The sequence below is a fragment of the Nymphalis io genome, chromosome 19, assembly GCF_905147045.1.
Source record: "Nymphalis io chromosome 19, ilAglIoxx1.1, whole genome shotgun sequence".
In the NCBI taxonomy this organism is placed as follows: domain Eukaryota; kingdom Metazoa; phylum Arthropoda; class Insecta; order Lepidoptera; family Nymphalidae; genus Nymphalis; species Nymphalis io.
This window is the reverse complement of record NC_065906.1, coordinates 5,757,202-6,045,559: the sequence shown is the minus strand read 5'-3', so window position 1 is coordinate 6,045,559 and position 288,358 is coordinate 5,757,202. Positions and strand designations below refer to the sequence as shown.

General features: G+C 33.3%; 3 protein-coding genes across 10 annotated transcripts; 2 read left to right on the top strand and 1 right to left on the bottom strand.

Moving 5' to 3' along the window:
* The first annotated feature begins 46,076 nt into the window (after positions 1–46,076).
* Positions 46,077–48,777, top strand: LOC126776017 (uncharacterized). The gene is made up of 2 exons (XM_050498270.1): positions 46,077–46,622; positions 47,854–48,777. The coding sequence occupies exons 1-2, from the start codon at positions 46,490–46,492 to the stop codon at positions 48,498–48,500; spliced, it is 780 nt and encodes a 259-aa protein (XP_050354227.1). The 5' UTR covers positions 46,077–46,489; the 3' UTR covers positions 48,501–48,777.
* On the bottom strand, positions 47,283–49,075 carry LOC126776033 (uncharacterized). 2 transcript variants are annotated; one of them, XM_050498287.1, is made up of 3 exons: positions 48,765–49,075; positions 47,586–47,742; positions 47,283–47,457 (listed from the first exon to the last, which is right to left on the bottom strand). In XM_050498287.1, exons 1-3 carry the CDS (start codon positions 49,073–49,075, stop codon positions 47,407–47,409), a joined length of 519 nt encoding a protein of 172 aa, XP_050354244.1. In that variant the 3' UTR covers positions 47,283–47,406. The 2 variants fall into 2 exon arrangements, with proteins under 2 accessions (XP_050354244.1, XP_050354245.1); XM_050498288.1 differs by having other exon boundaries at positions 47,283–47,452.
* Positions 49,076–99,071: 49,996 nt separating this feature from the next.
* On the top strand, positions 99,072–212,180 carry LOC126775942 (protein turtle homolog A-like). 7 transcript variants are annotated; one of them, XR_007669921.1, is made up of 19 exons: positions 99,074–99,401; positions 119,694–119,900; positions 126,721–126,862; positions 137,790–137,998; positions 157,386–157,496; positions 164,603–164,809; positions 165,928–166,073; positions 167,733–167,883; positions 186,804–186,934; positions 195,720–195,879; positions 201,037–201,198; positions 203,147–203,281; positions 205,078–205,260; positions 207,193–207,351; positions 208,302–208,559; positions 209,441–209,512; positions 209,583–209,659; positions 209,744–211,286; positions 211,537–212,180. XR_007669921.1 is itself a non-coding variant. In XM_050498153.1 (19 exons), the coding sequence occupies exons 3-19, from the start codon at positions 119,810–119,812 to the stop codon at positions 210,059–210,061; spliced, it is 2,712 nt and encodes a 903-aa protein (XP_050354110.1). In that variant the 5' UTR covers positions 99,074–99,195; positions 99,310–99,377; positions 119,694–119,809; the 3' UTR covers positions 210,062–212,180. The 7 variants fall into 7 exon arrangements, 6 of the variants coding, with proteins under 6 accessions (XP_050354104.1, XP_050354110.1, XP_050354109.1 ...); XM_050498153.1 differs by having other exon boundaries at positions 99,074–99,195; positions 99,310–99,377; positions 209,744–212,180; XM_050498147.1 differs by having other exon boundaries at positions 99,072–99,401; positions 209,744–212,180.
* Positions 212,181–288,358: the final 76,178 nt, after the last annotated feature.

Genomic DNA, 288,358 nt, shown 5'->3' with positions numbered 1-288,358 from the left:
CAAAGTAACTATGTACATATAGAGCTGCTACGGCTATTTATAATCTCATAGCTCGACGTTCCCTACGGACTGCATTTATCAAAGTTGGCAAATCTCGGCATAAGCTAATATTATAGTATAGATTTGAAAGTGTTAATAATAAATCTATGTACGTTGGTTTATTAAATAAATAATTTCATATATTTACTGTCAGAATTTATAAACAAAATACATTAAAATTAAAACAATACAAAAATGTTACTATATTGAAACTAAAGGCTGGAGAGGATTTTAACTTTAAGAGTGTCCACTCTTCTCTGAAATCTTCTTCACATTTTCTAATCTTCACTGATTCTCTGGAATCTGAACCTCATGTTGTTAAAGTAACGCCATACATCTGAGAAGACCGAGCGTTGATACTCGACTCTCATTTGTAAATCTCTTATATAATAATGTCCTGCAGACTGATTTACTCCAATCTCAAGGTTATCCAACTGCACAGGACATACTATAGTGCACAAGTGTTTGCGCAAACACAAGTTTACTCTATTTTTCGTAACTCTCATAATCCGATGGGACGGCAATCAGAAATGACTGGAAAGAGTTCAGGCGCAGGACCAACGGGAGTATACACACTTCCAACTTCCCTCTTTCATTAGTAAACCACTTATATACTTAATATAAAAACCAAAGGAAACATTGATGGTCGTTAGATAAAGGTAACTTAAATTTGAGATTTACGTACGAAATTAAAAACATAGCCATACATGATAGTATGAATTTCATAAAGCGTTATATCAATAAAAAAATCCGCATGTAAAATAATCACCAGTCAAGGCGTACATGACATAATTTGTGTTTCAATTTTATTCATTGAAAATTTTTCGTTAATTGAAAGCTACGTATGAATTTCATGTTGTATGTGTCATTATTAATGGTCATGCTGCATGACGACTCAATTATAAACAATATACTCATCAAATTTAACTGAAAATGGAGCTTTGTGTAAACTCGTCTGGGTAAGAGTAACCGACTAGAGACCCATCGTGAACAGGCTGGCCGAACACCATGCAGGTCAAGGATTCCAGAATTTAAAGATGATAATATGATTTAACGCGGAAAATAAAAATAGTGAAGAATTAGGATATTATGTAAATTAATTAAATAAATAATAAAAAATAAAAAATAACTTTTAAAATTTTTATCATTAGTACTGCTGTATACCTGTTGGTTAATTCTGGAGCTTGACCTTTTTGACAGACGAGTTACAGAAAGGGATGTACAGTTGCAATGCGTTGATAACTTTACTGTGATCCTTTAAACGCTTGCCTCAAGCCTTCCCATTCAAGACATTTTAAGTCTTCATTGAAGTATATATGGAAAATATACAAAATAAACTTATAACATCAAATTTCAGATTCCACAAAGTCAAATATCATATATCAATCTGCAGTTCATTTCTATACTAAGATTACATATATTTTGAATTATATTTATTAATACACTTATATATCATGTTAAATTATAATTATTTTTATTTAAATAATTTTGAAGTTTTATTTATTTTATTGCGATGTGTTTAAGTGCTGCTATACAATCTATTTTAGTCTATACCGCAATGTTTGAAGACGAAAGTCTTCAACCAATGCGTCTTACCTGCCATGACATACGGTGCCGAAACGTGGACACTTACTGCGGGACTAGTCCACAAATTCAAAGTCGCTCAGCGTGCTATGGAGCGAGCTATGCTCTGAGTATCTTTGAAGGATAAGAACAGAAATGAGATTATCCGGAAAGAACCGGAGTCACCGACATAGCTTGCAAAATTAGCAGGCTGAAGTGGCAGTGGGCTGGTCACGTATGTCGTAGGACCGATGGCCGTTGGAGCAGACGAGTCCTAGAGTGGAGACCGCGAATCGGCAAGCGCAGCGTAGGGCGCCCTCCAGCCAAGTGGACCGACGACCTTAAGAAGGTGGCGGGCACCAACTGGATGCGGAAGGCGGAGAGCAGAGAGCTTTGGCGCACCTTGGGAGAGGTCTATGTTCAGCAGTGGACAACGATTGGCTGTTGATTGATTGATTGATTGTTACAATCTATTTTAGTTTTAAATGTTATTTTGTTTTAATTATTCATCATCAAAAGGATCACATTTCAAAGTTGAAAAGATTTTTTGTTAAAAAAATATATATTAATATACTGTAGTGTATAAAAAACAAAATTTTGGTTTTGTATAATAAACTGATTTATTTACCATTAAAAAAGCCGACATGGCCTAGTGATAAGAATGCGCGAATCTTAACCGATGATCGTTGGTTCAAACCCGGGCAAGCACCAATGAATTTTCATGTGCTTAATTTGTGTTTATAATTCATCTCGTGCTTAACGGTGAAGGAAAACATTTTGAGGAAACCTGCATGTGTCTAATTTCATTGAAATTCTGCCACATGTGTATGTACACTGGTGGTAGGGCTTAGTGCAAGCTCGTCTGGGTAGGTACCACCCACTCATCAGATATTCTACCGCAAAACAGCAGTACTTGGTATTGTTGTGTTCCGGTTTGAAGGGTGAGTGAGCCAGTGTAATTACAGGCACAAGGGACATAAAATCTTAGTTCCCAAGGTTGGTGGCGCATTGGATATGTAAGCGATGGTTGTCATTTCTTACAATGCCAATGTCTAAGAGCGTTGGTGACCACTTACCATCAGGTGGCCCATATGCTCGTTCGCCTTCCTATTCTATAAAAAAAAAAAAAAGTGTAATTACAGGCACAAGGGACATAAAATCTTAGTTCCCAAGGTTGGTGGCGCATTGGATATGTAAGCGATGGTTGACATTTCTTACTATGCCAATGTCTAAGGGCGTTGGTGACCACTTACCATCAGGTGGCCCATATGCTCGTCCGCCTTCCTATTTTATAAAAAAAAAAATGCGGGGAAACGCTTCAACGCGTTTTTCTAGGAACAAAAAAAGTGCATAATAGCGGAAAATTTAATACATTCATAATTTGACCTAAGCCATGGGGCCTTTACACCGCCATATTTAAAATCAATCAAATAAAAAAACCTTGAAATTACAAAGCATTCTCTATATATTAAGGAGCTAATCTTACAAATTAGATTCCTATCTGAAGCATTTTATTAGTTTTATTTTTCCTTACAAAAGCAATAGAGGCCAGATGGCCCAGTGGACAGAACAATTAAATCTTAACCGATGATTCCGGGTTCAAATCCGGGCAAGCTCAACTGAAATTTTATGATCTCAATTAATGTTTATGCTTATTATTCATCTCGTGCTCGGTGGTGAAGGATCGTATTGAAACGTTCATGTTTTTGCCATTATATCAACCGACTCACATTGGCAAAGCGTGGTGGAACAATCTCCAAGCCTTCTCCTCATACAGAGAGAAGACCTAAGCCCACCAGGACATTTACAGGCTATTTGAATTTACTTTTACAAAAGCCATAGTAAATCAGGACGCTTCAGTTTTTGTACTTTTTTATATTAACTCTTAAGGAAGTACAGTCGCTAGGAATTTCTACGCAGAAACTAATTTTCTTTTAGCGGTGCTTGATCTGAAATTTTTCAAGTGTTTAGTTTTTTTGTGATTGCAATTATAGAAATAGTTGAGATACGCATACGATGTCAAAATTAAACTCATTTTCTTATAGACAGTAATCATAATTTTCATATTTTCTGTAACAGCATAATTTATAGCCGGTTAATATACAAGAAACGATCCGTTTTGCTTGCGATAGTAACAATGTCTAATTAAATCTTTTTTTATTGAAATATTAGTAGGTATTTTTATCTTTATAGATTTACCCCCTGAATTTTTATGCCCTTCCATCAAGTAAATAAATACTTTATATATTTCAATCTTCACATATATATTTGAAGAAATTCAGAAACTTGGTTTTTATTTTTGTTGAATAAAATGAACTTTACCTATTTATATAAATAAATGAAATAATGTAAGCATTTATTGCCAATATAGTTCTACAAATTGATACAACAAATTTATCATTCAATTATCTCACCATGGAATTTTTCTTTGAGCTAGATTACTTAATGGGACAGTGAAAGATTGACCTCACTATCTTTCTCACTTACACAGCAATGGGTCTCTTTCCCTCGCTAATTAGTCACCACCTGCATTAGTTCTGGTCGCTAGGGATGTGCTCGTACCCTTATCTAGAAGGCTTGTTAGAGTTGAGAGATTAATGTATATCGTGGCTACGTTCATTCATATTAATATCGAGTAAAATACTTTAGGGCACGTGACTTCCGTACCGTATATAAAATCGATAAACGTTATTCGGATTCGGAGTGATTTGATTTTCAGTTGACAATCAATGTGCAGCACGTTTTTGCAAGCTAGTATTGTGATGCAGACTTCATAGATGCTTTTTCTTATTAGGATCAGGGCCAAATCGTTAATAGCCATCGAATTTTAGTTGGATATTAATAATAATAATAATAATAATATCCTGGGACATTTTTCACACACGGCCATCTGATCCCAAATTAAGCTTATACAAAGCTTGTGCTATGGAAACCAGACAACTGATATACTACATATACTACTTTTCTTTTGTAATACAGACATATATATAGATAATTACACCCAGACTTAGGACAAACAGACATGTTCATGCACACAAGTGTCTGTCCTGGGTGGGATTTTGTCGTAAAATATTGTATATAATACGAGTACATTATATAGTGTCTCTTTGCCCTAAAGCTTATGATTGTTTTTTTAGGGTGGCATACGAACACAGTTATTCACTGAATATCACTATTAATATGTATTAAATATATTAAACTATATGCAAGTTTGTTTCATGTATAAATATTGAATAGTTTGAACATAACAATTTTGGAAAAGAACTTTTTCTTGTTTCTTACTTCTTAGTACGCGACAAAAACCGGAGGCATTTGTCAAAAATGTTATCCTCGAATTATATAAGATAGATGAATATTAAATACTGAGAAAAAGATAGAATGAGCTCAACAGAACTAAAAAGCGATCAATGCAAATATTTAGTACCAATTATGACTGTTTACGTAATAAAGTCACGTGCAAAACGTAGAAGTCGACGCATCCACCGCACGATTGACTCATAAATACCTGAAACGACATCCGACTGTTCTATATAAAAATATTTCTACAGCTGAAAACTATTCAGCTTAACTGCAAATATTGATATAATATTCAAATGTTTCTGTTCATGTACATAGCAATTTTTCTGTCAGCTGATAACACGTGACAAGGCTTTGTGTAACTAATAAAAACAGTGTATTTCATTTCTGTAGCAGAAAATATTTAAACTAATTTTTTTTAAAACACCTCAAAAATAAGGGGTTTATTATCAATTCAGAATATTTTTTTATGACTGCCTAAAAAGGATTGGGTTGTTGTCCGGGTTCATTTTAGTGAAATTAGTTTTCCTTCACCGCCGAGCATGAGATGAATTATAAACACAAATTAAGCTCATGAGAATTCAGTAATGCTTTACTGGACTTGAACCCACGATCATCGGTTAAGATTCACATGTTCTAACCACTGGGCATCTTGATATTTTTATTGAGTAATTTATAATTGAAAATTATTAATAAAAAAAATTTAAATTATTGCATATTTTTTAAATCGAATTAATTGTTAACGATTCTTATATACAAGTACCTACTCTTTTGTGTGAATGAGTATTTTGTTATTTTAAATAGTCCTGTGAAAAGCACGATTACTACGACAATTAAAAATAATATTAAATAATATTTTATATATATTTTTTTCAAAAATTTCTAAATTCATTGTCTGAATATATCACAATATTATTTTGATATATATAACAAATCGAATTCTAAGAATATTTGGCCGACGACAGGATAAAACAAAAATTATTATCGTTTTTGCAATTGCCTATATTATTGTGTTTAAGATGGTGGTTAATGCAAAATATCTATAATGTATTATAAAGAATTACGTCAAAAATTATATTCATGCAGTATGTTAATTGATAGAAAATTATTGGGTTTGCTATAAGCGATAGCAAATATATAATTGATACACCAAAGCTTTGTATGGTCTCGTAAATCTTAAAAACGTCTACAGTAAATTTCCTGATAGAATATACGTGTATCTCCTTTTAAAAGATAAGTTTCACTAACCACTTTTAAGGAAAAGATAAATCATAGACGGAAATATAGCAAGATACATTATCTTGATTTATATATCAATTACAGAATATTATATATAAATTTTCATTGCAATTAAATAACAAATATTATTCCTGATTTACGTATCAGTTTTAGTGTAGTAAAGAGATATTTTGAACGTTTTATAAGGGAACAAAATAAACAAGCGATTTAAAAATAACTGTGCGGTCTACATGAAGACGAATTTGCGAAGAAAGTAAAAAAAAAAATAAACAAAAAAAAAGGCATTTGATAAGTGGAGCTCTGTGGCAATAATTCGATTGCCTCGTTGGTTTAGCAGCTTATAAAGTGATATATGACAAGGTCCTGGGTTCAAACACCAGATTGTGCCAATAAAAGTGTTTGCGTTTTTCTCAAGAAATGCTCAGTACGAGCCAGAAATTGGGAAGGTGGCAGTTAACACTTCCTTGCCTCGGAAAGCACGTAAATCTGTTAGCCCTGTGCCTTAGCGTTTAAAGCTGCTGTTCTTATCGAATTGCCGTCCCATTGGCTTATACTCACACTTGAGCACTCTTATATCTCCGAAGTTGGCTATTTTCCTTACTATTAATTTCACATTACTTTGTGAACCTTTAGTTAAATTTTCATCAACATTGTATGCAGTTTTCTCATAACACAGCTTTATTGAATTTAATCAGGACTTCATTTTGCTGTTGCACGTTGGATGAAATTAGTTTCATATTATCATTTATTCTTGAAAACATACTTTTGCTAGGTAAAAGATAATTTTAACTGACTTCAAGTGGAGTTTTTTTTAATAATCTGTAACCATTATAATATGTACTGTGTATAGTTCAATTTGTTCCTTCAAGGTAGTCCCATCACAGTTTTTATTAGATAAATATGAATGTTGAATCACGGTAAATTCTCCAAACAGTCCCAAATTTTTTTATAGTTCTTCATCATTAAGAAATGGTAATCAATGAAATATTGTGACGATTTTGGGCACCATTAATGAAAAACCAAACTAACCTTATCCTAAAATTTGTTTTTTTTTTAAAGCATACAATTCTGACAAATTGTTGAAGTGTTGAAGTGAAGCTTTTACTTTTCGATAGAATTATGTAGAACTAAATATTTTTTTTAAATTGTACTTTGTACTTTAAAATACTTTCTTTTAAACGTAGTGCTTCTTTATCTGAACTTATTTCATTTACTCTTTCAATGTTTATTCTAGTAATAAATGCGTACTGCACAAAGGAAATAAGAAGTTAAGAGTCGTTTAAATAATTTAATAAAGCGAAAAAATGTTAATTAACGTTTAAATACATTTTAATATTATTAAATTTTATAGAACTGAGCTTAAGTGTTGTTGACAAAATATCTCAAAGGAAAAAACCCATTTAAAATATATTATTGTGATTATTAAGTCCAATTAAGCCAGTTTAAAAAAAAAAACTTTACCGCTCAAAGTATTATTTTTTTCATTTAATCTGAAATCTTCACACACCTTTGGTGTGCCTACATGTTTTTATTTCCAAGCAGCACAGTTTCACAATAAAAAATTTAGGATTACAATTTCTGTTTATCGTCTTTCTTGTTGTGTTTCAGTTATCTCTTTTATGTTATTGTTATCTTAGTGGGAATCTAGATTGCCAGGCCGGTCTGGATGGTATTTAGTCAAAGTCTAGATAACACTTAGACATTTTTAATCTAAAATCATATTTAAAATGAATTTTATTTTATTATGTCCTAAATTACGTCTTAAATGTCTTAAATTAATGTGGTACTTACATAGGTGTATATTGCAAAGCCTTTTTTAAAATAATAAAAATAACTGACTTATTTTCCAATATGCAGATGAACTAATGTGTACTTATTCCTTAGCCGGAAACCTTAACGTGACGTCCCAAGAACCACTCACTGAATAAAGCTTCAACTCTTCAACTCAATCAAATGAACGATGCGTGAAAGTGTACGAGCAAAAATTAGCAAAGTCTTAATGATTTTAGGAGATAAGATTATATAGTGTCATACAATTTTCAATGTATCGTTTAATTCCATTGAAAATTTATCACAAAAATAATTGTATCGAATAATTAAATTACAAAGTCAAAACAAAATATCGTCATTATAAGATTAATTTGAATTTAATGAATGTAGATTCTACCAAGAAGAACACAAGACACACAGTACTCTTTTCCGACAATTAAATCATATAGGTAATTATATATGCAATTGAATTATCACTTATCCTATTTATTTTTGTTTCAAGTTCACTATCGTGTATATTTCCTAATATTATAATAATGTTATGAACTCTGTACTTTATATTTAATAAAAGCTTATACCACTAAATTCGTATCACGTATAGTCTTGTAATTTCTCCCTCGCAACTACAAGTAGGTAACATAATTCAAAGAAAAATTCTAGATTAAACATCACCGTCGGGAAGTTCTTGAATTTATTTCAACGGAGAAATTGCCGGCGGTTGGCCTTCCTTCGCCGGCTTCCTCGTGAGATATAAATAGCGTAAATTTACCCGGAGCCACTACAATTTCATGAATTTTTGTAGCTTCATATTACGTGACAAATAGCTAACTGTGACTTCCCGTGGCTGGAAAATAGGTCCCGCATGAGGTGAAAATTTCTGCATAGAAATAAATAATTGCTTGCAATTTATAATGCTTTTCTATTTATTTTTTTCTATATAAATTGAACACAAGTAATAAAAAAATATATTTGTCAAGATTATTTCTTTTCGTAGCAGACTGTGCAGGGCCATCTTTGTGGATACATATAATTTATGCTACAGGTAAAACAAAATAGTTTGTTTTACTGTATTCAGTATACAAGCACAAAAGTATTTAACCAGACGCTTTATTACATTTATAATTTATTCTAATAGTGAAGTAAACTCAAAAGTGAATTTGCTTATTTGTTTGTTACGTTTTCACGACTTAATTACTCAATCAATAGTTATAAAATTTTGCATACACATTGTCAGGGGTGCAAAAAAGACATAAGAGTACCTAGCACCTCCTCCCTCACACAAACGGGAAAAGTCGTGGGTGAAAGCTAGTATTAAATCAGTGAAATTTTAATTAATTCAAACTTTACTTAATTATTGGATAGCAGCTAGCTATTGTTTTCAAATAAAATGCGATAACGTCTATTTTCACTAAGTCTACCACTAACAAGAACGTTAAGTAATTGATAAAATCAGGATATTGAAATAATTAATTTAAATGATATTAAGCTTATTTAAGCACATTACGAAACTTTCAAAGGCAGAATTTTAGCAAATATTACTACAGCGTGAATTTCAAGAAATGCTGATTTAATTATATAGTTTTGTATTTGTTAAGATATTATTACTGTTATGATTTAGATAATTCTAGATTTTAATGGGGTTAATGTTTAAAAATGTGTAATACAACTTAGATACGAGAGAAAATTTTATTCGAGTTGAAACAAGTATTTGTATCCATATAATTCAATATAATTATATGTATATTTTGCGGCACGTGAACATATCACAAATATGTAGTTCATTATTCATAAAAGATACATAATTAGTCCTTGTTAATACCGGAAAATGAAATATTTTTAACGGCTTTAAAACATTGACTAGCATAAACACACTTCCATTATCACAAAGATGTCTGTTGATATCCCTCTGGGCTGAATCGCTTAATCTCTTAGAGTGGCTTAATTAAACATAAACAAGGCCTCAAAAATTTTACTGTGAGTCAAAGATACGGTTCTACATTCCACGTTTTCATAAATCAATAAATTATTGTGGGAAACGGTTGAAGCTCAAATTGAGCAATCCACAGATAACATATATTCCTATAGGTCCTTACATACGAAATTGGTAGAATTCACATGTGGCAGAACTTCAGTGAAATTAGACACATGCAGGTTTCCTCACGATGTTTTCCTTCACCGTAAAGCACGAGATGAATTATAATCACAAATTAAGCACATGAAAATTCAGTGGTGCTTGCCCGGGTTTGAACCCACGATCATCGGTTAAGATTCACGCGTTCTTACCACAGGGCCATCTCGGCTTGCGTGGTGGAATAAGCTCCAAACCTTCTCCTCAAAAAGAGGAGAGGAGGCCTTTAGCCCAGCAGTGGGACATTCACAGGCTGTTACGGTTATACGAAATTGGCGTTTTGTACGGAAGGAATATAAAGTAATTTTTTTTGTAAAATATATTTAATTAATCAAAGAATGCACCGTTGTTATCTATGCACTTTTACCATCTCATAGGTAGTTCATTGATCCCTTTACTAAAAAAACCATGGGGGCGAGAATCAATAAACTCTTCTAAAGCGGTTTGGACTGCCGCATCGGAGTTAATTTTTTTTCCTTGTAAGAAGTTTTCCAAATTCCGGAAAAATGGTAATCTATTGGAGCAAGGTCCGGGGAGTACGGTGCATGTCACAGACATTCCAATTGTAGCTCATCTTAGTGGTTGTTTGGTGTGCAGTATGTGGTCTTGCGTTATCGTAAAGCAGCAGTGGCCTAGAGCGATTGACCAATCTCGGTTGTTTAGCAGTTAGTTCTTCCTTCATGGTTTGCAGTTGCTGACAATAGATATCTGCCGTAATCGTTTGGCCCGATTTTAGAAAGCTATAGTGAAAGACACCAGCGCTGGTCCACCAAACACTCACAAGTAACTTTTTCTAAGTCAATTTTCATTTAGGTCAGGATTTGGCTAGGTCTCCAGGGTTCAACCATTGCGACGAGTGCTTCTGATTATCGTACAGTATCCACTTTTCATCACAACTAATGATTCGATTTAAAATCCTTTCATTATTATGTCGGTTAAGCAAAGTAACACAGCAGTCGACGCGTGTTTGCAAGTTCGATTCACTCAATTCATGAGGTACCCATCGTTCAAGTTTTTTTACTTTCACGATTTGCTTCAAGTGGATTAAGACAGTTTTATCACTTACCCCAAAGCCTGCAGATATCTCTGAAGTGCTTTGTGTTGGATCCGCTTCCACAATAGCCTTTAATTCTTCATTTTCCACTTTGGTCTCCGGCCGCCACGGGATTAGTTCTGAAGGCCGAAATCTCTAAAACGAAAACTTTGAAACCAAAAACGTACCGTGCTTTCTTTTGCGACACCAGCGCCGTACACATCAATAATCCTTCGAGCTGTTTTTGCATCACTGGTGCCACGGTAGAACTCGTACCCGTAAATATACCGATATTTCATGTTTTCCATTGTGCGGTAATGAGCGACGCCAAAGAAAAAAATAATGAGGAAAAAACAAATGAATGACTGTTTTCAAAATTCAAATGTACCAGCCTTATGAGTTTATAAATTTGAATTTGGAATTTAAGAATTCTTTGGTTAAGACCAAAGAGGAGATACTTCACAGTTCAAAGTGGTCAGTACGACAAAACGCTAATTTCATATGTAAGGTCCTAATATAAGAGCTGTAATGGCCCTGTGCGTGTTTGAGCCCAGCACATATTACTGTATTATGATTTGCTTAATTTGTGTTTTTAATTCAACTATGATGAACACCTCTTTATTCCAGTGCGGCTTCTTCATGAACTATGTTTTCTTTTGCAAATGTTTCCTATAGTATTATATATATATAATACTATAGGAAACTTTAAAGAAGTAGTATGAAGTATTATATATAAATATATATATTATTATAGGAAACATTTGCAAAAGAAAACATAGTTCATGAAGAAGCCGCACTGGAATAAAGAGGTGGAATAAGATCTAAATCTTCAACTGAAAAGGATAGAAAGCCTTAACGCAGTATTGTTTTAATTTTGATTACAAAATTTTGTATATTATATAATTTAAGCCTTAGGCCAATCATAATTGTATCCATTCAAAGGAGAGCGGGCGAATTGTAATATGTAAAACACAAAAACAAATTGTTGAAATTTCATTCAAATAATATATACAAAATGGCACTTTGAACAAACGTCATGTTATAAGGACGTTATTTAATGTAAAGCTAACACAACTGGATTCGAATAATATTCTACCAATAAAAATCAATACTTAGATACACTATGTTGAAATAAAATACATAATAAGCTATAATATATAAATAATAATAAATGTTATCTATTTATATACATAAATTTTATGTCATATATAGAAATCAACGAAAACGAACTCAACGTTTTTTTATCGTCTTTATATCATTAATACTATACTGCTTAATAATATAAGGTTTAAATACATTATTACGCAAAGATAATACAAAAACATATTTTTATATCAAACAAAGTTTATATTAGAAACATATTTCCGAACAAGTATAAGAATAATAATTAATGAACAAATTAGGCTGCGGGACAGTATGAAATGTTACGTCATTAGCCGGTATTTGCGTCTCCGCGTCGAGGCGTGTCATCAGAGACGTGACTGTAATAACTAACAAATACTCAACGAATGCTGACCAATCGTAATACAATGTCCTAATAACCCCTAAGTATTTATTCTTACAAGTTCATAATTTATTAATGACCTTTAATAATAATCTTTTTACTTTAAAAACTGATTACACTGAAGAAACTGAAACTTAATATTTACTAGCGTTTCATTAATATATTGAAAGTAATTTTTATTTTTTATTTATTCTCTTTGTTTACGCTGTGTTATTTGTAATCACTAAAGTTAATCAATTTGCTTAATAATTTTTATTTACTTTTATGTTATTAGCGATAAATGAATATTTACTTTACTTTATAAAATAATAACGTTGCAATCAATATTGCTTTTCGTTCATAGAAGTTTTGACTATTTACATAATTTAGTTCAGTTACATTTATGAATTATATTACTAGTTTACGGTAGTAGCAACACCTGCGTGGTGGGTGTCTTAGGTACCCTATGTCCCTGACAACGTTTGCATAATGATGATTGATTGAGTAGTTGAAACGTGCAAGCGTTACAAATAAACAAACAGACAAACAAATAAACTCATTTATATTAGTTTGGATAAGCGGAGTATTAAAAAACAGTACAGTTATTTTTATTGACAGGATCGCTTATGTTTCTGCCGGAGAATCTTATGCGATTCAACGAAGAATTGTTGCTGGCTTTCTTCTCACCGTTCCACGTGTTCATGATTTGTGCATAAACTATTGATTTGTATGTAAATGGTAAATTATTTCTACTTATGAACAATATACATGTTCCTTTACAGCAAGAACTATTTTAACGTAACGGGCTTATGTTCTAGATGCTTAATAATATAAACCAAACCTGTAGATTATAATAAATAGTTAAAAGTACTTTTAAATTTATTGCCAGTCAAAGGTAGTTTTAAACGACAAAAGTTCTCACTTTACATTAAAAATATATACTCTTAATCCGTATTAAATCATCTTAACTTTTATTAGTCTTAGCTTGACGGTACTTTGTTTCAAGTTTTAAAACTGGATGCGAAAAGTATATCTTTTAAATGGTGCGTTTTAAGTTGTGGACTTTTGTTAGTATTATTTATTTCACACATGTGTGGACTGTGAACTGTCTTTAATTATATAAAGAAAAGGTGTTTAAATTTAGATTAATATAGGGGACATCTATTTAAGGATGATTGACGTCATTTGTAACGTAGACATTGGTCGAAAATATTAATTATGCCTTAAGTAAACTTTTTTACCATAACTGAATATTTAAATTTATAGTCAATAAAGAACAGTAGTTCAGTCGAAATTGACCCAATCGGAATTTGAAGTCGCGATTGTAATCAAAGTTGGTTATATGCACAAGCAGACAGTTCATAAAAGAAATAAGCTCTCGTAAGGTAAATTTAAAAAAATAGCCAATCTTCATTTTGGATGTTAAAACATTTAACGCTTTAATTAGGGAGCGAAACAGTATGAAACGTCATTAGTCGGTATTTGTGTCCCGCGTCGAGGCGTGTCATCAAGTAGACGTGACCGAAATGTCAGACGAGCACTCAACATGCTGACCAATCGTTGCACACAACGGGGTAATAAGTCATGACCATTTTTGCCGATTGTGGAAATTTTATCGCATAAAAGATTACCATTTGTGTAGGAAGCTGTGAAATTAATGACTCTTTGAATGAATTATGATAGAATGAATTATTAAATCGGCAATTACTGTTTAAATGCAAATTCTTAATATATATATTGAAGTAATTCAATTTGAAGATTGAGTAAGCTATTACAGTGACATATAAATATGTATCAGCGTGCTAGATTAAGCTACATATTATTCATCCTTTCTATTTCTATCTATTTTTATTGCACAATTATACATCTGTTCATTTATCAGTATTTCTTTATCACATGGAAGTCGACTCGTTTGTATTTTCCTGCAACACGGAATGCGAGAAGAATTTTAAACAAAGAATTAGCACATATTTGCACAGTTATGGTTGCCTGAAAACTCGAAACCATGACATTGGACATAATCCTACGCTTTTTATCCACGGGCAAATCCCTTGGTGGAATAGTATTTCAAAATAATTCGAAATATATTTGTTATTCACATACAATATGTAATATTTTGTTTGCGTTATACATTTATCATCACTACATATATCAAGATAAAGTCATGTCATGCAGTTCGCTCTCCAAACAAAAAAAATAAGTGGCTTGCTGAATCAACAGAGCTGTATCCAAAAATTCACAATGGTCGTTTTTATACAATTTTTAAAGCACATAGTCTTTGTGCATTTAGCAATTTTTTTTTTACAATCTGTGTTTTTTAATCTAACGATACAATGAAATTCCAATTAAAAATGACACTGTCGTTTATCCACAAATGTAGAATTTTATTGAAGACCATTGAATATTGCTATTTTATATGGACTTTGCACGGTAAAAATTACGTTTCAATTTTCATTTAAAACTTTGAAAGGCGATTTTTACATGAAATATATCAAATTTATTTTGTTTATTTTGATATGAATTATTACAAAGATATATGTTATAATAAATCGAACTGAAAAACATTAAAAACATTCTTAACTAATAAAGGGGGTTCTGTTATGCCTGTTAACATACACACTCATAGTGGGGCTTTGTGCAAGCAGCTAGGTACTACCTACCCATCATATTATAATCAACCACCAAAGAGCAATATTTAGTATTTCTTAATCCATCAATATCTAAGGGCGATGGTGACCATTTTCCATCAGGTGGCCTATAAGCTTGTCCCTCTAACTATTTTATAAATAATATATATATATATATATATATATATGGACATTAATGTAAGGTGAGGTTTTTCTGAAAAAGAAGACCAGTTAAAATCTCAATCAAATGCAGATCACCTGCCAAATTTTCATATTGCCTAAGTCTATAAAAGTGGTTAGAAACTCACTTTATATGGGCGATCTTTTGTTCGCGTTATTCATCAATCTTGTGGCATTAGCGCCGTCTAGATAAAGTCCCTCCGGTACTATCAACAATGGCCTGAACAAATGCAGGTACCATCTAATTAGCTCTATGAGTAAAAGAGATAGTGCTATGTTCACTAGTATATTAGAAAAGGAGCGAATGCCAGTTGGAGTTAATCCGTCACTGTCTTATTAAGTAATCCTGGCAAGTTATAATGATGAATACTTAAGAGATTTCACGACTTTTGATTTTACGTAATCAAATTAGCAATAAATATTAGTATGATGTATGGAAAAAAAATGTGTTGTAAAAATTACATTTTGGATACGTCTTGATTTAGTAAACTAATTCTTACCTTCAAATGAGGCTATTTAATCGGCATTTTGGCGCATTTTATTTCGACAACACTATTAATTCTTATTGAATATATTTTACAACAACACAACAAGACAGATGGCCTAGTGGTTAGAACGCGTAAATCTTAACCGATGATAGTGGGTTCAAACCCGGGCAAGCACCACTGAATTTTTATGTGCTCAATTTGTGTTTATAATTCATCTCGTGCTTGATGGTGAATGTAGTCAAGGAAAACCTGTGTGTCTAATTTCACTGAAATTATGCCACATGTATATTCTACCAACCCGCATTGGAGGTACAGCGTGGTGCAATAAGCCCTAAATATTCTCCTCAAAAGGGAGAGGGGGCCTTAGCTCAGCAGTGGGACATTAACAGGCTGTTACTGAATATATTCAGAGATAATATTCATCTCTTTTTTTTATTATTAAAAAAAACTAAAAAAAAAATTAAAGTGTCTGTTCGTTTTTACTGTTATTTATCATCTTATCAAAATAATCATTTCTTTTTAAGTTAATATGGGTATAAGCCGAGATGGCCTAGTGGTAAGAACGCGTGAATCTTAACCGATGATCATGGGTTCAAACCCGGGCAAGCACCACTGAATTTTCATGTGCTTAATTTGTGTTTATAATTCATCTCGTGCTTAACGGTGAAGGAAAACATCGTGAGGAAACCTGCATGTGTCTAATTTCATTGAAATTCTGCCACATGTGAATTCTACCAACCCGCATTGGAGCAGCGTGGTGGAATAAGCTCCAAACCTTCTCCTCAAAAGGGAGAGGAGGCCTTAGCCCAGCAGTGGGACATTAACAGGCTGTTACTGTATGGGTATTTGCGTTATATACCAAAACAAAATTTCGAAGCAAAATTAAAAAAAGTTCACATGTTAAATACACTCTCGTGCATTTCACAGTTTTACGGTTCCATATTAATAATAAACACGCCAAAAGTGAAATATGAACCCAGTCCGTTCAGCTCAATGGTTATATGATTTTCTGTACGCGGTCGTGAACTTCAGACGGGAAGCTCGTAAATGATGCTTCATCCTTGCTCTTCAAGTCAACGTTTTATTAGAATGAAATTTTCATATGTTGTACTTTAATAAATAAATATTTTTAACAATTTTATCATAGTTTGAATATTAATATTTCATTTTCTTGTGATGTGATATTTTGGTACATAATGAGAGCATTGTTATTTAATATAGTTATTTATAAGTTGTATTTAATTTCATGAATATTATTTGTACAAATAATAATTCAACGTAATAAATATTTAAATTATCTTTTGCGTAGAATTAATTAGAAAACGAACGATTTAATACAACAAACATAATCATTATCTTCAATAAGTAACGAATTTTAATTAATAATTTGACTATTGTATTTGCAGCGGATTTTCGCGAATCAATTCAGCTAACAAAAAAGGCCTTGAATGCCTGTTCACATAAAACAACAATTTTAGCAGATCCATAAAATCGACTCGCGCGATCGCGGTTTTAAAAAAAGCTTCAAACTTTAGGATCACTGTGTGGTTATACCTTTAAAAATGAATCCGTCGCGGTCACTTCCGCTTCGTTTGCTAGTGCAGGTGTGTTCGATCCATTATATATTACTTTATACTTTATTGTATTCCACAAAGGAAAAAAAATGCAAAACATGGATACAGCCTCCATAAAAGTAGCATACAATTTTGGCGACCTTATCCGCTACATAGCGATTCTTCCAGGCAACCAAATGTTTGTGTTTATAATCTATACGGATAAAAAACCGTTTTAAGTCTGTATCTAAACCAGTTTTATTTTAAAATATTGTTTGCATGGATATAAAAAAGAACTGTCCACATAAAACGATTGACTGAACAATGATCCGGCCACAACAGCTTGACAAAAACGCATAGCGTTACGGTATTTTATCTAACGAAAAACAATTCACATAATAATAGTTTTCGTACGTCACTACACCCGTGTGTAAGGGGGGAAAGGTAGGTAAAAATTTCATGACGGTCAGTTCGATAGATGAGACATAAAACAAAACATATAAATCAACTCACTTTCGCAGTTATAATATTAGTTACATTAAACATAATAAGTATATAGATTAAATAACTAGTGGTTTAATCTTTTGTATAAAAATCAATGTATATCTGCTTAAAATTAACAGACTTCAACACCGTGTTACAGGTAACTATGAAATATGTTCATTTAAATATGTGGTATTTACACGGAGAAGGGTTTTATACTATTCACTTTGTTGTAACTCACTATAAATATATAGCGCTGCAGCATAAAAACTCTTATATAATTTATTCAACGCCATAACAACTTGCATATACATATATGAATATAGAACAACGTCTAACTAGGTTTGCAAGTAATATTTATTTTTCTAAATAAATATTTTATCGGTAAAGCTTCATAAACAATTAGAAATTGCTGCTACAAATATTTCTGAATTAGTATAACCATTTTTAAAAAGGTAGCGCTCGACTCGTTTTTACAAATACAATAGCAAAGAAATGCATGGCCGATTACAGTTATTAAATCAAATGCATTTTTAATTTATTATATTTTTTTTTATTAAATTTTTATACAATATATAAAACTTAACAAAAATATTACTACAGAATTTTAAATCAAAGTGGTTTTGTATCATAGTAACGGTTGAAACTTGTAATCCGGCTAATTTTGAAGAGCGAAGTTTTAGGCAGAGAAACATACTTGTTAAGAACATTAAATGCTGTAAATCTAATTAGACATAACTCAGACTGTAGACATTATTTCAAAAGTTTTAACTTTTTAATCGTTTTTAACTATTAAATCTAGCTAAATTATTTACTGGTGGTAGAGCATTGTGCAAGCTCGTCTGGATAGATACCAACCAACCATTCATCAGATATTCTACCGGAAAACAGCAGTACCTGGTATTGCTGTGATCCAGTCTGAAGTGTGAGTGAGCCAGTGTAATTACATTCACAATGGACATAACATCTTAATTCTCCAGGTTGATGGCATATTGGCGATGTAAGCGATGGTTAATTTTTTTTTAAATGCTTAATGTCTATGGGCTTTGTTGACCATTTACCATCAGGTGGCCCATTTGCTCGTCCGCCTACTTATATTATTAATATGTTAATTGACTGCCTCGTTGGTCTAGTGGCTAGTGATGTAAGGCCGCAGACCCGGAGGTCCTGGGTTCGTAAAGCCGTTGGTCCTGCGCCTGAACTCTCTCCGGTCATGTAGGATTGCCGTCCCATCGGATTATGAGAGTGAGGGAAGAGAGTGTGCCACCTGTGTGAGTGAGAGAGCTGTGCTTGTGCACACACACTTGTGCAGGATATTATCTCCTGCGTAGTTGGCTAATCTCTCTTGATTGGCCGCCGTGGCCGAAAACGGTCTGGAAGATATTATTATTATTATATATATAACATTCATTTACATAAGGTCACATGATTAGTTTCATGTAATTTGGTATATGGACATATTAGTTAGTGCAGGGTAATGATCTCCTCTCATGTTGTTATCATATAGTTTGCTTACTGAATATTTATTTTATATTATTTTATATATTTATGTTGGAAACTCACTATTGCTTGTCCAGATTGAAACCCACAATCTTCTGTTAAGATTTATTTGTTCTCAGTTGTTATATATTACGCCATATATGGATTGCTGAAATTGAGCTTCAAGCACAATATATGATTGATTTATGAAGACGTGGAATGTAGAACTGTATCTTTGACGCACAGCAACATTTCGGAGGCGTTGTTTATGTTTAATTAAGCCACTCTAAGAGATTAAGCGACTCAGCCCAGAGGGATATTAACTGAGATCTTTGTGATAATGGAAGTGTGTCCGCGCTACTCAATGTTGTAACCGTAAATGATTTAATTTTATAATAATTTAATTAATAAACATTAAAACATTGAAAAATATATATAAAAATAAAATATTCTCAAATTTATTTCCTTTGAATATTTTATACATAGTGTCCTAAATATTTCTATGACTCATTAATCTTGTTAATTTCTTTTTAATATTATATTAAATTGTAGATATATAAATAAATGAAGATTCAAATAAGTTGGGGAGTATTAGTATAACTAAAACTTCTGTCGCATCATATTTATGAATAACTTAACAATCATAAAATATACCCATATATATATATATACACACCTTGTCATTGTCTAGCGTCACGTCATGTCTGCGCTTGCCCTAAATCTGGTTAGAAGGCGAGTGTCGTGGAGCGAAAAGCTTTCACGTAGTCACAAAAGTTACTCGCTATTATGTCACTTTATAATTTTTATGAATAGTAAAAAAGTATATAAAGTTCTTCCTTAATATTTAAAACCTAACGTCAAATATGAATACTTTTAATATATATTGAAACAATCAAAATCATATTATGATTACATATATATTTACTTACGATTACATTCGGTCGCTTTGAAGAAGTAGGAATCAAATTAAAAAAATATATTAAATTAGAGTTTTACAAGTACTTATAAATCATCAAGCGCTACTACCGGTTCGGAATTTGGATTCTACCGAGATGAAATAAACGTAGTTGCTCTTTTTTTTAATTTAAATTTTTATAAAGTACTTACACTTACTTCGTACACGAGATCAAGCAATCGTACATTTGTCATATACATAAAATTATGTATATACAGAAACAGAGTCAGAAACGATACAAAAAACACTTGATTTTATCATCATAAAATCATCAATAAAAAAGATTGAGTTCATATTAAAAAAAAAAAAACATTTAAATATATGAAATATGTAAAAGAAATAGTTACAATAGTCTCAAGTTCATGAACCTCGTTGAACTGGTTTAGATCTGCGCGTTTAAACGCTGTTAAATACTACTATGTTTAATGTGCTCTATTTTTGTTGATAATTCGTCTCGTGCTCTGAGGTAAAGGAAAACATTGTGATAAAACCAACCCGCATTGGGGCTACGTAGTATAAAACGCTCCAAAACTTCTTAAAAGCAGAGGCCTTGGCCCAGCTGTGGAAAACGAATTAAATCTTTTTTAATACTCAAGAAAATATAGAATTATTTTGAGAGGTGAAAGATAATTATAATCAATTTAAACGTATTGTTTTAATTAATTTTTACAAGTAATTAATAGAGCAAATAAGATTAAGTAATATATTATCGATTTTCATAAGTTTGTTTTGCAAAATTTAATATTGATATAAATTGTACTGTTTGTTTTCCCTTAAAAAAATTTGAACACTATTTTCGAAACTTAAAATCAAAAAACGAACCATAATTTAAAATTATTATTTTTTTGTGAAAAATTATATTTCCTAATTATGGTTTGGTACTTTAGTAATATTTATTTTATGACGTATGTAAGTTTGTACAATATAAATAATGTTTTTTTATTTAAAACCGTGCGAGAGCACTCACTGGCAGGTATTAATAACAGAATCCCGTAACGAGCTACCGGTAACCGAGTTACGTCACATATGATCATGTATGTCATTTTTAACCAACACCGTAATTCTATAACGGCGTCGGATTAATGAGAGTAAAAAACCGAACTACGTAATGAAAAATGTTACTCGAAATATAAAATACCAATGTTCATTTTACTCACGAGTTTCTATAAAACTTTTTGTGTACTGGAGCGTAATTATACTTTTATATTATATTATTTTTTTAATACTAATATTAAAATTTACGCGTGGATAACCGTGATGGAGTAAGCTCCAAATCTTTCCCTCAAAAGAAGAGGAAGCCACAGCCCAGCAGTTACACGCTGTTGTTATTATTTAATTTAACAATCACGCCCGCATACAAAATAAATAAAACAGTAATATATAAACTAATATAATATATAAAATAATAAATATATGATCTTTATACAATTAAATATTTGTAGCGGGTGGAAAGGTTTCACATTATTTTTTTACAGCTGCACAAATTTAGACAATAAAGAACTAAAATTCATTTAATCATTACAATTCTCTTTAGTAGAAGACATGCTAAAATATGGAGTCATAAAGAAAATGCGTTAGCGTGTTGAAAAAATTTTTATATTATAAGCAAAATGAGGTGATGTTAATATAAATAATCATATTTAGTATTTATTTAACTATCACTGAATTTTGGAGGGTAATTATATAACTGGACCAGTTTAAATACAGAGACACAAAACTACTTGGTTTTAGGACTTTGTGCAGACTCGTCTGGGTAGGTACAGTCCACTCATCAGATATTCAACCGCAAAATAGCAGTACGTAGTATTATTATGTGGTGATTTGAAGGGTGAGTGAGCCAGTATAACTACAGACACGAAGGACATAACATCTTAGTTCCCAAGTTTGGTGGCGCATTAGCAATGGATGCTTGGATTAGACGGTTAATATTTCTTACAATGATAATGTCATGAATGGTGGTGACCGTCAAGTGGCCTATTTGCCCGTCCATCTAGATATTTTATAAAAAATATTGAAGTATGTCTTTATTATTATATATTTATATATTTATTATTATATATTTAGTATTTCTATTCTCTTGATTTCATCGACTGATGTCTCGTATACAAATTCTCGCTAAAATATTATCAATATATTTTAAATTATTATTGCTCATGCGTCAATAGTTCTAGATTTTTTTCAGTTTTTCATCAATGAACATATCAGTCTCCATATAACGACTGAAATGATGGATGGTTGAATAATTTTATATAAATGTATTGCATGCATGTATATCTGAAAATCTATTTGACAATATTATTATTTACGAGTATATGTGTTATTTGAAAGTGAAATAAATTATTCATACGTGATACTTATGGCATATGCACAATTTTGACAAAACCTATATATACGATGAAACGATGTTTAATAAGATATAAACATGTTAAATTCAAAATTCTTGGCCATCAAAAATAAAATTCGAGGTTGTTTGTGTGGGCACTATCCAACTCCATCCAGTCAAACAATCAATTATTCCAATGCCCAACATTAAAAGTTTGTATTAAGTAAGTGAGTAAGCTAGTCAATTGAATACAATAGCAATATTATTTCTTAGGATTTATTCCGTAATGAGACTTTAGGTCCTAGACTTAATAGATTGCGCGTAAATCGCTGTCTATAGAGTTATTGTCTACGGACACAATATTGAAAGTGGCTGCATTATCCAAAAATAGAACGGTAAAATAATTTTCTAATGAAAATGACAATTATACCTACTTTAACTTAGTAATAATAATAATGTTTTCCAGACCAGATGTTAGCCAATTGCGCAGGACATCTTATAGTGCTCAAGGTACACTCTCTTTTCCTAACTCCTATGGGACGGTCAGGCGCAGGAACAACGGCTTCACGTGCGTTCTGAGGGAAGGGCGTGTACACACTTTTTACTTCCTGACACCGGGTTGCTGTGATTGAGAATTTTCGTTAGAAAAACCCAATAACTTTTACTGGCCCGACCTATTTGAACCCAGAACCTCCGGGTCTACAGTCTTATGTCTAGCTACTAGACCAAAAAGGCAGTCAATATAGTAATATTATCATTATAAACAATTAAATTATTTAAAAATAAAATAGCCAACGGTAATCTGAAAAATCAAAATTAAAAGTAATTTATTAAAGTAAGCATATAGGTACACTTCTTTTTTTTTAAATGCCGAGATGGCCACTAGGTTAGAACGCGTGAATCTTAACCGTTGATCATGGGTTCAAACCCGGGCAAGTACCACTGAATTTTCATGTGCTTAATTTGTGTTTATAATTCATCTCGTGCTTGACGGTGAAGGAAAACATCGTGAGGAAACCTGCATGTGTCTAATTTCATTGAAATTCTGCCACATGTGTATTCTACCAACCCGCATTGGAGCAGCGTGGTGGAATAAGCTCCAAACCTTCTCCTCGAAAAGGAGAGGAGGCCTTAGCCCGGCAGTGGGACATTAACAGGTTGTTACTGTTACTTTACAAGTTACCAACACTTCGCAATAAATACTCTTATCGAGAAAAGCCGGTAAGAAGCTCAGTAGTTAATATTTCCTGACAATTAAATTACATAGGTAATTAAATTTAATCGAAATGATTATCTTGCATGGAAATCAATGAATGCGATCTCAATTCTTTTGTATCGAAGTACTAATAATACATTGTATTCAAGTATATAATTTTCGAGCAATACAACTTATTACTTTTTTTTTTAAATACGATATTTGAATTTAGTGATCGGTTACGCTAAAATCGAACACCTTGCACAAGAAAGCATGAAGTGACTTTGCGGAAACGGAAAAGTAAGTTTGATTATACAAAATGGAATGGTTAATAAAATAATTTTAATGTTTGTAATTTTTACCATTTGATTTAAAACTTTTTTAAAAATCGTATAAGAATTGAAAAGCGCGGTGCGTGATGTATGATCGTAGTTACTGAGTGGGTATAACTGAAGGATTGTTTCACCATTGATTCTATTGTGTTATATAAATTAATTGGGGATAAATTATATAAAAAATAATTGTATGTGCAAAGCTAAAACAAAGAAAAACAATTTCGTTTCCTGTCCAGTATAAATGGCACTTTAAAAATCGAACGTCAAGTCATTTGACTTTAAAACAGTTTAATAAAGAGGCAATAAATTAAGCGGCTCATTTGAGCGAATGAATGGCTCGGTAATAGAGTGCGAACTGTCGTCCGTCCACAAAAGAAAAGTAGACGGTGCCTTTGTTCTTAGTAAATCGAGTGCCGAAGTCGTTTGTCGACATTATACCTCGCTGATTCGACGTTTATGGCTCTTCGGAACGAATATTGCTTGGCATAGTGTGAGTTTAACACTATTTCTAAGTATAATTTAATATAGAAAATACTCCAAATCAATATTGATGAATAATAAAATTATACGAGTCCCTTAAAATATTGAAATGAATTTTTGAACTTTAATTTAATGCCATGCATGCATATCTGGCAAATTTCTCAACGGGTCTTAAAAAGAGCTGTTAATGGTTTTATATAAAAACAAAGTGTAATTAATTTATTATTATTTAATGTATTTACATTTTTCTTAGTCGAAGAAAAGTAAAATGAGTGGTATTTTATAAATGTAAGGATTTTTTCAGGATATGATATTGTTGAACTATTTTTAAATACGTTTTCTAATTTTGATGCCTGGTGAAAGATAGACTTCACCACGATGCGGTTGCGTGTTCATTCAGTTCGTAGTTAGGCATATCACGTCCTACCATCCGAGGCATTGTGTTTTAGATTCGTTTATTTATTTGGTTGGTAAACCTTACATGCTTGATTTGTATGGCTGGTTGCCATTATTCAAAGGGTTATAATTTATTTTTAATATATTCTTTTTAAATTTTAATATAATAAAAGTGATGTATTTCTACGATAATTAACAATTTCATTTATATAGGAGCTAAAAAAAAGTAAACAATAATTATGTTAATTGATACCAACCATAGATATGATTGTGATGGATGAATGCTCATGATGCACTATACACATGCATAAGATATGACATATTTTTTTACCATGGGATTATCAAAAGCACTTATAATAGTAGGATATATATATATATATATAATATGATCGACTTAATACATAAAACATTTTAGCCACTAAATAAAATTTCCAAACTTAAATAAACCATTCTAGAACTCCATCGAAAGTTTGAGCAGGCACCTGGTATCGACAAACTTACAATTTAAACCGCAGTGTAAGTTGAAAATTGAATTTTTGAAGCGCATTTTATCTAAACAATCGTTCCACGCGCGGCCAAGTGAGGAGAGATATCGAAATAGTCATCTATCATAGTTATCTCGACAATCCACCCGCCACGCTATGAACTAGGTACGTATATTAAGGAGAAAATATTATTTATTAAAAACTTGCGCACACGATATAAGAGAATTTTTGAAAATACTAGACCGATATTTCAATAAATATTAATTTATAACATGTGTTTTATATTAATGTTCTGTAATTTCAAAGAATATTCAGAATGTATTATGTTCAGGAGTCGTATATAAACATATGTAATATATTTCTCATGTAAGATTTTATAGTATTTACATTTAGTACGTTATTTAACTGGCAAGAACTCTGATCGAAAACAGCAAACAACGACGTAAACATTTATGAACGAGGCTTACTCCATAGTTAACTTTGAGTAAGTAACGAAATAGTTATAGTTATATCTTAGCTTTGAGTTTTGTTAAAACAAGAACCAAAAATGTGAATATCAGCTGTGCAATTAATTATTTATTAAACTTTTGAATGTTTGCTTATTTTTTTCCTAACTAATGAACTTTTCTTATTCCCTTTTCTTCGTTACAATACGTCGTATCGTCTGAAAATATTTTCATACAAGCTACTCCGCGTGGTTTCAACTTAAATAATACTGATCAGCCCTTTGAGTTGTAGCATTATGTTATATAATTTACAATATTGTCAAAAACAAAAAAATTTTTTAGAAAAAAGAATATATAATATTATTTTTTAAATAAATAATTTGATCAAATAAAGACACAAAAGAGTGAACTTTGTATGTTTATTTAAATTATTTCGATGTTACGTTTATTTTTCAGTCGTGAGCATCAGGTGCTTCGCTGCAATTATACATAATATACTACACTGAGCATAATGCAGTACTACACTTTGTAATTAAACTAAGCGACTTCCAACACCTATAATTAACAACATCGTATTCGTAAATAATATTTAAGCCATACTTTGTTATTTGGTAGTCATTCTTATCGATGTATATTAGGAAGTACTTGGTGGAATGACTATCTACAAGCCAATACAACAACAATACTTAGTATTGTTGTGTTCCTGTTTGAAGGGTGAGTGAACCAGTGCTACAATAGGCACAAGGAACGTAACATCTCAGTCTTCAAGTTTGGTGGCGCATTGGCGATTGACATGGGCCCCTGTTATGTGGTAAAATAACAAAACTAATGTAATATAATGTATATGCTGTATATATTTTAATAAAGTTGTTCATCATCATCATATTCAGCCCACATTAATCCACTGCTGGACATAGGCCTCCTCACAGGTGCGCCAGTTCTCCCGGTCCTGTGCTAGTCGCATCCATTGAGCACCCGCCATCTTCCTAAAATCGTCTGACCATCGGGCGGGTGGTCTGCCTGATGGTCAGAGTCAGCAAAAAGGTCAGTTTTTTGCTTCTCTAGGCCACCACTCCGTGACTAAAGTTGTTAATAAAAGAAAATAATACACAATAAAAAAGTTGGCGACTGTGAAGTGCGAGTCTTGAAAATTCAATGATTCTTACGCGGATCCGAACCCACAATTTTTAGTTCAAATTGTAACCATTAGGCTATTTAGACTCATTTAATTGTGAAGTGTATGTTTTTAAACAATTTAGTCAGTGTGACATTAAAATTATTCTGAAGTTTATATGAAAATTGCAAAATTCAATCAAAACTTATAAATCATAAATAAACCTATACGACCTTAATTAAATATGTTGTTTAGCGGCTTTTCAGTTAAATATTGATTTTGCTCTTTCAGTCATTATGGATTTGACATTCGAAAGAAGAAGACACAGCAATGTTTAACTTTACACCCGCTGAACGAACTTTATAAATAAAACCAATAATCTTTCGTTTTTAAATTTAATTTTCTATCTCATATCTCAAAGATAAAATAAGTCTAATAAAATAATAAATCCAATAAACAGTACTCTTTATAATATTGAAGATATTAGGATAATTTTATAAAATTCGTATAATAAATAAGCAATTCCTCAACGGCAATCCACATAAAACTAATGGTTTGAAAACGTGACAACTGAAGCGAAAACTTGCGATAAAAGTTATCAAAGTGTCATTAAATTAGGTATTTTAGTATCCCGTCATTCGGCTGGATAATACCTATCTCCTGCATGGAAACGTTTTCACCGTTAATGTGCTATTTATACCGACTTTGATGGAAATGTTCATTGCTATTTGAATCTCACCAGCAATATTAAGCAAAAAAACAATGGCCGTCACAAAATGCCCAGCAGATGTGGAACATCGAAATTGATTGTTATTGAAATAATTTATAATTAAACTATCAATCGTTACTAAAATAAGTAAATTCAGATTATAATTATAATAAATAACAATATCTGTGCCCTCACTCTTATAATCCGATGGGACGGAAAATCCGACATGACCGGAAACAGTTCAAGCGCAGGACCAAACGCTTTACGTTCTTTCTGAAGCACGGGAGTGGACACTTCCGAGTTATCGGCCAGACCTGGAGATCTGCGGCCACAGCCACTAGACTAACGAGGCAATCAACAGTTTCATAACAAATTAATTAACACGTAACAGTTGCATTTAAAGGAGTTAAAGCTGGAAGGATTAATTTTTCGTTTTCTTGAAAATAAAATTGGTAATTATGTTTAAAGTTAGTTATTAGTCATTTTGCGATCCCAAATACAAAATATAAGACTTAGTAGGAAATGAATCTAAATAAGTCATAAAATTTATGAATAGAACGTCCAATACTTTTTAATTAAACCACCTCCCGTTAATGTAACAACCAGTGGCTTTACTTTTACCATGATACTGCAGTCCAGAAATCACAACACTGCTTTACGAGGGTAGCGAAGGTGTAACCAAACTGTTATTGCGCAAACCCAATACACCGCTGAACGAAAAACAAATGTTTTTTTAATAAATTTAATAAATAAATATTTTAAAATAATTGAGTGAAACTTATATCAAAATAAGAAAACAATAAAAAAGGTATGGACAATAATAAAACAATGAAAAAAAATTATCGATTCTTGGTAACTATCAACGGGTATCAAAACATTTAACAAAGGCATGAAATTGAATGGAATCTATTATTAGAATACTTATTACTTTCAATTTCAAACTATTATACCAACTTCCAAATAGATAAGTAAGATCAAATATTTTTGTTGTTTTTTTTGCATTCACAAAACAGTTTTCAAATTTATGACACTTGACTCGTCTAGCTGGGCCCAAGGGGCTTAACCTGAAATGGACGCGGCCGCTGGCGGGGAAAATATATTTCCAAGTTTACTGGTCCATAAATAAAAGTGGAGTGACAGCTCGATGATAAACTCGAGCCAGAGTTCATCTCACGTCGCTTACTGAATATTGAACTAAGTAGATTTTTGTCCACAGCTTCCTATTTCAAAATTGGAAACATTTTTTTTTCGCATAACTGTCTACAGATTAAGGTGCGTGAGGTTGTCTTATCATGAAGTAACTCAAATGAGGTAATATGATTTATGATTTTTAATTTATTTTAGAAATGCTGTTGAACAAATTTGTCACTTAAAGTTTGCTATAGATTCTGTTTCATCGTGAGAATATCAGCGAGTATTTTTTTATAATTAAAGTAATGACAAAACTCCATAATTTTCTTACATAGCAAATTTAAATTATTTTTTATTTCCTAATTTATTTTTATACATATTTAGCAATCCTGAAATGAAACTGATTTTATAAAAACCTCAAATTGATCTTTTTAAAAATACAACACAAAAGGTAAATGATTCATTGAATTACTCTTAAAAAGCCAAAGAACACATTCAACACAATTGAATATTTCAACAAATCACAAGCTAATAAATAATGAATTAATGACTTTACCTTTCTATCCACCAACAAAATGGCGGTTTGATATTAGTGCACATCGTTTCTTTTTACAACGCTGTATAAGGGATAATAGAGTCTCCTATCTATTATACACACTGCATATTTAGTGGTGAATAAAAAAAATGTTGACGTTATTGAAAACCTGCACATCCGAAATGATGTTTAGCTCTATAAATATCCACGCAGGCCGCGTTCGAGTAATGACGGAATAAACCCATTTAAAGGTTCTCTTTAATAGGACGAGGCCTTTGTCCGGCTTTGGAATAATTACGGATTGTTACTGTAATTATATACATGTAAAAATCAATTTTAAAATAATTATAAATAAATACATATTAGTATTATTATTGTACATAATTATATGGAACCTTCAAAAAAGAACCAACTCGCGTCTTAAAGCCTGGCAACGCACCTGCAAGCCCTTCGGTTTTGCGGGTGTCCATGGCGGTTGTAATCACTTTCCATCAGGTGAGCCTCATGCTCATTACACATATAATATTTATACACGAAATTGCAATACAGTTATTCGAATTACAAATTAAGGTTTTCGCTTTTGATTTTATTGCACCAATTATATTCATCGATGTGGGTTAATATGACCTCAATATACATTACAATTGTATTATTAAAATGAGCGATAGCACATTACAGAAATCAATTTGGCATTTATGTATTCATATATACATATTTATTGCAATAAACAAAAATTGATATTATATAAATAATTTAAAATAAATTACCATAACGAATTGTATTTTAAATGAAAATCGCATCAAGCAATCGTAGCAAGAAAAACTATTGTTTATAAAACTTATGTTTCTTTTAAGATGTATTATGTATTGAAAGTCTTTGCTAAATGTTATTGAAGCATATTCCTTTGTCTACAAAGTCTTTGTTTACTTTGCAATTGTAAGTGTAACAATACAAAAAGGTTCGAATTTTGCTAACAACCTTAGCTAAGTTGAAGTTTTAATTGCTTCGAAATAAGTTTACACCTAACTCAAGTCTGACGCCAGATTTCACGGAGTTGAAGGAGCCGAATATTTAACTTATTCTGTTTAAGTTCAAATAATATTTTAAATTTAAGACGATAAATTGTTTATTTGTATTGATATATATAATACTCATACAAATATATATTTATGAGTATTTTAAATTAGAATTTGATGTGTCTAATTTCCGAGAATTTTAAATGTATTTTTTGTGTTAAAAGGAGGACATTATCAAAGTTTTTTTAAAATGTGAGTAGAGACTCACGTGGACAGCATAAGTATTGAAAAAAAATGTAACTCACAATGAATTAAATTGATATGTATACAATTCCCTACCAATGAAAATCAATCATCATCTTGACCATATATAATTTTTTATTTTGTAAGTGTATACTATATCATATAATAATTGTTTTACGCAATATTATTTCATTGGAGAGGCCTATGTCCAGAAGTGGCTGACAAAGGGATTATGATGATGATGATGATGAATTTCTTTACATTTCAGATCAAGCGAGTGAATGGATCTGGTGTAGAATTTAATTACAAGACATTAACAGGCGAGTTAAACACAATTTTGTAAAAAAATGCCCGCAACTAAGCACAAGTGACACTTATTTTTCATTTAGAAACGTTTCAAGTATATTCAACTTTGACACAACCAAATTCATCGGGTCCAAAAATTGTTTACTTAAATAAAAATAGATGCCTTAATTATTTTAAAATTAATTAAAAAAAAAACTTTTTAATCTCAGAATAAGTCCCCTCGAGCGAATGCCGTGAAGGCGTAACATGTCAATAAGCGTAGCACACAACGAGTAAAATGTAACAAACTTTACGACTGCCGGCAGGTGCGCTCCACCTTCGACTATAAATTTGTAAGTAAATAAGGAGTGCATTTATTAGCGTTAATAAAGTAACGTTTTAGCGTTGCACTCAAGGAACGCTGTTTAACTTCTCGTATTGACATGTCAAATTATCGCTTGTGACGTCAGAGCTTCGAAGGTACATTTGTTTTGTATATAACGACCAGTCCGCCTAGTGCGAATCTTTTTACTTAATTGTAGGTGTTGAGTTGATGTTGATGAGTTGACGTTAACTGCGATTTGTTTAGAATTACACTAGACAACGTTATATTTATTCAATATATGTTTAAAAACTTTGCACGAATGTGACATGTGTAATGTGAAATGTGTAGTTTTCTCTGACAATTTTTTACATTAGCATTAGAGATATTTGATTACCGCAAGCGCTCTCCGAGATCCTTGTCGCAAACGGTTTTAGTGGATGAAAATATCACAACACCTGTTTATCATCCAGACACCGGATTTCTAATTAAGTTTTACCCTGCGTCATTAAAAATGCTTAGCTTATAAAACTGCAAATTCCAAGGTTTTGGGTTCCACTGACAGTTCGACAAATTTCGAAATATTTTACAATATTCACATATACAACATACGCAAGGACCACGCTACATGCACAAGGGACATCATGTCTTAGTTCGTAAGGTCGGTGGCGCATTTGAGGGATGGTTAATATTTCTTAAAGCGCCAATATTTATGGGTGGTGGTGTCATTTACATCAGGTAAGTAAGATCAGTCAGAAGTAACAATTGCCTGTCAGCCAACAAATTTTATATAAAAAAGATATTTAATTCAATATTTGTAAGAAGTAACAAAAGAAAAATTTAGTCTTGATAATGCTATGTAACGAGCTGGATAAATAATATCATAATTTTATTGACATTTAATTTTTTAAACTTAGTATAGAATACTACATTAGTATTCATAACATTTCCTTTTGACAATCTCATATAAACTTAGAAATGTTCATAGATTCTGAAAAAAATAGTTATTTTTGAGTAAAATTTCCAATACATGCAGCGATCGCTGTGCAGCGCTATCTCAGACTTGGCGAATCGCCACATGAGTTGGAAGCAATCAAACGCATCTCGATGCAATCTAACTAATTTATAACCTTCATACGATGGTTATGTTCGTGTATTGCAGGTAAACAATATTATTAGACTGTTTTAATGGTCAATTTAATATTCGAAATTGAAATAAAAGTAATATGTGTAATATGTATGTATATGTAATTTATAATTAATAATGGTTAATATTGCCGGTACTGGTAGGTAATAATTAGTAGTATATTTGACATAAGTTTAGAATGTGTCAGTTTGGGATTAAAATGGTTATGGTGAATTGGTATTATTTTTTAAAAATACAACAGTATATTCATCGTGGAAATTACGACGGAGAAATCAAATCAAATGAAATCACCGTCAAATTGAATCATCATTCAAAATAATATTAAAAGCCAACGGTTCGTATTATAGATTCTACCAAGAAGAAGTGAGAAGAAACTGAGTAATTTTTAACGATTTATTTGGTTTTTTTTTTCAGTAGTTTCAACGATTTAAACGTTCATGTGAAATATATAATATTAAGATGATGATTACAAAACTGTATTAATTTCTGCATATATATTATAAAAATATATTTGTACAGTATCAAGGACTAGCTTACTGTTCATGAGATATTTAAGGGACAAGTAACCCAGCCCAAAAGTAACTGCTTAACGTGCTTTGCGTGCATTCTAAGTCCAGGGTGTGTAATTGCCAATTATGATTTAGAACTCCTACTGAATACTTCACCGAAAAACTCAATAACTTTTAATTGGCAAGATCCACACTTGAACCCAGAACCTCGAACTATATTTTATTTAATACACACATAAAAGGGCTTGCAAAAAGATCTACCACCAGGTAAATTTTACATTACAATACAAATATTATTTATTGTACACCAATACGCCGGATATAAATGACATACAAGAATGATGTACAAGAACTTTTTGCTAAAACAGGGATTTCTTCCACGTAACCTTAAAGTAGAGAAAATTAACAGAAGAAATAAAGGTAAAGGTGTACATAATATAAATAAACATAATTTATAATGCTACAAATGCTTTCTAACTAGTATAATCAGAGGTTCCAAAGAAAAATAATCCATTTTTATGGTTATATTATATTAAAAGAAAAAAAATCTCATTATTCATAATTATATAAAAAAAAATATTTAACAATACTCGTGCAAGAAATACCCAATTTCACACTCAAACGCCCATATTCACTTAAAAGAAATCCAGAAAAGGAACTTGTATAATTCATATTGCGACGCGGCAATCGTAGATTGTAGTACCTACTTCGCAGGTAACGGTCACAAAACATCTGCGCCGAATTCGCACATTCGACCAAAAATACGGGTTCTCTTATTAGTTCACGTGTACTTATCGTGTGGATATTTCAGTCTTGATGGGACTTCTTTTGGGCCACCTCTATTTTTATTTTCTCTTTGCCTCTTAGATATTTTCTAATGTTTTCCTTATAATTATTTTGTTTAATAACGTCATATCTTACAAATGCATTAAATTGCTTCTAGGACATTTTTTTAGCTATAAATATATGTTTAATATTTGTTTTAAAATGTGTGCTTTATATAATATATTATTTGAAATTTCTTCTAACCACCCCAGAATGTGCCTAATATAGTAAATAAAAAAGTAAGTAATTGCTGTAAATGTAGCCTGAAGTAAATTCCTTTTCAAGAAAAGGCTTGAAGCTTATTCCAAGACGCTGCTTCAAAACGGGTGGTGGGTTATACACGAATATTGAAATGATAATTTGACGGAACACTGATAATGATTGTTAAGTCACTGGTGATAGAGCTTTGTGCAAGCTCGTCTGGGCAGGTACTACCCACTCAACAGATATTCTACCGCAAAAGAGCAATACTTGGTATTGTTGTGTTCCGGTTTGAAGGGTGAGTGAGCCAGTGTAATTACAGGCACAAGGGACATAACCTCTTAGTTCCCAAGATTGGTGGCGCATTGGTGATGTAAGCGATGGTTAACATTTCTTACAATGCCAATGTCTATAGGCGTTGGTGACCACTTACCATCAGGCGGTCCATACGCTCGTCCGCCTTCCTATTCTATAAAAAAAGAACACTGATGATAAGTACGGAACACTAATGATGAAAGTGCGAGCTACTGATAATGTTCTCCTCCTTCTCCTGGCTGTTTTTGGCCACAGTTGCCATTCTCGGAATTTACTGCGTGGAACACATTGTAGTGTACAAGTATATTGGCCTACACAGGTACTCTTTATAATGCTTAGAGACGGCAATCCGACACGACTGGAAATAATTTAGGATTAACACCAGATTTAAGTACTTGCTGAGGCACGGGAGTTTAATCACTACCAATTTCTATGCTCTTAGCTAATGAGAATTTGTTGACAGAAAAACCCGTATAATGCCTTACCCGGGATTTGATCTACAGCCGTATGCAAGTATACCAACGAGGCAGTCAACGAAATACTAACCTGAAAGTATATAAAAAAAATTAAGCCCCATAATTTTAATGGCAATTTCAGCATTATTCACGTGTGAACCAAAAAATAGGGCAGCGCAATGTTTCCTGTTTCATAACCTCTCTCATTAGATGACGAGGGTTCCGCCCTGAATTGAAACATAATTATTTTTATACATACAAGCTCTTTAGTTCAACATCTGGGACAAGCGTATTTTGTATCAAGATAATTTCGCTGTAATATGAACCTAAAGCTACTGATGATTTTTGTTGTAAGTTAAATAACACTAGTACTAAGCGATACGGCTTCGTCAGTGACAAAATCCTTCAACATATTTAGATAATCCTAAAAATGTTAAATCTCATTTTTTCATTTACTACCCTATACTCTTATAATCCTTAAAATTTCTTCTGAACCAAAGTTAAAGTAAATGTAGGCAATCGTTGGTGCTAATACTTCTGAATATTACATAGTCAAAACACACATGAGGTCAACATCTTCAACTGAACCTATTGCCAAAACTTGTAATACATCCAAACAAACCCATGCTTATACCTTAATATTGACGCGTGGTTTTGACATTTCTCTAGCTAGCGAACCTTTGAAAAGGGGTGTACGAGAAAGGCCTTACACATCGGATTCCATCTTTATACTCGGTTGGTATAACTTTGGAGTTCGTGCACGTCATCGTATCTTGGTATAAGTTTTTAAACGTTGTTAACTCACGACTCGGTATAATACCGTAAGTTTTGATGTTTGAGATTTATGTACATTCGATGTAACTTAGTACTTTCATAATGATCTTTTAAATAGTCGCTCATTTATTCATCAGTGAAGAATTAATTGCTTAAATCAACGAGGCTTAAAGACCGTAGACCCCGATGCCCTGGGCTCATACCCTGAGTGTGGCCAATAAAAATATTTATTATATTCTAAGCAGTAGCTCTTAGTTAGGTAGTTGCCCGTGCTTACACTCCCGTGCCTCAGAAAGCTTGCAATAAAACAATATTGATTGCACGTGTGTTAGTTAACACATTTGTGCACTATTCAATCTGACTCGCGCAGATGGCGTCTACCTTGAAAATGACCCCTATAGTCGTCAAAGGGATCAAGAGGACATTATCATTAATCTATCTTTAAAGAATTCGGCTATCACAAATAATAATATATACTATAAAAATATGTTTTATTTGATATCGTGTAAAATTTAAATGCTCTTTGCAACAATAATAAATATTTTAAAAATAAACGTGTAGTCGAAATTAAAGTTGTAAATCATTTTTCGCGTTCACAATTGTACTTAATATCATGTCAGTACTTTGTCACATTTTAAATATTTGGCAACAGTTTAAACTGTCGTGAGCTGTGAAAATTGAAATAAATTTTACAGTAGGTGTTTCACGAATTATATGTCCGTGTGAATGTGAAATTGTCTGAATACTCGATTTCCCCGATAGGGGTAATTGAGAGCTTAAAGGAATTTATTTCCAATTTCCTATGATATGAGGTCTCCCACCTATGAGATATGACATCGATAATAAAATTTATGACCAATTTCTTTTTAATTATTTCACGGTAATTGTTCTACAAAAATTAATTATTGAAATCAGGATGTTTTATCGACGCTAAAATTTCATGCATCGACTTTTTATACTTAATTTAAAACGAAATGGTTATAAATTTAACACTACCAATTGGAGCTTAATTACATTTTGGAGTTGTGTTTATTGGTAATTCATTTGCCTCTTCAGCTTGTAACGCTTTAATAAGTATTCTAAAAATTATATCAAATTTTTTTCAACATACAAACTTTATAACGCTTTTACTTACAATTAATAGTATATAATTATGTGAGTTAATTTTAATTTATTATTAACATTTTTTATATATATGTATGTAGGCGGATGATCACCTGATAGTCACCATCAAAAGATTGTAACAAATGTTAAGAATTTAAGCCACCAACCTTGGGAACCAAGATGTTATGTCTCTTGTGCCTGTATTTACACTGGCCACTCATCTTTCAAACACTTCAAACAACAATACTAAGTACTATTGTTTTGCAGTAGAATATCTGATAAGCGGGTGATATCTATTTGGAGTATGTACAAAGCTCTACCAATTATATAATATAATTAGAAATAGCCCTATCAAATTAAAATAAAGGTGTTAATATTACATACAAAGAAAACAAGCTTTTATTTCTATTGTGGTCCATACTAATATTATAAATGTGAAAGTCACTTTATTTGTATATTTATTATGCTTTCACGTCTTAACTACTAAACCGATCATCATGAAATTTTGCATATACGTTTTCAGGGGTACAGAAAGGACATAGGTATATAACCTTTCAAACGCGGGAGAAGCTGCGGGCGGAAACTAGTTTTATTATATATATTATTACAATAATTAGTAAGTACACTAGATTTAATTCTCAAGCACCATAAAATGTGGAAAATTCATAGATGGGACTGCCTAAAAATTACCTACTTTTATTTATAAACATAAAATTATAAAATAATACTTATCAACAAAAAAATAAAAAGCTATATAACTTATTTTTTTAATTTTTAAAACGGCAGCAATAAATGTACCATATCTTATATAAATTAATATTTGAAACGAATATACCGTAATTTATTTAAGGAAACAATTTCACTATCAATATAAAATTCTTAGCAACAGTTTAGCTATTCGCAAAGATACCTTGTACAAAAGAAATTCATTTCCTCATTTCTTGTAGAGACATCCATCAAGAACAATTCCATGGCCTTGTCATGTCATTAAATGGTGATATGGGTCCGACAAAGCGAGCGGCGCTTCCTGCCAGTCATTCTGATGTGATGTTTAACCACTCATTCTTTGTGCCTAAGCATGATCGCTGGTCACTGCTAAGAATAACAATGAACTTATCAAACCGACTTGTTAACATGTAAACTAATATTTGTTATTCTTGATTATTATTTTTCAGTCGAAAATATAGGTTGATTTACCGTATTTACATAACCACATATTATGAAACAAAGTCACACCGCCGTGTTTATCGTTCGGTCTGTTTCAACGCGATAAACTGAAAAACTTCTGAACTGATTTTAATACGGTTTTCACCATTGTAGCCGAGATAGCCTAGTGATTAGAGCGCGTGAATCTTAACCGATGATCGTGGGTTCAAACCCGGGCAAGCACCACTGAATTTTCATGTGCTTAATTTGTGTTTATAATTCATCTCGTGCTTGACGGTGAAGGAAAACATCGTGAGGAAACCTGCATGTGTCTAATTTCATTGAAATTATGCCACATGTGTTTTCTACCAACACGCATTGGATCAGCGTGGTGGAATAAGCTTCATACCTTCTCCTCAAAAAGGGAGAGGAGGCCTTCGTCCCGCAGTGGGACATTTACAGGCTGTTACTTTACTGTTTTACCATTAGCAATATAAGGAATAGTTAAAAATTATATACATACCAATTTTTATAGGCGGTGATTACCATCTGGTGATTTTCCAGTCCGCCTGACTACTTAGTAAATAAAAAAAATTAAAAAGCACAAGTGTATTGAGCAATAAAAATAAAATATTTTTAAGATAGTTAAAATAATCGCAGATTCGAAATATTTCAATTTCTTAATATTAAAACGAAGTCCTATATTACATTGAAACTAATAGGCAAAATTAAATTATTTCATAGCACTGATCTATACTTCTTTTCTCACTAAATAATAATTAAATTATATTTAATCTTAATTATTATCCATTGTTCTGCTGCCTTACGTGGCCGTGCTGCGTGGACTATGTACATATAAATTTCGTTGCTAGTAACAAAACACTACATTTTTATTTACGATGTTTCACATTTTTTTTCCCATTCCCATAAAGTAAGATGTGCATCTACCGTCACAGATTGATTGTAACAAGTGCGGGCCACTAAATGTTTAATCGCGTAATAACCTAAAAATATATTATATGTATCCTTTGCGTTTCTTTGTTAATATTTACGAAGGTTAAAGTTTCTATAACATATTTTGTAATCACAAAATTCTCCGCTACTAATTCACGCTCGCAAGTTTATTAAGAAGTACTATAAAGTTCTTGTTTCCAATACTCTGTAGGTAACAACGATAACTCTTTTCAACTCTTGAAAGTTTCGCGAAACGAGTCTCGTTGGTGCCTTATTGGAACTAAAGAAGACTTATTTACGAACACAATAAGAGTAATAAACTGAGTATTACCTGTGGCCAAAGCTTTGCGCATACAATGGACGATACGTAAGGCATAAAAATCGATTTTATTATTTTGCATCTTTAGAATGTAACTATCTAGGTTTTTTTTTTCTTGCTAGTGCAGGACTTTGATCCAAAGGATGCAGGTTTCCTCACGACGATTTCCTTCCGTGAGTTTAAGATTAAAATCAATTACAGACACAAATAAATCACATGAAAATTAAATAGTTCTTGCCCGGATTCAAATCCACTATTCAAGCCACTGAGCCATCTCGGGTAATTCATTTGGCTCTTCGTGCACTCATATAATATCGTTATGATTTTTTTATGTTATATCATTTTACTAATCTTTAAATTTATTTAAAGCACTTTTTTATGTTTGTGTATAAGGTATCCAAATCAATTATATATGTTTACATTTTATAGTATAGGTAGGCGAGGCGGACGATCATATGGGCCACCTGATGGTAAGTGGTCACCAACGCCTATAGACATAGGTATTGTAAGAAAAGAAACCATCGCTTACATTACCAATGCGCCACCAACCTTTGGAACTAAGATGTTATGTCCCTTGTGCCTATAATTACACTGACTTACTCACCCTTCAAACCGGAACATAACAATACCAAGTACTGCTGTTTTGCGGTAGAATATCTGATGAGTGGGTGGTACCTATCCAAGCGAGCTTGCACAAAGCCCTACCACCAGTAATTTAATACCTAATTTAAATATCTATATAGTTAGTAGTGAGATAAACATAAAATCATCAAATTTAAAACGCTTTTGCTGACCACCCTCTCAGTATTGACCGCTTTTAAAAAATATTAATTACCATATAATATTATACATATAATCTCAAAAAAACATTGTACTGTTACGATGAAGCAAAATACCTTTCCGTTTTTATTTTGATTTACGTAACCATCAAGGAGACTCAACAAATCGCCTCGTACCTTACTCTGAAAGGCAATTTGTTATCACAAATCGATCACTGGCATCGTTGCCCTTAAGACTCACAAATTTACATTTCAATTTTCGGATGGTTATGTTAATTCGTCGAAATATTTCGAATCGGTTTCATTCAATTCATCAATCTGAAACTCAATACATTTCACAACAAAATATTTAAGAATTACATTAATATAATTGATATTATATTGAATGCGAAATGCATTTTTGCTATAAGAATAATATGTGCACGCATATATATGTATCTATATGTCTAATAGCGATTGCACAATTGTAAATTTAGTTTTACAAGCCTTGAATAAACTTCCCTGTTAATATGACTGTATGATTCAAAATGAATTTAAGCTGTTTTTTTCTTATTGAACTGAAGTTAAGAACATACTTATGGCGGCAACACAATTATATATAATATATTGTATTCCTTTTTGTACATAGCTTACCTTTTTCTTAGCAAACCTAATCTACCTTACAGATAAAGCTTTATAAAAGGTTTAATTTATCATTTACCTTCGCACTCAATGATTCGAAGAAAATTTCTGTTTATGTTTAGTTTTTATTCGAAATAAAAAACTCAAAATTAAATAACAATTTTATCTTTTCTTAAATAAGAATTTTGTGTAATTTCAAACGTTAAAGCTATACTCATATACGACGAGCCGGTTGGCGTGGTTGGTAGGTTGCCTTTCACGCCGAAGGTTGTGGGTTCGATTCCCACCCAGGACAGACATTTGTGTGCATGAACATGTCTGTTTGTCCTGAGTCTGGGTGTAATTATCTATGTAAGTATGTATTTACGAAAGAAAAGTAATTTATGTAGTATATCAGTTGTCTGGTTTCCATAGTAGAAGCTCCGCTTAATTTGGGATCAGATGGCCGTGTGTGAATAATGTCCCAGAATATTATTATTATTGTATTACATGGCCGTGACTCATAATTTGTTTAAATAGATATAGTAGCATAGATATAGCAATAGCTTATAATGTGGTTTTTAGATCAAAGTACTTTACTAATGCCATACTTTAGTTCAAATAGACCCCGAAATACGATGTAATCGATAAATAACAGATTGCTAGGAGCGTATGTGTACGTAAGGACCTTCATTTATAATTTACGAGTAAGCGTATAGTATCTACAGGAAGTCATAAATATTTCATAGCAAGGCAACTGAAAATAATTTAATTATATTGGTAAAAAATAATAATAATAAAAGGTTAATACCGACAAGTTTCACTATCCAAAATTACATGCAATCGTTATTTATATAAAATCAATATTTTATAATATTATAAATAAAAAGTAAGATGAGATAAGATGGCCCAGTGGATAAAATACCTCAACCGTAAATAGTGGGATCAAATTAGGGCTGAAAACCACTGCCTTTTTTTTTTTTTTTTATTTTCGCCGGGAGGGCAAATGACTCTACTCCACCTGATGGTAAGTGGTAGTAGAGTCCAAACGCGACGACGGCCAGTACAGACGGAAAAAACGTTCTGCACTAGCCGCCTTCGCCTTGCCGGCCCGCAAGATGCCTCTTCACGCCTCGTTTGAAGGAACCCGGGTTGTAAGAGGAGGGGAACACGTGAGCTGGTAAGGAATTTCATTTTTTGGAAGTGCGACAAAGAAAGGAGTTGCCAAATTTCTTTGTTCGCGATGGAATTGATGTCACAGTTAGGCGGTGACATCGAGAACCAGCTCGCGTGGACTTAAGAAGGAAGGGGGAAGCAGGAATTAGAGAGAATAATTCTTCAGAACACTCGCCGTGATACAGTCGATAGAAAACGCTCAGTGCTGCTATTTCACGACGCAATTGTAAAGGTTCAAGGGTGTTTGTGACCTTTACGTCGCCAATAATGCGTACGGCACGTCGCTGCAACCGGTCCAAGGCCTCAAGTAGGTACTTAGCGGAGCCATCCCAAAGGTGCGAGCAATATTCCACCCAAGACCGTACCTGTGTTTTGTACAACAGGCACAGTTGTTGTGGCGTGAAAAAGCGCCGCACCTTGTTCCGAACTCCGAGTTTCCGTGAAGCTGTTTTTATAACAGCCTCGATGTAATCCCTAGGACTAAGGTCGCAGCGAACATCAATCCCCAGCATGGCGATTTTGCTTTGCATCACCAACGGAGTACCACAGAGGGAGGGAAGAGGGGAAAATGTTGAATTTTTCGCCGTGAGAGCGCATACCTGTGTTTTCTTGGCATTAAACTCAACAAGATTATCAGAGCCCCATTTGGCGATGAGCTCTAACGTCCTATTGAGTTCAATGACAAGATCCCTCCGCCTCTCCTCAATTTCCGCTCGCCCAGCCACTGCGCGTCCTTGGTATCCACCATGCACTGTACTATCGTCTGCATAGCAATGTATGTTCCCAAGAGAGAGCATATCATTGATATGCAAAAGAAAGAGTGTGGGAGATAGCACATATCCCTGGGGGACACCAGCATTCACTACATAGAATTGTGAAGCGCAACCATCTACTAAAACACGAAGGCTACGCTTGTGTAGGAAGCTGACAATCCAGGTGCATAGCTGAGCAGGCAGACCATATGCCGGCAGCTTGGAGAGAAGACTTCTGTGCCAGACCCTGTCGAAAGCCTTGGAGATATCGAGGCTGACAGCCAACGATTCTCCATGCTTGTCGATAGCTTCACCCCAGAGGTGTGTTACGTACGCTAGAAGATCACCTGTGGACCGTTTTGGTCGAAACCCGTACTGACGATCATTAATTAAACAGTGATCCTCTAGGTAATGGATCAGTTGGTTGTTTAAAATCCGTGTCATCACCTTGCAAAGTACTGGGTGATAGCTATTGGCCGATAATTTGCCGGGTCAGACCGATCCCCTTTTTGGGAACCGCTTGCACATTAGCTCTTCTCCAAGCCTCCGGCACACATCCCGAAGAGAGAGAAAGTTGGAACAGGCGCGTTAACACAGGAGACAGCTCCGCTGCGCACTTCTTCAACACTATGGCTGGTATTCCATCGGGACCGCTAGCTTTCCGTACATCAAGTGATTGCAGCTCCGCACGCACATCACGTTGCCTGATTTTAATGTCAGGCATCGTATGGCCACATGAAGGTATTGTAGGTGGCAGCGCACTACAATCATCGATGACGGAATTTCACTGTCTTGTCTGCCTCGTTTTGTCTGCCTTCTATATTTTTGAGCTTAAATATAAATTTAAACTTCTTCTGCGAAATAAATTAGATTGGCGGATGGGCAAAAGAGCCACCCATTAACCATTATTTACATTACCAAAGCGCCACCAATTTTGAGAACTAAGATGTCATATCCCTTGTGCCTGTAGTAACATTTTTTTTATGTTATAGGTAGGCAGACGAGCACATGTTGTTAAGTCATCACCACCGCTCATATACAGCGGCTAGTAAGTACAGGCTCAAGGGATATAAAATCTAGGTTCTCAAGGGACAAAAGGGTGAGTGTCCCTTAAAACCGGAACACAACAAAACTAAATGTTGTTGTTGCCGTTAGAATAATAAGGAATGTCTCTTTTGGGAGTGCGCTTGTACATAACTTTACGAACTCAATTGAGAAATGTAAGTCTACTACTGTTAATGCTGACTAAATTATTTTACCATTTTTTTAATAATACTATAAAGTCGATGAAAATTTATAAACTCCTTTTATTAAATGATTTTAAACTGTATAATTTTAAAGCGATACTATTTATAACAACAAAGTTGAACACTTTTTGTACCATTTAGAATCAGTATATTGCATAACATCTGTACAAAACATGAACAAACCGCACATTTGTCTTTCTTTACCCTAATTATGTGATGAAAATTTATCGTACTATACAAAACTCGAACAGTGCAAATGTTTGAATTTTATGACAAATATAAAGTAGCTTAAACTGTGCTCAATGGAGTATCTTATTACTCTACGATTAGTGAACAGTAACCTGAATTCGTAATGCTAATTTTCCACATGAACAACGTTGGAATAAAAGCGTTTTGGAGACATCATATGGCATTTATCACGTAATTTGAACATTTAAAACAAATACCAAATGTAATTAACAAAAGTAATTATAAATTTTAAATGATTTTTTCTTACTGCGACATTGCAACCATTAATTAGTTCTGATCATAGTTCATATAAATATAAATTTAGAGAGTAGGAGGAAGGGCAAATGGGCCACCCGATGTGGTCACCACCGCCCATAGATATTGGAAATGTAAGAAGTTTTTAACTTTCCTTACATCCCCAATGCGCTACCAACCTTGGAAACGAAGATGTTATGTTCCTTGTGCCTGTAGTTACACTGGCTCACTCATGCTTCAAACAGGAACGCAATAGTAATAAGTATTACTGCTTAGTGGTAGAATATCTGATGAGTGGGTGGTACTACCCAGACGGGCTTGCACAAAGCCCTACAGTAACAGCCTGTAAATGTCCCACTGCTGGGCTAAGGCCTCCTCTCCCTTTTTTGAGGAGAAGGTTTGGAGCTTATTCTACCACGCTGCTCCAGTGCGGGTTGGTAGAATACACATGTGGCAGAATTTCGATGAAATTAGACACATGCAGGTTTCCTCACGATGTTTTGCCAAAGCCCTACCACCTAGTAAATATAAGACTCTTTGTGAACGTCATAATCTTCTGCTCACAATTGTATAAATTATACATTGAGATAAAGATGAAAATGGCAAAAAGGAAGTGTTATATATCCGATGGTAAGTGGTGACCATAGAAACTAGCACTACAAGAACTTAAAATCACAAGTACTTGAAAATTAAATACTTGATTTAAAATGTTATATGTCAAATGTCTAATTACTATAGAAATTTTACCTTGTGAATTGGAATATCAGGACCTTAATTTGTATTTATATCGTCTTATATTGCCGATGTTGAAAAATATCCTGAGGAAAACTTCACGTCTCGTATGAAATTGCGCCACAAGTGTATTCATCAACTCTCGTAATATTACCTTTGCTTACTAGTTATACGGATTTGTTTAATATAAAAAAAAAACCACAAAAATACATAAAATTAAGGTTGTTTGGACATTTTAATAAGATCCAGAGTATAAAGCACACGCATTATTAAAATTTTGTTTGTTTAGGTCAACGCAATTTATGAATGGGAAGAGGGTATAGATAATAAACAATTTTAAAATTTAATTTATATAATATAGCGGATTATAATTATTTCTTAGTTAAAGATTAAAGTGTTGAATAAACGGTACAAAATAAGGAGCTATTCGATAATATATTTAGCAACAGTGACTTTTTAAAACATATTATTTGTAATATTTATATACCCGTACAGGATTTAGTTCGAACAAACTTGCATTATATACAATTACCTATATAATAACTAATTATTTCTTTGAGTTATTAAGTTTCTATAAATTCATTTGTCACATGGAAAAAACGCAGAAATTTCTCATAATTCGACGTTTTCATAGAAATGAATAGTTTTATGATTATAATTTAAGTGGGGGTGGATCACTTCCCCTGTAATCAGGCCCGCTGATGAGGACTCGCAAGTCCATCTCCAATCTGCGAATCAGGGTTCGTTGGGCCACGACTCACTTCACCTCCGCGGACCCAGGATGGTCGAACATAAACTTAAGCTAAGCTTAAGGAAGGATTTTTAGAACTTTCAACTTTCAGGGAATGAAATGGAAATCATAACTTTGTATGAATTTTACAAACTATGAACTATGAAGCCGGGATAGACAGCTAGTAGTCTATGAACTATTATAAAAGTACTTGACTATTTGAGTATGTTTTTTTAAACAGATTTATTTCTATTTAAAGAAGCACTTAGTTTGAACATTAATTTATGCACATAAATTCATTACTACACGTATTTTTGTATATAATTATAATAGTTCCATTACATGACTGTAAATACAGGAGACGTGAGCTCGTCCTTTCAACTCTTAATGGACATAATTTTACTGCGTGGGAATTAATTACTGCAGATGATGTTTAAATTTAATTTACTATTAAAGCAAATAATGTGTCTATTCATATACAATAGAATGGATACTAAGGGTCCGTTCACACAGACCGGCTCGGAGAGGAGAGCAGATTTTTATCACGTTGGAAACAGTGTTTTGAGTGATTGTAGTAAAGTTTATTTTTGCATTTGCACCTTTTTTGTCATTAAAAATGCCTGAACGCGCTTCGTGTGAAGTAATAAAAGGAGCCGACCGGCTCCGCTTGCGTGCTCTTTCTCGCTCGCGCAGCCGATCGGCTCTGATTGCGTGCTCTTTCTCGCTTGCGCAGCCTGTCGGCTCCGATTGCGTGCTCTTTCTCGCTCGCGCAGCCGATGGGCTCCGATTGCGTGCTCTTTCTCTATCGCGTAGCCGATCGGCTCCGATTGCGTGCCCGCTGCGGCCGCGCCGACCGCCATTTTGATAGCAACATTTGAACGTAATAGTTGTGCGTACTTGTACGAAAAGATGAATGATGAAAAATTAATAATACTCGTGTCAAAATATGAGTGTTTATTTGACATAACCAAGCCATCATATAGCGATCGGATAATGAAAGACAATGCATGGGAGGAAATTAGCAAATGTCTCGGAATAAGTGGTAAGTAAGGTTTTCATTGTTTTACACCTACCCCCAGATACTCAATCGAATTTTAAAGCAAGGGCTTCTTAAACTCGTGCTGCGACGTGTTAGATTCAAAGTCAAAATAGGAATAACATGAGTTTAAATGCGCCCTTACTTTAAAAACTCGTTTGAGTATCTGATCGTTAGAATATACTTATGTAGTAGACAATTTTTATTAAATATAACTTAAGAAACTCGCGTAGCCACTTGATCTTGCCAATCTAAAGCACCACTTGATGAAAAATAATCCTTAAATTTATTCCTTGTGGTTAGAACTGCGTCGCTATTAGAACTGTTTTCATTATTATTGTCTGTTATTGCTGTTAATAAATTTATATTGCTGTGAAATTCATTCTCTTGTCCTGGCGTCCGATTTTCTATTAAAAAATTATGTAAACATGTAGTTGCTAATATAATTAAATCACAGTACTTCGGCTGAATTTTCATTCGTTTTTGATAAATTTCAAATCTTTGAGTTAGCATTCCAAATGCACATTCTACGACTTTTCTTGCCCTGCTTAAACGCAGATTAAATACTTTTTTTGATAATTCTGTTCTTGCTTGTTCTCTTGGATACGGCCGCAATATATTATTGCTCAAAGGAAATGCCTCGTCTCCTATAAAAAAATGTGGTAAGCTTTCAGTGGTACTAGGTAGAGGTTTATTTGGGGGCAGCTTTAACTTATTGGTGTTGAGTTTTTTCCAAAATTTTGAATTCTGTAAAATTCCGCCGTCGCTATTTTTACCATATGATCCGACATCAACAATTAAAAAACTGTATTTCGCGTCGACCACAGCTAGTAACACTGTACTGAAAAAGTTTTTATAATTATAGTATAAGCTTCCACTATTATCTGGTGCCTGTATATTGACATGCTTTCCGTCTATAGCGCCCAAACAGTTAGGAAAATTCCAAATATTAAAGAAATCACGTGAAACCTTTTCCCACATTTCTTCATCTGGCATCTGCATAACTATGGGCATCAAAACATCACAAATTACTCTGATTGTCTCATGAATAATTGAATGAACTGTAGAAATTCCCATTCGAAAATTAAATGACAAGTTTTTGAAACTGCAACCAGTGATGAGGAATCTGTAAAAATAAAACAAACACACAAAATAGAAATATAAGACTGCCGTACCAAAACGAACTATAAAATAAAAAAGAGTTATGTTATTAATTTTTCATTTCTGTTCTTTCCAGTGACGCAGTGCCAGGATCGTTGGAAGAAACTGCGAGATAACTTCAGAAAAGCCTATTATAACCGAAAAGGCAAGAGTGGCGATGGTGCAACTACGTCCAAATTGATAAAATTTGAAAAAGAACTTTCTTTTATAATACCATTTTTTCGCAATCGAAACCAAATATCTAATGTAACATTATCATCGGATGATTCAGAGCCTGGCACACCAATACCACCACCATCGACATCATCTAAACGTTCTGACCATTCTGAAGTTGAATCGCTTGCAAGTACTTCTGGCTCGAAAAAGAGACCACGCTTAAGCAAAGATGTTGCTACGGTTTTCGAAGAGTATCTTGAAGAAAAAAGAAATACTACACCCCGTGACAAGGCATTACGTAATTTTTTTTTGTCTATGTCAGATACAGTGGAAACATTCCCAAAAGAAGTCCAAGCACGAATTAAAAGGCGCGTGTTTAACATTGTTAATGAAGCTGAATTAAGTCTGTATGAAAATAGTACAGATTTGAATTATTCTTTGTCTATAAATTCACCGCCATCGACTAATCAATCTACTTACCTAGTGTCAAACGAAACCTATATTCCTCAAAACTATCCAGATCAGACTACTTACGGGTACAATACCAGCACACAAAATACAAAATAATAAACAATCAAAAACAATAATAATTATAATAATAATAATTAAACACACACAAATCTGTACTATTTAATTACATTTCATTAACGTAAATAATGCTTAATAAATGGAGGGCTGTGATTTTGTGATCTATTTAGATGTTTGTGTTATTTAACATGATTAGTATAAGTAATTTACATTTCATTAACGTAAACAATGCTTAATAAATGGAGGGCTGTGATTTTGTGATCTAAATAACATGATTAGTATAAATAATTGTTTTTTATTTACCTTAAAGTTACCGTTAACCTTTCTTCGGCTGTAATGGTGCAACGATAATTTGTAGTCTTTTTTGTTATATGTACTCTTAACAAATCTGTCAATTTCAAAAATTGCCAATATTCCATACGATAATACTCATAAAATTTTAGGCTATCTCTCTTCAATTCCTCGAAAATGGTGTGAAACTCCCCATGGATTAGTCTGTTTTTCCAAATATGTTTTACCCATATTTGTTTCCGCTTGCGCTTACGTTTCCTATGTTCTATTTCAAGTAATCTTGCTAACAAATATATTTCTTCGTCGGAGCTATCTAAATCCATGTTTCGAAAAGCACACGTTAACACACCGAAAACAAAACTTAGACTGCGCGGAATACTGGCACTGCCTTTGTAGTGTATCCACCCGACTCCGAGCGCATCCGACCGGCTCCGAGCACATCCAACCGCACCCGCTTTCAGATCTCTTCCAGCCGGTCGATGTGAAATAGTTGGCGGCTCCGCTCCGGCCAATTCCAAGCGTATACGACCCGGTCTGTGTGAAAAGAAAAAAGCAGGCCGATGCTCTCCGAGCCGGTCTGTGTGAACGGACCCTAAATATGTCAACAAATTGTTTTGAAGCTCACAAATTATATCTTTATTAATACAAATGTCTATAAAATAATATAGTGCCTTTTATTTCATACAGTCATTTTTTTATTTTATCAAGTAAATATGTAATATATATATCAATCGACAATAGTGTCTCGTCGACATTACAATGCCGTTTATGTACGTACACTTAAATATACCTAAAATAATAATAAATTATATTATATCGAAATTTTAAAAACTATATGAATATTTTAAAAATCTAATGATAAGTCGTGGGTCCTATATACATATACAACAACCTATAACTTTTAGCTTCTGTCCGATACGAAAGCATAAGCAAATATCACTGGTGGTAGAGCTTTGTGCAAGCTCGTCTGGGTAGGTACCACGCGCTCATCAGATGTTCTACCGCAAAACAGCAGTACTTGGTATTGTTGTGTTCCAGTTTGAAGGGTGAGTGAGCCAGTTTAATTACAGGCACAAGGGACATAACATCTTAGTTCCAAAGGTCGGTGGCGCATTGGTGATGTAAGCGATGGTTATCATTTCTTACAACGCCATTGTCTATGGGCGTTGGTGACCACTTACCATCAGGTGGCCCATATGCTCGTCCACCTTCCTATTCTAAAAAAAGAACAACAAAAAAAAAATACTCACAAACCACCTGTTGTATATACTATTGTAGAAACATCCACGCACGTACGAACATCCTCTGAGTACTGTATAAAAAGTTTCAACTTGATCGAATAATCAATGCGTGAAGGTATAGAATACGAAAAAAAAAACTAATCACGACTTCGATGTTGATTCAAATATATAAAGGAAAAAAATATCGTTTTTTTTAGCAGGATCTTAGCTGACGTACACAGAACACCTCGCAAAAGTTTCATCACAATCAGAACGCATGGATCACAAGCATACAAACATTCATTTTTATTTATTAAGAACAACAAGGTAAGACATCATATTTGTAACTTTGACTATATCGAATGTACGTGTCAAATTCAATTATTAAAGTTACGGTGACCTCTATAATTAACATTGATAATTATCGGTCTAACATTCTTTAGCGGTTGTGTAGTTAAACACTGGTTTACCTCTTTCTGCCATTAACGATTTGACATTGAAAAGAAGAAGCCACAGCATTGTTTAACTTACCACTCACGAAGCAAAGCCTATATGTAAGGTCATATGCTATTATTTCCTTTTAATTATTACTTTATTTTACTGGATCGATAAAGCTGATTGAGTTTCGTGCTTGTTATTCTAGATCTACCTATAGGTAAACTTAGATTTTTTTGCTAGAATTGAACCTGTAATCTTTGGTTACGATTCACGCGTCTTAGCTACTGGACAATCTTGACTTTTATATAGAAAATCATTTAAAAACATATAAAGTGATTAATAAAATGTTTACATGACATATATAATCATAGTTTATTCTATACAAAGTTTAAAAAATTATACCGATATATAAAAACGATGAAAGTTGTAAAATATATCTCTGGGAAACAATGGATGCATTAATATGGCTGTGGTGGATGCAGCTGCATTTTAATAATAGATTAACCTCTGTACAAACAAGGGCTGCTATGTAATCTTTAGTGTACACACGAATTTAATTAATTTTGGTATGACAACGCCAAACAGTACGTCACGTTTGACTCATGTACTTTAGGTCTTTGCTTAGTAACTGTTCCAACATTTGTAAGTGGATTGGATTAGCCTAAACTCTCAGACTGGTCTTTAATGGACTCGATTTCGGTTTTCAGGTAAATTAGTTAAAATATTTTATTAACATTTTTTAAATTAATTTCTTAAATTATACTGTATAGAATAGGAAGGCGGACAAGTGAGTGGTACCTACCCAGACGAGCTTGCACAAAGCTCTACCACCAGTAAACATAACAATATTTAGCGACATTCTATTATAGAATGTAGGTTTTTTTGGTATGCCAAACAGTGCTTGACGTCTAAGAAATACATCTTTAAAGAATGTTGCTGAAAAATCTTCTACATGTGTATCTGATAAAGAAGCGTGGCGAAATAAGATCTAAGCCTTCTTACCTAAAAGGAATTACCTTAGCCCAGCCGTGGGACATAATTATAGAGGCCTTATTTTTTACTATATAAATAAATTGTTTGAGATATATTATTAAAACGAAATAAAAGAAGACTTATATCTATAAATTCTGGTATTAAAACGAAGTTTGGTATACTGGGTAAAAATATGTGTATAACAATACAGCGTTTGCAAAACTTTTAAGTGAGGACATCATAATAGATGGCCGCGATCCTGAGGCCGGTTCCGGGCCAAATCGGGCCTAAGTTTGTCAAACTACACAATACAGTGTAGTGGTTCACGCTACAAGCAAAAGTATGGCTCTAACGACCGGTCCGTTCCAAGTTTTAATAGCAGTGGCGCACTTTTAGGTCCTAGTTTAAATACTGAAATGAGGCCAAACCTGAAGCCATGTAAGTAATTTATTTTAATTAATATTACATTGCGCTTTACTGAAGTCATAATAATTGGAAATTAATGAGAAAAGTTTTTAATTGAATAAAATCTTTGTCATGTAAAGGAAATTCTTATTACTTATAATATTTTATACAGTAGAATCTCGCTAGTCTTATGTCTGTGTTTTTTATCGCTGTGACTATACATTATTTGTTTAAAGTGTAATAAAGTGCCTACATAGCATTAATGTTAGGTGTTTCCGGAAAATCTATGTAAGTATTTAAGCATCAAGCAATACCTGATGATAAATGATCTCCTCTACTCATAAATATCAATATTTTTTAATATAACCATTACATACACCGAACACAGATCGGAGATTTTATTTATGTTTTTCCTTCAAAAGCAGCAAGAAACTAGATACTGGAATATATAGTTGTACGTATTTTTTATCCCTTTTCAAATATATATCTAAAACAATTTATTTATATAAAATAAAAAATTAAGGCCTGTATATATCCCACAGCTGGGTTAGGGCCTTAAAGAAGGCTTAGAGCTTATTTCGCTACTCTTCTTTCTTCTTCGTTACGATTTTGCGATAGTTAATAGTAGGTAGTACGTAAAGAAGCACATAGTCTGCTTTTGTCCAGCAATAAACTAATTTTTTCTAATACGTAGCAATAATCATATGATTTAATACGTATCGATTCTATAATTTTAGTTGTTACATAATGTACAAGACATTCTATATTCAATTAGTTTTTTGCCATTCTTGAATATCAGAGAGATATCGAGCAAGTTCGTAATGAGTTTCATAACTAAATGTGCTTCATATTTCCTACTAACGTTTCCAGACCAACAGCCAGATACATTACCGTGCATCACATGGTTATCACAACACATCTGTGCAAAATAACCTTAAAACTCAATAGATATTTTCCAGCGATACTGAAGTTAAATAGCAATCGTTTAGACAAGTAACTAGTTGGCTTGAAACCAAAAACGAGACGGCATCGAGTAGCTTGCTCTCAGTTGCTCGCTACATCTGATCCCAGTTTAATTAAAGACAATGCCTAGTGGCTAGTGCCAAGTTCATGGAATACGTTCAACAATTATTATCACGTCCTTTTACATAGATAATATATTTATTAATGTTTTATTTTATTTCATCATCTGAAAATACAATCCCTTATCATATTGAATTAATTGTTAATTATTAAGGATTAACATCAAAATAAATTTTACTAATCAAATCATTAAATCTTAATAATTATTTACTATATTAATTAAGGCGCGTGTTACAATATTAAAATTGTTGTTTTACAATATTAAAGTTATTGGCTTATCTTAAACTTATCTAAAGACAAATTGGTCCGATCTGAGGATTGAACTTAAGACAGTGTTCCTGCCATGTCCCGCTCGTGGCTCGGTAGAGAAATAATCGATGGACAAACAAAACTGGGAAATACAGGTTTAAACAGGAGCTTGTACCCTTGCCTTCGTTAAGGCTTTAAATTTGAAATTGGAGAACTTGCTGAACATATAAGTTTCTAAAGATACTATCCTAAGACAAGTCATTGTTATCATGAGACAGTTTTGAGAAGAAAGTTTAGAGGTATCTCTTCTACGCTGATCTTTTAATAAGATTAACGAACTTTATCATATCACAATATTAGGTATTTATAATTTATGCAACCAAAACAAATCTATTACGACCTACCCATTCCTCTATAAATGCTGCATTACCTACCCAAATGTATATAGTAATACCCTAACCATGACGCAGTACGTCTGAATTTGCTCAAGCGTGTAAGCTTCAAGTTGATTTAGTACTGTCAAAGGGAACTATTTAAATTCCACAAATGTATCATTATCATTATTTGCATGAATAAATATGTATCATTGCATGTTAATTATAGTTACTAGTTATTTCAATGTTTGTGGGCTCATTGTACTCATTATTCTTAGTAAATGTTGTGGACTCATTTATATTCATACGATAACCGAATTTTATGAAATATTTATTAGGTAAAAATTATTATAGTAATGTCCTTTTGACATAATTGCAGCTGTTATTATTGAATACTATCCTGTGCAGAAGCTATTGCACTACACAAATTAGTACGACATACACAGATACACACGTGCACTGTCTATTCTCCTTCCACTCACATGCTCCAATTGGACTATATGATCAAAGAGCTGTCAATTTGCTTAACTTCGGCTTGCTATTAAGATATTTTTAACAGAAAAAGGAAATGAAAATTTATCTTCGACCTAAAATTCAAACTCTTAACGAAAGAGTTAATGGTTAGTTCCACTCTTGATTTTTACAATTCTTACAAGTATATGTATCATTTTTATTTTTTGCTTTTTATTTAATTACTTACCAATATATTCTTATATTAAATTTTGCCTGTAAGAGATTGCTTAAACGAGTAGGGCTACTTTGTATATAGGTTATATAGGTAAACCGACGGTCAAATAGGTCGCCCATAGACATTGGCGATGGTGACCACTTACCATCACTATACCTATTATTTAAATTTTTACAATTATTTATAGACATTTTACTTACGTAACCATTACAAAATCCCCAGAGTCGTATCTGATAGTAACGTGAACAAACGATCAGACGCGGCAGGAGACTGTATACATTTACTGATACCTTTAACCTGCTGTTAATAATTAAAAATAAATTATAAATTTACATCAACTCCAACACAAATAAAAAAACAAAAATAAAATGTGTTTCTCACCCGTTTAAATTCATTATAAGGACCTAGTAATAAATTCTTATAACAGCGTTAGACCCTTTTGTCAGGAAGTAAATGAACTGATGATGTTCAAATGCCTGAACAGAGCTTTATACTTCATGGTTAAGAATCAACTCGATCATATATAGATCACATCCTGTGTGTCAAACAGAAAAAACCGCATCAAAATTGATCCTTTCTTTTAGGAACTACGATGTCACGACAGACACACAGACACACAAATATACACGTTAGTCTTACGACATCCTCCTTTTTTTGTCGTTGAGGGTTCAAGGTAATACAGAAAGAATAGACTAGTTAAAACTTTATATTTTGTTGATCTTTGTGTGAGTGATGATCTGCATCCAGGATTAAACTGAATCTAAAACTATCACCGGTTCGGTTGTAGATTTTACCGAGAAGAAATTTAGTAGTAATCTTTTTCAAAAATGTAAGACATAGTTAAATAAATAATTTATTTTTCGAAAAATGCGCTGTACACGAATGACTTAAAATTAACCACACTTTACCAAGCTTTTATAATGACGTTACCTTCCTTCCTCATTTAATAGGATTATTGCACAAAGCGTAGCTAATAAACTTGTCAAAAGCTCTAGTACACTAAGTACCTCGCCAAAGGATTCGTTTTTTAATATAAATATGTAATATGATCGAAAATAAAATAATATTATTATTAAAATAATAACATTGTATAGACTTTTATTTATTTTTTATTATATTATTTATTAGTCATATAATAGAAGTTTTACAGTAAATTCGTACTATAAATTTGAATAAACAATTATTATAATCCTCAAAAATATAAATTTAAGACATACTTCAGCGATTATATTGATAAAATATATAACATTTTTAAATATCCAATATTTTATAAATACCCTTGATTTTAATTTTGATATTTTTTTAGGCACAAAAACTTTTCACCTTTGCTTTAAAACCGCGTATCATATTCGTGTAACTTAATAGCCCTGTCATTCCCTGTAGCTCTTTCCTTTTGGTTTTAGTTATTTTAACGATGTAATTTGATGCGTCACAATTCTTGTGGTTTGTAACCCGTAAAAAAATGACATTATCTGAATTTCAAAATCATAATATCCTATATTCATGGGCTTTACTCGGAGACTAAAAGTAAAGTAAAATAAAAAAAACGCATATGAATACGCACTTATACGCACTTTTGAGTCACCAGACATTAAGTTGCATAAGTTGAATATAGATTCGATTTTATTCAGTGATTCTTTTCTACTATTAAATTACATTTATAATTTAATTAAATACAATTGAATTATTATTTATCCCGCGGACAAATCTACAAATACTAATCCAAGTTTTCTTATATCTATAATGATATTATTTATCGAATATTAAGCCTTAATTATCAATGTTATTTATTTCACGTAAGATTATTCTAAATTCCTAAAAGGCCAGACCAGCACAAAATCGGGATTATGCTGGCCTACCTTGTTTGTCATTGGGCCACCATTTACAAAAGTGTTAGATATAATGATTAAGAGTACATTCTCCTGACTGATTTTAGCAGCGGTGGCAATTTCAAGAGATATGAACCAACTGCGCAGGATATAGTACAGTGGACAAGTATCAAGTGCTTAATAGATGCACTCTCTATTCCCACGCTGTCATAATCCGAGCAATCTGACACGACCAGAAATAATTCAGGCATAGGACCAACGGCTTTACGTACTTTTCGAGGAACGGGAATGTTCAGACATCCATCTTCCACATTTCGGGCTGCTATTGAGAAGCTTGGACCCAGGACCTCGGGCTCTGCAGGCCTTCAATTCCTAGGGGTATTCCTAGGGCACAGAGACGTCCGTACCCCCGGAAATACTTACAGTGGGAGAAGAAGGCGCTCATAGTGCCGACGCCTTCGCCCCGGATCAACGAAGGCGTTCTATTTAAGCTCCCGCTCAACGGCCTCTTTCTGAAATAACATGTTCGCAGATTAACTAGAAGGGCTTACAAAAAGCCCAGCCAATTAAAATGTACCCACTGTTTATAAGCCGAGTTCAAAAACATGATGAGATAATGTATTGTATGATTTAACCTTTATTTCATTAAAGCTGAAGCTATGACGTGGTCTCATGTATTTTTCTTTGACATACAATTTACCATTCTTCATTAAATCGAGATAAACAATGATTATTATGACTGTCATCAATATAACATGCTTTTTATATATTTTGCTTTTTATTTATTCCTTAGTATAAACTGATTTCAATCATTTAATTTGCGTTTTATCCACAGCAAATTCATATATTGTCCCACCAAATTTGGACAAATTTTAGTACACAATATAAAACATTTAAATAAAAAAAAAACACAGTTGAGTTATTATTATTTACTCTTTAATGCATTTCCTGTTACTTATGAAATTTTCGATATTTTTTATTGTTAATTCATAAAATAAACTTTACGAGTTTATATATCTTTAAAATAGTTATCGTTTGTAATTCAATAATTACTCTACTAAAGACGAACAAATAAGAACGGACCAAGAAAGTAGCAGTTTATTTGAAATCTTTGATACATGCGGATACCAGGGTATAACCATACTTGTATAACATTGGATATGTTGTTTAAAGTAAGGTAAGGCTTGCAATAAAAGTATCTACGCAGGTTTCGACTATTTTCTATCATCAGCGTCACACTATTGGAAAAGTTTTTCGATCAACTGAATAGTGCTCTCTACGTGAAACATAAATGGGCAGATGGGACTCTTTTGTTATTCTAGACACAATGCTTACGTAAGCTAAACATTTTTATTGTTTCATCTCGTCCACTGTCTTCCAATTAAAAGCCAGGGTCGAGTTTTATTCGGTTTTCTTATACAGGATTCTATTAACTAACTTAATTTATTCTTATCTGGTATTTTAGTTAAGAGATTCTTCGAAACTCATTAATTTTACATGCGACGAATCAATAAGTTTATTTATAGCACGTCTAAAGTAAGACATATAAGACGATAAGTAAATAAGATATTCAATTTTTATACATCCCACAATCAGAACTCAATACGATCATTACGTATGCGTAAGTCTGGAAAAAAAAATAGAATGTATAATATTTTAGTACAACAAAGTTTCTAGAAAAAAATATTATTGTCTTCCTAATTTATAATGAATAACTTTTTTGCAAAAACTTACAGCCATGTATAAAGTATAATATTTGTAATCGCAACCAATAAAAGCTCGAGGTATATATCTGAATCTCTATGTATTTATTATAGTTTAAGGTGGGCGTTAAAAGACCAAACACAGTTAGTCAGATCTAATATAAAAGTAAAGTAATAAGAACTTATTCATTGCCAAGCGCGAGATGAAAACTCAGTGGAGCTTGAATCCGCAATCTTCGGGTACGATTCAGGTATTCCAGTTCCACTAAGCGATCTCAGCTCTCGGCCTCTAATTAACATTATATAATTATATTCATTTATATTAATATAACGACACTAAAAATAACAGCTTCAATCTTTCTACAAGGGACAATGGGTCATAAGATGGGCGTGTTTCGTTCGTACCTTCGAACAACCATTCTCGGTTCGCAAGTTAGTGGATGCCGTCGTTTTGAAACCCACTGGCGCAAATAACATTAGCATAGTTATAGAACGCGTCGGGATGAGACCTCCGTAAAGGTCCCGCTGGGGATGGGACGGCTCTTAAACCCGCTTTCCCGATAATGACTATCGATGATTTTACCCCGAATGTGAGCCCGGGTACAATATTATTACGTAGTTTGGTCGTTGTGGGGAATTGCGATATATTACATGCGTGCCGGTATTCAGTTATTTGCTTTTTGGAAATCGGAAGCTCTGTTCTCTGTAGGAGGGAAGTGTTTTGTATCCATTTCGCCTTAAACGACGGTCAGCTTTTTATAAATTTAAGTAGTCAGTCTTTGGATATCTAAACGGATTTCATCATGAATTATTGATTAAGAGAGAGTTTAGTAAAGAAAGAAATGTTCGACTATTATATTCTATAAAGACAATAATAACATTTAAGACAAGCTAAATTGTCGTTGTAAGTAAAAATTAATGTTTAAGTAATTACTTAAACATTAATTTGAACTTTTGACAACCAATTTCATTTCTTGGTGCGGGTTTTAATAGTAGAATATCAAACAATTAAAACTCTGATTTATATTATCACCAAACGCTTATAAAAAGCAAAGTCTTAAGATAATCTAGATTTGACAGGTGAATTCTTTTTTCAAAATAAAAAAAAAACTATTTCTTACATAGCTGACAATTATTTCTTACTTACTTACGTTACAATTTTGCTGCAAGTGGATACAGATATGTCACAATACGATATCCCGAGGGATCAATGGTCGTGTTTTGTAAGAATAAACTTGTAACTGGACGCCGAGCTCGATTGTGAAGTGTCAGAAAATGATATACGACATTGACCACAATAGTAATCAAATTTATAACTAACTATTCCGAGTATTTTCACCCACGTTGATCGTCTCTGTTAGCGTAATGGTATTTATTCTATCATTTTTTAAATACATATTTATTTCTTGCATTTTTTTTAATCACACTGGTAGATCTTGATATTAGAGAGTTAAGTCAAGTTATCATGGAGCACACTCGTGAAGCTCCATAGAAATGAACCTGCGACCGTCATAAAAGTGAAATCAGGCGCCACCTTTTTCGTTATTTTTACTCTTTTAGTGACACGTCTAAACAAAAAAAATGAAACAAAAGTAACGGATGAATTTATTAGTGTACCGATACAAAAATCACTCTGCTTAAAAATGAATATTTACTCTAATGAACGATCGTTTGAGTGAATATGTTTTATATAACCTTAATGGCGACTCATATCCATATGTTGGAATACACAAAATATTGAGATTTGTACAAAACAAATTTTCTTGAAGATTTATTATGACAAATTATTATTTGCTTAAGAAAATTGATCCAATATTTCGTATCATACTCACAAACATCCAATCAGTCAAGCTGCTCGAAGTTATTAAAACGCTAAATGGATCTTTGTATTGAAGGTGGAACGAATGTTTACTTAAGAAATCAAAACAAGCAAGGGGGAGAGGCAAATTTTCGATTAATAATCTTCTCGTCGCATTAATGCTGATGAAATAAAGGATTGAATAGGCGTGAGATTCAATTTGTTACAATCCTTAAAGAAACGATTTCGAATGAAGCATTTTATGTTAAAGTTAAATTGTATTTCTCGCGAACCTTGTCGGTTGACTTGTTTCTTTTAGTGAAATGTTTTAATTTTAATACTACAAATGCACATTTCAACTTAAGCTTGGACAAATTATATGTATATTTAATCTTTTTTTAAACTTCCATAACTTTAACCTTCTCATAAATAATAACATTTAATTAAAGATGCTAGTCAAAGTAGCAATTAGCAAACCACGGATTGCATAAATCAGCTGAGTGGAATGATACTCAAATAACATTGAAATAATATATTATGGCTTTCTGCACCGATTTTATACCAAATAATAGATATTACACCAAATTAATTGTTTACTAATTACAAGATATTATAATGAACAAACAGGTATAATCCTACTTGTTACTATATTTTGCAAAGATCATGCTTTTTTTGTACAATTCTGCTCCTCCTTAATCACCTGAAGTACCAGTCCTTATTATTAATTAAATTATGGTAATACTAACATAATAAACCTACGTCCATACTAAAACTTTAAATCAGTATATACTCGTTTGTATCTATTTGTTTATTTGATAACACAAAATAACGATACAACGATAAATAAGAGTAAGCAAATATATATATAATATATAAAGTCATACGTCACTATAATATGTACAAATCGGATTAAAAGTTTTTGCATGAGTCAGGAAAAACGAATCAACAAAACTTGCCTCCGTAAAATTCCATAATATATCACAAACTCATCATAAATAATCTATATTATCATATTCAGTTTAAATTGTTTGTGAGGCGCTGTAATTACAGGCGCAAGAATTTGTGCTACCAATGGTTGACTGTAAATTGAATGTATATTATTAATATTTTTATAATGCCTGTTTTCTATGAGCGGAAGTGGATACTTATCATTCATGTGCCATATTCTCCCATTTGCCAGAGAAGAAAACCGAAGGAATTTTCTTACAGAACTTTCTAAGATCAGTACAAATCTACTTAATAATAATAATATATGTGAATCAAAATTTCAAATAGCTACTATACAAGTAACGATCGCGTGGAAGGGTGGAAAGAATGCTAGTAGTATTTCCACGTTAAATCGCAATTCCAATTCCTTGGACGAAAAATGAACCAGGTCTCCTGGCACCAGAGCACCTGGTGTAAGATGGGGTGATATGTTTTAAGAAAGATTTTGCACCAATACTCTAAGATCTAAATATTTCTTTAGCAAGTAGCACAAATATATAAGTTCCAATAAGAGATGAATATTTACGCTGTTTGTTTACTTTGCATTTTTCGCAGAGGCTTCCGGCCTTTAACATAGTTTTTCTATGGTATTTGACAGAGCTTGTTTAACTGCCAGTCCACAAATCCATATTTCATTTGTGTATAATATATTAATAATAAGACACAATACATAATACCTTCAATAAATTGCTTTATGACACAATAAGAGACAGTCAAGTGTTATTATTAAAATCATAAAACGATTAAATTATAATCTTGGACGAAGAGCTTCTTTAAATCGCAAAAATATTTGAGATTCAAATCTTCCTTTTTACTGATCATAAATTATTCAAATGCCTGCTTTATATTTTCGACACGTCGCTGAATGACTGCGCCGCTTTTATTTTCATCCCAAGCCGTTGGTCCAATGGTCTCACGTGATTTAAGGATGGTATACACCTGCGCGACGGGACAAAACGGACGCTATTGTGACGCGAGATCGTACATAAAGAAACTGCCACATGTTGCAGCTGTTTGAAACATCGACAGCAATGGCATTTTCAAGTTATTGTGTCATTGTTCGCATCCTAGCTTCGCTAAAAAGAGTGTGTGTATTTTCCATCAAGAAGTTGTTATAGCAAACTTTAAAGTAAGCAGTGCTTTCTCAAGCAAGTAGCAATGTAGGGCCCGATGTCTTTTCGATTTTGTCAGATTATCACGATGAAACTATGAGAGCGAAGATACAGAGAGTACATGTGTGTTTGTTTGTACACAAACTTCTATAATTTTATTAATATATATAGTACGTTTAGTCTTGATGGAAGAGATTGTCATGACCGAAGGAAGGAAGACTGGTTTAAATCGTTGTTAACGAAATAATCTGTATTGTTATCTAACTTATTTTACTTCGTAGGATTTTTTATCTGAATGTGAGATTTTTTTGAATGATATTAAAAATAAACTCAAAATCTGAATATTATTTACTGATGTAAGCTTTTAATATTAACATTTATGAAACATCATGATGTACCATGGTATTAAATTAAATTAAATAAGACTACCAATTTTTCAGACTGCAGATTCTTCCGATAAGAACCGTTAGAAAACTCAAAAGATATTCTTTTCCATCCATTAAGGTATTATTAATATTCTTATTTTCTCCTGCAATAAGTATGCACAAGCTGCACTGCCAGACTAGAAAGATAACATTTCTAGGACCTAAAAAGGGAGATTAAAATAATTTAAACCCAAACTATGGAAAAGATACATTAAAGACATCTATTTGTAGATAAGAAAATCGTATAAGAAAATATCTTAGGGATTTGAACCAAACCTGTGGCTATGAACGCTACGGCCTAATCTTCGGATAATAATCAAACCATTTTATTCCTATTTTGAATTTTATTTTATAATGAAATTGTATCGTATAATGGCGGTTATCGAATATTCGAACCCTCAATTTAAAATTTAAACATATATTTGAAATGTCTAAATTACAAAATACATAGACGAGTGTTGTTTTTGGATTGTATGTATAGCTCTGCAAAGAAATATTAAGAATGATAGCACATACAAGACTTAATGTTAACATTAGTTATTTCAAAGATGTTACTTATTTATAAGCTCGCTAATTTATGTTCGTAAAGTAACAAATTCAGTTATGTTAGCGATCTCTTAAGCAATCGTAAGATGTTTTACGAGATAAGACTTTTGATGCGATCATGACGGTTGATAGTAAAAGAACTTATTAAACAGTAGCTAGTATTTTCTATTTTATACTTTAAGTATGGCTCATAATATGTTTTACCCTTGACTACATTTTTCATCACCTCATACTAATTATAGCAAAATACTTACACTATTATTATGGTTGAATTCGATTTTCAATGAAAATCTAATTCACATAATATACTTGGTAGTGGGTGGTATCTATATAATAAACTTCAAACCTTTTTGAGGGGATGAGGTCTTTGCCGAGCAGTCGGAATTTAACTTTACATGATATGTTTAAAACGGAACAGACGATTACCATTCATACTTAAAACCCTTTTTATAAACAAAAAAAATACTTTTCAACGAAACATGTTTTATCAAAAAGTATATGATGAAAAAAGGTTTTATTTTACGAAATTATTTCTACTCTTTAATTTCGGATGATACAAAATATTCTTAAAAATATCGTATTCGTTTTTTGATTCGTAAATTTAATGTAATTTTAAGCAGACCGAACGTTTAAAGCAATTACACGAGAAGGAATTGGTTCAACAAATGACCCAGATGGGAATACTTTGGCCTTTGTAAATATTTATAGTCCTGATATTGCTTCACACATATGAATATTTTGCGGGCGGACTTTTCGCTGTTTATATAGCGATGGAGTTCATAATTTGTATCCCATTTTATTTAGTGTAGTGGTAATATTTTTGATAAATATATAAATTTATATCGTTTGGTTTGTTAATACTTTCATATGATTATGATTATAATCTCCTTCTGATTGATATTGATCATGATGGACATTTACACAGTTTTTTTTCTATTATTTATCCATTTAAATAACAATACAAAATTTAACATAATGATAGCAGCTAAAAGCCACTAAGGTTTGTACGTGTGCTATCAAGAGTTTACACTACAAATTTATATATTTAAATACTATAACTACACTACAGATTTAAAATACGTACATATACACTTTAAGAAAACGTAGTAGCTTATTATAATGCAAAAGTATGTATGCAAGCAACTTTACCCCCGTTTTAGTTCTGTCCTGTCAAATATTTGCATTAATCTAAAAAAGAATCATAATATTATATATTATAATATAATAATAACCTACAAGAAAAAGAGACAAAATGTTTTAGTATCTAGTTTATTTATTTAATCTCTTGGAAGTTTAGGTTTACTTTACATGTTTATTTTATATTAATAAATTTTGCATACATGAAAAAAAAATTTTTGTTACATTTTGCAACTTTTTTAATTTATAAGTAAAGGATATAATATAAAATAGTTTAAATTCCTGCAAGTACCAAAATACAAAAAAAAAAACGATTATTGGTTTTGTTTGGTTCGCCATCTATGATATACGATATATAGTCGTACGTCATTAAGAAAGATCGTACCATTATAACGTAGTAACCATCATTATTGCTTCCAGAAATATAACGTTATTATTGAATTTTATAAAACTTCAGTCCCGTCTAGAATATTATATTATACCGCCAAACAGCAAAACATAGTACTGTTGTGTAACGGCTTGAAAACTGGACTAGGACTTAGAAAATAACGTAACATCTAATTGTTGGCGTAGTGGTGATGGTGGTGGTGGTTATCATTTCTTACTGTATCAATATATTATTTTCTATAGTACAAGAAGGCAGATGAGCATATGGGCCACCTGATGGTAGGTGGTCACCAACGCCCACAGTCATTGGCATTGTGCGAAATGTTAACCATTGCTTACATCGCCAATGCGCCACCAATCTTGGGAATTAAGATATTATGTCCCTTATACCTGTAATTACACTGGCTCACTCACCCTTCAAACCGGAAAACTACAATACCAAGTACTGCTGTTTTGCGGTAGAATATCTGACGAGTAGGTGGTACCTACCAAGACGGGCTCGCACAAAGTCCTACCACCAGTAAAAATAGAAGTCTATAGAAGCTTTATACTTTCAGATGCAAGGAAATGTATCTGTTAACATCCAAATTTAAAGCACATTCAGGGATGTTCCAGAGAATAATAATATTCTGGGACATTATTCACACACGGCCATCTGATCCCAAATTAAGCAAAGCTTGTACTGTGAACACCAGACAACTGATATACTCCATATGCTACTTTTCTTTTACATACTTATATAGATAATTACACCTAGATTAAGGATAAACAGACATGTTCATGCACATAAATGTCTGTCCTAGGTGGGAATCGAACCCACAACCTTCGGCGTGAAAGGCAAGTATCTACCAACCACGCCAACCGGCCCGTCAAGTCTCTTGGTAGACAATCCAATAACGTTATATTAATCCGAATCAAAACTTTAACCCAGCACTTTTTGGTCTCTTCGACCTTAAATTCTAGTCGCTAGACAAACGAGGTTGTTAGTCACATCCTATTAATATTATAAATTAATTTCCGCCGGCAGATGCCCCCGTTAATCGGGAGGGAGGCAGGTGTTGGGAACCTGTGATATACCCGTGGGGTACCTATACAAACTGTCGTATGTATAGGTAGATACTAACACCTGCCCTCCACATTTGCGGGTGAAACCGTGGGTGGATACTAGTTCTAGTATATAATATAATGAATCAGTATCAAGTTGTACTGGATTATTAGACATTTACAGAAGATTTATCGCAGGTAAAAAATATAGAAGCCTATTTAACATCTCGGTAGACCATCGGATAAAACAAACAATTCACTTTATTCGCCCGCATAAAATCAATAAAACTGAGATGGTCCAATTAGAACACGTGAATCTTAACCCAGGACTGCAGGTTCAATCCCAGGCAAGCATTATTAAAATTAAAAAAAAAACCATTAAAAAGGCAATCCCTAAAAATTTCATGTGCTTAATAAATTTATGTTCATAATTTACCTCATGGTCGGTGGTGAAGGAAAACATCGTGATGAAACCTGCATGTGTCTATTTTCAGCGATATTCTGCCAAATATCTATCCACCAACCCGCATTGGATCAGCGTTGTGGGAAAAGCTCCAAACCTTCTCATATAAGGAAGAGAAACCCGTAGCTTTACTTTTAACATCCAGGATAATGTAAGGTGTTCTGGCTTAAAGTAGATGGTATATAATTAAAGGTGCATAAAACAAAAGTAAAGGCTTACCACCAAGTATTTGACACGAACGATAGTCGAATGCGTCACCATGAACAACATGGGTGTTTATGATGATCTATTAAAATAATTTAATTACATTAAACTATAAATAGCTACAAAACAGCAACCAAAATGTTATTATCTAGTATCATTTAAAAGAGCCGCGATGGCCTAGTGGCTGGAAGTTGAAAATCATAACCGATGATTAGAGTTCAGATCCGGGACAATAACCACTGAATTATGACATGTCTTAATTTGTCTTTATAATTCATCTCATGCTCGATGGCGAAGGGAAACATCGTCAGAAAACCTACATTTGGCGGATGAATATCTTTTTAAGTGTATCCACCAACCCCGATTGGAGCAGCATGGTGAAAAACTCCAAACCTGCTCCTCGAATGGAGAGAAAACCTCAGCCCAGCAGTAGGTTATTTACAGGTTGTTACTTTTTAGTTTAAATTATCTTTTCATATTTCATATTAGAAACATTATCATACGCTTATCCATGATGTAAAAGAGCCATTGCTATATTCCTATACGCGCAACACACGCGATACCTCTCAAGTAAACACACACTCGGTGTTATTACCGCCCCTTTCCCCTTTCCCTCCCGTATCAGATAAATATTGCCCGTAGGAAATGATGAGAGTGGTCCATTTGGTTCTAAGAATAAAAAACTGTGGAAGTGCCATCGAGCTCTGTACATAAGATTCTTTATTCTGTTATTTGGTATGATTTTAGATTGTTAATTTAGGAATATTTACTAAAATCATTTATAATTTTTATTTCTTATTCAGTCATTGTTCAAGTATAAATATGAATATAACAATATATAAATATGTATACTTCAATATATATCAATTTATATTGTCAGTTCTATCAAGCTTATTTACAATCGAACTACCTTTAATTTAATTGTTTCAACTTATATTTAAACTGCAATACGAACACAAAACTGTTAATTACTGCACTTTAAGAAATATTTAAATATAATTTGATAAATAAAACTGATTAAAAACAGTTGTATGTATGTATAAAAAATAAAAGTTAATGAAATAATATTGTTTTTTTAAGCCAATGAAAAAGTATTTTTTATCGATGACATATTTAATCCACACTGTTGCGAGGCTCGGATAGTTTCGGGTAACTTCACCCAAATGACGCGGTGACGTATTGAAAACCGAGTCAGGTCTATTTCATTTATTGCGATTAGGTAATGCTGCAGGTATATTGCTTAATCAACATAAAATTTATACAGAGGACTATGTTTTTATTCATCTATATATACTAGATTTTTCTACATATATTAGTTTGGATGGACTTATGTTTAAAAGGAACAACTTAGTTTACATAACGTATTAGTATCAGATTTCATTTCCATTGAACTTCTCATTATGATAGCATGGAGTTTTTGTAAAATATTATATTACACGTACGATATAATGAAAAAAGTGGATTCGTTTTTTTTAGAAATATTTTTTTTTCATAATATCCTCATTTTTTAATAATAATTTAATTGAACAAACTTAGCTACTTACACTACTTACATAAATTTAATAACTCACATAAAATAGTTTTAAATCGCATACGTAAAACTTATCTAACATCGAGGATTGTAACACATTAACGCCATTAAACCTCAAACTATGTGAGCTTTTAGCGAATGGCCAAGTTATGGTGATAATAACCGAATTGCATGCAACTTGAACAACAGTTATATAATTACATTATTGGAATTCGTCGTAGACTTTAGCTACGTTATTACTATGGGATGCTACGGCGTAGACGTAGTGCTACAAGTAATATATTATTTCGAGAAATACAAATTGTGGTAAGTTAAGCAATTGTTGCTGTGTGTATGTCTTACCAATTATTTGCGACTCTGTCATGTGGAGTTCGACATTCAAAATGTAGAGGACAGTGCAGATATAAGAGTATTTCAACCATTCTCGAAATTTAGAACTTTTGTTGTATTAAAATTGAAACTGCCATTAATTTTTTTCTAACAAATGTAACATGACTGTAAAATTGATAAAAATATAACAGCGTTCAAAAACAAACTATCGAAACATAATTTAAAAGCTGTTTAATTAAAATTGGCTGTTATATAATTTTATAGAACAAGTTATTTTATCTATTACTTGCAGCCGGGTTGATGTAGTAACTAGCTTAAAAATCCCGAGGTCTTGAGTTCAAATTTTGGGCAAGTGAAAATTAATCGATTTTTCTGTTAAGAATTTCTTGAAGTAGTTGATATGTATCTATCTATCCCGGATCGTGTCAGATGGTCGTCCTATCCGACTATGAGAGTGAAAATCTAGTGCACCTGTGTTTGGGTACCCATTTGTGTATTATAAAATCTGCCACATATATTGGCTATCAGATTTAATTGTGTAGGAAGATTTAATTATAGAATTATGTTACCCAGGATTCATCCAATGCTTTTCGGTATCAGAAGCTTATTGATATACATATAATGTCTATAACAATAGTTAATTTAAAAAATTCTCTTTAGTAGTTTTTAGTAAATCAAATTGACTATGTTTTCGACTTAGATTATATTATGTAACATGACAGTGTAAGGGTAAAGTTTAGTTTCCCTAATAAGTCGCTCAGTTCTGAACGGCAGAGACGCTTCATATTAGCCAAGTCTTGCTGTAATAATTAAACGCTAGTGCTGTCTAACAAGTGATGAAACTGCTTTTCGTTGCTTCAAATTTAACTTTGCAGTAGCGATTGTTGCGCAGAACAATACAGCACAACTTAACACAGAAGATGGCGATGCGTTGACGTAAATTTAGTACCTATAACTTCTACTTTAGAATACATTATTGCTTGAATGATTTGTCGTATTTTATGTCTACTACCTGGTTTAATGTACACATGTCGCAACTCATTGCTTATTACGATCGCATTTAATTTAGACGTGTTTTGATGCGAAGTATAGTTTAAGGACAAGTTCTAAACAGCTGTTATCTTCTGTTGTATTTTGCTCATGTAAATTTATAAGACAATTGTTAGTACTACATCAGCATCGTTGATAACGGAACTTTAAGTTATTTAGTACATTTACTATGGGGTAGTTAAAAATGAATTTTATCGAAAAAATATATAAAGCTAGGGTTTATGTAAAAACGGCCAATTTTATTGTTTCTTTTATCGAAAACACGATACGGCACGAATAAAAATTGAATTGATATGAAAAATCTACAATAATTCAAAATTGCATTGAAACAAAGCTTCGAATTTAAAATACAATTTTGAATAAATTTAATATTTTTCAGAACTGTTCCCCAACTTTATGTTATTATAAAATCCTTATTACATTCGAAAATATAATTATATTCAAACTCAAGTCAACCAATCCATTTTAGGCGCGTCAGATCAGGATCTAACATAATTATAAGATTTATTTGGTACAAACCTGTCACAAAACAAGATCTCTTACGACCCGGTTACGAGTTTGAACTTAATTTGTCACATTGACGTAACACTGTTAGCTAAGATCCCAAGGCCTAAATAATAAGATCACCATTAGAACGCGTTTCCATTATAGTTGTTCTATAAACAAACATTATGTATTATCCTTAAGTAAAACGGATAAAGTGTGTCAACTGTTACTTATTTTACGACCTGATTTAGCTTAGTTACAAAAAATACTTTATGATGTTTTTGATTACTTTATGTTATGATGATAGTTCTTATGTACACATAATTGCGCTATATAATTAAAGCAAATCTACCCATCAGTTTCCAATTTCCAATTCATTGTTTTGTATCTCCCATTGCTTACACAGTGTTCGTCTTAAAAAGTGCCAGCTAAAGCTAAGCTGCAACCCCTCTGTATCTCTATCGCTTACATTATAAAATTAAGTACCGAAGATCTTCAGTATCTTAAAATACTTAATTACTTATTCTTTGGTACTCGAGTTTGTATATATTTTCTTGACTATATTTTAAGAAAAATTAAATTCAATAGAATATTAATCTTTCACGTTTTGCATATGAGGCAAATTAAAACATTATTGTTCTTGTCCAATATCGCTTATTTACACAACACATGATTTGGTCATATGACTATATATGGATAGAAAAATTTTCATCTTTTTCCGACAACATATTCGGAGAAAATAACAGCAACAGAGTGACAGCTCTAAAAACGGTTCTCTTTTCATTGGATGATAGGAATCCTAAAAAGATCTATTGTATTTCCGTCTCGAATATACTATGTGAAAATAATATGTGAGTTATATAAGTATCTAACCTGTTTTAATAATAGTATGATTAAATAGAATTGAATGAAAGCTGAATAAGCGAGTTTGTTTATTAAGCAAACTACATTTTTTATAACACTACATTTACCAGTTGAGTTTCAACATTATGAGTACAATAAAGACGCAATCAATTTTTGTATGAAACTTACAATCACAATTATTATTCGTCGTCAGCGTCATTCACTATGGGACATAAGCCTCTATCAAGGTACGCCAAAGCTGCCTATCCGCAGTCTCTCATCTATGACTCATTGGATTCAACTTCTATTGTTCCTGCTTCATGTTCCGATATTCTAGACCAACTTACTGGTCAATTTTGCAAAACTACTCCAGTAGCTCTTGTCCTTCACCAGATAATCCCAATTTTTAGTGTATCCTTTAAAGATACTCGAAGTATCTTAAGCCATAGCACAGCTCACTGAGTGACCTTGAATTATTTCGATCTCAGTGGCCAGCCTCAAGAGAGCCAACTGCGTAGGACATATTATAGTAAACATGTGTGTGCGCAAGTACAGACCCTCACCCTCATAATCTAATGGGACGATAATCCGCCACGATCGGAAAAAGTTCAGGCGCCAGACCAATGACTTTACGTTCTTCCACGGCACGGGACACACTTTCGAGTTGCAGATTCTGAGCTGTTACTGAGAGTCGACAGAAAAACCCAATAACTTTTTATGGCCCGGAGCTTGAAGCAAGGACCTCGGGATCTACAGCCTTATATGATATCTAGCTATTAGACAAACGAGGCAGTCACTAGTGCATCTTATTTAAATATATTAATAGAAGATAGTTCCGTACTGAGGCAATGAGAACAAACTTTGAAATTCATTGACGTGAAACGGTTCAGGAAGTCCTCATCAAACGCCAGTCCCGAGAAGAACACTTTGACAACATAACGACCGCAAACCCGATTTAAATAAATCAAATTTTGCAACCTATAACAGCCTTTGAGAATCTAACCCATCGGTTGTTGAATTAAAGCCGAGATAACTAAAATTTATATTAGTTTACTATAATACAATTATGTATAGTTTGGTATGTTTCATAGCAATGTTGTTTTTCATTTCAATTTTATGCTAAAGGTAAATTGAAAAGGAGAAAATGTAAAGTCTTATATATCACACAAAATGACAATAAAATGCTGCACAAAGACTCTTCTTTTTGGGAAATATAGACAAATTAATCCATAGACATAGCATCTAACATTGACTCACTGAAAGCAAACTATAATAAAAATTCCAAGTCCTGTAGAAAGGCATACACGAGAGCGGATGCACAGCGCATTGTACAGATTGGTCATGACCTTGTTTCGCATCCTAGGGGCTCCCGTAGCTTCTGGCGTCTGACCAAGTCTGTGCAAAACAATTTCTGCCAACCTTCGCTGCCACCGCTCAGAAATCCGGACGGATCGCTAGCTCACAGTCCGCAAGAGCAAGCTGATCTCCTGGCTAAACTCTTTGCCGACAATTCCGTCATCGATGATTGTAGTGCACTGCCACCTACAATACCTGCATGTGGCCATACGATGCCTGACATTAAAATCAGGCAACGTGATGTGCGTGCGGAGCTGCAATCACTTGATGTACGGAAAGCTAGCGGTCCCGATGGAATACCAGCCATAGTGCTGAAGAAGTGCGCAGCGGAGCTGTCTCCTGTGTTAACGCGCCTGTTCCAACTTTCTCTCTCTTCGGGAAGTGTGCCGGAGGCTTGGAGAAGAGCTAATGTGCAAGCGGTTCCCAAAAAAGGGGATCGGTCTGACCCGGCAAATTATCGGCCAATAGCTATCACCTCAGTACTTTGTAAGGTGATGGAACGGATTTTAAACAACCAACTGATCCATTACCTAGAAGATCACTGTCTAATTAATGATCGTCAGTACGGTTTTCGACCAAAACGGTCCACAGGTGATCTTCTAGCGTACGTAACACACCTCTGGGGTGAAGCTATCGACAAGCATGGAGAATCGTTGGCTGTCAGCCTCGATATCTCCAAGGCTTTCGACAGGGTCTGGCACAGAAGTCTTCTCTCCAAGCTACCGGCATATGGTCTGCCTGCTCAGCTATGCACCTGGATTGCCAGCTTCCTACACAAGCGTAGCCTTCGTGTTTTAGTAGATGGTTGCGCTTCACAATTCTATGTAGTGAATGCTGGGGTCCCCCAGGGATCTGTGCTATCTCCCACACTCTTTCTTTTGCATATCAATGATATGCTCTCCCTTGGGAACATACATTGCTATGCAGATGATAGTACAGTGCATGGTGGATACCACGGACGCGCAGTGGCTGGGCGGGCGGAAACTGAGGAGAGGCGGGAGAATCTTGTCATTGAACTCGATAGGACGTTAGATCTCATCGCCAAATGGGGCTCTGATAATCTTGTTGAGTTTAATGCCAAGAAAACACAGGTATGCGCTCTCACGGCGAAAAAGTCAACATTTTCCCCTCTTCCCTCCCTCTGTGGTACTCCGCTGGTGATGCAAAGCAAAATCGCCATGCTGGGGATTGACGTTCGCTGCGACCTTAGTCCAAGGGATTACATCGAGGCTGTTATAAAAACAGCTTCACGGAAACTCGGAGTTCTGAACAAGGTGCGGCGCTTTTTCACGCCACAACAACTGTGCCTGCTGTACAAAACACAGGTACGGTCTTGCGTGGAATATTGCTCGCACCTTTGGGATGGCTCCGCTAAGTACCTACTTGAGGCCTTGGACCGGTTGCAGCGACGTGCCATACGCATTATTGGCGACGTAAAGGTCACAAACACCCTTGAACCTTTACAATTGCGTCGTGAGATAGCAGCACTGAGCGCTTTCTATCGACTGTATCACGGCGAGTGCTCTGAGGAATTATTCTCTCTAATTCCTGCTTCCCCCTTCCTTCTTAAGTCCACGCGGGCTGGTTCTCGATGTCACCGCCTAACTGTGACATCAATTCCATCACGAACAAAGAAATTTGGCAACTCCTTTCTTTGTCGCACTTCCAAAAAATGGAATTCCTTACCAGCTCACGTATTCCCCTCCTCTTACAACCCGGGTTCCTTCAAACGAGGCGTGAAGAGGCATCTTGCGGGCCGGCAGGGCGAAGGCGGCTAGTGCAGAACGTTTTTCCCGTCTGTACTGGCCGTCGTCGCGTTTGGACTCTACTACCACTTACCATCAGGTGGAGTAGAGTCATTTGCCCTCCCGGCGATATAAAAAAAAAAAAAAAAAAAAAAAAAAAAAAAAAAAAAAAAAAAAAAAAAAAAAAAAAAAAAAAAAAAAAAAAAAAAAATAGACGCTGTTTCAATGCGGGTTGATGATATACATGTATGTATGAAAGTTTACATGAAGTCAAATAAAAACACAAATTAAGGACATCAGTAGTACTTGAACGGGCTTAATCTAAAGATCTTCAGCTTATATTTACGTGTTCTAGCCACTAGGCCAAAATTAATTACCTTCATTTCATATATTTACAAAAATATTTTAATTCAAGACTTACCATTACTATATACTATTACTACCATTTACTCACCACCGCTCATAGACATGGGAACCGTAAAAAATACCCACCCTTACATCGCCATTGCACCACCAATCTTGAGAACTCTTGTTATTTCTCTTGTATTGCTATATAGTAGAACATCTGAGTAGCTATTGGTTTAGTTGGTATTGTTGTGTTCCGGTTTGAAGGGTGAGTGAGCCAGTGTAATTACAGGCACAAGGGACATAACATCTTAGTTCCCAAGGTTGGTGGCGCATTGGCTATAAGCGATGGTTGACATTTCTTACAATGTCAATGTCCAAGGGCGTTTGGTGACCACTTACCATCAGGTGGCCCATATGCTCGTCCACCTTCCCATTCTATAATTAATTTTTAAAGATGTTTATATTGCTAACGGTATTATTATATGAGTGGATGGGTGAATAGGTAGATAAGAAGGCTGATATTGGTAGATGGGTATAATGTAGTAAGGTAAGGAATCTGAACGGATGGCTTTAGATTAATCTACGAATAAATTTAATCATTTTTACATGACGATTGAAAAAAGTGGTTTTCAGAGCCTGTTTAAAAATAGAATATTTAATTTTATATTTTGTTTTTGATTATAAATTGATAATATTTGAAAAAAAATAACAAGAAAGAATAAGAAGAACGAGTTTATATATCTTCAACAATATTTATATTATAATCCATTTTCGCCGAACTTAATGATTATGATACGATACGTGAAACTTTGTCGCAACGTCAGCAAAATAATAAAAACGTTAAATTTCGAGTATAGTATAAAAATGTTTTAATATAGAATAAAGAACAAGAGTTTACCCAAACCCTTAATATCATAATAAGTCGCTTTATGATATTGTACTACAGAAACTACCAGTTTCTGTAACGCTTGTCATTGTAAAATTAACTAATCTAACTGGTGTCTGAATCTTCATTTCCCCCTGGTTCGTTAAGAAAAAAGCTGTCAACAATCTTCTTGATGAGGCGTTTTAAATTTTGATTGTATTAAATGTGCAATATTTTCGTATTATCTCTGTATTTATGATTTAAATTTAAACATATAATATAATATTTAGAGTCGAGCTTAGGATTGTAAACGACTAAATATGTAGCTTCTTAAATATCTACTGTTATTTACTTATTTTTATATAGCCACAAAAATAGCTGATTGCAAGGCAATAAATAAGTATACATAAATAAAAATTAGAGAAAAGCTACTGTACAAATCATAATCGCGTGGAGTGGTGGCAAGAGTGCAAGCAGCGGGAATTACTGTTGTGAATCGCAATTCCGGTTCTCTTGGTGAAGAATGAATCAACCCTCCTGCCATTGGTGTAAATGTATTAATGTTTTTTTTTATATAAAATGTAGTTGTGAAAGAAAGGCAAAGACAAAGCTGTAGCTTTAAGTTGGTAAATAAATTAATGATTATCTTATATATATGGTTAGTGTTATAACAGTATAAGTTAATTCGAAAAAATAAAAACAGTCGTAAAACCCTTAGGAGTATGAGGTAGATTTTTTATTTGAATACGATGTTTTTATTTTATGATTATAGTTTACGAACAAAATACTATTCTAGCCAAAATTCGACCACAGCAGCCAATTTTAAAATCTATTCAAGCACACGAACGTTCTTTCTACTTTCCTCGCTGTCATAAACCGATGGGACGGCAATCCGATGCAAACTTAGTGTAATCATGCATTGGATCAAAGAGTTTACGAGCTTTCCTTGTACAACACAGCCAGCTGTCGATGTAGCATCGAGCTGCTACTATGAATTTCTCGACAAAAACCCCCAAGTACCCCATCCCGGATATTAAGTCCAGGCTTCGCATTCTTATAACCTAGCTCCTAGAATAACAAGGCAGTGCTAACGTTTGCAAATATCCATTCATACATCAATAAAAATGTTGATCGAAAATGAATAGCAAAGGAATTTGTCGTACCATTAAAAAAGAAATATTGCTTTAAATTTTTACGATCTCTTTCGTCGAGTCAAGTTGTCTCTAGACGTGCTTATCCCGCGTTTCCTTGACGGATCTTCGGCACATTGCACAAAGGAAATCGAAAAAGGTATCCTCCCCGTGAAGACTTGTTTATGTTGCCTATACGAAGGAACGATAATTCGTACGTCATCATTATTCACCCGTTGGGTTTTTTCCCGACAATAAAGAATATTGACATTGTATCTCTAGTAAAATATATATTTTTTATATAATACTGTATGGTATTAATCAATTTATTTATTTATCTATAAGTTAACCAACAAACTTAAAGAAAAACTTAAAACTTATGTTATTTCTTAAGATACGTTTTGACTTGCAAGTTGATTAGTGTTTAAGAACAACAATATCATTTGGTTTTTTTATGTTTTTATGTTTCTGTTTACTTTTATAACTTTTATTTTGTAAACAATTATTTTTGCTCTGTTTTTTATATACTTTGGTCTCTTTCACGCAGCTGGTGGATGTCGGGCACAGTTACAGTAAATAAGAAATACTAGTTATTAAGTAAGCTTTAAAATTATTTATTTTTTATTAATTTTAATTTATATTATTTATTTTTAATTATTATAATGTCCTCAAATTGTAGTATACTAAGTAGTGCATTTCTGTCGGTGTCTTCAGGTGATGAGTCATTGAGTGACTTAAGTCTTCAAAGTGCAAATTCTTCCCTTCCACTAAGCCTATCTCAATTCTCTCTTCTCTGACTGTGTGAAAAATTTCAACGTAGTTCACATAAATGCCCAAAGTATTCCGGCTCATTATCCTGAAATGCTTGCGTCTTTTGAGTCCCGTAATATTCACGCCATTTTAGTATCGGAATCATGGCTCAAGCCCTGTTTGCCGTCCACATCGTATTCTTTGCCAGGGTTCCATCTCATTCGTAATGATCGTAACAACAGGACTGGTGGTGGTGTGGCTATCTATCTTAGATCCTACATTCCTTTTAAAATTGTAAGTTCGTCGTGTCAGCCACCTCCTGTTGATTCTGCTGAACACTTACTGGTTGAAGTTTCTCTAAACCAGACAAAAATTTTGCTTGGCGTGTTTTATTGGCCCTCTTTACTAACGAATTTCTTTTTCTCTTTTGAAGCCCTTGTAGAAACGTTTGTCCCAAATTATAGTCACACCATAATAATGGGTAACTTCAATACATGTCTACTGAAGGATGACAATAGGGCTTATAGGCTTGTATCTATATGTGAAGCGTGTAATATGCATATTCTACCCCTTACGGCGACCCACAGATTTCCAAATTCCACCCCTTCTCTTCTTGACCTTATAATTGTATCTTCTTATGATCTCGTTTTCAAGCACGGTCAGTGTCCTATCGATGCTTTTTCCTACCATGATTTAATTTTTCTTTCGTATAAATTGCGGCCTCCCAAAGTTAAACCTAAGATACTTCTGCGGCGTAATTTTGCTGGAATGGATGGCGAACGACTTTGTACTGAGGCCCGCAATATTGATTGATCAGCAGTGGAGTCGGTGTCTTGTATTGAACATAAGGTTGATATTTTTTGTTCGTTGCCCACTCAACTTTATGACGTTCATGCTCCGATTCACCCAGTCAAGTTGAAACACCTTCCTGCTCCCTGGCTAACTAAAGACATCAAATAGTATACACAGGAAAAACGTTGCTAAAACAAAATATAAATAAATAACTCTGAAGAAAATCGAAGGAAGTATCATAAAGCTAGGAATCGCTGCAATACATTATGTAGGGATGCACAACGACGCTATATTCATACATCATTCGAGGACGGCGACTCTCACAGAGTTTGGAAATTTCTTGAGACTGTTGGAGTTGATAAATCTTCTCAGAACTCATCTGTTCTTAATGTAGATACAAAACTCTTAAATCAGTATTTTTCTGCTCCACCGAACTCATTTGATAGTTCAACTAAATCACGTACTCTTCACTCACTTTCTACGACTTCGACTCCTCTTTATCCTCTGTTCGCGTTAAGTCAGTTTACTGTGTGTGATGTTAAGAAGAACATTAAGATAATGTGAGTCGTACTATGATCATTCCTCTTCTTGATATTATCGCTCCCGTGATCACACATATTCTAAATGAATGTGTCTCTTGCTGTATATTTCCAGAAGCTTGGAAGAGCGCTAAAGTTATACCTCTTCCAAAGAAAGCTAACCCTGTTTCCTTTTCTGATTTTCGTCCTTTCTCTATTTTACCTTTCCTTTCGAAAGTTCTTGAAAAACTAATTCACTTTCATTAAATCTCTTCCTAAACAAGAACAATTTGCTCAATCCCTGCCAATCTGGCTTTCGCCCTGGACATAGTGCATTAGAGGATATGTTCAAGACGCTGCACAGGGAGGGGCGGGGCATAAACATAAACGGCGAGTACCTTTCGCACTTGAGATTTGCAGACGATATCGTCATCGTGGCAGAAGCCGTGCAGGACACGCAATATATAATGAGCAGCCTGGCTGATTCTTCTGCTCGAATTGCTCTCCGGATAAACTTTGAAAAAACCAAGATAATGTTCACCGAACACGTCAGTCCAGAACCAATAGCTCTTAACGGAGTTCCTCTCGAAGTTGTTCAGGAGTATGTGTACCTTGGGCAAACTTTGCAGTTGGGTCGAAACAACTTCGAGGGGGAAGCACGAAGAAGAGTACAGCTGGGCTGAGCAGCGTATAGAAAACTCGGTCAAGTCTTTTCGTCACGAATACCGCAATGCTTGAAGACAAAAGTCTTCAACGAGTGCGTCTTACCGGTTATGACCTACGGAGCCGAGACGTGAACACTGACAGTGCGTTTGGTCCACCATTTTAAGGTCGCTCAGCGAGCTATGGAGAGGGCTGTGCTCGGAGTTTCTCTGAAGGATCGAATCCCAAATGTGGTGATCCGACAGAGAACCAAGGTTATCGACATAGCCCAAAGGATTAGTAAGCTGAAGTGGCAGTGGGCTGGACACATATGTCGCAGAACCGACGACCGTTGGAGTAGACGCGTTCTGGAGTGGAGACCACGCCTTGGCAAACGTAGCGTAGGACGCCCTCCAGCTAGGTGGAGTGACGATATACGCAAGGTGGCTGGCAGCGGTTGGAGATTAAGAGCTGAAAATCGAGCTCAGTGGCATGCCATTGGAGAGACCTATGTTCAGCATTAAACGCGAAAAGGGTGATGATGATGATGATGGACAATAAGCAACTCACCATTATGACTTTGTTGGATTTCAGCAATGCTTTTAATAGGGTTGATTTTGATGTCCTACTTAGTCTGCTGCATTCTCTTAATGTATCTCCTGCAGTCATTGACTTGTTTAACAGTTACCTTCGTGGTCGTCGGCAGCGTATTCGCACTGATGTATCTGTAATTACTTACTCATCATGGCGCGATATTTCTGCTGGCGTACCGCAGGGGGGCGTGTTGTCTCCGTTACTCTTCTCTATTTTCATCAATTCGATTACTCATAACCTATCCTCTCTCTACCACATGTATGCAGACGATGTCCAGATTTACATCCAGTCGACTTTGGAGAATCTACCGTTGGCTATCGCAAGGATGAATAACGACCTCAATACCATTCTTGAGTGGAGAAAATCTTTTGGTCTTAATGTTAACCCTATCAAATCTCAAGCCATAATAATTGGCAGCCGGAAACAATTATCTAAAGTTGACTGGTCTACCTTGTCATCAATAATGTTTGACAATATTGTCATCCCTTATTGAGATTGTGTTAAAAACTTGGGAGTTTTCCTTGATAATACTCTTAGCTGGACTCGCCATGTAAATGAGATCAGCAGGAAGGTGTTTGTTACGCTGAGGTCTTTGCGTCGTCTTCGACATTTTCTTCCAATTCCTACTAAATTTATGCTCGCACAGACTCTACTCCTTCCTATCCTTGATTATGCTGACGCAAGCTTTGTTGACTTAACCGAAGACCAATTAACTAAGCTTGAGAAACTTCAAAATACATTTATTTGGTTTATATTTGGATTACGCAAATATGACCACATTTCACTATTTCGTTCTCGTCTTAATTGGTTACCCATTCGACTTCGCCGGAATATGCACATCCTGTCTATTCTGTACTGCGTGTTATTTCACCCTTATACTCCCCCTTACTTGAAGGAGAAATTTTTATTTTTAGGAAATCCTGGAGAAGTAGTTCGTTCTCTGAAGAGATGGATTTTAAAAGGTGCCCGAACATAAATAATTATTTTATAATAATTCTTTTACAATTCAGGCTGTTAAACTCTGGAACGATCTTCCTATAAATATTCGGGAGGCCAAATCTATAAATATTTTTAAAAAACTTGTGAAAGATCACTTTTTGTCTCAGATGCCTTATCACCAATAATTTCTTTTATTTCAGTATTTCTTGTATTATTGCTTTTCTTTTTTCTTTTTTGTTATGTTTGACGACTTATCGTTTTATTTGTTGTTGCTGTATATAGTATGTATTTTTTTTATAGAATACGAAGGTGGACGAGCATATGGGCCACCTTATGGTAAGTGGTCACCAAACGCCCTTAGACATTGGCATTGTAAGAAATGTCAACCATTGCTTATAGATAATGCGCCACCAACCTTGGGAACTAAGATTTTATGTCCCTTGTGCCTGTAATTACACTGGCTCACTCACCCTTCAAACCGGAACACAACAATATCAAGTATTGCTGTTTTGCGGTAGAATATCTGATGAGTGGGTGGTACCTACCCAGACGAGCTTGCACAAAGCCCTACCACCAGTAAATTTATATCATATACTTATAATTTTGTGTGTACTGATAATATAATTTATTTATGGATATATGTATAGTATGTGTATTTTATATTTACATTTAATAATTGGTTTTGTTTTAATTAAAAATTAATATTATTTTATTCATACCACCACCTACCCCTTATCCTATCTGTAATTACTTACACTTGGTTACCTGGAAGAGATCGCTGTGTAGCGATAAGGTCACCATAATTGTACATTTATTTAGGCAATATACATGTTTTGTATTTTTCTCTTTGTGGTGTGATGTACAATAAAAGTATTAAAGTAAGTAAGTAACTTTCAATAAAAATTTTAAACTTTCAATAAATCCAGTAAAATCTTAATTCTATTAAATTAAAACAGCATAACAAATTTGGCAACAATAGTAATTATAAAATAAGGCTCAGTCTATGACATAACATATGATATTAAAAATAAACATTGGATTATTTTTCCTTGAAATACTTTAAGCAATTTCATACATCTCTTGCTCTAGCTTATATTTTTTTTTTAATGAAGATAGATTGTTGCAGAAGGTGTCCTGTCATTAATTTTGCTATTAACATTGTATGAATTTTTTACTAATAATTTTGATATTTTAACTTGTCTTGCTGCCTTTTTTATAAATGATTCAACCGGGTATTTAGTTAAACACTGATTTCTCTATTTGTTCCAATATTCATTTGACATTCGGAAGCAGAAGTTTTGGTTAACTATTCAATCACAAAATAACATTTATTGGTACATAATATGAGAGATAGTAAAATTGATTTAATTTTAATTTTTTTAATTGAAATATGCATAAACAAAAAGCTTTGATACTTGCACAGTATAAAAACAAATTAATCTTTTATGGTTGCTTCTGAAAGGATAGATTATTCGAAATAATATTTATTATATTATTATTAAAATAATAAGTTTATCAACTAAAGTCTTGATTTTCTATTACAGTTTGGTCGGATAGCTAGTAATAGATAAAGATAAGAAAATTGTGAAAAATATAACGAACTCGCCTGACCTGGAAAAAGAAGAAATATCAACCTGTCACAGCATTACCGGAGAATAGAATCACGTAAAATATGATTTTGTCGAACGTGTCCCGAAGAGCAGTATAACTATATAGCTATTGGCCATGTAAGGAACACCTGCAGTATAATAGTCACGTCTACACAGCCAGTAAAACTGCGGAACTAGGTACTACCAATATGAATGAAATTCAGGTCAATACACAATTAAGAACCCTATGTTAATTACCTAGAAATTAGATTTCTGTAATGGTAACGAATTCGGTTGTGCTCTCAAGCTATTAATATTATAAAGTAGTAAGCGGCAGCGGTTTTTTAATGGTGGTGGTAGGTGGTGGTGGCTTTGTGCAAACTTGTCTGGATAGGTATGACCCACTCATCAGATATTCTACCGCAAAAAAACAGTACTTAATATTGTGGTGTTCCGGTTCGAATAGTAAGTAAGCCAGTTTAATTACGGGTAAAAAGGACATAACATCTTAGTTTACAAGGTTGGTGGCACATTGGCGATAGTTAACATTTCTTACAATGCTAATTCTATGGGCGGTGGTGACCATATGCTCGTCCGCCTACCTATTTTATAAAAAAGGTAAGTTTTGTTTATCTCTAACTTTCATATTATTTTAGTTTATAGTTTATGGATAATATATTGTCCTGTGTCTGTGCTTTTCAAATCGTGTTAGATTTGCCGTCCCATCGGAATATGGGAATAAGGAAAAACAGAGCGCATATGGGTTATTGCACATACTTGTGCACTATAATATGTCCTACGCAGTTGGCAAGTCTCCCCTGATAATGGCCAAAGCGGCCGAAATCGGTCAGTAAATCAACAAATGAATAGCATATTTAACGTATATAATTCATTAAAACAAACACAAACAATTAAACTGAAATACTAAAACGTGTACATATATACAAGATTTTTTTTATTTGGGAAACAAACAGTACATTCACTCTTAAAACTATAGTATTAACATTAGCACATATACCAGTCAAGTTAACACTCATATCTAAAGTAATTAGAGCAGAACAAACTAATAAAAATAAAAAAATCATGAGAGAAGGGGGAGTTTAAAAAAGAACTAGGTTTGAATAGGCTCTAACACAACTTTCCGTAAATATATCGATCTATACTAGAAAATTTAGTATTATATTCCTTACAAACTATATATATAAAGGAATTTGGCACATAATTCGTTTTTAAAAATGACTTAAAAATTAACCTGTAATTAGTTATTTCATCAAATCAAACAAAAGTTATTTCATCAAATAATTATGAATATTAAAAAAATTAATAAACAAAACATTCGGCAGGTGTTAACGGTGTACGAAAAATTAACTAAGATTACGACTTAAAATAGACGGATAAAACAGAAGTCCCTCTGATTGAATTGTACAGCTGTTGGGGGTGCTTGACAAAATTATTTCTATTGGAACATTCTGTTCAGCGACAAAGTTAAATTGGATTTCTTATGATGAAAGTACTTAGAGTGGCGACGGAGCGGTCGACTTTATTCATCCGTTCCGTATTACATTATCACAGTAGTATTTTCTATCTACATACGTTTTAATTTCGTTCTTAAATGGAAAACATTTTTTTTCGTGTTCGATATAAAAAATTGTGTCATACCTACGTTGCGGGTAATGGTAAATTATACTGGTAGTAGAGTTTCGTGTCCGCTAATAAATAATTGCTAATTAATAATAATTGGGTACCACCCATTCATTTGTTCTATCACCTAACAGCTATACTTTGTATTTCTGCTTCGGTTTGAAATATGATCGCTGGATCAGTATGATTACAGGTACAAGAGATATAATATCTTAAAATCTGCGGTTGGCGTTGCGATTACGTCTTAAGAAATTGCTTGAACTTCTAGCCGAGTCATTAGGCACTGGTACTTACTATAATTGTATATAAGCGAAAGTATATAGCGATATTAGAAATAAGCCAAATATGTATTAAGAATATATAATATTAAATTAATGTTTAAAGTTAAATCCTAGCTTGTAAAGTTAAAGTGTTTTGTTTTTATATGTTATTATTATTATTGTATATTTTTATTATACTTTGTCTGACATAACTGTCATTTATTTTATTTAAACAACGTTATTTCAAGTGCACAGTAACTACCCGTGAAACCTGAACTTTTTTGTGACTTAATATTATTGTGTTTAACATAATACTTATCAATTAAATCAATAATAATTATTATTATTATAATTGTAATTATTGGTGATTGAAAAACTTTCACATCTCGTTTTAATATATAAATTATTTTCGAATATAAATTTGAAAAGTTTTAATTAATAATTGTATGCCCTGTGTTTTTTGTCATGATGAAATAAATATATGAGATTAAAAAAAAAATCTTTCAGAGACTGTTCTAGGCGACAACATTCATTCCGCAATATGTTTTATGTGCTGCAATTCATAAGAATCACGAAAAGTATGTATGTATGAGTATGAAAGTGAACAATTTTTATTGCTGCAATTTTCGTTGCACCTTACGTTACATTTTATACATTCCGTGTCCTAAATTGTTTTATTCTATATCACTAGCTGGTAATTATTAAATAAAACCCTAATCGTTGCGGTTATACCGTCATGCGTTTTTATCTAGAAACAATTATACAATGTATTTCTGTATTCGGAGTTGAAGGCTAAATCAAACAATCAGGCACAAGATATGCAGACTTAGATCCTAGGGTTGATGGACCATTATGAGTGTGAATACTGGCTGGTAACAGGCTTACATATTACATCTCGGCGCAGTTATCTCTCATCTATTTATACTTATAAACAATTATATCACGTATTTCCGTGTTCAGGGTTAAGTCAAACAAATTGCGAACGGACACAATTAACATTTCACAAACATTAAGCTTACTTAAAAGGAAGATTGAACAATAATTAATTAAAAAACGCTATTATTTTAAAAATTATTAAAAATAAAATTATTTTGTCAAATTAATTGCGGAATAATGATGACGCATCTGGATCATTAAAAATTTTATAACGATAACATTTAAAATACATCTCTCATTCGTGACATTATATAAAGCGAGTACATTCTAGATAGCCTTCTAATGAAGGCTCATTAGCTCATCATTCATGTGATTTGTTAAAATCGTTTTTTTTTTCTTTAAATAAAGTCCATTGACGTCCATGCCATTAACGTATTCTATTATTTTGAATGAGTTTATTTTAATGTGCGTTTGTGTATTTCCAGTCAACAACAAACTAAAATTTTAAGATTTTACTAGTGTTTTCCTAAATTGACTGATAGATACTATGTGCCAATAATATAATGGGTAATATTAATATTTGTTAAAAAGATTAGGGACATTGTATTTTACACGTAACATTAATCAGTACATCTTTTTTTAGTCCCATTGCTGTTAGTAATAATTAAACAATGATTCCCTCAAAATGTTTCCCTTAAACTTTGATCGCGGTTTTATTGACATAACTATCTAAAATATCTAATGTAAATACATTAGCGAAAGTCATCCGTGAAATTTCACTTCAGAATTCCAATTAAATTACGAACATAAGCCTTATAATGTTAACAAGAAGTTCCTTTAATCTGAAATCATAAAGTTATTTTGACAAATCCAAAGAATTTGTTTATAAAATGAGCCAATTTTATTAGCGGACAGTGGATGTTTCAAATTTTTATATAGAGTTAATATTCAACATCTAATTCAATATTTTTGGGAATTTTGATAACAGTAGCATTATAATTCCTGATTATTCAAAGTGAGATATGAAATGTAAATAATATTACAGTAAAACATTATTTTACTTTATATAACGCTTAGATAAAATATTTTACGTCCTTCCCAATAAGGACAGCACAGGAATAACGATTTGTAAAAATCAAACGTCCACGCCGACGAATCCACGGTTATAAACTTCTGCCACATAAAGTGAGATTCTTGAATACGAGTACTTGAAAGTGTATAAAAAATATTATATCATAAAGTAATATTTGAGTATCTTTCACGTAGATAGTTGTATAGCTAATGATACTCAGTGATTTATTAGAAGCAGGGCGTCACTTGTCCGAGAAGCGCCCTCAGGTCAGATGGCACAGCGATACGGCACGACCTCTTGTGACATACAGCGCAGATGAATATTAATGTTGTACAAACTTTGATTATATTTATCTTGTACTACAAACAATACAGTTTGTGTTTACAAGATGAGACGAATTATATTTATTTTAAAACCGGTTAACGCATTGGTTGATTGAACGTATGTGATGTGAGTGATTTCGCTAGAAATGTGCATATTTTCTATCGTATACCTAATTTACCATATAAATTGTTTTTCATTTTTAACCTTAAATATCAATAATAAATTCTTAATATCAAAAAGCTTAAAATATTTTTAATTATTATTAATATTTAAACATATTTTATTGATAGTAAAAGTTATAATTAATGTGTGTGTATCATTCTGTAATATTTTAAATCGGGACTATACGTAAATATTCCTTTCAATTTGTAATTTTAATAAAGATATGGACATTAACTTTCTTTAAGATAAGATTGATTTTGATAAAGCACCTCTGGGTAGGTATCACCCAAACATTAATCTATCGCCAAACAGCAATATTATGTATTTTTGTGTTTCGATTGGAAAAGTGAGCGAGTAAAACTACAAACACAAGGAATATAACATCTTAGTTCTCAAGGTTGTTGGCGCATTGGTGAATTAAGGAATTTTTAATATTTCTTACGGTACCAACATCTTTAGACACTAAATATTGAGGCCCATTTATTAGTACTGCCTATTCTTAAAAAAATGGAGTTTTAGCTGCATTCGTTTTCAAGAAAAATATAACTAAAAATATCATAAAAATTATTTTAGTTATTTCTTACTTCAAAATACAGCTATTTCATAATACATTTTATTCAAGTGCTTAATTCTAGTCTTGGAAAATTGACATTTTCTCGCCTTTGATATTTTGTGACTTTGAAGTATATTAAATATCATGAGAAATATTTTATATTTAAAAACATGGAAAATGTTTCATAAAATACAAACTATTTTATTAGATCCAATTTATCTTCATAGCTGTTTATAACTAAAAAATAATTAAAAACCTTCTTTATTTGTTATTGCATAGAATTTAAAGTAGTGTATGGTCCATAATGCTAAAAGAGCGTTATCAATAAAATATGGATGTGAAATAAATGCAAGAATTGTATTTTGTAAGCTCTAAGTTTTAGGGCCGAAACATGGGCGAATACGCACGACGCATATCAAAAACTTTTGAATTGACTCGTAGGTGATGTAAATATTTCTATCCAAACCAGGGCAGTGAGACGGCTTGCCGCACGAAATCGCATCACAGCAATTATTGAAGTGTAAGCTGTTTATGTTGCGAATTTGCATCGTGGCGATTCGCTATTTTATTGATGCGAAATGGTTTAAAAATATATTGTCTACACTTACTAAATTATTTTCTTTATACTAATTACGCGTCGGTATATATATAGGTCGAGGTGGCCCAGTGGTAAGAACGCGTGAATCTTAACCGATGAACGTGGGTTCAAACCCGGGCAAGCACCTCATGTGCTTAATTTCTGTTTATAATTCATCTCGTGCTTTTCGGTGAAGGAAAACATCGTGAGGAAACCTGCATGTGTCTAATTTCATCGAAATTCTGCCACATGTGTATTCCACCAACCCGCACTGGAGCAGCGTGGTGGAATAAGCTCCAAACCTTCTCCTCAAAAAGGGAGAGGAGGCCTTAGCCCAGCAGTGGGACATTTACAGGCTGTTACTGTTACTGTATATATGGTATATATATTGTATATACGGTATATTTTATTAATTCCAACTTCAAATTAGTTATGTAAAAACATGCAAGTATTCTTGTGACTTATGTCATAGTTAACAAATATCAATGATTTCAAGACTATACAAAACTTTATTGAAAATTTAAATTAATTTCCTAAATTTGCCAAAAATGTTTCATGTTATTTATTTGTTAAATACACCAGCTTTATAAATAAACATTTGACAATTTCAAAAGATTCCATTTCTAAATGGATACGAATAGAAAAGCAGATCCACGAACAACATCAAAAAGTTCTTTTTGCAAAGTATTTATGGAACACTGAATACCGGTTTGGACTAATTTTGTTAATAGACAAGAGAATGGATCAAATACATAGTTTTATATACTAACATCAACGTCAGTCTGCCGTGAAGGTTTGCCGCGATTATTTATTTTATACAGCAAAAACACGTATTTGCTCTTAATATGTGTATGAGAGTTATAAAATGTAAAATACAAAATGTAATTGGTTCAATATTCCGTTTTACAATTATCACTATGATCCTCTTGATTGGCTCAGTGGTCAATGTAATTTGTTTTTGAGCTACGCAACACTGATTCGATACCCGCTTATGGTGAATATTTTTGATCTTCATATTTTGTTATATAGTGGTCTGTTTATTTGTATTATTATTTGTTTCATCTTACAGGCATCAGGTACTGAAAAGCTCTTCAATTTATTCTGGTAAATTTATCAGTATGAAGTACTTATCAAGACACATAATTATGTAATTTATTTTTGAAACTAATCGATTACTTTAAAAAGCTTTTAGACCAGTTTGTAGAACTAGCAAATCTAAAAGCGGCTAATGAATTAACCATCCTGTTTTCGGTCTGACTGAAAGCAATGGGTTTATCTAAAAATAAATAACTAGAAGGATAATAAAATCGATTGAAATCTTCTTTTGAAAATCAAGTTCAAATCAAAAGAAGTTTTTTTTTTTTTTATAGAATAGGAAGGTGGACGAGCATATGGGCCACCTGATGGTAAGTGGTCACCAAACGCCCTTAGACATTGGCATTGTAAGAAATGTCAACCATCGCTTATAGCCAATGCGCCACCAACCTTGGGAACTAAGATTTTATGTCCCTTGTGCCTGTAATTACACTGGCTCACTCACCCTTCAAACCGGAACACAATAATATCAAGTATTGCTGTTTTGCGGTAGAATATCTGATGAGTGGGTGGTACCTACCCAGACGGGCTTGCACAAAGCCCTACCACCAGTAAAATTACTGACGTATATAAATTAATGTATACAATTTATATAGCAAAACAATTTAAGCCATTTGAATTCTAAAATATTAAATGTATTCAATATATTTTAGTTTATTGTTTTTTTATTTAACTATCTTCACAATTGTTTTTTTTTTAATAGAATAGGAAGGCGGACAGAGGGCGACGAAAGAAGACGGAACACAACAATACCAAATACTGCTGTTTTGCGGTAGAATATCTGATGATTGAGTGGTACCTACCCAGACGAGCTTGTGCAAAGCTCTACCACCAGTAAACATAACAATATTTAGCCACATTCTATTATAGAATGTAGGTTTTTTTTTATTAGGCTTGACGTCTAAGAAATACATCTTTAAAGAATGTTACTGAAAATCTTCTACACGTGTATCTGATATAGAAGCGTAGCGAAATAAGATCTAAGCCTTCTACCTAAAAGGAATTAGGACCTTAGCCCAACTGTGGGAAATGATGAAAGAATGTCAAAGTGTTCTATATTTCTAATAATTTACAATTTTTTCAATCAATTCATACATTTTTTTTTTATTTCCGACAGCAGTTTCCTATCGAATCCAATTGTGTCTTCGAACCATCCAGGAACCTTTTACCAGTTTTTTTAAGGCTTTGTGCAAGCCCTTCTGGGCATGTATCACCCACTCATCAGATATTCTCACGCCAAGCAGACATACTTAGTATTTTTGCGTTCGGGTTTGAAGAGTGAGTGAGACAGTGTACAGGCACGAAAAACATAAGGTCTTCGTTCCCAAGGTTGGTGGCACATTGGCTATGTAAACAATGGTTAATACTTCTTACATCACCAAAAAAATGTATTTTGCCTTTAAGTACTTTATTTTTTATTCCTTCCTTTGTTCTTGGTATAATTTAGTAAAATATTATCAATGTCATGTCAATCAATATTAGCGGCTAGTAGCAATAATTTTAACTGTTTCCTCTAGCAGAAAAATAAAAGAAATTATTGAAATAAATTTTCAAGTCTACAAAAGCTTAAAGCTAAAAATAAAGTTCCACAATGCAAAGAACGAACTGTTTACCGTGAATAATACAATATTTTTGTTCAGTATCTTATATTTTTTACATTAACAGTTACAATTTCCCGATATTTTATATAAAATTTTACGCGCTCATTACTAGAAAAATACTGTCACCATGTCGCAAAGAGGCGCTCGGAGGACGGATTAGACATTAGGCGTCGTGAACACGCAAATTAACATCTTCATTTATATTACTTTACTTCAATTTTACTTATGACTTTTAAGCGGTTACGGGATCAATTTGATATTTTAACGCCTTAAATGGCAAACGCGAACATTTCTTCTGATTTAGAAAATGTCGATCCGATTGGATTCGAATTGATTTCAAGCTTCCCACATATATAATATATACATAATCAATTTGTTCTCATTGAATTGTTTATTTTAACCTTTACTGACATAATTTTTGAAATAAATATACAAGCGCCGTATGGGGTAAGGTCTCAAATAAACAAATCTTTTTTTTATTTTTAAAATCGAGTCAAGCATTTGGTATGTAAGGAAGGACTAACTTGGAATAATAAAAATTTGATCTACATACTTCTGAGTAGTCTACAATATATGTTTTTTTCCTTGTGTACCACACCCATAAAGACTATTTAGTAGTAGTAGTTAAAATTTTTAGGTTTTAGACTTTATTTTATTTTAATTAACACTTTGGTATAATAAAAATGCAAGATTAATAATAACGAAAATACTATCTTATAAACTCTTTTCAGAGAAATTAATATCTTATAAAGCCCATAAACCCTGGCGCTGTAAGACATATTAACTATTTCATCGCCAATGTGCTACCAACTTTGGAAACTAAGACGTGCTCCCTTATGCTTATATTTACATTGGCTCACTCACCCTTCAAACCGTAACACAACAATAGTAAGTATTTTTGTTTGGTGGCAGAATATCTGATTAGTAGGTGGTAGGTATCGGTACGCAGACGTGCTTGCACAAAGCCCTATCACAAGTAATTTGTAGTTAACACTGAATATATCATCAAACGTTACGGTCTCGTTGCTGCAGTTACAGAAGGTATTAGTGTATCCAGCATTGCTGTTCCGTTGCCAACTGTGAGGTTCTATTTGTCATTTCCAAGTACCTGTAATTACACAAGCAGGCTTGCAGGTTGTTGCTTGCCGATAGATTTACAATTAAGTGTATCTTTCCTTTCGAGCTTAAAAATACTTAAAAAATTAGAAAAGGAAATGCCACAGAAGTATTTTTCGCAAGTGCGCTGGCAACCTTCTAAAATCGTTTGTCTTTTGTAACTGTGATTACACTGGCACACTGACCCTTCAAACCAGAACTTCGGCACGACCTTGATATTATTTGAGAACTCACTTCGTATCTCACTCGTGAAATGATGAAAACCGACTAACGGTGAAATGCTATTGTAAATTTTCTTACAATTCACAATCATTGTCCGTTTTAAGTTTCGAGTTTGTTGTTATAGGAAAGTTTATTTAAAATAAAACCTTGACAGGTATTCAATGCTTTTGTAAAATATATAATTATATTCAAATATGAAAATCTATGTACACTATTGTCAACATTTTTTATCGTTTGTTTAATGTATGATTTTTAATTTACAGTACAGTAGAGTAACAGCCTGTTAATGTCCCACTGCTGAGGACTAGGACTAAGGCCTCCTCTTCGCTTTAGGATGGACATGTGACAGAATTTCTAGGAAATTAGACACATGCAAGTTTCCTCACAATGTTTACCGTCAAGCACGAGATGAATTATAAACACAAATTAAGCACATGAAAATTCAGTGGTGCTTGCCCGGGCTTGAACCCACGATCATCGGTTAAGATTCACGCGTTCTAACCACTAGGCCATCTCGGTTTTTTCTTTTTTTATATAATTCACAAATTTATTTTTTCTCAATTATTCAACTTACCTTTGGAGCTATTTACAACATCATATTATCTTATTACTTATAATTAAAACAGTCCAATGTTTGTTCAAACTCTTCTAATTTTCATCACAATCGCACAATTACATCAGATGGGCTGCGTAATTTTTTAACCCAGATCCACTACAAAAGATGAAGATTTGTTTGTGATCCGAGCACTCTGCGGAAGGCCATGCTTAATATCTGGTAGTGGGACCGTGTCTTATCACATTTAAAAACGGAAGACGCTAATATACTATTTTATAATTTACTTACTCACTTAAATCATTGTCTCGTGTATATTTTATTAAATAATTCAAAATTATTCAACGATTCTTAAGCTATTAAGTCAATATTTAAATTGATTTTGTGTTAGATCTATATAAACTATTGTAAAACTCGCTTTATTATTAGAAAGTTTATACTCAAGTTTGAAGAGTGTTGTTAAGTTTCTTAGTTATACATAGCGGTTCCAAAGTATTTAACGATATTATGTAAACGATAAAATAAATTGAAAAGACTATTTTTTAATTACTGTTAAATGATACAATTTTATATGCAATAAAGTTAAACGGAATAAGTACTTTAATATTTTGATTATATTTTAAAATTAAACGTTTTATAAACTAAGTTACTTATAGTAGTTACTTATAAGCTTTCTATTTTTTTTTAAATTGATTGTATTAAAAATTCATTCATCACACTTAATTGATTGTATTAAGATAACCTAAACAGTTTTGCTTGTAAATAATCTGCGTTGACGCGACATCATTTATTCAACACTACCGTTACAACCCTTTGACCAAACAAACAAATTTAATTACCCGCTGAGCGTTGTCAAGATATGTATCAGCCTTATGCCCGCATAACTTATGAGCTGGAAAACAATTTAAAATACTTTTTTTTTTTACTGAAAAACGTTTCATGAATTAAAAAAATTCATTAATTATAATGTAAACGCTTTTTGAAAACTGTTTTCATTTCCTGTCAGCAACACAAATTGCTAAGGAAAAATGTACAAAAGTAGCCTTAATTAGTTTTTCAAAGCAAAGTGTGATGCTTAACAAACTTGACCGCGGGCTCAGTATCGCTAAGTGTTCGTCGAGATTTTATAAAAAAACATTCACGAATATTATGAAGTGGTCTCAGTAGTTATTTATAATGATGATGCCAATGCATACAATTACTAAATTAAGGTAATTTGATAGATCCAAATATATTACTTTCACTATCTCGTTCGTAGGTTTAAAGAAGATAGCAAGCCTGTAGGGAATCTTCATCAATTACTTTTGATATAATTATGATCCTGAAATCACACCAAATAGATACATACCTAATTTTATCGATGTAAAGTAATAAATTATTATATAATTCACTGGTGGTAGGGCTTTGTGCAAGCTCGTCTGGGTAGGTACCACCCACTCATCAGATATTCTACCGCAAAACAGCAATACTTGATATTGTTGTGTTCCGGTTTGAAGGGTGAGTGAGCCAGTGTAATTACAGGCACAAGGGACATAAAATCTTAGTTCCCAAGGTTGGTGGCGCATTGGATATGTAAGCGATGGTTGACATTTCTTACAATGCCAATGTCTAAGAGCGTTGGTGACCACTTACCATCAGGTGGTCCATATGCTCGTCCGCCTTCCTTTTCTATAAAAAAATAAAAATAAAAACTTTATAACATTACAAAATACGAATATATCTCAAATTAGAAGGTTTTTAACTATCATTACAAATAGCGAGCAAATACCCTACGCAGTAGCTCCAAGATTGACCAAAGTGGCTAATATTTAATTATAAAAACATTTTAAAGCAATATATTTTTCTTCAATTTCTTTAGGAACGCAACTTGAGCAATTTTATTATTCAATTTCAATCAGTTTTTCTGTAAAATTTAAATAATATTAAGTAATAGCTAAAAAACATGTAAATGTTTACCAAGTCTCCTGCCGCTAAATGACAATACTTTGTATCCTATGTACAAGTCTAAAAGGAGAAACAACTAGGATCATTACAGGCATAAGGACCTAGATCCAAATGGTTATTTCACAACATCTAGATGGTGGCGTTTTCTTTGGCTTTTAAGAAGTGATTTATATTACTCACAGTGCTTGTATCTATAGGTGTAGGCTCGAAGGACCATTTTGTTAGCTTCGATAGCTGCTTTTGTGGTGGTAAAAATAACGAAGACTTTGGAAATTGAATACTTGTATTAATGATAAATAATTATAATAACTGATGTGTGTCGCGCACGCGCGTCGAGACGACAAGTGAAGTTAAGTTGGTAGGCGCGTCCCCGCACCCCGCGATGATAGATAGTGAAGCGCCGCAACAATAGGTGATTGAGAAAACATAGTTTCAGATGGACCAATCACATCACAAACGATGCGACCATGAATTAAAAGGTATTTACGATTCATACAAGGTCATCACCAAAATCATTGTTACATATTATATATTTACAATACTATATATACAATAGTTATATTAACTGACAGTTTCCATAATCCCATACGTTAAATCCAACGAAAGAGATTGCGAAAAGAAATTAAGCTGCATAATATTTCAATTTAATTAAAAATTATTAATAACTTTCAACGTTCGCATATTCATTTTACATTCAGATATAAGTAGTTTCTTTTAAATAGTAGTAGTGTTAGTAGTTAAATTAAATGCATAATGTAATGTTGTTAATGTTAACTTTATATGGATGTAAAGAATATGGTTTTTTTCACTTGTAATGACTTAATAACTTGAAATATTCTTTAGTATTAGTCTATATAGTATATAATATATTAATTATATTAAATAATCATAACAACTTCTATTTATACCATATACCTAAATATATATCATCATCATGTCAGTCGAAAAACGTCCACTGCTGGACAATAGCCTCACCCAAGGATTTCCATGTTGGCCGGTCTTGCACTGCCCGCATCCAACGGGTTCCCACAGCTCTTTTTATATCGTCGGTCCAACTTGTAGGGAGCCTACCCACGCTGCGTCTTCCGTTTCGTGGTCGCCACTCGAAAAACTTTCTGCTCCAGCGGCCGTCAGTTCTGCGAGCAATATGCCCCGACCATTGCCATTTCAATTTAACAATTCAGCAGGCTAAGTCGGTTACTTTGGTTTGCCTGCGGATTTCATAATTTCTGATTCGTTCTTGCAGAGAAACTCCAAGCATAGCCCAGAGAAGGCTATGCTCTTTGAGTAACCTTGAACCTTCTTATGAGGTCCATAGTGAAAGATCAAGTTTCTGATCCGTAAGTCATCCCTAAATAAGTATATATACTTTAAAAGTTTATTAATATATAGGATGACTTATCTACGTCTTAAATAATAATCTATCTCCGTGAAAATATAGAACTGATAAAATAAATTAATAACTTTATAGCAGCGCCATCTATCCGATCTAGTAAATCTATGAAGCGTCGTCTAGACAAAATAAATATTTTGAATTGAGAACAAAGACTACTAGCTATAGCATACATGATTATTGATCATGTTACTTTTACATTTAATCCATTCGTAAACTTAAAATAATGCTTGAAATTATTTAGTAAAAGAGCATTTTTAACCTTATTATATTACCTATCTTAAAACTACGAAGACAAGTTTATAACTATTCAAAACTTTAACAGATTGTTGGAAATAAATAAAGTAAACGAACTGGACCAATTAATTTTCAATATTAATAGTCTATGCTTATATTATAAGTGTTATAATTATGTCTATGATCATTTGTTTGAAACGCTTTAATGTTTTCTTAAATAGGAATATGAAACAGTTGCCTTTGATATAGGTCTGAATTCAAAAACGATTCTATTTCCGATAACCTCTTTATTTTAAATACAAATGAAAATAGAAAACGTCACGGTTTTTTTATTAATTGTTTTTTTTAATTTTTATTTAATATATATTATTATATAGTTATACCCCGTGTGTCTGTAAATACACTGGCTAAGTAAGTACTGCTGTTTCGCGGTAGAATATCTAATGAGTGGATGGTACCTACCAAGACGAAGAAAAGAAGTATATATATTTATAATGTATAATTATATAATATATTTGCTTTTAATTGTTTATTTATTTCGCAATTATTGTATTCGCAATTTGTACCACGCAATAATCAATTATTCTAGCCCCAAGCATGAGTGGTGCTTACTCCTTTACCCGTCAGCTGAAGTCTTTAATATATTTGATTGATATGTAAGATATATTAAGTCATTCTCTTAGATAGAAGGTATTTAAAGATCACTTTGAAGAAGGCCAAGGATAAGGTAAAGTCAACGTGTGTTAATACGAAAATGTCAAGCTAATGACAAAACACCTTTTGCTTTAACGTTAATTGCTTTCAAACTATACGAACACGTAAATAGCAATTTCAGTTGTAAAAATTCTCATATATTATATATTTCCAGTACATGTTGGGCTAGTATGTTCGGCCAACGTAGGGCCAATGTCTTCTAGGTCACGATTATATCACTGTTTTCACGTGTTGTGTTTGCATTCGAAATTGACCATTCATTTTATAAGGATGGATATAGAAACTGTCCACTTATTTATTTACTTGAACAAACTAACGACGTTTTACATCTTTAATTAAAAAAAAAACATCAAAACCTACATTCTATTCAAAAATCTTTTCATAGGCAAATACAACAATATTATATAAGAATAAGTAAAACTCATATAATTTAAATTACATAACAAAATTTACGTTCAGCCATTTGTAAATATTAACAACATTTGGTCTTGAAATTGTTGAGTCTATTCTCTGAATATATTCTACAATTGCATGAAACTGTTTATTTTGACGAGTAAAAATGAGCTGAATAAGACTCCAACGTGTTCACTTTGAACGGATCTCTCCAATATCAGATACAAAACACTGTTCAGCTGGATGGTCACTGATGCTGCCAATGACAAAAATACACGAAAAGAGCCCAAGCCGTCGCCCAATACATTGGCCCAGCACGTTGGCTAAACTTGTATTGGAGGCTATTGAGTATCTCAATTTTAACTGATTAAACACAAACAATTAGAAATATACCCAAATATATTTTAATTTTACTAAAAGCAAAATATCGAGATGCTTATTACGAAACTGTGTTTTTGGTATTCGTGTTTTACTAATTAATTTGATTATAATACCGACCTACATCGTTAAGGAGCTTAAGTATACCAAGGTTTTATCACAAATTATCTTAAATATTGATGCGAATTTTGAATGGAGTCCATTGAACCTTATGTTTCTGATTAAAATTTTTACATTTACGAATGACTTAATCATAGTTCTAGTTAGCTTGGATTGAGTCTTGAAAAGAGGTCTTCTAAATGTATTTGCTCAAAATGATTATAGTTCCTTTGAGTATTGGAGCGTCATTTCAGTCGGTAGCGTTCATCTTCCCAAAGATCGCTTGAAGTGCTGCAAGTTACGATATACTAAGATATATACTTATCATCATCATCATCATCATCATCATATCAGCCGAAAGACGTCCACTGCTGGACAAAGGCCTCCCCCAAGGATTTTCACGTTGGCCGATCTTGCGCTGCCCGCATCCAACGGCTTCTCGCGACTCGTTCTAAGTCGTCGGTCCACCTTGTAGGGGGCCTGCCCACGCTGCGTCTTCCGGTTCGTGGTCGCCACTCGAGAACCTTTCTGCCCCAGCGGCCGTCGGTTCTGCGGGCAATGTGCCCCGCCCACTGCCACTTCAATTTAGCAATTCTTCGGGCTATGTTCCGCAGGCGAACCAAAGTAACCGTACTTTGGTTCGCCTGCGGATTTCATCATTTCTGATTCGATCTCGCAGAGAAACTCCGAGCATACCCCTCTCCATTGCCCTTTGATTGACCTTGAGCCTTATGAGGCCCATTGTGAGCGTATACTTATACCATCAGCTTATATTTATTTATTTTCTTACAAAACATGACTTCTGTTGCAACGTGTTAATTCGTGCGAAGTCTCTATTATAATGAATTAAGTTTAGCTTAAGTTTAGATTAAGCTAGATTAAGAATTATAGAAGTTAAAATTGATATCTAAATGCAGAACAAAGGTACTTTATTTTGAATTGAATTTACAATTCTCTGCACATATAAGCGTGCCTTGGGTTACATTTTTTGCTATTAATGATAGTATAAATCTAAAATTCACAAAACTAAACAGCAATTATTACCAAATATTACAAAAAAAAAATTGTTTCTGTGTATTTAATCATGCATATCGGCGTATCATACAATTATGTCAATATGATATATACTAACATTGCATTTAAGACTAAATTCTAAATACTACAACCATACTATATTATGAAAATTGGCGTTTGAAGTGTGGTCCTCTCACACTAACATGAATTTATTGTATTATCTTTGAAATGGTCTTTATTAAATTTAAGAAACATAAACCCCTTCTAAACTTTTAACCACTCGGGTGTACTCGTAAGATCGTTCCCTTTAGACCACTTACAATTACCGTTTGGTAGAATAATAATTAAGTGGAGCCCTACCACCATCTATTTCATACTGGTTTAATATTACTCGATCTTTTGAATCTGTAAAATGTAAAAAATACATTAACCTCAGCATAATTCTTAGCTTAAACATAAATAAATATTTTCAATTTTAAATTAATATGGTATATAATATTTATGATAATATTTTAACTTTTGTTTAAAATATTTTATGTTATTCTAAGACGTAGATATACAATCACATTATAACGTTGCATTTGTTTTAAAAATTATATATATATATAGGTTTATCATTTCGAATTTCTTTATCCCTTCTTCTTTTTAATAATAATAAATGGTAAATTTATTATTACTTTAAAGAAGAAAGAGAATCCGTGTCATATTCGATTGGATTAAATATGACGATTGTTTTTCAATAATATCTAAACTGTTAACAAAAATTATATAATAAAAAGCCTTTTTGCTTACTTTTGCATTCGCGGTATTTAAATAATATTATATTATTATAATACTAATAACGATATTTCCTTATATCATCTCTCAGGGTAAATTTCATTCAAATCTTATTGAAAAGTTTCTTTGATCCAAAGATTTTTTTTTTCATTTACGAATGACGCCCCAAAATTATCTTTATACATTGAGCCTTAAAGCCGAGATGGCCCTGTGGTAAGAACGCGTGAATCTTAACCGATGATCGTGGGTTCAAACCCGGGCAAGCACCACTGAATTTTCATGTGCTTAATTTGTGATTATAATTCATCTCGTGCTTTACGGTGAAGGAAAACATCGTGAGGAAACCTCCTGCATGTGTCTAATTTCACTGAAATTCTGCCACATGTGAATTCTACCAACCCGCATTGGAGCAGCGTGGTGGAATAAGCTCCAAACCTTCTCCTCAAAAAAGAGGAGAGGAGGCCTTTAGCCCAGCAGTGGGACATTCACAGGCTGTTACGGTTACGGTATTGAGCCTTAATACCAATTCAAAGAAAATGCTACTTAAATGATGTTGGGTTCATGTTAGGACTTCAATTTTATGTATTAAAACATTTTCAACAAGAAATGTGCTCGTTTGTGAAGTATGAAATTCTTTTCTTACAATCGAATCGAGATGGGTAGCGAAGGCTGCCGAGGGTTGCCGACGGATACCGAAATCCTCACCTTTAGAAAACAACGTCCAAAGCCGAATCAGTGCTCGGTGGTATTTCAACGCGGTTGGTTGTGTCGTGTTTCGGAAAAATAGCGTTATCGCGCGGACAAAAATGAAAAATCGCACATACAATTAAATGTGTTTTCAAATAACTCGTCTCATGTCAAAGCCATATTGTTTGTATTTCATTATTTACATAGCGGATAAAGTGAATAACGTTCAAACTTTTACCTTGTGAATTTTAAAATATTTTTCAATTAAATATATAAAGGTATCTAATTATTTTATAGCATAAATAATACAATTAAACGTGATACTATTTAAATATTAACATTAATATGTGTTAATTACATAACAGGTAAATAGCAAAATACAATATACAGTAAGTATAAACTACTATCACTAAAATATATGATGTATATTGAATATCATATATATTTTTTAATTCATACTTATCGTATATGATGCTTGGAAATTCGTCCATTTTTTGATATACAGTAATTGTGATTGAAATAAGTCCAATGCCGTTTATTTATAATAAATAAAAACATAAAAATTACGACAAGGAAACTAAGTCATTTATACATTTAAGTTAAATTATAGTGACTGTTGCTTAAAATAAAAACCAAAAGGCAAAACCAAAGTAAAAATGAGAATAATGTATTTTTCATAACACAATTTATTTATCAAAACATTTCGATAAATTTAATAATGATAAACATTAAACGGAACTATTGATTATTAATGTTAAAGATTATATAAATATTTTGCTTGAAATGTATATTAAAACTATCTAGCAAGATAATAAACAGTAAACAAAAATCAGTTACGTAACTAATAAATTTGCATTTATGTATAGCTCGTTATTTAAATCAATAACTAATAGTTTATGTTTTAATACAGTGCTGTAACATCGTTTCGGAGTAGAAAAATATTCCTTTGTATTGTATAATATTTTTATTAACTTAAAACTGGACTTAAATAAAAAATTAAACTAATTTCCGCTCGCGTCTACGGGGAATGGTGTAACGCACCCTATGTCCTTTTCTGTATTACAATTCATGATGATCGGTTAAATAGTTAATACGTGAAAGCGTAACAAACAAATAAATAAACAATCTCTCTTTTGTATTTATAATATTAGTAAGGATGGAACGCAAATCATACAATTTTAATTTTAATTCGTACTTTGTTTTTATGTGGTAAAACATGAACACGTTATATATGTATAGGCTGGTACAATTTGTGTAATTGTAATGCAACCTAATTTATTCCTAAACTGCTGAAAATAAGTTACCGTGGCGTGTTTTCTAAACTACTTCCAAGTAGCAGTTTTCCTGACTTCTTTGCATATTTCAATAGGAACAATATTAAATACCTTGCTAAGTTTCATTTTTATTTTTTATCCAAACGATTATAGCTTATAATACTTTGATTTAAGGCTGAATTTATAAAATAGAACGGATTCGTTACGTTGATTAAAAAGAAAAAAATTAAAGCATATTTTATAGACATACAAATATCCATTAAAGTAGTAGAAAAACTCTCCGTACATCTAGTCAATGTGATACCGGGTCACATTATCTGTCTGCTGTAACATTTAAAAAAATATTTAGTTATTAATATAAAGTTCTTGAATCGTAATTTAATTTACCTATTAATATGGTTTAGGGATAAGTTAAACGATGCTGAGTCTTCTTCTTACTCGTCTTCCATCGAATGTCGAACTAATGATTACAAAAAGAGAGATTGCAGCATTTAAAGGAGGTAAAGCTTAAAAGCATTCATATTACGGAAAATCAAAAAATCAGACTGGGAATGTGACCCACATGATATTAAATGGTCAACGCCAATAGACATTGAAATTGTAAGAAATATTAACCATCCCTTATATCGCCAATGCGCCACCAACCTTGGGAAAAAATATATTATGTCTCTTGTGCCTAGACTGGCTCACTCACCCTTTAAACCGGAATACAACAATATTAAGTATTGCTATTTGGCTGTAAAATAAATAACGAGTGTTTGGTAAAAGCTTACACGGATTTGTACAAAGCCCTACCACCAAGTATAAATGTAATAAAATAAAAAAACCATTCTATTACAATTTCAACCTTTCCCAAATACTATTTTATAAAAATAAAAACGTTGTTACATTATCCTTATCTGTAATAAGAAAATAAAATAAAAGAAATACCGACATGACAACGTCGAGTCTAACCCGAAGGTAAGAACTATTAACTTTCGGGTACCTAATTTCGGGAACTTTTGGATCAGACGTGTCTTTAGAAAAATACAAATAGTATTATTTTTGATGCGCAAAACAAATTATTTTAAATAATATATTCGATCGATTTAAGAAATGGTAATTTATTCAATTTATAGTTTATATCAAGGCCTATATTGACGCTATTTTCAAGATAGTAGAACAACGGCCAGCTTGCAAAAGTTACTTAACAACAATATTTGGTGCTAGACATATTTAGCCTCTTATATAGTACATAGTGCTGGTAGATCGTTGCGTATGTATATATAACAAAATACCAAGTTAAAAATAGCCCGGTACCTTAAAATGATATTTATTATCTTTTGTGTGGTAGAAAATTTTATAAGGGAATATTCTATACAGTTTTTATTATTTCAATATTTACTTAAACAACTATTTTTGTGTGCATGTCGTGTTTACGAATTATTGCAAATATTTAAAAAAAAATAAGATCGTAAAAAATTATTTCACAAAATGAAAAATATGATGTACGTGTATATAGCTAGCTGTACGTGTTTTTGAATTGATTCAATTTACCTAAATTATATTATAAGCGGAAATCAATACTTAGATTTAAGATAATATGATTTAAGTTTTGAAACTAACACTGTGTAAATGGCGAATCAAAGGATTCCTCTACGCTTGAGGAGAAGATTTTCCTGCACTATACGAATTAAGATCATGTAAGTTGTGCGTGTCTGGATTTGAACCCAAAATCATCAGTTAAGATTCACATGCCTGAAACACTGGGCCATCTGGGATCTCAGCTAATATACTATGAGAAATTTAAAGATTCGTTTTTAGGACTAGAATGCTCTATATAAATAACAAGAAAATTACATCACGGCATAATAGGGCCGTTTAATGAACATTAGATTTTAAATAAATAAGGTATAACTTAATATTTTATTTCGGTGTATCTATTTAATATTATACCTAAAAATGATAAGAATTTGTAAGAGCCTATGTGAATTAAGTATAAATTTATTATAAAAAAAACCTAAAGCATAATAATATAGTATATTATAATATCAGTACATATCTTACAGTATTTTGATAAACGAATTAAGTAAGTAACAGCATGTGAATTTCCCACTGCTTGGCTAAGGCCTCCTCTCCCTCTTTGAAGAGAAGGTTTGGAGCTTATTACACCACGTTGCTCCAATGCGGGTTGGTGAAGTACACATGTGAAAGAATTTCAGTGAAATTCTACACATGCAGGTTTCCTCGCAATGTTTTTCTTCACCGTCAAGCACGAGATGAATTATAAACACAAATTTAGCACATGAAAATTCAGTGGTGCTTACCCGGGTTTGAACCCACGATCATCGGTTAAGATTCACGCGTTTTACCACTCACTCTCACTCATAATAACTCTCTAATGTCTATTTGGAAACAAATATTCTAGCGTCTTATACATTCGTTCATTATTTTGTCACATAAAATAACTTCGTTTAACATTCATCATTCACTTCAAGCCCAATCACGAGATTTAATAAATTATTTTAAAAAGAAATATTATTAAGTGATCGTAAAATTTCATACATCTAAGCCCAAAAACAAAAGCCTCACTATCAAGTGTCGATCATAAAGCTTATTGAAAAGGACGTCCGCCAACTGCACTGCTGTCAAACTTTAGATTGATATATTGACATAATATAGCATACCATGCATACATCATGTTTGTGAATGCATTCACAAAAGCAATATGTTACAATTTTGCGATGCAATACTACATACACATGTTTTGTTAGTCCTGAGATAGGCTGGTCTGAATTCGCAGAACAAAAGTCAGTGTGTTCGAATCTTTACAATCTTTTGTGTATGAAATATTTTTTTATAAATAAAAAAGGGAGGTAGTACGCTGGTATAAATTATTATATCTGACAAGTTCTTATGTCGACGTCATGATTTTATTAGCCCATATCCTTCTCGTTCTGTTTAAATATTTCGCAGCCTTTAGGCGTTTTATTTAGATTCGGTAGGTAAACATTTAATAATGCGCAGCGAGGAATATGTAAAATAAAAGTGCTAGGTATATAATAATGTTTTGGAGGCAAGTGGAAAATCGGAAAAAAATGTTAAGCTGAGTGGAAGGTGAAAATTCGTAAAAAGAGAGTAATAACTGAAGATATGATTAGAGATAGAATAGAAGAAATATCGTAATGCACTCTAAATAAATGGAATATGGCTAAGCAAATTATTGGTACGGGAAGTGTAGGTAGACCTGTTAAGTGGGTAAGGTAAGAAGAATATCCAGATCTGGATATTCTTCTTACCTTTCCATACTTCTTACATCGCTATGGGCGGTGGTGACCACCTAACACCAGGTAGCCCATAAGCCCATCCGCCTATAACACCTATAACAAAAAAAAAGTCTCACAGAGAATAAATAGATTTGCAGGGATAGATTTAGAGTCATGGACTCTGGATACGAATAGACTTCTCATGCTCACAATTGATCTGATGAATTTAAACATTGCAAAAAGAAGAATTTTGAAAAAAAATATCTGTCGATTGAAGTCATGATAAAGTTGCTTAAAATCCATCATTTTTAGCTGTTTCTATACTAGTCTTATCGAATATGTACATCTCTAGGAATAAAATAAAACCCTTCACTATGTGTTACACCGTATTTTACGAGTAGACGAACAGATAAACGGTTGATGCTATTGATGATATGGTTTCCCTTTCAGAGGCTGATACCTTTTATAATATTGAGAAAAACTTATAAGGTTTGTATAATATAAAAAGTAAAAGTAGATATATATAATTATATTCTTTTTTGTACTTCCAAAGACGTCTACAACTTTAGTGTATCTTATCTTTAATTTATATTAATGATATTTTAATGTACCTGCACATTTATTATCATGCAGTATCACAATGTACGTTTCTGGATTAAAAATGTTTGACGTCATTGAGTCTAGGTGTTTTTTTTTTTTTTTTTTATATTCGCCGGGAGGGCAAATGACTCTACTCCACCTGATGGTAAGTGGTAGTAGAGTCCAAACGCGACGACGGCCAGTACAGACGGGAAAAACGTTCTGCACTAGCCGCCATCGCCTTGCCGGCCCGCAAGATGCCTCTTCACGCCTCGTTTGAAGGAACCCGGGTTGTAAGAGGAGGGGAACACGTGAGCTGGTAAGGAATTCCATTTTTTGGAAGTGCGACAAAGAAAGGAGTTGCCAAATTTCTTTGTTCGCGATGGAATTGCTGTCACAGTAAGGCGGTGACATCGAGAACCAGCTCGCGTGAACTTAAGAAGGAAGGGGGAAGCAGGAATTAGAGAGAATAATTCCTCAGAGCACTCGCCGTGATACAGTCGATAGAAAGCACTCAGTGCTGCTATCTCACGACGCAATTGTAAAGGTTCAAGGGTGTTTGTGACCTTTACGTCGCCAATAATGCGTACGGCACGTCGCTGCAACCGGTCCAAGGCCTCAAGTAGGTACTTAGCGGAGCCATCCCAAAGGTGCGAGCAATATTCCACGCAAGACCGTACCTGTGTTTTGTACAGCAGGCACAGTTGTTGTGGCGTGAAAAAGCGCCGCACCTTGTTCAGAACTCCGAGTTTCCGTGAAGCTGTTTTTATAACAGCCTCGATGTAATCCCTTGGACTAAGGTCGCAGCGAACGTCAATCCCCAGCATGGCGATTTTGCTTTGCATCACCAGCGGAGTACCACAGAGGGAGGGAAGAGGGGAAAATGTTGACTTTTTCGCCGTGAGAGCGCATACCTGTGTTTTCTTGGCATTAAACTCAACAAGATTATCAGAGCCCCATTTGGCGATGAGCTCTAACGTCCTATCGAGTTCAATGACAAGATTCTCCCGCCTCTCCTCAGTTTCCGCCCGCCCAGCCACTGCGCGTCCGTGGTATCCACCATGCACTGTACTATCATCTGCATAGCAATGTATGTTCCCAAGGGAGAGCATATCATTGATATGCAAAAGAAAGAGTGTGGGAGATAGCACAGATCCCTGGGGGACCCCAGCATTCACTACATAGAATTGTGAAGCGCAACCATCTACTAAAACACGAAGGCTACGCTTGTGTAGGAAGCTGGCAATCCAGGTGCATAGCTGAGCAGGCAGACCATATGCCGGTAGCTTGGAGAGAAGACTTCTGTGCCAGACCCTGTCGAAAGCCTTGGAGATATCGAGGCTGACAGCCAACGATTCTCCATGCTTGTCGATAGCTTCACCCCAGAGGTGCGTTACGTACGCTAGAAGATCACCTGTGGACCGTTTTGGTCGAAACCCGTACTGACGATCATTAATTAGGCAGTGATCTTCTAGGTAATGGATCAGTTGGTTGTTTAAAATCCGTTCCATCACCTTACAAAGTACTGAGGTGATAGCTATTGGCCGATAATTTGCCGGGTCAGACCGATCCCCTTTTTTGGGAACCGCTTGCACATTAGCTCTTCTCCAAGCCTCCGGCACACTTCCCGAAGAGAGAAAAAGTTGGAACAGGCGCGTTGACACAGGAGACAGCTCCGCTGCGCACTTCTTCAGCACTATGGCTGGTATTCCATCGGGACCGCTAGCTTTCCGTACATCAAGTGATTGCAGCTCCGCACGCACATCACGTTGCCTGATTTTAATGTCAGGCATCGTATGGCCACATGCAGGTATTGTAGGTGGCAGTGCACTACAATCATCGATGACGGAATTGTCGGCAAAGAGTTTAGCCAGGAGATCAGCTTGCTCTTGCGGACTGTGAGCTAGCGATCCGTCCGGATTTCTGAGCGGTGGCAGCGAAGGTTGGCAGAAATTGTTTTGCACAGACTTGGTCAGACGCCAGAAGCTACGGGAGCCCCTAGGGTGCGAAACAAGGTTATGACCAATCTGTACAATGCGCTGTGCATCCGCTCTCGTGTATGCCTTTCTACAGGACTTGGAATTTTTCTACAGGTGACTTTTTTATTGTCTTTTTGAAATTTTGGATTCCATGACAGTGGGTGGTATTCAGCCAGTCTTGATAACAACTATAATTGTCTTAATGCAAGGTTAAGGCTGGATATAATATTCCACCACGCTGCTCTGCGGGTTGATGGATATAATTGTCAAAACTTCTTCAAATGAATCCTTAAATGCTTTTATTTATTTCGACAATGAAAATTTAATGACACCTGCCAGCATTTTCGTAATGTCTTTTATTTACGTATTACGTGTATGACGAATTTCATACCACCTTATTGGATTATGGAATGGAACAGAAATGCAAATGAAATTGATTTATTGTTAGTTAAAATAAAAAAAAACCGTGAAAGGAGTAGAGCGATTCAAGATCGAGTTTTGCAACGATTTCTACAGTATTATTTATATTTTTTTCAAATGAAATTTTAATTTTCAAATCGCACAAATAGTAGCTACGAGTCAATTATTTTTCATTGCCAATTTACTTGTGCTATTCAGGTTTATTATACAGCACTTTAATAAACTAACCCTACTTTTAGAAACTTCGAAGTAGGTAATCTAATTTAACGGTCCAAAGTGCCGAGGCCGGAAATACGTTTTACTATAACATGTTCTAGAGGCTACCTGCACATTAATAAATGGACGGAGGTTTTTAAATATAATTTCTGTATCAACATTTGGAGCGGTCAGACGCAATACAGGTATAATAATTACGATTCGAATTTTTTGAATTCAGAACTTTTTTTTCATCTTTAAAGTCCTTAAAAGTCCGAAAAAAAGGCAAGCGAAGGTATGACCGAACTATAATAGGCACATACATAAATAATTCGCACTTCATTTTGTGCGAATTATTTATGTATGTTGAGTTCAAGCTTGTTTCATACTAAATCTTATCTAAATTATTTCAATGGTTTAGTCGTAAAAACATGACCAACAGTATAGTATGTATAGTATAGGTTTGAATATTGTGGTAACTTTTATTTTTAAGAACACAATTTAATCAATAATTTATGAAATAAAAATATTTAAAGATAACAGTATAAAAACTTACTGATTAGTTGATGTTGATTTATATCACAAGCTAAACATTTAAAATGTGATCCCAAAAAGTCTTCTTGTCATTTTGTTCTCAATTTCAAATTACTAACGAACAATGTAATAAAAATAGTAGAAGCGAATACTTGTGACTTGACTGCAATATGTAACAGTCGGAGCTCGTCTAAAGAGAGTTCCTGTCAGTTCGAATTGCTATAGACGGGCTTCATGACTTTGACAACACAATAATACGATACGTCGACTTACGGAGCTTGGTTATTTTACAATTGAACAAGAGTAGGTTTATATACGTTACAAAGAGAATTATATCTATTATTAAATATATAAGCAGTACCAAGATAAACATAACAGGTTTACTGAAATATTTTTATAACGCTTTCTATTTTAGTCGCATGGTCGAGCAGCGAGTTTTCTTGTGTTAATTTGCAACTATAATTGAAGGTGATTTAGAAGAGATGAAAAAATCCGGTGTCCGAGCGTTTTGCAGTGTTTGTTCGCGTCGAAACGCAATTTTTAAGAGAAATTCTTCTAATCGGAGTTTCACGGTACAGCCTTCGTGATTCGAACAACTCGATGTGTTGACTTACGTACAATGTTTCGTAGAAAATCGAAAGAGTATCAATAGACTATGATCGATGTACAATGAAAATGTAAACTTTTATATAATATTATGTAACATACACATATGAAGTTCTTGTACATTCGTTTTAAGGGTCCTTTTTATTATAGAGATCTTGTTGGTTGTGATTATCTTCCTCTTTAAATTTTCCCAAAGCGCTATAATATGGGAGTTTTCATTGAGTATAAAGGTTCTTCAAGGCCGGCAACGCATCAGTTCAGCTTCTCTTATGTTGCATGGGCCATGGGCGATGGTAACAGGGACACTTACCATTAGATGAACCTGCTATTTGCTTTATAATAATAATAAAAAATTACTATAGGCACATTAGTGTCTTAACTGTCTTCTATTATAATTTTATTTCTATAATATAGAATAAATATGAGAGAGGCAAAACGTAAAAGAAATAGGGAATTGTTAATCGTTCTGCTATACTAATAATAATAATACCATACTCGCGTACTTATAGCGCTCTGCATTATTGCAAATGCTTAAATCCTTGCATGATTGCATGATCCGATCCATGATCCGTTGTGTATCGGTTTTTGTGCGACCGCAAAGCGCAGTATCATAAATATATGGTTAGTTCTCCAAATATATACATACCAATAAAAGGAATCTGCTACAAAAAAAACATTCTAAGCTGAATATTAAGTATATTTGATTTACAAAAAAATAATACATATAGTTTTATGATATGGTTTACTTTATTAGTAAATATATAATTATATACTCATGGCTTGGCTTTATAATAAAGTACACTATAAACCATGATTAATAATTTCAAATTTATGTAATAGTAATAAAAGTCATAGGGTGATTTCATAATATTATGCATATAATTTACAAAGAATTACTATTAATAATATTTCAAAAATATTTTATATGGCCTCTCCATATTATTATTCACCCTTGTGTTAGAGATATAAAAAGCGTATAACACTATAAATTCCTCAAGAAAAATCGAAATGCTATGGAGAATAAAGTAAATGACGATTGTCATTATTCTACAATTAGAATTCTAGCTACAATTAAAAGTAACTACTGTTAGTATATAAGTTTAAATACTCATTCTTATTCCAGAATGCAAGCGCCAGTACACACTCAGCCTAATGAACAAAGTTTATCCAAGCTTAGACAATACGCAATTAAAAAAGTAATTAATTTCAAACCAAAATGATAACTCAAATTTTATTTAAGCAGAATCGTCACTAAAGCCCTCTTAATAAGCTAAGATTTAAGACTAAATCCTGCGAGTTCTTCGTGAAATTAAATTAGCCAAAAAAGTGGGTGCCATTAAAATTACATTAGCATAAATAAGAGGAATGCTAATCTGAGGCGAATAAATCTTAGCCAAGAAATAAAAATAATCCCTTGCCGACATTCAATGACGCCTTGACAGATTTTTCCTATGCTTTTTTCCTTATTTTGTATTTTTCAAACAGCGTTAATTATCCCCTCAATAAAGTAATCGGAGCACCCCTTTGTAATTATTAGCTGATAAATGTGTGAAAGACTTTTAATTTGGATACCTGGTAGTAATTAGTCACCACTTCTCTTGATGCTATACAAGTAGGAAACAAATTTTAGTATAAACCATACTTATTATTATTATGAATATATTATTACTGGTGGTAAGGTGTGCAAGTTCGTCGGGGTAGGTACCACTCACTCATCAGATATTCTACCGCAAAATAGCAATACTTGTTATTGTTGTTTTCCGGTTTGAAGTATAAGTGAGCCAATTACAGGCACAAGGGACATAACATCTTAGTTCCCAAGGTTAGTGGCGCATTGGCAATGTAAGCGATGGTTAACATTTCATACAATGCCAATGTCTATGGGCGTTGGTGACCACTTACCATCAGGTGGCCCATATGCTCGTCCGCACATATACTATAAAAAAATTAAAAAAAATTATCATTAATTCGTTGCCAACCAAGGTATTTTAAGGTGAGTATGATAATAGGTTGTTTGAAGTCTAGTCGCCTTGCCATGTACGGTTTACGATCGAGGCTGCGCTCTCACTTTGCTTGTTATAATTTTGTACGCAGACAACATGTCGATTGAATAATATATAAAAAGTATTTTTAATAATTTGTGGTATAAAACTATATAGTAAGTTTACTTTTAAAAGTGAACGATAAAGCAAAGTTAATTTCCACAATAAGCAAGGAACGAACAATAATTACGGGTCGTCGAAACTACGCGAGACACGCACGCCAGTCTTTGAGCACTGTCAAAAAACTAACGGCTGATGGATCGCCTCACGGCGTGTGTAGGACAAGCATCGAGACCATACGCGGCCGCATTTAAGGAACGGTAAGTTTTCGCGGGCCTTGATACTTGATACTTATACGTACACAACTGCATATAGTATATCCCTTGCGGCTGTTATTACGCAAGATTATTAACTGTATAATCTTGAATACAGCAATACATAATATTAATATTTGGGAGTAGAATAATTAATGCGTGGGTGTTATCTACTCCTATTGATTTACACAAAACCTTTACTGAAATGTCTTTTACATCTTACATAGATTAACTAAAATTTACTTATTATCACGCCTTAACGATTCAAACCTTAATCAAATAATCTCGAATTTAATTTACAAATACGAAAAATTAAAACTAGAAAATTAATAGGCAGTAATTTGTTAATTTTAATTCTATCGTATATTTTCTTTCCTTTGCTTTAATTTAATTTTTGCAACTCAAATGTTTTATCATAATAAAGAAATGTCGCTTTGTTGGCAGGCGTTAGTAACTGCATCACAATTTTAGACTATTGCAATTATTATCGTACACATTTTATTTTTGATTTTATGTAAGGTTCTAAATAAAATATTATAATTGTTATTAAAAGCTAATGATAGTTTTTACATAGATATTTTTAATATGACCAAGAAATGTTCAATGCTCAATATAAGGCTTTCATATTACGGGGCATAAAATATTCATGCCGTCACAACCGGAAAGGGAGTCTCGAGGGAGCTCCAAAGGTACCCGTCAGTTAGAGGGAACTTTAACACTCTTTTATTCTAATTAGTCTTCAGGGACCTGCAAAGTTCCCAACTGCTGGGCCTGAGAGGGGACACGCTTAATTTTAAGAGTTGAATGGTCAATCAATTCTCGCTTAACAATTATAATGTATGTACATAATTGTGATTTAATTATAATTACTTCGAGTTTTCATATATTTTAAATTCTGTGTATTTACTCTCCTTATCGTTTCATAATACAAACGATCACATATTTACTTTGTAAAGATGGTTTATAGTAAGCCTATTTGTATGTTATGGTTTTATTTAATTTTTGCAGCACATAAGATTGTAATAACTTTATAAATCTCAACCGAGTATCGCAGGTTCATATCTAGACTAGCTCTACAGAGTTTTGTCAGCTGCTCTCCTGTTTGAGAGTGAAAGAAAATAAAACCTGATAAAATCTGTATTTATCAGAGTAAACGTTATTGTATCCGCCAACACATAGTAAAGCAGCGTGTTGGAATCAACCTTTCTTAAGAGAAGGTAAGACCTAGTTATATATCAAATAGTATCATTTAACTAATTATATTATTAAAATCAAATATCAAAGGTCAAAACAAATTTTATTAAACAGCACTCTTAAGCCTCGTTGACATGTTTATTATATTTTACGAGCTCATTTCTCCTAACTTTTAAACCATTTGAACATTTTCAAATAAAAAAGGCCTTTTGTAAATTCCAACAGACGATAATCATGCCATATTTTCCAGAAATTTCCCATTTACAGAACGCTGCGACAAAGCTAAACGTTTAACAGCCAGAAAAAGGTCCATGAAAAGATGTTTTTACAAATAACCTCCGCTTTTGGTTGGAGTTGATTTGAAAAAATACACCGATACTTGATTTTATAAGTAGTCTTGTTCTCCTTGATATGTTTTATGCGAAATCGTTGTATTGTATAGGTTGTAAATTTATTAAATCATTTGAGAACATTTATATATACGACCAAATGATTTTAAATGTATACGATATATTTATACAATCAAAAATGAGTCTAAAATCACAAAAAAATGTTTGATTATTTTAACTTTCTTCAATCTGAAAAACTGATAATAGTGAAGTCGGTGACTTGAAAGTAGAAGGAAGGACGTTTTCAATTTGGCTTATTTTCAATTTTTAATCAATCAATCTTAAACCATATCCATTAAAATTTATGAATAATTAAATCCTCCTGTTCTGGAAAAATAGTAGAAAACTAAAAGTAAAATTATTCGATATTTTTAATTTCAGTGTTTCTTTTTTTTTATTGGATAAATTTTTAAAGTTCAAGTTTGGCCTTATGTTAATACACAAATCAAAAGCAACTGATTAAGTTTTATATATATTTAAACAACAATACATTTATATATACAGTACAGTAACAGCCTGTTAATATCCCACTGCTGGACTAACGCCTCCTCTCCCTTTTAAGGATAAGAGCTTATTCCACCACGCTGCTCCAATGCGTTTTGGTAGAATATACATGTGGCAGAATTTTATTGAAATTAGACACATGCAGGTTTCTTCACGATGTTTTCCTTCACCGTCAAGCACGAGATGAATTATAATCACAAATTAAGTGGTTGGAAAATTCAGTGGTGCTTGCCCAGATTTGAACCCACGATCATCGGTTAAGATTCACGCGTTCTAGCCACTAGGCCATCTCAAAATACATTTATATATATTTTATTTCATTAATTAAGTTCTGCAAAATTTCTCTGGAAAAAAGGGTCAAAAACTTCAGATTTTTTAACGATTTTCTGTTTGAAATTTTGAAATCAATCGCAAAAAAATAATTCTAACATATTTTTGCTTTTAATCAAAGCTGCAAAACATCAATAGATATAAAAAAACACCATGTCTGTCCCCCGTTATCCAATTTCCGGATAAAGGCGTATTCTACAAGTTTTCTGATGACGCTCAATACATTCATATTCGCTGGCTCAGCAGTTGTCCTCCCCTCCCAACACGTATTACGTCTATTTCAATTCAACCTTACATATTCCACGTGTACAAAAATAGTTGAATCGGTCCCGAATCGATGGAATGAAAGAACGCCCTGGAAAAGATGGCGTAATATCACAACAGATGTCGACGACGGTTATGTCAACTGGCCGTCCATTCACGAAACTAATAAAAGATTCAGCAACGCCGTTCATCCAAAAGAGGGTCCTTCCGAAGCATTGGAGTCCGTTCCTAACCGTTGGAACGCTTTGAGGTTTCGACCTTGCGTCATTATCACGCGGTACGCTGCACAGAATGAATATCGAAGCGAAACCGCTTTAGTGCTTTATTTTGGTATGTTTATGCAAGAAGAGATTTGTTCGAATCATTTTATGATTAAATGTACGCTAAAGTTGTAAACAGCACTGCGCTCTTTTCGTTTTTATAGCTGAATGATTTTGTTTGCGGTGGCAATGAGCAGAACTTATAAATACAAATGTGTAATATTAATCTTGATATTATAATGCTGGTCTTTAATGGTTCCAATATAAACCTGAAATATATTATTTGGTAATGTTATGTATATATCGTTAAATAAATTGTGATGTTTAAATAAAGAATAACCTAAAAATGTCAGAAAACAAAATATAATAAGCTTCAATAGCAATGGTTTATGACCGATATAAAAGTCGCAGGTTCGATCCTGACCACTGGCTCTAATAATTGTCGTCCCCACTTCTCACACAAACTGTATGCTTAACCGGGTAAATAAGAATATTAATAATTTCTTAAAAGCGGTCATTGTGGTATATATTTTTTAATATATATATATATATATATATATATATATATGTATATATATTGTCTTGCAGAAACAATTTCGCTAGTTTTTCTTACAACTGAGGATTTTCTCTGTAATAAATACGCTTTTCATTTTATTTTCATTTGCAATTAACTAAAACGTCGTCGATCACGACTTTTTTTTAAATTTTTTCTCTCCACATAGACATTCAAATACACCATTTGGTTACTCTTACGAGAGTTAAAAGTAACTGTTTGGCCCTTCAAAAACAATGCCCCATTTAAAAATCCCAACACAACTGACTGCAACTGTAATTAAGATAATCCCTGCTTACATACATTCTCCTTAATATGTTTTAAAAATAAAGGGTTGCCTAGGCTATCGTTTATAAGCTAAATTTTATCACTCAGTGTTTCGAAGACTTGAATTTGAACTGAAGTATGTGGTTTCGGACCATTCATTTTCTGTGTGCTCAATTTGTGTTCATAATGATATATCGTGGTCGGAGGTCAAGGAAAATATCGTTAGGAAGCCTGCATGTTTCGAACGGAGAGGATTAGAAGTTTATTTTACAATGTTAATCAATTACGTGCATAAGATATAGTACAATTACAAATTAATTATAGTATTCTCATATATATAGCTTATCGGTGCTTTTACGGGTTGGAAAACGTGACCTTCGTTTGAAGATCCACATGCTTCACCTATTAAGCCATCTCCAGTAAGCTTATACAATTTAATATCATCATATTATTCTTACAAAATTAGGACCTATGTATATCTTATTTATAGCCTTATTCAAAAATACTTAATATTTTTTCAATACACAAAATTCACTGTTTAATATAATTCGTTTCATATCGTTCATCGACTAGCTTTTAGCTTTAATAATATAATGTGCCCAAAGGATGAGCCGTTATTATACATTAGACTAAGCCAATAATACTTGGTTGGTTCTAAGTTAGCACTTAGCCGAGCTAAAGTTTGCTGAACAGTTTAGTCAGTCTCAAGTCCGATTATGGCTGAAATTATTTTTGGTAATATTAATACTTGTTGTAAATTTATTTAGAATTAGCGAAAAACATATTACATTAAATTGGCTTAAACATTTGTACTTCATACCGTAACAGCCTGTGAATGTCCCACTGCTGGGCTAAAGGCCTCCTCTCCTCTTTTTGAGGAGAAGGTTTGGAGCTTATTCCACCACGCTGCTCCAATGCGGGTTGGTGGAATACACATGTGGCAGAATTTCAGTGAAATTAGACACATGCAGGTTTCCTCACGATGTTTTCCTTCACCGTAAAGCACGAGATGAATTATAATCACAAATTAAGCACATGAAAATTCAGTGGTGCTTGCCCGGGTTTGAACCCACGATCATCGGTTAAGATTCACGCGTTCTTACCACTGGGCCATCTCGGCTCATTGTACTTCATAAAATCGCTTAAATTATTTTGATGAACGCAATTATTATTGGTATATTTTGTTTTTATCTGTACAGTTTTTGTCGCTCTGCCTTTGATCTTAATAATAATGTTCAACAAACAATAATATTCAAAAGATAAAGAAAATATAAATTTAATGTTTCTCAATACGCGTTTCACCGATGACTCGTAAAAGATACGACAGTACTTAAATACTTTTTGTTTCTCTGTCTAAAACAATATTTATAAATTTTAACTGAGCAATAAACATATCGCGTATAAAATACAAGAAACAAGTTCAAACATAACATATATATGTGACATAAAAATTGGCAATTCCGGATTGAGAAGGTTTCGCCCTATAAAGTACGTGAGGCGGTCAAAAACAAACTTGTGCAATAAATAACTCGATCGGATAAGAGAAAGGTACATTCAGCTATTTTATATTCAATAAAAAATAAGATCAAATAAATTGTCTTACGATACAGTCACGCGATTTATTGTACAAATGTTTGTTGTATATTGATTTGAAATATTTATATGCCGTGGCGGCCTACGGCATGACGGTCTCTTATGACGTCATACCATTCCGCTATATTATAATAGTCTCTTCTTCTTCTGCCTAGCGTTTTCCCGGCCTATTATTATAATAGGCCGCTATATTGTAATAGTAAATTAAAATGTTTATTTTATTAACGAAATTATGTTTTATTTTTTCTACTCCATATTTATTTGTTTTCTTTCATTACATTCTTTAAATAACCATCAATTTCAATATTTCATGTATACCAGGCGCCCCGTGACGGCCAATTTTTTTTTATGACATTAAAACTTTGAGTAGCTTTGTCCTATGCTTCTGATATAACACAGCCTCATTCAAATATATTAAGAACCACAGATAAGAAACGACATTGACACTATTTTTTTAAAGTGGGATGAGTCTTCGTAATATATAACGCAAATATTGTTTTCACATTTGAAAATAAAATGTTTGGGAAATCTATATTTCAATCTACACACTTCGCATGAGATGTTATTTTTTAACAAAATAGCTAAAACTCGTATATTTATTTAATATTGTTTGCAATAACAACGATATGCTATCATCTATTTCATAATATATATTTACGAATGAGCTTCGTTTTAATACAAATATAACGCTTACTATTTTCAATATAATACTACATAAGTAATAGTAGGGCTTCATGTACTTTTAAATGCTTTTGTATATTCGTTATTATTACTTACATATTTCAATTGTACTGGATTTGAATTCCAGGTCAGTAATTCTCAGTAGCGGCACGTAGCTTGGATATTGGTAGTATTTACACTCTTGTGCTTTTGTGCACGCAAAGCCAATGATTGGTCCTGCATTTAATCTTTCTTTAGTCATGTCAGACTGCCTTCCTATCGAGTTATGAGTGTGATAGTTATAGTTATATTAATTAGTTATATAAATAATTTTAGTACTTAAGTTTTTGTTTTGTTTAACTTTAATTTTAATTTACTTAAAAAAGGGGAAGATGTTGTAGTTGAGTCTATACCTGGCTGGTGATAAAGAAATAAAGTCAGTTGTCAAAAAGGTCATGTCTATAATTGCGTATATATGTTTGTTGGCCAGAAAGACATCATTAAAAACATAAAACAACTTTAAACTTATAGATAGAAAAAAAACCATTATAATCCGATCACAAAAATATTTATAAGAACCTTATATATTGATAAATTCGGTTCGAATTAATAAAATTCTTTATATGTAAAAGAAAACTACATATCATAAAAACATTTAAATGTTTTTAATCTTTTAACATAAATCACTTTATCTAATAAATATTCATGTAACGTAGTCACGTTTTATGTGAAATCTACCGCACAAATGTAGCAAGGGTCATCTTAAACAGGTTATATCCTTTCCATTTGACCGAATGTTGTATATATACAACATAATCGAAATATAATTTTTTCTTTACAGTAGGGCCTTTGTAAGTACAACGTCGAGACTAACCGCAGAAAAAGGTCGTAAATGTCAGAAATTGATATACGACATTCACTGTAACAATTATATGGTTTCAAGAATTTACGCTTCAAAATAGTATCTCACAAATCGGTAATTAACCTTTCACGGTTAAATAATAACACTTCTGTACCGAATCTTATAACAGACTTATTTTCTAACTCAACACAGAAGACTTTTTGTTAAGTGTCTTACTGGTGGTAGAGCTTTGTGCAAGCTCGTCTGGGTAGGTACCACCCGCTCATCACATATTCTACCGCAAAACAGCAGTACTTGGTATTATTGTGTTCCGGTTTGAAGGGTGAGTGAGCCAGTCTAATTACAGGCACAAGGGACATAACATCTTAGTTCTCAAGGTTGGTGGCGCATTAGCGATGTAAGCGATGGTTAACATTTCTTACAATGCCAATGCCTATGGGCGTTGGTGACCACTTACCATCACGTGGCCCATATGTTATATATACATAATATATTATAGTGCAGAACGTTTTTCCCATCTGTACTAGCCGTCGTCACGTTTGGACTCTACTACCACTTACCATCAGGTGGAGTAGAGTCATTTGCCCTCCCGGCGAATATAAAAAAAAAGAAATTGTTCGTCCGCCTTTCTATTCTATAAAAAAATGTCAGAAAGTGATATGTGACATTGACTATAATAATTATTACAATCAATTTCATATATAATTAATTATTATAACATTAAAATAACGAATGTAGTGTATCAACCTAAATCTATTTTTAATATACTTATACGATATTAATTCTTAATGAATATAACTGTTTGTAATTTTTCACAAGATAAAAGTCTTTAAATTAAAAGACACTCATATTATATTACAATATATATTCGAAAAGTAGCAAGGCGTTCGTGTTGTATTTCTGACATGGGACAGAAAGGTTGACCCCTTGAAATACATGTTTGACTTACTGGTTGACGTTTTAATATGCTTATGAGCGAAACGATTTGCTCAGAACCCACAATTAGATTAATTAAGTCTTTATACGTACATGGGCAATGTTAAATAAATATAAAATTAAGTTATTTAATTACATTTCTAACGCGATGAAGGATGAATAATTAGAAATGGTCTCGAATTTAATTCATTAAAGCGTTTAATGTTTTGTAATTTTTAATTATCATAAATCGACATCATCTGACTTCAAAGAGTTACGTTATAAAAATGTTTTTTTTTTTAATAATATAATAAATGATAATATAATTTTACTTTGCTTCGTGAAACTTTCTTTCTTTTAACTTCGTTTCTTTTTATGTAATAATAACTACTATTGCTTAGAATTTGCCTATCTTAGAATCTCAACTAATATTATACTTTCGAAAATGAGTTTGTTTAGTTTGTTTCCTTACGACGAATTCACACCTTAACTACTCAACCGATTATTATTAAACTTTGCATACAAGTTATTATGGTTACGAGAAAAGGACATTTAAATCATGCCCACGTGTAGCCAGCTTTGCGCGCGCAAACAATAGTGAAAAGCCTAGACTAAACATTAATTTTATTTTATTACTGTTAAATAAATCTAGAAAGTAAATAATTCACGTGATAATGTTTATTTTATACCATATGATTATATGTTTATAATCTTATTATCGCAGCCACTCTGTTTTAGAATATATACATATATCTAAGAAAAATACATGGGTCGAATGAATGCTACATCTTATGTAGAAATTAACTAATCGAATGTAATTTATACATATTTGTAATAAAAAGTGTTACTACTGAGTTTCTCGACGGTTCCTCTCGGTAGACTCTAAATTCCGAACCTGTGGTAACTCTAAGCTTGTCACGATCTTTTTGTATAAAAATACTTTTATTTTACAAAATTTAGTAATTTGAGAGTCTGTTACATAATGTATTTTGTCAATGATAGAACTTCCGAAGCTTAACAGGCCAAAGGTTACGTTCATTTTGAGGAACCCCTTAAGGGCACAAACTTTAATAATCCAATGAAAGTCAATTTCCTCACAGAAAGCGTCCAGGAGGAAGTCGACAACATTATTGCGGGCTTCCTTTCCCCTGAACTATTACACGTGAAATGACACTTCAATCAGACAAATTTTGCCTCACAATGTGCTTTTATATTGCAAGATATAACGGACAAAAAGTATAGGATAATAGACGCTAGTATATAATGATAAAAATGTTTATTTTGCTTCACAAACAACTTACACAAACACCTTACATGATGGTTTATTATTATATGGAAAGAAATAATAATATAAATAAAAGCGCAGAAAACAATATATATTATAGCAAATTATTTATATATATATATATATATATATATATATATATATATATATATATATATATATATATATAACTAAATAACTTAATGTTAATTTATACATATTTCACTACGCAATTTCTCTCCATGATAGTAGATCTATCCTGGTCGTCTCCCAAGTAGTTCAATACCTTCAGCTTATTATAATAATAAGCGATTCCGTGTAACGAATATTCTACCGATAAACAAGCTTAGTTTACGTAGCAGTACCATTGAAAAGTATTTTAATCGTCCGTTTATATTTACTGTATATTGCTATTAAATGAGATAATTTTATTTATAGATACCTAAATATATTGCAATAGAAATGTTATATAAAACTAAAACTTCTATAAAACTGAAACAAAAGTGTCGATTTGTTGTACGGCGTGCGCTAGTGTGTTCATAATGTGAGCAGACATGTGCTCCGTCAAGTGGATACGATTGTTCGTGATGCTGGCAGCCTGCTGGGCGCAGGAGGGCGAGTGGAGCGAGGATGCTGAAGATTTGGGTAAGAAATATTATTTATTTTACATTTTATTGAATGCAAGTTCATATCTTTGTACACATTTAATTGTCTGCTTACAATTTTTAATTTACCATATTGTTGTATCATGTTCTCTTTTGAAATATGTATAAATGATATATTAAATATTAAGTGTTGTGTCATACAAAAGTAAACTCTATTAAAGTAGATTCATATTAGCAATTTTATACCGTCATTTTACAAAAGCTATCAAATGTGATACATAATTGAATTAATATAATATATAAAAAAATACATTTTCATCGAACAGCGTAAATCGTAAAAGCTATCAAATTAAAACAAATCGAACTCAAGTGGGAATCGTGTATAACCCATTAAGCGTGCCTGCTTGTCGAAAATTAAAACAGGAAATATATATCTGATTGTTCGCGTTAACCATGTTTTTGTCCGTTTTTTATTATGCAATCCATCGGGAGCTGCGTTTACACGCAACAAATTGCTCACTTTGATTTAGGGTATCGAGTGTAGGTAATAAATGTACTCGCTCGTGAATACAACTTTTCACCGTTTCCGACTCAATGTATTCACAACCGACACATACAAATCGATAAATGGATAAAGATAAATAAGTCCGTGTCTATTCACAAAATATAAAAGGCATTTCGCTGATAATCCTCTGTAGAGAGTGATTATCTGAATCTTAAAGAAAAGTTTGAATGAGAGCCTTAGGTCCTTGCCCACTTCGCGTAATTTGGATTTGTTCCCACGCTAAGGAACTTACTCAAGTTTGATTTCTCGTTTGGATGACTGCGAAAGAAGCAAAAAGAGCGACCCAATTAAAAAGCGTTCATGCATGGGCAGCTCTATTCGACTCCAATTGTATTGGAACGATTAATTTTATTGCGAAAATTTCTGGACAGCGAAACGAATGGAAAACGGAGTCGGTCGACATGGCTTCACCGACCTTTTGCGGTAGGTCGATGGATGGGTTTGTTCAGTGCCGAATCTAATCAAAGGACACGAAGCCGAAAGAGCCATTCAACGCCCCGATATTGTGAACGTGATAAATGAGTACAAATTTTAATGTAATTGGAAATCGTTGATGACGGAACCGATCCAATATGAAAACGTGGAAAATACGGAATGAAATGACAAAAATATCTTAATATGCGCGATGGCATGAAATGAAAACGAAAAAGAACAGAAATATCGCATATGTAAATATTTACTCCTGGAGCTTTTATTATTCTGATATACATTTTCGATAAAATACCTTACGTGTTCCTAATTTACTTTTAATATTGTGTAAAAAAATATGTATTCAATTTATAAAAGTAACACAATATAGTCAAAGAGTTCAAGTCCTACGACTGGGCACTGTCTCCTTTCTTTTTAAGTAGAACATTTGTAATTTATTCTACCACACTACTACTTCATGGGTTTGTGGACTCAAATGTGTCAGTTTTTAAGTCGATGCAGTCATAAAGGCTTCCTTAAATTTACCGCTGAGTACGAGATGAATAATTAAAAACGTAAATTAATCACTTGAAAATTCAATGCTTTCCCGGGCTTCAACCCTTACTTTTCTGTTTAGATTCACGTGTTCTAACCACTGAGTCGTGTCGGTTCTTTATCACTTATAGTGTTTTTATTAGGGACTGTGTGAAAATTTACTCAGGTGACCTTAATGGTTGTATGAAAATGTTTGCGCATGTAATGCTCAGGCTGCTTGAACAATGATGTAGCCAGCTGTCCGACTCACTAACTGTGGAATTGAGCACGTGTTAGACGAGTAGGTCAGGACCGACGCCTTCTACGTGTCTCCACAATAATTTTATTAATATTACGCCCAGAAGGCTGTCACGCGCGCAACCGCCGCTCGTATATCTTCAGAGATGGAAAAAAATGATATATTAAGAGAACGAGAGACATAAGAGCTTTTGTTAGCTACTCTTAGAGTTTAGCGGTATTTAAGTTTTCTTATCATGCAATTAAGAATACTTTATACTCAACATAACAAGGTTTTATTCTACAAAGCAAAAATTCAATTTATTTTCTCGAAAAATATTAATAATATATGTATTGGGCACTTAAATAGTTTCAGGAATATGTTACAAAATATCTAACTGAATAAAATCAGTGCTCAGCTCAGTTTGAGAATCTAAATAAAATAAAATTATATTATCAGTTTCAATGTAATAACTTAATAAAATTTAATAGTACCAAAAACACAGATCCAAATTATGCTATCAAATTCTACGTTAAAATATTTTATGTTCAAAAATAATCTCGTTTTACGTACCCTTACTTACATTAAATTTGTATCATGAAAGCAAATTATTTCTATTAAGGTCACTGTATTAAAATATATGTAAGTGGTAAAATTACTTATAGACATGCCATATATGGTTATGTAGTTTAAAAAATTTAGTCATTATGTAAAAAACATGTATATGTTTTTTTTTAGCAATATTGAATTATGATAATTTTCAGCATTATATAAAGCTATGCTAATATAACTCTCCATGTCTGATAAGCTCAGATAGTTCATTTTATAATATTTTAATCCTATTAGACATTCGCAATAGACTGGAGCTGGATCGGTTTTTAATGAATTTTAATAATACGATAACTACTACACAGAATCAAAAAGCAAACTGGAAGGTTCTAATTTTAATTAAAACTTATCTTTATACAACAATATTAAATTCACGCTTGTCACGTCACTAGTCTCAATATAAAGCGGATGGAATTACGAAGCACAGATATTTATACACTAATATTTTATACCAAATCCTTCTCGAAAACGCTCTTCATCTTCTGTTATAAGTTTCACGTACATTCGCTACATAATTTTTACAGTAAATCATTAAAAAATGCCACTCATTTTCATTCATTTATTAATATAGATTAAGAGCCTACTATGAAGCCCGCGAATTGAACTCTTCTTTTAAATTCGAATTTGGAATTAATACACGTTAACATTTACGTTTTTTAAAATAAAATCACTTACGAAATCGCATGTCATGTAACAGTACCACTCTGATCACGTCTACAACAATTATAAGTGGCACAATTCTTTAGTGCCTTCAAACACGACACCATCTTCTAAGCATTATGGCCCGCCATTACACGACCTAACCCCCAATCTAATATAATTTATATTTCCGATACATTATGCGTGACATCTAACGTCGAAACTTGGGGCTTTGAAAGAACAGCTTTATAGTAAAATTATTCGGGTTTAGCTGTGATGGTGAAATAATAGGGCAGAACAATTTAAATTTTCATTTAGTTCGTTTTTATCTTAATGTCAGAAGGCGTTGCTTAATTGACAATAAGCATTTAACTTTTAATAATGGATATTATATATTAATTAAAAACATTATTAGCTTTCACTGTCTCCTGTTACGTTACATAAAAATCAGGTAAATACTTAAGTAAGTAAGTAACAGCCTGTAAATGTTCCACTGCTGGGCTAAGGCCTCCTCTTCCCTTTTTGAGGAGAAGGTTTGGAGCTTATTCCACCACGCTGCTCCAATGCGAGTTGGTGGAATACACATGTGGCAGAATTTCGATGAAATTAGAAAATTAGTAAACACTTACGTGTAGGTTAAATAATGTATCTGCTCAGCCATCTTGTACAAAAAACTAAATAGGTATATCATATATTTCTTCATATTTGACAAAAGGCATGTGCTTAACTGGGGGCTTGATATTACGATCATCGGTTAAGATTTACGTGTTTTAATTACTAAGCAATATCGGCTCTTTTTGTCGTCGCTGATAGGGGGGTATTTGCCTTAGTCACCACGCTTGGCAGGCGGGTTGGTGACCGCAGTGACTGGAAATCTTTCACTAATAGCGCTGCTGCCCGCTATCAGGATTTGCATTTTCGGATTCCAGCATTTGTGTGGTTATACCGCCACGATTTCGGTCGCCAGAGCCTCGTTCGTTAATTAGCAGGATGTACCACGAGCAGGTGAGGTTGACGGTAGAGAGCCTAGGTTGTTGTCGGCTCCCCTTATATCCTGTTACATGACAAACGTAGTGTAGGACGCCCTGTGACAAGATGGACCGATGATTTAAAAAAGATGGCGGGTTCGGGATGGATGCGGACTGCCCAAGATCGGGATGATTGGCGTTCTATGGAGGAGCCTTTCGTCTAGCAGTGGACGGCAAAAGGCTGAAAAAAAAAAATTCGGCTCTATTAATATCGACATCGGTGAGATTCAAAGCCATTAGGGACGAAAGCATAAAAGAGTCGAAAAAAAAAACAAAACAATATGGCTAAGGCAGGATGCCTTGTATTCAATTGATGTGACAAAATAACAATATATTTATAATTTGTATAGTATAAATATAATTTAAAACACATAATAGTCGGCGTGGTTGGTAGATACTTGCCTTGCACGCCAAAGGTTGTGGGTGTGATTCCCACCCAAGACAGACATTTTTGTGCATGAACATGTCTTTATGTCCTGAGTCTGGGTGTAATTATCTATATAAGTATGTATTTACAAAAGAAAAGTAGTATATGTAGTATATCAATTATCTGGTTTCCATAGTACAAAGTTTACTTAGTTTGTGATCAGATGGCCTTGTGTTAATAATGTCCCAAGATATTATTATAAAAAATCCTCTGCTCTTTTTTTACAGCTAATAATCATATAACTTATAATTAAATTCAAATATTATATTCCTTCCTGTTTTATATAAAAAAACGTTAATATATTTATAGAAAAAAAATAAATTAAATTATAAAAGCATTATTAATGTTTGTAAACTAATTTTATTCTACGAACTGCATACAAATGTGAGTACTATTCTAAGTAGCGCGAATCTGTAAAGTTCCATTAACAAAACAAATATCCACTTATCGTGGAAACTGTGAGTATAAACGTCTGGATTTCTGAGAGTGGTTCTTAAATAAAGATAATTACGACTTAAATTTTATTAATGATTTTTGATGACCTTTTGGATCATTTAAAGGTATCCAATATAAATTTACTCATTGTCATCGTCAGCTTATGTTCTTTCACTGCTATACACATTGCATCCAATCTGGGAGTCCAATCTACAGCTCTCATCTTACAACGTCAAGTGATTTTACAATCTTCATTAGTTCATCTCTCTCACGTATTACCAAAAATCAACTTGAGAACTATTTTCCTTATTCATTACTTAATTTATTTGTTCTAAGAGCTTACTCCCAAAAAAAATGAACTAGTTAACTTTGCCCGCGTGTTATGGGAGGGTGGTACGTATTTTTCTGTACCCCTGATAATATGTATGCAAAATTTTATAATGAGTGGTTACGACGCGAATCCTAACAAAAAAACAAACTTTCACATTTAAAATATTACTTAGGATAACATACATTCAAGTACTCGTTGTCGGAGAATCAACCGTCATTTATCATAATGGAACTAGTTATACGTATGTATGTGTGCCTACAAATGATAAACATTTAGGGTGAGAACACATTGATAACCGTGACCGTAAATAATTCATCTTTATTTCTTTGGTCTTCTGGGAAGTAAATTGAAAAGTTTCACTAAGTATGACTGATGGTGTATATTACTTGGCCTCAGCACGGTGACAGATTCCCGTAAAGAAAAGAGGATTATTTCGTGCGGGAAGCGGGACGTTTTAATATTGCGTCTATTTATATTCATGTCTCTTTATCGCCTGAGGGGTTGAAGCTAAGAATCATATCTGTGAAGGGGAATACAGAAATATTCACTTAGTCATTCTTTTTGCCCTTGATTTCATGTGAGACTCACAGCTGTAAAAAATTTCTGTGATTACGATAACTACATGAGAAATATTTAATATAGTACAAGCTACTGTTTGCTTACTGTTTACGTGAACAAAGCTTATGTTTACTTATTTATCATATAGATTTACATTTACTTACTCATCATAAAATATTGATTATAAAATCTTTTTAAATTTGTTTTGGAAAGGCCGACGAGCAAATCATATTCCTGATAGCAAATCTTCATTTCTACCCACAGACAGTGGCCCTATAAGAACTATTAAAAGACTTATTACACCGTCAATATGCCAGCTATGGTATTCAATATGTAACGTCACTTCAAAAATATTACCCTTCAAACTGAAACGAAGTATAATTATTTAGATATTGTATAATTGCTTCGTGTAAAGTGATCTCACAAAATTTGATGTAGTTTGTTCTTTAAAGTATTCAAAAATACTGTTTTATATTTTTACTTTCAATAACTAAAATTACTATAATTTACAAAAGTTTATTACGTTGTCATATTTACACATCATTCACTTACTAATCTCACCAATACGAGCACGAGATGAATTTTAAACTAAAAACAACGGACTTATAATAATGACTATATTAATTAAGTTCCATGTGTTTCATTATCTCATATCAAGAATACGTCTCGTAAAGCCAGTGCAGCCGTTGAAGCTGCTCAAATACTCAAGCGCCGCAAATATTCACTTTTATCCAACGAATATGAATTTGCGGGGCTGGGTTTTGAAACATTGGGTCCATGGTCGTCCGATACAAAAAAACATGAAAGATATTTCTAAGAACACTTCTGGTGACCCAAGAGCTGGCACGTATTTAGCCCAAAGGCTGAGTCTAACGGTGCAGAGAGGCAATAGTGCCAGCGTCTTGGGTACAATACCACAGGACAATCTTTTAGACAGCGTGTTTTTGCTTTAAATTTTTAATGTGTATTTTGTTCTTTTTATTTTATTTTGGATTTTATAAGAATGTCTGTACATAAATATCTAAAACGTTTAGAAGGTAAACTAATTATTTTGTGTGATATAAAGTTCCATGTGCATTTTTTTACAGTATCCACAGTTGAAGTGGATGCAGTGTTGGGGCGTACGGCGTCACTACCTTGTGACGTCACGCCAGACACGAATGAAGATCGCGTGTATATGGTGCTGTGGTTCAGAGCCGGGAAGGGCACAGGAGGAAAACCTATATACAGGTAACTATTTTTTTATAAATCAATATAGATTCTTAATTAGAATTCGTAGCGAATAAGCCAATTATTATTTTATTGAAGTAAAACTTATTCGAGCAACTTCTAATATTTATCCAGTTTTAACTGATTTCATTCTCTACAAAGAATAATTTATTTATTTATTTATTTGGATCTCCAACAGTTGTACATAACACACATTCAAATCACTTTTTACATTAACTTAAAACTAACTATGCACAACCAATTACAGGAGAACACACCATTCTCAAACACAATTACAAAATATACAAATCAAAAATAGAATAAAAACAGAAAATAAAAATATTTAAATAAAGAACAAAAAACAAAAACAGAAACAAAATGTAGTAACTAATTAAATTTTTAAAACAAATTAACAGTTTATACTAAAAGAAACCACATTTTTTCATGAACGATGAGAGCCCGTCACAACCAATGCCCAGTGTTACTGTGTTTTACACAATAATTATATTCTCGCGATATTCGCGATATTGGGGCATTGTGTCCAAGTTTCGTTCAAGTGCGGTTAATTTTAAAGAACGGACATGGGTTGCGAGGAGGTCTTCTAGGAACATTAATATTAAATCTACTCAACAGTCTATCGTCATCGATTTTTTCATTAAAGACTTTATGAAGCAATTTCATGTCTAGTAGAGATCATCGAATCTCCAGTGGCTTCATTTAAAAAAAATCTAGTTTGTTTTTGTAGGACTCTAGCTGATTTGAAGCTTTAAAACGAAATAACAAATGTTTAACGAGTCTCTTTTGAACACGTTCTATTCTCTCGATATGGATCTTGTAAGCGGGGGACTACACTTGAAAACAATATTCAAGTTTCCTTCGTATCAAGCTATTGTACAATTGTAGGATTGTTGATGACTTTTTGAAATCCTTAGACTATCTTAAGATAAAGCCAAGTAGTTTAAAAGAACCTGTTACTATTGAATTGATGTGCTTATCAAATCTTAGCTGATTGTCAAATATTACACCCAGATCTCGAATACAATTAGTTTCTTTTAAATGTTTGCCCGAAATATTATATGAACTACTACTAACTACTGTAAATTTTATAAAATACATCTGCTTGGATTGAGCACCATGTGATTAATTTTACACCATTTTGCTAGTCTATTTAGATTATCTTGAAGAACAGCTATATCAGATTCTTTTTTTATAATTTTTGCTATTTCTAAATCGTCTGCAAACAGATAAACCTGACAAATTTTCATGATATTTGTAATATCATTTATGAATATAATGAAAAACAAGGGCCCTAAATTTGAACCTTGTGAAACACCGGAAGTAGCATGGAAAGGGTCTGAGCACTCCCCGTCAATAACGACTTTGGAATATCGATTGGAAAGATATGATTTACACCATCTCAGAGATGTATCAGAAATGCCAAAATACGAAAGTTTCCTAATCAGTATCTCATGGTCAACATTATCAAATGCTTTGGAGAAATCAGGGTAGACTACATCTACTTGCAGGTTTTGATCAACAGCATCAATAAGATGGGAAGCATAATTAAGTAAATTAGTATTGGTTGATCTCTTAGGCATAAATATATTGATAGGGAGAAAGATGATTTTTAACATGATTAAATATGAATGGGTGAACAAGTGACTCAAAAATCTTTGACATCGTTGAGAGGATTGATATAGGCCGATAGTTAGATACAAATTCTTTTTTTCCATCCTTGTGAATCGGTACTATTCTTGCTTTCTTCCATTTATCAGGTAAAATACCTTTTTGCAATGATGCGTTATAAATTAGGTGTAAAGGATATAGAATTTGCACAATTAGTTATAAATATAGAGGGTATATTGTCAGGTCCAGCTGTTAATTAAAAAATAACTGAATTCTTAACATGAAGAATATCTAATTAAATTTGAAATTGAATTGATGAACATTAAAACAAATTCAGCTTCTAATTCAGATTACAATGAAAATTTATTAAAAGATAAAAGTTTTAAGCTCTCGACCTCTAATTTATGAATCATATTTCACAAGGATTATTCTAAATTTAAACTAAAATATGAACGGTTTCATTACATAATACATAATTAATTTATAATATAAAGTTACTCTCTAATAATTTACTTCAAAAAATATTCTTATATTATTATTTATTTTGCATTTTCGATAAGTAGGCTAACTGGAAACGAATAATGGCCATCATAAACATAACAGTTTCGTAGCAATACCGTAGCAGCTGTGTAGATGATATAGAGTTGTGCTACAAATATTAAACTATACAAATAAATAGTAACGCATAACTAAATAAATTTGGATTGAGAAAATACAGGAAATATATAACAAAATTTAATTGAAAACCATTGACAAAATAATATAATATTTTGTTTATTGTACTAATTTCTTTATTAGTCACAGCAAATAGGAACAAAAATAATGTTCTGAATATTTACATAAACTGTTGCAACAAAAACACAACTGTTTAAACTGTATAAAATATTTAATTTATTATTATTTTTTTCCACATAAACCTACATAGTTGAAATATATAGCCATAGTTGAACATGTCATTACCTTTCTTACAAGTTGAGAGGTATTTAGGCAAATTAAATTTAAATGTAAAGTAAATTGAAAATTACAATGAAATTTGTATTTACAAACACGATTAAATTATTGTTAATTATCTTACATGAAATCAACAAATACTAACTCCTGGCCTTATCATTTAAAATATTCTTTCATTAAACGAGTAATAGCTGAATACTAAGAACTAGTATAGCAAGAGTTTCTGACAAGCCCTTTTATATCGTCAATTTAGGATGTTAATAAAAAACTACCACTGGTTCGGAATGTAGAACCTGCCGAGGAGATCTGGCAAGGAACTTAGTAGTTACTCTTTTAATAAATTGAAAAATATAATCGTTTAAAATTATATTTATGTACCAGCATCAACGAATACTAACTCCAAGTTCTTTTATCTTTTATATAATCATAAATAATAAAAATAATACAATAAGCCTTATTTATTAAAATAAAAAATAACATGAGTTTTAAATTTAGTTATTGGTAAATATAAAATTGTTTATTTAATGTAATTATAACTCCACGTAGTTTGTTTAAAGCCTCGAAAATTTGTCTGTAATCAAAGCCAACGTGCACACGAGGGGCGACCCACTTAATCAAATCAGAATTGATATCAATCAATACAGGGGTGCTATTTGTATAAAAAATATATGCTTCGTGCTCCGGCCGACATTTTAAATTGCAAACGTTTTTGATTCGCTGACTTTTTCGTTGATTTATTTTACCATAGATATTTAAGCGTTGTACGCATGGCACGTTTTGTCGAGTTTAGTAAAAAGAGCAAAAATAACTCGTATGCATTGATGGTGAATTTAGAGATAGGTATTTTAGAGAACTGTTGTTACTATACTGTCAATGTCATTTTGTTTTATGATGTTAATTTTATAGTCATTAAAAAACAAAAGAGCAGTCTGTAAATGGTTCACGGCTGGGCTAAGTTTAATTTCTTATTGAAAGGAAGGCTTGCAGTCCATTCCACCGCACTGCTCCAATCCGTAGATAAAATTTTGGTAGATTTTCTTTCGACATATACACATTTCCTCACGATATCTGAGCATGAGATTCAAAACTATAAAAACAAATTAAGCACAAAAAAATTTACAGGGCCTGCACTATTTTATAAGATTTACATGCTTGACCACTGAGCCATCTCGATTCTTATTATTATTGCCTTTGCCGTGGAAGATATATACAATCAATCACACTTAATCTTTGATAGTGTCTCATATTCAAACGCAATTGAAAAAAAATTGCGCAAACTCTTTTTTTATTTACGCATCAAGTGTGATTCCGCTTCACATTGCCTCTACTTATACATTCTAAATAAGGTAACTTGCAATTTATGCATAATTAAATAAATTTTATAAAATATTTTTCATGAATAACTAGAAGCAGATATACAGAGATATTTTGAATTATAGTAGTTGTAAAATAATTTTATAGAACATCATAGTGACGTTTATGATACTAAAAAGGTTTTAGAAGAGAATGTGAAGATTTTTGATTATAAATTCGTATATTATTGAAGAAAATAGTCTAGTAGATCTACTTCAATACATCATTCGGCGATTTGTAATTGCAGATCGGTAGCCACATCGGATCTCCGATGATAGAGACTTACGTATAAAAGATAATATACGCGGACGATTTTTAATTTATTGATCGAAAAAATACTCTAACTTTAGCATTATAAAGTCGAATTTTATTTGCACGGATTTTTTTTTAAATATTGGATTGGAAATCATCATATCGTAAAAACGCGAAGCATTATTATCTGTTCTGTGTTTTGGCTGTTTTGGTTCGCTACGCTTGAATAGGTTGATTTGTGCGAGCATTTCGAATAAATTCTGCGCAAATTCCGACAATTTTATTCCTCATACAAATATTTTATTTATAGTAGAGCTTGATTAATCATAAAAAAACAAACTCATAAATTTAGATTTACAATTACTACAATAAAAAACTTACTTATTTTATTTATTTATTTAACGACAAAAAAAACAAACATACATATATTGTTTAAAGAGTAGTTAATTAATTTTAATTGTTTTAATTTTAATTGTTTTCTCTGTTCGTCATTATTAATTTGACATTCGAATGAAGAAGACACAGTATCACCCCCAACAACATATATAGGAACAGCCGTTCATTTCTAACGAATAAAAAAATATATATGTAGGTGTCAATGGTTTGCGTATTAGATAGTACAACGCGTATGTAGTTGACAGATAGCAATTCGTGTAATAAACCGAGCGAGTGAATGTCAAAATGGTAGCTGGCTGGATTTCGATTCGAAATTCGAAGGACGCAGAAAAACGTCCGATACTGGCATTTTTTTGTAAAATTAATTTATTACAGTAATCATTATTATTAGTATTATTAATGGTATTTTTGGTGGCTTGTATTAATGGTGGCGTGTATTAATGGTGGTGAAATTCAGCGGCCGGGACTAATCCAAACAATTCCTCAGAACATTCCCCGTGATATATAGAGATGATAGCAGTACTCCACGTGGGGCCGAATTTACACCTTGTAAAGTTTTAGGCGACGAGTCGACTTTCATCATCATTCCAAGCTTTTTTGAGGCCAATTTGGCCTAACCTTCCAATTGACCGCGGAACTGAACAATGTTCAAAATCTTGAAGCCAAGTATCCCGATACTGGCTGTGGCAACAAGAGGAGTATGCTAAAAATAAGGGGATATGACAAAAGGTGACTTTTAGCGGTCACTATTATTAGTACATGCTTCTAAAAATTAGCGGAACTGAGAATTTTTTATTAGAAAACATCAAAAAATATTACTCGAAACCAGGACTTTAAAATCTGCGACCTTATTTTTTTATTTTTTATTTTATAGTTAGGCGGACGAGCAAATGAGCCACCTGATGGTAAGTGGTCGCCGCTGCCCATAGACATTGCCGAAGTAAGAACCATTCCTTACATCACCAATGTGCCACCAACCTCGGGAACTGAGATGTAATGTACTTTGTACCTGTACACTGGCTCACTCACCCTTCAAACCGTTACGCAACAAGACTAAATATTGCTGCTTAACGGCACAATATCAGATGAGTGAGTGGTACCCACCATACCACCAGCTAGCAAGTAGATTAACTAAACAGCTAAGTTACATATCTAACAACTTTTAATATCATTCGTATCTAACTTTGCGTAGTTACGATATAATAAAAAAATTTATATATAGGTAAAGGTATATATAAATTTTTGGCCTAAAAAATTAAGGATCAAAACCATCAATTTCTTCTATATTTAAAATTGAAATAAAGTCGAATTAATTTAACTCATTCACCCGACCGCTATGTTGCCAGCTTAAATTAAACCTAAAAGACCAGTCAATATTCGCAGGTACACATGATGCCATCTTTCACTAGGTCACGACCTTCTTAACTATCATAAATAAGTTATAGCGAATTTCTAAGCGTGAGAAACGTTTGTCTGTCCTTTGTTCAACAAAAGAATTTATTAGTATAATATAAGATTATTGACCGTCTTTATAGATGAAGCTTTATTTTCACTTTTCATTTTGGCAACACTGAAATAGAGTGATAATTTTAATTAATTAATTTATGCAAACAATATTATGATATTTCAATTTTGCTTACATTTTTATATGTATTATGTTTTAATAATAGCAATGCCCGTTTTTTACTAATTACAAATATTTCTATTTGCATCCTCGATTAAGCGTAAAGGTTATGTTAAAAGTGAAAATGAAATAGCCAAAGCAGACTAAACCTCCAACTTTTACATCGCTAGCCGGCCTGGTAATCATTGCGCTATTGTCAATTTGAAAATTAATCAATAATAATTGCAACGTAATATATATTTGTATTCAATGACTGAAGAATACGTACAAATACCCGGGCAATATATTAAAAAAAATTCGATTTTCTAATGCATAGTGTAATTATTCTACATGGAGTTATTCAGAAGCTACCATGGGCATGCGACTAACTAGATCAGAAGAAAATAATACGATAGTCGAGTACATGTATGAATTTACGTGCTTATTAAAATTTATAACGTCAATTATTATTTGACAGCTCTTGAATCATTTTTAAATGAAGTAATTTCGCTTAATTCCACTTGTATTTTCAAATTTCGAACTACAGCTTTGAAATTTAATTAAGCGTTGTTCAATTGGAACAATCTCACGTTGAGAGCGATAACCATGAAATACCTTCATGGTAGTGTTATCACGCATGTCATAAAATAAGATCTGATAGCTGATAGTGGCACGATGAAATTGTTACTGCATCGTAAATCGAGAATCTCCTATTTATTACATACGTCTTGTTAGGTAACATTTTTATATTACTCGTTGAAATCGATTATTCGTTCAGATAAAAGATTTATGTGAATTTAAATTTATTATACTCACTGACTTTATGTTTGAACTCACCTCCAGTTGGGTTTGTATAAAATCGATTAATTAAATATGTTAGAAAATTTATTTTTAATAGATATATAGCACAATCAATCATTTATATACAAGAAATATTTAGATGCTGGTCGTATAGAAATAACAAAAAATGTTAATACATAATTTGTTGTAATCTCACACGATCAAAGAAAGTTCAGCCACAGCCAACTTCGAAACTGAGAAATTCATGACAAAAAAATCTAATTAATTGCTATGAACCCAGAAACTCGAAGCTTATAAGCTTTTTACTAGAGTAACAAGGCAGTTAAAAAGAACAAGAATATAACTAATACATCAAATTTATTTAACATATAATAAAAATATATAGAAAATAAGATAATGAAGAATTGAGAAATGGTGAAATTTCAAACGCAGTTCCCGACATGAATAATGCAAATGATTTAGATTTAAAATAATACAATAAATTATGATTAATTTGACCTCATTTGAAAACACGTTAACAACTTTAAATACACCAAACCATTGGGAATCATAAGGGAAGTGAAATTTACGAACAAACCGACATAAGGTTCATTAATCATTGCTCAATTAGAATGAGAAGTGAATGTTTTGTTAAAACATAACTCAACTCAACTTAACTTTTTTCATTCGTTATTTATGTTAACAAGAACTTTATATTAAACAAATACAGCAATAAAATATTATATATCGTATTTATCGAATCAATATTTGTATTGAGTTTATTCTTATATACAAAAAAATCTTTTCAAATTTCTTATTAAATTAAGCGATATAAAGCGTATTTAAGTTATCTCGAAATAATAAAAATATAATTAACTTTTTCAAGAAACGCGGAACAACACAATGCTTATGGCATGATTAGATAAAAAATGGTTTTCTTTTTCTATCATATATTTAAAATCATTGATGGCAGAAAAAGAAAAACTAGAGTATCAATCAAATTTCAAATTTCTTCAAAAAATTCAATTAAAGTTTTAGTGGGTCTAAACAACATTTAAAAGCATTAACATCCAAAAATGATGTCCGTTGTAATTTTCTTCTATACCTATATATATAGTAGAAATGCAACACTGGACTATACCCAAAATCGTCAATGCAAAACCACTCATGATATCTAAAATTTCATATGTCCCTTGTGCCTGTAAATATAGCGACTATCACTCTTCAAATTAACACATACATTTACAAAATGTTGACGTTAAACGTTATAATAATAGTAAAGAGCAGCAGCAGTTAAAACACGTGGCTCATAAGCGAAGATTATGCAAGCACCACATAGTTTTCAGGTGCTAAATTGTCGTATAACATTTTCGTGTTGGTTGAAATTCCGCCACGTATATATCCACCAATCCGCATTGGAGCGGCGTAGTGGGATAAGCTCCAAACGTTCTATTCATGAGGAAATGACGTCTTTGCTCCGAAATTTAGTAAATTTACATTAAGCTCAAACGCCAGTTCAACAGAAACATATAATATTATATATTTCTGTATAGTAGTTCCTACACAGAAGAACTTGAACAAGGTCCCGTATGTAAAGTGTTTAATTAGATATAATATAAAAATACAGTGTAATAAAAATATTATCACAAATTCTGCAAAAAAAAAAATCAAAATGTAAAACATTGCTAAAGTTTACTTTTAATTTGTCGTGTGCTTTTAACTGTGACATACTTTTATGTACAAACCACATACATAATGTGGGGCAGTCTTAATTATTACGTGGCATTAAGACAACTAAGCGAAACTAAAACACCATCCAGTTCCCAGTTATAATAAAAGAATGAAACTAAGCTATTCATTAAGCTTAGGTTAGGTATTTCGCCTGCGCTAACCTCTAAGCTATCCCCCGGGAGCTATATTGCTAACCAGAACATAATGTGGCGTAAGGCTTAATACGAACCGTAAAACTTATATTGCAATATACAAAGTACTATTTTGATTTCACGAGGATAACATTTCACGCTTCATAACTTCACGACTGATTTTATTACACATTATTAATTTATATTAAAATAGTAGACTCAATTGATCTTCTAAATTAAAAAATATTTTTTTATTTACAAATGGTTTTAACGTGTTAATTTATATGTTATTTACTAACTAAATATAGTAATAATAATTATTTTGTATATAAATTGACGATGTTGTTAATCTAGCGGCTGGTTTGCAGCCAAATCTTGATGTCCCGAGTTTGAATACAGCTAGTAAAGGTTTTTTTGTCACGATATTTTCGGTTATAGTCAGAATAGAGTCCACAAGTTGAAAGTTACTCTCTCATTTCTCGGAAATACGTTAAATCTCTGCCCTTCTTTTTTGTATTGCAATATCTACATTTAAAAGCGTTTAAAGATGGCGTCTGACCTGTATCATTACATATTATAAAACAGAGTCCCCTATCATCTCTATCTGTCTGGACGCGATGAACTCAAAAACTACCAGACGGATTTTTGTACAGTTTTAACCAATAGATGGAGTGTTCCATGAGAAAGATTTAAATGTATGATTCATTAAGATTTTGTTAAAAATACACCAAGCGACATTACATTTTTTTTCGAAATGACTTGTTGCTGTTGGCCCAATTGGCCGGCAGCGGGCGGGCGGCATGACATAACATGCGTATAAGCGTATTAGTGGGGGATTGGACCAAAGTCCGTACATTTTTGGTCATTCTCCTTTATATTTTAATATGTATAATATCTACAATGATTGCACTGAGCTCACAATGAGCACGATAAAAAATAATTTAGTTTTATTTATTATTAACAATTTTATTTCAACTAATAAAGATAATACAAGTTGAATAATTCATTAAGAAAATAGTGGCATAAAAAATAACATTGACTCTAGTAGTGCGGTGAAACATCAATTAAAAAATTCAGGGACGTGTTGATTAAGTAAAGTTGAATTGTAGAAGCTGTGAATGACTATTTGTAATGTATAATTTTTAATTATGACTTTTTATATTACAAGTATCTGTTTTATAATAACGAAGCTCTTAATTATTTCATGGAAATAAAAAAAAAAAAAACTTAGTAAGAACTAGAGGTAATTTTTTATTTATAAAATATAAAGACAAAAGCAAATAACTCACCTGATGGTATGGGGTCACAGTCATCAAAATTACTATTAGTTAAAAAATATTAGAGACATCTAAGATCCTCCTTGCGCCAAGACAATATACGACTATGATAATGTCCTTGTAACCGACTTCGGTCACGGCGGCCAATCCCAAGAGAGATTAACCAACTGTCCTGGACATGTACATAAGTGTTTGCATAAACACAGGTGCACTCTTTATTCCATCACTCCGATGGGACGGCAATCTAACATGACTGGAAAGAGTTCAAGCTCAGGATCAATGACTTTACATTTTTCAATTCTCATTGTACAATAAAGTAACAGCTTGTGCATGATCCACTACTGGGTTAAGGCCTCCTCTCCTTTTTTGAGGAGAATTTTTGGAACTTATTCCACCACGCTGCTTCAACGCGGATTGATGGACTACACATGTGGCAAAATTTCCATGAAATTAGACACATGCAGATTTTCTCACGATGTTTTCCTAAACTGTCAAGCACGAAATGAATTGTAAACACAAATTAAGCACATTCAGTGGTGCATGCACGATCATCGGTTAAGATTTACACGTTCTAACCACTAGGCTGTCTTTGCTTATTGTACAATAACACATCATAAATGAAATGAAGATCAGGTACTTGCTATCTGATTTAATTAAATAACTTATATTTATGTGTTAAATGTAAAACTACCAACGGTTCGGAACATATATTCTGCAATTACAAATATTAACTATGTTTTTTTTTTATCACATAAATGTTGTGTTCATTAATATGCTTTATTTATTAGTGATATATAATCGATGTTACAAACAGACGAGCTCGATGCTTACACATATCATTGTTCCAGTTTCGACGTCCGCGGGCGATCTTTCAACAAGGCACTGCAGTGGTCTGACCCGAATGTCTTTGGTCCACGTGCGTACTTCGCGACTGTCGCCCGTCCTGCGTCTCTCACTCTTGACACGGTTCAACTTGACGACGAAGGCGTGTATCGTTGCAGAGTTGATTTCAAGAATTCACCGACCCGAAATTTTCAAATCCGATTATCTGTTATAGGTAAGTTTCATATTTATATATTTTTTGAGTTTTTTTCAACAAATTCAATTCTTAAGTTAAATAATCTCTTATATAGATTTAAAAAAATGAAATAGTTCAATGGAACCAAATACCTTAACAAAAGATGTCTTCAAGACGTTTCCAAGCAAATTTCGAAGAGTTTTTCATGTGTTTATTTTATGATCAAAGGTTAAGAAAATCATCACGATGAAAGTTTTAGGAAACAGTTAATGTGAAATTAAAAAAAGACACACATTTGTCGTTTTTATTATTTAATTATGTTGTGTTCGTAGCACTTGAAGAATTATATGAGCTTAAAAATAAATAGACAAAGAAAATACAATATAACCATTAGGTTATTCAAATATAAGAAGAAATCAAAAAGTTACAATAAAACGAATGAAAAATAAAACTATTCAACGCCAATTCGTTTTGGTTTATCGTGATTATCGGTTTTATTTTTGGTACATAATTGCTATGTCGAGACCTTATCTTGAAGTAACCATGCGCATAGCTATTCAAACACTGAGTATTCTTTGATCTTGTAAGATCATAGCATGACGTAAGCAGCGGATACTTTTCATTGCATAAAAATCAACCTGATCATGGAATGGGTCGGCTATCATGAAGTGATCAATTCTAAGAACTTAAAACGTTATCGACGGTAATAAATCATAAAATCTGAAGAGTCCAATCCAATTACGATTGAGGCATTCAAAGTATTCTTTTATTAGGTGTTTAACTTTGTTTTCATCTCTAACGGATTTTTTTTAACAACAAAAGCTTTATCAACATCCGTCAAGTGTAGTCGCTTTTTTAAGAACAAACCGGCTTATATAATCATAGGCACCGGCTTCAATCGTATCGGATACGACTAGTGTAATAAGGGTGACGCCACACACGACATATCAGTACGCTGATATTACGTTACGTATAGTATGTACATTCGTACAATAGACATCCTTTGGCATTGTGAGAGGCGGATTTCTACTAAAGATAAGCTTTTCTGACTAAGCAGCGGGTAAACGATACGGAGTGAATGCGGAAATTCAAACAAAGCAGAAATAAAAAGGTTTAATATGATTATTTAAATATAAAAACAACAAAAATATTATTTATTTCATTTCTTTTTAATATAATGAAAATAATATCGTTTTCTTTATATGTAGTATAATAAAATGTTCAAGTCGATTTCAATTGCATGACAAGTATAATTAAAGTGGCTGCTATCGGCTGATCCATATTTTATTTGATAAAATCTGATTTTAAAGTGTCCAATTATTGAAAACTATAATAACTGTCAATGCTATTGTTTTCGATCGTTCAAAAGAGTCATTGTTTCTACAACTTTAAAATAATTTGTATTGTTTTATATAAAGTGATTTTTTAAATCACTCTATGGAGTAACAAAAGTGACTTTTTTATATAATAGAAGTGAAAGTGAAGTTAAAAATTGAACTAATCTAATGTAATTAGAGTACAGACTATTACTTAATAGTCCGTAATTGTCCCACTGATGGACAAAGGTTGCTTCTCTTGTTAATTAATAAGTTGCCGGTTCGTGGATACACATGTAACAGAATTTTATCCAACACATGGAAAGATTATAAGCACAAATTAAGCGCTGCTTGCCCGTGTCAGAACCCACAATCATCTGTTAAGATGTGTTCTAACCACTAAATCATCTCGGCTCCAAGCTAGAAAGAGACACATTATATTTAATTATAATATACTATAGTCTTATAATTAGCTGGAGACATATTATATTCAACTAGCTTTGCGCGCACTTTTGCCCTTGTTCAAGTCAGTTAGGATATTAATATAATAAAATAAAATAAAGCCTTTGTTACTTCCGGATAAAGTTTCTAATAAAGCTTTCAATTAATTAAAAAAGTTTGTTCTGTACTTTCAAAGCTCATCGATTACAAACAAACAAATCTTTCCCCTTTATAATAATAGTATAGAGTGTAACAATTACAAACATATTTGTTTACTTTTTAACTTTAAATAAATTGATTAAGACTTTAATGTTCAAACTACGATAGCTTCAGCAGTCTCTGCAAATAGGTATTGCATCAAATAAATGCTAATATAAGTAGAAAGCAGGTCGTAAATAACAGACTGTTGATGTTACAAAGACCTTATACATCTCTTATGTCAAGAGATGGATGAAATTAAATAAGCTATGCAGTTTCTTCGTTGAATTGCAAACATATTGTCTTAAAAATTCGTCCGTCACTTACAGTTTTTATATTATAAATATTCTTTTAAATTTAGAGTTTGAAATACAAATATATATATATATATATATATATATATATATATATATATATATATATATTTGTAAATGAGATATAATCCATACCTTATATTGATAAGTTCCATTTTCTTCTTCCTTATAAACAAAACTAAAAAATAATTATCTTTTATGTTCTCTAGAATTTGTTCAAAATACTTTTACTATACGAGTGATACAAAGATACTACAAAAGATTATTGGATTCGCAGTGGCTACATAATAAACATGATTTTTAAAACATAGTAGATAAAGCAACCAGCTATACAATTAATATCAATATATTTTATAAGCGGGAATTAAAACCCACTGTTAACGTTATTAAAAACAACTTATATTACCAATATAACACTTATAAAAATCGAGCTTTAATTTATTAGATGTTCATAATAATGCTTCGTATTCATATATATATTAATTATACATTTCATCCATAAAACAATATCAACCTCACAAAACACATCCAAATCGAAATTTTCGGTCTATCTCAACCCACAACATCAGTCTACCCAGATAACTCGAATACATATTAAACCTACCGTGAAGGGTTGCTCGCCGATAAAAAAGGTCACTGACTTAACAAAGTCGTTATAATTTAATTCGTCTCATAATTGCATTTTTACCCTTTTTACTCTATTCCTTTACACATGATTCGATTATAACTCACCATAAAACGAATCTCGAAAACTAGAATTGAAATTGTACCAGCTGTTCAGTTCCCACAGAAAAAGTTTAACAGTGAACGTTTCACCCTATGCTGAGAATTTATAGGAGAGTCTTATCTAAAAAGCCAGCCTTTCAGAGGTTTTCCCGGAGCGAGCGATGCAAAACAAAGCTTTGTAAGACCTCCTTTATATTTCGGTAAGGAAAATGAGAGGTTACACACGACGGTAGCTCCGTCAAAGAAGCTAGAGTACTCTTATTACAATAATGTACGACGATATCGCGTTTGGAGTGCCGCTTTCATCAGATGCGAATTAATTTAGAAATTGGCTTCAAGGAATGGTGATATGGCCTAGTGACTTGAACACGGGAAACACGGGGTTCAAGCCTGTGCAAGAACCACTAAGTTTTTCATGTGCTTCATTTTTGTTTTTAATTCATGTCATCCTCGGCGGTGGAAAAAACGTGTATGTATCTAATGAAATTTTACCGCCTGTGTATCCAAAAACCCGCATTGGAACAGAGTATTGGAATAAGCAATAAGAGAAGAGGCGCTTAGCCAGTAGTTATATAAGTATTTAATTTTACTTGAGGTGGAATAAGTTCCAAACCTTCTCCTTAAAAGGGGAGGAGGCCTCAGCCCAGCAGTGGCACATTCACATTCTTAATATATACTAGATTATCGTGCAATGATGCCGAAAATATCTACAATGGCTACCTATTCCGATAAAACTTAGCTTGTGTAGTCTAAATAAATTTAATTTGTTTAATTTTCCCAAATATGGGTCTCTGACATTTGTGTTGTTCAACATAATTTTATCTAAACTATTTATTATAAATTTAAAAGCTTGGAAGTTTTTAGATAAAATGCTTATAAAAATAATAATAAAGTAATTTTACAGTATAAAGAATGTATTAAAATTGTACATCCCTTTTCGTAATAGGATTTGAAAATTAAGTTAAAGAGCTTAAAACTTCGTTCTAAGTTTTCTAATTAAGGGAGACCAAATTGATGCCAATATATACTTTGAAATTGTTTTGACAGCCTTTATATTGTATATTTAATTAAACTACATTTAACATACACTACTGAGTGTTTTTAAAACAGAAAAATATGTCAGACTATTTTATAAATATTTATTACATTAATTTGACTTATTACAATACTTTATTATACAATAATGTAATGTATGTTGTTCCACGTTGAGCTTAATATATTTGTTAAAACTGTAAGCAAATTCGTTTCATAGTTTCAAGGGTTAGCGTGCATACAGACATTTTTTTAAATAATGCATTTTCATGTCCCGTGAGTCGTTTTTTGACGCCACCCACGCTTGTTATTTGATAAATTTATTTAATATTCTTTCTGCTTTATTACATGTATAGATAAAATTTTATGTTTTAAATGAATAAAACTTACAAAGTTATATATTCAAGTAATAAATAAACTTAAGTGTGGATACAAAATTTGAAAACAGTATTGTGATATCCAAAACTAAACATTGTAAACACTTAAAATTGCTCTCGTGTAAAATTAGCGTTTTGAAAATGGAATATTAAGTCGGGACTGTCCAAATAATAATGATATCGATAATAGCTTAATGGACAAGTTTAATTTATTAAAACTCTTTATTTAACTTGTTAAATCTAGTTAAAACTTTACTGCGTGTATAACATTATTAATTATACTATTTGTATAACATTATGAGTCTTTTGATTTATTTATAATTAACTTTGCATGCATTCCAGTAATGGTAATTTGTTCATTTCTTGAGGTCTTTTTACATGATCCGATATAAAACCTATTAATATGTAAATAATCTTTACTCGTTTAAGTCTTGAACGGAGGCAAAAATTGGACTAAGGAAATGTTATGACATTAATATGTCAATGCTAATATCGATGTTCCCGGGTTCCTTCAAACGAGGCGTGAAGAGGCATCTTGCGGGCCGGCAAGGCGGTGACGGCTAGTACAGAACATTCTTCCCGACTGTACTGACCGTCATCGCGTTTGGACTCTACTACCACTTACCATCAGGTGGAGTAGAGTCATTTGCCATCCCGGACATATAAAAAAAAATGTGTAAAACGTCAATATAAAAATACCTACGAATGTTCAGTAGATAGAATACGTGGATTTCAACAAAATATTGCGGCTTCAAATCCTGGCATGCACATCATCCACACGTCGGATGAAATTTTGCCACTTGTTTATCCACCAACCCACTTTAAAGTCGCATAGAATATTCAATACGAGGACAGGAAGCCAGCATCTATGATACATTTACTGGCTGACTTCTTTTTACAATTTAAAAAAAATATTTTAATTATATTAATATATATCTATTCAACTATATACTTAAGTTTCCTAGGTAATTTATCTAAATAACTTGTATGTCATGAATAAAATTAAAAGGAAACAGCATCAATTAACTTTGGCAAAGCGCCACTTAACAAAACACTAAAATATCACTTTGACTGTAGAAAATAACTTAATATTTAATTAAGTTAAGTATATTTGAACCTATGTAAGAACTTAAGATATCAAATATAGACAAAAACATTATTTTTATAAGACCTTTTCAACTCCTTATTTGTTGGACAAAGAGAGACTTATGCTAAAGAGAGCCTTAACGATATCCGTTATATTCGTTTCTCAATCTTCATACTTTTAAAGATTACCTAAAAAAACTATTTTGTATTTGTATTCATTATAATTTTCAAGATGTACAGATTGACATCACCCATATCTTACCTATGTTGCCTTACGGTTCTATGTTATCCAGGTTGAAACCATATGCACAATACTTGTCAAAATAGAAATTAGTTTGAAGGCGAGTTTTAAATTCCAGTCACGTGAGTCTACAGTGAGAAATATAAAAACAATAAATTATTCCAGTTTCCGCTGCAGTTACCGGGCAGGGGGGGGGGGTATTTGACTTGGAGCTTTAACGTTAAGCCGGTATAACAATTCTTTGTCGTTTCCTAAGTGACTAAATAAAAAAAATCTATTTTATTTTTGACTTACATATAACAATATATTTTAAAATTACACATTTTTTTATTTATTTAAGTATTAGATACATACTAATAAAGTAATCAAGTTGAAACATGCTTTTTCTTTTTATATCAAATAAAGAAACCGATATGGCTCAGTAGTTATAATAACTCATAAACGAATAAATCAGGTTCAAATCGAAACAATCGCAGGCTCAAATCCAATCAAGCACCGTTCATTTTTTGTGTTATGCTAAATTTGTTTATAATTCATCTCGTGTTTCACATTATAAACTCCAAACTTTTCAACATCTAAATAATCTTGTACAGTATTTATAAAAGGCCTCATTTATTAATGTTTTTTTTAACATAAAGTTTAAATTTATTCATTGGTAAATGTACAATGTTCTGTGATTTGACAAAATCGAAAAAGCCGCCCCTGAAGAATGTATTGACTTTACAAAGACGAAAACTTGCTGTTACAAATTCATCTTCATTATTTTGATATTATTTTTTCTCTACGGTTACTATTCCTTTTGTTGATAAGGCATGAATTGTATAATCATTCCACGGTTGAAACTTGAAAGCCTATCATCTTAACGTTTTATGTTAGTTTTAAATTAACTCAGAACATTTTATTTTGTATAAAATCAAGTAATTTAGTATAAAAAAAATAATTAAAACCCAAATGCAATGATATAATAAAAATATACGTTATAATATCTGGGTGCGTTTTAAATAATATTTACATTTAAAAAAGTAAAGGTTGATAAAAATAAATATACAGAAAAGTACATTTAATGTTATTTCTGGAGTAATTTACGCCTACATAAAATAATATTATTAATCAAAAACAATATAGTTCTGAGGCGCCCACGATTTTCGTACGCTTCAGTCTGTTAAAGTTGCGTCAAACGGAATTTTACGCTTTATATAAAAGGTTTCACTTCAAAATATTCGAAACATACACGGCCCATTATTTTATTATATAGTTTAAGCTACATATTATAGGTTATTTTTAACTTACAATTTTAATCCTCATGAATATTTTTTAACTAAGAAATTATCCTTGATTTGAAAATCCTATAAGAGTGTATTTAAGTTTCAACTGAGATATGATTATATTTGAAACTAAGGAAATTGTTTAACACGAAGTTCGAAACTGGTTTTACAGTAAACTGCTTAACAGTGAACTTTGCTTTCATACAATGTGACTATTGTGCCTCGGGCGAATAACGTTATCTGTTAATATACGTCTCCAACCCCTAACAGCGACTATTAAAACATTTGTGTTGTACGCACATAATATTCAAGTTACTTTACGTTGTGATAATTTATGTGTATATTAGTTAATTTATTTGTGGATTACGACATAATCAATAATCTGTACGGGTGTGATCAATTTAAAGTATTAGTGAGCCAGTGTAATTTCAGGCGCAAGGGATGAAACATATTAGATATCAAAATTGGCGCATTAAGAAACATATATAAAAATCTCGTGTGTGTGTGTGTTTGTGGTCACACCACACGGCTCGATCGATTTTTATGATTTTTTATGTATATTTAGGGAGGTAATAAAAATAGGTCGTAAAGTATATTTCATACTGCTAGGTGATTAAGATGTCCCTACCCAGTTTTTTTTTAAAATATTTTATACAATTTGTTTGTATATTTTTTTATTTGGCATCAAAAAATACCTATAACCCCAAATGTTTACCCTCCTACACCTACCCCACCATTTTTTAATAGCGATTTTATTATGTATGAACAATATCCAAATAATATTTTAACTATCGTTCGTATTTCAGATCGACATTTCACAGAACGAAATTATTATTTATAATGTTGAATGACAGATGGCGCTACAACCGTCGAATACAGTTATTGACAATTCCATGTATTTTAATAGTCGTGTATTCCAATAAAGAGTAATTAATACGTATATACATTTATTTACAAAATATTTATTTTTGATATTGCGTTTATTCTGGAATACATTGAGAAATGTTATATAAAATGCGAACGTAATAAAAACACTAAGTAGATAACGCTATATATAAATATTTTAGTTACAAATCTCAAAATCTACTTGAACTAATTATATTTATCTTTGAATAGTATGTTCGTATAAAATTAATTGAATTAACATTTTTACATATTTTAGGTGAAACAAAATATAATTTATTCATTTATTAACCATATTATAAATAATTTATATAAGTGTTCTTGTGATTTATCGGCAAAATCAAACAAAATTAAAAACTTGTTAATTATGTTAATTTCCCTGAACGATATCCGAGTGCTTCGAAAATTATCGAAAACTTCGTCGAGTAAATGCGAAAACGAGAAGAATAAAAAGCATCCGCCTAGTCGACTCACGACGTGGGGAAAACGCCCGCCTGAATTAATAAGTACAACACGAAATTTGAATTTAATGAAACAAGTTGGCAGAGCAGCTGAGCGAGTATAGATCTGTTCTTATAAGAAATGAACCGTCGGACTTAAAACGTCGATTGTATTCATGAATAAGCTGAAGCAAGCGATAATGGAAATTTGAAATTGCTTCACATTTATACGCGCCTGTTTCAATTCAATATTCAATGGAACATATTATTAATATCTGGCTGAGATATAAGTTGTCGTTTTTCTAAAAATTTCTGAAAGTTGTTTTTGATGATGGCAATTGCAATCATTTCAAAATTTTGTAACCGTAATATTTAATAATTAGGTCACCATTCCAATTGAAAAGAAAAAAAAATTGAAACAGTTTAAAGCGCGTAAAATAAGGTAATAAGTCTTCGTCAGGTTTTGAGCGATTTGCGAAATTAGGAAATTCGCGTATTAGTTATTATAGTATTGGCGTGCTAGTTATTCTTCATCAAGTTAGTTAGTTATATTTTGATAATAAAGTCATAAATTAATGTTGACTAGAGACTTCACCAATGATTTTGTCAATTTTCAGTTGTTTTTAATGGCTAAATTCTTCCATATATCACATACACCGAGTTTTTTAAATTATATTTTAACATTCAATATGATTTTTTATTTGTTTTTCAAGATTTTTATTCTATTAATGTAGATATTATATTATTAATTTCATTTTAATCGTTTTTTGTTTTATTTAAATGCAATTGTAACTGTGTTAAATTTTCATAATTGCATACAATTTCTTAATTTTCAGTTAAAATTTAATAAATGAAATGTAATAATATTCAATCAATGTAATGTAGGAACGCGTGAATCTTAACCGATGGCCGTGGGTTCAAACCCGGGCAAGCACAACAGAATTTTCATGTGCTTAATTTGTGAATATAATTCATCTCGTGCTTTACGGTGAAGGAAAACATCGTGAGGAAACCTGCAGGTGTCTAATTTCACTGAAATTTTGCCACATGTGTATACCACCAACCCGCTTTGGTGTAGCCATACCTCCATACCTTCTCCTCAAAAAGAGAAAGGAATCCTTAACCCAGCAGTAGGACTTTCATAGGCTGTTACTATACTATACTATTATTCAATCATTCTGGTAAATTTATGAAACAATTTTGAATGCGTGCCATAATCACCTCAAGTAAAAATGTAAATATATTAAATGTTATTGATACTTTTGTTGGTAGTTTTATATATAAATAATGACAATAACAGCAATTCTTGATATTGTTGTGTTCCGGTTTGAAGGGTGAGTGAGCCAGTGTAATTACAGGCACAAGGGACATAAAATCTTAGTTCCCAAGGTTGGTGGCGCATTGGCTATAAGCGATGGTTGACATTTCTTACAATGCCAATGTCTAAGGGCGTTTGGTGACCACTTACCATCAGGTGGCCCATATGCTCGTCCACCTTCCTATTCTATAAAAAAAAAAGACAATATAACCCTTTTATACATGGATTTAAAAATATACACTGCACACAGGACATTTTTTGAAATCGTTCTTTAACCATCAATATATTTCCATCAAGCTAAACTAGATAGAAACTACAACGAGATCTTTGTAATTAAATTTTCTGTTTAAAAAAAATAAGTTACATAGAATATTTAGCTGCTTAACTATAATGAATAATTACATTAGACACTACTCTCGATATTAATATGCACAGCGACGTCGACGATCACTAATGTAAAAGTTTAAAAGTAAAACTAACATTATAAGATTTTAAAGTTTGAGCTATTTCTCGAGGTTCCGTGGTTTCAATATCGATAAATATAGATCCTCGATGTCTGGAAATCTACAACAGCGCGATTTTTAAGGCATTTCCTGCCTCGCACAACACTGAAACCAGCTTTCGCCGACGACTTTCCCGATCCTATACGACATAGCAACCTTCAAAAAAGAGCGTACTCATTACTTAAAAGCCAGCACCGCACCTGCAAGCCCTAGGTTGTTGCAGTGGTAGTCAATTTCCGGTGGTAGTCACTTTTTATCAGGTGAACCTCCGATCGTTTGCCCCATCTTACATAAAAAAAAAAAACTTTTTTATTGTTAAAAGTTAACAAACGTGCAATGCAATTCCTAAAAAATTATATTGTATTTTTCAGATAATTAGTTTTAAACTAAAAGTTCTTTAAAATTGAAAAATGAATTTTCTGTCGTAAAATTAATTTAAAGCATATTTAAAACATCATTGTGACTCGCTGGTGTCGTAAAAGGACCACAGCTTTTAGATAATATTTGAACAAATGATGCGAAGCACATAAGAAGTGGACGCCGAAAACACATAAACTCTAGCATAAACGCCAACATACAATAAACTTGAGCAATTTGTGTGCGAGTATACACGTTCGACCAAACGCCCTCCATAGGGGTACCAGTTTTACTACCTTTAGCGTGTTACAGTTAATGCATAATTCAGACGCCATAATTTCAACCGTAGTCTCTGCTATACGATTTATTATCGCATCAAATACATAACGTCTACTATACGAATAATTGTATAAGATTGCGCATGATACGATGTGGGGTGGCAAAAATTATGGTCACCAACATTTTCATTTCAATGTAAGGGCCATTACTCTTTAACGATTTAATTTTATTGCTCATAACAATTTGAGGAAGCATTCGAGAAATGTTGTAAGCGCTTTCGTACTCACGCTTGTACGTTTTAATTGTTTATTGAAGCTTATTAAGGAAACACTGCTATTAAAGTTAATAAATAATTACGAAAAAAATGTATTGTCTCATTTATAGACTCAATTCAACTTTTTGGCTTTAGGTTGCAATTATTAACTAGATTCAATTGTAATCTTGTTCTATTAGTCTTAACTTCTTACATAATATTTCTGTTTAGAATTTTATAGATTTTTTTTTACTTTTAAGTTTACCTATTCCTTGGTTTCAGATTCACTTTATTATGTTTTAGGAATCGCACTAATATCATTAATACAAAAAGTTGTGTGTGTGTTGTGAATATTTGATACTTCTTCAAGCTTTGTCACACCTAAAATATGTATATATATAATATAATTAACATATTTTGTCCTTTTTATTCTCTTTATCTGGATAGCTGATTATGACGCGGACAAAGCCGTGGGCCAAGTGTTAGTATTATATATATTTTTTTTTTAAAATATACTAATCTATCCAAATAAATAAGTAAAAGAAATAATGCATATTTTATACCTCGATGTAAAATAAAAAGAACCTCCATATAATATTAAAAGAACAACGTTTCTATTTTTAATGTTGACATTTATACAATTGAATGATTATCTAATAAATCTTAAACAAGATAGAAATTTACACATAAAGACGCTGAACAATTAACTCAATCAAATGCGAAATTGGCTGGCATTTAATTGCGAACAAATCATATCTGAGCCGAGCCGCGTTTAATTGACGCCCCCTACTATGAATTCCCCCTTTAATTGGTTGTTTTGTTCTCTTACGGTACGGTTGTGTTGTGGCTTCTCAGTGATATTCTAACATATAATATACTAATATTAATATTTTGAAATAACAACATTACTATATTGAGGAGCCGGTTGGCGTGGTTGGTAGATACTTACATTTCACGCCGCAGGTCGTGGGTTCGATTCCCACCCAGGAGTCTGTCCTGGGTGTATAAACATGTCTGCATGTTTCTGTCTGAGTCTGGGTGTAATTATCTGTATAAGTATATATTTACAGAAGAGAAGTAGTGTATGTAGTATATCAGTTGTCTGGTTTCCATAGTACGAGCTCTGCTTAGTTTAGGATAAGATGGCATTGTGTGAATAATGTCCCAAGATATTATGTATATTATTCAACATGTACATATTTACTTATAATAGTTTTCTTAACAATCCCATAAGATTATTTATTGAAAAGACAATATTTTATAGACTCAGTGTATAAGAATACTCAGATATCAACCTGTGATTCCTAAAAAATATTTATTTTGTATTTTACCCATTAACTACACTCACTACAGGGCGGTAGAGTAAATACTAAACATTAATTTATAAAACAAAAATGCTTTATTTCGAAATGATATTTGAATGTTGAAAACATTCAAATATCAACAATATAATAACACAATAATGATGCCTATTATAATCGAGTTTGGTTTCGTCAATCGATTAACGAAAGAATAAAAATATATTCATACTACTAAATTCTTTCAATCAATAATAACTCAATTATTTATCTTTCAATCACGAACCTATTCAACGATAAAATAGCTTACAATACTAAAGAGTTGAATCGAGTTCGCTTTAATCGTGAATCGATCGCTACTTATACTCGCCTGCATAACTCGAGGTACATAACAATAGAACATTTTGATTGTATCGAAACTTTACTTTTGTAATAAATAGTGAGAAGGTCCGACCTGTAATTCGCTTTAGGTCGGCCTTTTTGATTTTATTCCTGTAACTATTGTTTTGTTATTCAATGGAATTCAAATTAGATCGGAATATATTTGTTCAGGTTGTATGAATATTGTTCGCGCATTTAAAATTGAATTTAATTTAAATTTATTTACCTTAAATGTATTGTTTTTTCTGTCGGTATCCTAATTAATATTATAAATGCGAAAGTGAGTTTGTTTTTATTTGTTTGTTACGCTTACTCCTATCATCATGAAATTTTACATACACGTTGTCAGAGATAAATAAAAGAATATTTATAATATCTATATTTATTAATTACCATTACATTACAAAAAACCAGAATTTACTACGACAATGCAAAAACATTTTTTTTTGTCTCTTAACAAAACTTACATTACATATGTTTTGGTAGCTCTTGCTTAACTTCCACTTAGCGCCTCTATACAAGCTTATCGAAAAGTAACAAAATAAAAAATATATTAGAATATATGTTCTAAATATTTGCCGTGGAGTACCGGCTTAGAATAGTACTCCCCCAATCTCATCCCGTGGGTGTCGTAAGAGGCGACTGAGGGACGGGGAAAAGGGGGGATGGGCAGCAGCGTCCCCCCTCCCATAAACATCTTACCCCCCTACTGCGCTCGCCAACACGCCTGCCCAGCGCGGCGAGTATGGGCAAACCCCTCCCTTAATGGCAGATGCGCCCAAAAAAAGGCCCCCAGTTACCGGCAAGCCCGCTAGGCCCGACCAAGGTAGCGGTCGCGGTATCGGCAGGGCAGGGGGTGCTAAGAATCACCGGTTCACGGCAGGCTACCGTATAAAACGACTGTACATGGCAACGTATAATGGACGCTCGATGAGGCTGGACCATCACCTCGCCGAATTAGAAGTAGAATTAAGTCATATAAACTTGCATATACTGGGGTTATCTGAAGTCCGAAGACAGGGGGAGGACACGATAACTCTAATAACAAGTCCGGTAACTTACTCTACTTCCGCGAAGGTGATAACCTCTCCCAGGGTGGTGTCGGTTTTCTAGTCAAAAAGGATCTCATTAGCAGCATTATGGAAATCAGTAGTGTGTCGAACCGGGTAGCGTACCTTGTCCTAAAACTTTCCGACTGGTACTCCCTGAAGGTCGTACAGGTATATGCGCCAACTTCGACATACTCTGATGATGTGGTCGAAGCGATGTACGAGGACATCGCAAAGGCCCTCAACGACACCTCGAAGGCCCACTACAATTTTGTTATGGGAGACTTTAATGCTAAAGTGGGAGTACAAGATAGCGGTGAATCGAAAGTCGGACCTTATGGCTTGGGCTGCAGAAATCACAGGGGGCAAATGCTGGTAAACTTTCTCGAAGCGCAGGGGCTTTTTTTGATGAATTCTTTCTTTCAAAAGAAGCCTCAGAGGAGGTGGACCTGGCGAAGCCCCGATAACGTAACAAGGAACGAGATAGACTTTATCATTTCGAATAAAAGGCACATATTTAGAGATGTTTCAGTGATCAACAGGTTTAATACCGGAAGTGATCACCGCTTGGTTCGAGGCACTCTAAATATCAACTTAAAAGCCGAAAGATCGAGAATGATGAGGTCTACTCTCCGACCTACCATGCTCCAAGCTGCTCAAGGCTCCGAAAAGTTCCAAATGGAACTTCAAAATCAATTCACCGCGTTGGAAACCATAAGCAGCATTGATGAGAGAACCGACACGCTGGTCAAAATACTGCAAAACACATCCCGCAAGTGTTTTCCGCCACAGAAGAGACAACGCACCAAAACTCTCTGCTGAGACACTCGAGCTCATGAGAAAACGACGAGAACTACCATCGTTTTTGTCAGATAAGGCCTTAAATCAAATAATAAAAACGCTGACGCGACGCGATCTCCGACGCTCCAATACCCGTGCCATCAAGGCTGCGATTGAAGAAAATCGGGGATCGAAAGTGTTCGCTCGCAAGTTTGAGAGGCCGCGTCTGACAAAACTTAAAACTGAAAATGGTGGGGTCGTTACCTCTAGGCCTGAGATTGTCGGAGAAGTAGAGAGGTTTTATGGGCAGTTGTTCTCTTCAAGATCAGATAAACCCATGGGAATCAGTATTGATGACCAGCGCGCCCCTCTTATGCGCCATTACTCCGAGGAGCTCCCGGTCGTTGACCAAGGAGAGATTAGGGCGGCTCTAGAACAGCTTAAAAACAACAAAGCTCCGGGAGATGACGGAATCACAACAGAGTTGCTTAAGGCAGGCGGGACTCCGGTCCTGAAAGAGCTAGCAAGCCTCTTTAATTCCGTCATCCAACATGGCAAGACCCCGGAAACTTGGAGCGGGAATGAGGTGGTACTGTTTTTCAAGAAAGGTGATAAAACCCTCTTGAAAAACTACAGACCAATCTCCCTCCTGAGTCACGTGTATAAGCTGTTCTCAAGAGTCGTCACGAACCATCTCGCCAGACGACTTGACGAGTTCCAGCCCCCAGAGCAAGCCGGCTCTCGATCAGGCTACAGCACCGTGGACCACATCCATACTGTTCGGCAGATTGTGCGGAAGACCGAAGAGTACAATCAGCCGCTGTGTATGGCATTTGTGGACTACGAGAAAGCCTTCGACTCCATCGAAACCTGGGCAGTGCTCGACTCATTGCAGAGATGTCATATCGATTGGAGATATATCGAGGTACTGAGATGTCTGTACAACGCCGCTACAATGACTGTCCACATCCAGGACTGTAAGACGAAGGCGATCCAACTGCGCAGAGGGGTGAGACAGGGGGATGTAATATCCCCGAAACTGTTCACCAACGCGTTGGAAGACGTTTTCAAAACGCTGGATTGGACTAGGTATGGAGTCAATGTAAACGGCGAGTACATCTCACATCTTCAATTTGCCGACGATATCGTCATCATAGCAGAGTCACTGGAACAACTCACCGAAATGCTGCGTAGCCTAGGCGAGTCTTCCCGGTGTGTCGGTCTCGGTATGAACTTGGACAAGACCAAGATCATGTTCAATAGGCATGTCGTGCCGGGACCGATATACGTCGAGGGTAAACCTCTCGAAGTTGTTAGTGAATATACCTACCTAGGACAGATAATACAAGTCGGTAGGAACAACTTCGAGAAGGAAGCCGATCGAAGAATTCGCTTGGGATGGGCAGCATTTGGCAACCTTCGTCAAGTCCTCAAGTCGTCTATACTGCGGGACTAGTCCACAAATTCAAAGTCGCTCAGCGTGCTATGGAGCGAGCTATGCTCGGAGTATCTTTGAAGGATAAGATCAGAAATGAGATTATCCGGAAAAGAACCGGAGTCACCGACATAGCTTGCAAAATTAGCAGGCTAAAGTGGCAGTGGGCTGGTCACGTATGTCGTAGGACCGATGGCCGTTGGAGCAGACGAGTCCTAGAGTGGAGACCGCGAATCGGCAAGCGCAGCGTAGGGCGCCCTCCAGCCAGGTGGACCGACGACCTTAAGAAGGTGGCGGGCACCAACTGGATGCGGAAGGCGGAGGACAGGGAGCTTTGGCGCACCTTGGGAGAGGCCTATGTTCAGCAGTGGACAACGATTGGCTGTTGATTGATTGATTTGATTGTTCTAAATATTAAAAGAAAAAAGTATCATTCTAGCAGTCAGAGCTCATAACAAGTAAAATAAATTCAATTTTAGTGGTGAATACCAAACATTTTTAATATGAAAATTGATGATGATGAATGACTTTTTTTATTTTCTTATTATAAGATAATATGACATAATGATAGATAGAGGCAGAGATGGCCTAGTGGTAAGAACGCGTGAATCTTAACCGATAATCGTGGGCAAGCACCACTGAATATTCATGTGCTTAATTTGTGATTATAATTCATCTCGTGCTTGACGGTGAAGGAAAACATCGTGAGGAAACCTGTATGTGTCTAATTTCATTGAAATTCTGCCACATATGTATTCTACCAACCGCCATGGGACCAGCGTGGTGGAATAATCTCCAAATCTTCTCCTCAAAAAGGGAGAGGAGGCCTTAGCCCAGCAGTGGGACATTAACAGGCTGTTACAAGATAATATGTTGTTTTTAAATATTTATGTCTATATTTGTATATATAAAATATCGCATCGGTATTTCCTTAATCAATCCGTAATTTTATTTTATTCTACCATGATCGAAAATTTTGGCCAGATGGCCCAGTGGTAACGAGATGGCCCAGTGGTAAGAACGCGTGAATCTTAACCGATGATCGTAGGTTCAAGCCCGGGCAAACACCACTGAATTTTCATGTGCTTAATTTGTGATTATAATTCATCTCGTGCTATATGGTGAAGGAAAACATCGTGAAGAAACCTGCACGTGTCTAATTTCACTGGAATTCTGATACATGTATATTCCACCAACCCGCACTGGAGCAGCGTGGTGGAATAAGCTCCATACCTTCTCCTCAAAAAGGTAGAAGAGACCAGACTCAGCAGTGAGGCATTCACAGGCTGTTACTGAATAATCAATAGTAGCGAACCGATACAATTAAAAATAGCAATACACATTCTACGTACACAATCGTGTTGGACAACTAGTTGAGCTGCAGTTTCCGTTGCCGAGATCATTGAAGCTATTTCCTCAATAGAATTTTGCCATAAACGTTTGTTTCTGTTATATTGTTCGTGATTTAGGAATATCAACATTCGACTGAATTTGGATTCAAATTTAATGTCATATTCAATATTTTAGTAGCCTGTACACCTGTTACCTGAATTAGTAACCAAGGGAAGGCTTAGAGCATATTCCACCGCTTTATAGTAAGTAGCTAACATATGTAGGTTTTTTAACGATGTTTTCGATGGAAACTTCGTGAAGACCAAGGATCATAAGATAAATTATAAACATATTTAAGATTCACTAATTTTAAGCACTAGGACGTCTCGCTCTATAAATAAATTATAGGTCAATTTTATGCTTATTTTATGTTTATCCCACTAATAAACTTGGATATCAATGTATTGTTTGTAAAATGTTTATTGTCACAAATTTTAAGACATTTATTTAAAAAAAAATACGTTGACGGTATAAATTTATTATTAATACTATGCATAAAAAATAAATAATTTTTTGTTATTATTATAACAATATATAGCAATGAAGTATATAGTACACGCTTCACGCACACACAGTCCCAGATGCATGATGGCATGACGAAAACGTCACGCCGTTTATCGCGCGTGCCAATAGATATTCCACATATCTATTGGCACGCGCATGGCAGAACATAACAAGTTTTTGGGTACCCACTTATTCTAATATCAATCATACATTTGTTCTGTTGTTATTTGGTTTGAAGAAAGGACCCAATGTTCATACCAGGTATAAGGGAAATAACATCTTATGTCCTATGGCTGGCGGTGTAAGGTGAAATTGTACTTTATTACAATGTTGCTAACCACCTTCCATCCTCTTACTACTTTATGAAATTAAAAGAAAATGTTAGTAATTTGTGTATCAAAAAAATTAAATATATTTTTTTTTTAAGATTTGGAGACGAAATCGTTTCGTTAAATGTAATAATTTTAATTTAGGTGGACTTTTCGTAAATTAAAATACTTCTGTCACTTTTTACTCCATTAATTATGAATTTTTAAGATCTTAACTTCTGTCGAGATTAATTTTAAGCTACTTAAAAAAAACCCTCACTTTTATAAGTGGCTTTAAATAAGCTTTGAAACTTTTATTTCCAACTTAATTTTTATGTTTTACAGTTAACCATGTATATTTATCTACGTGGTTGTTTTTTAAATGAAGCGACTGAATTAAACATATTTTTACGTAAAGTTAAGTCTGTAAGTCTCTAACTGCTAGATTATAATTTCCCCCCTTGCTTGAGGCTTGAGCTTATGCCATCACGCTGTCCAATAACGTGGCTGTATTTTTCTTACAATACAAGTTTTGATTGTGGAAATGATTTGTAAAAGCACATTAAGCACATGAAAACTCATTGGTGCTTGCTCGAGTTTGAACCCGCAATCGTCGATTAAAATTTTCATCTTACCATCTCGAGTCTTTTTTTAATTTCTACAAATTAAACCTTTATTCATACAGTAACTTAAAATGAATATATTAATGGGAATATACCAATGGTGGCATTTCTATAATTTTTATATCACACTATGTTATTTGCCTTATTTAAATAAGTTAAATAGTAATTTAAAATATTTTATGTAAACAAAAAATATCGTTTTAACTTTGTTAAAGAGTGGTAAACGCACAAGGAGATATATATTATTTATGCTTGTATGTTATGTGTAGCTAAGAGATTTGACACAAACAACTATTACTATAAAAAAAACTCACGATCAAAATATATGTTCTTTTACTACTTTACTAACCATTCTAGCAATTTCTAGGTGAATAGTCATTTAAAGAAAAAGTAAAGCATTGTTCAGAATGTAGCATATAAATGTTATATTTAGATAACAGTAGTTCGTCATTTTTATTTATTTAACACGTAACGTAAATTATATTTATTTTATTTGGTTAAAATGATTTTTGTATAAAATATAATTTTGTTATGATAAAAATACTATAAACGACAAATAATAATATCATTATCTTATCTTTGTCATAACATTTGCTGTTTGTTGCAGTCCCTCCACACCAACTAATATTGTACGACAAGTCGGGGCGCGACGTTTCCGGAGTGGTGGGCCCTCTCGAGGAGGGCAACGAGCTCGTTCTCGTTTGTGAGGTCAGGGGAGGTACGTATGCTCAGTTAGTATGTAGTGTTTCCCGTAAAATTCATACACAAATGAGTACGTTACGTCATATTATATTACATATGAGAGCGAAGTAATGTTGGCGTGTTTTCAGTTTCAAATTGTTTTGTATTTTAAGCAAAGCTTTAACAATAAATCAACAAATTCAAGACTTTAACTCATATTAATAACTAGTGAATAAAGGAAATAAATATATTATCATATTATTGATCATATTCAAATATATGTTTGATATAATTAATATAAATTTATAAAGTACTCATTAAACTCCACTTAAACGTATATCCAAGTATTAATTTAAAAGAATTAAATTGTTAAGACCAAATTGACCAATTCTAAGTAACAAAATTAATTTTGATATTACGCTTCAATTTAACTTAAACAAAGCATAGCTTTACTTAGTAAAGGGCTTTGAGCAACCCGTGTGAGTAGGTCCCACCCACTTATCACATATTCTACCGCTAAACAGCAGTACTTAGTACTATTGCGTTCCGGTTTAAAGGATAAGTGAGACTGTGTAACAGGCACAAGGGACATAAGATCTTCGTTCCCAAGATACCAACCTTGGAACGAACATTGGCAATGTAAGTAATGATTAAAATTTCTTACATCGCCAATGGCAGTGACCACTAAACACTAGGTGGTCGATTTGCCCGTCCACCTACCTATAACATAAAAAAAACATAAACTCGCCAATTTTTTTAAAGCTAATATAAATGATTACATAAAAGAAATCCAAGACAATCTTTCACGTTTACTACTAAAAGACTAAGTGGTTTGGAGCCCGGGCGGTTTGGTACACATGTGGTACATTTTATACGTGTTAGCCATTTACATAGGCTCACTATTCCTCGCTTTATGCTACTAAGTTAAACTATATTCTCACGTAACTTAGTCTCGACTATGGTTAACCTCATTTCCTACTCTAGTTTACTTCACTATCTCTATTTTTGAAAACGTTTTAATTTAGAACAATTTATATTTTTTTTTAAATCATCACGCAGTCCGAATTAAGAAAAGCCCTTTTCAACTAACAATTTTTTTAAATGTTTATTTTTATAAAATCTTTTTATACTGTTTTATAATGAAGTCGATCTGTCTTTGAATTTGAATTTCCTTGTGTCGCATTGATAAAATATTAATTATTTATATATATACCTTATATTTCAGCTTAATCAAAAATAAAAACAACTATGAATCAAATTCAGTTGTCTAGTTTTTTTGCCTTGCATCTAAGCTCTTACAGTATCGAACCATCCCAACGGATTATATACTTGTGTTTTCGCAAACACTTGTGCACAATAATATTATACCGTAATAGTTTGCTTGTCTCCTTTAAAAATTTTCATTATAGCCAGGAGTACATCATCCTTATCATTTGTTTTCTATTAATTAAGTTTTTATCTTCAGCGATAATTTTTTCTTTTATAAAACTCCTAGTTTTTTACTCTTGAATGGTAAATATTGCAAAGTGTAATATTTCATAAGAAATTTTTATCATCTCCGTCATTACCACTTTAATCGTTAACAACTTATCAATTTTACGACTTTTCCAAGCATAAATAGCAACCATTCATTTCAAAATATAACAGCTAAATAAACAGCCCATTATTCCTCATCAGGACAGTATCACTCAAGAAATAAGCATAAATTCCTCTCTAGAGTGCGAGATGAGAAATTAAACCGATTACTTTGATATATTGCGCTTAAACTTGCCGATAAGTCACTCTGAGATCGGCTCCAAATGGCACCGGCGTAAAGTTATCCATCGCTTGAGGGTGTAGTGGGATCCTTTTACACAAAATACATCTTACTATCATGTTACTTTCAACTTATTCTTTTATGCTAATGGTTTTGTTTTTAAAGTTTAAGTTGTCGAATACTTAAAAGCATATATTAAGCTATAAATAACTGTACTATGAACGACGCAGATTAATTAATTAAACGAACAAAATTACTGTTCCATAATTGAAAATAAGTTTTTTTGACTTTGTAATAAACTTAATTGATAGTAAAGCCCGCGAAACAATAAAAACGTCAGAGAAGGTATTTCATAAAAATATGAAAAATTGGGGCCCTGTGTTGTTTTATAACATTATTTGTTATTATTTATATTAAAGTATATAATATTGTTTCAAATTTGACGTTATTTCTGAAGAATATAACAAAACCATACATTATAATAGTTTCTAGCCGTAAATCAAGTGTTTTAAAAGTATACAAGCTTTATTAAATAAACCGATAGATCAGAAAATATTTTAAATATAATTAACAAGGAATCGACAATCATTAAAATAAATGATGTACTAAAAGCAAATTAACTATATCGTGTCTTTAAATTTGTGTTTATTGTAAACAATACGATATAAAAATATGATTAGTTATTTTTTTATTTTAGTACGTTAATTGCGTTTTATTTTAACGAGTGTAAAATATTAATAAGTAAAACATTATGCAAGATACAACTTTTGTTTAAATTTTTAAACACGTAATTAAAAATATATATATAATATACCAGCTATTTACCTTTATACCTACTATGGATCTTTTGACTAGTCTTTAAAAGATGGCATAAAAAATATTGATGAGATCTAAATATACGTCTGCTTTTATTTCATATCTAAAAATATTTTCCCACCTTTGCTTATCCTAAAACTATAACATTATAATGTGAAAGTTACATTGAAAATAATAACATATTCATCTATAATATGATTCAAATGACATACCGTTTTATTAAAAAGAAAAACGCTTAAGCTTTTTAGCAAATAAAATATGAAAACTCGACAATTTCAAAGTCGTACACGTCATGTTTTGTCAAAGCCCATAACGTTACACTAAGTTGAAAATCTTCTTGTATAAACAGTTGCTAATCCAAGGGAGCGCTTAAGGTTTCGAGTCAGAATTATGCATAGCCTTGGGATTAGGGGGTTGTCATCTCGTACCGCTCTGCGGTCGAAATCGCTGAATCGTTTTCATGATAGAAGTTAATAAACAAATTATACGTTTAAGTTTGAGCTGTGAAATTGTTGGTGAATATAATATTGGTTCGGTCCAGTATATATATAGTGAGACTGATTACGGTCAAGGGAGGTAAGAGTCAGACAGACTATCCGTCTATCCTATCTGGGCAGATGCCCGGGATGTATTATATTGTCCTTGTGTCTGGGATAAAATATAATCCAAGAACCCATAATTATTCAATCAACCATTGACGGTTTAAATTTTTTTTTGTTTAATAATGCGTCTAGTCTTATTCTTTACCCAGCGCCATATGGGAGCGCCATCGGATATCGCCGTCTCACACCCCCGTTGTTTTTAATGGATATTCCGGCACATGCTTGGCACCGGCGAATCCCACGCAAAACACGTAAACGCGATTTTCCAACGCGAACAAAAATGAACCTACGATCATCAGTTAAAATTCACGCGTTTTAACGACTGGACCATCACCGATCATTTCATAATACATGTTACTACGTAAACATTGATGCTTCATTTGAAAATACCCATATCAACATAATATTTGTGTTATCGATTGACTACGTAGGCAGTTCGATGTTTCTAGACGTATAATTTAAGTTAAAATTAACAATACATCAACGTTCTTTGTTTATGTTACATCTAATCTTGCCTTAATATCAAAAGTTTATATTGAACTAAGGGAATTAAGAAAACAAAGTTTTGATGTAAAAGTACGTATTGATAAATAGACGAAGTAGAACTATAGGAGTTCTGAAGAAATAAGTAAGTTTGTTAGGAATAAGTGACGTGGAATGATCAATACTTGCTTCGAAGTACTATGATAACGTAATTACGGAAAAGGTTAACGTCCTCTGGGCTTATGACGTCATAACGCGGTCTCTTATTATCTTGTTTCAGTTTTCGAACTGGCTACACGAAAACCGAAATATATTGTCTAACAGAGATGTAAAAAGGTTTACTTAGCAATTACGTACATAATATATTTATTGTCTTTTGTGATGATGAAGGCCAATATGGTGTTTTTTTTTATATCATGTTATATCATTATTTTTTATAATATATTATAATTTTAATTAAATATTATAATTTATTTTATAAAATATCTTGGTGGATGGGCAAATGGCTCACTTAATCGTAAGTGGTCATCACCGTCCATATACATTGGCATTGAAAGAAATATTAACTGCCCTTTATTTCGCCAATGTGCCAACTTTGGAAACGAAGGTGTTATGTCACTTGTGCTTGTAATTAAACTGGCTCACTACAAATTAGTGTCTTACTTCTTATACATTATACCTATATATGTATCACTTTATCAAAGTATAAAAAGCAAAATGGTCTAAGTACCATTATGCTTTTAATGTTTATTTTAAGGTCCCACTTTTACACAATTAAATGAGTATTGGTTGTAATTTAAAGTTTGAATAAAATATGTTACAACTACAAAATAGTTTTGATATATATAAGGGTGTGATGTGTTCAGCTTCTCTATAATATATTCTATCTATATTTTTTTGTTTATATTTCGTTTAAAGATAAATCTAATTAATTTACCAAAATTATATTCTGTGTTTATTTTTAATTTAAATTTGTATATAAAAGAGGTTACTGAGCCTTTTTCATTAAAAATTAAATTAAAATCAGTACATTCATTTGTAAATTGTTCACTAAATCCAAACCGAAACCCCGAGGAATGACATAGACTATTTTTTATAAACGTAACACCTGACCCCCAACCCTTAACATTTGGGAGAAGCCTCCGATGAAAAATATTAGTAGTATTTTATATAAACTGCGACATATAAACATACATAAACACGTTACTTTGTAAGCTAGCTGTGTAGACCGTAATAATACAAAACGACTTATTAAACACAAAGCAAACCTTGACACAGCAAATGGTTGATCAACCTTCACTCAAGAACTACAAAAGTTATTAAAGATTTCCGCAAAAGTTTGAAACCTTAATAGCCCGCTTTGCTCTTCTGTAATTCTTAGTTTGCTCGCGAAATTCAAACTCAAACAATTGTTTTTTGTTTGGACATTTCTTTGTGTTACTCAGCATTGGTTCGTTTTATTTATTACATTTCTAAATTGATACGAGTACATACAATGGAAACTTTTGTAATGATAACTGACACCTTTTTTAAATTATAGGATTTTTCTTTCGAGAAATCCTAGAATTCCAGTAGCAGTCCCGGAGCCTGAACATTGACAGTGCTTATTACAGTACCTGCCTCAAAAAGCACGTTAAGCCGTTGAATTTTCATCTGAAGTGTTTCTGATCGTTTTTGGTTCTTGGTCGGTTTTGCAGACCTATATAGCTATGAGAGTGAAGAACTTGAGAGAGCACTTATATTTGCACACACACTAAACTTGTGCAGTATAATGTTATCTCCTGCACTGCTAATAGTCAGGAAGACATCATCAATATTAAAGTTTAAAAGTCACAAATCAGCTAGTTTTTTAATCCGTCCCAAAATAATATAATGCAAAAAATAATGACTTACTTACGTTTATTTGAATCCAGTATATAAGATTGTATCTACCTAACCAATACCACAAACGTAACGGGATTATACCTTGAAAATGTCCATAAAAAACAGAAACATTACGGCGTTCGAGGAAACGACTAAACCCTTTGAGGGTTGCTTTTAATTCGATCTTCCTCAACGTAATCGTCGGTCCGGAATCAATTAGTGATATATTTTAGTATAAATTTTAATTTCGTTATTTAATTACAAGAACATGAAATCTACGCTTGTCACGTCAATAGTCTAGAATAAATCGGCGGAAACTTCGTAGTTGGCTTTTTAAATAATATTATTATATACTAAAACCTTCGCCAAACATTTACAAATTACTCCAATTTATATTAATGTCTTCTTCATATTAATATGTAACATTAAAAAGAAGAACTTACAAATTAAAACTGTTGAAATATGAATATAATAATGCGTACAATTTATATCATTTTATCTTATTTGTGGCTAAGAACATATATGGTCGAGTTGACTATTGTTTAGACTTCCATATGGCTTTCATTATCTACCTAGAGTTGGCCTATAGCCAAACACTTGGCTTAATCCAGTGTACTCCGAAGGATATTATTAGCAAATCTTGCCAAACGATGAGACTTGAAAACATATTGAGGCCCAATAAAAGGGGAACTGGACTTATATAAACAAAATTCTTGTTTACTTTTGCGTTGACTAAATTTTCTGTATTTCGCTTTAAATAATCTATATATATATATATATATAGACTTCTTAGATATATAGAAGCTTCAAACCTTCACCTCAAAAAGGGAGAGGAGACCTTAGCCCAGCAGTGGGACATTTACAAGCTGTTATATCTATACATAAATACTATATAATATATCTATACTTATGTTTTAAAGAGGAAAGATTTGTTTGTTTTTACTCGAAATCTAATGGATTGTATTTAATATTTTTTTCACCATTAGGAAGCCACTTTATCCATTAATATAGGCTGTATTTTCAGTAATAATAAGATTATTGTTCGCGAGTTCAGTTAGTGTGTTGTAAAACTCCCCAATTTAAATGTTTTTTTTTTTAATTACATTAATTAGAGCTGCATTAATATGGGTTTATCTTTGTTACTTTTTACGAATACCTTTTTAAGAGGAAATAGGTCAGTAGACGAATGCTTATATCATATTGATAATATCCTTATTTTAGTAGTAGTGAATTATTTTATGTTAAATAAATTAAAATTGTAAACAGGTAAATTTTGCTGTCAGATGTATTATAAATATGGGTCTAACATATTATCAATTACTTTAATTAATTGAAATAATAGGATAATTTCATTTTATTACTAAGTAATGATGATTAATAATGATGTATCAATTATTATTAATAATTTGCTTTCAATCACCGAAATAGCCGTGATGACTTAATAATTAAAATACGTGTTTTAAAAGATCACGATATCAAATCTTGACAAGCACTGAGTTCTTTATATATTTTATCATTTTATTCAGAGAGTAACGGGTAAATGCTTAATAAAACAACGACTGCCAAATAGTCTTGATAAAATTACAAAGAACCAATTAGTGTAATCAAATATTTGATCCACAGGACGTCCAGCACCAACCGTAATATGGCTAATTGACGGCACGCCTGCGCCTCAATACATTGGAGAGAAAACTGATACCCACGTGGTCGTCAATAAGTTAGAACTACCCCACGTCAAGCGAAGTCATTTAAATACAACATTCAAGTGTCGAGCATCGAACACCAACCTTGTCAGTCCACAAGAAAAGACTGTCAGATTGGAAATGAATCGTTAGTATTAAAAAATATGTTTATTTACTTTAGCTACATAATAAATTAATGAAATATAATCATTAATAGATAATTTATGTTACTCAATACAAGATTAGATATTCAAAATGCGTGGAGTTAGTATTTGTTTGATATTCAGGCTGGATATATATAAATTTAGTTATATTAAACAAAACCTTTGTAACAAAATTCGTAAAAAACTGTGTGTTCCTTGACGGTTTTTCACGGCAGAATGTACATTTAGATCTAAATACAGTACTAACAGAATTAATATCTTTAAATTGAATAATTTTAATCCTATCAAATGACGAATCAAAATAACTTGTAAAAGCCTATTTTAATAAAGTATATTTTAATTTCAACGATTGCTCGAAGTTAATATATAATCTACTTGAAATAAGGTGGCAGACACTCTTTAAAAAAATTGTATTGTTATTGATAATTAAATTTATATAAAATTTTAAAAAGTCAACAAATATTAAATGAATCTACGATTTTGAAAGTAACACCTTAGACCTGAGAAGCGATTATAGTTATCGTTTACAATTTTTTTGCTTAAATATATAATATATTTTATTTTTGTTAAATAAGTAATTTTTTTTTAAATAAAGCAAAAAACGTTCGAGTAACAGCATCTTTTATGACCGCCCGACTTCTTAATTAATTGATTAATTAAAAAGTTTCACACGGATTTTATTATAAAAACGAATACCGAATCGCCTCAGACAGAATATACTTTGTAGAATAGGATATATTATTCAATTAATGGATTTTTATTCAAAACTACTATTTCAAGTGCTTTTGAATTTAGAAGCTTTGTTTAAAAATATCGATTCTAGAGGAAAGCTAGGTAAAAATAACTGTTTGAAATTTTGTTTTTAACTAGAAAATTATACTGTCAAGTCGTATTGCTATATCAAATATAGATTCCCAATTTATTAAATTCATAAATCTGGTTACACACGGATAGTACGAATTGAATCTAGTTTTGACAACTTACGCAAGCGTAGCATATAGAGATTAATATTGCTACATTCTACATAAATGCTATTGTATATTATATTATTCGCTAAAATGTTTGCAAAATACAAAACAAAATCGAAACACATTTGTTACAGTGAAACCCACGTTAGTCCAGATACAGAACAAGCCTGTGACGTTATCTTCTGAGCGGGACGTCAGCTTATCGTGTGTGTCAGAGGGGAGCCGCCCCCCGGCTCAGCTGACCTGGTTCAAGGACAATAGGAAATTTAAGAGGGGAAAAGTGAGTTTATTTTCATTAGCGTTATCTACGTTGTTTATTTTGTGTAAACGACTTCTAATGTTTTTTTTTTTAATTGAAATACACCCTAAGTAGCGTAAGAGTAGTAGTGGGCTCTGATGTCCTGTCTAAATTTGATACATTTTTTAATTCACTATATACGTATTTAAGCTTACAGAAATATCCAATAACTTTTTATTGCATTTTTACCGACTTTTTCGTTGGTCCAGTCGCTTGATGTAAGGCCGCAGACCCGGTGGTCCTGGGTTCAATTCCCAGGTCAGGCCAAAAAAATTTATTGGGTTTTTCTTTCAGAAAATTCTAAGTAACAACCCGGAGTCTGGAAGTTGGAAGTGTATATATACTCCCGTGCCTCGGAAAGCACGTAAAGCCGTTGGTCCTGCGCCTGAACTCTTTCCGGTCGTGTCCGATTGAGAGTTAAGGAATAAAGAGCGCACCTGTGTTTGCGCACATACTTGTGCACTATAATATCTCCTGCGTAGTTGGCTAATCTTTCTTGAGATTGGCCGCCGTGGCTGAAATCAGTCTGGAGAACATTATTATTCATTAATATTTAAATTGAAAGTAATGGTTTATCATTTGTACATTATGACAGTTGCACAGATTTAACTATAAAAATAACAGTTGCTATTTTATTTATTCTTTTTCTTATCTAGCGATTTTTTTAACGTTGTTACTTTTATTATTCTCTAAAACAACAATATTGATTATGGCAACAATTTTATACATTTGACTAACATTTTCGGCAACGCCAGCCCCCGAACTCGTTCCAGGTGTCCACGTGTCATGGACACTAGGACTAGAACTAGTAGTAGGCGTAGAGTAGTAGGCGGTAGTAGTCACCGTTAACCGTTTACCCCACTTAAATAAAAAAACATATATTTTTATGTTAGTTGTATACTATAAAAAAACTGCCTAACTACTACAAATCTTATATAGTTATTACGTAATATAAAATGCTTATGAACGACTTTGTTGTGTTCCGGTTTGAAGGGTGAGTGAGCCAGTGTAATTACAGGCACAAGGGATATAACATTTTAGTTCCCAAGGTTGGTGGCGCATTGGTGATGTAAACGATGGTTAAAATTTTTTACAATGCCAATGTGTATGGGCGTTGGTGACCACTTACCATCAAGGGGCCCATTTGCTCGTCCACCTTCCTATTCTATATTTAAAAAAAAAGTATGTAATTAAATACACTATGGACACACAAATATTTACCAAATTATTTGACAGCAAGGAAAACAGCAAACTACAAATACTAAACAAATAAAAAATAAATAAAAAAGGTACTTTATTTGAAATCCATCGAAATCATATATTGTTTACTTATGCATACTGAAACGACAAGCCGAGATATTTATTTAAGCAACTCTATTTATTTTAAATAAAAACAAAAGAGTTATTTTAACCTCTATTGAAACATCGAAAAAAAACATCGTCTTTTTTACTTACACACAATGTTAATCAAAAAATCGAATAATCATATGAAACGTTGGCAAAAACGTTCTGACGTTTTCGAAACTGAGATTTAACATATTCTGAGATTTAACTTATCAATGTTAAATCTCAGTTTCGATTCTTGGGACAAAGTATATAAAGGATAACAACAACTATATAACAAAGTCGTGTAATTTTTAGATAACAGATGCTATGAACGACACATGGGTAAGCAGTTCCCTCCAATTCATGCCTCTGCCTGACGACGACGGCGTGCAAATTAAATGCCAGGCGGACAACAACGCCTTGCCCGGACAGAGCATTGAAGATTCCTTCAAGTTGGATGTTGTATGTGAGTATTTATATTACAATTTGATTAAACGAATTCTCCGAACCTGAATGTTACTTCTGTTATACATGTTTCTAGTTTGTATATTTGAATATAATTTATAAAATAAGACAGACAGACTCGTTATTGTTATTTATTACGTACATGTTACAAATTAGGTAAATTAAAAAAAGTGTAAAATGTTTCGGCAAAGTATATACCAATTTAAATATTTATGTAAATGAAAAGTATAAAGTTCACATAATATGTTTCTTTTATAGCGCAAGCATACGCTGATAAGGTATTGCTAATTAAATGGTGAGGAGAGATGGAGAGTAACATTGATTGCATAGATTTGACATTTTAAAATAGAAACATGAAATATGGATCTTAACGCGTTTGGTTAAAAAATAAACATTTTTAAAATGAAAATGGTAATTACAAAACTAGAAAAAGTAAAAGCCGCGGCTTCGCCAGTATGGAATTCAGTAAGTGGCTGAAATCATGGCATAAAATAAACATAAAATATACAACTTATTAAAATGGCCGGTACGCAAATAGGCTTATGTACACCGAATACACTACCCAAAATACTGTCTAACTTAAAAAGAGATATTTATTTAAAAATCACAGATAAACACATAATTTTATTTATTTGTATAGATTTGATATGTAATCGTTCCTTAACTTTTTTTTATTTCACAACTGTTTTTATAGAATCCTGTTGTAAAACTAAAAATTGTCTTAACATTTAAAACTCTGTGTATTCAAATAATTTCTTCCAATAAGTAAATTCTAATATGTACAAAAGTAAGCGGGTCCCTCCTACGGAATAAAACGTCTGACATAAGAAAATCAACTGACATTCACGTAAATACATCACTAACATCATTTCCAGTAATATATTTTTTTCCCACACCAAATATGAAATGTCATGAACATTTTCTAACAAAATACGTAATACAAGACTCGACCCAATTTGTTCGGCCCACCTGTTTGTCGAGACAAACGGCTACGACGCAGTTTTCTCCACTTCTTAATATCACGAGACATTCCCTAAATGGATATTGCTACAAAATAAGCAATAACAAAGTTAAACTCAACCTGTTTGCACATCTCTAACATTGTTAAGTTTAATTATCATAGCTACTTAACACCCTGCATTTATACACGATATATAAACGCGTTGTTTATAAGCCAACTTCAAGTCATACTTAGAATAAGGCCGTTAAGAAGCAAGTTACAAGTTCTTAGATTTTGTTAATTAAATTAAACGATAAAATTTGTATGGCTTTAAACCGTTCATGTTCCAGTCATATTAATGTCATGTATTTATATAATCTTCACGCTACATAAATAAACTAGTATTTTTATTTATATATGTGCGTATAATTATTTTTTGTATGCTGTAATGAATCGATTAAAATGAAACTTTTGTGTAATAACTTGTGATTATACTCAAGGACAGGAAATTATTTATTATATTTCGCTAAGATAAAGTCGTCTTCCGTGTTCCCCAGATAAAACCAAGAAATAAGCACTTCGGGTCAATCCAATGCAACTAAAATAAAGTGAGCAATTGTAGTAATATCAATATTAACTTATACTTTTAATTTAGGGCAATTTCAATAAAACGTTCCCGTGGATAAATCCCGAATTCATACCACCCGTGCTAGAATTTTCGTTATACATTATTTTTTTATATCTCAATAAAACCATTACGACAATACTTAGAGAATTACTTAAACTTTCAAACAATTTAAAAAAAAAATACAAAGTAAAAACTAATTTAATAATCACAAATCAAGCGTTTGATACATTTTGTAATATTTCTCTTCATTCGAAAGTGTCTAGTTGCCAAAGCATGTCAAAATAAAGATAAAAAAATTTGGGCGTCCCGACATTTGAGATAAAACAGACACTGTACATAAAATTATTGATAAGGAAAAAAGATAAATTTTCCTCAGGGAAGATGGTGAGAAAAGTCATTTAATATCAGTGATGAATTAAATATTGGTTTTTAAACAACATATTTGCGGTCCAATTTTAAATTTAATAACAACAATACAAAATTCGTTTCATTCATACCCATAAAGGTGGATCTTTTTCAATTTAAAATAGGAGTATCCTGCACGAATAGCCTACGGAATCAATAAGAATTAACAAAATCAGATGACAATTTTTTCAAATTAAAATGCGACGACTGTATAACGAAACGATTTTTTTTTTATTTATTTACGTCATACAGTCACGTTATACATTATTGAAAGGCACTACCAATCAGCGACCGTAACAGCCTTTGAATGTCCCATTGCTGGGCTAAAGGCCTCCTCTCCTCTTTTTTAGGAGAAAGTTTGGAGCTTATTCCATCAGGCTGCTCCAATGCGGGTTGGTAGAATACACATGAGGCAGAATTTCAGTGAAATTAGACACATGCAGGTTTCTTCACGATGTTTTCCTTCACCGTAAAGCACGAGATGAATCATAATCACAAATTAAGCACATGAAAATTCGGTGGTGCTTACCTGGGTTTGAACCCACGACCATCGGTTAAGATTCACGAGTTCTAACCACTAGGCCATCTCGGCTTGTATATATCTATTGTATGATAGATGTATATATCTATTTGAACTAAATATAATGTGGCGATTTTGTAAATTGAAAGCGGAAGCAATTACCTTAACTATAGCGAAAATCGCATAAAACTATCGTATAGCTAAAATGAAGTGAGCTAACATGCGGACAGGCGTGAAAAGAAATTTTTTATAATAAGCAATGGATTCACTGCATACACCATTGATAATTCTCCTTTCTTTTCAGGGGCATTGTTAGAAAATGTTCATACCAAGATTCTTGGGACTTGTTAAACATAAAGGAAATGCGTACAATTATGGTCGTAACAATAAACTGAAACATTCTCTATGTACCTTAATTAAATTTGTCTTCCATACGACTTCCCTTCATCTTATACTATTTGCTTTATTTTGTATGATGAAATTATTTACGCCTTACTGATTTTAAGATCAAAGCTAAAAATCATAGTATTTATGTATTTTATAAATATAATATTAACATAGAGGCCGTGACTTTGTTCGTTTTTACTTTTCACGTTGAGATAGATTGTTATAGACGATTGATGACTTGAAATAAATTTTATTTTATTCATAACTAACGCTCACGAAATATTGCCATGTCATGTCATTGCCATAGCAAATATTCGATACGTCACACGGTCAACCTAGTGATGGTACTAAGCCAGTCACCTATACGTGCCAACAAAAAATGTGTAAAGTTACAACTTAATCGGATACACAATGCACGAATTCGAAAAATGGGTGCAAAAACAAGCATTTGTTTCATATATTATAAGATAATCAGATCAATATAATCTTGATTATGTAAGCACTAGTAATGCTAGCACCTCGTTAGCTGTGACTAGCTTATGCCTAAGTCGATCCTTACGTCCAGGTTAGGCCAATAAAAATTTTATTGAGTTTTTCTGTCTGATGAAAATATTATACTTTAGATGTATTAAATAAAGCTTAAAAATTATTATAATATTTGGATAAAAAAATCATGTATCCGTTCGCATTTGTTTTCAGATATTTAATAATACAAAGAGAAAAAATGTTAATAAAATAATGCCGAATATGAGGCTTGAAGTAGACGCAGTTAGTAAAGTACTGACCAATAGTCCAAGTGAAATTTGCGAAAATCTAAGAATATCTAAAAGGATAAAAATTTTTGAAAAGGTTCTGCGCATTATGATAATACAAACTGTATTTGCAAAAGAAAAAAACCCGAAACGAAGGGAGGAGTTATCGCGCAATAGGGGTAAATTATGACCACTCTCTTCGGTCATAAGCTAAAAGGATGAAACCAACGCCAAAGTAGGATTTGGATAATATATACTATGGACCTACATTATATAGCAGATATTATACAATACTAGATAAAGGAGTTGTATTCTAAAGGTAAAGTAAGCTAACTGGAAATATCCCACAGCTGGGCTAAGGCCTTTTTCCTTATATACAACTCTTCTCCAATGATGATGGATACATATGTGAATGATTTTCATGCAACTCATGCCGGTTTTCTCACGATGTTTTACTCTAGTGATTTGGATTTGAACCTGCAATCATTGGTTAAAATTCACGTGTTCTATATACTAGACCACATCAGCTCTTTGCTTACTTTTAAAAGCAAATTCTTTCAAAAAATATCCAGACATTATAGACAGAAATCATTGAAAATTTTAAGGAAAATAAATAATAATTGCATACCAAACAACGCAATACCATAATTGTTTATGTAGGTTCATATCTATATCTAGGGGATTTGTTAATTGGATTCGTCTGTCAGTAATTGATCTTGGTTAGATAACTAGGCTAACCAAAGTTATTCAGTGTCGTATCTTTGACAAATAATATACCTTAACACTTTAAGATACCAATTCAGCCAGTCTGTATTTGTTAATTAATTTCTCATTGTATATATTTTTGAAAATACGTTCCTGTAATAATGTTAATAGTGTATTCCTCACACATAATCCATTAGCTTACATTATTCAATTATTTATGAATACGTTAATGGAATTTATTTGATCAAAAATAATATAAAAATAATTAAATAAAATTTTACGAGTGCTGTCAAGAGCTACCGGTAGGGAATTCCATTAAATCGAAAAGTACTAGCAAATATTTAGCTTCTCATAAAGTAAAGTAGAGCCAATAAATTTTGCAGTGCTCTTAAAGAGAAGACTTGGATCGCTTATGTTTCGCCACCAAGCTTGGTAGATTTAGACCTGACATGCAGGGTTATTCATGGTGCTATCAATCATCACCGAGCTCAAGATGAAAAACGAAAAAAAAAAATTAATTACATGAAAGTATCGCTTACCCGGATTGCAATCCGCAATTACAGTTCTATTGTTTTCATTTCAATACAATAATTATTGTTAAATGTTCCGTTAAATTGTCATTTCTTTAATAATAAAATAATAAAAAATGGTCATCGTGTGTGACGCGTTTTATATTTCTGACGGTGCTTCAAAAAGTTGTTTAATATTTTTTTGTACAACATTGGCAAGTGACGAGAGAGCGATATTATAAAAGTTATATTAAACAGATGGAATGTCACGCGCGCGTGCTCGACATTTTCGGTGGAATAATAATTGGCATAATCTACAATATAAGCTGTGATTATTGAAATCCAATGACTGGAGTAGGTATAGGTAGATTTTAAGTGGTTATTGTTTCCATAAACATTTATAACACCACGTAATAATGTCTTCAAGTGCAGCCAATCTCGAGAGTGATTAGCCAACTACGCAGGAGATATTATAGTGCACAAGTGTGTGCGCAAACACAAGTGCACTCTCTCTTTCCTTACTCTCATAATCCGATGGGACGGGAATCCGACACGACCGGAAAGAGTTCAGGCGCAGAACCAATGGCTTTACGTGCTTTCCGAGATATGGGATATCTGAGCGACCATCTGCTCATCTGGTGGTAGGATGCTAACATCCGCCTGGCTTGTTACCACCGTACGCATGGTGAAAAACTCGTGAAGTGGCTTGCAGCCGCGTTTCGAGGTCAGCCAGCGTACAGCCAGTGCCCGAGCGAGTATTGCCGCGATGGGTGTTGGTCCAATGGAGACGGCTGTTGAACCAATTCCGGGGGGACCTGCCGGACAGGGAGACCTGAAGAAACGGCTGTTCCGCTGGCCGCCCGTGGCATAGTACAGGGGGCCCGAGTGTGCCTAACCAGCTCGCGAGGCTGCCCCACCAGGTCACGCATAATCTCGGGGTGGACCGTCGTGCCGGTTGCTGACCGGAAGGTGGGGTCCCGGCGGACACTTCCGGGGGGGTTCGGGGGCCCTTCCGTCCGGCGGATCAGTATATTTTCCCTTTTGACAAACATTTGGGCAAACACGCCTCCATACTTTGCCCATCCCTATCGTGGCAATAGGTCGCTCGCTTCACGTCTCTTTTCCTTATTTTTCCAAATGGTAGTGCGACTAAGAAATAACGGTCGTTCAGCGGTGCACACCCCCACCATACCCACGCTGTTTGAGGTCAAGTTCTCTAACATCCGAGGACTCCACGTTAACCTCAACCATCCACCACTATCTCGAGACAGCACGGCCAGCAATGTTGTTTCTCACGGAGACGCAAATACTCCGCCCTGCCGACACCATCTACCTTAACTATCCCGTCTTCATGCTTGAAGAATCTTTTAAAGCGAAAGCCGGAGTATGCTTGTTCGTAAGGGCGGGTGTTTGTTGTCACCGATTGCGCTGCTTGGAGGACCCCTCCTTCTCCATGTTGGTGGTACGTGTGGACCTGGTTCGTCATTGTCTAGTCTACGTGTGCCTCTACAGATCCCACAATGGTGACTTGGAGACAAGCCGATTATTTGACCATCTTAGTCGGGTGGCAGATGCTGCGCAAGAGCAGTTTCCTAACGCGGAATTGGTGTTTTTGGGGGATTTTAATGCTCACCATGAATCATGGTTGAAATCCCTCAAAACTGACCATGCTGGAAGAACTACTCATGCTTTTGCTCTCACACATGACTTGACCCAACTGGTTGATCAGCCCACCAGGATCCCAGACATTGATGGGCAAGCGCCTTCTCTACTGGACCTTCTGCTGACTTCTCACCCGGTAGAATATCAGGTTGTGGTTCAAGCTCCACTTGGTTCTTCGGATCACGGCCTTATATCTACCAAAGTGCCACAGGCCAAGCTGCCGCCATCAGCGGTATGCAAACGTCGCGTTTGGCACTATAAGTCGGCGGATTGGGACGGTATGCGCGATTACTATGCGTCGGTCCCTTGGAAGGAACGTTGCTTCAGTGGGAATGACCCGACAGCTGGTGCCGCTGCTGTTGCTGGCGAGATCATGTTGGGAATGGAATACTACATTCCTAGCTCAGATCTCATCAATAGGGGTACGCGTAACCGTTGGTTCACTCGTGAATGTGCCGACGCTGTATCATCTAAGCAGGCGGCATATCGCGCGTGGATCAACGGCTGCATTAGAGGGGCATCTAACATTGACTCACTGAAAGCAAACTACAATAAAAATTCCAAGTCCTGTAGGAAGGCATACACGAGAGCGGATGCACAGCGCATTGTACAGGTTGTTTATGACCTTATTTCGCATCCTAGGGGCTCCCGTAGCTTCTGGCGTCTGATCAAGTCTGTGCAAAACAATTTCTGGCAATCTTCGCTGCCATCGCTCAGAAATCCGGACGGATCGCTAGCTCACAGTCCGCAGGAGAAAGCCGACCTCCTGGCTAAACTCTTTGCCGACAACTCTGTGATCGATGATTGTAGTGCGCAGCCACCAACAATACCTTCATGTGGCCACACGATGCCTGACATCAAAATCAGGCAACGTGATATGTGTGCGGAGCTGCAATCACTTGATATACGGAAAGCTAGCGGTCCCGATGGAATACCAGCCATTGTGCTGAAGAAGTGCGCGGCGGAGCTGTCTCCTGTGTTAACGTTATAACGTTAATGTTAAAGGGATCGTCTGACCCGGCAAATTATCGACCAATAGCTATCACCTCAGTACTTTGTAAGGTGATGAACGGATTCTAAACAACCAACTGATCCATTACCTAGAATATCACTGTCTAATTAATGATCGTCAGTACGGGTTTCGACCAAAACGGTCCACAGGTGATCTTCTAGCGTACGTAACACACCTCTGGGGTGAAGCTATCGACATGCATGGAGAATCGTTGGCTATCAGCCTCGATATCTCCAAGGCTTTCGACAGGGTCTGGCACAGAAATCTTCTCTCCAAGCTGGCGGCATATGGTCTGCCTGCTCAGCTATGCACCTGGATTGCCAGCTTCCTACACAAGCGTAGCCTTCGTGTTTTAGTTGATGGTTGCGCTTCACAATTCTATGTAGTGAATGCTGGGGTCCCCCAGGGATCTGTGCTATCTCCCACACTCTTTCTTTTGCATATCAATGATATGCTCTCTCTTGGGAACATACATTGCTATGCAGATGATAGTACAGTGCATGGTGGATACCACGGACGCGCAGTGGCTGGGCGGGCGGAAGCTGAGGAGAAGCGGGAGAATCTTGTCATTGAACTCGATAGGACGTTAGAGCTTATCGCCAAATGGGGTTTTGATTATCTTGTTGAGTTTAATGTCAAGAAAACACAGGTATGCGCTCTCACAGCGAAAAAGTCACCATTTTACCCTCATCCCTCCCTCTGTGGTACTCCGCTGGTGATGCAAAGCAAAATCGCCATGCTGGGGATTGACGTTCGTTGCGACTTTAGTCCAAGGGATTACATCGAGGCTGTTATAAAAATAGCTTCACGGAAACTCGGAGTTCTGAACAAGGTGCGGCGCTTTTTCACGCCACAACAACTGTGCCTGCTGTACAAAACACAGGTACGGTCTTGCGTGGAATATTGCTCGCACCTTTGGGATGGCTCCGCTAAGTACCTACTTGAGGCCTTGGACCGGTTGCAGCGACGCGCAGTACGCATTATTGGCGACTTAAAGGACACAAACACCCTTGAACCTTTACAATTGCGTCGTGAGATAGCAGCACTGAGCGCTTCCTATCGACTGTATCACGGCGAGTGCTCTGAGGAATTATTCTCTCTAATTCCTGCTTCCCCCTTCCTTCTTAAGTCCACGCGAGCTGGTTCTCGATGTCACCGCCTAACTGTGACATCAATTCCATCGCGAACAAAGAAATTTGGCAACTCCTTTCTTTGTCGCACTACCAAAAAATGGAATTCCTTACCAGCTCACGTGTTCCCCTCCTCTTACAACCCGGGTTCCTTCAAACGAGGCGTGAAGAGGCATCTTGCGGGCCGGCAAGGCGGGGACGGCTAGTACAGAACATTCTTCCCGACCGTACTGGCCGTCGTCGCGTTTGGACTCTACTACCACTTACCATCAGGTGGAGTAGAGTCATTTGCCATCCCGGGGCATATAAAAAAAATGGGAGTGTACACACTTCCAACTTTCAGGCTCCCAATAACTTTTTATCGGCCCGACCTGGGAATTGACCCCAGGACTTCCGGTCTACGGCCTGACATCAACTAACAAGGCAAAATCCACGTACACACAAACATACATACAAACTCACATCTGTTATTTATTTCTAATGCCTGTTTATTGAATGATGAATGAATGAGTTCTTATTGCTTTATTTTATTTAATAGAGTGTATATCGTAAAATATTACCAATATAATTTATAGCCAGGGTGACAAGTAGCACTTTGTAGTGTCCGAGTTATTCCGATTCAAATTATTATGGCAATCGATGGTATATATGTATATCAGTATATATAATTACTCGCATATACAACTGAAGTTTGTATGATTTTGAAATCTACCAGTATGGTTTGAAAAATATATTGAGAAAAATTATAACATATATAGACTATATCAATATAAATATAAACCCTCTAAGGAACATGTACAGCTTTACGCTAAGACCCACTGGGGTGGAGCATAGAGCATAATCGTAATTGTGGGAATCACGCGAAACAGCTACTAATTAGATAGTAATCAGAGGTTTATATGAAATTATAAACATACTTGTAATCTTCGAAAGTTGTATTTTATTGTTCTTTTTTTAAGGATCAGCAAAATAATGTTTTGATGCAAGCATGCGCTTTTCATTATTTCCTAGTAAACAAAAACCGTTTTTAAAGTAGCTTTTAAAGTGTATTTACCGTAACTCTACCGGCAAACTTGTTGAAAATTAATTCTATGTAATTTAGCCCAGGCCAGCTCAACGTAAATTTTACACCGTTAATATTCCAATGTCAAGCTTGCATTTTGCATTTTTATCTTTAATTAAAATTAGCTTTTTGGTGTTGTCTTAGATGAAAATATATATTTTTTTTAATTTACAACATTGTGGCTGATGAGCAATTGACCGCTATATTCACTTATTGACATTAACCCTCTAAGAAATACAAACCATTCTTAGAGTGCACCTCCTACTATAGGATCTAAGATGTTTCTTCAAATCGGAACGCAATTATGTATTTAAAATAATGTCCTTAGACGAATAATTGATGAATAGGCGTTACTCTAAATGAAATTTTAGGTGAAGCCCTATCACCTAAAATTTCATTTGTAATTTATAAATCCCATTTGAAAATAATTTAATAAAATTTTTTCTAATCTTAAACAAAATAATTTTATAGTCCAATAACTTATAATATGCATGATTAACCATTCGTAATTCAGTTTTTTTTTAATAAGTGTTGCACTTAATCCTTTCAAATAGTAGCGTATGCACCACGGCACTGTCCAAACAGCTTACTCACTACAAAGTTCGAAATTAGTTTCGACTAATTTAGTCGTTCCTAACTTACGCATTTATGTGAACACTATATAGAATAATTTGTCTTTTTCTATCTAACATTAAAATCGAATTAATGCAATTTAAGTATTTATTTTAGATCGACGAGGCAGTGATAGATTTTTTATATTAAAATATACAAACATGAAATCTTCGTAGCAAAAGTCTAATTTTAATGTAGTTGAGACTGTAATGTAAACTGAAAAGTTTATCCATTTCAGAGGACTTGTTAGAAACTAGTAGACTTGTCTTACCCGACACAATGTTTACACGGAAGAGACTGAGGATTAATTTGTCCTCTGTATTACATCCACATGTTCACAAGAATTGTAGAAACACATTAGCCCATCTTTTGTGCTTATACACTCATACATACACAAATTTATTAGAAATGACGTAACATTGTACAGCGGTTGTATTCATAAGCAATGATTTTTCTTTTTCTTTCAAATTCCATATTACTGATGCTAGAAAGAGAGAAGTTATTATATAAATACTTATGCATTTGCTATGGAACTTTTATCACAAAAGATTTTAAAATAATATGGTATATACTTTAACTCTTGCACGATAATAAATTATTGAATGTCTGACTGTATTAAAACTTCACTAATAAAAAAATCAAATTAAAACCCGTCGTTAATATTAAAAGTGGTATTACCATTTAAATACAATATAGTAACATATCATTTAATCTATATAAATAAAAATGAATGTTGGTATAGAGATTTTATCTTTGTATATTAGTCCTTCAAGATAACGTTCCCTTTTGACCTTTATTTGACCTCCTGCGAAGTCAGAACAGCTTGCTAGTTAGCTGCATATAATCGTTTAATTACGCAAATTAAAAGAATTTAAAGTGATGAATTAAAAGAACAATTAAATAATTAAATTATTTATGTATATTTTTTTATTTGCATCGCTATAAAAATGCTATAAAGTCTTACTTTATTTCGCAATTTTCAAGCTGTATAAACAGATAAATGAAAATGAACTAGTAGCGTATGCGTCTGTTGTTTTATTGCACATAATAAGATATTAAAAAGGCATATAATTTCAAAACTTATTTCTATATTTTTTATTTATAATGTACGGGCGGTCTGATAAATACCTTACAGATAGTAAGTGGTCACAACTCTAATCAAAAACGTTGGCACAATAAGAATCTATAATCTGGTGGTAGGATGTTAAACATCCGCCTGGCTTGTTACCACCGTACGCATGGTGAAAAACACGTGAAGTGGCTTGCAGCCGCGTTTCGAGGTCAGCCAGAGGACAGCCAGAGCCCGAGCGAGTATTGCCGCGATGGGTGTTGGTTCAATGGAGACGGCTGTTGAACCAATGCCGGGGGAAACTGTATTGACCTGCCGGAAAGGGAGACCCGAAGAAACGGCTGTTCCGCTGACCGCCCGTGGCATAGTACAGGGGCCCGAGCGTGCCTAACCAGCTCGTGAGGCTGCCCCACCAGGCCACGCATAATATCGGGGTGGACCGTCGTGCCGGTTGGTGACCGGTTGGTGGGGTCCCGGCCGCCACTTCCGGGGGGGTTCGGGAGCCATTCCGTCCGGCGGGTCAGTGTATTTTTCCTTTTGGCAACCACTTGGGGAAACACGCCTCCACACTTTGCCCATCCCTATCGTGGCAATACATCGCTCGCTTCACGTCTCTTTTCCATTTTATTTTTCCCAAATGGCGCAACAAAATAGAAATAACGGTCGTACAGCGGTGCACACCCCCACCATACCCTCGCTGTTTGAGGTCGAGTTCTCTAACATCCGTGGACTCCACACTAACCCCAACGCTGTCCACCACCATCTCGAGACAGCACGGCCAGCAATGTTGTTTCTCACGGAGACACAAATACTCCGTCCTACCGATACCAGCTACCTTAATTATCCCGGCTACACGCTTGAAGAATTCTTCAAAGCGAAAGCCGGAGTATGCTTGTTCGTCAGGACGGATGTTTGCTGTCTCCGACTGCGCTGCTTGGCGGACCCCTCCTTCTCCATGTTGGTGGTACGTGTGGACCTTGTTCGTCAGAGCCGAGTCTACGTGTGCTCTACAGATCCCACAATGGTGACTTGGAGACAAGCCGATTATTTGACCATCTTAGTTGGGTGGCAGATGCTGCGCAAGAGCAATTTCCTAACGCGGAATTGGTGTTTTTGGGGGATTTTAATGCTCACCACGAATCATGGCTGAAATCCCTCAAAACTGACCATGCTGGAAGGACTGCTCATGCTTTTGCTCTCACACATGACTTGACCCAACTGGTTGATCAGCCCACCAGGATCCCAGACATTGATGGGCAAGCACCTTCTCTACTGGACCTTCTGCTGACTTCTCACCCGGTGGAATATCAGGTTGTGGTTCAGGGTCCTCTTGGCTCTTCGGATCACAGCCTTATATCTACCAGAGTGCCACAGGCCAAGCTGCCGCCACTAGCGGTATGCAAACGTCGCGTTTGGCACTATAAGTCGGCGGATTGGGACGGTATGCGCGATTACTATGCGTCGGTCCCTTGGAAGGAACGTTGCTTCAGTGGGAATGACCCCACAGCTGGTGCCGCTGCTGTTGCTGGCGAGATCATGTTGGGAATGGAATACTACATTCCTAGCTCAGATCTCGTCAGAAGGAGTACGCGTAACCGTTGGTTCACTCGTGAATGTGCCGATGCTGTATCATCTAAGCAGGCGGCATATCGCAAGTGGATCAACGGCTGCATTAGCGGGGCATCTAACATTGACTCACTGAAAGCAAACTATAATAAAAATTCCAAGTCCTGTAGAAAGGCATACACGAGAGCGGATGCACAGCGCATTGTACAGATTGGTCATGACCTTGTTTCGCATCCTAGGGGCTCCCGTAGCTTCTGGCGTCTGACCAAGTCTGTGCAAAACAATTTCTGCCAACCTTCGCTGCCACCGCTCAGAAATCCGGACGGATCGCTAGCTCACAGTCCGCAAGAGCAAGCTGATCTCCTGGCTAAACTCTTTGCCGACAATTCCGTCATCGATGATTATAGTGCGCTGCCACCTACAATACCTTCATGTGGCCATACGATGCCTGACATTAAAATCAGGCAACGTGATGTGCGTGCGGAGCTGCAATCACTTGATGTACGGAAAGCCAGCGGTCCCGATGGAATACCAGCCATAGTGCTGAAGAAGTGCGCAGCAGAGCTGTCTCCTGTGTTAACGCGCCTGTTCCAACTTTCTCTCTCTTCGGGATGTGTGCCGGAGGCTTGGAGAAGGGCTAATGTGCAAGCGGTTCCCAAAAAAGGGGATCGGTCTGACCCGGCAAATTATCGGCCAATAACTATCACTTCAGTACTTTGTAAGGTGATGGCACGGATTTTAAACAACCAACTGATCCATTACCTAGAAGATCACTCTTTAATTAATGATCGTCAATACGGGTTTCGACCAAAACGGTCCACAGGTGATCTTCTAGCGTACGTAACACACCTCTGGGGTGAAGCTATCGACAAGCATGGAGAATCGTTGGCTGTCAGCCTCGATATCTCCAAGGCTTTCGACAGCGTCTGGCACAGAAGTCTTCTCTCCAAGCTGCCGGCATATGGTCTGCCTGCTCAGCTATGCACCTGGATTGCCAGCTTCCTACACAAGCGTAGCCTTCGTGTTTTAGTTGATGGTTGCGCTTCACAATTCTATGTAGTGAATGCTGGGGTCCCCCAGGGATCTGTGCTATCTCCCACACTCTTTCTTTTGCATATCAATGATATGCTCTCTCTTGGGAACATACATTGCTATGCAGATGATAGTACAGTGCATGGTGGATACCACGGACGCGCAGTGGCTGGGCGGGCGGAAGCTGAGGAGAAGCGGGAGAATCTTGTCATTGAACTCGATAGGACGTTAGAGCTTATCGCCAAATGGGGTTTTGATTATCTTGTTGAGTTTAATGTCAAGAAAACACAGGTATGCGCTCTCACAGCGAAAAAGTCACCATTTTACCCTCATCCCTCCCTCTGTGGTACTCCGCTGGTGATGCAAAGCAAAATTGCCATGCTGGGGATTGACGTTCGTTGCGACTTTAGTCCAAGGGATTACATCGAGGCTGTTATAAAAATAGCTTCACGGAAACTCGGAGTTCTGAACAAGGTGCGGCGCTTTTTCACGCCACAACAACTGTGCCTGCTGTACAAAACACAGGTACGGTCTTGCGTGGAATATTGCTCGCACCTTTGGGATGGCCCCGCTAAGTACCTACTTGAGGCCTTGGACCGGTTGCAGCGACGTGCAGTACGCATTATTGGCGACTTAAAGGACACAAACACCCTTGAACCTTTACAATTGCGTCGTGAGATAGCAGCACTGAGCGCTTCCTATCGACTGTATCACGGCGAGTGCTCTGAGGAATTATTCTCTCTAATTCCTGCTTCCCCCTTCCTTCTTAAGTCCACGCGAGCTGGTTCTCGATGTCACCGCCTAACTGTGACATCAATTCCATCGCGAACAAAGAAATTTGGCAACTCCTTTCTTTGTCGCACTTCCAAAAAATGGAATTCCTTACCAGCTCACGTGTTCCCCTCCTCTTACAACCCGGGTTCCTTCAAACGAGGCGTGAAGAGGCATCTTGCGGGCCGGCAAGGCGAAGGCAGCTAGTGCAGAACGTTTTTCCCGTCTGTACTGGCCGTCGTCGCGTTTGGACTCTACTACCACTTACCATCAGGTGGAGTAGAGTCATTTGCCCTCCCGGCGAATATAAAAAAAAAAAAAATATATTAACCATTCATTACATAACCAGTGCGCCACCATACTTGGGGACTAGGAAGTTATACCTTGTGCCTGTAGTTACACTGGCTCACTCTCCCTCCAAATCGGAACACTATAATACTAAGAAGTGTAGTTTAACGGAAAAATAAGTGATGAATGTACCACCAAGTATCTTTAAGCATATTTTCAATGTAATCTGTTCAAAATTTCAGAGAACTAGTAGTTTTAAAGGTTATGTGGGAGTGTTTAGTGAACGGTAATTAAAACCTTGTTATATGTCGGGTACTTAATATGAAAAGCAACACCGAGGCTTGCCCGAAAACTAATTTCGACCAACGAATCATTTCAAAATTCGAGTAACATTTTCAAGGGGATTCAATTAGATTTCACAGTTGTTTTCCGAAAAAAAAATATCTTTTAGTAAATGCGGTGATTTTTTTGTATTGCAAAAATTTATATACAAATACTATGATGAAATGGACTTCTGAATTGTATTCATATTTTCATTTTCTATTTTTAAATGTAATTTATATTTTCGATGAATATTTCGAATTCAAAAATCAAAGCTATGTATTTGTGTGTGTATTTACTTATTGTTATGCGAATTTCCTGTATGAATAATTTTCTTAAATTTAAACGCTTAGCAATCAATTTAAATTATAAAATTCGGTACAGTAAATTCAATTAGGAAACATTTTCATGTTCAATACGAAAACATACACTAATTATATAATTGTTCAAAGCATACAAAACCATCGTAGCGCGCAAAATGACTTAATTCTTTAATGGGACAGTCGTCAAAATGAGCAAAGAAACGCGCTGACTCTATTACGACTAAGGAAATTAATTTCCGAATATAAATAAATTCTATTTACTTCTGCTTGGCGAACCGTAACGCATTTAGAGCGGGTGGAATAGCTTCGCTCCCGTCTTGAATCGTTTTGGCAACAATTTAACGGAGAAATCGTAAATGTTTATTTGGAGGACGTTTTCACGCCGCGGGTCGACGTCGTTATAGGTCTTTAATGGCCAATAAAGCGTCAACGCCTGGTTGAGACTCTCTTCACCTGAACAAACCAGATGTTACAGTGGGCCGGTAATGACTGTCACCGCATCGCGTGGTTAGCAATCGTTCGCTCTGTGATATTGTATCAACACGCCATTATTATTTGAAATTGTTTAAAGTGAATTAAACTATACGATGACGTTATAGGAGGGTTGACTTTGATGTAAGTGAATTAATGGCTCCTCGCAAACACATACAGGTTTGCTCACGTTGTAGATTCACCACGAAGAACAATATAAATTATGATGACAAATTAAGCACATGTAAATTCAGTGGTGCTTACCCTAAACCCAAACCCGTAATCTTTGGTTATAATACATAAATTCTAACCACTGGACCATCTCGTTTTATTTAAGTAATTTAAACTTCAACATTAAAGATGTTATTTTTTGTATATATTAAAACAGCAAAAGATCAAATAGACCATTTAATAATAAATGGTCACCATCACCATAGAGACAAGCTTTATCAATGCTAGAAGTGTAATTTAGTTACACCGTTAATGAGCTGCAAACCTTAATAATTTAATTATTATATCATATGTGTCTGTATTTAAAAAAAGCTTAGTAGTAGGACTTTTTGCGTACCCATTTGTGTAGGTATCCTTTAAGATTTTCTACCGCCAAACAACCATACATATTGTAGTATTGTTTGAATGGTTCGTCAGCCAGTTTCACTACAGATACAAGGGACATAACATAACATTTTAGTTCTCAAGAATAGTGGCGCATTGGCGATGTAAGAAATGTTTAATATTTCTTACAGAGCTAATGTCTATGAGCGGTGGTGATCAATTCCGTCTACCTATTTTATAAAACAAAGCAATAATAAAAAATAAATCTTTAGGATATATTTTATTTATATTTTAAAGTAAGGGTTTGGAGCTTATTCCATCCCGCTGCTCCAATGCGGATTGGTGGACATACAAGCGGTAGAATTGCACCCGACATTACATTTATGTAATTTTCAGCAATTTGATAATTTTCATAAATGCACTTCATCAAAATGAATAGCGGCGTTTAAAACTTTCAACATGCCCGAACATAGCCTAGTTTCATATATATTCTAATGAACATTTCAAACAATGAAACTTAAATATGGTAACGATGTAGAAACCGCATATACAGGAGATTTTCCATCTGTTCAAGTATGCAGATTGATCGAAAATCAGTCGATAGTGGTCGGTTATTCGATAAAGTTAGCGGATAATACGTATGTTTAGTCAATTTTGCAAAAGCATTAATTAATGTTTGTAGATATTATCTTGTATTATTATTGTAGTGCAAATTTTCAATAACTACACCTGAAAGTCGTGAACGACATTGTTCTCTGAGACATTATAACTCGACATTATTAATTTAGACTTCATTTATCCCTTGTTTCATTGAAAATATGTAAGATAATAAAATCAAAATAAAATAAATGACGTCTCTTTTGTAGAGGTAGCATATCATATCATAACATAAGGGCGGTCTTTTGTGGTAAATCACTCCTTTTAATTACTCCATACGTTTGTCTTGTGGCAGACTGAGTCATAGAGTTCCTGTTCCAGTCATTACTCCACTTCTTGTTTGGTTTATCTTCTTATAATATTGACTCAATTTGTCACTGTTTTCGGTCACCCGTCGTCTATTAATTAGTCTGTATATCTGACCTACTTCGTTTTAAACTACTTTGAATTATTTAACACCAATTAGAACAAAATAAAATACTACTTTTACTTCAAACTTCAAAATATACGAATTCACCTACAGATGTTGTTTGGAGGTGATTAGGTAAACATGATGCATAAAGATGTTTGATCAAACAGCTGTTCAAGATATATAAGCTACGTACGTATTAACCGTCATTTTATTTTTGTGTGTCCTTTTTCAAGGGACAAGAAACGTGTAATACAAAATACCTTTATACCGCAAACTTTTATATATAAATATATCTATATCACAGCCAACATCGGATTCCATAATCAAATGTATTGTAAATAAAAATTACTCCAAATCATACATTTAAGTATTAATTTTAAATGTCGTGCAGCCTTTGAATGTTATTAGATCTGAAACCTAAGGCGTAATTTTACTTAAGTAATTTCATATAATGGAATTTCACTCCAATCTGAAGTTCGCTTAAAGGGGAGACGTCCCTTCGAGTTTTAATGGCTTAAACAGAATCTTGAATAGAATTTACTTTTTGACATTAATGTAATAATTCATAACTTCAATATTGACTAATACATTAAAATATATTCAAACGATTCAAATTTTGCAAATTAAGTGATTTTAAATGAAAAGATTAAAATCTCATATATTAAATATTATATAAGTTTAATGCTAAGGGTAACTGAAGAGTACTAAGTTTAATCTTTACGTTATTCCACTTTATATTGTATACACTTTTCTCAGAATATCATCTAAATAATAAGCACATATTTTGCCTAAATAGGCAATTGTAAGCATAGTATTATGCAGGTTATATTAGAAATAGCCATATCCTTATTAAAATTATAAATGCGAAAGTGAGTTTGCTTGTTACGCTTTCACATCGTAACTACTTAACCGATCAACATGAAATTTTGCAGACAAATTGCCAGAAGTACAGAAAAATGACGATGACGAGGGTGGTAGCCAATAAATATATGTTAATATAATCCTAAACAGCTTAAATGCAGCTAAAGGGCGAATTTAGAACAAAAGACTGGCAGGTGAACTCTTGACCTCTCGGCCTGTTTTCATACCATTTTTTTTAAATAAAGTTTTTATTTCTCATTATTGTTTCAGATCCACCTGTAGTGTCACTGTCGCTAGGCAGCACTCTCAATCCTCATGATATCAAAGAAGGTGACGACGTGTACTTCGAGTGTTCCGTACGTGCAAACCCAAAGGAACATCGCATATCTTGGTATCACAATGTAAGTAAGAGTTTAAATGTATATAAGATAGGGATTAATCAGGCCTGCATAGCAAATACTTATCAATTGACCATCAAATAGCAGAGCGTTGTATAGCTAAGTTCCGATTTGAAAGATAAGTGAGCCAGTGTAATTATAGAGAAAGCATATAGCCGTAGTGTTATGCTTCACTTCGAACGATACAAGTAAAGGCCATCGGATGACATTATTCCATTTATCAGGTTTTACAGCCGGCTTTCATCCGACACATGCAGGTTTCCGCACGCTTACGCTCTTGGCAGAGTGATCGTGGTAGTCATGAAACAGTGGCTGATGTTACTCTCTTCAAGATGTTACACCGTTTCTTCCTGTCAGCTTTCATCCTAGTATACTTACGCAATGGTCCGCCCACCGCAGATGTGATTTGGTCAGTCCATCACATAGGCGTCCGACCGCGAAGTCTAAAACCATCAACTCTGCCTTGAACGATAGGGCGTTCTACGGAGTCACCGCTTAGCACAAGATAAATTATAAATAAACAATTTAAGCCCATGCAAATTCAGAGTTGCAAAATCTTGCCAAAGATTTGAACCCGCAAGCTTTAATTTAAATCGACGAGCACTAACTATTGGGCCATCTCGGTTCTCACATAATACCATAAACAAGTACATATACTGCGGCAATACAAGTATCCATATAAAATCTAATAACAATTTATACGTGGCCGGGGATCGCATGCAATGGTCTCATGAAGTTTTGCGCAAAGTGCAAATGACCGCAATAAGAACCGTTGGAGAAATCTACAATTTTCGTTTTAAGTTTTGCGGTAGTATGCGAATACAAATGAGGCCATTAAAAGTAGTTCTCATATCGTGAACGGTGTTAAAAACTCAATTGAAAGTTTAATTGAAGAATTTCTTGACTGGATTGCGAACAATTATGAAGATTTTGCTGAATACATATAAGAACATATCCTAAACGGAGGCTCTCCTTTTCCACGGTCCACGGAGAGGCCCTCTTCGGGGGGCGAGTATCACCGTCCACGGGACGGTGATCAAGGTGCAGGCCCAGATGAAGTATCTGGACTTGAACCTGGACGGGCGATGGAGCTTCAGACAGCACTTCATGCAACTCGGCCCGAAGCTCATCAACACAGCTGCCGCCTTGGGTCACCTCCTATCCAACGTGGGAGGACCGGGATCGCTATGTCGGCGCCTCTATGCTGGCGTAGTGAGGTCGATGGCACTGTACGGTGCCCCGATATGTTTCGATGCGCTCACTGCTCACAACCGGGCCCTCCTGCAGAGGCCGCAGAGGGTCATAGCGGTAAAAGCGATAAGAGATTATCGTACGGTGTCTTGGACAGCGGCGACGCTCCTCGTGGGCGATCCGCCCTGGGAACTTCAGGCAAAGGTGCTCGCAGAGGTGTACCGCTCTCGGGCCGAGGCGAGAGACCGCGGCGACCGTCCAGAGTCAGGGCTCTAGCCCAGCAAGCCCTGATAGCCCGATGGGAGGACAATCTGAGGTCCCCTACAGCGGGCCTGGCGACAGTGGAGGCGGTACGTCCCCACTTAAGTCGCTGGGTCAAAAGAAAACGAGGCACGCTCTCATTTAGGTTGACGCAGGTACTTACCGGACACGGCTGCTTCGGTAAGTACCTGCACAAGATAGCACGGCGGGAAATGTCACCTTCCTGCCACGAGTGTGGTGCGCCAACCGACACGGCGTAACACACCCTGACGGAGTGTGCCGCGTGGGGGCCCCAGAGGCTTTCTCTGGCGGCAGTTGTCGGTGGAGACCTCTCCTTGCCGAGCATCATCAACGCGATGCTCGGAAGCGATGAGTGTTGGTCGGAAATGGTTTCCTTCTGTGAAAATGTAATGTCGCAGAAGGAGGCCACGGAGCGGGAGGGGGAAGAGGACGCCGCTGCAAACCTGCTCCACTGAAGAAGACTGGGGAGAAGAATGAGGCGCTATGCGCACCTTCTCCCTCCGCCGTAATAGGCGTCGCTGGGACTAGGGGGTTCTCAGTAATCCCCTAGGCCTGCACACGCAGGCCGCCCGTCAGAGCGTCGCGATAGCATGCGCAAACGATCCCGTGGCGCTCCTCGTTATGACGGAAAGGGTACCGCTGGTTTTTTAGTGGGTATTCCGTTGTTTGGTGCGCACTCAGCGCCTCGGACATCGGCGAGCCCCACATACCCCCCCACTGTTCCCGTGTGGGAAACGCGTAATGCGTTTTTCCAGCGTAAAAAAGGGGGTAATCTCTGGATCTACTGAAGCGATTTTGAAAATTCTTTTACCAAAAATTTCTTTTTAGAAAGCTACATTATTTGTGAGTGTTATAGGCTATATATTAACCCGAAAAATGAAAAGACGTTTTCGTGGTAGTGGGATTTGCAAAGTAAGTTGGAGAAAAAACGGTCGAAGATATATGATTGAGTTCTACAGAAAAGTTCTGGAGCTTGATAATGCCTACAAAAAAGTCAATGAAAGCATATGTCTAACTTTTATATTTTAGCTACAAAAAGTAGTTTTTTATATTAAAAAAATAATTTGACGAGTTAGGTCATTTTTATTGGTCATATTATCAACAATTTTGAATTCTTATCAAAATAAGTAAACTTATCGCTTCAAGTGTTTAAAACAAATTTAGATTTTTCCCTTTTACTGCATATAATTTGGACGATTGGTTAAAGAGATAATACGACATAGGTATGGAAAAGCCACCGAATTGTAATCTTTAGAGTGATATTTCTATAAGACGGTTTTTTTCATATACATCTTGACAATTTATTTAGAAATAAATGTCTTTATTACCAAGGAAATTTTATTTACATAAAATTCGTTTTTACAGTTAGTTTTTTGTTTGCATAGTTTAAGAGATAATTCAAAATATTAAATACGTGAGACAATTTAATTAATGTACGGCCAATCGATCACAAGTAAAAATGTTTACCATCCAACGAAGTGGGCACGGGTCAGCTAGTCATATATATATATATATATATATATATATATATATATATATATATATATATATATATATATTGGCGCGAGTAAAACTGACTCGTATGTCGTAACGGCAAAAGGCATAATGCTCTCATGTGCCGTCATGCACTCGACAGCTGCTCTCTACTTCCTAAATTTCACTCACTTCTATTAAAAAGTGTTAATTAAAACTAAATAGACAAAACTCCCAACGGAGGTATGAAAATATATATAATGATTATAATAATTAAAAAAACCGTTAGTAAAAAATCTACTTTAAGGATTATATACAACTCAAACTTGAGGAAAATCATATAAAGAAACAAGTTTCCAATTGTATCTATCCATTCGAATAACTATATAGATATATATACTATAAAGATACGATTAAACAAATTATAAAGTGAAATTGCAAACTTAAACATCAAACAATATACATTATGTATAAATAAAATCAGAACAAACAACTAAATAATCTTAAAGATACACTTACAACTTTAAACGCTACGTCTACCCTGAGACTTGTAAAATTAAACACGTCAGAACATTCTATCGCTGACTATTAAACAACGTTTATTCATGGAAAATGAATGCGAAGTTTGAAACTTTTTCCATTTATTCGTTGAAAACACCACTTCTCTTTTTTAATATATGTAACTGACATCAAACTGTTTTTATTTATTTATAGACTTTATAATAATCGTAAATCTTATTTATTTATTATATAACTACCAAGAGAATTTAAATTAATTTAAAATAATACATAGATATATAACCAATAAATATCAAATAAATTAATTGCAATTTTGATTATAGGTAATTACAGCTTGCCCAATATTTCTTTTTTTTATTTCTGTAGCATTCATGCACATCAAACTGCCCGTTATTTGGGCATCGGTATTTGCTATAAGAAATTACAAAAATATACAACTACTTAATTAGTTACGAAATTATATTTATTTGGTTATTTGATATTTTTTATTCGGTGATATTTGTTATTTAAAAGCCGAGATGGCCCTGTGGTAAGAACGCGTGTATCTTAACCGATGATCGTGGGTTCAAACCCGGGCAAGCACCACTGAATTTTCATGTGCTTAATTTGTGATTATAATTCACCTCGTGCTTTACGGTGAAGGAAAACATCGTGAGGAAACCTGCATGTGTCTAATTTCACTGAAATTCTGCCACATGTGAATTCTACCAACCCGCATTGGAGCAGCGTGGTGGAATAAGCTCCAAACCTTCTCCTCAAAAAAGAGGAGAGGAGGCCTTTAGCCCAGCAGTGGGACATTCACAGGCTGTTACGGATATTTGTTATTTGATATCATTTAATTTAATAAATATGAAAAATACATATATTTTAACTAGGTTTTTAGACATTTATTATCGATAATATATACTATAGTCTTACTTACTTGAGAATAGAGATTACATCATTAATTTTAAACATGGTCTTACAACATTTATATAGTTAAACGTTTAATTACAAACAATAATAAAAAATAAAATAAAAACAAACTTTAAAATAAATATAAATATAATGATGACAATATAACATTCAATACTATTAAATAAATTTAAATATAGTACAAATTCAACATATCAATTAATAATAATAATAATATACTTAGCTTGCTGAGAACTTATTTCATAAACAAACTAATTAGCTAAATTATAACTATTTCCACATCCACATTTTATAACAACGTTTAAATTTGTAGATTCGCGAAAATATGTTACCACTTACCAAAAACTCGAACTAAACGTATAAATACTTGTATAATTTAATATTATACTTATTTTTTTGGCTAGTTTTAGCAGATTATTTAGCTTAATTCCAAATAAATTAAACTATTATTATGATTATTGAATGAATTTAAAATAATTTCATATTAAATTCGTTGGGTAACTTGCGCACAAAACTTGTCAATTATTTTTACGGATAACTAAAAGTCGGGTTAACTCATGAGCGATGACTGAAGTAGGTCATTCACCTTTGCGCATTCAGTGCAAATATTTTATGGTATATATGTCTTAACTTATTGGCATACATAACACTCCGTTGAGCGAAAATTATTGAACAATCATACAACAATTGTTACAATGTAATCAAGTCATTTAAAATATTTATTCATTTATTTTTAAGCTATGTTCACTCATTTTTATAATATATATAATTAAAATTAAAAAACAAAATACGCATTACAAATTTATAGAAAAAACATGCCGTCTAATAAATTGTCCTGTGGCATTGTACCCAAGAGGCTAGCACTATTGTCTCTCTGTACCGCTAGACTTAGCCTTGAGGCTAAAAAAGCGCCTTGGGTCACCAGAATTGTGGACCAGTTTCTTAGAGAGTTTTAATATATTTTTTTGTATAAGACGACCATGGACCTAATGTTTTAAAACCCAGCCCCACAAATTCATATTCGTTGGATAAAAGTGAATATTTGCGGGGCTTGAGTATTTGAGCAGCTTCAGCGGTTGCACTGGCTTTACGAGATGTATTCTTGATATGAGATACTGCCAGTGTATCTACGCAAGTTGCATCCCACACAAGAACACGACCCATCCCATCGATAATTGCACTAATGTTGCTCCATGAGGCTAAAAAAATGTAATGTCATTTAAAATATATATAATTTAAATAAAATTCCAAGTCCTGTAGGAAGGCATACACGAGAGCGGATGCACAGCGCATTGGACAGATTGGTCATGACCTTATTTCGCATCCTAGGGGCTCCCATAGCTTCTGGCGTCTGACCAAGTCTGTGCAAAACAATTTCTGCCAACCTTCGCTGCCACCGCTCAGAAATCCGGACGGATCGCTAGCTCACAGTCCGCAGGAGAAAGCCGTTCTCCTGGCTAAACTCTTTGCCGACAACTCCGTGATCGATGATAGTAGTGCGCTGCCGTCAACAATACCTTCATGTGGCCACACGATGCCTGACATCAAAATCAGGCAACGTGATGTGCGTGCGGAGCTGCAATCACTTGATATACGGAAAGCTAGCGGTCCCGATGGAATACCAGCCATAGTGCCGAAGAAGTGCACGGCGGAGCTGTCTCCTGTGTTAAAGCGCCTGTTTCAACTTTCTCTCTCTTCGGGATGTGTGCCGGAGGCTTGGAGAAGAGCTAATGTGCAAGCGGTTCCCAAAAAAGGGGATCGGTCTGACCCGGCAAATTATCGAACAATAGCTATCACCTCAGTACTTTGTAAGGTGATGGAACGGATTCTAAACAACCAACTGATCCATTACCTAGAAGATCACTGTCTAATTAATGATCGTCAGTACGGGTTTCGACCAAAACGGTCCACAGGTGATCTCCTAACGTACGTAACACACCTCTGGGGTGAAACTATCGACAAGCATGGAGAATCGTTGGCTGTCAGCCTCGATATCTCCAAGGCTTTCGACAAGATCTGGCACAGAAGTCTTCTCTCCAAGCTACCGGCATATGGTCTGCCTGCTCAGCTATGCACCTGGATTGCCAGCTTCCTACACAAGCGTAGCCTTCGTGTTTTAGTAGATGGCTGCGCTTCACAATTCTATGTAGTGAATGCTGGGGTCCCCCAGGGATCTGTGCTATCTCCCACACTCTTTCTTTTGCATATCAATGATATGCTCTCTCTTGGGAACATACATTGCTATGCAGTTGATAGTACTGTGCATGGTGGATACCACGGACGTGCAGTGGCTGGGCGGGCGGAAACTGGGGAGAGGCGGGAGAATCTTGTCATTGAACTCGATAGGACGTTAGAGCTCATCGCCAAATGGGGTTCTGATAATCTTGTTGAGTTTAATGCCAAGAAAACACAGGTATGCGCTCTCACAGCGAAAAAGTCACCATTTTCCCCTCTTCCCTCCCTCTGTGGCACACCGCTGATGATACAAAGCAAAATCGCCATGCTGGGGATGGACGTCCACTGCGACCTTAGTCCAAGGGATTACATCGAGGCTATTATAAAAACAGCTTTACGGAAACTCGGAGTTCTAAACAAGGTGCGACGTTTTTTCACGCCACAACAACTGTGCCTGTTATACAAAACACAGGTACGGTCTTGCGTTGAATATTGCTCGCACCTTTGGGATGGCTCCGCTAAGTGCCTACTGGAGGCCTTGGACCGGTTGCAGCGACGTGCAGTACGCATTATTGGCGACGTAAAGGTCACAAGCACCCTTGAACCTTTACAATTGCGTCGCGAGATAGCAGCACTGAGCGCTTTCTATCGACTGTATCACGGCGAGTGCTCTGAGGAATTATTCTCTCTAATTCCTGCTTCCCCCTTCCTTCTTAAGTCCACGCGAGCTGGTTCTTGATGTCACCGCCTAACTGTGACATCAATTCCATTGCGCACAAAGAAATTTGGCAACTCTTTTCTTTGTCGCACTACCAAAAAATGGAATTCCTTACCAGCTCACGTGTTCCCCTCCTCTTACAACCCGGGTTCCTTCAAACGAGGCGTGAAGAGGCATCTTGCGGGCCGGCAAGGCGGGGACGGCTAGTACAGAACATTCTTCCCGACTGTACTGGCCGTCGTCGCGTTTGGACTCTACTACCACTTACCATCAGGTGGAGTAGAGTCATTTGCCATCGCGGCGCACATAAAAAAAAATAAAAAATTTATTTATTCTCTGTCACAGACAATAATGTTTACATTTTGTTATATATAATAAATACAGTTGTATGTGGGAGGCAGAAGCACAAACTAAGTTGCCTTGTACTAAGGGTCTCCTGGGTCCCCCTCTTAAGTTAGGAACTATTTATTTATTTAATTTTAGTAAACAGGAGAAAGACGAAAGCTTTTACAATATATTTTCTAGTAATAAGTACTTATGCTAATAGAAATAAAAAGATAATGTATGCTTGTGAATATGCGCGTGCGAGCGCATGTGAATTTAGTTTTATATGTATGGGTGTGTGTGTTGTGTACACATACATACATGACACTCAGTATCGTGTATGTTAGAATGTGTATGCGTATTTATGTATGTGAGTATTTGTCTATACGCTCTGGGTATATGTATATAGGTGGAGTAGATTAAATAATATATGTACATGCTACTGTTTTACTACAATTGTTTGTTTATAATTAATACGTTAAATTAATAATTTTTCTGTCCCTTCAAAGTACAGTTTTAAAAGTCAGTCAGTTAATATTTTCTTACATGCGAATTTTAGTAAATTTGAAATAGAGAGTAATTTATTTAATTTATTGTAAAGCCTTGCTGCTTTAAAATCATAGAATTTTTGGGCAAAAAAAGTTTTAACCATCACAGATTTACATAATTCATAGGATCTTCTTGAGTCAATTATATCAATTAGTGAGGCCTTAATCATGGAGTGTTTTTTAAGATGATATTTAATATGTAAAGTTTTCTGTCGGCCAGAACATTTGATTCCTTATATAAATCTATAGTAGGAAATAATCGTGTATAATATTATTCCTTATTCGAATTATTTTATAAAAATATAACTATAATTGATCGATTTTATTAGCAGTGGTACCTAAAAGGTTGATATTTCACTCGTCAAATCTGAATTAGGTGAATGCTAGGTTCATGCCACAGTATCACAAGGTCATAACATATGATGTAGACTAACTTCAGTTAATTTTGTTTCGTATATTAAATTTCAATATAAGTCGAGATTAAGGATTCAAACCCTAAAAAGCAAAACTGTGTTTTAATATGCTTAATTTGTTTTTATTTATAATTTATCTCGCAAAGGAAAACAGCCCGGGGAAGATTGAATTTTTCTTACTGTCTTAATGTCGTGTTTACTTTTTTTTTAATATATTTTTCTTCAACTAGGATAAACCAGTGCTACACAACGTGGTATCCGGTATTATCGTCAGTACGAAGTCACTTGTGCTGCAGAAGGTGACGAGAGAACACAGTGGGGATTACACCTGTCGCGCCAACAATGCCCTCGGGGAAACTGCTAGTCAGGCTACCCATCTCAGCATACAATGTACGTATATATATCATAACGTTTCAACAAATTTCAACAGATAACACTTAATATTAATCTATAAAAAATTATATGAAAGATAAAAACATGGAATAATAATTCATTGACTTTCAGCAGGCTATAAAATTTATTAGTATAAAAAGAAGCTACTGAGTCTCTTGTCTTATCTCTGTACAATATGGATAAGTACCGAACTGTTTAGCTTTACATTTATTAAATTCGTAAAATAACTACTTAAGTGCTCGTAACAGCTTACTCGATTATTTTTTTTCAATTTTGAATACATCTATTCTTTGTCTATGATGAAAAAGTCAGCTATCCACGTGGTCTAGAATAGCAAATATATCTCGACTGATAACATACAGTATAAATTTTAATATTTAATTGTTCAATTCGGTTGTAATGAAGAAACAAAGTATGACGTAACAAAGGTTTTGAGGATTTATAGAATAACAGATTATTGACCTACGTGGTTGTAAAACTCTTTTTAAACACTGATAATATAAACAATTAAACAGTAAACTTAACTATATAAGAAAAGTATTTTGTATATAGATAGCAAGTAAATAATACATATAATAGTTTACCGACTGATATCGATTTTTGTATGTTTCCAATTATTCGTCCACCGTAGTTTAGTAATGCCCCAATTGTAATTCTCATATTGAAAATGTATCTTTTGTTATGCCAGATTTCAGATTCAATTAATGAAATTGGTTGTATCATGATACCAATAATCTAATAAATTATCATACATGTCATTTGAAAATTATCCATCCTAGTATTTATGATATTGGATAAGAAAAATTGCTATTTTTTCATACTTCTACAACAATAAGAAACAAGGCTTTTGATAGGTGGTGATTAATCCTTTCTAAGTCTAATTAGGATTAATATAATAAAAAAAATATAAATTATCAAATGACAATTATCTGTTTCTCTTTATGAATAAAAAACTATATTTAGAAAGACTGATTAAAAAACAAAGATATTTTATTTATATGAATTATAAATAAAATATAAGTATAGTTGAGACGCTTTAGTAATCGTATTAATTTAAAGTAGTTGCTATTTGGGTTTAATTACCTTTCACTCTTATTTGCATATTTTTCTACTGGATAACTTTTCTTCTATGTAGCGATGCATTTTTAATGAATCTTAAGAAGTCACTGCACTCTCTCAGTGATAGTTTAGAATGATTGCGCGCTGCACAATACTCCGTATTTAGCTACATGAAATGGTTTTTATCCCGAACACGTGCGTGTTCGTTTCAAAAAGCTTAGAATGTTCATCTTTAAAAGAGAAAAACCAAGATTGATTAGTGGATAGAAAACGTGGATCTCAACTGAGGAAAACAGTTTTTTCCTTATCTTTTCTTTCAGGAGGAATAAAAAAGAAAAAATATGACGTAACATAACGTCATCATTTTTACACTTTGAAAATTAAGAAACGCTTTTAGTTTTTTTATATCAATTTATACAATTGCACGATTGTTCTTTAATTCCCGGAGCAGAGTCCGTCGCGTAATCCAGAAAATAGCTTAAAACATTTTTTACTCTCATGCATTAGCAAACCCCTTGGCAACTGAAACATAAAAGTCTAATGGCCAAATCGACTTTCTATTGGAACGAAGTAGCCTGATAAAAATAAAACAGCTCAATCAGTAAATTGTACAGAAGATTGCTTTTCGAAACTGAATTAGAAACAGTCTGTTCTATTACAAACAAAATACTAATAAATTTGTTTCATTTGGACAAAAGGTTTTGGGAATATCAATCTAACTTCTTAAGTAAAAGAAAATTTGTTAAACCAACACTGAAAGAAATGGTGGTACAATAATCTTTTCCGTTGTTATCAGTTATAGAGATATCGTGTACTTGATGGCTTCGTGCTAGCCTGTGTGGGTAAGTGCCACCTACTCATCAGATATTCTACAACTAAAAAGCAATACTAATGTAAAGAATGGCTAATATTTCTTAAATGTCTATGGGCGGTGTTGACCACTTACCATCAGGTGGCCCATGTGCTCGCCCGTCAAACTATGTTGTAAAAAAATATTAGACATTTGGTATTTCCAAACTTATACCACCTATATATCGACATGGTCCAGCGGCTAGAAAACGTGACTTTTAACCAATGATTGCGGGTTTAAACCCGAGCGAGCACCAAAGCTCATGTGCTAAATTTGGCCGTAAATTGGTGTCTATAATACATCTCAAATTAAAGTCGAATTAAAATCCACCACATGTAGGTCTACCGACTTGCAATTTAGTAGCTTATTACCATTGACAGGCAAAGGCCTTGTGTCTTTGCCAGTGGTAAACCTATAATTCGATCGCATTATAACTAATTTATCATTTTCGTCTATATCATTATTAAGCAATTAACTTCGAAACTTCGTACTTATATATAATAATGAGTCATCAAAATCGCATCGATCAACAGTGACTAATGAACGATAAATATTCACTACCGGGATTCATTTACTAACTTACTAATCAATGCGCCAACATGAGGCGAGTTCTATTAGTAAATACTATGCGAGAATTTCACTTAGCAAATCATTGTTGGGACATCAATCATGACTGGAATGCATATCGAATGACAGGGAACCGTACTAATAGAAAAACGATGTGTATATCTAACAAATAATATTTATTATATTCAATGAAAAGAGGAAAACTTGCTAAGCACGTTATGGTATATTGCAGAATATATCAGTAACTAGTTATAAAAGTAGATATCATTTATGATAATACTTTAATATTTCTGATTAGTACGCCAGAAGGATATGTATGGATAGGGTGCCAAATACCGTTTATTAGTTTTTATTTCATATTTACCCAAAAACTATTAATTCGAATGGATTTATTTATTATAAAAGCAATGAATACCATATCTCTACACCTTTTTAATCCTGATGTATAATATAATAATAAATAATCAGGCACATTAAAATAACATTAAAACAAATTAAACATAATATACATCAAAGGCACGACCAAATTTTTATGGAGATATATATATTATAAATTTAAAAAAAAATACCAATATCCAGACTGGCCTAGGCCAGTCAGGAGGAACCAACTCTCTGTACATACAAATAACATGATGAGCGTTCAAATGCGACACCCTTTTCACCATCAAACAGACATATTAACATCAATTTTTTATATATAAGTTGTAATATAATAGCTGGATGAGCTATGCCGTAGTTCATCTGTCTGAGCACTTTTGTAGCGAGCACTAACAAAACAGTAATTAATATACCAAAATTTCACGAAGCCTTTGTAGATTTTGAATTTGTCTGCATGATAGTTCTGAAATTAACAGTGTTTTAATTATCAGAGCATGCATATGTGTGTGTGTAATCGTTAAGTCTAAATTTATATTAAACATAATGTCGCATTTGAATTGGTACAGTACAAAGGGTACGATGACCGACACGAATAGATACAGCAATAAAGCAGGTTGAATAATCTTTAAACTCATCGAGATTATTTCCTGTGACTGTACTGTAACAGCCTGTGAATGTCCCACTGCTGGGCTAAGGCCTCCTCTAACTTTTTAAGGAGAAGGTTTGGAGCTTTCCTGCAAAGAAAATACGTTATGGTCATAATTAAGTACAACCTACAAATACAAGAAACTTAATAGTTATTTTTTTTTCGCAAATGAAATACATAAATTATATTCAGTAAAATATATTTGTCATTTGAAAATGACAATGAATACGAACTGAACGCTTTATTGCCATATATATTCTTGTAATGTGCCTTATTAGTTTACGTTTAAAAAAAACTAATAATTTAATAGTAATTAAATAATTCTTAAGGGCGAGAGAGAACAAACTACTCTAAAATACTAATACAATATAAGGTTGGTGTAATTATATCATAATACAATCAAATTATAATACGGCTCAAAATGTACTTTTACTATTTAATCATTTATTATTTTTTTTTAATGTTATGATAAAAAAAATAAACATTTCAGCCTCTAAGAGCTAAGATAATGACTGTATTGTAATCACTTTTATTTTATTTTCTTTTTATGTTCTTAAGGATACTTAGTGTTCTGGGACAAAGAAATAAATTATTATTATTTTGCGGCTTGAATTTAATCATTTATTTGTAGAGCCGTCGTTAAGTAAAAACACTTCAATCCTTGAGCGGTAAACCATGAAAATAATTTAAATTTATATATTTATATTTTATTGAGGTAATCGGACTAACAAATGGGCCACATGAAGGTAAGTGGTCTCCAACCTGTAGGAAATATAAGCCAACCTTGAGAATTAAGATGTTATGTCCCTTGTGCCTGTAGTTACACTGATTCACCTTATAATGCACAACCATATTTTAAGTATTGCTGTTATGTATTGCATTATTCTTATACAATTTTTCATAACATTTTCAATCTTATAACTTAAAGGATGGATCTTTTTTATTTTTATTTTAAGATAGCCTAAATCCTTCTCCAAGCAAACTCTGTGAACATTTTTACCAAACTCTGGTACTCGCATTAATATATTAGTATTGGTTCAACAACGCCTTTAATACGAGCAAATATTTTAATGAAAATCTACAGCAATAGACGGGGATCGCAGTTTTATAAGTAGATATGAAAATGAATCACAGTCACCGAGTACGCCCGAGGCGAACAGTCGGCGATAAAATTTATATATCGTCTGACTTCTGTTATGATTTAACGAACTGAATTCGAAGCCTCTTTCAGCTTTCCGTGTTAATTACAGCATCGCCCTTATTTACTCAGGCTGCTAAAACGAATTTCTAATTTTGCTGTTATATTTACGTTTTAACTTAAATACAGTGTTATGTTAAAACTTTGCGAGTCGGAGCTTGATTTAAAGCCAATTATTTTCACCTGCCAGTATCATAATATATCATACATAATACAGTGTTTTAAAGCAGGTTGTTACGTAAGTTTTAGTTTGCCGACGTAGCGGCTTCATGTTAAAATGAAGTCTTAAATCATCTGCAGGTTCTGTTCGGAATGCAAAATTTGCTATCTAGTTAGTTTTCTGGTTAGGAAAATTTTATAGCTCGATTTGTTATGGCTTAATTCGATCTTCCTTTATATTTGTATGTATTCTATATATGTTAAATCTATATGTTTTGATTAAGCTATTGTCAACAGTTGCCCCAGTGTGCATGCATTCCACGCCTCAAGTTTTGGGCGCGCAATTAGACGAAGCGTTGCGCGTAAGTTGCTCCGTAACAGCCAATCCGCCTGACGTCACATTCTTTTGGCAGTTCAACAATAGCGGCGAAAGTCTGGATGTTTCACCGACAAAATTTGGTATAAAAGTTTATGTATTATTATTATTATTAGCATTTATACTAAATATAATTACGAATATTTCTATGTTATAGTACATATTTAGCAGTAACTATGTTATTGTTTTTGATAAGATAAGCTTATGAAGTATTTGTACATCAATATTGACGTGTAAAATTTACAAGTTTTACAAATTGAAGTAAAAATGCTACGATGTGTTAATTGAAAACAAAAATAACACAGTTTATTTAGATAAATAATTGCATATTGTGGGTATTTTTGTGAAGACATAAATGACATAGAACAAAAACAACAAACTCGCAATTCGAATTCACGTACACAACAAAAACAAAATCAAGACAGCTCACAGCACACTTGAGATAAATAAAATAGTTTCGAAGATACGTTGTTGGAAGGCGGATCACGTGACGCGTGCCTCCAACTTAAATTTGGTAAAAGGATTTTCAAATTAATAAGTTTTACCAACGTTACGTCCAAAGTCCAAACTTATGTCGTTGCTTGGACGGTTTTTTGAATTGGTGCCAAGTCAAGTTTTGTGATAGTGATAAATTATTTCCAACGAAATGCATACGTGTTCCACTTTACTAAAATGCCTGTTGGCCGCAGAAAGGAAACACCTGGATAAAGAGGTTTATTTCGCATCATATGATAATATCCACAACTATTTAATTATTATTTATGATAATGTTACCGTACAAATTCAATACACGGCCTCATTTTCGCAGTATTGAAATAAATTAATATAATTTCGGTCATAATATGAATTGCAAAAATGTTATTTTCATATCGTATTTCATTACACCGGTGTGAAATCCATTTTTATTACATTACTCTTCACCTTGTAAAACTCGCTTTCAATAAATTAATACACAAAATCTCAGACTTTTGTGCAGGTAAAATAATTTTTTTATTTATTTTATTCTAAATTTACTTCAATAAAATCGCAGCGCCACCTGTAAACCTGTAACCTGTAACAGCCTGTGAATGTCCCACTGCTGGGCTAAAGGCCTCCTCTCCTCTTTTTGAGGAGAAGCTTATTCCACCACGCTGCTCCAATGCGGGTTGGTGGAATACACATGTGATATTATATGATATAATATTATATGATATAATACACAATCGCAGCGCCACATTCTGGGTCCAATTTATACTATCCAGAGATATTCAAGCACACATAAAAAAATCAGCAAAATCGATATAACCGATTGAGAGTAGTTCAGTAACATACACACATACATAAATATAAAAAAAAACTGTCCGACCAACCAAACCAACCAAATTCACACGACCATTATCAGAATCATATCATGCAGAAATGTCCTATAAGCCCCGACTACATAGTCGTACAATTAAATGTTATCATTATGCTACGTAAACAGATTACCCAACCAAGTTAAGGATACATGAACTTTTAAGTTACAGCGTAAGCTATTTATTATTAATTTATAACACAACAATTATGATGTAAATTATAATATTGTCATATTATATATTGTCAATAAAAAATATAAAAGTTATGTTAGAATTAATTATAATTTTAAAATCTCATTTACATGCCAATTCTTTTTAAGAACGAAACATGTATGTACACGTAAATATCTACCATATTTTAAAACCAGCTTTAATCACAACGTATTTTTTTGATTGTTGTAATTTATATGAATTATCACTATATATTATAAATCAAAGTTCCTTCACCGCGTATGTCTGCGGATCGGTCTGAACGCGATAAACTCAAAATCTACCAAACGTTTTCTTCTACAGTTTTCACCAATAGAAGGAATGATTTATGAAGAAGGTTATATAATTGATAACGATTTTCTGTAAGGTGGCTGAAATATGACGATGATTATTGAAGGTGTCGGATTCTACCCGTGCAAATGCGGGACAGGTAGGTACCCATAATTTACGCTTGACATATCCTGTATATTACTTTTTTTGTTCATAGGTACAGCTAACGGGAGCACGAGTGAACTTAGCTACAAGCCACAGAGTGAACGAGACTACGGCGCATTAAGTTGTCGTGGCACGAACAGTGTCGGCAGGCAACTAGAGCCATGCGTCTTCCAAATCGTCCCTGCTTGTGAGTTGATGCATATGATTACTGTTTTATAACTGTGTAATAGGACAGTCAGATTTAGTTTTCGCAAGTGAGTAAAACCTCCAATGACAGTAGACAAATTTGTCCAGACACTGGTCCTGAATACTAAATATAAGTTATTAAATCAACATGTAGTGTCAATGAGATATAAAATGTTATTTCGCGTGAGTAATTACAATGGCTCACTCATCTTTATAATCACAATGTAGCAATATACAGTGTTGATGGGCTTGTGCAAAACCCTGCCTCCAGTAAATTGTATTTATCTTGTTGTTAGAATATCACATCTAGCGTTAGTATCTTTTGTTTATAAAAAACTTAAACATATGTAGCCGAAAACTCCCCAACAGCATACAGGATATTGCTCTTTAATGGTATACTAAAATGTACCTTAGATTCTCGTACCTGAACGTGCTTTCCGAGGCACGAAAATGTAACATTGCTAATTTTCAGTCTACTACGTGTGATGATTTTTGGTTTAAAAAAAAAAACAATAATGGCTTTGTTAACGCAAAATAGATTTTGAGCCTAGAGTTATGCAGCCTTATTAACAAGCCACTAGATCAACAAGAAAGTTATTTAAAACATGAATCCGTTACAATAACATTGAGTTTCAAATTTGTTCTTTAAGCCGCGCTGAACTAGAAATTTTACCTCGACCAAACCGTCGTCGATTGTAAACTTCAACTATTATAGGTCACAGTGGAAGGTTCCAGGTGTTCCGTTCGCTGAATAAGCTATTATATTTTAGTATCGATTAGCTAGTTTCTTATCGGTATCATGAATTTTGGGCTCGTTCGGAAATAACGAACTTTTATCGTTTTTAAACTCGGTTCAGTCTATTTTACTCATACGTTTATGTAGTTCATATTTTTTCTTAAAACATAAACTTGTAAAAGGCATTTTTTTTTTTTGTAAAATATAATGTCGAGTGACTGGTACTTTACGCATTGCACAAAACCTTACCACCAAGTGAATCAGTATCTGTATATGTATCTCTCAATATCGTATTGTAAAGACAAAACAAATTGATAAACGTACATAAAACAACGTCATATGTTGCACGAACAATTATTACACGAAGTGCAACGTATCGCTCGTTCAGACCGCGGCATTTAATATGCCGTATAATATAACATGTGAAAATGTCACCCTACAGTCATAAGTCACGTCGAAATTAGTGAGTTAGCTTGTACACTTAATTTTCATTTCAAAGCGTGTTACGCGTGAATTAATTCCTTCTCGTGTGGCTTAGAGATTATAATGATTAAATTATAAGGTGTCGAGGCGCGTCGAGCAGATCATGTGCCAGAATCCTTAGTAAGATTTATACCTCATTTTCATATGTATTTGTAGTTATAAGGTTTTAATAATGTGCCTTCATCAATACGTTACCCTGTTACATAAATAACATACCCTGACACATAAATAATTTTCGATTCAATCTTTAATTATTTATAAGACATTTGACATAAAATATGCCATTATTAAATTATCTCTTACTTTAATAATTCATTTGTTTTTTTGGATGTTAACGATTAAATAGTTTTTGTATATTTTTTATACTCTTTCACAAGATTATATTGTACATAATCCTAATAAAGACGAAAGAAGTATAGTATAGCGATAATAACCCTTTTAAAACCAAGAATATAAACGGTTTGCAAAGTGTCACGCGACGAACGTCAATATGGTATAGTTCACAACAAACGTCGTAATTATATATATATATATTAGTAATCACTATCAATTATGTTAAATAAGTAATTCATTCATAGCTCGTCCTGCGCCACCCCGAAACTGTTCCCTTCAAGCTGGTAGCAACAATACCGAGGGTGTCAGCTGGTTGATCGTGCGATGCGTGTCCGGCTACGACGGCGGTCTGCCACAGACATTCGTCCTAGAAGCACTTGATCCCATCACTAGCAAGATTAAGTTCAATAGCAGCGTCAATGAAACAGGTAACAACGTTTTAATAAAATAAATTGGTTATGAGGAAAAAAAAAATCATTCAAAATTACTTCAATTTACATATAAATTAGAAAATCGATAATAGTTTTAATTTGCTATGTTTCTAATAGTGTAAATAACTGGTCAAATCACATAACTAAAAACAGCTAGATGAGAAACATTCACTAGCATAAAACATAATTATAGAAAACTAGCGGCCCGCCCAGATTTCATCCGGGTCGGTCAATTATTTATCTTAGTAGATCATTTATAGCAAAATATTTGATACCTTCGGTTATATTATTGCTCTTTTCGTAAATATCTCTTTTTTTTAAATATTATTCACTGTTAATTACGCTTTCTCTAGGTAAAAGAATTTTAAAAAATGGTTACGTTGTTTTTAAATTTATCTATTACGAACAAACATACAAAAAATAAAATATAATTTATTCCAAATATTGCTGACTTATGTCTAACACATACATTTTTAATATAAGTTTGTCAATGATATAAAGACATTATTCACAAATTATACAAAACTGACATACAACAGAAGACAAAACATAAATTACAATATTGTGATGCTGTCTGAAAATAAAAACGTGCAGGCAAATCAAACTACCAAACTCATTACTTAGAGTAGAAGTTAGAAAGCACGGAATTCACTAAAAGCACGGAACAAGGAAGGAAGTTTTTTGAGACTGCATTACAGAATTTACATATTCATATTTTTTTAATATGTACGTATATTATTATAATTATGAAACAAGCATTAGGGTACAACTCCTAAACTTCTCAAAATATGAAAAAAGCCTTTGCCCAACAGTGGTATGGTATATTTTATAGGCTTTTTTATAATATAGGTAGCAGGCTAAATGGGTCACCTGATGTTAAGTCACCACCGCCCATGTACATTGCCGATATAAGCAATATTAACCATTCCTTACATCACCAATGCGCCACTAACCTTCGGAACGAAGATATTACGTCCCTTGTGCCTGTAGTTACATCTTCAAACCGGAACGCCACAATATTAAGTATTTCTGTTTAGCGGTAGAATATCTGATGAGTAGATGGTACTACCCAGACGGGCTTGCGCAAGGCCCTACCACCAAGAAGCCCTAGGCTAACCAAAATGTACTCCATATACACTAACAACTAAATTGTATAGTACAAATTTAGTGTAAAATAAAGAACAGAAAAGTGTTTATCCCATAAAAGTTATTTTTATATTCATTTTTAAAATAAAAATAGTTGTTGAAAAACGCATATACAAATTAAAACCTCGATACTATAAATTTTATATTCAGTCAAATGGTTTTGTTAATTTAACATGCAAAGCGCGACTTGAAACGCGTGGTTCCGTTCGTTGCGAATTATTTATAAATCCATTGATATATAAAAACAATATTATACAAACAAAAAAAAACTATTTCTCTTGTATATTTTCCTTTGTGAAAAAGAAAATTGCGTCAAACTTTTAAGAATATTCATTCTACAGATGTTGAAGTCAGCTTTTAGTACATTTGGATGCATCTCACGATTTTAAAACGAATAGACACCCCTGGACATCCCGTTGCTTTTTAATGAATGAAATCTAGAAGTTAGGTTTAAATAATACATTTTTTTTTATTCATTTTTTTTTCAAATATTTTTTTAAATGTTGCAAAATTATAATGATATAGACATTTTTATCGGTAGTGGTTAATTGCAGAAGCTTCATGAGAAAATAAAAGTCAATAATATATATATATATATATTATAATTCTGTAAAACCTATATTATTATTATATATATATAATAATAATATAGGTTTTATATATAATATATATATATATATATATATATATATATATATATATATATATATATATATATATAATATAGGTTTTACAGAATTCTAAATGAATATTACCAGTTTTGATAGTTTTTCATTCACACAGATGGCTTGGCTACCTTCAAATTAGATCTCTCACAGCTAGCAGCCGGAGACGTAGAGGGCGCTACGTTTAATCTACTTATTTATGCAAAAAATCTCAAGGGAGACTCGGAGAAAACTCTACTAGAAAATATTGCTTTCAACGACGCCGCTAGGAGAACGGGTATGTTTTCTACTTATTAAAATATGCAATATAGTTAACCGAGAACACATACCGAGGGTATTGCTAATGTAATTAACTACGTTAATTTTAAAATGTAATCGAATTTTATTTGATTTCATAGCATATTATTTATTTTTTCTTTCATTCATTTTAAAACAGTAGACTTATGGTTATGATACAGTCATGGTCACCTTTTCCGAAAACACTGGCTTTTTAATAAATTCAAATTACTTTTTATCTTTGTCAATAATCTGCCAACCACCTTATCAACTTAAAATGTTATGTGCGCATGTAATTACACTGATGTAATTTTTAAACTGGAACACAGCAATCTAAAGTATTGCCGTTTGGCTTTAGAATAAATAGTGAATGTTTGATGAAAGCGTAACCTTCAGACTATCTTATTACCCCTTCAGATTATATAAGGAATTGATTACTGCAGTTTCATAACATATTTAACAATGACGTACAAATTCATAAAACTCGATTAATTTGATAAGAAGCAGTGTGATTGTGTTATACACGAGAATTCACGATAATTTTTTGCCGCCAAGTTTTCGACTTTGCAGAGTTAATACATCCTTCCTGAGGCAAAGTATTTGATTCTATAAGTCTCTCAGATTATTTTACATTTACCAATGAATCAATTTATCATGATATGCTCAAAAAGATTATTGAGTCATGTTTTTACACGGCTGCCCATAAAAGGAGTATAATGTTTTCATGGTTCAGGATATGTGTGTTTCTTTAGTCCACCATAACTTTTAAATACCTGAATGATTTGAATGGGATGTCGTTAGAATATTTACATACAGTGATACTGGCTATAAAGCCATTCATTAGTGTATTTTTTTTAAATATTTAATTTTTAAGGTTAACTAACCTTAGTTTTTATCTGAGCCAAGTATAGATATATTTACTTTCCTGACTTATAAAATGTATCTAAGCAGATGGCAAAAGTTCGATTGGTGGAATAACGCTCGGAGTAGTGGTAGCTGCTATACTAGGAGCAGGTCTGGCCATCGGTGGAATAGCATTTGCAGCACTTTGCGCTAGAAGAAGAAGGGCGCATCCACCGCATAAACATCCACCCGGTGATATGTTAGAACTCAGCGACGGTTGCCGAAGATACGTTGTGGCGTACACTATTAAACCTTCACCGGAACAAAAAACGCCAGATCCACAGCCCGATATATTGAACGCACCCGGTAAGTTAACTTCAATTTACTAATATGTGTCCTGCAAATCGTTCTTTGGCCAAAATATTAATATCAATTTGAGTACTTATATTTGTCAATGTAAACTTATTAGATTAGAACCACGAAAAAAAACCAGATCAATTTATGAGTATTGTACTATTTAAGTTGTTTTTAAAATTTAAGTTATACAACTTGACTTACACAGTAAGAACCATAGCATAAACATAATAATTAAACGCTGCTCCAATGTAGGTTGGTGGAATACACATGTAGCAGAATTTCAGTGTAATTAGACACATGCAGGTTTCCTCACGATGTTTTCCTTCACCGAGATGATTCAATTCAATTCAAACAAAAAAAAATCAAGCACGAGATGAATTATAATTACAAATTAAGCACATGAAAATTTAGTGGTTGCCCGGATTCGAACCCACGATCATCGGTTAAGATTCATTGATTCTTACTACTGGACAATCTCGGCTTTTTAATTTAATAACAAAAGGACAAACAAATTGCTTACACATAATAGAACATTGTCGAGAAAATTTAAAAAATAATGTAAAATAAAAAAAATCGCTCAGTAAAAACATCAAATGAAAAAAAAAACGAAATTTTAAAGTACAACACGATTAACCTTTGATAATATTATGAGAGCCGATTCGCGTAACAAAATAAAAGAGTTTTTGTTTTTCGTGGTCGACTTGAACTTTTTATCTATATAAAGAAAATTGCGAGTGAAAGTAAAAAAACCCGAGGGATGGAAGATGGCATGGGCGCCCTTCTTTGTATTATTATATTTAAAAATAAATAGATTTTTTTTTCTATTATCACCTCGTCGTAGTCGACTGTTAATCCATTGAAATTAAAAATATTTTTTTATATTGATGCAGATGGTGAAAGTCAAAAAGGACCACCAGTGGCTGTTGAGGCTGACGAGTGGCCGAGTATAATGGATAATAGAGGTACAAAAATAAAATTTGAACGGAAATCTTTGGCGAATTATATTTTACGGTAATTCGTATAAATTTTTAGGAGATTGGAGCAAAAATGGGGCAGTTTTCTCAGCTGAAGATCTTGCTCTCTTGGATTCCACTGGAAGACCGACACAGGTACAATTTACTTTAACTTTTAATGTAAAAAATGTAAAAGTTTTTATAAATTGCAAAATTACTTTTATGTTTATCTACCTCCAGCTCACTCCTGGTGACCTCGCAAATAGTAGACAAGAAGACGCTATCAACCAAAACTTGTCGCAGCCAATATTAACGAGTAACTTTAGACCGAACTTCATAGTGACTAATAGTCCAACTTTAGGAAGTCCAAACTTTGTCTGTCCTAATGGTAATGTGGGGTCTCCATTCGGCAGTCAGACCTTAGCTCTTAGTGGGCCAACTTTAAGTTCTGGGAGCTTAGCCACGTCGACATTGCACAGAACGAAAGGTAAAAGTAACGTGCGAAGAAGGGAACATGTACTTGCTGAAAATTTACCCGGCCCAGAGAGTTGTGTGTAAACAAAACAGATTAAATTATATTAATTTTTTAATTTTAATTAATATTTGATACTTGATAACTTTTTCTATTCAAAGAAATTTATATCATCCAAAAAAAACTCGTAAACCTACTAGTAAATCAAACATTTTTTCATTACAAAAATGTAAAAAATATCTGTTCCAATATAATGTTTTAATTAATGTATTTATGATATAAATTTTGAAAATGTTTCGACATTTCAATTCTCAAGATGTTAAAATTTTAAGACTTTAATTTGCTCAAATACCAATCTAAAAGTTTAGAGATAAAAATTGGAACATGATAGTACCTATTTTCAAGACTGTATAAATATGTAAATAGTAATCGTTTAATTAGATGTTTTGTGAATCGTCTTGAGGGGACTTTATTTTATAAGATGGCTTGTAGATTATTTATTTGTCGGGGATACATTGGTTGTGTTGTAAATATATAATATTAAGGTAGACACATAATATTAACGCCCTACCAAATTGTAACAAAGAAAATATAAAAGTACGGGTTAAAAATAAATGTCCCAAGGGAATGTTTTGTATAGATTTATCAGATAAGGTTAGTCGTTCACTTGTAAGTTTTTGTTGCTAGAGTTTCTTCGTTGAGGTTTTCAAGAACTCTCGGTGGAACTATTGAAGTTATAAGAAGTCAAACTAGAAACTTTTCTTTTATAATTGCAAAGTGTTATTAAATCATATTTGAAAATTATATTTTCAAATTATTGTTCGAGAGATTATACGAATCACATTTGACTTTAAATTAAATATATATATATATATATTTAGCCATATATATATATATATATATATATATATATATATATATATATATATATGGCTAAATAGTACTAACATACGTCATACACGATGAGCTTCTTATAATATTATATATTTAAATAGAATATCAATTGCCTTACAATTTAAGAGAACATCCTACACGATGTGGATAATTGATATAATTTTAAGTAATTATTGTCGAATTGTATAGATTTATTTATCAAAATATGAAATATACCGTTATGCAAATATAATTAAGACGACGAAATTTTTTAATGTTTTTCTTTATCGTGTGTGACGCACTGTTTGTACTTACATTTCATAATTTTGTATATTTAATTGAATCTTAGCACTGGTTATGAATAATAATATCATATTTATTTTACATTTTACTGATATTTATTCTTCAATGGTGTAATTATTATGTAAATATACAATTGTTTTATTTTTAAAGAATAGGAAGGTCCATAGACATTTGCATTGTAAGAAATGTTAATCGTCGCTTACATCGCCAATGCGCCACAAACCTTGGGAACTAAGATGTTATGTCCCTTGTACATGTAATTACACTGGCTCAATCACCCTTCAAACCAGAACACAACAATACCAAGTACTGCTGTTTTGCGGTAGAATATCTGATGAGTGGGTGGTACCTACCCAGATGAGCTTGCACAAAGCTCTACCACCAGTAGACGCTTTCGAGATTAAGAGGTATATGTAGTAGAGTAAAATAACTTTAATTTGATCAGTGAATATATGTGTAGATTGATCGGAACATTCTAGCTTTTATCGTCAAAATAACTTAGTATTAGGAAATTTAATTTATTAATGAAAAGTTTTCGTCATATCGGAAATATTCATGTAAAAGGTAGTGCGTTAATAATATGTTTTAAGTATATTGGTTAATTAATCGCAATTGAAATACAACTATTACAAAATATCTATTAATTTCAAGATTATTCTGGAAATATCTGAAATTATCTTCGAAATAATTATATATTATTAAAAACTTTGCTTTTATTGTATTCATTATTATGTACAGTTTACATTATGGTGTATATAGATGTGTTTTTAATTTATAAAGCTTTTTGTGATTTATTTATGAAATGTAAATATTTGTTACATAAATTAAGTAGTGCCGTTTGGTTAATAATAATAATTGCCTAAATGTTCCATTTCTGTGTTGATTTTATTGTATAGAGTTTAAAAATGGCCTCAGTTTTACGGAATATGTCGCATTTACTTGTTGTAGCTGTCAGTATCAAGTTTCCGCGATCCTGATCTGATGATATAATGATTTTATATTTAATAAATAATTAAAATTTTATATAAATATGTCTTTTCTTTACAAATACCCATTTTTCCGATATTAATTCATAGTTATCAGTAATTAGGTAACAATTGATAAGTTTATGATAAATGAATTAGAATACGTGGATTGTAAGCGAAGATAATGGATTCAAGATCGGGCAATTCTGATTTATTCGAGTGCTTTTTATTCATTTCGTATGTATCGTTGACTGTTTCCATCTTGAGGAGCTTCCGCGGTGAAGCAACGTAGTTGATAAATCTAATTATATAGTATATATATCATTTTTGTAATTTTAAAATCGAAACAATCTGACACTGACTGCCTAGGCCTCAGATCCTGAAGTGCGAATTGTTTACGCCCATGTGCCTAGGAAAGCAAGCAAAAGTATTGGTCATGCCTCTGAACTCTTTTCGGACGAAGGCGAATTTGCCTTCCCATCGAATTATAAGAGTGGAGAAAAAGGAAGTGCACTCGCATTTGTAATTTGTCACACTCAGCCACCGTGGCTAAAATCGGTCACGAGATTATCATCGTCTATAAAATGCTTTAAGATTCAGTACAAATAAAATTCACATTGCATGCATTAAAACTTTAGGCTGAAGGTTTATGTTTCTCGAAGCCTAAATATAAGATAGCTACATACAAACTACTGCAGTAAATATCTATCTTGACATTGTAATTCGCTTTAAACAAACCACTAGCTGCCTCGCTAAAGCGGTGCCTGTCAAATCCAATAAAATGTCCCGTTACAACCTCCAGGTATAAGCTCACCTTTGCTTAGGCGAAGGCCACATTGTCGAAGTCCGTTGGAATCAATGAAACCGTATTATAAATAAATTACAATAAAAAACTTATAATAATTTGAATCATAACTTAAAATGTAACATATTTAAAAAAAAACACGGTATGAAAAAAATGTTAAGACTGACCTATAAAAACTTTTTTCTATAATCATATAGTTGTAATTAGTCGTAACAATATGGCAGGCGGTTATATACTGTGTTTTTATTTTGTCATAATGTGACAACTTATTGCCAACAAAATGTCGTTTACATGTCAAATGTTGTTTACGTGTCACATAGATTTAAACAGTTACTGCCGATGAAAATTACCAAAAAATTGCTATTTATCCTCTAATTAAGTGTTAAACTCAGAACGGCAAAGTTAGAAGCAATTATCAGTGTCAAGCCAGTGACTTTCAAATTGCTAGGCGGCAGTATTGCTGTAAGTTAATTACCAATATACCTAAAATATATTTTGCGTTTAATACTTTTGAGTATGTTTTTTTTCATTAATAATAATAAATGTACGAGTACCACTGGATACAACTTGAAAGTCAATATGATAAAATTATGATAAAGGGTTAATATTAGTGTGTTCGAAGTATTACATTTTTTTATATAATAATTTTATCTAAGTCTGATATGGTCCTTTTTTGTATTTTATTATACTAATTTGTATGTAATTGTCGGAGACGACAATTTCAACTCAAAAAAGGTAGTTTTAAAACTACTTGAGATAACATTTTCAACATAAATTAATTATAACTTATTCATGATATATACAAAATGCATAATTATTGTTTGTGCAACAATAATAACTGTGTGTTTCTCAAATAAAAAATACATAATGAAATACAAAGTTCGTTATTTTCTTTCAAAATTTTGTAGTAAAAATTTTGCCGTCATTCTGCACACAGCCTAACCTGGTACGAGTGAACCAAATCGGATTAGTAGGCTTACACGTCACCGTAAAGAACGTTAGAAACGTCTAGAACGAATTCAAGTATTTTTATCGTTATTCATGCCTTATAATACTGTAATACTTGATTTTTGTCATGGAATTATTACTCTTATTATATTTAACAAATAGCCCTTAAGGCGCTTTCGGCTATTTTTGTTACGCGAATTAAACTTATATTTTTCCTGACATCAGTTTTAAATTGTATTGTTATATATTTTTACATCGGTCAAAGCAAATCCTCATTATATCCTCAAGCGAATAACTTTTATGTAATAAAAAAAAAAACTTATAACGCGTGCTAATAAAACTTCTACTTTACGTACAAAAAACAAAGAAATATCCGATTAAATTAATTATTAGAGTCATTATATTTTTATGAACTATATCGATCATTTATTGAGATTAATTCTTTGTTATTTTAGCATTGTTATATAAGGCGCATAGAAAACAGAAAATATATGTAATAAATATTGATAATCATTGTTTTTCTGACTGTATGTATTGCAAATATGTAGCGTGCGAGTAAGTTGGCCCCTGTTCGACAGACATTTATGGTTTTTTTATTCCGTCAGATTACCAATATTATCATAATATATACTTATATAATATAAACTTATATAAAGTACAACTGTGTAATTATTAACAGATTTAAAAAGTAAAACTATCTAAATACAAAATTTGAGCCAAATCATTCTGTTTCCGAGAAAAACGAAACATATATATATACAAGAATTGCTTGTTAAATATTATAAGATACAAAAAATAATATAATAAAATATCTTAGTAAATCGTCCGACTCAGCATTTGTACCCTCTACGTCTTTGCAGAAGCATAGCTTTGAGTATCGAAAGATAGGAAATGAATAAAATTTCTTTTGCTATTATTAAAATTAATTATTATTTCAAAAAATTTTTTTTAATAAACATTGATTATTTCGATGATTTACATGGTGAAAGTCCTACGACTTTGTGCAAGCCCGTCCGGGTACGCACTCGTTACATATTCAACCACCAAACAGCAGTACGTAGTGTTCCGTTGAAATGTGACTGAGCCAATGTAACAGGCATAAGGGACATTACATCTTAGCTCCAAAGATTAGTTGCGCATTGACAATGTAAGTAATGTCTAATATTTCTTACAATGTCAATGTCTTTATATCACTTATTTTATGTAAACAAACAGACTAATGTTCATTTTTATTTTAAGACGTAAGAAACACAAATCGCCTGAAGAGTAAATATTGACTCAATTCTCCAAATAGCCCGCCTCAAATTGTTTAGCTAAATTCCTTATTGACCTATTCATTATCTTGTAGGCTTTTACTTTGTAACATAAAACTTAACTAAACAAAAATATTTTCATGTCGTTCTAACAAAACAAAATTTATTTAAGAAATAAACTTTGATAAAAGGTTTCAAAGTAAAAATTATATTACTCTAAGATATTATTTATTGAACTATATAGAAAGATATTTTTTAATTCAAAAACAAATTTTCTTACACGCTACTAAGTACTGCTAGTTAGCTATAGTATATCTGATAGATAAATTTAAAAAAATATTGCAACCCATGCCAAGAATTAGCTAGTATTATATAGAATTAACTACCCACCCCGACTTCGCACGGGTAGACGATGAAAAATATATTTTGGATAGGAATAGCGTAAATCCTTAGTGAGCGTTTACGTCGCGAAATGAGTGACTCTGCTAAATTTTATATGAATCGAACCTAATGCAGGAGATCTCGTCATGAGTCTGTCATAAATTACGAGTATTTATAATGTAATAAAGAGTTTTATAAAAATAGATTTTAATGAAAATTCATGGAAACGACATCACGATCTACGGTTTGTTACATGAAATGAATTATTCAATTCGGTGCGAACCTTCGTCGAGCCAATGAACGTACCTGCGCTGTATTTATTCAATTCCATAATAAATATGATTATACAAATAATGTTTTCAATTTTACTATTACGATAATAACCTAAAGAAAATAAACCAGAATGAAATTGATGAATACAAAACAAACAAACCTTAATAAATATGAGTTTAATTAACGAACAGACACGGGTGTGGTTTTTCATATGAGTTTAATGAAATTAATTTTACTCTTTCGTAGAAAAAATACCATTCATTGTTTGAACTTTATTAAATAGACGGTTTTGTTTTGTCTTCATTACATAATTAGCTACCCGGTTTCGCGCGGATAGCATGCTTTATTTTCTTTTTAAAACAATATAATAATTGACTCATGAGAATTTGCATTAATACAATACAAAAATATTTCGTTTTACTTGATGGTAGGCCTTATGCAAGCCCGCCCGGGCAAGTACCACCAACTCATTAGATATTCTATCGCTACTGAGCAATATTCAGTATTGATATGTTTTTTAGTTCTAAGGGTGAGTAAGCCAGCTTAACTACAGGCACAAGGGCATAACATCTTTGTTCCCAAGATTCATCATGCACTGGCTATGTAAGTGATGGTTAATTTTTCGTAAAAGACAAATGTCTATGGGGCCTACTTATCATCATCATCAACTAAATTTAAAGATTACATAAAATTGAAACTTGATTTGAACAATTACATTAGTTGCCAAATGGGAATTAAATATATTAAATATTTTTTAAAAATCTTAGTTATCACACAATAAACTGAATATTAAATGCAAACATTGCAAGGTCAAGTTTTCCTTTGCATCATATCACTAAGTTTTCCTATTCCAACTTTAAACTAAGCTGTGTATCAACTAATAAAACTATTGCTCGATTTGATGTTTCGAAAAGGCTTTTAAAACATGAATATTTATTTTATCACATATAGGTTCACAAATGTATCAAATATGTTTTTTTAATATTGTAAATTTTTTTGTACAACATTGTTATGTTCATTGCTTATTTTGTTTTATCACACCGTGTATCGTAAGTAACTATTATCATTAGTAACTACAGCTAAAATACATTCATTTATTAAAGTAAAACACAATACAGTATTATTTACATTATATAAAAAATAAAAATATATCACATATAAAAATTAAAAAATAGTTACTGTACAAATCGTGACCGCTTGGAATGGTAGCAGCATATCCCCTTTGAATCGCAATTCCGATTATCTGGGCGAAAAATGATCCAGCCCTTCTGTCACCAGTAGAATAAGAGCAATAAGACGGGGTGTAATATTTTTGATGAAACTTTTTGCACTATTACTGCAAGATCCAAGCGTTTCAACTGCAAACAGAACAAAAAAACAATTTGGAATAAGAGATGAATATTTGTAACGTTTGTTCGTTCAGCTTTTTCCGCTGCAGCTCCGGCTTTTAACTACAGCTTATATTCGGTCATTCGTTTTCTGACGGTTTAAAATAATGGTTTTGCTGCATCTGAAAGTGTAAGGAGTAGTTTTGAAAAACATACTTAATTCATTAAATTGATCTTGTGTAAGAGTGTAACCTTTTATGCCTTCACTCCGAATATATTCCCTGACATTATGAAGAACATCTTCAATTACGTCATAATCAGAGCAACTTGGGGATATTGATTTACCCAACGCATAAATAAAATAGTTAAACGGAATCTTATTGGTGATAGCCATTAACGTATAATATAACGTCTATTGTTGCAATATTATGAGTGATTCATTTTTGTTTTTATTGTATAATATTTAAACGTAGCTTAGTACATTGATGTAGTCGTAGAAAATTGTCGACCCATTTGCTTTTTCTGAAATTCTGCTAAACCTATAAAAGACATATCAGATATCTCTGACTTGTATGTGTTTGTTTAACGTGTGCGTATATTGGTTTCTTATATCTCGAATATCCAAAGAACACATCATAACTTCAATCAAAAGCAAATTATAAAAATACGAACTGATACATTTTTATTTAGCGAACAGAAATAATTACGTTAATGTTACAATAAGTATTTTTTATGTTGAAAACTTTTTGATAAATACGTAATTCGTACTAAAATCGACCGTTAATTTACACCTCAATGAAGGAACCGTAAACTTTGAATGCAAATTCTACTTAAAACCGACCCAATCGAAACTTTTGTCAACTTCACCTGTTGACAACTTCGCACTGAACGCTATACCACTCCTCGAGAGCTATTAAAAGTTCTTTTCACCTTCTCATTAAATTACTATTCATAAAAACAACTTTGACTGTACATCATAATCACACGTGATCATTTAAATAATAATAATAATATCCTGGGACATTTTTCACACACGGCCATCTGATCCCAAATTAAGCTTGTATAGAGCTTGTGCTATGGAACCAGACAACTGATATACTACATAGTTATACTATTTTTCTCACATGCGCTCACACGCACATATTCTCAAGCATACATTATCTTTTTATTTCTATTAGCATAAGTACTTATTACTAGATAATATATTGTAAAAACTTAAGTGTTCCTCCTGTTTTCTATAAAATTAAATAAATAAATAGTTCCTTACCTTGGGCTCTTGTCTCCCACATATAACTAACTGTATTTATATATATATTAAAAAAAATGTAAACTTTATTGACTGTGGGAGAGAATAAATAAATTTATTCTTTATTTATTTATCCTATAAAAAAAACCTTGTTAGTCTAGTGACTAAAAATATGAATGCAGATCCCGAGGGCCGGGATTCAAGCCCCAGGTCAGAGCAATAATAAAGTTACTGTCTTTTTTCTGTCGAAGATTCTAAGTAGCTCTCTGGAGTCTGAAAGTTGGAAGTATGTACACTCCTGTGCCTTGGAAAGCACGTAAAGCCGTTGGTCCTGCGCCTGAACTCTTTTCGGTCGTTTACGAGAGTTATCGAATAAAGATCGCATCTGTGTTTGCGCACACACTTGTTGACTATCTCCTGCGTAGTTGACTTATCTCTATTGAGATTGGCCGCCGTAGCAAAAATCGTCTGGAGGACGTTAATCATAATATAATATAATAAAATATTGTATGAAAATCAAGTATAATAAAAAAAATTAAAAAAACATTAAAACTTCTTAAAAATACACTCATATATAATAACAAAAAAACATTCAATACAATTTTCATTTTGAAAGTAAAATAAAAAGCAAATTTATTATAAAAGTTCTTCTTTTATAGTTTTAAACAAAATGAAGGTATCAACATTATTTTCAAGGTCACGTTTTCCCCTCCTCTTACAACCCGGGTTCCTTTAAACGAGGCGTGAAGAGGCATCTTGCGGGCCGGCAAGGCGAGGGCGGCTAGTGCAGAACGTTTTTCCCGTCTGTACTGGCCGTCGTCGCGTTTGGACTCTACTACCACTTACCATCAGGTGGAGTAGAGTCATTTGCCCTCCCGGCGAATATAAAAAAAAGGTCATTCTAGGGTCAAGTTCACTAAACCTTCCCAGTCGGATAAGCACTTACTCAGATTTTCACTGTTTTTATAAATATTGTACTTTTATAATTATAAGTAGTATAATTAAAACAAGGCTTTAAAAGTATAGTTTGTATTCATAATGACAATGAAAATACTTTATTCCTTATAATATAAAAAATATTTACCTATACACAAACTTTTATCCTACTTTTAATTAACATTTTTTTTTACAGAAATTCCAGTGTTTAGTTTACTAAGACACCGCAAACCAGCACAAAAGCCGAATTAATTGTATCGTATTACTAGAGCGAGTGCAGAAGATCGAAGTTTGTCTATTTATACTTTGTTCTGAGAAATCTTTGCACTAGATATTATCTAAAAAGTACTGCATAATATTCATTAATATATTAGATATTGATTTGAAACTTATTATAAACTTTAACCACCGACGTGGCAGCTTGAGAATCCAAGCACAAGTAAAAATCGCAAGTAACTTTTCTCGCAAGCGACGCTCTCTTGTAGCTTTCGACGCTCTATTGTAACTTTGACGAGCCGGTTATCGGGGTTGGTAGATACTTGCCTTTTCACGCCAAAGGTTGTGGGTTCGATTCCAACCCAGGACAGACATTTGTGTGCATGAACATATCTGTTTGTCCTGAGTCTGGGTGTAATTAGAAAATTATTATATATTATATTATATTATATTTCTATATAAGTATGTATTTTGTAAATACATACTTATATAGAAATATAAGTATGTATTTACAAAAGAAAAGTAGTATATGTAGTATATCAGTTGTCTGGTTTCCATAGCACAAGCTTTGTTCAAGCTTAATTTGGGATCAGATGGCCGTGTGTGAAAAATGTCCCAGGATATTATAGGATATTATTATTATAGCTTCAAGTTCAGCCCCACTCGGAGTCACGGAGATTTTGTTAATAAAACGTGTTTGATTTTTTCACGGAACTCAAAAACGGCCGAGCGGATCCGGATACGGTTTTCACCAATGGACGGAGTGACTCATGAGAAAAGTGTACAATTCGTTACGGTTTTGTGCAAATTGGTTAAAATATGATGATAATTGTTGAAGATGGAATGAACTTGAATGGAAGGAATCATACTGACTAGGAACTATATTGGTGTGCGCCGTGTAAACCAACAATTATATTATTAGGATATAAATATGTTAGGTAGACCCTTGTCCTATGTGCGAAGCCGGGACGGGAAGCTAGTGAAGTATAAATTTGATTTTGATTAAAATAAATTTAACATGGATCTCAGCACACTATAATTGTTTACTGGCGTTTGAATATTAAATAAACGTTCGGTGTTGTTTAATGGGGTACGCTGGACGCATGAAAATTAGGTCTAAGAGACCCTCCCTAATGTCGTTCCCTTATCTTTTCCTTCAGGATTAGCGAGAGAATTTATTACTTTAATAATGACATAACTGAATCTCCACAGATTGGAAATGTGCTAATGGTGTTTTTTTTCCATTACACGTTTTTATTTTTATTATAATATAATAATGTAATCTAACTTCTTTCTCAGAAATCCTTAATCTATTTTTAAGAATTTTAACGGGGACATAAGGTAAAGCAAAGTAAAATATAAAAATTACTAAATATTAAACTAAAATTAAGAATATGATGTAAACGGCAAAATAAACTAATAATTAAACAATAGTATTGTGAAAAATATAACAAATATATATATTATAGAAATAAATATATATTGTTCCGAAACGAAATAAACCCTTGTTAATTTTTTAACAAACAAATTATTCTACAAACTTAATGCTTGATTTTTTTTTCAAAATTTCAACTACAAATTTAATAACTTATTTTTAATTATAAGACAACACAATCCTTACCAAGATTTAACTAAGTTTTTTTTTAATGAATTTGAGTACTTTTTTCATTCATAATAGAGGAAACCGAATAGAATCGTTCCTATTGGTTAGACGCGCGACTACAGCGCCACATGCGTTAAGCTTTTCAGTTCTCATCAATATCCGAACAGTCCGGTCGATATTTTACGCGTTCTCATAAAAAACTATAATGTGTTTTCTGTGAGTTCTATCATCTTATATATATATAAGTGTGGACGACACACCCTGGTTCCTTCAAGACGTTAGAATAGGGGAACCGAAAACTCGTCTTGGGCCCAGTCTACATAAGCTGGTTGGTGCTGTTGAAGGTAGATGCTTAGGCTCTATTCCCTGTTGTATATATATATATATATATATATATATATATATATATATATATATATATATTAAATAATAATAATATATTAAATACAAACAATTCAGATATACAAACAATTCAATATTTATATATTAAATACAAACAATTTTTGCACGCAGCCTTGTATTTTAATGAAAACCAGCTACCAAAATAACTTAAATAGAAACGATCTCAATTCATATGTTACATTCCATAATTAATAAGAATTTTCGATGGCCACTTATACGATACAAATTACAATAGACTGCTTTGATTAGAGCGAACGTAGTGTTTCTTAAATTTCGGGGGCTTAGGTAAGTCGAATCATACTACATATTAAGTAGCTTAATGCAAAACTCACCAATTTTAAAACTGTTCGTAGAATCGAATAACTACACTCATGAGATCTTAAACCTGATTTTAAAATATGGTTAATAGTGTATATAGGAAGAGATGTCTATAAAAGGTCTATAAAAGGACGTACATACACGTACTATTGAAAGAATCACAAATGATTTGTTTGTTTTAAAGGTTTTATTAATGTAATAGGGCTTTGTGTAAGTTCGTCTGGGTAAGTACCACCCACTCATCAGATATTCTACCGCTAAACAGCAGTACTTGGTATTGTTGTGTTCCGGTTTGAAAGATGAGTGAGCCAGTGTAATTACAGTTACAAGGGACATAACAATTTAGTTCCCAAGGTCGGTGGCGCATTGGCGATGTAAGCGATGGTTAACATTTCTTATATTGCCAATGTTTATGGGCGGTGGTAAACACTTACCATGTGGTAAATGGTAATTGGTTTGTGTTTATATGTATATGTATATATATATATATATATAATTATAATATTGTTTTTCATACTTAATCTGCTGTATAGTGTATTTCCTGAATCTTATTAGCGTTTACATGACGAGGTCAATATTATATAAGCAGGTTTCAATTAGTTATTAAAAATAGTCTTATTGTTAAAACCTATTACTCTGTTTCTGAATATATTTGAGCTGGTTGGCGTGGTTGGTTGCCTTTTACGCCAAAAGTTGTGGGTTCGATTCCCACCCAGGGCAGATATTTATGTGCATGAACATGTCTGTTTGTCCTGAGTCTGAGTGTAATTATCTATATAAGTATGTATTTACAAAAGAAAAATAGTATATGGAGTATATCAGTTGTCTGGTTTCCATAGTACAAGCTCTGTACAAATTTAATTTGGGATTAGATGGCCGTGTGTGAAAAATGTCCCAGGATATTGTTATTATTATTATATATCTGAATAAAATCTATGGATTGAATAAAATCTATGGATTGAATAATAATTGCGGTATCTCGTTTAGGAACAAACTAATTATATGTAAACTATTGATTTCCTTGCCACTTTCAACGACAATTCATAAGTACTTGTAATAGTATATGTAAATAAAAATATATTGATTTTATTTGCTTTGAATTGTATTATATTTTAAATATCTTTATTGTTTAAAAAGTAACTACTGAATTGAAAACCGAAAACTTGACGGTTTCTCCAGGTAGAATCTATATTCCGAACCGGTAAAATTACATTTAAATAAGCCTTCTAATGTCGATTCAAAAAGCTTGTAAGTCTACTTTAAGAAAGTCTATTTTGATTTGATTTTTGATTCTAGAAATTATGGAAGAGTAGAACGTAAGACGTCTTTTCGATTTGTAATAAATTATGTTATAGACAGGCTGGCCGAATACCATCCAGAACAGCCTAGGAACACAGATGTCCACTAATTAATTACATCACGAAGACAAGTAGCACAGAAAAATGAAGAAATCACTTTAAAAAATCACATACAGTAAATAGTAATCCAGATATCTTGATTATGACGCGGTCCGAATATAAAAATACACAGGCACATCCAATTACCAAACCAAATAAAATAAATATACACAAAAGGCACGGACAACACGTTTGGAGATTAGGAAGATTAAATAAAAAACCATTTAAAAAAATCCTTTAAATAAAAGTTTTTACTTTTCAGGTAACATAAAAACAATATTTATTTTCTTATTCTTACAAGCGTTGAAAGTAAATTCCTTAAGAGGCCATAACTAAAGATTAAACCAATTTGGGGTGATATCAGCTCATGTGACCCATTTGGAGGGTGGGGCAAATGGCTTTCTGAACATCACTGAGCCTAGGGAGCCTTTATTGTGAGGGTTGATTTGAAAATAATACTTACGCTATATGTGGCGTGCGTAAAAGTATTCGTTTTAAGGTAATATGGCAAAAGGATGGAACGGGATTTATATTTTCTAGTTTCAATGTTGTGATAAGTAATCGTGAATATTCGAATCCTCATAACGGAAAAGGAGGTATATACTGTGTGTTTTTTTTATTATTATGTGAATTTACTTGTGGCAGAAGCCCTGCGCTTTGTACAAGCCCGTCTGGGTAGGTACCACCAAACAGCAAAACTTAGTATTGTTGTGTCCCGGTTTAAAGGCTGAGTGAGTCAGTGTAACTACATGTCTTTGAGCGGTGGCGTGCAATAACCATCAGGTGGACCATCTAACCCTCCAACTAAAAATAATTCTCACTGACATTTTACGTTTGATACTTAATACATATAATCTTATGCGAATACATATTGGAAAGATTTAAACCCAGGAACTCGGGATGATAAACCACTAAACAAACGAGGCAGTTAAAACTAATTATTGAACATGGCATATACAAGATTTATAAATCGAATAATCGTGTCATCATACTGACAACAATATCAATATAATATGTAAAACAATATACATTTGTTCATTCTGGCCACTGAGCCATCTGCCATATTTCCAAAACGTTCTCAAATATTACAATCAAATTATATTCAATACTGGTAACGCAGTTACCGACACGTAGGTATTGCTTGCTTCTCATCAGCGACGGTTGATTGAATATTAACTATAAATGATTAGTTTTGGATTAATATTGAAACTTCGTGTGATACTGGTATATGATTAATATTAGATATAGAGAACAAAGGCTTGTTAGTATTATTTGCCGCGTCATTATTATGCAACGTGTGACTTTGCTTTAGAACACACTAATATGTTAGTGTATAAAAGCGAAGATGGCGCAGTGGCTAGAACACGCGAACAAGGATTGTGGGTGCAAACCCTGCCAAGCACTATCGAATTTCATAGTTGTATTCATAAATCATATCATCCTCACCAGTATAGGGAATCATCGTAAGCCTACCTACCTAGAGTTGAAGCCACATGTGTATCCAGCAACCAGATGTAATGTACTCATAAGTGTGTATCATTTTTTGAAGATCCTTAATAACTTTCTTTTTTTAAAAATAAATTAAAAAGCAAAAGTAAATCAAAAAATATTTAATTCCATTTCAACAAGACCTTAAAACAACAACTATAACTACAACAAGAACTATAAATCGAAACCAGTCCTATCTAGTAAGTTACTTGTATTAAGTGGCGTATGAAACGCAGAAGACCTCGTTAAAATAATTGCTATTAATACATGTTACTTTGAAATGTATGGAATTATAAATAATCTTGAATATTAATATTATGACATCACATACATTATTATATAAATGTACGAAACTTAGTAAATTATTATTTGAAAGTATAAATAACTATTATGAATGTTTTGAAATTACTTAAACCTATTTTTGTGTGCATGAACATGTCTGTTTGTCTTGAGTCTGGGTGTAATTATCTATATAAGTATGTATTTACAAAAGAAAAGTAGTATATGTAGTATATCAGTTGTCTGGTTTCCACAGCACAAGCTCTGTACAAGCTTAATTTGGGATCAGATAGCCGTGTGTGAAAAAGTCCCAGGATATTATTATTATTTTTTTAAATATATAAAATAGACGTAAATAGACGGGCTACACATATTGATAAGTGGTCACCAATAGTGTAGAAGTGACAGTGTAAGAAATATTAATCATCCCTTTCTTCGCCGATGCACCACCAGCCTCGAGAATGAAGAAGTTATGTCCTTCGTGCCAATAGTTACCATTCAAAGCCACAGCAACAACATAAGTATTGCTGTTTGGCGCTAGTATATGCCGTGTTGAGTGAGTGATACCTACTCAGTTGGGCTCAAACCTCTACCAACAAGTATTGAGTAAACTCATAAGTCAATAAGTTGTGACGTCATTTGTATATAAATGTATTAGAAAACTACAGTATACGCTCATTAATCACAATAATAAAGTTTAACCCCAATGATTTAAACTAGAAACAAAACGAGAATAAAAGATCAAATGAATAAGAAAATAATAAAAGTTACAGTTCTATACAGTGAAAAACCTTCCCGCAAGAATGCGTTGTAATGTCTACGGCGACCACCAGATGCTCTCGTTTCCGAGATATATTATACTCTTTTGTCTTAAAATTAAACCGTACTTATTAAAATAAATTCTATTTTTATTGTACTAAGGTCTACTCTAGAACAATGAACGCAATCAGCCACAATAAGCTATATTATTGAGGTAGATAATGGTTCAAAACTGCATCGGTCTGGTCATTTTCGCAACCTTAGTATCTCAAAATAGGAGTAACGCTATGGACTGAATACTAAGCGTCTCAGCTATGAATGTTTGTACTGTAGGGCTATTCTGTAATATTCTAAGCGGCGTCCGCATGAAAGGGTAGTCATAAAATATGAGAAAAAATTACTCTTTTACCTTTTATATTTATATATATAATATAATAATAATGTCCTCCAGACTGATTTCGGCCACGGCGGCCAATCTCAAGAGAGATTAGCCAACTACGCAGGAGATATTATAGTGCACAAGTGTGTGCGCAAACACAGGTGCATTCTCTATTCCCTAACTCTCATAATCCGATGGGACGGCAATACGACACGACCGGAAAGAGTTCAGGCGCAAGACCAACGACTTTACGTGCTTTCCGAGGCACGGGAGTGTACACACTTCCAACTTCCAGGCTCCGGGCTGCTACTGAGAATTTTTCTGACAGAAAAACCCAATAACTTTTTATTGGCCCGACCTGGGAATTGAACCCAGGACCTATGGGTCTGCGGCCTTATATCAAGCCACTAGACCAACGAGGCAGTCAATTATATATATATATAGCAAAAGTTGTATGCTACTCTTATTTATGTCATAATTGTAAGGTTTTACTGTTTTTTAATAATTATTTTTAGATTTTTAGAAAATAATTTTAACTAAATTAACACTGGTTGAAAATTATTGAGCGAAAAAAACTACGCGATTTATAAAAAAGAAACAAAACACGGAAAGATTGACTCGTTCGATGGTTGCCATGGTGATTGGAAGAATTGCAAATAAAATTGTAATAGAATTGTAAAATATTAATTAGTAACAAATTATATAACAAGATACGTGTGGAAAAGAATAAAATGTTAAAAGTAAATGTTTAAGATTGTTTTACTAGGGTATTCTTACATAATAATTATAGCATTTTTAGAATAAACTCGTCAAAATAGAATTATATTTAATTTCAAGACCCTATAAATAAAAAAAATATATTAAAATATTTATTAAATAAATTTAAAATTATTAAAAAATAAATAAGTATAAGTTGATAAATTAAACATCTTAAAGAAAGAAAAATTTTAAGGTAAATCTCAATCTTTTCTCTGTAACGTTACAAAATGCATTTTCTAACGCAAAATACTGCCGCGGTTATTTAGTTACAACCGCTCTATTTTGTAACTTTTATTTCACTTCACCTGTTCGTTGAATGTTTCGAAACGCACCTAGCGTTTCAAAACATTCAAATGAATTTTAAATTAGTTCCACACAACCGATTGAGCAGACATTTCGCAGACGCGTTTGGTACTGGTAATCGAGCTATACGTGTAATCTGTAAAATAAACGGCTTAGTATCGTCGTTACATTTACATACATACATTTTACCATTTGAGAAATAAAGTCATTAACTTTATTTCTCACTCGAATATTCGACATTATGAGTTGCAAAAATCATATTTATTTTCAAATAAGGTTTCATATATGAAACGTACTTACATATGAAATTGGCGTTTTGTACGAGAGGAATATAAAGTCAATTTTTTTTTTTGTAAAATATATTTAATTAATCAAAGTATGCACCGTTGTTATCTATGCACTTTTTCCATCTCATAGGTAGTTCATTGATCCCTTTACTAAAAAAACCATGGGGGCGAGAATCAATAAACTCTTTGAGGGTGTTTTGGACTGCCGCATCGGAGTTGAATTTTTTCTTTGTAAGAAGTTGTCCAAATTCCGGAAAAAATGGTAATCTGTTGGAGCAAGGTCCGGGGAGTACGATGGATGTCGCAGACATTCCAATTGTAGCTCATCTAGCTTAGTAGTTGTTTGTTGTGCAGTGTGTGGTCTTGCGTTGTCGTGAGGCAGCAGTGGCCTATAGCGATTGACCAATCTCGGTTGTTTAGCAGCTAGTTCTTCCTTCGTGGTTTGCAGTTGCTGACAATAGATATCTGCCGTAATCGTTTCGCCCGATTTAAGAAAGCTGTAGTGAACGACACCGGCGCTAGTCCACCAAACACTCACAAGTAACTTTTTCTGAGTCAATTTTCGTTTAGGGCAGGACTTGGCTGGGTCTCTAGGGTCCAGCCCTTGCGACGAGCGCTTCCGATTATCGTACAGTATCCACTTTTCATCACAAGTAATGACTTCTGATGAAAAGTGGATACTGTACTGTGGATAGTGAATCGAATCATTATTCGACTTAAATTCCTTTCATTATTGTGTCGGTTGAGCAAAGTAACACAGCAGTCGACACGTGTTTGCAAGTTCGATTCACTCAATTTATTAGGTTCAAGTTCCTCCGTTCTGGTTTTTTTACTTCTGGATTTGCTTCAAGTGGATTAAAACAGTTTTATCACTTACCTCAAAACCTGCAGCTATCTCTGAAGTGCTTTGTGGTGGATCCGCTTCCACAATAGCCTTTAATTCTTCATTTTCCACTTTGGTCTCCGGCTGTCCACGGGCTTAGTTCTGAAGGTCGAAATTTCTAGAACGAAAACGTTGAAACCAAAAACGTACCGTGCTTTCTTTTGCGACACCAGCGCCGTACACATCATTAATCCTTCGAGCTGTTTCTGCAGCACTGGTGCCACGGTAGAACTCTTACTCGTAAATATACCGATATTTCATGTTTTCCATTGTGCGGTAATAAGCGACGCCAAAGAAAAAATAATGAGGAAAAAACAAATTAATGACTGTTTTCAAAACTCAAATGTGCTAGCTAAATTAATTTATAAATTTTAATTTGGAATTCTTAACCAAAGAGGAGATATTTCAGATCAAAGTGGTCAGTACGAAAAAACGCTAATTCCTTATGTAAGGAGGATGTATATTTTTTTCATTTTTCTTTAATTTCTTCTTATAATAATGATATATTTGTAACTGTGGTAACTGTGACTCATGTATATAAAATAAATCGCTAATCTTTTGCGAACACCATAAATAAAATATAATAAAGTAAATTCATAAATTTTAAACAAAGTTTTCGCAATGTTTTTAATATTGATGGCGTTTTCAAAGAAACCGAAATTTAATTACAGAAAATGTTTCGTTATATCGACCATGTTGGTAGCGAAGCTTTGCTAAGCCCATTCTTAGTGCCTGTAAGCCGATAACAGAAAGCCTTTAAATCAAACAAGTGTTCCAAACAGAGGCTATTCCTTGTGTATCTCCTATCTATCATTCTCGTTCAATTAAAGATACCCGCTTAATTAATACGGAAATAAAAAGGCTTAAATTATCTTTTAGACATTAAAATAACAAATTCCAACGTAAAAGAATCAATATATATATATATATATATATCTATGAATATATATATATATATATATATATATATATATATATATATATATATATATTGTTTAAAAATTGAACATTATAAATTAATTATATCTTTCGTTCAAATTCTCCCGTTAAAAATATTTCCGAAATCAAAGCAGTAAGGATAAAACAATTTCCCTTTTAAGTTCATAGAATTCCATAAATCAACATCATAATAAGCTGTATTATTCAGCCCGACACGGAATTCGGTCGTAACACTTCAAACGCGAAGCAATTTTGGGATAACAACTAAAAATAGACCTATAACAATTTTTATTGAACAATAAAATAGCAAGTCGAATTATTTTTAGTAACTTACATCTGAGGTTCATAAAAATAACAATCACATAAAATAATAATAAATATTTAATTTTAAGGCTTACAATTAACTTATGCGATTCATAGTTTATTTAAATAGTACGTTTTTTTGTATATATTAGTTATTTCGTGTAATTTTCATCCTTTATTGTTTTATTCAAATAGTAGCTCTTTTTTTACTGCTTCTGATAAGGCATAAACATACTTACGGCATATACTTACAAAAAGTTATGTACTGTATATGAAAAAGAAGCCTTTAAAGAAATACAGTGCTTAGATTGGCTTGTCAAATTTAATTCTATAATTTTTTTACTCATAAACGATAAAACTGAATAAACGAATTAAGGCCGAAATCGATATAAATTGATGAGTGCTCAAGTGTATGTGAGAAAAGTGCTTAAAGTCAAATATGCTTGCATTCTAGACAAACAACAATAACAAACAATATATATATATTGTTTGAAAACAGATTACATACAGAGATACAGTTATTTTTATAATACTAGAAATTTCTAACAACTTTTCGTATAAAAATACATGTAAAAAAATTAATAACATTGGAAATAAAGCAATAAAATATAACAAGTGCACTCATTTCATTTATCAAATTAATAAAATATAACAAAATAATTTAAATAAAAAAAATAATAGTAATGAATTAAAAATTTAAATTCATCTTTGCTTTAATTTAAATTCAATATGCTTACAAGATTTTTTTTTATAATTAAGATTCTATATAAATTTTTGTTTGAAACAAGGTCAATTGAAATATATCATCGGTGATGCAAGGTAGACCGGCTCATACATCCAAACGTCCTGAGGCCTTAACTCGTCAAAAAAACAATACACTGTCGATTGCATGAGATTATATGAATTAATTTACTTTAACTATAAGCTCACCAAACGTTTACGTTGAATAACTCAGTAAACGATGATGCTCAAGAAAATTGTCCAGAATTGACAAATCCCTCACATATTTAGTCTCTCGCTTAACATTATTGGAATATACGAGTATCACAACATCCACTTAGAGCTTTATAAATCTGAAAACGAATGTAATTAAGACACTGCCTGAAAAAAATCGAAGGTCATCAACGTACAATATTTATTTTAATAAAAACATATTTCGCATTGTTTCATTATATTTATCTTCCTTTGATTAACAAAATACTATCAATCCAAGAAAATTTGTCACTACTCTAATTGATTTTCATAAACCACATTTTAACATACGCGTATAATATTAGGTATATGAAATTAGAGTTTTGTCGTACTGATCACTTTGATCTGAAATATCTCCTCTTTGGTTAAGAATTCCAAATTCAAATTTATAAATTTATTTAGCTGGTACATTTGAGTTCTGAAAACATTTTCCTCATAATTTTTTTCTTTGGCGTCGCTTATTACCGCACAATGGAAAACATGAAATATTTATATATTTACGAGTACGAGTTCTACCGTGGCACCAGTGCTGCAGAAACAGCTCGAAGGATTAATGATGTGTACGGTGCTGGTGACGCAAAAAAAGCACGGAACGTTTTTGGTTACAACGTTTTCGTTCTGGAAATTTCACACTTCAGAACCAACCCCTTGGACGGCCGGAGACAAATGTGAAAAATGAAGAATTAAAGGCTATTTTGGAAGCGGATCCATCACAAAGCACTTCAGAGATAGCTGCAGGCTTCGGGGTAAGTGATAAAACTGTATTAATCCACTTGAAGCAAATCGGGAAAGTAAAAAAAAATTGAACGATGGGTGCCTCATAAATTAAGTGAATCGAACTTGCAAACACGCGTCGACTGCTGTGTCACTTTGCTCAACCGACACAATAATGATGGGATTTTAAATTGAATCATTCAATCAATCAATCAACAGCCAATCGTTGTCCACTGCTGAACATATGCCTCTCCCAAGGTGCACCAAAGCTCCCTGTCCTCCGCCTTCCGCATCCAGTTGGTGCCCGCCGCCTTTTTAAGATCGTCGGTCCACCTGGCTGGAGGGCGCCCTACGCTGCGCTTGCCGATTCGCGGTCTCCACTCTAGGACTCGTCTGCTCCAACGGCCATCGGTCGTACGACATACGTGACCAGCCCACTGCCACTTCAGCCTGCTAATTTTGCAAGCTATGTCGGTGACTCCGGTTCTTTTCCGGATAATCTCATTTCTGATCTGAATGTGAATCTGAAGGATAACCTTCAAAGATACTCCGAGCATAGCTCGCTCCATAGCACGCTGAGCGACTTTGAATTTGTGGACTAGTCCCGCAGTTTGTCTGCGACAACCACCGTACTCCCCGGACCGTGCTCCAACAGATTACCATTTTTTCCGGAAATTGGACAACTTCTTACAAGGAAAAAAATTCAATTCCGATGCGGCAGTCCAAACCGCCTTCAAAGAGTTTATTGATGGTTTTTTATCAATGAACTACCTATGAGATGGCAAAAGTGCATAGATAACAACGGTACATACTTTGATTAATTAAATATATTTTACAAAAAAAAAATTGACTTTATATTCCTCCCGTACAAAACGCCAATTTCATATGTAAGGACCTAATATTTGTGTTGCTACGCATGCCTCTCTAATGACTCGATCATAATACGTCGGTGCGCAAATGATTGAAATACCGAAGTATTTCTAAGTTTAAGTGACGGTATGGTACGAGCAAAGCACAAGGGAAATGATTACCATATTCAACGTATTTCAACGCCACCGGAGGTAGGCTTCGGAGGAAATTATTTGTCATATTAACGTCACTCGCGCCGAGTTTCGAGGCTGTAATGTTAATATATTAAATCACGCCAGCGTATTCTAAAGTAATTTGATACGTATATATCAAGATGCATTTTCATGTTGCGAAATCATTTTATACTCGCGTGTAATACGAGTTATTTATATGATTATTTTGTTATGAATATTACTCATTTATCATATGAGAATGTTTACACGACGTAGTCTTGTCGATGCGCAGTGGAAAAACTACGTTTACATTTTTTAAATATAATATTCAAAGTTTTACTGGCGATTTAGGTTGTAATATTAGATAATTTTTAAAAATAATAAAATAAGAGATTAAGTTGAATATTTATTTTACGATCCTGAACAATTTGTCGTAAAATACCCATCTTAGAAGATATATTCAACAGATAATGCTATCCAATATCGTGACGCGGCCCTCAAGCATCACTATTACAAAGTAATTTATAGATGTTTTTAGGGCAGACTCCGTTGCGGTGGGTCTATTAATCTCGCTTTATCGTCCATCTGTCTGGCGTTTCACAGGACGAGCGCTAACAAACCGTTACTTGGTGAAAAGTGGTCGTTGTCGGCAAACGAGAAAAGCATAACAAGGTAACATTTTTTCCACTTTAATTAAACCACAGTTGCCGCAACAAACAAAAACCACGAAGCCAACAAATCAATTTCGCGTCAGGAAATTACTTTGTAAAGTTGAAAAGGGTTGCGCGATACGGCACCAAATTGAAATTCTTTTGTGCGTCGCGCCTATACGTGTCCGCAGCGCTACCTGTTCCAAATTATAACGCAAAGTTTTTTCAGTAAACTTTAAAATAATGTAGACTCGAGTAACAGAAACATAACAAACTCTAACACATTTCGTCCGTACGCTAAACACCACAAGTTGTGGAAATTTTACCTAGCAGAAATGTAGGTCGATGAACGTCACGCGTATTTAAATTGTGGTTCTTTTAAAAATTGTTTAATTCCAAGAAGGACCAGAAAAACTTATTTTATTATAATTTATTTTTAAGTAAAACCTCTTTATGTTATGAATAAAGTAATTTAGAGATCTCATTCCAGTACAACGTTTTAACATGTAACGTTACAATATTAAACGTTTTTGATGTAGTTTCCTTAGTGTTCATTCTTCATTTAAATTAAATCTCAACGAAATCAATGACACCTTTTGACTAATAAATTAAGAATAAATTAATTTTTGACAATAGAATTAAGGCGTTATTATATTTATCAGATTTCTGAGTAGACTTTGAATATGTATGGTCTTAATATTTATATTAGCCTCAAGGAGTCGTGGCTTGAAAGGAAAAGTTATGACGTTCTGTAATTCATTAACAAAATAAGCAATTTCACTAAAAGCATGAGCCTATCGAGGTAAAAAGCAATTAGAAAGTTATGGAGTTTTCTTGTCGATTACGTCTTATGTAATGCTGGATACCGCTCTGGCCCGTTTGAAATTTCTTATCATAATATATTTGATTTTATGTCTAGAGTTGACGAAAATAACGGACATTTAAATGTTATGTTTTTAAGTCACTTATTTTATTTGGCAACGACTTGGTCACGTATATATACCAAAATAATGTTGGATATAGGGTCGGAAGGAAAAGTAACGTGGAGACGTGGATCGGTGAACACAACTTAAGGGTCCTCCAGGGAACGTGCCCCAACTGTATTCAAAGGTGGAATGCCGGGAGCTTTAACGCATTCCGAGCTTCGACAGATTGATCCATATCCATTGTTTTATTTAAATTATAAGCTAATTAACTAAATTATAATTGATAAAATATAATAATTTTTTTTTCACATTAAATATAAACAAAACGACAAAACAGCTTAATATTTAATAAACATCAATATAAATCAAATAAGTATAACCACTTGTAACTAAAATAAAAAATGAGTAATGAACATCTCTACACAATAAAGCGGCAATCATTGGAAAATATTGGCGTCTTTACGAGAACCGTCGCAGCGGGGTTTAGCTCCCAATATACGTATACGTCGTCTAATCTTTGTATCTTCTTGCGCAAACCTAATGTGCTTAATACCGGATTCATTTAGAAGCGACGATAAAAATTTCCTCCCTATTTGTACGTCTAGAGCTGCTGAAAAGTGCACTACAAAAATACATAGTGAAAACTGAATTTCATGTTCATTATTTGAGCTGAATTTAAAACGGTGTTTGAACGTATATTTCGAGATTTTTTTTTCAGACAATCTTATTTTTACGTTTCATACATTATGCTAAAAAGAAACTTCTTTGGATGCGATGAGAGTAATTTCAAGGTCGAATTTGAATGCAACCCGTACGTAACGTTCATGTCACTGTAACTGTTACGAGTTGAATATGCATATTTATGTAATTCTTTATATTGATAGTTATATAACCTAACTAACGAATATTATAAATGCGAACCTAATTTTGTTTGTTACACTTTCAAGACAGTCATCATGAAATTTTTGATACACATGGTCAGAGGTACAGAAATGGATAGTAACATCTGCCACACCTCCTCCAGAACATACGTGGAATACGCGGACAGAGCCGCGGGTCTAACTAGTCCATAATATTATTAAATATTTATACACTTTCCTACATAACTAATTAAATCCCGAAAAGTGATTGATTACCAATTCACATTTATTTATTTAATATCGAACTACCAACAAATATTACAATTTTATACATAATAACACACAATATAAGCTGCACAAGATTAATTGCACTTTCAATTACAGGTAATTACAGGATGCTTATTATTAATTCTATATCAACTAAGTAACCAAAATATAACAATAATTACATTTTGTCATTATTAACATATGATAACAATATATAAATACATTCTTATAGCACAAAAATATCAAAAAGAAGTCTAAAATTACAATATGATAACAAAATTAAATTGAATTGAAATTTAGTGATAGTAATTTTAATTATATTAAATGTTAATATGAACTATACTGAGATATATACACATTCGTCATTATTATTGTGATTATCATTTGTAAGCGTAACATAGGGATATTAACAAAATCTATATACGGAAACCTTTTTTTAAATTTAAAATAGGTAGGTGGCAAATGCGCCTGATAGTAAGTGATCACTACCGTCCATAGACATTAGCATTGTTAGAAATATTAAGCACCAGATACATTGACAAAGTGCAAGCAACCTTGGGAACAATCTGGTCAGAAGTCATTATCAAACGCTTTTATATATAATAATATTATTTATCAATCGATACTCTCGTAGCTCTAATGTATAGTGTGAACAACACTGAGTCAAAACTGTCTAACATTATGTAAACCAGCTCTAACGGGTCTGTCAACTAGCACTAATAATATCCTAATGGAATACAAGCCATTCAATTGACGAAATACACGCTAAAAATAAAATTAAAACAATTCTAAAGAATAATAATATCAATGATATGTTATATGTATATAACGTCTTCAGACACACACACACACACACACACACACACACACATAACTTTCATAAATTTCAAAACGACAACTGTTTTTGACGCAACAAAACAACATCAACAATTTCTTATAATTTTTATATGCTCACAAAATTAATTCAATAAAAAACAAATGGGAATACATTCCCACATTTTAAATAAGATATCGACAATAGCATTTTATATTATTTAATTGATAAAAATTTAATATAATAGGCATTTGTGTTCAATCAACAATAATTTAAACATCATGAAAGTCATAATAACATCAATCAAAATCCTCGACTTGCGATTACCGCACGAACATGTTAAGAACGTTATAAATTCAAATCAGTTTGTTATTCCAAGCCGTCATAAAACTCGCAACGGCATTTAAAGTCTGTAATAAAAGGCCTACGGGATGTCTACAACATATTAAAGCAGATATGCGTGATTTGAAAATTTTATTGTTTCTCGAGAATGAAAAGACGATATATGTCTACGACTTTTGACTTCAAATGCTCAATTCTAATTTAAAAAAAGAATCATTCCTTGATTTCTTATATCATTTCGAAGCTTAACTTGTATGTATTTTGTGGTAGGGCTTCGCAAGTCCGTCTGGATATAAAAACCGCTCGTCAGATGTTCTACTGCTAAATAGCACAACTTATTGTTGTGTTCCGGTTTGAAAAGTGAGAGTGACTATAGGCACAAGAGATAATAATATTATCTTAGTTCTCAAGTTGTAGCGCATTGGTGATGTAAGGAACGGTTAATATTTCTTACAGCGCCAATGTCTATGGGTGATTAACACAAGGTGGCTGATTTGCGCGTACCCATTAAAAAAAGCCTTTAGCGGGAAATGAATCATAACAATGAAAGACTTCATGGAACTTGTCCCGATTTCAAATAGATGCCAGAATGTAGATATTATTTCCACTAACCGTAATCGGCTCACATATTAATATGAATTAATTCTTCACCTCTTCCAAGCTCTTATGAAATAGTCCTTTTAAAAGATTAAATTAAGAGATATGTTACAACCGTTTCGATAATCACATTTAAATAAAAATAATAAACATAAGATGCTGTAGGTACTACACTTTTTACTAATAATTTGTTTTTTATTACATTATATTATATATAGTTCAATTTAACCATGATGTAAGAAAATCAATTAATACATATCAATTAATTATTAATCTTATGGAAAATATTGTATGCCTTGTCTAAAAATATTTAAATTATGTTTCTACGCAACTAACTATATAATAACTTCATTTATATAAAATAAATTTATACCATAAGTACTTAAATCAGAGACGAAAGTTTAGGTAGAAAGTGTGTCATTCTTGTAGCTGGAAACGTGGAAGTACTATCTTTAGTCTCTTTAATGTATAGTTTTATGCAAAACTAATTCCTCGCCGCGACCAGAATCGTTAGTTAAAAAAGTAGGAATAGCAGAGCACGTTACATGAGAACTCAAGAGAAACAACACAGACAACAGTCGAGCTCCAATGAGAAATCCCATCGGATACACAGCTAGTGTTATATAAACGTACTACCACATCTCAACACGCTCTTAGCATTCGTTTGTAGTGTCACGTAAGGAGGAATACCTTCGCGATTAAAAATAATTCATCAAATATGAAATTTATTTTAGATAACGCTGCAAGAAATGAAGTTAGGAGGAACGCGCTAATACATAATACCGAGAATTGTAAAACTGAATTAGATAGAGAAAGTTAATCGACGTATAAATAAACCTGTAATTAAAATATCGCCATTCTAGCATTTATGAAACTAGAATTAATACCCATATGAGATATTTTATATACACACAACTATATACTACTTACATCTACACTCCACTTACATCTTAAAATATTCAATATATCATTTTATACGTCACTTTGAACTTTGAAGTATTCAAATAGATTAATATAGCTATTTATGTATGCTGTATTATATTACATAATTAAATTTATTTTTAAACTTAATTAACAAACGTAAATGATCCTAGCTATTGTTCATTTCTCAAATATATTTCAACCAAGCGACCATTAACAAGCTGTCAGTAGAAACAATGCTAATTATTGTTCACAACAGAAAACACCAAGGAAACTCAGCGGGCACATAACTCAACGTCAAGTTGCATCGCTTTCGTAGCATGTAGCAGGTTTAACTGCAAATAGTTTAAATCTTTAACACAATGTTATCCGGCGCAAGCCGCAGGAGTCACAGTAACAAGCTTCCAGATTCGAACGGAAGTTAGCCCAAGTCAGACGAACTAATGCACGCGACTAGCTAATGCAAGCGAACCGATTCACTTCAGCTGTACCAATTACTCAATGTTTGCTGTTACCATCAATTATATATTAAGCCTCTGTGAATATGAAATATGAGTTATTTTAAAAAATATATCTAATGCTTCCAAAAAAAAAACATTCTTGAGCATATAAATGTGCAATCAAATTGTGTAAAATATTACATTTCCTAGTTCCACATTATTTGGAAGTCAATAAAAAGGACACAGTCCCACCGCTGGGAAATTTCTCCTCTTAACGAGAAAGTTTTAAAAGAAAGTTCCCTTGCCCTCGAGAACAAGATGAATTGAGCAAACACAAAAAGTAAACGATGTCCTAAAGAAAGTTACGATTGAAATGCATTTCAATTCAATTCAAAGATGGCATTACATTAATTTTTAAACGAAATTAAGTTAATGAAAGGGTGTAAGACAACTTCAATAAATAAGGTTCATATTAAACTTGCTCAAAATAACTTTTAAATTTAATAAAACACTTTAATTAAATAAACAAAACTTGATCGAAAGTTCTTTACTTTTATAATTTTATTATTTGATATAACTACACTCGAAAACTTCGAAGACGAAAATATAACAACGTCACCATTTCGTAATTATCCTCTACAATGTTAATGTTAATTGTTATTACCAAAAATCCCACTACTGGGCTCTTTTGAAAAATTTTAGAGTTTAATCTACTAAGCTATGTGAAAAATATTCATCCGGTACAGGTTTTCTCACAATGTTATTTCACCGCCGAGCACCAGATTACCTATAAAGTATGAACTATAAAAAACAAATTAAGCAAATAAAAATTCAGTAGTGCTTGCCCGGGTTCGAACCCATGTGTTGTAGCCACTGGGTTACCAGTCTCAAACCTAGAATATAACTTAACTTGGAGCTATATATATATATTATATATTGAACTTTTTAAATTATATACTTTTATATTTTAACACGTGTCACTTTTAAAATATAAATTAAATATTATAATATAAATTAAATATTTTCATTAAGAAAAGCATGTTTTATATATAGATTCATATTGCGATTAGTAAAACGGACTAAGGCCAAAAAGGTATTCGTAATTTAAATCAACGTTTTAGGAGAATCAAGTTAATCTCTTCTACCTATTGGGTGCTTTAAAGACGGAGCTGAAAAGTTTCTAAAAGGAACGAATAAATCGAATACTTATTCGATTTCGATTCGTGTTTACGAATAAAAATAAATGATATAGAAATGCGAAACGGTTTTTAGGAATCACAAGGTTTTACAAATATATGAATATGGGCTTTCATATATCCTATTTTGGACGCTGATCCGGGCGCGTTCTTCGACCTCCATGTTCGATCGAGCGCACACAATGTAATGGCGGCCATTAGGAACATCAATTTGCTCAACCGTGACGCTACACTTGTCCAACTACTTTCATTCTTTTACATGCTCTGTTAAACACGTATTACAGTTTTCAGTGACATAAATGGGAATGTTACGTGTATTTTATGTTCATAATTTTTTGCCGCAATTGTCAAAAGATATCATATTTCAATTAAGTGCATGAAAATAATTTGATTCTCGTTACAGATTTTCTTTAGAGATACTGCTTCACTTCGTATAGGGCCTAAAATTGAACATGTTTTTAAATAATTATTGCATTGACTAAGTACTAAACCTCAAACTTATCACGAAGTTATTTAAAAAAACACAAAATTCGATCTTTAGTGCTTATTCAATATCTAATAGCATAATACAAACCGTTATTGCAAATTCTACAAAACAGTTGATTTTTAACATGCATTGCATATTTTTGTATAGATTTATTATATTCGTAAATTAGGTATTAGGATCCTAGGTATTAGGAAGAAGCTGTAGTGCATGCAGCGGCCACACCCTGGTAACCGCGTTGGCTCGCGGGCTAAGCCTGGTTGAGGGGGGTTTGCCAGAATGGTGGACCTATAAGCGGATCCTTCCCGCTTAATGCATAAAGTCTACCTCGGCGGGGAAGGCAACCCAACGCAGATATGCAATCGGGCTTGATGGAACTGGCGAGGTAGCTAGGCAAGGTGGACGGCCTAGGGCGACAGCAGAAGGCGCACAGTTACTGTCGGCCAGACACATCATCAGATCCTTCCTCCAGTCGTTCCCGTTTCCGTTCCACTGGATCAAGGAAGGGGAAGACGAGGTTATGCACCTGCGTTTTGCGCATACGCTTGTGCACTGAAGTATCTCCTGCGTAACTGACTGCTCCCGTATTTTTTTTTTCTATATTAGGATCCTTAGTGTCAATATCTTAAGGGTAAGACTAACGGCCCTCCCACAAAAATAATGAGTCCAAGTCTTTGAAAGATTATTCAAGTCCAGTTATGACAGCAAGGGTCGTACAAGTTAAGCAAGATCAAAATCCCTTAGAAAAATGAAGTAGTCGAAAATATCAATCAAAATAAAATACGCACGCACTAAAAAATCTGATAAAATAAATCTACAATAAACTATTACTTATTATTTTGAGTAAAGAACAGCTTCTGTTAACACGAACTAAATGTGTAGTAGCAATAAAAAACACAATTAATATATGAAGTTGTAAAGTCCAAGTTAAAACTTATATGAAATGAGCTAATATAATATGAGCATTACATTTACTTATTGATTGACAAAAATCTTTCACCAATTAAAACTATGTAAAACTTAAAACCTTAATTATATAATATATGATGAAATAAAAGTATAAGGACGAAAATTTGTTCCTCATTTGCTGTTTTACGACACAATAATAATAACATTATAATATATATTATATAAAATGACCTGGAAACGATCGTTTAATTCCCGTGGTGTGTTATCATCTAACACGTATTATTAGTGGTGATTTGCTTAAAGAACAACAGTTATTTTTTTCATAAATGATATTTTTTTTTAAATTATTTATATGCCAGCGTTTGACCGTTGACTTGCCTGATGTAAAGCATCGACACGACCTAGGTTGTAGCACGCTTGATTAGAAGAAACCTGTTTACTCTGGATCTGAAGACACCAACGTCGTGCCTATCTAGAAATACAATCAGGCAAAATATAATATTATGATAGATATTAGATGTAATGGAAATTTAGATACTACAATTAATAAATTTTGTCCTAAACACGTTCTAATTCAAATACTTAAGATCCAGCTAAATGTCGGATAGACGAACTTGCAACAAATATAGAAAGAAGAAAAAGTACTACATCCGTCGCATAAATAGCTACCTAAGCCCAAAAGCTTTTGCAAAATAGACACATACAACAATACAATTGTCATCTCCATCCAGAATCAATATTGAGTATATTGGTTCTGGATGAAGATGAAACAACGCGATAAGGGATCACGACATCATTATAATCCTAAAGAACAGATACTGCGGTTTTCGAGGAGCTTACTAAAATTATGCGAAATTTATTTCGATCTCATTTCGCGTACATGCACGGGATTCGGCACATCGAATTATATACATTTGTACAGACAAATATTAACTTTGAATTTGTAAGTAACGGAGTGGATATAACATATCATATAATATACAAAAACAAAAGTTAAAAGCAAGGTAAAAATATACCGTTGATTTAATGATGGATTTATATTTTTATTAATGATGTGCCTCTAGATACGATAATGAAATGATGGCGGAGTTCGTTAATCTCATCGGTCTTTGTCGTCGTCCGGCTTATTCCAATTATTTATTTACAACTCGATCCAATTTCGTGTCTCGTCATAATTAATCTTTATTTATTTAAGTACATTCAAACCTCATGTATTAATTACTCGAATTATTATTTTATATATTTATATTTGGATTCGCTCGTGTTTTAGGGGAGGAGAAGGGGCCGATGTTAGGTATAAAAAAGTACCCTTCCTTGGGATTACTTCATGCCAAATTACAATAAAATCGATTCAGTGTTTTGGCCGTAAAAGGCGAAACAGACTTTTCGCCTTCTTTATATATATAATATTATATAATATTATATATATAATATTATAGTATAGATGACGATTTAAGTGCTTGACTTTTGAATCATCTTTTTTATATTATAGGTAGGACGAGCATATGGGCCACCTGATGGTAAGTGGTCACCAACGCCCATTGGCATTGTAAGAAATGTTAGCCATCCCCTACATCGCCAATGCGCCACCAACCTTGAGAACTAAGATGTTATGTTCCTTGTGTCTGTACTTGCACTGACTCACCCTTCAAACCGGAACACTACAATACCAAGTACTGCTGTTTTGCACAAAGCCCTACCACAAATTAAAAGCCGCATCTTTTGTGTTTTCTATTAATTTTAATAGCTTTATTTTTGATGAATCTACACGTATTTATTTAATTTTAGGATAACTGATGTTAATTTAATGATATATGAGGACTGGTAGAGAGTACGGACAGAAACGTAGTTGAAACGGGTAGCTGTTTAATGAAGCAAAGTTTGTTGTTCGTCACTAATTTGCTTCCTGAAATCCAACAATAATATAAATTATTTATCGACTAAGTTTCTTACAACAAACTGGAGGGAACGGATTTCGAAGTGATAAGTTTTGATAGATTGATCTTTTCAATGCCTTCCGATGCTGACATTTGACACCACCCAAAACAACATAGCTATAACGAATTACCATTATTTGTAACTTATAATTTTTCTCTTTAAAGATCTCTTTTGAAAACTCCAAAAACAGCGATATTATTCTTTTTTTTTTGATAATGGGCTTACCATACATCATACCAGATGGTAAGTACTAATGTAGTCTTAGATTAATCGCGCTTGCTTAGAATATACCTCTTCAGTCTTGCCTTGTTTTTTCTGAACATAACAATCCAGGTATCTGGATTGTAATGTTCAGAAAAAACAGATGCCAACATTATTTTATTTTATTTAATTAGGATAATGATCCTTACAATCTTAAATCATAATTATTACAGCTTAAGAGTAAAACTTAACAAAAGAAACATAATTATATTTTATTCTTCTTTTGATTACAAAACCACGGTAAGTTCTTACCTAGTCCTTTTTTTCGAGAAACTATTTTCCAGTTTGGGGTGTGATATGATAGATACCTTAATATGATTTATATGATTCCATTCACAAATGTCAAAAATATAAAATTTAAAAGTACGAATATAAATATTTTGTTTTCCTCTCCTCTGTTAATTTCTTATTTTTTCAATATTGGCAATAAAATTTACGTTTTACTTAGAATTTACTTGAAACTCTTCATTCAATATGACAATTTGTTAGTTAGATTAATAGAATATTTTTAAATTGAAGAGAAATACCTAATAAGAAATCATGAAATAAATGACAGACGAAGGACGAGACCAGCTCGTTCTATGTCTAAAATTTATTTTCATCAAATCTCCACGTCAACATAAATAATAGCGAGCAAGTTGCTTAACAGTTCGTGAGTAATGAAAATGAACAACCCGAACCCACATTTACAATTACATGTAGCAAAACTACTAATCAGGTGTTCCGACTGGCAACCGCACCTCAAAATCAGCAAAGGGGCTAAAGTGACCCTTTGGCAAATTATTCATCCGTTGACCTGTGATGGCACTGGCCCTTCCTCTCGGGTGATTAGTCTGAAACTAATTGATTTCAGCAAGCGTCGAACACTTGAAAACGGTTCTGTCCGCTAATGGACGAGGTTATTCACGGATCACTCAACAATGCGGTTTTGTATCGTTAACCGATATCAAAATTGGTTTCAAAGGTTTAACGATAATTACATTTAAATATTGTATAGTATTCTAATAACGGGGATGTAAAATTTATATTATTTTGGTTTAACTACACACACTTGTTGATAATCTTTGATTTTTTATAATCTTTGTTCTTTGAAAATGATGAGTTATTGCTTACTAAATTAACAAATTAAAAGAAATACTAAAAGCAACCTTATAATCTAGAAAATAAAACGATAGTTGGGATAAATAAATGAATGTTTGAGATCTGAACTAAGCAAAACATATCACAATAAAAGTAAATTAATTTCAATCGGATTTTAAGCATTTTGTATCGTCTTAAAACATTGAATCGATATTTCTGAAGAAAGTATCATTAATTTTTGTCACTTTTAATTTTGTATTTTTAAATTAAATTAGATATATTATATGGTTTTGGAATATTTACTAAAAACTTAAAATAAAATTTATATAAATTTTATAACAAACCTACTCTAATTCTGTATTTAAATCTCTTATCTAGGTTTCCAGGAAGATAAGACTAATTAATCCGTTTTCCATGCTTTAATAATAAAATCATGATAAAATTATCTCACTCGTGTAATGATATACGATCGCTTGCCATATCAATAACGCAGTTGCCCTTTGTGTTTTCTCAACGCTTTAACAAACTCTGTATTAGATATCCACCGTGAAAGGAACACGATACCAATTATAGTTTATAGAGGTTTATTTATACGCAAGATTTAACACGGATTTTGAATATAGAAGCATAGCCTATCCTGGGTGAATAAGCGGTTAAAACATGTAAATCTGAAACGAAGTGAAGAACGCTACGGAGATCCCATGTGCTTAATTTGTGTATAATTCTTGTCGTGCTATGCGGTGAAGGAAAATATAATGGGCTAACTTGTATATGTATAATTATCATTTACAGTTTTTTTGAGTAAACAAATTAAAAATATAAATGTGTAATATTATTATGATAACAGAGATTGAAATGATTTCAATTATTACAGTCTAATAATAATTTGTTTAAACGCCATAAATATTACTTATCAGAAATTTATGATTAATTTTAAAACATATGAATATTAGTGATCATTAAATAGACTTGATCTTGAATTAAAAAACATATTTGAGAAGCCTTTAAAAGTTTCCAGGCGCTTGTGATGCAGTAGGAGTTTTAATTGTTTTACCATTTCATAAGACGGAGGCCGACAAACTTGGTTATGAATTTATTTGTAGAATTAGTTCAACAAGCACTTTGAATTTTACAAGACATTCTGTATATAGGCAAAGGTATTTTTTAAAAATATATATGTGATCATCATGAAACGACCGGCAGATGTAATTTAAAGAAAACCTTGCAAAGCCCTACCACCTAGAATATAAGTACAAAATATCTTTCCATTTAAGTTTTACCATTTCAAATGTATACAGAACTAATACCGAATTAAGCCGTGGTTTTTTTTTTTCAACAGTGCTGCAGCAATTTTTTTAAATATATAAGCTAGCACTTGACTGTTATCACACCTGATGGAAAATGATGATACAGTCTAAGATGAAGCACGCTTGCCTAGATGATGCCTATGCACTCTAAACTTGAAGGTACCCGTATTGTATAGGTGGTGGGGAAAACGTAGGTCGGGAGGATATTCCAGATTTTAGCGGTGCGTATCAGAAACGAGAAAGCAAATCGTTTCGTACGTGTCTTAGATACGTCAACTACGTACGGGTGCCGATCTTTACGATGCCTTGCAGTTCTGTGGTAAAAAGATGACGGAGGAACCAAATTTAATAGTTCCTGGGCACATTCTCCGACTTCTTACGATGGTGTTCCAAGGTCTAGAGTTTTGCGACCAGTGTCTGGTTGCCAATGAGGCTTCTAGCACGACGATCCACTGAATCCAAAGCTTCAAGCTGGTACTTAGCAGAGCCGTCCTATAAATGGGTGCAGTACTGCATGCACGATCTGACTTGGGCTTGATAAGGTCAGAAGCTATTCCGGTGTGAAGTACTGTTTGACGTTTATTGGGGATATCAAGTTTTTTGCCAGCAGTTTTAGCTTTAGATTCAATGCATTGCCAAATGTTGAGTTTGGATGTTAAGGTAACTCCTAGAAGCTCAACACTGTCGGTGATGGATACAGATACATTTCGGAAATTCGGAATCAGGAGGAATGGACTCCTCTTGGCGCTTGGTAAGATTAAATTTTATCGTCACCCCATCTGATACCTCTACTAAGACCTCCCTGTGCTCAAGAGTTTCTGTTGCATTAGCTCAGGGACCGGATATGTATCTCTCCATTACGGTGCTGTCGTCTGCGTACCCAAAGATACCGAGTTTCAGCAGATCGTTTATATGCAAGAAGACTGTAGCGGGGAGAATTGATCCCTGAGGAACACCGAAATTAATCGCCATTAGATCAGACGGGAAGCCATCTAGGACAACTCAAAATGATCGTGCTCTCAGGAAATCAGATGTCCAGTTGCAAAGGCCAACAGGTATCCCGTTGGAACACAGGCTAGGAAGCTTGCTCAGAAGGCTCTTATGCCAGACCCGGTCAGAAGCCTTGGACACGTCAAGTGAAACGGCTTCATTTCGGTTCGGTACGGTTCACCGTACTTGTTCATGGCCTCGAATTGATTTAAGAAAAGCCAGAAAGATTTAGCCAAAAACTATATATCTAATTAAAAAATAGCAATTTGACTTTATTAAGCCTCTTAAGTATATTTTAAAGCTTAACGGGTAATTCCAATATATATTCAAATCATCAACAAAATTTCGATAACCATATATGAATGTTATATGTAAATTTAATTTATTTTTATGTTATAACAGATACAATTAACGGCCTAACATTGTGTTATAATTAAAGCGTTTCTCGTAAAATCTAATTCGTGGGACAGACAGTTGACTGTAAGGGTTAAATAGTAAAAGGTACAATCATTAATTAAATACCATGTTAACAATCTACTTTAGCTTTACACGCTTGTAGTCAAACTTGTACATATATGAACATCAGAATTTATGGTTATTTTATGAAAATGTAATTAAAGAAATGCAATAAATGAATATGGAGTAAAATAAACAAAAACATTAAGTTTCGTTTGTAAAATACTATGATTTTTATATGAAATATATAATATAATGTATATATATATACATCGTAGTATTTTACTAACATATAGTACAGGCTCTACGCATATACAAGGAAGTTAAGAACGACGGCGGGCAGACAGCATAAGATAATGACATGCAGTCATGTTTACTTGGTGGTAGAACTTTCTGCGAGCCCATCTTCGTACGACCCAATCAAAATCTTTTTTTTTTTTAAAAAGACTTACAAGTACTTATTAATCGTCAATCGCTGCCAGTTCGAAATGTGGATTCTGCCGAGAAGAACCGGCAAAAAAACTCATTAGATGTTCTGCCACAAAATAGCAATATTTAGTATTGTTGTATTCCGGTTTGAAAGGTGAGTGAGCAGTGTAACAGAGTTTCCAAGGCTGGTTGCGCGTGAACGATGTACGGCATGGTTAATATTTCTTACACTTACCAAAAGTTGACCCATTTGCCCGTCCTTCTACCTTACACAATAAAAAAACAGAGCATACGGCATACGCGTCGGTGCTACCCTCAAGACGCGTAAATAGATGGTACACGAAATATCAATTTGAAATCATAATATGATCATCATATATATCTTTTTTCAAAATAATATTAGGCGGTGAATCTCTATTTTGTCTCTTGCTTAAAATACTTATATTTGCCCATCACTGTTTCAAAAAGCCAGTTTTGAGAATATTTGAAGCTACGATGCTGAATACTGTATCACAAATATTTAGGTATTAGTTGTTGCAGTTTATAATAATAAAGTGAATAATAAACACACACACACACACACACACACACAAAAGTGAACACAAACATTACATACGAATTCTCGCATTAATATTAAGCAAAATTTATTGCTGTAAATATTAATACTTATACTATGTCTTTACTTTTATTTTTTCTGAAGCTTCGTATTATAAAATTGTAATCCTATGTGGCCTTACTTCAGTAATGAGTAATAACTGTACAACCATTTTTGTAACGCTGTTGATTACAAGTAAAAATAAATAAATAATAATAATAAATCCTGGGACATTGTTCACATACGGCCTTCTGATCCCAAACTAAGAAGAGCTTGTACTATGTATAAAATAGACAACTGATATACTACATATACTACTTTTATTTTGTAAATAGATACTTATATAAATAATTACACCCAGACTTAGGACAAACAGACATATTCATGCACGCAAATGTCTGTCCTGGGTGGGAATCAAACCCACAACCTTTGGCGTGAAAGGCAAGTAGCTACTAACCACGCCAACCAGCCCGCCTTATAATTAAATTATGTAGTTATATATAGTAACAATAAATTGAAGAGAAAAAATTAATGACATAAAATTGACAATAGCTCTTATTATGCTAGATAATGAATTTGTAATATAAATGAGAGTGTGGTTAAATTTGAATAGTTATTTTAAAGTCACGTACAAAATGTGGGTAATTGAATATTATAGTCTCAAACACCTTTCCAACGGGCCCATTAAAGTGTGTACGCTTACCGTTTAATGAGATTGTGTTAAACAAACATGCTAATAGGCGCTCGGCAAACAACTAAATACTCAACTCACGCGCGGGCGAGCGCTGAGCGACCCTCTAGCAGGGCTGCTTGTAAATTTTTTTCAATTATAATTTTACATAATTATCTATATTGTAATTTATGATATATTATAAAAGTGATAAACTCGTGATGATATTAAAGTGAGTGAGCAACGCAAGTGAGCAAGTGAGAACGTTTGTGTGTAGGTTATTATTATAAAATGAACTCATCATACATGATAGCATATCTTTAAAACTAAACGATTGCCTAATGACTTTTTTTTTGTTATATTGAAAAAAAAAACAATATTCTGTGTAAATAATGAATATTTTTTTAATATTCACAATCACACTCCTTATATCTTAAAGTCGTAATATATGCCAATTAATAATACAATGAAAGGATAATTTACTATCATATGATAATTTACCATTTTTATGCAATTAAAACATTCCGCCAGCCCTGCCCTTCGACCCGCGATGGTAATATATGATTCCTACATTCATTCATCAGACATGTTAATTTTTAATAAAACAAAAGGGTTGAATACAACTGGTCACATTCAAAAGATACTCTTTTGTTTATTTGTTTGCTATTGAATTTCGAATGTCTAATAATAAATTACTATATTAAATAACGATTATGCATTGTTGAAATTAGTTCTTTAGTAGCATTTTAAATTCATCGTATGAACAAATTAATTAAATGTATTCTACATCCGGTTCAGAATGTACATAGATTCTACAAAGAAGTACCTATAATAAACCTACAATAAAATATTTTACGTATTTTTTTTCGTTATTAGGCGAACCTTAAAATAACCCACGATATTTAAATTATATATTTCTCATTAAATATTCTTCTTATTGAATATCTGAATATATTGTATAATTTATATATATACTTGTATATTAAAAAGTATACAAGTGATTCTAAAAACTCCATTTGTGCATTGAATGACTTTTGAATGAAATAAAAAGTAAGAATAATAAATACGCGTATATTTTAGTGCGCAATAAAATTCAACAGTTTAAACATTACTTATCAAATTACCCGTATTATAACAGTCAGTTTCAGCACATGTAGAATATTACATTTTCCGACACATTATTGCAATAACCGTTTGTTCAAAGTATGTAATTTCAACAAATCTACATTTGTAAACACAGAGTAGTATCACTGGCAGCTTGCTACCCGCTCACACATTACGTGAAAGTTAGAATTCATCGGTGTATTTAAGTGCTAATGACCTTTCATTATTATGTTTAAAACATTCATAAGTTGATACGAATACAATTGAACTTAAGTAAAAACATTCCCTACTTAAAAGTCTTATGAACAAAAAATACACTTATACCTAAAAAAGTATTTTGTTGATAGTAAGAGGCAAGTTTTATACATTTAGATTTTTTATAAGCAGTGATGCTTCATAAATTATAACGACCGAAAGGCGAGGAACCAACGCCCTTTAAATGTCCTACAGCTGGGCTGACGCCACCTCTCCCTTTGAGGAGTTGGAGCTTATACCACCACACTAGTGCGGGTTGGTGGATACAAATATTGTGGCAAATTTTCATATAACGCCAGTTTCTGCATGAGGTGTATATAGCCGAATATGAAATGAATTACAAACACAAATCAAGTACATGAAAACTTAGTAAACGAGTATTTTAATAAAAAGTTATAGAGTATTTTAATAAAAAGTTTTTTAATAATAGATATATGCCATTTACATATACTATTTCATTTATTAAAACAATTGTCGAAAGTTAAATCTAATTATCAAAAAAAAGACTATGTGTATAAATAGAACTAAAAATAATTCTTCGCCGAATAAAGTCCTTGACATTTGATATATATGGCTTCGATCTTCAACCGATATCGATGTCATATAATTCCAAATGAGTTATATGACACAAGACAGTCTGGCGTAGTGACAGCGACATCTTTCGACGAGTTCGATTTCCAATTTCAAGGAATTCAATCAAATCTGAGTGATGTCTTTTATAGCCTCGTCATCTTACTTAGAATAAGTGAACGATTAAGCCTTAATTTAAATAAAAATTGCTAACAAATAAAAACATTTTTTCTTATATTAAAAATAAAGCAATATTTAAAGCACCCGTTGATCCTTTATCTTTATCGTCAAAAGCAACCTAGTTCAAGGCGTTGATAAAATAAATAAAATATAAACAAAAGATATCTATTTACCAACCAAATTTTATTACTGCATAAAATTTACATAAAATGCCTAGTTTGTCTAGCGGCTAGATTATAAATGCAGACCCGGAGGTGCAAGATTCAAAGCCTCGGTCGGGCTGATAAGAAAATATCTTTTTTTTTATATCGATAACATTTCAGTGACTACCTCAAAGTTTGTAAGTTGGCAGTGATTACACTCGCGTACCCCGAAAAGCACATAAAATCAGGTCATATGCCTGAACTATCTCCAGATGTGTCCGATTGCCGTCGCGTGAGTTCTGAGAAATTGAGTTCTATGTTTAGAGATATGCTTGTCTTGAAATGTGATTATGTGTCCTGCGCAGTTGGCTAAGATAGAAGTCTGTAGAATACCAGTCATGAACGGTGTGAATGACGATGACGTCATCACCATTATCAAGGTAACAAGTTAATTTTATCATTATAAAAATATATTACTTTAAATGATCTACATATTTTATTCCTTACTTGGCAGGACCGTGTGGGTAGGTACCGCACATAAGTTATGTAACTCATTATACCGCAAAACAGCAATTAGTATTGTTGTGTCTCGATTTGAAGTATGAGTAAGCCAGCGTAAATCTGCGCACTTAATTAATTTAACTTAATTGCGCAATGCTGCGCAAAGGTTAGTGGTGCATTGATTGTATAATAAATGGTTAATATTTCGTAAAATGCCAATGTCTGAAAACAGCAAATAATTTTACGAGAGCTAAAATATATAAATAACTTGTATACTTATTACGTACATTAAACAGACGCATTTACAACTGACATATGAAAGAACGATAACCGAAACAACCTATACTAAAAATTTCACATCGCATCATAAAGAAGTGTACTTGTTACGTATAATGGGCAATAACTCATTAATACCACCCTGAAATGCTACAATTTTCCGTCAAAGAGATTGTTGAGACATAACGGCGGCTGTTATCTGCTACGAGCTATCATTCGAATGGGAAACCATTACAAGTTTATGTACAATGGTTATTTACAATACCTCGTAAATTAGAATCGCTTATTTTATAATTAATCGAGTATTAACTGAATTGTCGATGAAATATTACTTTTTTCATAAAAAAATTATTTGAAACTTTTTAGGTGCTATGAACCAAATATTTGCTTATATAACGTTTTAATGTATGATGAAAAAAGTATATGTTAATTTATTAATTATTTTTAATGAAAATTTGTTATTAATTAAGGTTTAACACAATTAATTTCAATATACAATAAAATTAAAAATATTTTCATATAACGCGTGTTTTCGCATGACTCATATTTCCGTAACAGCCTGTGAATGTCCCACTGCTGGGCTAAAGGCCTCCTCTCCTCTTTTTGAGGAGAAGGTTTGGAGCTTATTCCACCACGCTGCTCCAATGCGGGTTGGTAGAATTCACACGTGGCAGAATTTCAGTGAATTTAGACACATGCAGGTTTCCTCACGATGTTTTCCTTCACCGTAAAGCACGAGATGAATTATAATCACAAATTAAGCACATGAAAATTCAGTGGTGCTTGCCCGGGTTTGAACCCACGATCATCGGTTAAGATTCACGCGTTCTTACCACTGGGCCATCTCGGCTTTTGATTGATGACTCATATAAAACATACATATAAAAATTGGAGCTACGTGGTGGAATACGCTCCAAACGTTCTCCTCGAGAAGGATGTTGACCAGATGTTACTTTAATATTTACTTTAATCAAAGATATTATTAATTATATATGTATATTTGAAGCAACATCAAAAACCATTATACCGATCAAGTTACGGCGTAAATATGGACAAGCGTGATAAATAAACAAAGAAAATTGTTTATAATAGAAAATCATGATACGGCTTATCGTAACGAAAAATCTGAAACACATATTTTTACGATATGTGAATTCAGTAGCCTTGGGCCATACAACGGCCGCTCGTATGTTATCATCAGTTTTGGCTCAACCCCTACATCTTTTCTTTTCTACTTTCATTTAGTCTTCGGGCACCACAATTTAACTTGTATACACATAATTTTAAGTTAAAATCTTCCTTACGATTAGCCTGATTTGAATGAAATGCAGTAAACTATAATACTTGATTTAAATGAATTTACAATAACTTTAAACGACTAACTAAATAAAATTAATAATCAGGCCAATCGAATCGATTCTACTGCTGATATTATATGAACCATGTAATATTTTTTTAATTCGATTCCCATGATATTAATTTCAGAAATATGAGATATTTCTTGTTATATGAGATACTGATTTATCTTTCAGCAAAACATGTTTTTTTAAGTGTCAAAATAATCGATAAAATCTCACGCCAATTTATAAAAAATCCTATATACACATAATATACATTATTTGTATGTACAAACGCAAACTGTACAGTAATTTAATTATAAAAATGTAACACTATAATTACAATCCTCGTTGGACGTACATAACATCATTTAATCTGTCTAATTTTTTTTTCAAATAAAATTACCATCTACATAAATCTTTATTACTTTGCTAACTCACGAATATGTAAAGTAGAAAACATTATGCAAACCGTACCGCATGTATATAACCTATTCTGCGGACGATCCACTCTAGTGCTACTTTTGTTTCCACGAATCTCCGCCACCTCGCTCGGCTGTTTTAAATTTAAGTACGATATTGGTCCTTCGGAGTTGGAAAATTTAAAGTGCGTCCCGCGAATGAATGCTTCTAGCATTGTGTCGCGTTTCTCGAGATATCGCCGGATTTACAGCGTCGAAGGCTTTGTGCGGCTAAAATAAAACGGTCCTCGGAGAAATTCGTATGTGAAGAAAAATGTTTCATTTAAATCTTCTATTCAATTTGTGTGAAAGCTATCGTTCCGAGGGGAATCTATATTTTATCGATTATGTTTATTTAATACGATCGAAATTAAACTTAAAATAATGTTTTTTTATTATTATTATTCTCCCTAAATTTATTTCACGAAGCGTTCTACCTTGTGTATAAAAGTTAATAGTCTCATAAAGTTAGAAATGAAATTATGAAACAAATAAGCTCATAATATTAATTTAATGTTGCTTTGGGAGATATGTATTCTTTCAACGAAATGCGAGCTACAGTAAGCGTTTCCATCATAGTCCGGTCTCTGCCACGTAATACTATATCCGATTCCGCTCTTTAGATGAACAGAGCGATAACTCGGCAAAGTTTCATTCCAATCCGGCTATTACGATCCACGACTGTTACAACTGGGACAAACGCATAAATCAGCATTCTCTAGTACTCATTATTTTTCCTATACTTAAAATGCTGATATCAGTTGGTGTTTTCGGTGCTCTTTACTAAGAAATTTCAGACAGAAGAGTTTGGAAATAAACTAAAGCTAAGGAACTAACGGATGGCCTTCTAACAGGAGGAATGATATTGGAATACATACAAGACAAATAAAGGAACATTATTTTTTATTTATTTTATTAAATAAATGAATGTTATAGTTCACATTAAATATAATAGAATATTAATTTTTAATACTTATTATGTTCAAAATTCTTAAATTGTATGAATTTGTAAAAATAAAACAGTGTCCCAGACGATTTTGTCCCCAAGACGCGCCAATAGATGTTTTATATTAAAAATTATTTTATGTATCATATTCTCAAAAGCGTTTGATAGCTTTCAAAGTTAAAAATTACCTGCTCACGTTGCGATAAGTGTTCATAATACTGTTTCTCTTATTAAAGCGATTGTTTCCATTACCGCATCACAGTAAGCCTGACAATGCTCTAGGGTATGATAAATGGATAAATTGAAATCTGTCGGTATCCATCAGCATGATTGCTTTGAACTTGTATCATTCAATTGCTTTTCATACATTTCATTTCTTTGATTATTTGCAATACTTGTATCTAGATAATATATCTTGATAATATATGTAGAATATTAAGAAAATAACTGGTCCTCCTCTTGTTGGTCTAGTGGATGGGGTCCTCATCATCCAGATTTTTTGTTCAAATCCTGGGGGTCAAACAAAATTATTGGGTTTTCTGGCGAGAAATTCTCAGTACTCGTAGCAGCTCTTAATATGTTAGTGCTTAAACTCTCTTGCCTCGGAAAGCACGTTAAATCAATGATCCTGCTAGATAGATAGATAAATAAGCCCACATAAATGTTGGCTGTCATACTTATTCCTATCTGACAGGGTATAGTAAATTATAATTGTAAGAAAATAATTTCTTCTAGAAAGTTTTTCAGAACATAAGAATAATATTAACACAAATTAAAAGACATGAAAAACAATGCAGTACTTGGCCGGATTTAAACCCACAATATGACTAAAATCCACGCAATCAATACTATGAAACACCCTTCCCTAATAATGATTAACTTTTAAGAACATATAACACAAGAAGATGTTTACATAAACGTTATAAAATCTCATAAAAGCGGTTATTTCTAAAGAAAATCACAACAAATAAACTCTTTTAATGTAATTAAGATATTTTTTGTATAATTAAACAAAATAAGACCTTTGATAGCAAAAGATTGGTTAAAATTGCTTTCAAGACGTCTATAAGTACAATTTCTTCCAATTGTCTTTTTAATTATCAATTTCCGCGGACAATGAAGTTGTTCAGAGCGACGCGACGTAGGGCGTAATCGCCGCTCTATTGTTCTTAATACTTCAATTATGTCTCGATTTTAACGATTGCGAAATAATCTCAAAGTGCTAGAAACTTAAAAAGACTAATAAATATACCAAGTTCCAATAACTTACTTTTCGGGATACTGGTTATCTAATACGATCCAGATATCCGGAATTCCTGTTTTCAAAACCAAGGTCAGGTAAATAAAAGTTATATTCTATTCTTCCAAGAATTTTTGTGTTAGGTATAATTTTAGGTTACTACTGTTAAGTATAATGTTTGCATATGTCTCGTCACTACCGTACATAGACATGTGCGCCGTCATAAATAATAACCATTACATCGCCAAAGGCATCAACCTTGGAAACTAAAATGTTGTCTTTTGTGACTGAAGTTACACTGACTCACTCACCCTTCTAACCGGATCACAAAATACTAAGATTTACCCAGACGGACTTGCACAAGCCCAACGAACAATAGGATATTTTCATCTAAACCACAAGAAGAGATGCCTTGGCACAACATTTACTGGGAGATAATTTGTTCACTTTACAAGATTATAAATAAATTTGTATTTAACTAAATTTGTAATCGTTACGTACACGTTATATATGTACACATAGGTTGTACAACCACTAGATCGCTCGTAAAACATAAATGGCCTTACTTATTAATGTAATAATTTTTAGTTAAACGCTGATTTATCTCTTTATGACATCATTTATTTTAATTTGAAAGAAGAAGACAGTAATGTTTAACTATTCACCCCTAAGCATCATTCTTAGATAAAGCCGATAATCTCTAGGACATAAAACATAAGATGTTTGCCATTATTCCAAAATTATTTCTCTCCCTAATATAACCGAAGCGTTACAAATTAGATAGTTAACAATAAAAGAGTAATGGTTACTCATTCCAATAATATATCTCGTTAAAATAATTACTTTCAGAAAGAGTTTCGTATGGGAGGTATAATGAAATCGCCTTTTAATTATTTCATTAACTGGTACTTGTGCAAGCCCATTTGGGTACCACCCACTCATAATATCCACCACTAAATACTTTCTCTTGCTGTTGTTAAAGGTTGGGTCAGCTAGATCCCAGGGTTGGACACTGACTTACAGATTTAAATAATAACAAAAATGTTTCACGATACCGTGCAGATATGAAACATCAAAATTAATAATTATTGGGATAATTTATAATTAAAGGAAACCAATAAATAAACAGATTCGTTAAATAACTGTATATTTCTTATTATTAGTATACATATATGTAGGCCTCGAAGTATATAATGTTATATACAAGAGCGTAAAGAATAGCAGCGGGAAGGGCGCGTTACGTCATAAGAGTGTCACGCCGTCTGCCGTTACGCCATACGAGTCAGTCTTACCCTCAATTTGCACATATAAATGTTCCAAATCAAAAAGAAAGCTATATTTGTTTCGATACCAAATAATACTCGTAACAACTTATTTTCATAACAATATTAATTATTATTTTTTTGTAGATGTTATTCTAACATTTCGATGACTTCCAAATTATATCCTTTATAATATTTTTTTCTGATAACATATCAAATAATAATCATCTTAGCCTTTAGGGAAAGATATGTTAATTATTGTATATTAATGAGTTTATAAAACAAAATGAACCTTAATCCGTTGGAATAGAGTCGTTTATCTGTATATTATTCGGTATGTATTGATTTGAAATAAGGCACACATCACGAATTTTCCAATATATACCTCTCGTGACAACATAATTACGCCTGCTATGTAGCGTGGGGTGTAATTAGCTGATAATGTAATCTGAATATTAGCCTAAAAAGTATTGAATATACGTTAATTAGTAATGACTGAAATTTAAGTAAAATATACCAAAACTCCCTAACCTACTTAGAAAGTGATTAAACCTTTTTTTTACTATACTATTATAGTTTCTGATCGCACTTTGTTCGCGTAAAAGGGAAGGCGTTAAGTATAGTTATCTTTTTTTGTACCTCTTACAACGTGTATGCAAAATTCGGTTCTGTTCAGTTCTCATCTCGTATCCATTAAGTCCTTTCATATAACAAATATGGATTTGTTTGTACAGTTGATCAAAGAAAACATTTACATTAAGGTACCTTTGGCTTGTCATTATTTATAAACATATAAAGATAATTTTAGCAACAATATTTATTTATTTTTAAGATATCTCCCCTCTTATCGCCTGCACTGGTAAAATGATGGGCTGGTTTATTTGTCACCAAGAGAAACGGAATTGCGATTAAAATTAGTAATGCCAAAATTTCTACAGAAAATATTTTTTGTTTTAAATTGTGTGTTGTATGTATATGAAAAGAAACTTATCAGTTTCTCTTTTTTCTTAATAATTTCTATGTAATAATCATATAAAATTTATCTAGTATTAACCAAGCTCTTTTACCCTCTTTATTATCTTGTACAGAATAATATAATGTATAGCTATATTATTAACGTTAACACGAAATTTATTTATTGATAAAATATAGATAAATAAAGTGGTGAGAATAAAAGCCGGTTACAATTGTAATAGGTTGTTCACAGCGGTATAATTTAGCAGTAAGATATAAATTCATGACAACCAAGTTAGTTTGCGTCCGTTTATGAAATGGTAAAACAATTAAAACTTTGACGGCGCCCTAACCAGCCGGAAGAACTTGTAAAGGCTTCTTAAATATGTTACGTGCTTAACTTCGCCGATCAATCTCCATTTAATTGCTATTTTAAATCATCAGGAACAGCATTGTTTGAGTAAATATTATTGATGACATAACTACGAGTACATCAAACTGACTGATAGATCTTTTGTTTAAAAATATTGAAAAAAAGCCTAGATAGCCCAGTGGTATGAACGCGAGAATCTTAACTGATGATCGTGGGTACAAACCCGGGCTGGCACCACTGAATTTTCATGTGCTTAATTTGTGATTATAATTCATCTTTGCTTTGCTTGACGGTGAAGGAAAACATCGTGAGGAAACCTGCATGAGTCTAATTTCACTGAAATTCTGCCACATGTGTATTCCACCAACTTGCATTGGAGCAGCGTGTTGGAATAAGCTCCAAACCTTCTCCTCAAAAAGGGAGAGGAGGCCTTAGCCGAGCAGTGGGACATTCACAGGCTGTTACTTTACTATAAAGATTCGTGTAATATCCTAATGATAAGTATTTTATTTTTATATATATAACAACATACTTAAATTAGGTTTCATATTGTTTCAATTTAGTTTTTTTTTTGTTTTTTATTTATAGTTTTTATTCTTATATCTGTGTATATATTGTGGTACCGTTAACAGATAAAGGACAATTCTATTCTATTCTAATCCCTTCACTCGCATTCCATTTTCGTAAACACTGTTTCTCGTCTACTTCAGCAGGCGTAAATTGAAATATAACAATCTTAATTAGGTAATAACAGCAACTCATTTACATAATCATCTACAATAAATCAATAATCAAACATTCAAACGTTCACGTTTTTAATCATTATAATATAAATTTACATTGGAGAAATAAAAATTGTCTTACAAAGTATGAAGATCTAGTTGTTACAAAAAGATTCATACAGATTTTTGAATATATTCAAATAAAGAGCAGACTGGATATTTCTTGTGAAAAACGTTCTATTATTATTACTATATTATTTCAGAAATATATTATATCGTTTACTTTTTCAGAAATTTACACATTTATAATTACTAATACAACTAAAATCGAAGCGACTCAAAAAAGTAACAAACAATAAATATCACCTATGCTGAGAAAAAGCCTTTTTTCTTACGGTGAAGGCTTTAAGCTTATGTCACCTCGCTCTACTCGGTTTGAAGGATATACACGTGGTAGTTTTCTCTAAAAACGCGTCCTAGGTACATCGAAACTTAAGTGCGGCTCGGATTTCAACCCGTAATATACGATTAAGATAACGGTATTCTATTTCCTTGGAAATCTCAGTGAAGTAATATGGCAAAGAACTGATTACGTTCTCAGTCCAATATGCATCGTTTTATTAAACCTATTGATTGATACACAAAGAAAAGTAACATACGTCTATTTAATACTAGAAATAAAAATAAAATAATCATTCCAATTCCGTCTTAATAAAGGTAATCAATCGTTTTTAGGGCTAGGTAAACGCATTTTTAATAAAATTCCGCAGTCTATACTTAGTTGCCACAAAGCAGGCTTCAATTAGTTATAAAAAATAATCGTATTAGTAAAGCTTATCCTAAGTGTATGTTATTGATACAAATTTGTATTTTTATTAAAAAAAAAGAGTAACTACTGAGTTTCTTGCCGGTTCCTCTAGGTAGAATTCACATTCCGAACCGGTGGTAGCGCTTGACGATTCAGAAGTACTTGTAAGTCTATTTGAACAAAAAATATTTTGATTTTGATATAATTAATTGATGAGTTCTTATACATTAGTGAATAATATAAAACATCGATAACAAATTGTATTAACGATAATGTGTGTTATAACAATAACGTTAAATGTCAATATCGCGTGCTCCAACTAATCTATCAATAGTTATCACTTCGATCCTTGTTTGTTACCAACTTTACTCGATTATCTATTCGACTTGCCCTTAGATAAGGAAGTTCGTCGATAAATTATTGATCTTATTGTGTATTTAAGACAGGGAGCAATTAGCGTGACTGACACAACAAGCTCAGTACAAACTTCTTTGAGTTGTAAATGAATTACCCGCTTCTTAAAATACATTATTTACAAATTTACATATGTATTTGATAGATATCATTTATTTATGCCTATGGTAGGGTTTTTTACAGACCGTTCCATGTTCATAAGACCAACAAATCCAATATTCCAACTCTGAACAGCAATAGTTTGTATTGCTGTGTTTCCCTTTGAACGATTAGTAAGCCAGTGTACTTACAGACTCAAGATACATAACATATTGGCTCGTGATTGGTAGCGCACTGACAGTGTAAAATGTTATATTTATAACATCGCCTACATTCACTTAGTAACTTTAAAAATTCTACCATCGGTTTGAAATGGAATACCTTTTAATTAATTAATTATTAATGAATGTTCTGTAATTATAAATATGTAATCTGTAGACAGTTATGGGCCTCGATGCCTGAATAATAAAGTTATTATTATTATTATTAAACCTAAAAACAACCAGCGAAAGGAACATAGTGGAGGCTTGAACTTGAGTTTAAACGTGCAAAAGGTCTTTGTTCTGCGATTTGGTGTAGTCAACGATCTCGTCGTTGGTGAAGCAGACGAGGGGGTTCCTGTTTGCTGGCTCCCTGATGTTTAGTTCTTTGTTTGCTTGACCCGACTCTTTATGAGATTCAGATCCTCTTCCTTCTCCTCCATTTGGTCCCTGGCCTTTCGGACCCTGTCCACTCTCACCACGGTAGTTTTTAGATCCAGGGCGGTCCTGATCTTTGTGATGAAATTTCACTCGTCACTCCTGGATCTTTAGAGGAGATCATCAGGGTGTGGTTAGGGGGCTGAGGAGCTTTTGGTTTCGCCGCTGTCTGTGCGAATGTAAGTGGGCCTATTGAGGATTTTTCTCCCTTGCTAAGCTCCTTTACTCTCTTTTTTATTGAGTTAAGGGTCTCTTTCACCTCCTGGACCGCCAGTTCTATCTCTAAGGACGGTCTTGGGGGTGAGGTGGCACGTACCTCAGAGGACATTATGTCCAGTTTTTGGGACATTGTCTCTATATATGGAGACGGGTCTTTTGGTGTCGGATGAGTTTGTATTCTGTGTTTATCGGTTTTGTTAAGGTTTGATATGCCAGACTCTATCCTGACAAGTACTTTTTTAAGGTCGTCGATGGTTTCGGTGAAGGTCGGGAGGTTAGTGTGTTGGGAGGGATGTGGTATTTCTTTGACAAGGGTCTTTGTCTTTTCGACCTCTTATCGCAGGGTGTCCATCTGGTTGCCAAGGTTGATTATATTTGACTGCAGCCCTGTGATCCCTGCTTCCATCCTCTCCCATTTTTCCTTGTCCGTTTCTAGTTCGGACGTGGTGTAGGTTGTGGTTTTTATCTTGACCTCCATCCTTTTTGGGCCTCTCGGACTTCGTATATTGCTCTAAAAGGTTCTCCGGTCTCGTAGCCAAGCCAGCTACGGACCGCCTGAGCCTCCTTCAGAGTCCCGCTGATGTCATTGCGGGCTAGGTCTAGTTGTTCGATCACTGTTCTTCTGTCCTCCTGGAGGTCAGCTATGTGGGCCCTCTCGACTCGCACTAATTCTTTTGCATGACGGAAGCGCTCCTTCTCCAGGTTGACCCTATGCCTATTTCTCGAGTCCGAGAGGGAGACGACAGCTTCGTATAGGCCCTGCACGCACTCATTACAAGTGGTCTTGTACTCCCGCTTCACGGTCGTTGTGGCTTCCAAAGCCTCCTTGCCTTTTTGCAGGTAGCTGTTTGCTACCTCCGTAGCTCTGTCCATTTCGACCCCAGTTCCTCTTCCTGGCGTTCTGTATAAGAGGCTTACCCTCCTATTTAGTGCAGATACACTGGACCATATAGACGATGTTTCTACATCCTCCAGGTCAGATGCGCGATGTTCTGGTCTTTCCTCTGGATGTCCGTTCGTAATGCTGATGACTGCCACGTTTGGCGGTGGCATGCACGGCGGTATTACCTCGGCTGTTTCTGCTGGTGGGGGTGCAATAGTGTATTGGGATGCTTTATTTATGTTTAGGGGCAGCTTCCGGTAATGAAATGTACCTAAAAACAATTTTATAATTTGCTGTGTATATATTATCTGTATGTATTTATTTAGGATGTATATATCTTTTTTTTTAGGTCAGTACGGGCTCACCTATCGCCGATGCGTCGTTGCGACGAGAGTCCAGCTGCTGTGAGTACGCCAAAAGTTGTTCTTCCGTCAAGGTCGCGTGAATTGATGCTTGGTCTCCGGATTTCGTTGGATTTGGCTGCTCTTCTTGATGTTAGGTTCCCGAGATATGACTGGCAGGGTGAGGTAGTCCAAGTCGGAGGGGGGGTGAATTTCGTGGGGAGTCGATTTAGGGTATCTTAATTTGGAGGGGGTCACTTATTTCAAGGAGGGGTTAAGAGGGTGGCGTCCGTGAGCACACCGTCGGGGAGGTTTCCCTGTGTAGGTGTTTCGACTTCACGGGGGTGGTTTTTTAGGGGGAGGAGGCGGTGATGTGGGGTGGTTTCTGGAACGATCTTCTTGAGACGGTTTGAATGAGCCGTCGCAAGGAGGGTTTTATTGAAGGGAAGGGTAGGTTCCCTGGATTCTCACCTGGCAATGAAGATGTTCACCTTTGATGTTTTTGCTCCTCAGAGTTTGGTGACTGGGGCGGACTCTTCGGTTCTGTCGTGTCCGCAGCGGCGCCCTATGTGATTATCCACAAACACGTGTTTCACGTTGCCGCGGCAGACCACGTTGTTTTTAAGGTTATTTTGTTGTTTTTATTAACCTTAATAACTCCGCCGGTTGTTGTCCAAATTCTTCGTGAAGGGTGTCAGCGGATAGGTTTTTTTCCGCTCTTTTCGGATATTACAAGATCTTTATTAAGTCACACCCTTCCTAGGAGCTATTTGCTCGGGAGTTTGATGCCTTCTCCCTCAGGAACTGTTGGTACTAGAGCGCCACAAACACTTATCCCGGTGACTCACACCTTTATAATTCACGCGAACTTGTTTTTACGGTGATCAGCCCAGTTTTCGAATTTTAACGAATTTTTATCGCGGATGTTTTTAAGTCGACGTATAGGGGAGTATTTCTTCTTGGAGTGAACTAAAGGAACATAGTGTTCCTACAACATAGCTCTACGATAGTAGTTCTTAAGACGAGTGCGTCCAAATATACAATTTATCAAACTACAATTACACACATTTCGTACATTACTCATTTTTTTTTAAATATAAAATAAATTGGCGGACTTTAAGAAATATTAATCGTTCCTTACATTGTCAAATGCTCCACCAACCTTGGAGCTAAGAGGTTTTGTCTCTTGTGCACCCTTCAAACTGGAACACAACAATACAAATTTTTCTTTTCAGCAATACCATTTTTACTATCAATCTGTATGTATGTTCTTATTAACTGGTTTGGTTATGAAACAAATTTGATGATTTAAAGGAAATCAGGTTCAGTACAGTTTGAAGGTGATCCAATTTCAATTTAATTGCTATTTGACATTGTTAAGTTTTTGATTGAAGCATACATTCAAAAAAATTATATATTCAAAAGCATTTGTACCTCTAGAAAATTCCATTCACAAATAAAATTTGAGAACATTTTAATAAAACTCAAGAATCAAGGAAGGGTCCCGAAGATAAGCTCGGTCGTCCTTACAAGTATGATAAAGCATTGATTCTTTTCCCCACAAAGTTGTAGGCTGCTTTTTCCCGTTCATCTGGGTCCGGACGCTCTCACCGTTTAAGGTCTCTAACGAGCGATAAAATTCCCCCGAATTCCTTTTTAACTGCAAGCGAAGTTTACCTGCGGGTCGGTAAACACAGACCCACATTTGGTCGCCGAATTTTGATCCACAATCCGAACATAACAAGAAGAAATTTTCATCTATTCACTAGTCGCTCTGTTCTTGAGAATTTGTGTGTTACAAGCATTCGGCTATTTACTTTGAGGCTGCAAACAATTAGGCTTTTATATATAATTCAATATATTTAAATTTACTGAAGAATGTTTTTGAATTAACCGTTACTCGTTCGATGCAATATCATTAATTTGTTTTTCTTTTATCGTTAGTAACTTTGCGCAAATACATATATCCAAAAGCGATAACATTGTGATTAAGATACAAATATGTACAAGTAGTGCTAATTACATCGTATTTAAATTAAAAGTTGCTAAGGAACGTTATCATAGACACATGGAAAATTGTACTATTTACTTATCGATTTATATCAACAACTTACATTACAATTTAAAACAGGAATAATGAAACTGCATCATAAGATTTTTAGGGCCTTACATATAAATATTATGCGGGTCTTTAGTTAAAAATGCTGTATCTTCTTCTTTCGAATGTAAAATCAATAATGTCAGAAAGAGCGAAATCAACGTTTAACTAAACAGCCGTTAAACAACGTGTATAGGTAGGAACGATATTTTTCAAGTTGTAGATATTTTTAAGATTATAGTCTAAAGTCCTCTATTCCTCTGTTAAGCAATATTATTTTATAATTGTAGTTCTGTGGGGCCTCATAAGTTAAGTTAAATCAAAACTGTAGAATAAATTTTTATAACGCTATTTTTTACAAATAAAATATAAACATAAATAGATCACGTAATAAAATGTTTTGGATATATGAATCGTCACGCTAGACTAAATTTATGAATATAATGGCGACTATTACATATGTACATTCAACCACACATAAAGGTCAAAGAACGCGCTCGGATTTGTGACCAAAAAAGGTTGTATGAAATCGTTATTCGTTTACCCATATTTATTTTGTACATATGATAGCTCTGTGACTAATATACAAGAATATAAAAGATCAACATCGTATATTTTACGTTATGTTTATTTAATTAGACACTTTATATGTCATTGTAATGACGAAAAAAAGAATTCCGCCTATAAAACATCCGCCGATTCAAATAAGACATTATCTTTATACGCAAACGCTGATTAAAATTCCGAGTACCTGCTCGGTCTTCGGCTCCATTTCCTTGATCTGAATATGATAATTTGTGCTAAAATATATTCATGTTAAGACTCTCGCGCCTCGAGAATGTAACTAAGTAATAAGGGTTGAAAGAAAGAATGACAACGATAGAAAGCAACATCGCGTGCAAATTGAAGTAATTTAAGTTTTGTGGAATATCATCACAACGCTGAACAACGCAGCGCGCTGTAAAACGAAAGTCTTGTTTAGCTCAAGAGTGGCAGATAAAAGTTATCATGAAAAGTCGTCGGCCGCAACAAAGTTCCCAACTGTCTTCAGGTAGGATAAGGAAAACTCGATTAAAAGAAGTGGAAAAAGTAATTGGGGACGACGAAAGAACAGTTCGGTGAGTATAACTTTAATTAACCATTAACAGGGACGTGGTCTGCAATAGAGTTTGCACGTGACGTACTCGTATATTTAGTAAAACAGACGCGTTTACGTTAACGATCCTAGAGAAGCAACACAAAAAATATCAATAACAACAATACAATAATACCAAAATGCTTGCTAATATTTATTTAAGGTTACAAAAAGTATTAGCTGAAGAAGATAATGGTGTGATGAAACAGTGATGTATTATTTTTTTATTTCTTTGTTTTTTTTTAATTATGTTCAATTAAGAGTTCTTTAAGGCCCCCAGTGAAACGGCATAGATTAAATACCAAATCGTATACATCTATTTATTTATTCGAATCGACAAAAGCACTTAGGTGGACCAAGCCTCGTTTCCAGTTTAGAAGAATATAAGTACTTCGGGTTGTAAAATATAGTTTTTACTTAAAATATTAATATTTAAACCAAGTTGTTTTTCATACAAAGGAGTGTTATTTATATTATTCTTGTCTATAAAATTGTCACAATAAACGAGAAAGGAAACGACGTAGTCACCAAGCTAAGTCACGTTTGTCTTTGAGTTTTGTCTTCAATTTTCTCGATGCAATTCGCTTTTGATCTCTGTAACAAGAACAAAAATATTTGTCGTATAAGTAAGATTCTGGATATATTTTTAACAAAAATTAAACGTCATACGTCTTTAAACTTGATACGAAACAAAATATTTCGCTACAGAAAAATAGATTGCTTTTCAAATCTGTGTTTCCTTACAAATACTCCTTATAGAATTACATCTCGCGAAATAGCTAATATCGTAAAAGACAAAACAACGTGTACAATAATATATAAATAAAAAAAACTTGCTATAAATCTTTAGTTTATTCCATAATGTGTGAAAAAGTTCAGTACAATCAGTAAGTTCGAATTGGCTTGAAATTCAGGTTATAAAAAAGTTATATAAAAGAATTCTAAACACAAAACAAGTCACTCTTGTATATAAATATTTTATTACATATAATTGCATAACATATAAAATATTCCAAGCATTTCTATTACACATAATTACATAAAATATTATTTTCATTTACCATAAAATCAAAAACGCTAATTAAATTTTATTTAACAAACAACATAATTTGGAATGACTCTTTACAGTAATCACAATTTCATACTCTAAAAGAAAACTATAAAAGAAAATTCGAAAGAGAAACTTTTCAACAAAAGTAGCTTACAAACTAAACACAATTGCAATTGAAAAATGAAAGCCGTAGTTTTCATTTTATGAACGGCTGCGGGTTCCTGAAGTTATTTACAGAATAAGAAAGTTGGGGTTGAAGGGCCATTATACATCCATTGCTGGACCTTCTCGTCTCTCATCCGTGTTAAAGTAGCTTCATCTGCGTTTCTCCAGCTTAATGTTAGATCATTGTTACATTTAGTTTATTAACACATAAAAATAAAATGTCACTTAAAACAAATCATCGTGTCTAGCTTACAACGACAAATATTTATTATATATGATGTCAACATGTTAGATTTAACTCTTGAAATTTGTTTTTCGTTGTCCACAATTACTGGTGGTAGAGCTTTGTGCAAGCTCGTCTGGGTAGGTACCACCCACTCATCAGATACTCTACCGCAAAACAGCAGTACTTGGTGTTGTTATGTTCCGGTTTGAAGGGTGAGTGAGCCAGTGTAATTACAGGCACAAGGGACATAACATCTTAGTTCCCAAGTTTGGTAGCGCATTGGTGATGTAAACGATGGTTAACATTTCTTACAATGCCAATGTCTATGGGCGTTGGTGACTATTTACCATCAGGTGGATATGGGCTTGTCCGCCTTCCTATTCTATTAAAAATAAAAACAATATAAAGTATAATTGTTACTCATCATTTTGAGTTTGAACTAGTCAGTAAATTCCTTTATAATAAGTATTTTGTCAATAAATTCTTAATAGCGAGCTACGCAGTTTACTGGTTTAATATGAAAACCGTTGCGCCTGATCTTCATCCTGATATATCAGTTTGCTGTCCCTTTGAATTACAAGATTGAGAAAATAAAAAATGCGTCTGTCCTTGTGCATACACTTGTGCACTTCGGTCAGGAGAACTTATTTTCCAAATACCTTACATTTTCAATTAGCACCTTGTACGATAAATAGACAAAAGGTCAGTATTTACTTGTTTTGTTTATTTTATCCATATTAAGGAAATATGAAAAAATATACATATTTTTTATTTTTTGATGTACACCGATGGCTCAAAACACCGACCTCATTTTCCCTTAAATGCAGCGTAAGCATCCTACATGCATATTTTTATCGAGAGTCACCTACTTAGAATACATTTTCTAAAATTAAATTCAGTTCAATTTTTAGCAGAGCATGACACGGTAACACTGTCATCGCTTCTTTGAAGTCCTTTTATTACAAACTAGGCTATTTTTAAACATATCTTTTTACATATTTTTATATTTAAGTATCAATCAATCAAAAAGAATATTTTCGAAATCACCTCGCTGTCTGTTTATCTTGAATGTTATTTTCAGTGATTATTTTACTTTAGAGAACTGTAAGGCTAATCTTTCAGGAAAAGCTCGAGAAGCACTGCAGAAAACGGTCGTGAAATATTAGAAAATGATATGTGACTTTATGAATAATTTTAACATTTCAAGGATACAAACATTAAAATAGTATATCACCATAAGTCGATTGTCAACATTTCACGAGTGATTAATGAAGTGAGTCCTTACAGAAAAGCACTGCTAAATACAGATAAGACCTAAAATTGGTTTCTCTAGTTAAGGACCATTTGCATGCGGTTTATTTTTTTCATTTTATATTTGTACTTTAGCTATATATAACACTTATTGTATAAGGATAACTTGCACAGTAAGTGTTCGGATTACTCCGTGCAACCCCTCTGGGTAGGTATCACTAATCATATTACATTCTACCGCACATTGACGATTAAGGGTTAATATTTCTTACGGTTCTAATGTCTATGGGCGGTGGTGACTATATGAGTGACTATATGATTTATATATTTTATATAAATCCGATAACTGCTTTTATATTTTCCGTGCGGGTTGGTAGACACATACATGTTCCTCAGGATAATTTCATTCACAGCTGAACACGAGATGAATTATACCAATCGTGCACTAAACTCAGTAGCACTCGCCCGGTCTCGCTGGCTCGCTCCGAGTTCTATGTTTAAGTAACGTGTTCTATCGACTAAGCGATTCCAGCTCTAATTATATCCAACTAGTATTCTTGTTATTACAGACCAACCTTCATTAGATAAGTAGAAAGCTCGGACATAGTAATTGGCTTATATTTGCGAGTTCGGCTTACTTAACCAAACTTGCGCCGCCCTGATCTGGAAGCTTGTTAGTGCCACTTCTGCGGCTTGCGCCGGATAACATTGTGTTAAAGATTTAAACTATTTGCAGTAAAACCTGCTACATGCTACGAAAGCGATGCAACTTGACGTTGAGCCATGTGCCCACTAATCTTGCTTAGTGTTGCCTTAAACGATAATTAAGTACTTCCATAATATAAATGAAATTTGTTTTTTATTTATTAAGACTAACATAAACCGAAAAAACAAATAATATAAATGAAATTTGTTTTTTATTTATTAAGACTAACATAAACCGAAAAAACAAAACATAAATCGTCCTATATTTATTAAGGTGCAACACTATACGTTAAATTTATTATGCACAACCCTTTCAGCGTCTACTGTTCAGGAGGATACTCGATTCAAGTCGCTCTTACGTCTTTTGCTATCTTCAATATGCCTTGGTTTTCCTTACATTATGCATCTATGTCTTCATAGAATTGGTCTTTAAAAGACTAATAATTGTGGCTTAGTGAAATCAAAACTATTTTATTATTCAAATATGCTCTCAAAAGTTGTGTTACTATTGAATCAATAACTTCCAAGTCTTTATTATGAATTTAGAAGAACTCAAAATTTATATAAAATTGTATATTTTTGAAAAAGTAAACTTCATATAAGTTACAAGCATTTAAGTACATTATCAAAACATTCCAAACCAAGTTCGGGTAGCGTGCTAAAATGAGCTCCAAACCTTTGCTATTCAACTATTAAATATAAGAATTGATATTTATCGATATCAATCGAAAAAATATTATTATTACAGTATTCAAGAAATGATTCGATTTTTACAGATAGTACTGTTTGCGAGGCGTAATTCAGAAGCTACTATTACTATGGTATAATATGTTATATTAATATTATTATTGGCTTTTACTTACACTAAGAAAGCTACGAATGAAAGGCAGGGTAGGGTGGGATAGGGTACATAAATATGAGCGATACCTACTAGTGTTTCTATAAAAACGGCAATTATTAGACAAGTAAGCAAAGCCAATGTTTTTTTTTATAAAAACTATGAAATGTGTTTCTTGATAACGTGTTCGCCACCGCCCATAGACATTAGCACTGTAAAAAACATTAACTTTCCCTTACATTGCCCATGCGCCACTAACACGATTTCACGAACCCTTCAAACTGGAACACAGGAATACTTAATACTGCTGCATGGTGGTAGAATATGTGATGAATGAGTGGCACTTATTCCAATAGGGTTATAAGAAGCCATACCACCAAGAATCGTTTTTTGAATATAGTAACCGGGCTTTAATATATCCCTTTTTGAAGTGAAAACTCTTTAGGCGCAACGCTGGTTTGTCGTAGGGGATAGACTCGTTTGGCTTCGCGTCACCGAAATGCTAATGTTAATTTAATGAAATCGTTGAAAGTATAAATAATTGAAGTACTGTTGAAAATTAATGAGGATAATAATGATTGTAATTTATGTTAATACTAACAATATATACCAATAATATAAGTGTATTTTAACTATTATTTATTTAAATTAAGCTGTATTCATATTTTGCACCGAGTTTGCGATATATATATTTTGATGAATAAAAAGATATGTCCTTTTTATTAAAGGAATTATTATTTGAAGTGCCAATAGATATTAAAATTGTATAAATATATTTAACAGCTTCAAATTTTCACTTCTATCGGCAGTCCCTATGACTGCCTGTTTTTTTTTTCTTTAATTATTTAACACTTAGCTAGCCTTACTATCATATATATCTCTATATTCAATCCCTATAAAAATTTATAATATTAATCTGCGAAAAAATAGCCTCAATGTGCTGTTCGGTCGTGAAGAGGTCCACACTAGCATCTTTTCCAAGTCATTTGCCCGGTTCGTGCCACATAAGCGATAACAAAAAGCTCCTATATAATATATCAGACGTCGCTAATATTACCGTTTATGAAGATTCAGCAAGAAAATTACACAGCCTTACTAAATTAAAAGTATGTGTTAATAAATAGATTTAATTTCATTAATTAATTATTCAGTAATATTCCTGAGATATTTGTTAAAAAGTGTCAGCCTTTTTAGGTAGCAAGCCATTTACTAGAAATAAATGTAATTGCCCAATATTCGTATAGTATTTATGAAATAAAACGCCCACGCTAATGCTCGATGCATAACGTTTACTGTTCAGGCAAGGACAACGCGCGCTTTCTAAAATAATTCTTTTTAAATAATGACCCCATTACAAACACGATAATTTGATATTCTAAATTGTTAAAAAAAATGTTTTATCCATATACATTTTTTAACGCGATTTAGTTCGGTACACGACTACAGTTTAGTCCATTATGTTCGCTAAACTAAGAATTGTACTTTGTATGAATTCATATTTTTAGTGTTCGTAGGAATTAGGTATAGGTTTTTCACGTTCAGTAATTATTATACTCGATTTTTAATAAAAAAATAAGCAACTTTTATCATTTCATATATAAAATACTTTTAAGATTAAAAAGCTTGGCTATTTCAGTTTCGTCCTGTCGCTTTAAATTGAATGAGATTTACGTTCCACAACCGTCTGGCAGTAGTTGTAACTTTGTACATATTGACCATACTGATATTTCCGTCGTCGGTCGAGGTCGTTACCGTAAACATCAAATCGGTAACTCGAATGAATTTTATTTAACTCTGAACAGTGCTTGTTGGAATGCATATTAGCATAATGCATATATATTAAATGATACTAAAAGTAATACAATTTTAAAACCATTGCCTAGCAAAAACCTACTGCTACGTCTACCATTGCTAATATTCTACTATATGTTTGTGCATATATAAAAATATGGTTCAAATAATCATTCAAATCTTTCCTTACCGTATTTATTTGATCCGATAATCGTTAACACAAATTTCGTGCTGCAAAACTTACTTGTCCGATGACCGTTGTTTGAGACACCCATGACCGTTGTTTGAGAAACATGTGTTTTATCCACTGTGTGTGGGGACAAAGAATTGAAAGAGATCGATTATCATATATATATAACAGCTTAGAAGTTAAAAAACGTATGTTATATCGATAAAATAATCATAGAGTATATAATTTAAATTAGACTGTAGTTCCGTGTCGTTTGCCTCACGTAGCATCGCTACGCTCAATAGAAGTAAGCGTTCGTCACTGACATCGTTAGCTCGAGTTGCCTGCGTCGCCGAGTCACGAGTTATTGGAAAGAAAATTGTGATGAATTCGCTATTCCCTGATTTTACCTTCCTTCTTCTAGATTATATTATAATGCGTTGTTGCGAATACGAACATGTCTAGGTTCACGTAAGCAAGGTATTTTCGAAGATTAGTTTTAGTGAATAAAAAAATATATGTTCATTTGTTTTTCTGTTAAGGGGAGACCATAAATTGTAAAATGTATATATCATACATATACATATAGATATAGGCTTAAATCCGGGCTCTTATAACTTTATTATATATTATAGGTAGGCGGACGAGGAAATGGGCCACCTGATGTGAAGCGGTCTCCACCGCCCTTTCTATAAATATTAACCATTCATTACATCGCAATTGCGGCACCAACCCTGGGAACGAAGATATTATGTCTCTTGTGCCTGTAGTAATACTGGCTCACTTAACCTTCAAACTAAAATGCAACAATACTAAGTATTGCTGTTTAGCGGTAGAATATCTGATGAGCGGGTGGTACCTACCCAGACGGACTTTAACAAAACCCTACAAGTAAGTTATTTAAGCTACAAACGCTTATATTGTTATAATTACTTAACTTATATTTTTTAGTGTATGAAAAAGAGAAACTACTAAGTATCTTGACATTTTCTTTCGATAGAATCTACCTTCCGAAACGGTGAAGCTTAAATTAACCTTGTGAAATGTCGATTCAAAGATGCGTAAATAAGAGATTGATTTAACAAATTCAATGATTACTGAAATAACATATGTACATACTTATATACGTTATACATGAAAACACATATACATTAATATTATTAAAATATACATGACTACACCGCTACCAACACATACAATTTACATTTATAATCTTAACTGAAACAGTATCTATAGTATCCAGAGTATAATCCTAATTCATCCGTAATAGCCTGTGAATGTCACACTGCTGGACTGAAGGCCTCATCTCCCTTTTTGAGGAGAAGGTTTGGAGCTTATTTCACCGCGATGCTCCAGTGCGGGTTGATGGAATACACATGTGGCAGAATTTCAGTGAAATTAGACACATGAAGGTTTCCTCACAATGTTTTTGTTCGCCGTATAGCACAAGATGATTTATAATCACAAATTAAGCACATGAAAATTCAGTGGTGCTTGCCCGGGTTTGAACCCACGATCATCGGTTAAGATTCACGCGTTCTTACCACTGGGCCATCTCGGCTTACTGGGCCATCTCGGCATCCTAATTACCTAATACGTTTGTGATCCAATATTACAATATTCAATACGCTTTGTTTTGCTTTGTTTATTGATGGCTCGCCTGTGTATTATTATTATTTTTTGTTTTTTTTATTATGTTTGAGTTATGTCTGTTCTTATTATATATGTTTGTTTGTCTAAGTTTAAGCAGCGCTCAAACAAGCTGACAAGGCAATAAGGGTGCATGGAATAGAAATAAACATTAATATTTTGTTGTAATAAATAAATAAAATCTTAAAATAAACAATAAATTATTTATCATTCTTGTACATGTTTTAAAGTTGAAACATGAATCCATAAGATTTTACAGAAATTACTTTAAAAGCTCAAGCTTTCATTCAAAACTATCCAAACAAATTTGCATAATGAAAATTCAGAGGAAACCACAGCAGAGGCTAAAGAATTTGCTATCTCTTGATAGTAAAACTTTAACTCTTAAAATTATGACTCAATATGACACTTAACTACAATGTCTGTAGCCTGTAAAAGTCCCACTGCTGGGCTAAAACATCCACTTCTATTTAGGAGAGGTATTAAGATTGGATATATACGTTCTTATGTTGCAACGTTTGATATACTCAACCAATTTGATTTAATATGTCGAATTAAGACTAAACAGTTGGGAAAACTCCCTATAATAATGGTTTTTTTTTCAATTGTAAGTTTTACCAATATTGAAAACTAACCCGAACAAACAAGCAGACAAAAATTAAAATAATGGTTATTTTAGTTCTAATAACTTACAAATAGCCATAATAATTTTAAAAATAGCAGTTATTTTAAAAATCACAGACCGATACATACTTTCATTTTATGTACGAGTTTCTACGATTTACTTTATATTTACTTTACTTTGTATTTACTTTATAATCTTTAAGTATATCGTAGAGGTGTCGTGTTCCTCCCGTTCAATAAAACACACCTGAACTTTTGCTAACGACTTGGTTAATATTTGATGATGTTTACTAGTCTTTATTGAAAGTAGGCTAACACACGAGGCACATTAACTAACACTATAAAGGCGAAAGTGGGTTCGTTTGTTTGTTACGCTTTAAAGTCTTAACTACTCAACCGATCACGATTTTTGCATATATATTACTAAGGGTACGGATACAGTAGAGGAATCTAGGTCTTTATAAAACAACAATCTAATAAACATATAACACTTCTTAACCTACTTGTTAAGTAAATTATTTTGTATTCATGCTATTATAATATAAGTTTTTGACTCCTAAAACCAAGTTCTAGTCCTATATTCGTATAAAGATACCTTTCTATTTATAATATACTCACGTAATTGTGTATCGTAAATTACTTTTCCACAAAACGCCTCTCGTCAATAGCGTAGACTCAAACTACCTGATGTACCTTTTTTAGAACCTCATTCGTTATGCATTAAGTTTAAGGGTGATCACAGGTTTTATCGAAATGCTATTTACATAATATATTTATGTAAAATTAGTTTAAGAATATTTTATGCCTTTATTGCACAAAAAATAAGTTAAATAGAAATAAGTTTGAGTTAGAGTACACAAAGGCGGCCTTTAAGCAATATCTTACAATTTATGCATAAAACGATTACAGTGTAAACAAACAATAGGTAAAAAGTAGTAAAAACTCTAACGTTTCTTATTTAAAGATTATTAATAAATAGAAGTTGGTCCAATATCCGTGGTCCAAATTCGACTACGTATATCCACCATTCTGCATTTTAGATTAACAGCCAGTGAATGCCCACTGCTGGGATAAGGCCTCCTCTCCTCTTTTTTGAGGAGAAGGTTTGGAGTCTATTCCACCACGCTCCTCCAATGCGGGTTGGTGTAATACACATGTGGCAGAATTTCAGTCAAATTAGACACATGCAGGTTTCCTCACGATGTTTTCCTTCACCGTCAAGCAAAGCAAAGATGAATTATAATCACAAATTAAGCACATGAAAATTCAGTGGTGCTTGCCCGGGTTTGAACCCACGATGATCGGTTAAGATTCACGCGTACTTACCACTGGGCCATTTCGGCTCTATTTCATATAAAAGAAATAAAACAAAAATTATTTAATCAAATAATCTCCAAAAATGAGATACACTTGAAATTCAGTGATTGTCACGCCGACCTCTGCTTTTTTCCAGATCATTTGCGTGGGTCGTGTCACACTCGGATAACAAAACGTACATGTGTATACATCGATATTAATGCCTTCGCACCGCTTGGGACTCAGCACTAAATCACGACAGCGATGCTTATTTTTATCTCTTTTATTACGGAATCTTGTGTTACCCGTAATTCGATAAGATATCTCACACAAAAGTAACATTTTTAATCATTCTCAAAAAAAGGAGAAGCTTTTCAATTCGGTTTTATATTTTTTTCTTATATGAAACGATTTGGATTTTTTTTTATATGGGACCCATCATACCTATAATTCCCATTTAAATTTTGTACAAAAAAATACCACCCCTAGGATCACAAAATAGGGGATACATTTTATTTTGGGCTCAATTTTATTTGATGTCGGTTTTGTTTTGTAAAATGATAGTTGTTTTTCACATATTATAATGTCCTCCAAACCGATTTCAACCATGGCGGCCAATCTCAAGAGAGATTAGCCAACTATGCAGGAGATATTATAGTGCAAAAGTGTGTGCGCAAACAAAGGTGCACTCTTTATTCCCTAACACTCATAATCTGATGGGACGGCAATCCGACACGACCGAAAAGAGTTCCGGCGCAGGACCAACGGCTTTCCAACTTCCAGACTCCGGGCTGCTACTGAGAATTTTCTGACAGAAAAACCCAATAACTTTTCATTGGTCCGACCTGGGAATTGAACCCAGGACCTCCGGGTCTGCGGCCTTACATCAAGCCACTAGACCAACGAGGCAATCACATATTATGGTCATATAAAGCTTTTAGTTTGAATCATCATCTTTTAACGATTTTAAGATACACGTAACATTTTGACTTTTTTAAATACTTCTGTTTTATCATATTTTTATCCTAACATTCTATAATATCTAATATCTTCTTCTTTTATCTATTAAATATAAGGATAATATATATAAACGTTGTTTAGTGAGGGCTTAGTTAAGCACTGATTTCTCTTTATTTCATTGTTGATTTGACATGAAAAGAAAAAGACAGTATTATTTAATTAATCATTCTCTAAACAATATATACAGGTAAGCCCATTAATTTTTATCATAATTGAGATGAGCACTTAATTTTCATAGACTGAATTTGTCGCATGTGCCAATCCATCCAAGCTTAGAATGGTAGAATAATCTCTAAAGCCTTCTCCTCAGGTCTCCTACCTTAGTCCAACTATTTGATATTGACAATTTTACTTCAACTTTGATGGAAAGACAAAACGCAATGAAAGACAATTCGCAATGTTATATCAATAAACATTTCAAAAGACAATAGGAATTTTTTTAACAATTAATTAAATGTGCGAACAATGTCGGTAGACATTGTTCGCACATTTAATAAAATCTTTAGTGAATTTGTTTGAAGTCAGGTTATCCCAAGTCATATCGTAGTAGTCACTCGTAAATATATTTATAATCAGCGTTCGATGAGCTGCTGGATGGTAAAGGCTTGTACGCTGTACACATAAAACAAGAGCAGTATAACTATGGAACTAAGGTCACGAAGACATCAATAAAAAGGATCCCGTAAAACTCGGCAAGTGATGAAAGTAAATCCTTTTTTCCATTATGCATCAGAAACGTTGCATTTTGATTGTTACATGCAGAAACGTTGCTCTAAAATTTCAACCAGACGGGAGAAGGCCAAAAAGAGGGTTTATGATTTCAGCATTTATGAATGTAATAAGTGGGCAACTTATATATTACACACATATACACATTCTAATAATGGAACACTATCTCTATGTATTAAATTCCTTAAGATTAGTTCAGGGCCCACTTTAATCATAAATGCACAATGGTCGGGGAAAATTACCAATAAGACCCAAAATTAGGCTTGGATAAAAAATACTATGCATTTTTTTTTTTAAACTAAAGAGTAAATACTTTTTATGTTTCTAATCCATTCTACCTTTATTGTGTTTGGATTTTAACTGCCATCACTTTTTGCCTTTATTTGTATAAACGTGGCTAAAACACTATTAAAATCAAAATACGTTGTTATCGATTCCGGTCACGGCGAAAAGCTTTCCTCAATTTAGAGTAGCCATAATCATTTTGAGGAGAAGGTTTGGAGCTTATTCCACCACGCTGCTCCAGTGCGGGTTGGTGGAATACACATGTGGCAGAATTTCGATGAAATTAGACACATGCAGGTTTCCTCACGATGTTTTCCTTCACCGAAAAGCACGAGATGAATTATAAACAGAAATTAAGCACATGTAAATTCAGAGGTGCTTGCCCGGGTTTGAACCCACGTTCATCGGTTAAGATTCACGCGTTCTTACCACTGGGCCATCTCGGCTCTCCTCAAAAAAAAAAAAGGGAGAGGAGGCCTTAGCCCAGCAGTGGGACATTTACAGGCTGTTACTGATACTGATACTGATAATCGTTATAATAATGATAAAGTATAATTTTATTAGTACATAATCAATGATGAAAATATCTAAAACAACAAAAAAGACCAGTTAGAATAAAAAAAAATGATTTATATTACTAACTACAAATTCGTCAAAAAAAAATCTTAAGAATATAAGTTTAATCAAGGGTACAAGTAACTAAAATCAATCTTCTCTCCGCATTGCAATTCATTGCATTCTGAATAAAAAAGGCGTTAGAAGTACTTAGGATCGTCAATCAGCTGTAATTGAAAAATAGAAAGAAAGAGAAAAATTTAAACCGTATAACTTCGCTGATTAATTACATCGTAGTTTTTTTTAAACAAATAATTCAACACATATAAAAATATTTAAAATAAAAGTAACATGTGGTCAATGTCCCATTGCTGGGCCTTTTCTTATCTTGATGAGAAAGTTGGGATCTTTTTATTATTATTATTTTTATTTTTATTAATTTTTCAATCGCAAAATTTCAGGATATTTTCTGTAATCCAAGGATTTGAGAAAAACATTTTCAGTTATATAGAACATTTATTGAGAAAGGTAATACAATATAAATAACATCACACTACTGATTTGACATTCGAAAGAATAAGAGAACTTTGTTTAACTAGTCACGTTTAACAACGTTTATAATTAAATTAAATACTTAAAGTAACAACAAGAACATTGAAGTGGTTACGGATGGGTCGCGATAACTTTACGGGTGCACCTTAGTTGGCTTGTCTTAAGTTCAAATGCACACTTGACATAATCTGAAGACAAAGGAAGCACCGTTCGTTTTACAGTACCACAACATTCTATAGCCTCAAAGCTAATTAATTATATGCCTTTAGTCCTGTCTCCACATTAGCTAGATGAAAGAGAATTAATACTCTTAAATGAATTCATAACTTATATTATTAATGCATATAAGGTTTTGGTGATATACGAATGTATTATGTATCTGAATAGTATTTTTTTATAAATATAGGTAGACGGGTTAAAATGCCACCTGATGTTAAGTCATCATCGCCCATAGACATCGGCGCTATAAGAAATTTTAGCCATTCTTGACATCGTCAAAACGCCACCTTTAGAATTAGGATGGTATGTTCTTTGTATAGTTACAGTGGTATAATACAAAAATAAATCAAACATATATTAAAAATGTTTTATTAAACTAAAGTATCAAGTTCTCGAGTGTGTGGCTACGTTTTGAAAAGGAATCCTCTGTCACGATTAGATAAAATATCAGTTTCAATTGAAATATCTCATCCATCGTAATAAAACTCTTTTGATAAAAATATTTTAATCTTAACTATAAGAAAAATAAAAACAAATAGAATGACATTTACTATACATCATAATTATGATGAATATCAAATTTGATTAAATGAAGACGCTTATAAACTTGTGTATTGTTCAATATAATTTATGCTTTATAACATTAATAATAATTCAATTTTAATTTCATTTATATACTTCTTTAATAGACTTGAAAAAAAAACAACACAAAATTTTGTTTCATCTTGAAAAGGCTGCTTAAAACAATATAACATATTCAATAAATATTGATATACATTTGAATTCTGAAGCGAGTACAATCAAACGGAAAAGAATAAATAGTCCCGTTCGTGTCGGTGAAAAGACGTAAAGATCGTTAGGTGCTTGCATCAGTTCCACATCATTTGCGCCGAGCCGCGCTCGCTCGCAACACTCCAATGGATAGGGTAAGCGTTTGTCACTGACGTCGTTAGCTCGCGTCATCCCGTCTCTGTCACCCGCTTCGCCATCGTCGCCAAGTTATTGGAAAGAAAATTGTGCTGAATGTCCGTCACTTCTATCCGTGTTGAAAATAAAGAGTTGTAAATCGTTCGCAATTCGATTTGGATTAATTGATCTCTCAGTTGGAAGAATTGTAACAGGGCATTTTCTTATCAAAGTCGAGTTTCTACAAATTTCATGGATGTAATGTTGTTATTTTTTTTTAATAATGATATTGTTTAAAATTAATGATAATAATCATATACGCAAATTTACACGTTTATCAATGTTAATATTAAAAAAAGTTACAATGCACATTAAATTTAGTTTTAAATAAGGACCTTTGATGTAGGCACAACAATATAGATATCTAATGTAAACAATAAGTCGTAAAATTTTAGAACTGGTTTCTTCTCAACGTATAGGTATTAGTATATAATCCCAACTTTACCGTATATTTTTTACAAAATAATTAATTGAATAACATAGACGATCAATAAGATCATTTTAATTACATATACTAAAACTTAGTAAATACGCCGTATTTTTTAAAACAAGATAAAATAGAAAAATGTCACAAATGTGTACACGAATAAAAATAAAATAATAACTGCGTTTAAAAATAACAAAGAGTTTTCAAGCCCTTGTTTGCTATTTAAGTGAAATTTCTGAAGCCATCGCTTTGTTTGACTAAGCTTTAAAGCTGACGTAACCTGAGAGTTTACAGTAAAAGAAAGCAATTTTTCTTACGTGGTTTTAAAATATCGATAAACCTCTGGGTTTTATCACCGGAATCAATTTATTTAATCAAACTCTCAAAGTAAACGGATGACTGATATATAAAGCACAATCTAAGTTGGTCAGATTTTTTTTAGCTTCTCACCGTCCACTACTGGACGAAAGCCTTAGATTTAGAGCATGATATTTTTCACAGAAGTCACTTACACGTATAACGTAGGTACTAGAAATGATTTTAATACAGAACGTTGGAAATTTATGTAGAAGTGCGTCATTTTTTTTTTTTTTTTGAGAATTGGTAAGCTCCTCTTAAGTCTTTCAACATGTTTTTTGTGTACGTTTACTAAGGTGGTAGGGCTTCGTACAGACCCACCTGGTTAGGTAATATAATGCTTGAAAATGCAAAATATTAATTAATCAAAATAATACTTTAAATCACGTGAACAGCCTGTAAATGTCCCACTGCTGGGCTTGTGCTTTGAGGCAAAGGTTTTGGAGCTCACCACTACGCTGCCCCAATGCGGATTGGAGGAATAGCCATTGAGCAGATTTATTTATTCACCGCCTAGGGCAAGATGAATTATAAACACAAATTAAGTACTTGAAAGTACGTGAAACGGTGGTTGCCTGGGCCTGAACCTGCAATCTTCTTGGCGACCTCGGCGATCAACTTTTTTTATTTAGTAGTTTTTAAAAAAGTTTTCAATTATCACTTTACAAGTAATATATTTCAATTAAGCATATGTCTTAGGGTCGTAGGACTAGCATTATGAAATAAACACTAAAACTCCTCTCTCCAAACCTTCCAAGAGCACCTTCGTTCCCCAGTGAGGTACATGCTGTTACTTAACTCTTATAACATTTTTTATTTTTTTATGAAATTGGTAATAAGTCTGCCAAATGAGCCACCTGATGGTAAGCTATCAAATATTAAGCATTTCGTACATTATAAATACGCCACCAACCTTGGAATCTAAGATGTCATGTCTCTTGTGCCTGCAGTTACACTATCTCACACACCCGTCAAACCGGAACAAAACAATACCAAATGTTGCAGTTTGGCGGTAGACAATCTGATAAGTAGGTGGTGTCTACCTTGAACCACCACAGCAAAAAGCCTACCACTCAGTAAATTACTAACATTACTCATACTCCACAAAAGTAAAAACAATGAAAGTATAAGCACTTAACATAGAGTATAGACTTATGACATATAAAAATAAAATGCTAAGATATAACAAGAACTTATATTCAGTTATTACAAGTTCTGATAAGTAACTAATTTTGGTATAATTAGCTAATAAAATTAATAAAACAATCAAATACCGAAATACAAACAGTTTGACTAAATCAAAAGTTCATTAGCACCAAATAGCGGTTTAAATCTAACGCTGTATGTATAGCGACAACTAACGAGTTATTCTAGCTTAAGATGAAACATTAAACTTTGATAGACTTTTCATAGTCTAAGGGGCAGCTTGAGGACGTCGTTAAGTTTACTGTTGCCACAAATCGACCGCTCATTGCCTTGCAGAACACTCACATGGGTCATAAAACCGACCCATACAGAATGTACGCATTTCTTCACTCATTATTTTAACTGAATTTTCATTAAATCATCAAACTTTTCATTACGTGGTTATTGTGTATAATGTCGCACGCCGTTTTAATTAAAGTATTGACATCTTCTGCTATACAAATAAAAATAAAAACGTCAATGACCTCTACCTGTCAACTAATACTTGAAAAGTATCGTTTGCAAAAAAAAATTATATATATATACTTGGCATATTCGTATACACGCTATGTAACAGCGCTGTGTTGATCTTTTGGTCTTTATTCATGCTATCATAATCATTCGTTTTTGTAAATATATTCTAGGTTTGTAGGGCTTTGTGCAAGCCGGTATTGTTACGTTCCGGTTTGAAGGATGAGTGTAATTACAGGCACAAGGGTCATAAGATCTTCGTTCCCAAGGTTGGTGGCACATTGGCAATGTAAGGCATGATTGATATTTTTTACATCGCCATGACTTTTTAGTTTTATACGCATAATATAAACTACATCTTACATATAAAAATCTCGTGTCACGGTGTTTGTGATTGAACTCCTGCGAAACGGCTCAACCGATTTTTATGAAATTTGTTATGTATATTTAGGAGCTATGAAAATAGGTCGTAAAGTATTTTAGTTCCATTCGTATATACACTGTTAACCTTTTTTAAAAAGGTCTGTCTTATAAAGTGGAACGAACGTACGATGAGCAACCACTCACACAGAAAACGTAGACAGAACCTAAGAAAACAATAATAAATAAACTCATGAAAAACTACGCAGGGTGGTGCTTTATTATATATCCCTTTACTATATGGGCGAATAGATCGATTGACGAATTTTTATATCTTATTGATTAAAAAATGCATGAGATAAAATTCTTATTTTACCCGCACGAAGTTTGGGCGGGCAGCTAGTAAGGTTATAGAATTATTTCATTATAATTAAATTTCATATTATATATTAATGACTATACTAAGATATTCGCCGGGTTGAATTGAAACTTTATACTTAGAAGTTGGTAACTGTCGTGCGAAAGTTTCTGGCACAATACTATCAACGTAAAATAGATGTCGAGCCAGTCGTACAAGGTAACTTTTAAAAAAAAATTGAACTTACTACGTAACTAAGTAATTTTTTTTAAAATAAGCTGCAACGCATGCGTGTCATTTTACAATGCAATTAGTTTTAGGAGTTTTAGTAGTTAAAGGCTGTTATTTTATTTTAACTTTACTTTATTTTATTGTAGTAATCATTTAAATAACTCTTTTTTACATAAGCGGTCAAATGTGCCGGATTAAATAATAAGAAATAGAACTTTGAAGAAAAGGTAGACGGCAGGGAAAATGTCTCAATAGTATTGCGTAATTTTGAATTTATGTAACAATCAACGCTTTATAAAGAAAAAAAAATCACAAAATTAAAACGTATGAAAAATAATATTTTACACTCGACTGTATTTTATTTTTAACATTTCACATTTATGGAAACAAAGAGAACAATTGAACTGTAATATATGTACATTTTTCGTACACAGTTGAAAAATATATTTCAATGTCGGTTTGTTTTTACTTAACACTACTTACGATGGAATAATATATATGTAAGTGATATATAATTTGTTACCGAATAATTTTAAAGACAGCTAGTCAGACGCATAAAGTGAATATAATATAATAACTTAACCGAAATATTCTAAGCTATTGATTTTTAAACATTTTGTCGTACATTTAATGCTCCATTCGTAATTTTTCGATACTTAACAATTTGTTTTAATTTATTATAAGCTACCGATCCGTACAATTATACGGTGACATACATAGATACATACATCATATAACTTATGACATCTATGTAATTTATTAGTGTGAGTAACTACTAAGAGTATTGTATATTTCATTACGGTACGCAGATATCGAATGCTATCAGAGAAAGAGAAATTCGTTCCAAGAAACCACGTCCTCGATTTTAAAGTTAAGAAAATTTGCATCCAAAGACGTTCATAAAAACTTGATTCAACTCGGGAATTGCATCCGGTCGTTTTTTTGTACAAATAGTTAGTTACTCGATGCGGAAATTGATAGTGTAAGCTTTATAACAATCCCATTCCTACAACCAAAATAAATGATAGAGAATAAATATGTATATAAAAATATGAAAATATTATATAGAAAAATGACATCTTAAAAGTAAATATAATTAGGTACTATAAATAACTATTTCGACAGTCTGCACTTTATCGGTACAAGGATAATAGAGTTCTCAAACTTCATGACGGTTTGCACACAACTGTAAATATTAATTACATTTTCTTTCAAAGCAACACAAAAAGTACGGCAATGCAAAACTTCCCCCCTCCCTCACTTCGGATAACTGTAACTGGATTAAAAGCTCTATAAAAGCCAGTGCTGAGTTGCTTCAGTTTCGCGGGAAAGTTTTCGACAGATTGTTACGAAATTAATTAATTTGCTATGAATTTATGTTTAACGAGCGCTTTGTGAATTAACTTTATCGTCATCCTTTCAACGATATTGCAATAAATCATAATACCAGTCATCGCTTTATTTATCTTCTTAATTGCATTTAATTATATACAAATATTATTATTAAATCAAATCGATTACAAAACCAACAATTATTACAGGGATTACGACCCGGTTGATTGTTCGAAGCATAATATTATTTTTGCATATTACTTCGCTTATTTGTTTGAGATAAACAAGAAATGTTTCCGTTTTATTTTATTTTTTTATCATGAATAAAATATTCACAACAGTAAAGATAAATGCACTTATAATAAATATATATCTAGGAAAAAAGATTTTTTTAAACATAACTGATTAATTTTGAGATCGAGAAATCTCAAGTAGTTAGTCAACTGACAAATCTCCCTTGAGATTCGCCGGCGTAGGCAAAATCGGTTGGGAAGACATCATCATCATATTGCAATGTTTCTTAGATTGTTTGTTGTCTAAATAAATTTTAGGTCTTTGACGCACTTTTTACAATAACTAATAAAAGAACACTGTTATCAAAATTCATCAGTAAAAAATTTATACTTTTTTTCTAGTTTAACAGTTGACAGTTTTAAATACTCCAAATTGAAAAACTTAAAGGTCACTCGCATAAATTAGGCATTTTTTTATTATTTTGTTAATAAAAAGGATAAAAGCAAAGGATCTATATGCGGTCCTTGAGTCACTCCTGACCCATATATACTATTTATGATATATGGAAAAATAAGATTTCAACTAACGTAGAAAATCCCCACGTACTAAAGTTAAAAAATTAAAAAATTTAGACATAATGGGTTGATAGCTAGCCCTATCAAATGTTTTCGAATCAGAATAGATTACATTTACTTGCCTAGTCTTAGTAATGAACCTGCAAACGTGGCTTTTAAATACAAGTATAACTATTTGAACGTTCGAAATGAACGAAACCGTGCCGTTAATCACAAATAGCCATTTTATCGTGAGAGTAAATTGAATCATAAATACGTGATTCGAAACTTGCGATACACGATAAAAGGTTCACTTGGCCGGTAATTCTCACATTTTGTTTTATCTTCTGGTTTGAAAATAGGAACAATATGCGCTCTTTTCCGTTTTGTTCGGAAGTAGCAAGTATCAAGTGACTTGTTGAAATGGATGAAAAGAGGAACTGAAAGTTCATTTGCAAACGTTTTTACAAAGAATAGCTAAAGGCTATCAAACTTCGCACACTTGTATGGATTAGTTTTTTGGATTTTGAAAATAATTGTATCAGGTTTCAACTAAAATTCAACTATTATTAAGTTTTGACGATATACTCGATGACTGATAACAAAAACGAACTGATTTGGAGTAATCGTAATTATTTTTTTTCATATACATAATTAAAAAAAATAATCTAATTGATACAAGTTATGAAATATAATTAATATATGATTTATAGTTTAATATAAAAAATCTGTCGATTTGCTTAGTCGCGTCATTTATGGTAAAGTTTTCCAATAATTTTTTGTCTTATTCAAAATATCAGGTGGAGTAGAGTCATTCCCGACAAATATATAAAAAAAATCAACACAAAACAAAATATGAGGAACTTTGATTTATAAAATAAAGAGTAATTTAAAAAAGTTGTCCCGATAACTTTTTAACTGGTGACTTCGTATGAAAGGGTATTTATTACAATCGTTTATCTGTTAATAAAGAATTGCAAAAAGGGTAGAACTATCTGTACCGGAGCGAAATGCCCACTCGTTTGACGCTAAAGTCATTAATCGCAAAGAAAGAAAGGAAGTCGTAAGACATAGTCTAGAAACGGGTGCTAAAAAGCATTCACAAATGGATCTATTTAATAGAATTTAAAAACAAAGGATATTAATGGATAAGAAAATCATTAATCTTAGTCGCAAACGGTTTTCGTATTGAATGAATTTTAATACTTTTACAATATTTTTTTAGAAAAGAAGAACTGAAATAAACTGGTAATTCACATAGAAATAGTCCACAAATTTCACTCTTCGGGGTATATAACTCCGTTTCTCTTTAAAAAAATGTTGGAGCTGATTCCAATACGCTGCTCCAGTGTTTATTCATATGGCAGCACATCCAACACATGCAGATTTCCTGATTTCCTCGTATGAGCAATAGCCCAGATTAGTACCCGTGACCTTTAGTTAAAATAGATGTGATCTTTCCTCAAATTCAGCTCTACGAGATTATATGACGGCATGTAAACACATCTACATAATTATTTTGATTCGCATACTGTTATCCTATTTATTTATAATCAGCTTGTATTTCTCTTTTTTTCATTCATCTCCATCTCTAATCATATGCTCAGATGCTAGGGAGTAACTGAAATTTTCATAATTGAAAATCACACATAGAAATAAGCCTTGAAATCACTAGAAGCGACGATTAACAGCGCAATTACATTGCGGACATATTGTAATGCTCTACGTGTATGTTATAATATGTAATTAATGTTACAAACAGATAATGATTCTCTATTATCCGACATTTCAATTACGAAATTCATCGATTACGATATGATATTATTTTTTGATGAGATATTCTTATTTTTATTTTTTTATTTATAGAATAGGAAGGCGGACGAGCATATGGGCCACCTGATGGTAAGTGGTCACCAACGCCCATAGACATTGGCATTGTAAGAAATGTTAACCATCGCTTACATCACAAATGCACCAACAACCTTGGTTACTAAGATGTTATGTCCCTTGTGCCTGTAATTACACTGGCACACTCACCCTTCAAACCGGAACACAACAATACCAAGTACTGCTATTTTGCGGTAGAATATCTGATGAGTGGGTGGTACCTACCCAGACGAGCTTGCACGAAGCTCTACCACCAGTAAGAATAAGATAAGTACCAGTTTTAGAATTTCAACTACAAAACTACTGTATTATACTTTGAATAAAGAAAGAAACATATTAGAACAAAGAAACATATTTGATTATTAAATTATTAATAATAGGCGATATTGGTGCATAAGAATTATTTACATTAAGGCTTTAAATACATACAAATAAAAATTAAAAATAGTCACTGTACAATTCAAGACCGCATCAAATGGTGGCAAGAATGCTAGCAGCATTTCCCCTTTGAATCACAATTCCTGTCCTCTGGGCGAAACATGAAACCTCTTTAACAGTAGAAGCAATAAGACAAAGTAAATTAAATAAATTTATTTATATTATTAATTAAACAAATCAAATCAAATTAAATAAAAAGCCGAGATTGCCTAGTGGTTATAACGCGTGAATCTTAACCGATGATCGAGGGCAAACCCGGGCAAACACCACTGAATTTTCATATGCTTAATTTGTGTTTATAATTCATCTCGTGCTTGACGGTGAAGGTAAACAGCGTGAGAAAACCTGCATGCGTCTAATTTCATTAAAATTATGCCACATGTGTATTCTACCAACCCGCATTGGAGCAGCGTGGTGAAATAAGGTGGAAAAAGGGAGAGGAGGCCTTAGCCCAGCAGTGGGACATTAACAGGCTGTTACTGTACTGTACTACTTAACTGTACTAAATAAATAATTTAAACCAATATAACTATGACAGTTTAGACTGTGCTTAAGTTAATTTATACCCTTAGAGGGAAATCGATTATTCTCGAAATAACTTTCCTGGCATTTACTTTTGTCATGCTTTTATGTTTTGCATGAAATTCAAAATTCAGAAATTCTTATTGTGCCCATAGCACGGTGCCTTTTGCATAATAAGCTTGATTCCAAATCATACAAAATACTAAAGAAAAATACAACAGTTTTCGATGTTCACGTATAAATATATTGTACATGTAAATTTCAAAAAAGACCACAACAAAAATAACTAAAGAAACTATCTTTGTAGAAGATATTTCCAGCTGATACCTACTCCTACTTTGTACCCGTATAAAGTCGACCCACTTTGATTTATAAACTACCTACAAGCTACTATTTATTCAGTAGATAATATGCAACCATATACATAAAATATTTCATATAATACATTTAAATTTATATTTTATTTTGTTTTTAAATTTCTTATATTTTCATTCTAATAATAACTAAGCA

Coding starts and splice junctions, on each gene's coding strand:
- LOC126775942 (XM_050498147.1), top strand. CDS start 119,810: ATGTGCTCCGTCAAGTGGATACGATTGTTCGTGATGCTGGCAGCCTGC. Junction 205,261..207,192: donor TAGCAGCGTCAATGAAACAG/GTAACAACGTTT, acceptor TCATTCACACAG/ATGGCTTGGCTACCTTCAAA. Junction 207,352..208,301: donor CGACGCCGCTAGGAGAACGG/GTATGTTTTCTA, acceptor GTATCTAAGCAG/ATGGCAAAAGTTCGATTGGT.
- LOC126776017 (XM_050498270.1), top strand. CDS start 46,490: ATGAATGATGAAAAATTAATAATACTCGTGTCAAAATATGAGTGTTTA. Junction 46,623..47,853: donor CAAATGTCTCGGAATAAGTG/GTAAGTAAGGTT, acceptor TGTTCTTTCCAG/TGACGCAGTGCCAGGATCGT.
- LOC126776033 (XM_050498287.1), bottom strand. CDS start 49,075: ATGGATTTAGATAGCTCCGACGAAGAAATATATTTGTTAGCAAGATTA. Junction 47,743..48,764: donor AGGTTAACGGTAACTTTAAG/GTAAATAAAAAA, acceptor TTATTTTTACAG/ATTCCTCATCACTGGTTGCA. Junction 47,458..47,585: donor ATGAAGAAATGTGGGAAAAG/GTTTCACGTGAT, acceptor AAACTTTTTCAG/TACAGTGTTACTAGCTGTGG.